General features: G+C 41.1%; 2 protein-coding genes, 1 long non-coding RNA gene, 1 other non-coding gene and 1 pseudogene across 10 annotated transcripts; 3 read left to right on the top strand and 2 right to left on the bottom strand.

The window, feature by feature from the left end:
• Positions 1 to 78668: 78668 nt before the first annotated feature.
• GK (glycerol kinase) lies at positions 78669 to 149901 on the bottom strand. Of its 7 annotated transcripts, XM_026513268.4 has the most exons (22): positions 149646 to 149901; positions 139666 to 139739; positions 137240 to 137346; positions 129057 to 129134; positions 119900 to 119983; positions 116518 to 116594; positions 114436 to 114573; positions 111278 to 111387; positions 110761 to 110827; positions 109662 to 109679; positions 107912 to 107947; positions 107471 to 107538; positions 104199 to 104241; positions 103644 to 103724; positions 91058 to 91136; positions 90158 to 90254; positions 89557 to 89641; positions 88897 to 89017; positions 88643 to 88786; positions 86500 to 86580; positions 82578 to 82664; positions 78669 to 80731 (listed from the first exon to the last, which is right to left on the bottom strand). In XM_026513268.4, the coding sequence occupies exons 1-22, from the start codon at positions 149721 to 149723 to the stop codon at positions 80721 to 80723; spliced, it is 1764 nt and encodes a 587-aa protein (XP_026369053.1). In that variant the 5' UTR covers positions 149724 to 149901; the 3' UTR covers positions 78669 to 80720. The 7 variants fall into 7 exon arrangements, with proteins under 7 accessions (XP_026369053.1, XP_026369057.1, XP_026369054.1 ...); XM_026513272.4 differs by lacking the exon at positions 82578 to 82664 and having other exon boundaries at positions 149646 to 149883; XM_026513269.4 differs by lacking the exon at positions 109662 to 109679 and having other exon boundaries at positions 149646 to 149883.
• A 260-nt stretch (positions 149902 to 150161) lies between these two features.
• LOC113265835 (uncharacterized) lies at positions 150162 to 206672 on the top strand. The gene is made up of 5 exons (XR_006411100.3): positions 150162 to 150334; positions 183591 to 183736; positions 197816 to 198027; positions 202741 to 202946; positions 206057 to 206672. It is a non-coding gene; the product is annotated as an uncharacterized LOC113265835 (long non-coding RNA).
• Positions 181261 to 181364, top strand: LOC113266014 (U6 spliceosomal RNA). The gene has a single exon (XR_003320216.1). It is a non-coding gene; the product is annotated as a U6 spliceosomal RNA (small nuclear RNA).
• LOC113265834 (translationally-controlled tumor protein-like) lies at positions 191336 to 194185 on the bottom strand (annotated as a pseudogene).
• Positions 206673 to 223037: 16365 nt separating the features above from the next.
• On the top strand, positions 223038 to 239637 carry TASL (TLR adaptor interacting with endolysosomal SLC15A4). Its single transcript, XM_026513267.4, has 2 exons — positions 223038 to 223230; positions 236162 to 239637. The coding sequence occupies exon 2, from the start codon at positions 236163 to 236165 to the stop codon at positions 237054 to 237056; it is 894 nt and encodes a 297-aa protein (XP_026369052.1). The 5' UTR covers positions 223038 to 223230; position 236162; the 3' UTR covers positions 237057 to 239637.
• The last annotated feature ends 48721 nt before the right edge of the window (positions 239638 to 288358 follow it).

Here is a 288358-nt window from a genome sequence, read left to right as displayed (position 1 = left end):
AGCGTCTGCCTTCGGCTCAGGGCATGATCCCGGAGTCCTGGGATCGAGCCCCACATTGAGCCTGTTTCTTCCTCTCCCACTCCCCCTACTTGTGTTCCCTCCCTCGCTGGCTGTCTCTCTCTCTCAAATAAATAAATAAATAAAATCTTAAAAAAAAATAAATGCTCAAAAGGTGTTAGCTATTATCATTATGTTATTTTTACTTTTAAAAATGATTAACATTACAAAACATAGGAAGCAAACTTTTGTAACTGAAGGGAGAAATAGTTCTGCAAACGGTTAAGTTATGGATAAAACATCTAGACAGAAAATCAATAATGAAAGAGAGAACTGGAACAATACTATAAACCATCTACACTTAACAGACACAAAGAACTCTCCATCCAACAGCACTGGAAATCACAGTCTTCACAAGTACACGTGGAACCTTCTCCTGGAGAGATCATGCTAGGCCAAACAGGTCTCAATAATTTTAAAAGATTTAAATCATACAAAGTATCTTCTCCAACCATGAGGGAATAAAATTAGAAATCACGTTAAAAAATGGAAAACTGGAAAATTCACAAGTATGTGGAAATGAAACAACACACTCTTAAACAACCAGGGCATCAAAGAAGAAATTGCGAAGGAAAATAGAAAATACTTAGAGATGAGTAAAAAAGAAAATACAACTACTAAAGCTTTCGGGATGTAGTGAGGGCAGTAGTTAGAGGCAAAGTTCTAACTATAAATGTCTGTGTTAAAAAAAACAAACAAAAAACCAAAAAACCAAAGATCTCAAATGAGTAACCTAAATTTACACTTTGAGGAACTAGAGAAAGAAGAGCAGACTAAACAAAGAGCTAGCAGAGGGAAGGAAATAGTAAAGACTAGAGCAGAGAGAAAAAAAAATAGAGAAAAAATAACAGAAGTTTGGCTCTTTGGAAAGAAAAAACCTTTAGGTGTAATAAGAAAAAAAGAGATAAAAGTACCTAAAAGAACAAATAGAAGATGACACCAACAAATGAAAAGATATTCCATGCTCATGGAACTGCAAGAATTAGTATCATTAAAATGTCCATACTACCCAAAGCATTCTATACATTCAATGCAGTCCCTATCAAAATACTAACATTTTTCAAAGAACTAGAGGAAATAATCCTAAAATTTATATGGGATCACAAAAAGACCCTGAATAGCCAAAGTAATCTTCAGAAAGAACAAAGCTGGAAGCATAACAATCCCAGATTTCATGATATACTACAAAGCTGTAGTCATCATAACAGTATGGTGCTGACGCAAAACCAAACTAGATCAATGGAACAGAATAGAAAGACCAGAAATAAACTCATGCTTATATGGTCAATTATTTTACAGCAAGGGAGGCAAGAATATACAATGGGGGAAAAGAGACTCTTCAATAAATGGCGTTGGGAAAAGTGGAGAGCTACGTGCCAAACAATGAAAATGGACCACTTCCTTACACATACACAAAAGTAAACTCAAAATGAATTAAAGACTTAAATGTGAGACGTGAAACCATAAGGCTCCTAGAAGAAAACATAGGCAGTAATTTCTCTAACATCGTCTGTAGAAAGATTTTTCTAGATACGTCTCCTCTGGAAAGGGAAACAAAAACAAAAACTACTGGGTCTACACCAAAATAAAAAGCTTTTGCACAATGAAGGAAACCATCAACAAAATGAAAAGGCAACTTACTAAAGGAGGGAAGGTATTTGCAAACGATATATCTGATAAGGGGTTAAAATATCGAAAATATAAAAAGAACTCATACAACTCAACAACAAAAAAAGCAATTAGATAAAAAATAGTCAGAAGACCTGAACAGACATTTTTCCAAGGCAGACATACAGATGGCCAAACAGCCACATGAAAAGATGCTCACCATCACTCATCATCAGGGAAATGCAAATCAAAACCACAATGAGATATCACCTCACACCTGTCAGAATGGCTAAAATAAAAAACACAAAAATAACTAGTATTGGTGAGGATGTGGAGGGAAAAAAAAATCCTTCATTCACTGTTGGTGGGAATGTAAATTGGTACAGGCACAATGGAAACCAGGATGGAGATTCCTCAAAAAATTAAAAGTAGTATTAGCAGCTGATCCAGTAATTCCACCACTGGTATTTGCCTGAAGAAAATGAAACCACTCATTCGAAAAGATACATGCACCCCTATGTTTAGTGCACTGTTATTTACGACAGTCAAAATATGGAAGTACCCAAATGTCCATTGACAGATGAATGGATAAAGAAGTGGTGTGTCTACATATATATACCCACACAATACATACATAAACACACTCTAGAACATTACTCGGCCATAAGAAAGAATGAGATCTTGGGGCACCTGGGTGGCGCAGTCATTAAGCGTCTGCCTTCGGCTCAGGGCGTGATCCCGGTGTTATGGGATCGAGCCCCACATCAGGCTCCTCTGCTGGGAGCCTGCTTCTTCCTCTCCCACTCCCCCTGCTTGTGTTCTCTCTCCCGCTGGCTGTCTCTCTCTGTCAAATAAATAAATAAAAATCTAAAAAAAAAAAAAAAAAAAAAAAAAAAAAAAAAAAAGAAAGAATGAGATCTTGACAACTGCTACAGCATGGATGGAGCTGGCGCATACGATGCTAAGTGAAACCTGTCAGAGGGACAAATACCTTATGATTTCACTCTTACGTGGAATTTAAGAAACAAAACAAAGAAAGAAACAAAAAAGAAGACAAATAAAAAACAGACTCTAAAATACAGAGAAGAAACTGCTGGTTGCCAGAGGGGAGGTGGGAGCCACCCAGGTGCCCCATAAAATAAAATCTTTTTAAGAATTTCTTTAAAAAGAAACGACATTAAGAAAGCAATTCCATTTATAATAGCATCTAAAAGAATAAAATACCTATGAATAATTTTAGCCAAGGAAGTGAAAGATTTATACACTAAAAATTACACAACACTGCTGAAAGAATTTAAGGATTATATAAATAAATGGAAAGACATCTTGGTTCTGGGATAAGAAGACTTAATATTGTTAACATGTTAGTATTACCCAAGGTGATCCACAGATTCAGTGCAAACCCTCTCAAATTTCCAACAGCTTTTTTCACAGAAATGGGAAAGCTGATCTTGAAATTCATGTCAACAATACCCAAAGTGATCTATGGATTTAATGCAATCCCTGTTACAATTCAAACAGCTTTTTTTTTAAGATATGGAAAAGCAGATCTTAAAATTCATACAGCATTTCAAGGGGCCTGAACAGCCAAAGAAATCTTGAAAAAAAAAAAAAACAAAAACAAAAACAAAGTTGCAAGACACAACTTCCCTATTTCAAAACTTACTACAAAACTACAGTAATCAAAACAGCCTGGTATTGATATAAGGAGAGATCAGCAGACCAATGAAAAAGAACAGAGAGTCTAGAAATAAACCCACACATCTGTAGCAAATTGATTAACCACAGGGCCATGTCTATTAAATGGGGAAAAGAATGGTCTCTTCACCATATGGCGCTGGGATGACTGGATTTCCACAGGTAAAAGAATAAATTTGGACCCCTACTCCCCACCATATTTAAAAACACAAAATGTATCAATGACCTAAATACAAGAGCCCAAACCAGAAAACTCATAGAAGAAAACACAGAGAAAAATTCCCATGGCCTTGGGTTTGACAATTACTTCTTAGAAAGAACACCAAAAATACTAGCAACAACAATGAAAAATTAAGTGAACTTTATCAAAATTAAAAACTTCCATGTCTTAAAGGATATTATCAAGAAAGTGAAAAGATAAACTACAGAATGGGAGAAAATATTTACAAATCATGTATCTGCTAAGTGTTTAAAATATATAAAAACACTCCAACAATTCAATGCAACATAAAACCCAATTCAAAAATGGGCAAAAGAGGGGCACCCGGGTGGCTCACTGGTTAAGCGCCTGCCTTCGGCTCAGGTCATGACCCCAGGACAGCGCCAACTGCCCCCCCCCCTTCAGTGGGGAGCCTGCTTCTCCCTCTCCCTCTGCTGCTTCCCGGCTTGTCCTCTCTTTCTCTCTCAAATAAATAAATAAAATCTTAAAACAAAAATGCACAAAGGACTTTATTTTTTAAAACATTTTAAAAATTTTTGAAAATTAGGCTCCATGCCCAACGTGGGGCTGAACTCACAACCCTGAGATTGAGTCACATGCCCTACTGACAACCAGCCAGGTGCCCCTCCCCACCCTTTTAAGACATTTTATTTTATTTTTATTATTTTTTTAAATATTTTATTTATTTATTTGACAGAGATAGAGACAGCCAGCGAGAGAGGGAACACAAGCAGGGGGAGTGGGAGAGGAAGAAGCAGGCTCATAATGGAGGAGCCTGATGTGGGGCCCGATCCCAGAACGCCGGGATCACGCCCTGAGCCCAAGGCAGACGCTTAACCGCTGTGCCACCCAGGCGCCCCAAGACATTTTAAGTAGTCTCTACACCCAATGTGAACTTGGACTTAGAATCCCGAGATCAGGAGTCAGACGCTCTACTGACTGAAGCAGCCCAGGCGCCCCGTGAATAAAGTCTTTTTACAGTGAAAATATACAAACGGCCAATAAGCACATAAAAAGATATTCCACATCACTGATTATCAGGGAAATGCAAATGAAAACCACAGTGAAGATACAACCTTCAAACCTATTAAGATGGCTATTTGAAGAAAAAAACATAAAACAACAAGTGTAGACAAGGATACGGAGTAATTGGAACGCTTGTGCTTTGCTGCAGGGGCGGGGCGGGGGGGATGTAAACTGATGTAACTGCTCCGGGAAACAGTTGGGGGGCTCCTCAGAAAGCAAAACAGAAAATTACCATACGATCCAGCAATTCCGGCCCTGGGTATATACTCAGAAGAACTGAAAAGAGGGACACCTGGGTGGCTCAATTGAGCCACCAACTTCAGCTCTGGTCATGATCTCAGGGTCCTGAGATGGAACCCCGGGATTCGCTCTCCCCCTCTCCCCTCCCCCCTGCTCATGCTCGCGCATGCGCACTCTCTCGCTCTCCCAAATAAAATGTTAAAGAATTGAAAAGAGACTCCAACCATTACTTGCACACCAATGTTCACTGCAGCATTATTCACAGTGGCCAAAAGATGGAAACAACCCAAGTGTCCAGCAGCAGAGGAAGGGATAAATAAAATGTGGTAATATATGTACAATGGACACTTCAGCCTTAAAAAAAAAAAGGAATTGAGTTCTGATACCTGCTACAACACTGATGAATCTTGAAAACATTATGCAAATTGAAATAAGCCCAACAAAAGAACAAATACTGCATGGTCCCACTTACATGAAATACCTAGAGTAGACAGATTAATAGAGACAGAAAGTAGATTACAGGTTACAGGGGTTTAGGGGAAAAGGGGGGAAATGAGAACGATTGCTTAATGATTACAGAGTCTATTATCATTATTATCATTATCATTATTATTATTATTAAGTAGGCTCCATGCCCAACATGGGGATTGAATTCACAACCCTGAGATCAAGAGTCACATGCTCCACTGAGGAGCCAGCAGGGCGCCCCACAGTCTCTCTCTTTCAAGTGATGTAAATTTTTGGAAACAGTGGTGACCATTGCACAGCACTGTCAATGTGATTAATGCCACTTAATTGTACCCTTAAAAATGGTTAACACGGCACATTTTGTTACATCTATTTTATCACAGTTAGAAAGTGAAAAAAATTAAACTTATGGGACATCTGTTTAAAAAATGCAAATAATCACGTCCCATCCTCAAGAATTCTGATTGAGTAGATCTCAAGAGGGGCTCAGAATTTTCCTTTATTAAGTCACTGATAATACAAGTGATTCTCATACAGGGAGCCCTAAGATCTCATACCGAAAAACACCGGTACTGCTCCTCTGTTGTTAATAACACGTGGGCCCCTTCCTCCAGCTTGCTCCTTCACAGCTTCAGCTCCTACACCTCAATTTTTTTTTTTAAGATTTTATTTATTTTACAGAGAAAGTGAGACACAGAGGGCATGAGCAAGAGGCAGAGGGAGGAGAAGCAGACTCCCTGCTGAGCAGGGAGCCCGAAGCGGGGCTCGATCTCAGAATCCTGAGATCACGACCCAAGCTGAAGGCAGATGCTCAAACGAATGAGACACCCAGGCGCCCCACACCTCAACTACTCATTTCAACCTTAGAAGGAAAACAAACATTTTTACTTTTATAAAAGATAATTTCTTAACATTATATCGAGTTCTATTTGTTCAAAACAGTAGAGAGTGGGAAGGAACGGTCTTTTGAGGCCCTTTTCCACTTCCCAGAGACCACCACTGTGACCGTGTAATGTGCAGTCTCCAGAAAAGAAAAGGAGGCTGAGGGCTTCTCCGAGTCTTTAATATGCTAATTTGCACCAGGACTTTGCAAAAGGTGGGGATGCAGGGATCCCTAAAACCTTGAGAGCCCGAGTCCTACTTTCCTCCTGACTAGTCCCTGCAGAATCAATGTTCCAGGAATTACTCTTCGGGCCATGCTGAACCATGTAACATACACACATACGGGATTTCCGAGCGCAGAGAGATTACTTCTGTCCCAGATCTTGTCAAACAGCACTCGGCATCTTTTCAATCCCTTCTCTGTTCATTCTTCTATTACAAGAACTTGAAATTTTTATTTAACAGACAGCCTTCCATTAAGGCACTGGATGCGATTCAACTTCAGTCAATTCACATGAGATTTGGATGGCTGAGAAGAGAGCAATCTTGCAGCAGGGGTGGCTGACAGTTTCTAACAGTTATGAATTCTTGCAGTGGCCACATTCCACACATCACCATTTATATACCAGCTGTGCGGGGAGACGGGTATGAAATCTAGATGCTTATTTCAAAGTGTGCTGGCCTTTCCTAATTTCTGGGTCTCAGTTAATCTGGAAGAATGTGGCAGATGCCCCAGACTTCTACTCCTCCGGCCCTTCCAAAGATTGTGTGAGCCTCTAATTCCCGACACAAAATCACTTTGCTGGTATAACTACAGTGGTTCCCATTTCCAGCTGCACTGGTGCAATTTCTGAAATACCCATTTCAGATGATTTCAACTTTTATTATCTAGCATCTCTTTCAGGTGATATATTTCAAACTGCTAAGAAAAGCAAAATATATCTATAATCAAGCTTTGGTATAGTCCAAAATCAAGTGATATCGTGATTTCTTTACAACACAAGAAGATTTCCTCTGATCTTTGAAGCTATTTTTGTCTTGATCCAGACGATGTCCCAAGTCTCAGCTGTATGAGCTGGCATACCAGCACCCATGAAAGGCTGAGCTCAGCTCAGTGAAAATCCCCAATGTAGAGCACAGTTCTTTAAAATATGGTTGGGGGGCACGTGGCTGGCTCAGTAAGTAGGACACGTGACTCTCAACCTCAGGGTCCAGAGTTCAAGCCCTATGTTGGGTATGGAGCCTACTTGAAAAAATAAGAAAATATGATCAGAATTACATCTAACCTTGTCTGTTACATCAAAAGGTAAAGCAAATGATGGGTTCTAAATTGGCAAACTTTTTTCTGCAAATTATTAGGTTTTTCTTCCTCCCCTTGAAAAAATAAATGCACAGATAATACAACATGGTTAAAGCTTCCATCATAGAAAACATTCTATTTAAAAATGAAAATATGCTTCCCTATGATCAGGAGTATAATCAAATTAGTGCTGTTGGTCTTGGCCTTGATGGTTCTCAACTTCTCTTTGACTTTGCTGGTCCCTATCACGGAGGTCTCAGCATGCCGCAAGGCAAATTTAAGATGTCTACAGAATAGATTATGAACGTAAAGTAAGATACTGGAAATCTTAGCTCTTTTCATCCATCCATGTGGATGGGCTGCTTTGCCAAAGTATTTATATATACTTCAATTACGCAGATATCAAGTAGTGAATATAATGATTATTTATACTGGAATACTAATCTGTAGGAGTATCATTAGGTTTTAAACTGCCACATCATCTCTTAGAATAGCATAATTTATTCTACAGAATTGAATGTCTGATGATGTGACTTAAGGATTGTCACATTAATTATAGGCAACTGAATACAGAAGACATTCAACTAAAATTTTGAGGATATATGAATTTAGAAAGAATCAAAGGTTGCTCAACTAATAATTATGCACTTCGTTAAATTTAAAGCAGATGAAGCTTTAGCAAAACATGTTCTAACTACAGAAGGATTCCCTCGCTCAAAAGAATTACCACCTTGTATATGCTTAAAGGTTATCTGTCTTAAAAGAGCAGACCAGGACTCTTGTTCTACACAATTTTCTTCAGTAGAACCAAAGGACATTATCTCAAAGACGAAATTATTTGACCAGTTGGTTTGTTCTGCAAATCGTGACTGAACTCAATACCATTATCAACAGAAAAGGTTATCACGCCATGTACCTACAGTTATGTAAGACGGCCCCATTGTGGGGAGAAGGTGGGTGAAGGGACTCTCCAGGATTTCATGGGACTGTATGTACTATTTTGCTACTTCCTGTGACTCTACAGTTACTCCAAAATAAAAACCTTCAAAAAAAAAAATGGTCCCAAAGTTTCGTAAAGACAGTTTATCTCAGGTACCCAAACCCATAACCCTGCTCTCTAAAGCGATTCATTGAATGCTGCATGCAGACTGGATCTTCTAGTTTTCACAATGTTGCTACAAACCCTCATTTCGAAAAGAATGCTCTGTAATGCTGACTTTTGAAAATCTGAATTAGACCCAAGTGAACTTCATGTTAATACAATGGAATCATATTTTTTTTGTGTGTCTTCTTCAATGTCTTTCAAGAGTGATTTGTAGTTTCTAGAATATAGATCATTTACGTCTCTGGTTAAGTTAATTCTGAGATAACGTATGATTTTTGGTGCTATTGTAAATGGAATGGATTCCCTAATTTCTCTTTCTTCAGTCTCATTATTCGTGTATAGAAATGCAACTGATTTCTGAGCATTGATTTTGTATCCCGCCACATTACTGAATTGCTCTATAACTTCTAGTCGTTTGGGGGTGGAGTCTTTTGGGTTTTCCATATAGAGTATCACGTCATCTGCAAAGAGAGAGTGTTTGACTTCTTCTTTGCCGATTTGGATACCTTTTATCCCTTTTTGTTGTCTGATTGCTGTTGCAAGGACTTCTAGTACTATGTTGAATAATAATGGCGAGAGTGGGCATCCTTGTCGTGTTCCTGATCTTAAGGGAAAGGCTTTCAGCTTTTCCCCATTGAGAATGATATTTGCTGTAGGCTTCTCATAGATGGTTTTTATGAAATTGAGGAATGTACCCTCTATCCCTACACCCTGAAGGGTTTTAATCAGGAAAGGATGCTGTATTTTGTCCAATGCTTTTTCTGCATCGAGAGGATCATATGGTTCTTGACTCTTTTCTTGTTGATATGATCTATCACACTGATTGATTTGTGAATGTTGAACCACCCTTGCATCCCAGGGATGAATCCCACTTGGTCATGATGGATAATCCTTTTAATGTACTGTTGGATCCTATTAGCTAGGATTTTGTTTAGAATTTTGGTGTCCATATTCATCAGGGATATCGGTCTGTAATTCTCCTTTTTGATGGGGTCTTTGCCTGGTTTGGGGATCAAGGTAATACGGGCCTCATAGAATGAGTTTGGTAGTTTTCCTTCTGTTTCTATTTTTTGAAACAGATTCAGGAGAATAGGTATTATTTCTTCTTTGAATGTTTGGTAGAATTCCCTGGGGAATCCGTCAGGCCCTGGACTCTTGTTTTTGGGGAGGTTTCTGGTCACTGCTTCAATCTCTTCATAATTAATCGGTCTGTTTAAATAATCAGTTTCTTCCTGTTTCAGTCTTGGTAGTTTATAGGTTTCCAGGAAGGCATCCATATCTTCCAGGTTGTTTAATTTATTGGCATAAAGCTGTTGATAAACGTTTCTAATGATCCTTCCTATTTCATTGGTGTTGGTTGTGACCTCTCCCTTTTCATTCATAATTTTATTAATCTGGGTCCTTTCTCTATTCTTTTGAAAAATATTCCATGCTCATGGATCGGAAGAATTAACATAGTTAAAATGTCTATGCTACCCAGAACAATCTACACTTTCAATGCCATCCCGATCAAAATACCAATGACATTTTTCAAAGAACTGGAACAAACAGCCCTTAAATTTGTGTGGAACCAGAAAAGGCCCCGAATCTCCAAGGAACTGTTGAAAAGGAAAAACAAAGCTGGGGGCATCACAATGCCAGATTTCGAGCTGTACTACAAAGCTGCAATCACAAAGACGGCATGCTACTGACACAAAAACAGACACATAGACCAATGGAACAGAATAGAGAACCCAGAAATGGACCCTCGGCTCTTTGGGCAACTAATCTTTGACAAAGCAGGGAAAAACATCCAGTGGAAAAAAGACAGTCTCTTTAATAAATGGTGCTGGGAAAATTGGACAGCTACATGCAAAAGAATGAAACTGGACCACTCTCTCACACCATACACAAAGATAAACTCAATGGATGAATGACCTCGATGTGAGACACGAATCCATCAAAATCCTAGAGGAGAACATAGGCAGCAACCTCTTTGACATCAGCCACAGCAATTTTTTTCATGACACATCTCCAAAGGCAAGAGAAACAAAAGAAAAAATGAACTTGTGGGACTTCATCAAGATAAAAAGCTTCTGCACGGCCAAGGAAACAGTCAAAAAAACTAAGAGGCAGCCCATGGAATGGGAGAAGATATTTGCAAATGACCCTACAGATAAAAGACTGAGAAGTTCTTTGTAGATCTTGCATACCAAACTCAATACACATGAAACAAACAAATCAAAAAATGGGCAGAAGATATGAACAGACACTTTTCCAATGAAGACATACAAATGGCTAACAGACACATGGAAAAATGTTCAAAACCATTAGCCATCAGGGAAATTCAAATCAAAACCACACTGAGATACCACCTTACGCCAGTTAGAATGGCAAAAATTGACAAGGCAGGAAACAACAAATGTTGGAGAGGATGTGGAGAAAGGGGATCCCTCACATTGTTGGTGGGAATGCAAGTTGGTACAGCCACTCTGAAAAACAGTGTGGAGGTCCCCTAAAAGTTAAAAATTGAGCTACCCTATGATCCAGCCATTGCACTACTGGGTGTTTACCCCAAAGATACAGACGTAGTGAAGAGAAAGGCCCTATGCACCCCAATGTTCATGGCAGCATTGTCCGCAATAGCTAAATCGTGGAAGGAGCTGAGATGCCCTTCAACAGATGACTGGATTAAGAAGATGTGGTCCATATATACAATGGAATATTACTCAGCCATCAAAAAGAACGATTCCTCAACATTTGCTGCAACATGGACGGGACTGGAGGAGACAATGCTACGCGAAATAAGTCAAGCAGAGAAAGACAATTATCATTATCATATGGTTTCACTCATTTATGGAACATAAGAAGTAGGAATATCGGTAGGAGGAGAAAGGGAAGAAGAAAGGGGGGGGTAAAAAGAGGGGGGAATGAACCATGAGAGACTATGGACTCTGGGAAACTGAGGGCTTCAGAGGGGAGGGGGGTGGGGAATGGGATAGACTGGCGATGGGTATTAAGGAGGGCACGTATTGCATGGTGCACTGGGTGTTATACGCACGTAATGAATCATGGAACTTTACATAAACAACTAGGGATGTACTGTATGGTGACTAACATAATAAAAAATATTAAAAATTTTCACTCCAATTTTTAAACCTAATTATGGAAATTTCCTCAGCAACATACCAAAAGCAACTATTTCATTACTCTTCTGTCAGTCCCAAGAGTTTTTTAAGACTATGGTGCCAATCCAACCACTAAAAAGAAAGGATCATTATGTAACATGATAGAGGTGTTAATTGTCACTACAACAGGAATCATATTACTGTATATAAATGCATCAAAGTAACATGGTGTACAACCTCAATTTACAATTTCATATTTCAAATATATTCTATTTAAAAATAAATTAAAATAATTTAAAAAGTTTACTTCTTAAAAAATTATGGCATTAAAATTTGCATGTGGGGGGATGTGAATCTTTTTTTTAAAGATTTTATTTATTTATTTGACAGAGCCAGCGAGAGAGAGAGAGAGAGAACACAAGCAAGGGGAGTGTGAGAGGGAGAAGCAGGCTTCCTGCCGAGCAGGAGGCCCAATGTGGGGCTCGATCCCAGGACCCCAGGAACATGACCTGAGCCAAAGGCAGACACTGAACGGCTGAGCCACCCAGGCGCCCCAGGGGATGTGATCTTTGTCACAGCCTCATTTCAAACTATATTATAAAGCCTGTATTAATCACAACAGTATGGCATTGGCACAAATACAGACACACAGATCAATGTAACAGAACAGAGCACCCAGAAATAAACCGATGCATATATGGTCAACTAACACATGACAAGTGAGCCAATAATAATCACTGGAAAAAGGACAATCTCTTTAATAAATGGTATTGGGAAAACTGGACAGCTACACACAAAAGAATGAAACTGGACCACTATTTTACACCATACACAAAAATTAACTAATAAATTAAAGACATGAATGTAAGACCTTTAACCATAAAATGACTAGATGAAAATAGGGGGTAAGCTCCTTGACACTGGTCTTGGTGAATATTTTTTGGATCGGACACCAAAAGCAGAGGCAACAACAACAAAAAACAAAACAAGTGGGACTACATTTAAAAAGGGAACTGTTGGGGCACCTGGGTGGCTCAGTTAAGCATCTGATTCTTGATTTTTGGCTCAGGTCATAATCTCGGGGTCCTGAGATCAAGCCCCATATAGGGCCCCACAGTGGGCATGGAGCCTGCTTAGGATTCTCTCCCTCTCCCTGCTGTGCTCCCCTCCCCCGCCCCATCTCAAGGGAAAAAAAAAAAAAAAGGGAACCGTCAACAAAACGAAAGGCAACCTCCTGAATGGAAGTATTTGCAAATCATGTATTTGATAACGGGTTAATAACCAAAATATATAAAGAATTCCTACAACTCAATAGCAAATAAACAATCCAACTTAAAAATGGGCAGAAGATCTGAAGAGACGTTTTACCAAAGAAAACATGCAAATGACCACAGTACACGAAAAGGTGCTCATCATCACTTATTATCAGGGAAATGCAAATCAAAACCACAATGAGACATCACGTTACACCTGTCAGAATGGCCAGACTCAAAAAGACAAGAAATAGCAATTGTGAGGATGTGGAGAAAAGGGAACCCTTGTGCGCTGTTGGTAGGAATGTTAAGTGGGTATAAGCACTATGGACAACAGTCCGGAGCTTCCTCAAAAATCACAAAAATAGAACTACCCTGTATGATCCGGCACCTCCACCTCTGGGCATTTGTGTCAAGGAAATGAAAACACTAATTCTACGAGATATCTACACCTGCATGTTCATTGCAGCTTTATTTACGAGAGGCAAGGCATGCAAATAATCTTAGCATCTGTCAACAGATGGCAGGGAAAATGTGATCTATATGTACAATGAAATATTATTCGGCCATAAAAAAGAAGGAAATCTTCCCTTTGTAGCAGCATGTATGGACCTTGAAGGCATTGCACTAAATGAAGTAAGTCAGAGAAAAACAAGTACTGTATGATCTCACTTATATGTGGAATCATAAACAACAAAAAACAACTCACATACAGAGACCATATTGGTGGTTGTCATAGGGGAGGGGAGCAAATGGGTGGGGGCAGTGAATTGGTACCAACTTGCACTTATAAAGTAAGTCATGAGGATGTCATGTACAGAATGGCAAGTATAGTTAACATTGTGTTCCATGTTTGAAAGTTGCTAAGAGTAGATCTTAATAACTATTCTTATAAGAAAAAAAATTCTGTAATAACGTATGGTGACAAATGGTCACTAGACTTACTACAGTGATCATTTCACAGTGTATACAAATATCGAATCATTATGCTGTATACCTGAAATATAATGTGTCAATTATACCTCAAGAAAAACATCGCATGTGTTTGTGCTGTTGGAGACACAAATATTTGTTCATTCATAGAGAAATATAGGACACAAGAAAGAAGACTGTCTGCTTAGATACCTGTTTTCCAGAATCATTCTGTGTGCCCTGATAAAAATTCTTATAGACCATGCCTTACTTCCCCAATCGGAAAGTATTTCTTCCATACACTTCTATACACTCCCTCCCAGGGAGGTGAAATCCAATGAGTGAAGCAATGAGTATGGCAGGTGCCAAGCATCTACGTGTGTGGATCTCAAATACTAGCCTCATTTAAAATGTGTCTAATTTTTAGGGTCTTTTCGATTGTTTCACTCCCCAAAAAAGTTTACAATTCTAAACAATGGCTGAAGTCTATGGTTTTAAAAAAATAGGCTAAAAAGGATTCTAATTGTTTACAGGAGGATTGGGGAAGCTTTGGAAGCATATGACTTCACACCTATGTGAAGTTAAGATTATCCAATGGACTGCTTTTTCATGTTCCTAAGTTTGATCTGACTCTCACACATGGGTATTTTGACAAAAGCATCTAACGATTTCATTTCTGATCTCTAGGTCTCCTCTGAGGGAGCCCTGTATCTCACCCCCAGCAATGGGACGGGACTTGTTCATCTATGCTCTAGAAACTTGATGAGAGTAAGTTTTTGCCCCACCTGCTTTAAGCAGATGACCTTTGTCCTTGGTCTTCGTTGGAAGCGAGTCATAGATGTGGTTGAATCACATGCTCATCAAAATATATTTGGCCTGAAGTATCCTTAAATTATTAACTCTCTTTTACAACTCTGACAAATTTTGGGCTGTTTTTGGCATGAGAATAAGTCAAATTAAGATTACTACCTCTTTCTCCCCTTTGTCTCCTGTACACATGCACAGATACACACACACACTTTTTAATTTTAGCTTCAGAATTCTGACTTACTTTTTGCTCACCAGTTTTTGGGACAGCTAAACACACATTACCTTTGGGCAAAGAACAAGCTTTCCATGTGGAACATTCTAGGTTTTCCCTCTCTGATAAGAAAAACATAACTGAGTGTTTTGGCAAACTTGGGGCTGGGACTTCAGTCTTCTGGTAGGTAGATTTAAGCAACTTCTTCTTCTTCTTCTTCTTCTTTTTTTTTTAAGATTTGTTTGAGAGAGAGCACACATGAGAGGGGGGAGAGGGGCAGAGTCTCAAGCACACTCCGTGCTAAGCATGGAGCCCAGTGCTGGGCTCGATCTGATCTCATCATCCTGAGATCAGGGCCTGAGCTGGAACCAAAGGGCCGCCACCTAACTGACTGTGCCGCCCAGGTGCCCCTAGCAACATCTATTTACTCCCTAATTTCTTTGCCTGAATTATATACTGCAGAGGGAGCAACTCTGGACTAAAGAAAAACTCAACCGGTGTCCCCAGAGGTGTTTTATATACACTTACACACGGAGCACATTGCCTGGCAAATCAGAGGTGCTTGATGAGGGCTTGGTTGGATGAGTATCGAGTATACTGGGGTGAATGAGCGTTAACGGGAGTAGGAACAGGGCCCTGAAAAAACCCCAGTTTATGAACGCACATTAAGACCACGGAGAGACTTTGTCCGAAGGGAAACAGAAGCTTGGTGGAGCTTCTGCAGGCGAGGGCTGGACGGAAGTGCTGGCTCTGACCCCCGCGCAGAGGAACATGGCGGTGATGACGCGGCTGGGGCCGCCGAGGGGTCCGCTACGCCCTCAGAACCAAGCCGGTTCGCGTGAGCGGAACTAACCGCAGTGGGTTTCCCGTGCCAGCGCCCTGGCACAGGATCACTCTTTCACTGAGCAAAACACAGAGGGAAAGAGTGTCCTGTGCCTCTTCCCCCCCCCTTTCTGGTGCATAAATGGCGGGAGAAATATTGAAGTTATCAGAGAACTTTAGCTCCAGCGGGCGTCCCGCATAGACGCTCCACGGCGGAATCGCTGCTTCTCTCGCCGTGACAGCCTTCTTGGCCACAACTGTGGACACTGGGAAGCGTCTTGAGGATTCCCAAGAACATGTGGTCTGGTAGAGCCTCCCCACTGTCCCACAGGATTCATTGTCTACCTCTTCCTTAGTTTTACAAGCCCTTGAGTTCAAGTTCATGGCACTTTTACGTGTATGACTTCTGTTTGTGGTATACATGAGGGTTTCTGTGATTTAACAGAGAATTTGTATTCCCCACGCCATTCCAACCTACTCTAGAACCCCTACCGTATTACCATACCAGGGATTGTACTTAGACTCTATAATGCAAAGCTAAAGGATAAGGGTTTTATAAATTTGAAGGCAAGAGAGAGAGAGAGAGAGAGCGCGAGCGAGCATGCACAAGCAGTGTGAGAGGCCAAGGGAGAGGGAGGAAGTCTCAAGCCAACTCAATACCAAGTGCAGAGCCGTATGCAGGGCTCCATCCCAGGACCCTGAGATTATGACCTGAGCCAAAACTAAGTCGGAGGCTTAACCAACTGAGCCACCCAGGTTCACTTAAACAGTTTTGATAGAACTCTTGAATTGAAAACAAACCTACACATATAAATAAATGTAAGATTAAGTAGAACAACTCTACAAAGATAGACCTGTGTGTGTGTGCGTGCACACGTACACACGTTTCATAGCACCGATCCAATTCTCGGCAGACAGTAACCAGGTGTCTTACAATTCAGCTAAATTCTGACACCGCCTACCCAAAGATAGTATCAGATCCCAGAGGTTAAGAGCTCAGTCCTAAAAGAACGCCTGTCCCTTCGGACACCAATCACAAGTCCAATTAGTCACCTATGCTTCTGACTGGCTATACATCAGAGGTTCCCCCTACCCGCTTCTCAGGTTCAATTAATTTGCTAGAACAGCTCACAGAACTCAGAGAAAGGTTTTCCTTCCCAGATTCCCAGTGTATTATATAAGGATAGAAGTCAGGAACAGCCAGATGGAAGAGATGCATAGAGCAAGGGAAGGGGAAAGGAGCAGAGCTGACTCGCTCTCTCCAGCACCCTACTTTCCCTGAATCTCCAGGTGTTCACCAATTCAAAATCTCTCTGAACCCCACCCCTTTTTGGGTCTTTATGGAAGCTTTGTTACACAGGCATGAGTCATTCATTCATTGGCCACTAGGGATTGAACTTCATCTCCAGCCCTTTTCCTCTCCCCAGAGGTCAGGCACTGGGGACTGAACAGTTCAACCCTGTAATCACGTGGTCAGTTCCCCTGGCAATCAGCCCCCGTCCTTAGGTGCTTTCCCCAGATCGCTCATTCACTTAACGAAGACACCTTTACCACTCTCATCAAGGAAATGCTAACGCTTTTAGGAGCTCCATACCAGGAAAGGGACAAAGAACGAATATATATTTCTCATTATAAATCATAATATCACAAATAGTAAGACAAGATTTTAATGAGAGAGGATAATAAGGGTCTTTTTGCTGATTTATATAAATGAGGGTATATAAAAGTACATAAATCTTATGTACAACCTGAAAAATTCTACATATATAGACATACATATAAATCACCAACCACATCAAGATATGAAATATTTCCAGCACCTCGAAGGCTCCTTTGTGACCTCTTTGTTTTTCCCCAAAAAACCCATTTTTATTTATCATAGATTAGTTTTGCCCATTTTGAATTTCATATAAAGAAATGATACTGATTGTGCATGTATTTTGTGGAGAGGACAGTTTTTGTTTTTAAAGATTTTAGTTATTTATTGGACAGAGAGAGACACAGCGAGAGAGGGAACACCAGCAGGGGGAGTGGGAGAAGGAGAAGCAGGCTTCCCACTGAGCAGGGAGCCCGATGCTGGGCTCGATCCCAGGACCCTGGGAGCATGACCTGAGCTGAAGGCAGATGCTTAACGACTGAGCCACCCAGGCTCCCCAAGAGAGGATAGTTTTTAACTAAGAATGCTGTAACCCAGAGGACATGTGACAGTGGGATTCAGTCAACAAACCAACGAAGAATATAAGGAATGTCTCTTTTCCAGTCATATGTACTCTGGAGGTATTCTCATCCTAACAAATAAGTCTGGGTGAAATATAAAACCCTTCTCCTAATAGGTAAGGAAAATACTCCACTTACTTGGAAAGAGGGATTTAGTTATGACTACAGTCTCAATGGCAGAAAGTGAATGTTTAGTATTTCAGTGTGATATGGATCTATGTGCAGAAACAAATGGGATAGCTAGAAGTGAGAGTAATTACAACAGTTGCTATGGTTTGTGTAGAGGCTAGGATCTTTTATAAGCAAGACTAGTCCAGTGTTCACTGCTGAGTCCCAAGGGCTTAAAACAGTTCTTGGTGATCAAAGGGAGGAAAACGGCAGAAAAGAAGGATCCTGAGCTCAGCTTGTCCCACAGACACAAGGTAACAGTTTCGTCGTGTAACTCACTCTAAAAATGACCTGAAGACTAGCCAAACACACCTTCCGCACTTAATCGTAGAAAGGAGGCTACATCAAAAAAGTCAGCAGAAGCAGAGATAACGATGGGAACCAAAACCCCAGCAAGACGAAGCACCAATGGGAGGGACACCACAAGCACTGAGAAGCAAGAAGGTCAGCCTCCACACGGGACACCCCAGAGATGGGAGACATGCATCGGGAACACAAGTCCCCATAACATTTGGCTTTGAAAACCAGTGGGGCTTAACTTGGAGACCTTTTAAAATCAGCGGGGCTTAACTCCAGGGACTTGAAAAATCATGAGGCTTAACTCCAGGAGAGCCAGAGGGCAACAGGAAGTGGCATCCCCCCCTTCAAGAGCCAGGATAATAAATAAGCCGGCAGACACACAGCACAGAAGCAGCAGTTTAAAAAGCACCTGGGGGTTTATGTGAAGGACAGTTATTTACTTAGAACATGCACCGGAGGGGCAGGGATTTTTCAGGAGAAATCTCTGGGAACGAAGTGCTGGCAGATGCCATTTTTCTTCCCCTCTCCCAGCCCAAATAGCTGGATATCGGCAGGAGCCAGTGCTAACACTTTCCACCTATCTTCCTAGTACCGTGTGACCACCCCGATGTTCCCCTGTGGAGATCCCCCATCCCGTCCGCCCACATGGGGAGGTGTCTCTCCAAAGCAGCTCCTACCGGCAGTACCGGCAGGGACCTTTGTCACTCCAAAGTGACTCCTGCCCTGGGGCGAGGTAAGGATAACCACACATAGCACTGCACTTGAGTCCAGCGGCTTCGCCTCTCAACTGGCGGCACAGGGAGAAGGCCTTGCCCTTTGGTGCCCCTGCAGCTGTGGCAGAAAGGCTAATTACAGACACCTAGCACACTGCCAGCCCCAGGCCACCAATGAAAGCCTCGGAGGAGGTCAAACAGGGATACTGCCCTGCCATTCAGGGTACAGGGCCAAGTGGGTCATTGTAGCTGACTGGACTGAAGACAGACGTGGCTCAGCCACAGCAAGGTGCACACAGTCCACAGAGGAGACACTCCTCGAGGGCCTGGTTCTGGTGACCAGGGGGCGTTGCACTACAGAGCAGCATTGGATGTCTTCTCCATAAAGCCACTACTTTCAAAACCAGAAAACACAGTTGACCTTCTTAACACATAGAAACAAACACACTGAGTTAGACAAAATGAGGAGTCAGAGAAGTATTCCTCCAATAAAAGGACAAAATCACAACAAAAAAAGCTAAATGAAATTGAGATAAGCAATATGTCTGATACAGAATTCAAAGCAATGGTCACGAAGATACTCACTAGACTGGAGAAACAGGTGGAGGATCTTGGTGAGAACTTCAACAAAGAGCAAGAAAATATAAAAAACCAATCAGAGATGAAGAACTCAGGGCTGAAGGAAAAAATACACTAGAGGGAATCACCAGCAGATTAGAGGATGCAGAAGAAAGGATGAGGGATCTGCAAGACAAAGTAATGGAAAGCAACCAAGTGAAATAGCAAGAGGAAAAAAAAATATTTAAAAATGCGAACAGGTTAAGGCAACTCAGCAACATCATCAAACAAAACATTTGCATTATGGGGATCCCAGAGGGAGAAAGGGGGAGGGATGGCAAACTTATGTGAAGAAACAATACCTGAAAATTTCCCTAATCGGAGGAAGAAAACAGACATCGACATCCAGGCAGCATAGAGAGCCCCTAACAAGATGAAAAGCAAGGAGGTCCACACCAAAACACATAGCAATTAAAATGGCAAAAAGGAGTGATAAAGAGAGAATTTTAAAAGCAGCAAGAGGAAACCGAATAGTTACATACAAGGCCATATATATATATATCTCCTATATATATGACATCATGTACATAAAATGGCAGGAGAGTAAAAATTTATGGCTTTTAGAATGCGTTCAAGCTTAAGCAACCATCGATTTAATATAAACTGCTATATGCAGCACATAAGATGATATATATGAACCTAACGATAACTACAAATCAGAACCCTATATAGATACATACAGAAAACCAGAAAGGAATCCGTGCATAACAACAAAAAAAGCCATCAAACCACAAGGGAAGAGAGCAAAAGAAAGGAACAGAGAAGAACTACCCCTCCCAAGAAAACAACCCTGTAAAACAAGTAATAAAAAGGCAGTAAGTAATCAAAAATTACTTTAAATGGACTAAATGCTCAAATTGAAAGACACAGGGTGATTGAATGGATAAAAAGCTAGACCCATCTATGTGTTGCCTACAAGAGACTCACTTCAGACCTAAAGTCATGTGCAGATTGAAAGTGAAGAGATAAGAAAACATCTACCATGTAAATGGAAGCAAAAAACAAAACAAAACAGAAAAAAAAAACACCCAAAAAACTGGGGAAGCAATGCTTCTATCAGACAAAACAGACTTTGAAACAAAGTCTATAACAAAGAAAGGCACTACATAATGATAAAGGGAAAATCAAACAAGAAGATATAACAATTGTCAATATTTATGCACCCAGGGTGGGAGTATCTACATACATAAAGCAACTATTAACAGACAAAAAGGGAGAAATTGACAGTAATACAGTAAAAATAGAGGACTTCAACACCCCACTTACATCACTGGATGGATCATCCCAACAGAACATCAATAAGGAAACAGTGGCTTTGAACAACACATTAGACCAGATCGATCTAACAGATATATACAGATATTCCCTCCAAAACCAGCAGAATACACATTCTTTTCAGGTGCACATGAAACATTTACTGGAATAGATCACATGTTAGGCCACAACCCAGGTCTCAACAAATTCAAAAAGACTGAAATTGTATTATGCACCTTTTCTGACCACGACAGTTTGAAACTAAAAATCCATGATAAGAAAACATCTGGGAAGAACAGAAATACATGGAGGCTAAATGACATCCTACTACACAATGAACGGGGCCGACAAAGAAGCAAATCAAAGAAATACATGAAGACAAATGAAAATGAGAACACAATGGTTCAGGGGCACCTGGGTGGCTCAGTCGGTTAAGTGGCTGTCTTTGGCTAGGTCATGATCCCAGGGTCTTGGGATCGAGCCCCACATTGGGCTTTTTGCTCAGCGGCGAGTCTGGTTCTCCCTCTCCCTCTGTGATATCTCTAGCTCTCAATCTTTCTCAAATAAATAAAAAAAAACTTTAAAAAATGAGAAAGGATAAAAGCATATGATCATCTCAAAAGAAAGAAAAATTATATGACAAAACACATCTATTTATGATAAAAACTGTCTACTAAGTAGGTTTGAGGGAACACACTTCAACAAAATAAAGGCCATATATGTCAAACCCACAGCTAACATCATCCTCAATGGTGAAAAACTGAGAACTCTCTGCTTAAAATCAGGAACAAATAACATAATAACATCCTTATGCCCACTTTCACCCCTTTTCTTCAACATTGTACTGGAAGGCCTAGCCGTAGCAATCGGACAAGAAATAAAAGGCATCCAAATTGGAAAGAAAGAAGTAAACCTGTCACTATGTACAGATGACATGATAAAGAGAAAATCCTAATGACTCCACCAAAAAACTACTAGTACTGATTTATGACTTTAGTGGTCACAAGATACAAAATATACAGAAATCTATTGCATTTCTATACACAAAGAAGTATCAGAGAAATTAAGAAAAAAATCCAATTTACAGGTGCATTAAGGAGAGTAAAATACCTAGGAATAAACTTAACCAAGGAGGTGAAAGACCCTTACTCTGAAACCTATTTAAAAATTGATGAAAGAAATTCAAGACGATGCAAGGAAATGTAAAGCTATTCCATGTGCATACATTGATTGTAGACTTGTTATATCTTCTTGTTTGATTTTCCCTTTATCAGTATGTCGTGCCTTTCTTTGTTGTTACAGACAGTTTACCAACAGCATTTTTCACAGAACCAGAACAAATAATCCAAAAATTTGTATGGAACCACAAAAGACCCCGAATAGCCAAAGCAACCTTCAAAAAGAGGAACAAAGCTGGAGGCATCACAATTCCAGATTTCATGATATACTACAAAGCTATAGTAATCAAAAGAATGTAGGACTGGCACAAAAATGGGTCTGTTCAACAGCATAGAGAGCCCAGAGAGAAACCCACACTTATATGGTCTATTCATCTATGACAGGGTTGGCAAGAATATACAATGGGGAAAATATGGTGTCTTCAACAACTGGTGCTTTAAAAAAATACACACAAAAGCTACATGCAGAAGAATGAAACTGGACCTCTTTCTTGCATTGTACATAAAAATCAACTCAAAATCGATTAAAGACTGAAATGTGAGACCTGAGACTATAAAACTCTTAGAGGAAAATATAGGCAATTTCTTTGACACTGGCCATAGAAACATTTCTCTAGATAGGTCTCCTCAGGAAAGGCAAACAAAAGCAAAAGTAAACTCTTGGGACTACATCAAAATAAAAAGCTTTTGCACAGTGAAGGAAACCACCAACAAAACAAAAAGGCAACCTACTGAATGGGAGATGATATTTGCAAATGACAGATCTGATAAGGGATTAAAGTCTCAAATATATAGAGAACTTAGACAATATAACACCAAAAAACCCAATAATCTGATTAAAAATAAGCAGAGGAACTCAAGAGACATTTTTGCAGAGAAGACACACAGATGGCCAATAGGCACATGAAAGAATGCTCACCATAACTAAGCATCAGGGAAATGCAAATCAAAACCACACTGAGATAGCACCTTACACCTGTCAGAATGGCTAAAATCAAAAAGACGAGAAAGACAAACATTGGCAATGATATGGAGAAAAAGGAACCCTCACGCACTGTCAGTGGGATTGTAAACTGGTACAGCCACTGTGGACAAGGCTATGGATGTTCCTCAAAAAATTAAAAATAGAACTACCATATGATACAGTAATTCCACTACTGGGTATTCATCCAAAGAAAATGAAAACACTAATTTGAAAAGACATACATACTCCTATGTTTATTACGGCATTATTTATAATAGCCAAGATTTGGAAGCAACCCATGTGTCCACCCACAGACTGAAGAAGTGGTGTATACATACAGTGGACTACTACTCAACCATAAAAAAGAATGAGATCTTGCCATCTGTGACGACATGAATGGACCTAGAGGGTATTATGCTAAGTGAAATGAGTTCTACAGAGAAAGACAAATTCTGTATGATTTCACTCATATGTGGAATCTAAGAAACAAAACAGACAAAGAGGGGCACCTGGGTGGCTCAGTTGGTCAAGCAACCGACTCTTGGTTTCAGCTCAGATCATGATCTCATGGTCATGAGGATGAGCCCTGCAATGGGCTCTGCGCTCCGTGTGGAGTCTGCTTGAGATTCTCTCTCGCACTCTTCCCCTCCCCTCGCTTGCACAAGTTCTACTCTCTCTCTAAAATAAACAAATCTTTCTTTAAAAAAGAAAAAAAAACTGACAAAGAATCTAAGAAACAAACCAAAAAGAAAAAACAAACAAACAAACCAGACTCTTAACTACAGAGAACCAACTGGTGGTTGCCAGAGGAGACCTGACATGAGTTGGGCAAAATGGGTGAAGGGGATTAAGAGGTACAAACTTCTAGGTGCAAAATAAGTAAATCATGGCGATGAAAAGTACAGCATACGGAATACAGTAAGATTGTAATAATGTTGTTTGGTGAGAGATGGGGTCTACACTTACCATGGTGAGCAGTGAGTAACGTAAAGAATTGCTGAATCATTATGTAGTACACCTAAACGAACACAAAGCTGTGTATTAATTATACTTCAATGATACATACATGTATATGGTGAAAGTAAATTAAGAACAAGAGAAATTTTAAAAAGTGGGGAGGCACCTGGCTGGCTCAGTCGGTAGAGTGTGCAACCCTTGATCTCAAGGCTGTGAGTTCAAGCCCCATGTTAGATGTAAAGATTACTTAAAAATGAAATCTTTTTAAAAAGAAGTTTAATTACAAAGACCTAAAGAAAAAAATGGTAAAGAAAGGGAAAAATAGTTGTGCTCAAACAATATGTTGATAATGCTACAGATATACGATTTGATAATTATGAGCCATATTAATATTGATTTCCTTGGCCAAGTTAAACTTGTAAAAGGAGAAATTGTCAACAACTTTTCACAATGGTCAGAAATTTTATTTTTTAAAAGATTTTATTTATTTGAGAGAGAGAGAGAGAGAGAGAGAATAAATGAGCAGGGGGAAGGGGCAGAGAGAGAGGATGAAGCAGACTCCCTGCTGAGCAGGGAGCCCGACACAGGGCTCAATCCCAGGATCCCGGGATCATGACCTGAGCCAAAGTCAGATGCTTAACTGAGTGAGCCACCCAGGCACCCAGAACATTTCAGTTTGTAGTCTACGATAGGTAACGTAACCAAAAGTCTCATCATCCAAATGTTACATGAAAGCGTAGAATAGAAAACTGTCTTCTCCACCCATTCCTCACCTGTGTAGTTCTCACCAGTGACAACCTGATACCAGTTTTGGGAGGAGCTTTAGATGTCAGAAGTACTGAAATAAAATAACATGAATCATCTATTAATCAGGTCTACAGTTTTTGATGAATATATTAATGACATGCCTATTGTTGGGACTATGGCTGTTTATATGGTACGTTAGGTAGGAGTTTTCATTTACACAATGGCACCACTTCTTCCCTATCTCCAGGATCCCATGCTTTCAATTGTCTTACCTACTCTGCTTCTCCAGGGGCTCCTTCCTTCTCAATTACGTTCAGGGCTTCCTACCCTTAAATACCCTCATCTCCTTACAAATAGCTTATAAGTGGGGGTTGTGGCTGGCTCAGTTGGTAGAGCATGTGATTCTTGATGTCGGGGTTTGAGTTTGAGCCCCTGATGGGAATGGAGATTACTTAAAAATGCAATCTTTAAAAACAAACAGCTTATAACTTAAAGAAGAAAAAAGATAGCTTAATAGTGGAGAAACCCGTCAGATACTAACTTAAACAAGTGATCAGAGTTACCATCACCAGTAATATGTCCAACGGACAGCATGTGGCTCCTGATAAGAAAACATCCTTCACGTGGTATTCCTGCCCCAACTGCACAACTCCATCAAATCCTAAGTAAATATCAGAGCAACTCAATTTTACAAGACATTCTACAAAATAATGGTCACTAAACATCAATATTAGGAAAGACAAGGCAGAACTGTTCTATACTAATGAGACCCGGTGACTCAATGTAATGTCTAAGATCTTGAATTTGCTCCTAGACCAGGAAAATTTGCTATAAAAACATTATGATGAAAATGGACAACACTTGAATAAGGACCAGGGTTATCTAATAGTACATCAAAATAATTTCCCTGATTTTTGAAAATTACACTCTTTTGTAAGAAAATGTCCAATTCTTTTTCAGATTTTATTTATTGATTTGAGAGAGAATGAGAGCCAGAGAGATCACAGAGGGAGAGGGAGAGGGAGAAGCAGACCTGCCGCTGAGCAGGGAGCCCGACGTGGGGATCTATCCCAGGACCCTGGGATCATGGCCCGAGCCGAAGGCAGATACTTAATTAACTGAGTCACCCAGGTGCCCCAAAAAGGTCCAATTCTTAGGAAGTAATATATGAAGTATTTAGGGGTAAAAAGGATGGTATCATTAACAGACTTCCAAATTTTTCACAACAAAATTGATGGACATATGTTGTGTGTAGCTATGTGACCTATATGTATACATATACACACACGCATAGGGGATTGTTATGCAAACGAAGCAAAATAATTGTGGAAGTTTGAAATTACATCCATATAAGAAGTGATCCTCCCCAAATCTTCCAGAATTGGAGTTCTGAGTTGTGGAATGAGTACACTTCTTTACCTTCTCCCCAGCAAGACTCCATGAAAACGATAATAAAGGAATTAAAAAGGTAAGAAAGCACAACAACGAATAAATAGAATGGGGGTTATTGAGGGACAAGAGAGGACAACAAATATCTGGTGGGCAGTGAAGAGTGGACTGATGACAGCAGATGGGAATAACCTGCAGCCAAGAGTACGTGAGAGGCAGTCGACATGACTGCCAAGTGCACAAAATGTCTTGGGTTCAGAGTCTATAGGTTCTGGAGAGGACAGGAGGGAGAAGCCGAATGGAAAACCATCAAATACCTACCATCTACTCCCAAACTCCAGCTCAAAACACTGCTTGTGACCATGTGGCTAATTGTCCAGCAAGGAAAAGCAACAAAACAGAGGATTTTTCTCTAAGAAAGTAGAACAATTTGGCACTACTGGCAGCTTCCTGCCAACTCACACTGCCAGATAATAAATAAGCCCTGTGCCCAGTGAGCCCTGTAACATAACCAACAATCAAGATCACCAGACAGCCGAGTAAGCCTGCAACTTACAAGAAATAGAAATAACTAACTCCAGAAAAACAAACAAACAACAAACCCCCCAAAACCACAAAAGAACAACAACAACAAAGAAAATTCAGGGATAAAAAGCAAGCTTACAAAAACTAGTCACATTATTTCTTTAAGAGAAGTAGGAAAGGAAATTGTATTCTTTAAGCTAGAACATGAGGCTGTAACACCATGGAATAATTGGAATAGCAAATAAACTTTTGAAATTAAAAAATACAATTACTAACATAGTAACCACCTAAAGAAAAGTTGAAGTTGAAGAAATTTCCCAAATGTGCAGCTCAACACAAGGAGAGGGAAAATAGGAGAAAAACGAAGACATATAGAGACTCAACTCAGGAGGTCTCCAAATACTGAGTTCCAGAGAGAAAACAGAGATACAGAGGGAGAAACTCACCACAGAAGAGACAAAAGAACATTCCTAGGATTTCAGGGAAATAGAAGGTTTACTCAGTGATATTGAAGATAAATAGTGAAGGACTTGTACAGCTCACAGTGAACTTCCTGAATAATGCGAAGACCCAATGGCCCCTGGCTACCTCTGTAAGTGGAGCGTGCAACACTTGATCTCAGGATTTTGAGTTCAAACCCCATGTTGGGTGTAGAGCTTATGAAAAAATAATAATGGGAAGACCCAAAAAGCTTCCACGAAGAATAAACACATCACTTAAAAAGATATAATGATCAGCCTGGTTTGAGAATTCTCAACATTAATACCACAACTGTTTTCATCCTCAATTTTGAGTAAATGTGATTTTCAAACCAAAATTACATAGTCTCAAAACAGAATAAAGACATTTTTCATCAAAGCCAGGACTCAGCAGTTTACCTTTTCTATATGCTTTCGGAGAAATTTCTGGAGAGTATGTTCTGGCAAAATGAGGGGGTAAGCAACAGGGGGAATGATAAGTAGGAAACAGACCGTGCGTCTTAGCAAAGCCATGAAAGAAGCCCCTGGAAGATGGCTGTGAAGAGGCCATCAGCTCAGAGTGCCACAGGTAAACAGAAGGCTCCAGAAGGGAAGTGTTCTAATTTCTTAGAAACCCCAGAAGGTTACACATTAGTATCCATGTTGGTTCTACAGTTAATGAAGCCCGAGCAATATGAATACTACTGGTTGTTAGCTTTTAGAATCAACCTGGAGACCCAATCAGGGGTGCACAGTGGTTAGAGAAAAGAGTATCAGTGCTATCAATGTGGTCAGTGTGAAAGCACACAGGACATCAGCAGGGAGGCTGGAGTAGTGACAAGAAGAGGGCATTAGCATTGATGTCCCAATCTTTTCAAGAGGAGAGACAAAGGACACTGGCCGTAGTTGATGAGATAAGAAGCAGAACTCTAAGCATACTATTAAAAGTCTCAAAGGCAACTAGGAAGGTAACTACAATCGCAATAGGATTATACTGGGAGGAAAAGGGAGATGCGGTGTCGGTGCGAATGAGTTAAATCCTCACCTATGGAAGCAGAAAGTAACTAGTTATTATTCAAAGTTGCTAAGTTAAGAATTTACATAAACATATGATTTACCAACAGGACACTGGGCAGAGAGTCAGTGTTCACCTCGGGGTGGAAGATGGTTCCTTCTCAGTAGGAGTCATTCTGCATCATCTGAACCAGGTGCATCAGTGACTTTAATTTAACTGTACCTTTTCTGATTTCCCAAACACTAATTCCTCCTCTCTCTCCCCTGTTCCTTTCACAGGGACACTTCCAACTTTATTCTAGCTTTCTACTCTTTCTCAACTACGGATTCCTCTGCCGCAGACTGGACTCTGTGCCAAGCTGCCTGCTGAACATGTTTTTTGGTTTTGGTTTGGTTTTGGTTTTGGTTTTTGTAAGAGAGAGTACATGTGAGAAGGGGTGGGGCAGAGGGAGAACGAGAACCCTAAGCGGGCCCCACGCCTGGCACTGAGCCCCACACGGGGCTTGATCCCAGGATCCCAAGATCATGACCTCAGCCAAAATCAAGAGTTGGACACTTAACCAACGGAGCCACCCAGGAGCCCCTGAAATTGATTTTTCAATCGAGAGTGATGTGCTCTCAGGCCTTTATCTCACTTAACATTTTGATGTCAACTACTTCTCCTTGACCTCTCTTGTGCTGGTCTCTAATATTTCAGGACCTTCCAGGTTTCTTTCTACTACTGATGACTTTCTAAGTCTCCCTCTTAGATGCCTCCTCCCCTGCCCATCCTGTTCATGCTGTTCACACAGTGTTTCGCCACTGGCCTGTTTTCTTTTTTGCTCCACCGCCTCCCCTTGTATAAATCCACTCACTCTTCTCAATTGTCAGTTGGACACTGATGACTCTTTTCTTCCTTTACCTCTATTCTTGACTTTCTCTTAAATGCCAGGACTGTTTTCAACTTCCTATTAAAACTGCTTCATCTCAACATTCCATCAGTATCTCAAACTTGACACATTCAAAGACAAAAGATACCAAAGCTTATGGGATGGAGCTAAACCAGGGCTTAGAGGGAAATCTTTTTTTAAGGTTGTATTTATTTCTTTGAGGAGAGCCTGGGTGGCTCTGTTGGTTAAGCGTGACACTTGATTGCAGGGTCGTGACACCAAGCCCTGCATTGGGCTCTGTGCTCAGCACTGTGTCTGCATCTCCCTCTCCCTCTGTTCCTCCTCCTGCACGTGTGCATACTCTCTCTCTCACAAATGACTAAAAAATATTTTATTTATTTGAGAGGCTAGGCATGGAGCCTGATGGAGGGCTCAATCCCAGGACCCTCAGATCCTGACCTGAGCTGAACTCAGACCACTTAACCAACTGAGCCACCCAGGTGCCCCTAGAGGGAAATTTAACACCTATATTAAAAAAGAACAAAGATGTCAAAGCAATAACCTAATCTTCCACCTAAAGACACTGGAAAAAGAAAAGCAAACTCAATCTAAAGGAAACAGAGGGGAGGAAATAATTAAGATTGGAATAAAATTAAATGAAAGAGAGACTAGAAGAACAATAAAGAAAAACCACTGAAATGTTGATTATTTGAAAAGATCAGCAAAATTGATAAACCTTTACCACACTGACCAGAATAAAAATAGAAAGAGAGGGGCGCCTGGTGACTCCCTCAGTTAAGCACCCAACTCTCGATTTCAGCTCATGTTGTGATCTCATCGCCCTGGGATCCAGCCCATGCTGGGCTCGTGCTCAGCAGGGAGTCTGCTTGATATTCTCTCTACACTCCCTCTGCTCCTCCCACCTCCCCTTCTTTCTTGCTCTCAAATAAATAAATAAATATTTTTTAAAAAGAGAGAGAAAGGGAATTCAAATTATTCAATCAGGAATAAAAGAGGGGCCATCAATACTGAAGTTACAGAAATGAAAATGGTTATAAAAGATTATTATCAGGACGCCTGGGTGGCTCAGTTAAGCGTCTCCCTTCTGCTGAGGTTGTGATCCTGGCGACCTGGGATTGAGTCCCATGTCAGGCTCCCTGCTCAGCAGGGAGTCTGTTTCTTCTTCTCCCTCTGCCCCTCCCTCCCTATTTGTGAGCACACAGATGCGTGCTCTCAATATATAAATAAAACTTTTAAAAAATAAAGGAACATTATCAACAAATGTAAGCCAACAAATTAGGTAACTTAGATGAAACAAATTCCTAGAGAAACAAACTACTGAAACTGAATCAGAAAGAAATAGAAAAGCTTAATAAAAGTGTAAGAAAAAATTATATTAATAATTACAATTAATAATTATAAAATATAATTTATATAATATATAAAATATAATTATAAAATAAAATAATTAACAATTTAAAATTTCCCACAAAGAAAATCCTAGGCCCAGATGGCTTCACTGGAGAATTCTACTCAATATGTAAAGAATTATTGCCAATCCTTTGCAACCTTTTCTAAAAACAGAATAGAAAAGAACACTTTCAACTCATTCTATGAAACCAGTATTACCCAGATATCAAAGCTAGACAAAAATGAGAAAACTACAGATCAATATCCTTTATGAATAATGATGCCAAAACTCTCAATAAAATACAAGCAAATTGAATCCAGCAATGTATAAAAATGATTATACACTACAAACAAGTAGGATTTATCCGAGGATAATCAATCTAATGCATCACATTAATAGAACCAATGACAAAAACCACATGATCATCCCTATTGATTCAGAAAAAGCAGCTCACAAAAATCCAACACACCTTTGCGGTTAAAACATTTAACAAAATAGGAAGACAAGGGAGCTTCCTCAACACAATAGAGGACATTCATGAAAAACCCATAGCTAACATTATACTTAATTATACTAATGTGAAAGGCTGAATGTTTTCCACCTAAGACCAGGAACAAGACAAGGATTCCCACTCACCACTTCTAGTCAACATTGTACTTGAGGTTCTACCCATGGTACTTAGGCAAGAGAGAGACATAAAAGGCTTTTTATCTATTACGAAGGAAAAAGTAAAACTATTTGTATTTGTAGATGACATGATCTTGTATATAGAAAATCCTAAGGAATCCAAGAAAAAAGCTATTCCAAATAGTAAATGAGTTCGACAAGGTTGCAAGGTATAAGATCAATATAGAAAATCAATTACATTTCTATACACTAGCAATGTACCACATGAAAAATCAAAATAAACAATTCCATTTACAATAGCATCAAAAATAAGAAAACTCTTAGGACTAAAAAAGAAGTGAAAGACTTGTATATTGAAAACTAAAAGCCATGGATGAAAGAAATCATAAATCTAAATAAGTGGAAAGACATCCCACTGTGTATGGATTGGAAGACTTTACATTGTTGACATGACAATACTCCCCCAAATGACCTACAGATTCCATTCAATGCCTATCAGAATCACAGCTGACTTCTTTGTAGAAATTGATAACCTGATCCTAAAATTCTTATGAAAGGCAAGTTACCAGAAGCCAACACAATCTTGAAAAGAACAAAGTAGGACAACATTTCCCAATTATGAAACTTACTAGGAAGCCATAAAGATAGACATGTAGATCCATGGAGTACAAGTGAGAGTCAAGAAATAAACTCTTACATTTATGGCCAACTGATTTTCATTTTCAACAATGGTGCCAACACGACTGAATGGCAGAGAAATAGTCTTTTCAATAAATGGTCTTAAGACAATTGGATATTTATATGTCAAGGAATAAATTTCAACCCCCTCCTTATGACGTATACAAAAACTAACTCAAAATGGATCTAAGATCTAAATGTAAGAACTACAACTTTCTTCTTAGAAGACGACATAGGAGTAAATCTTCCACCTTTGGAGTAGACCGCTGTTTCTAGATATGACACCAAAAGCATAAGCATCAAAGGAAAAATAGATCAATTGGATACCTCGAAATCATTAACTTCATTTTCTTGATGGTATTGCTTAGAGCACAAAAGAGACTCTAGACAAAGATGGCAACGAAAGAGGCTCTTGAATTTCTCTACTCCCACAGATGCGCTGAATACACAGCCCATACAGACCAATACCCTCTAAGAGAAATTCAGAAACCAGTTGAGCGATTCCTACATATCCGGCAACTGAGGAAATGCCCACACAGAAGTAAGTGGGAAAGGCTGGGACACGCTCTCACCATAAATGCTACCCCAATACAACGTCATGCAATTGGGAGGGAATCCCCAACTTCCAGCTTCTCCCTGAGGAGGGAGGGGTTTGGACCACACATCCAATGCTCCAACTTTTAAGGCTATCGCTTGAAGGATGGACCCCCCAACGAGGGGTTGATACCGAAAATATACAAGGAACTCCCACAACTCAATAGCGGAAAAAAAAAGGAATAACCCTATTAAGAAATGGGCAAAGAACCTGGACATTTTCCCAAAGAAGGGATAAAAATGGCCAACGAGTCTAGGAAAAGGTGCTCAACATCACTCCTCATGAGGGAAATGCGAATCGAAACCACACTGACAATTCACGGCGTCAGGGATGCCCCGGAAGCTGCGTTTTCACAAACTCCTTGAGTGTCTGTTGCGCAGACGCATTTGGAATCTGCTGAGTTAAAGCTGGTGGAGCTGGCCATCGGATGAAGCCTGGGACCTGTGTAAGTACTGAGTGGTCTACAATGATGACCAGCACGTGGAGCTGGAAAAGGAGCTTCTACAGCCGTCACGTCCCATCTGGCAGAAGTCAGAGCTGGCCACCGATCTGGGGCTCACTGAAGGGCAGCTGCAGATCAGGTTCCAAAACCCATGGGCAAAGAAGGGCGAGGTGAACAAGCAACAGCAGCAGCAACCCCCCCCCCCAAGCCACTACCACCAGCCCACGAAGTCACCCCCAGCACAGCTCTGCCAGCCTCCTTGGAGCCACCTCCCCAAGGCCCGTAGGGAGCTATCTACCATAGCCCCCCACCCAACCTTATGGGTTGGGGGCCTGGGGACTCAGATGGTGGGAATAGGGCTCCCGTTAAGGCCTAGGAGGCCAGGTCTGAGTCCCAGCCCTGCCAATGGCCTTCTGTATAACCTTGGACAAGTCCACCCAGTCCTTGCATCCCTGTATCCCATCTGTGCAGTGAGCCTGTTGGATAACGATCTTTTCAGCTCCTGTGTTCTAGGCCTCAGGGGGAGTAAGGAAGCCCAGTGTGGGAGGTCTCCATCCTCAAAGGGCTAGGTGAGGGGCCATGACAAGCCATGATAGGCCCCCAGGCCTCCACTTCTCCCTCCAAAGGTTCGAGGGTGGGAGACCGCTGTAGGGACTGGACTGACCCTGAAGAAAGGAGACGGAGCTGAGAGAAGATGGAATGCTTGCAGCCCCTGACCTGAGAGGGAGCAACATGGTCAGTTCCCCCTGCCTCTTCCTACAGCCTCACCTCCCCCTGCCCTCACTGCAGATTGCCCTAACGCCCTCTACGAGCTGGACATAAAGCACGGAGCCCACGTGACCGGGCCCGAGCAAGAGGTTCTGAGGCCTGTCCCCTCCGGGTTGCAGAGTTCTAGCCCCCCACCAGCATACTCAGTGGGGCTTCCACGTGGGGGGAGCCTGGAGAGGGTTAGAAGGGCACCGTCCACCTGCCCAGGCTGTTCCTCAGGGCCCAGGCCCCAGGGAATCCCCAGAAGACTCTCTCTGGAGCCCACAGAGCTCACAGGTGGGCAGGGGGTGCGCACAGGGCGGCAGCTCTGGGATGCAGCTTCAAGAATAAGGGTTTTCTCTCTTTAAACAACCCACGGTGACGTATCACCTTCCACCTGTCAGAATGTTTATGAGCCAAGAGAAGAGATGAGTGTTGATGATGACGGGAAGAAAACTGTGAGTGGGAATGGACACCGGAGCAGCCATTAACAGTATGGAGGATCCTCAGAAACTTAAGACTTAAACTTCTGCTCCAGCATTCCCACGGACAGGTGTATGCAAGCGAGAAACGAAAGCACCACCTTCTGTAATCGCATCAGATGTCTACGTGGCAGGGCGCCGGGCTGGCTCAGCCCATGGAGCGCGTGACTCTCCATCTTGGGGTTGTCACCTTGAGCCCCACGCCGGTGTAGAGATTACTTAAAATCTTTTAGAAAATGCACGAAGCTTCCAATTTCTCCACATACTCACCAACATTTATTATCCGACTTTCAAAATACACTTGTTACTCTTGGGTGGAAAGAATCCACAAAAGAATCCTAGTCCATTGCACGTTGTCTACAGCGGGGCCAGGATGAGGCTGTCTGTATCTCATTATCCCCATTATCTATCAAAAGGGGCTAACAAACGTACCTGTATCATAGGCTTCTATGATGAAAGCCTTTCCTTAGAACATGGCCTGGCCATAATAAATGCTCTGAAGCCATGAGCTATTATCACTACTCTTATCTATGAAAAAGCATTTGCCTTTTCAATACATTTCTTACCATAATCTACTAACTTCCGAGTCGTGGGCGGGTTGCCCAAAGCATCCCCAGTTTGTGACGGTGGTAAGCACAAATACTTGTCCCCTGCTCCTGTTGTAGCTTTACGTTTGGAGAAACAGTCCGTTAAAACAGGGCTCCTGGCCTCTCTCTGCTCCTCTGAGGGCAGTGACAGATCTGTTGGTAGAAGTGGGAGTAGGCACTGTCCATCTTTGTCGCAACGTTTCCTCCCTGTCTTCAGGCACTCCCTGCCGACAGAGGGTGTGTGGTCCGCTTGGCTTCTCCATGCCCCCACCCCACCGCCCAAAGTGGCCTGAAGTCATTCAGTTCAGCGGGGGGCTCTGAGTGGGTGTGTAATCCTCAATCTGTAAACTCAGTAGCATAAAGCTCATAATCCAAACCATTTCCTCCAAGCCAGGCCTAACCAATCATTACAATGATACTTTATTCCCCTCTGCCTTACTCCTTGGTCTGTCACTTAATCAGTTTTAAACTTGAGTGGGAGATGGAAGGGAAGGAGATTATTATCAATCCCTCTCAAACTAACACACACCTATTTTTGTCATACTCAAGACTGTAATTTAAGTTTTTAAATTATATCACCTCCATCATCTTTAAGGCTTACCAAATTATAAAAGAATAAACATGTAAGAAACAAACATAAAAGTAGAAAGATGTGCTAATGTGTTAGAGGCAGATTCTATCAGTTAACTTTTGCTGTGTAACTAACTAGCCCAAAATTTATTGTCTTAAAAGAACAATCTACAGGGGTACCTGTCTGGCTCAGTGGGTACAACAAGCAACTGTTGATCTCAGGGTCATGAGTTCGAGCCCCACATTGGATGTTGAGATGACTTAAAAATCCTTTTTAAAAAAGAAAAAAATAGGGGCGCCTGGGTGGCGCAGTCGTTAAGTGTCTGCCTTCGGCTCAGGGCGTGATCCCAGTGTTGTGGGATCGAGCCCCACATCAGGCTTCTCCGCTAGGAGCCTGCTTCTTCCTCTCCCACTCCCCCTGCTTGTGTTCCCTCTCTCGCTGGATGTCTCTCTCTGTCAAATAAATAAAAATCTTTAAAAAAAAAAAATCTTCATTTAGCTCAGTACTCTATGGGTCAGCAGTTGGGGCTGGGCTCAAGAGGGAACTTCTGACGCTGTCTTGGCTGGGTTCACTCATGTTGATGGCCGGGTTGGCTGGGGGCTACTTGGTCTTGGGGGCCTCAGCTAGGACAACTTCTCTCTATTTTGTCTCCTCCAGCAAGCTAGTCCTGGCTAGATCACATGGTGGTGAAAGGATTCCAAGAGCCAGAAAAAAACAAAAGCTGTAAGACCTCTTTAGTTCTATGCCCAGAATTTTGTGTATCTCTTACACTACATTCTATTTATCAAACCAGGTCACTTGGCCAGCCCAGATTCAAGGGGGGAAGGAAACAGACTTCACTTCTGGGTGGGCAGAGTTACAGAGTATTGTGGACATTTTTGCAATCTACCACAAAAGCACAACAGAATAAAAACAAATCTGTGGAAACACGGACTACACTTGTGTAACAGAGTTATCTGAATTGAGCTAGACAAAACAAGTTTCCATTTAGTATTGTTCAAGCAGATAAGCCACAGGGCACCTGGCTGGCCCCATCATTAGCACATATCACTCTTGATTTCGAGGTGGTGAGTTCAAGCCCCATGTTGAGGGTAGGGATTACTTAATTTTTTTTAATAAAGATTTTATTTTTTAAGTATCTAAGCCAGTCATAAAAAAGTTACCATTACTTTGTGAGAACTATGTGGAGGAAATAAAAGTTTAAATTACAAGACAAAAGTCACATGCTAAATTTTGAAGTAGAAACCTCCTACATAAACCCAGGGATGACTAGGTTTAACTTAACTCAACAGCAGGGTCAACAAAATTGTTAGCCCATCATGCAACTTTGGGTTAGGTACATGATTTGAAAATGAGACATTCTATTTTTTTTTAAGATTTTATTTATTTGTCAGAGAGAAAGAATGAGTGGGGGTCAGGGAGGAGCAGAGGGAGAAGCAGGCTCCCTGCTGAACAAGGAGTCCAATGCGGGGCTCAGTCCCAGCACCCTGGGATCATGACCTGAGCTGAAGGCAGACACTTAACCAAGGGAGCGACCCAGGCATCCTAAAAGTGAGACATTCTACAATACAAATGATGTGGGAGACGAAGGCCCAAAACCATACCTTGGCAGATCATAAATATAAAATTAGAATATTAAAATTATGTAACAATTTTTTATAATTATAAAAATGACTCATTTCTGAAAGACTGGCTAGGATATTTTTGTCACCAAAAAGTCATCTTCTACTAAAAAATTTTTTGCCTAAAAATTCTGTTCTTTCGAAAGAACAAGTATTATTTAACTTGTTATTCCTATGTACATCATGAACTTCTTACCTTCCTTTTTCCTCAGCTTTTTTAGTATCTATTTTATAAACTTCTTGTAAGTGTGTAATTATTCCATGATACCATTTTGTCATCAACTCAATTGCTATCATTATCTTTATACTATTTTTTTATTCTGGTTTCCTGACATTCCCCTCTGTCCCATTAATGACCTAGATTATCAGATTTTGGTTGATTTCCCTCCAGTTCTCAGATTTATCCCTAGTTTTCTAAAATCCTCTTTGGTCCACTGGATGCAGAAAATGAATCTTCCCCAAATATCTGGTCTCAAATGTTTCACTGTTATACAAAGGTAGTTTTTATCTCATTATGAAAAGAAAATAAAGAAAACACCTAATGGGGGCACCTGGGTAGCTCAGTCTGTTGGGCATCTGACTCTTGGTTTCAGCTCAGGTCATCATCTCAGGGTCGTGAGATTGAGCCCCACATTTGACTCCACACTCAGTGGGGAGTCTGCTTGGGGTTCTCTCTCTCCCTCTGCCCCTCTCCCTATTTGTGCACCCTCCGTCTCAAATAAACAAAATCTTTAAAAAAAAAAACACCTAATGGGGGCGCCTGGGTGGCACAGCGGTTAAGCGTCTGCCTTCGGCTCAGGGCGTGGTCCCGGCGTTATGGGATCGAGCCCCACATCGGGCTCCTCTGCTAGGAGCCTGCTTCTTCCTCTCCCACTCCCCCTGCTTGTGTTCCCTCTCTCGCTGGCTGTCTCTATCTGTCAAATAAATAAATAAAATCTTAAAAAAAAAAACAACACCTAATGAAAAACAATTATTCTGAATTGAAGGCAGCTGAATAAATTTTGATCAGCATAGACCTTCTAAGTGCTTTTTTTTTTTTTAAAGATTTTATTTATTTATTTGACAGAGAGAGAGAGACAGCCAGCGAGAGAGGGAACACAAGCAGGGGGAGTGGGAGAGGAAGAAGCAGGCTCATAGAGGAAGAGCCTGACGTGGGGCTCGATCCCAGAACTCCAGGATCACGCCCTGAGCCGAAGGCAGACGCTTAACCACTGTGCCACCCAGGTGCCCCCTTCTAAGTGCTTCTGGTACAATCTAAGAATATGTGTTTCTTTTGACATCACAGCAACTTTGTTTCAGCTCAACTAAAAGTATTCTGTTTGGCTTAATTAGAACTTTGATGAACCATTTTTTTTTAAAGATTTTTAAAAAAAATTTATTTGACAGAGAGAGAAAGAGACAGCCAGCGAGAGAGGGAACACAAGCAGGGGGAGTGGGAGAGGAAGAAGCAGGCTCCCAGCGGAGCAGGGAGCCCGATGTGGGGCTCCATCCCAGGACCCTGGGATCATGACCTGAGCCGAAGGAAGACGCTTAATGACTGAGCCACCCAGGCGCCCCCCATTTGGTTTTTTTGATCAAGCATCAAATGATACTGTTCAACGTTTTCCAACTTTTTAAAAATAATTTTTGATTTTGTACTTGATCGTGTATCTGGGGAAAAAAAAACCCAACCCTCAGCCTCTACTGAAGCATATTTCAATTGACCGCATGTCCTTTTTGAGATCATCCATGTAAAGTATCTATGGACTGTGGGTATGGATGTCTCCCTAGGAGAACGACTACATTGTAGACTAGTTTCAGTAAAAGCCAATGAAGATCAGTAAGTGCGAGGCTGAGATCTTTGATTAGCTGCACATGTGACTTGAGTCACAGATTTTTAAAAAATTTGAGAGAGAGAGAGAGAGAACACAAGCGGGGGGGGGGGAAGCAGACTCCCCACCGAGCAGGGAGCCCAAGGAGGGGCTCAATCCCAGAACTGTGGGATCATGACTTGAGCTGAAGGCAGATGCTTAACCATGTGAGCCACCCAGGCGCCCTTTAGTCACAGATTTAAAAGGTATCCTGGGGCTCTCCTTACATGGCCTGCTTCTTTCATGGGTTATGGGGGGCAGCCAATCTTTCCCAGAAGGCTCCTATAATTTCCCTTCTACCTGATTGGCTAGATTAGGACATATGGTCAATTATGGCCAATTCTGACTGCAAAGGAGGCTGGATTAAGTGAGGATTTGGCATTTTCAGCCTCCATAGGGAAATAGGCCAGGAAGGAGGAGGTTGAGAATGGCAGTCAGCTAGGCAACCAGAAGTTTGCCAAAATCCAACTCCCTGGTTTTACAGATGATAAAAATGGGTCTAGAGAAGGGATGTTGACTTGTACCACTGCAGTGTTACGGCCAGAATCTGGAAACCATACCTTCTTATTGTGCAGTTCTGAGCAATCCCCATTAGCCACAGGGCTTCTTCAAAGGTACCATATCCTCGCCTCTTAGACAAGGCAGTTAATAAAATGCAATTAATTCAGCAATATATAGACGGCCATGAACTAGGCCCTTAATACAAGGCATGCACCGAGCAACTGGCAACGTGCAGAAGATACAAAGATAAACAAGAAATGGTTACTTCTTTCAAAAGCTGAATGATCTGGAATGTTCCAGATTCTCAGCATAATTACAAAATAATCTAAACAAAAGGACTACAGTACCCCCATTCCAAGCAAAAGTTTGCAAAGTACACGTAAATCAGAAAACAGCACTACTGGCTTACATAATTATCTAAGGCAGAGGTTAGCAAGCAGCAGCCTGTGTGCCAAACCCAGCCCACTGTTTGGATACAAATGAAGTTTTACTGGAACACACCCATACCCTTTTGTTTACATATCTTCTATGACTGCTTTCCTGTTACAGTGACAGAGTAGTTGTAACAGAATTAAATAGTTGTGATGGAAACTGTCTAAGTCTGCAAAGTCTAGCATATTCACTACTGGACCTTTTACAGAACAAGTTTGCCAACCCGTTATCTAAGGAGAACGAATACTGTGCTCTCTTCGGCAGCACATACACTAAGGAGAAAAAATATTGACATAAAATATTAAGTAACAGGTATTTATATCATCAAGTTCTCCAAATGTTTTACCTGCATTTGACTCTCTGGTTCTTGGCTTCCTACAAATTCAGTGGACAGTAAATCAACATCAGTAATCCAAGACCTTGATCCCTTGTGTTACTGTTGCCTTGAAAACATTAAAAGAACACTTGAGCTAACAGAGGATTTATTTTTGGTTCCAAGATAATTAACTCATTCTGTTCAAGGTGATCAAGGTTGGACTTGCTTGGCTTACATGAAATTTATGGGGTGATCTCTCATACATAAATGAGAATCCAAACTGACACACAAGGTTTTATTTAGAATTAAATTTTAATTTGTTTCAATAGAATTTACTTGCGTATGGGGTACCTGGGTGGCTCAGTCGGTTGGGCATCTGAAACTCTTGGTTTCAGCTGGGGTCGAGATCTTGGGGATCTGAGATGGAGCTCAGCATGAAGTCAGCTTGGGATTCTGTCTGCCTCTCCCTCTGCCCCTCCCACTCATGCTCTCTCCCTCTAAAATAAACCTTCAAAATAAAAAAAAGGATTTACTCATGTATGTATGATTGCGTGAAGCAAGTAAACTGAGGCCAGTCAAATGCAGCTGATCCCCATTTGCTTCCTGATCTCTCCCAAGACCCTGGGAGTCCCCATTCCTCCTGAGGGCTGAATATCCATCCACAAATGCTTGTCAGTGCCTCAGACGCAGGTTTCAACCTCCACTCCATCCGCCCCGCCACTCCGCCCCGTGTTTATGACATCATTACGCACCCCAGCCAACCAGAGGTTACACGAGCTTCGGTTTGCGTTCTGACTTTACCGCCCCTTGAAACTGGGCACATTTTTGAACCACCTGTAGCTTCAGTTTCCTCTTTTGTACCATGGGAAGGATATGCTGATGTCACTTAGGATTAGTAAAAAAAATTGAAGGATACATGGAATATAAAGTGCTTGGCATACAGCTGATATCAAAGATTACTTCTCCTGGGTGCCTGGCTGGCCCAGTCAGTAGAGCATGCAACTCTTGATCTCAGGGTCGTGAGTCTGAGCCCCATGTTGGGCTCAGAGATTGCTTTAAAAAGTTACTTCTTCCATACTCTTTCAAAACATGAGTCATCTATGTTTCTTCCCTGGATTTCACCCTCCACATCTACCTGGTCATTAAATCCTGACAGTTCAGGTTCTATAGCAGGCTTTGAATTGGGTGCACCTTTCCCATCCATGGGGCCACCGCCTTGCTTCTTCTCTAAATGGCTGCAATTACCCCTTATCTTTTCTTCCTTCCTCTGATTGCTTTTTGAGCCATCTTACTGTAATTTTGCTTTGAAAAAAAATTTTTTACATAAAATCCCGTTCTTATTTTGTTACATTTGTTGATCAAAGCTGTTTAATCATGATCTGCAAGGTGGTGGCCACCTCTCCAAGCCCATCCTCTGCCACCCAGAGGACTTTGGCACTTGCTGTTCCCACTACCTGGACCTACGGTGTTGTCAAGGGTAATTCAGGTAATACAGAATTTAGCCTCAGGTGCACAGACTTAAACTCAACCAGTGTCTACCACTTCCCTGTGCTGAACACACCTCATGACCTTATCTCTTTACTCCACCTTCCTCTGTCAACATTCTACTCATACCTAAAGGCTAGCTCCAAAGCAACCTCACCATTTCTCTTGACCCCTCCAACCCTCGGTCAAGCTTCCAGGGGACTCTGACCAAAAAGCAGTCTTTCTTTTCAGAGGGAACTTGTTCAGCTGTATATAGCAATCATCCGTAACAGTGATTTTCCCATTTTTTTGCCATATGGATTTAGTCGAGTATTAATTACCTATGTGTCATTACCTATGGCCCCTATGCACTTAATTACTTGAATCACATATATTCCTTTCATCGGTGTGAAAACTGGCAGGAATATTGGTAGGCAGTAATATTCAATAGCAAAGATCACCATTTCATAGGGAGAAGTATCAAATTCATGTTTGGTCACTGTATCAGTGTTTTGTTTTTGTTTTTGTTTTTAAAGTAAGCTCCACACCCAACGTAGGGCTTGAACTCACAACGTTGAGATCAAGAGTTGCATGCTCTACCAATTGTGCTGGGCACCCCAAGTCATTCTATCAGCTTCTGCTACGTAACCAACAATCCTCAAATCTTCATCGTTTTTAAAAAATGAGCTTTTACTGTTTCTCACAATTCTATGGAGCTGCTGGATAGCTGCGGTGGGGCTGGCTCACTGGATCTCTGCAATCTGCCAGAAGTTCTGTTCAACGGGAGGGTCAAGGGCAGCCATATGTGCCCGGCTGTTGTCAGAGTAGCTTGTGTAATAGGCATCAGCTGGGCTATCCCAGCCCTGCTCCCCATGTTGGCTCCTCTTCCAATGGGCTAGCCCAAGCTTCTTCACATGGTAGGCTCATGGCTCCAAAGAGCAGCAGAGGACAAGCCGCATTGTACAACCCCCTTTCAAGCCTCTGATTGTTACTCTGCTCATGCCCCATAGGGCCCAGCAACTCCCAAGCCTAGAGTCAATGTGCATCAAAGGAGAGAATGTTCTTTTGGTGCCAACACTGCAACAATCCAGCCCAGCCCCTTACTGCTTATGTGACATTAGTCAAGTCATTTACCCCCACTGAACTTCAGTTTCTTTAATCACTAAATACATGTACTATTTCTATCAGGGGACACCTGGCTCAGTCGGTGGAGCATGTGACTCTTGATCTTTGGGTGGTAAAGGTCCAGCCCTATGTTGGGTGTAGAGCTTACTTTCAAAAAGTTAAAAATAAATAAATAAACTTTTTAAGTAACTTCTACACCCAGCGTGGGGCTTGAACTCACAATCCCGAGATCAAGAGTTGCATGCTCTTCCAAATGAGCCAGCCAGGTGCCCCAATAAAATTTAAAAACTATATCCAAATCCTTGTAAATATGAATAGTTCAATTGTTTACCAGTATTTACATGATAATTCTTTCTCTAGAAGTGCTTTATTCCTGTGCATTACACTTAAATCCTTTATGTTACTTTACTAGGACCTATGGTGGATATAAGCAAAGGGTGTTAATGTTTTTTTAAAAAGATTTTGTCAGAGAGAGACGAAGAGAGAGCACAAGCAGAGGGAGCGGCAGGCGGACGGAGAAGCAGGCTCCCCACTGAGCAGGGAGCCCGATGCAGGACTTGATCTCAGGACCCTGGGACTGTGACCTGAGCCGAAGGCAGACGCTTAACTGACTCAGCCACCCAGACGCCCCTAAATATCTATTTTTATAAATAAAATGATGGTCCTGAGATATGGACTGGTTTAAATTTGGCCTTTATCAAAGATATTTTCCATTTTACTGTCTTTTTCTTCTAATTTTGAAATTAATCTTCATGGTAGAAAAATGTAAGTATGAAGAGCAAAGTAAAATTAGCTGAAATCCCATTTGTGAGAGAAGCACTCCAGTTCAACTTTGTTTTCTGTGAATATTTTCCTATAGATTTCAATCTTGTTAATAGCTTTTAAGTTAAAATGTCTCCTGACAAGAGCAAATGGATTTAACTATTCCCCACTTTAAAAACTTATTTAAAACATTTGTGTGTTGAAATAAAAACAAACTTACTGACATACCATTTAACTTTTGTGAATAGGGCTCCAGGAATGGTGACAGAGATCACCAGGAGACAGAAAAAACATACTTGGTTGGCAGCAAACAAGAAGTCACAGCCATAAAACTCACAGTTACTGACGAGTTATAAATAAGCATGCCCTATTTTCTTTCTTAAAAAAAATTCCTCATATAATCAAAAACATTTCCTTTACTTGACTCATTACAAAGGCCTTTAGCCAAGACTACCTCTTGCATTCACGAGTGAAAAGCAGCTTCACTTTTTATAAGAGATTTTAAAAAACGAAACAAACAAGCTATATTCTACTCTTTCAGCAATTTCAGTTTTTTCAAGTGCACCCAATTTCAGCTCTCGGTTGCCCTGATCAATTTCCAATGCACTTTCTTATTGAACTGTTAGCAAGTGTATCAGTCTGTCCTTGGGGTCTTTCTCATTTCAAATTGCTAACAAATACACGAGCCACACAAATACAATTCAAATGGTCTCAATTTACCAGATTTCTACTTCATTACAGAGATTTTAAACATGGTTAGAAAGAGCGTTATGAGCAAAAATAAATTACAAATCCATCATTGAGGTAGGGAGCCACTGCTAATCTAACAAGAGGATAGCAGGGGCATTACAGTGGTCACTAACTCACGCGAAGAGATTTAATGAAGGGAGGAGAAGAGGAGGCAGGACTAGTAAGTGAATTCTAACCTTTGTATCATGAAAGTTCAGGTCATCTCTCTGTACCATCTATGTCAATAAGCATCTTGGTGCTCTCCAATTCTCAAAGGTAAGCCAGTGAGCAAAGACTCCTTAGTTTCAGTGTAGTAATCATGATAGAAGGAGTCCAAGGAGTTCAGCCAAGCTAAGGTGTGGGATGATAGGTTAATATTGATTTAAGAAGGCATGGAGAAAAAAATTGGGGGGTGGCTACGCTATGTATTATTTGGATGGGGCAAGGTTAGGCATAAACTTTCATAACACAAAGCCATTTGCCAAATAGTCACCAAATCTTGACTTGAAGTTAATCAGTTTCCCCTGTCCAGGTATCTGTGAATAAGTGAAAAAAGCACTGCCCAAAGCTTTTGTGCATTATTGTTTTTAAAAACCAGTTTGAAGTGAAAACCCATATGCTATTTCTTTCCTCCAAGTTTTAATCCCATCCAAAATATACCTGATTTGGTTCACTCTCTGGAGCTTTTTAGTAGGTTGGTTTTTTCCCCTCCCTCCTGTTTCATCCTGAGTTTTTAGTTCTCTGCTGAAGGGTCACTTTGTGAGGAGCCTGCTTAGTGACAGGGGAAGTGAACTCCTGCTCAACCACAATTGCTCAAAAACCAGGACCTGCATGATACTGATTTTCGGGGTCTGTTGTTATTTGTTTTACAGACCATTTTTTTGGGACCTATTTTTAAAAATTTTGTGTTTGAAAAGAATATGTACTTTACCCCTAGTGAGTGTAGTATTTCTTTAGATCAAATGCGATTACATGGTTCAAGTTGTCTGTATCCTTAATGATTTTTATCTTCTTGATATATTAAACTAGAATAAGTTAATATCTCCCACCATGCATGTGGATTTGGCTATGAGCCTTTTATTTCTGTCAATTTTTGCTTTATGTATTTGGATTCTATGAATAAATGCATCTAAGTTGTAGTGATGACTCCTTAGCATACTGAAACTTATAAAGATCATTAAAAAAAACCCAAACGTTTGGGGGGCAGCAGGCTGGCTCAGTCAGAACATGTGACTCTTGATCTCAGGGTCAGGAGTTCAAGTTCCACCTTGGGCATGGGCCCACTTAAATAAAAATAATCTTTGGAAAGGATTTTTCTGCATTGTACTCTGTTCTGTGTGTTTAGATCTCTTGGCTGACAACTAGACCATAGATAATAAACGTTCTGCAGGTCAAATCTATATTGCCAGAACAAGGATCCTTTGGAGGAGCTGCTCCTATCTCAGTAAATTCAGGTGTTTCTAAACCTGCCAACTGTAGTCTCTCCTTCCGCTTGTCCACACTTAGGAATCTGAGGGAGGAGCAAATGGCTTCAGCTGGGGTGAAGTTCCTCTCCATACTTTTTGGATGGCAACTGAAGAGGAAGTTCCCTTCTCTGCTAGTCTAAACACCGTTACAGGTGGGTGGCTAGGGCTTCTATGTCAGGTAGTTCCTTTTGTGGAGAATTCCTTCTCATGGCAGAGAATGAGATGAGCAAGCAGAGAGCAGCAACATAATGGTGTGCATGTGTGCATGCGTGTGGGGGGTGGGAAGGCCCACCTCACGCTCGTCTATGTGTCCATGAATCTAGCTTCACTGTTGCTTTGGTTACAGGAGATAAATTCCTGCTCCACCTCTCCTCCCATCCCAACCCTCACACACAGGTAGTTTGTCATGCTCTACACTCAGTGCACAGTCAGCTTGGGATTCTCTCTCCATCTTTGTCTGCCCCTCCCCCCACACGCGCACACGCACACACACTCTCTAAATCAATAAATCACATCTTAAAAAAAAAAGATTTTCCTTCTTAACACACAATAACAAAATCAAGAATAAGTTACTAAAGGAAGTAAATAAGACTCCTTGGTAAATGTGTGGTAAAAAGACGTTTTCTTGTTCCTATCTATGGCCATGGTACATGACCACAGACTGACGAGCTTGGTTTTAATAGTCTAATGACTTTTTTTTTTTTTTAAAGATTTTATTTATTTATTTGACAGAGAGAGACAGCCAGTGAGAGAGGGAACACAAGCAGGGGGAGTGGGAGAGGAAGAAGCAGGCTCATAGCGGAGGAGCCTGACGTGGGGCTCGATCCCATAATGCTGGGATCACGCCCTGAGCCAAAGGCAGACGCTTAACGACTGCGCCACCCAGGCGCCCCTAGTCTAATGACTCTTGCTTGTAATCCCATTCTCCCCGCCCTTTTTTGAGGAGCCTTGTATTTTATCTCAGTGCAAGAAAAAGGGATCAAGAGAAGTTGCCAGACTAGAGCTATAATGGAGTACTGCTTTGAACTTAATCAAATACATGACCTGGGAGGGCTTCTAAACCTGCTCATCTCCATCCGTTTAGTTTGTGCTACAGGAGTCCTTTTAAGTAAACTGAAGCCAATGAAATACATGTAATTTGTTATTTATTGTCCATTTAAAGAAACACCTGCATTAAGTTATTTGAATCTTGAACGTATGAAATCAAACTTCATTTTTTTCTTTTTGTGTGAGCTTTCAGATACGGACACACTTACTTTAAAAAAAAAAAAAGTAAGCTCTACGCCCAGCATGGGGCTCAAACACACAACCCCAAGATCAAGAATTGCATGCTTGCCCGACGGAGCCAGCCAGGCACCCCAGGTACACCTTGTTTTACTGTGCTTCACTATTTCATTTTGCAGAAATTGCTTTTTTTTTTTTTTTACAACCTGCAATCTTGTGGCAACCTTCCATCAATCAAGTTTATCAGTGCCAGTTTTCCAACATTTTTCTCTTTGTGTTGTTTACATTTTGGTAATTGTAGCAATATTTTTAACTTCCACTATTACTTATTTTGTCATGATAGTCTATGTTGAGTGATTACAAAGTTCAGATAATACTCAGCATTTTTTTTAGCAATTATTAAAGTATGCATAGTTTTTTAAGACCTAATGCTATTACACACTTAACAGATGACCATATAGTATAAATTTAACTTCCATATGCACCGAGAAACCAAAAAAAATAAACTGGCTTTATTCCAATATTTGCTTTATTGCAGAGGTCTGGAAACAAACCCACGGTATCTGAAGTTTGCCTATACTGTGTTTTCTAACAGGCAAGCAAATGCTCTAGAAATAATATTCCATAACCAGTAAGAAAACTCATTTTTGACAGGAGATCATTTTTCCTTTTAGCAGTTTTTAGCTAATTCTACTTCTGAGTTTACTACTCATGGCATCGAGATCAGTAAGAAAGCAAGCCTTGATATAAACGGACACTATTTTTTTGGGCACAAGTTCTCTTTTCCAAACTTGCTCATGCACCTCTATCATCAAAGGCTAAGGAGAGGATCTACACAGTCTGTGAATCTCTAAGGTATAATTAGCCAGGAGAGCTTAGGTTATGATGTGCTGACAACCCCTATATTGTAGGGGCTCAACGCAACCTATTTACTTCCGGCCCCTGCTCCCAATGGCCACCTCAGGGGCTGAGGGACGCTTCGTCAGGACGCTTGCTTCTACAATCACTACAGCAGGGGAAAGAGTGATTCATTTAATGGCTGACGGTAGACACTGTAACATAAAACCTGGGCAGTGCTGGGAATCCCAGTGGATACCCCCTGAATTAGAAGCAATGATACAAAATGTTCTTTGACTACAGAGGGATGAAAGCGCGACCAGCTGCTGAGGGTGACCCAGCTTTGGCGATGCTATCACCCTAAGGTTGAAATACCTTCCAGTCCTTGGGGTCCAAGAAAGAACTTAATGCTCATTCAATAAATACGTTTTATCCCTTTGGCCACAGCCGGTTTGTGTTGCTTTCACACTGAGTCCAAGTGTCGCCTTACCCGCTATCAGAGGTTCCAGTGGGTCGGTTACCCAAGTACACCTGGTCATTGCACTCCAAAGGAAAGAAATCGCAGAGAGACGCAGGTACCTTTTTCTCTGAAATACCTTAACATATATTCTTGTAGACTAGGAGGGCTTTTTTTTATCTCTTAATTGCGAAGACCAAAACCTCCTTTATTAATGCCCTAGTTACAACAGTAGCTCAATGTACTATCCACTGTTTCATGCCTTCTACTAAGTACCTTACAGTTAGACTATAGCCAGTTAAGTACAAGGCCGAGTGTCACAGAATTTGATTAGTGGCCTAGGTCGTCTTCGGCCTTATCTGACTTTAGAGCCTATACTTGAATTACGGTCTTCCAAATCTCAACCTAACCTAGACGTGTCTATCTCAAAACTAAAGACAAATGCCTTTCCTTTTTTTTCCCCAGATTTTATTTTTAAGCAATCTCTACACCCAAAGTGGAGCTCGAACTCACAACCCCCAGATCAAGTGTCGCATGCTCTATGGACTGAGCCAAATGCCTGACAAGCGCATTTCTATTTTCTCCCCAGTAAGGCTAATTTTTTATTAAGAGATTTCAAAGCATGACAACTACCTAAGATATTCCTCCTTTTTGTTCCCCTTTTCGAAGAAGTAGATGTGTATCCATGAACACACTGTGCTGTTGTGCGAGGTGCACGATCCAGCACCATACACCAAGGGACCGAGGACAAGTCTCCCCCACCTGAACACCCAGGAGTAGGAAGACACACCTCAGTACCGGCTGTAGAGCAAGGAGAGCAGCCAAGTTGCCGCAATTCCTCTCACTGCAGTTCAGAAAACACGCGGAGAATGCTGACCTAGGCAGATTCCTACAGACAAGAGAGAACTTGTTTAAGTCCAGTCTTCCCAAAGGGAGATTCCAGCATGCCACTGGAGAGGAAAAAACAAACGATACCAGTTTGGATGCAGGGGAAACAGGAAGAGCTTTACCATTGCCAACCCTCCCACCAGCACTCCTGCCGCTCGAAGGCAACACTCCACAGGGCTGACCTATCAAGCAAAGCTTTCCTCTCCCAACCTCTCTAGTGGCAGACGACAGCGTGATCCAGTGCCCGGCTATTCCGGGGGCGTGGGATGCAGATGGAGAAATGGGTTGCTCTCCAGAAGTACTGAGGGTACACAAGCGGAACGTGCGTGACTGAGAGCAAGGTGAAGTGTAGCAAAGAAGCAGGTGAGAGGGGCCCCGGTGTGGCTCAGCTGGTTAAGCATCTGCCTTCGGCTCAGGTCATGGTCCCAGGGTCCTGGGATAGAGCCCCGAGTCCAGCTTCCTGCTCAGCAGGGAGTCTCCTTCTCCCTCTCCCCTGCCTGCCGCTCCCCCCGCTTATGCGTCAAATAAGTAAATAAAATCTTAAAAGAAAAAATAAAGCAGGTAAGAATATCCAAAAACATGAAACAGACACTGTTTCTGCCGACTACATTCATCAGAAGTCCACTCCTGAGCCCAGGTCAGGATACCCCCAATATCCTGAGAGCCAAACGCACACCTTCCCCCACTCTGCAACTGGCTTTGCGTACAGTTCTGAGCGCAGTAGTGCAAGTGAGCTGTGGCAGGTAGGGGGTGTGCTCAGAAAACAGGTCCAGGTCAATGTGGAAGGGAGAAACCGCAAACCTGAACTATAGTGCCACCTGCTGGGAAACCAGAGAGATTACCAATAGCCCGCCTAGTGAGTTCTAAGAATCAAAGGCAGAAAAACTTTACAATTCTGCTCTAGGAAGGAGCAAGAATAGATCAGGTATACCCATATAAAAGCAGAGAAAATGCCAGGTAACAGTGCCAGCCAACAGAATAACCCAGCCAAAGGCGACCAGCAAGGATGTAAGGTGTCTGCTATTTCAAATGTGAAAGCAGGGATATAAAACAAGGAGCATGAAGAAATTAAGGAAATAGGTCATCGCCACAAGGTAATTCTTCAATAGCCAAGCTTCGAGGCAAGGGATTTTATAATCTAGATGATCAGAGAGACACAGTGACTGTTGTTGAAGAAACTTACAAGAAAACTCAGAAAGACAATGAAATCACAAAAATAAACATGTTCAAAATGAAGTATTTACCAGATAGAAATCATAAGGAAAAACCAACCAAAGATTCTGGAGCTGAAAACCTCAACGAAGTAAGTAAAAGGTACAACACAAGCCATCTGCAGTAGAGTGTAGCGAATTCGAGACTGAATAATTGAGAAAATAGGAATTTTGAAGTAACACAACGAATAAGGAGAAAACAAGTTTTAAAAAGGGCGAAAAGCCTATGCAATCTGTAGGATTCCATCAAAAGAACATGGAAGACTAATCAGAGTTCTGGAAGGGGCAGAGAGGGAGAAAAGAGGGCAGAAAGCTTAAAGAAATTGTAGCTGAGAACTTCCCAAACCTAGGGCGAGAACTGAACATCCAAGTTCATGAAGCTAATAGATTAGCATATTATCTCAATGCAAAAGACTTCTCCCAATGTATTTTAATGAAACTGTTACAAATCAAAGATGAAGAATCCTAAGAGCAGCCAGGGAAAAGCAGATTGTCCTCTCCAGAGGAACTCCCATTAGGCTCTCAGTGGATTTCTCTGCAGAAACCCTCCAGGCCAGAAGATAGTATAATGATGTATTAAAAGTATTCAAAGAAAAAATAATCAGCCAAGAATCCTCTACCTTGCAAAGTTATTCTTTAGGTATAAAAGAGAAATAACCAGTTTCTCAGACAAACAAAAGCTGAGGCAGTTCATCGCCACTAACCATGCCTTGCAAGAAATGCTGAAAGGAGTGCTTCAAGTGGAGATGAAGACACTCATCAGTGACATCAGAACATACAAAAGTAGGGGCGCCTGGGTGGCACAGCGGTTAAGCGTCTGCCTTCGTCTCAGGGCGTGAACCCGGTGTTATGGGATCGAGCCCCACATCGGGCTCTTCCGCTGTGAGCCTGCTTCTTCCTCTCCCACTCCCCCTGCTTGTGTTCCCTCTCTCGCTGGCTGTCTCTGTCTCTGTCGAATAAATAAATAAAATCTTTAAAAAAAAAAAAAAAAAAAAAAAAAAAAAAAGAACATACAAAAGTAACACACTGGTAAAGATGTACAGTGAGACTTAGAAAACTCTGTGTGAAAGGATGGCGTACTTAACCACTTAATGGTACTGAAAAGGTCTGAATAGTAAAATTTGTAGGTATTAAAATTTGTTAATGGGGGCACCTGCGTGGCTCACTCAGTTAAGCATCTGCCTTTGGCTCAGGTCATGATCCCAGGGTCCTGGGATTGAGTCCCACATCCGACTCCCTGCTCACTGCGGAGTCTGTTTCTCCCTCTCCCTCTGCCCTTCCCTACCGCTCGTGCACACTCTCTTAGTCAAATAAATGTATGAAATCTTTAAAAAAAATTTGTTAATGAATAAACAATATAGAAGAGGTGAATAAGGACATCAAAAATATGAAGAAGGGAAGTGAAAGAGTGAAGCTTTTGTAGATAAAATTAAGTTGCTGTCAGCTTAAGACAAACTGTTTTATTTATGTGTTCTGTAAGCCTCAAAGTAACCACAAAGCAAGACTTAAAGTAGATGCATACAAGATAAATAAAGGGCAAACAGACTTTACCACCAAGGGGAAAAACATCACTTATTTACAAATGTAGACGGGGAAAAAAACCCCAAAACAATGGAAATACAAAACAACCAGAAAACACTGAGAGCATTATTAAAGTTTTTACAAATCACTAATGATGGAATTCACCAATCAAAAGGCAGAGTGGCTAGATATATTATAAAAAACCAAAAACCCAACTATATGCTGCCTACTAAAAACTCACTTCAGCTTTAAGGACACAAGAATGTCCAAAGTGAAGGGAGAGAAGAGGATATTCCATTCAAGTAGACCCTAAAAATCAGAGCATAAATGACTATACTTTTATCAGCCAAATATGCTAATGAGAGACAAAAAAGGGTCAATCATCAAAAAAAAATCATAAGTATATAGACATGCAACATCATACCGCAGAACTCTATTATGCAAATACTACCAGGGCTGAAGGGAGAAATGAACGCACAGTAATAGCAGGGGACTTGAGTAGCCTATTCTCAGCAATGGATAGATCATGTAGACAGAAAACAAATACTGGACCTGAATGATGCGTTAGACGGAATTAATGTGACATTTCTAGAAGATTACATCCAACAGAATACATTCTTCCCAAGTACACGCATAAACTTCTCCATGATAAACCATAAGATGACAAAAACAAGTATACCAAACTTAAGTAGAGTGAAGTCATGCAGGCTATCTTTTCTAACCACAAGGGTATGAAACTAGAAATCACGAAAGGAAAGCTAGAAAAAAAAAATCTGCCAGTATGTGCAAATTAACCACACTTCACAGCAAGCTGTGGAGCAGAGTACTTTTTTATACGTTTTATATATTTAAACAAAACAAATCCAAACAGAAACAAAACATAACAAAACTTATGGGATGCTGCAAAAGCAGTATTCAGAGGGAAGTTTGCAGCGCTAAACGCACATATTAAGAAAATAGGAGGATCTTCAACAACCTAACTTTATACCTCAAAGTACTAGATAAAGAACAAAGACCAAAGTTAGCAGAAGGAAGGAAATAACAAAGATCAGAGTGGAAATAAAAGAGATTAAAAAAAAAAAACAGAAGAGATCAGAAGATAGAAAAAAAAAATTAAACCGGTTTTTCAAAAAGAAAACTGACGAACTTTAGCTAGACTAAAAAGATTCAAATGAAATTACAAGTAAAAGAAGAGACATTACAACTGATATCACAGAAATATGAAGGATCCTATTATTATGAACAATTATCTGCCCACAAATAGGACAAACTAGAAGAAATGGATACATTCATAGTAACATACTACCTACAAAGACTAAATCAGCAAGAAACAAAGTTTGATCAGACCAATTACTAGTAAGAAGGTTGAATCAGTAGTCGGAGATCTCCCAGCACAGAAAACCTCAGGACCAGATGGCTTCACAGGTCAATTCTACCCGATATTTAAAGAATTCATACTAAACCTCAAACTCTACCAAAAAAATTCAAGAGGGAGAACTTCTTAACTCATTTTACCAGACCAACATTACTCTGATCTCAAAGCCGGGTAAGAATGCTACAAATATAGACCAACATCCCTAGTCAACACAGATGCAAAAATTCTCAAGCTGTCCACCAACACACGCATCAAAAGGAGTATCCAGCATGACCAAGTGGGATTTACCGCTGGGATGCAAGGCTGGTTCAACATACACTAATCAATACATGGGACTGAGCACAACAGAATGAAAAGTAAAAATCCAATCATTTCAATATGAACATAAAAACCATTTCACAAGATACACTGTCTTTTCATGATAAAAACCCTCAACGGATTGATTATAAAAGGAACATAAAGGACATGAAAGACAAAACCCACGGTTACTATTATAGTATAAGGGTAAGGAGCTAAAAGCTTGTCCCCTAAGATCAGGACCACAACGCGGATACCCCCCCTCACCAGTCTTACCGCATACAGCACTCGAAGTTTGAGCCTGAGTAACTAGTCAAGACAGGGAAGTAAAAGGGAGGCGGGGGGAGATGGCGGAGGTTCTGGGGCTCACCTCCTCCCACAGACGCAACAACTCCATGCAATTCAACTCACTCTGCAAGTGACTGAAGACTGACGGAAGAGCTCGCCTACAGCTGAAGACATCAAGAGAAGGCCACAGTGTCAAGGGCCGAAGGGGCAGAGATGCAGTGGGGAACCAAACCCTTGGCACAGCAACCCACCAGCAAGAGGGGGGCTGGGGACATTCCGAGTGCAGAGGACCAAGAGGATGAGGCCTGCACTCCAGGCACCCTTGGCCCCGGGGGTCTCGTACCAGGCAGACGTGGCCCCGGCAGGTCTGCTCTATCAAGGAATGCAAATGCTGACAGATGGCATTTTTCTTGCCCGACTTCAGCCTAGCTGGCCAGACCCAAGAACAAGGCGACACCTTCTGTCCACCTTGCTCCCACTGCTTGCCCCACCCCGGCATTCTCCTGCGGCCCCACCCCACCCAATCCTCCCACACTCTAAAGCAACTTCTGCACCACCACACCCAGTCTCTGTCACGACCAGTGTCTCCTCCTAGTCCCCCCAGTGACTACGGCCCCACCACACCTAGCGGGGGTTGGATTATTAGGTTGTATGCCCAAAACTAATACCATACTGTAGGTTAATGATACTTCACTAAAGAAAAAAAATAGTAATGGGTTGAGGAACCGAATAGCCTTTTTACCCCCCCAAAGAAGACATACAGATGGCCATAATATGCACATGACAAAATGCTCCATGTTACTTATCAGAAAAATGTAAACCAGAATCACCACGGGCGCCTGGGGGGGGGCGGCGCTCAGTCAGTTGAGTGTCTGACTCTCGATTTTGGCTCAGGTCATGATCTCAGGGTTTGGAGATCAAGCCCCACGTTCGGCTCCACGCTCAGCAGGGACTCTGCTTGGGATTCTCTCTCCCCCTCTGCCCCTCAAACATACACATGTGCACGCTCAAATAAATGGAATCTTTAAAAAAAAAAATCACGATGAGGTATCACCACATACCCGTCAGAAGGACTACTATCAAAGGGATAAGAAATAACAAGGGCAACAAGGATGCGGACAAAATGGAGCGCTCAGGCCCTGTTGGTGGGAATGTAAACTGCTACAGCAACTGTGCAAGACAGGATGGAGGGCCCCAAAAGTTAAAAATAGAAATACGACATGACCCAGCAATTCCACTTCTGGGTAAATTTACCTAAAAGAAACCTAACAATTTGAAAAGATGTGTGCACCCCTATGTTCACGGCAGCAGTATCTTCAATAGCCGAGATATGGAAGCAGCCCAAGTGCTTATCAATAGACGAATAAAGATGTGGTATATCGGCAGAACGTGCGACTACTCATCCATTAAAAAAAAAAAAAGAATAGAAATCTTGTCATTTGCAACAACATAGGTGGACTTGGAGGGTGTTATACTAAATGAAATAAGTCAGAGAAAGACAAATACTGTATGACATTACTTCTATGTGAGATCTCTCTCACACACACACACACACACACACACACACACACTCCAACACAGAGAACAAACTAGTGGTTTTCAGACGGGTGGAGCGTGGGGAGATAGGACAAATAGGTGAGGTCAAGAGGTACAAACTTCCACTTATAAAGTCAGTCACAGGGATGAAAAATACAGCATAGAGAATACAGTCGATAATGTTGTTCTAACTGCGTGGTAACAGATGATAACCGTCCTTACCACGATGAAGATTTCATAACGTACGGAAACGTTCAATCACTATGACATACAGCTGAAACTAATTCTGTCAACTATACTTCCATTATAAGATAAAAATCATTCAAATAGCAAAAGTAAAACGGTCATTACTTGCAGAATAGAGACTAGAAAACCTTTAAAATGAAACAAAAAACAGCTAGAACTAATCAATGATTTCAGCAAAGCTGCACATCTATATAATATTATGTGATATCTATTACTTACATATAAGTAAAATTTTTAAAATCAGTTATGTCTCCATACACTAACAATGAAACATCAGAAAATAAAACTCATTTACAATAGCATCGAAAACTACTTAGGAATACACCTAACTAAGGACGTTAAAGATCTGTGCAATGAGAACTGTTAAGACTTTGATCAAAGAAAGTGAAGGTAAGGGGTGCCTGGGTGGCTCAGTCGTTAAGCATCTGCCTTAGGCTCAGGGCGTGATCTCAGGGTCCTGGGATCAAGTCCCGCATCGGGCTCCCTGCTCTGCTGGGAGCCTGCTTCTTCCTCTCCCACTCCCCCTGCTTGTGTTCCCTCTCTCGCTGGCTGTCTCTCTGTCAAATAAATAAATAAAATCTTAAAAAAAAAAGTGAAGATAAGCAAATGCCAAGAAAGATACCACAAGTTCATGGATTGGAAAAATATGGTCACAATGTCCATAGTACCCCAAACCACCTATAAAGTCAGTGTTAGGCCTCTTAAAACTCCAATGGCATTTTTCACAAAAATAGACTTAACTATGCTAAAATTCGTAGAGAGCCACAGAAGATGCCAAGCAGTCAAAGCAATCATGCTAAAAAACCAAACTGTAGACTTCACAGGTCCTGATTCCTAAATATACTATTAAGCTATCATCATTTTAACAGTATGGTGCCGGCATAGAAAAAAAAAGATACATGGTAAACGAGGGGGTTCGTTTCTGGGTACTATTTATCAGTCAACTAATACTTGACAAGGGAGCCAAGAACACACAACAGTTTCTTCAACAAACAGTATTAGGAAAACTGGATAACTACATGTCAAAAATTTAAGTTGGACCCCTTTCTTACCCCAGTCACAAACATTAACTCCAAATGGATTAAGAACTTAAAGCTAAGACTAGATACTGTAAAACTACTAGAAGAAAACATAGGAAAGAAGCTCCTTGACATTGGTGTTGGCAATGAATTTTTTCAGGTAAGACGCCAAAAGCACAAGCACCATAACTACCACCAAGTGGGACTATATCAAATAAAAAAATTTCACACAGCAAAAGAAACAAAAAAATGAAAAGGCAGCTTACACTTATACCATTATACACTCTAGGTCCAGTCACATTGTGGCAAATGGCAAGATCTACTTTTTTACGGCTGAGTCATATTTCATTGTACATACGTGTATATATATACATATATGTATATATGTGTGTATACATATATATATACACACACACGTATACATACACAATACATCTTTATCCATTCATCTATTGATAGACACTTCAGTGGCTTCCATAGCTTGGCTACTGGGCTAGAGATTATTAGTCTGAGTGAAATAAGTCAGTCAGAGAAAGACAAATACCATGTGATTTCACTCATTGTGAAATTGAAGAAACAAAGAAAGACAAACCCATTAAGAGATTATTTTTTTCGGTAGGGGAAGAAAGGGATAAAGAAAGGGGGGGTAATCAGAAGGGGGAATGAAGCATGAGAGACTATGGACTCTGAGAAACAAACTGAAGGCTTCAGAGGGGAGGGGGGTGGAGAAATGGGATAGACCAGTGATGGGTAATAAGGAGGGCACGTATTGCATGGTGCACTGGGTGTTATACGCAACTAATGAATCATCGAACTTTACATCAAAAACCAGGGATGTACTGTATGGTGACTAACATAATAAAAAAAAAAAGATTATTTTTTTTTAAAAAAGATTTATCTATTTGAGAGCGAGAGAGACAATAAGAGAGGACAAGCAAGTGGAGCACCAGAGGGAGAGGGAGAAGCAGGCTGCCCAATGAGCAGGGAGCCTGATGTGAGGCTCGATCCTAGGATCCTGAAATCAGGACCTGAGCCAAAGACAGATGCTTAATCAACTGAGCCACCCAGGCGCCCCAAGGGATTCTTAAATACAGAAGACAAAGGGAGAGGTGGATAGAGGGATGAGTGAAATAAATAAAGGGGATTAGGAGTACACTTATCTTCATAAGCACTGAGAAATGTATAGAACTGCTGAATTCTTACACTGTACACCTGAAAGTAACAACACTTTATGTTAATTATATTTGAGTAACAAAACAAGGCAACCTCTGAATGGGAGAAAATATTTGCAAACTGTATCAGATTAGGGTTTCATAACCAAAATATATCAAGAACTCACATAATGCAACACCAAAAAAAAAATCTATTTCAAAAATGGAGGGGCACCTGGGTGGCTCAGTCAGTTAAGGGTTTGACTCTTGATATCAGCTCAGGTCTTGATCTCAAGGTTTTGAGTTCAAAACCCGCTAGGTGTGGAGCCTACTTAAAAAATACAATACAAAATTTTAAAAAATGGGCAGAAGACCTAAATAGACAATTTCCCAAAGATGTACAGGTGGCCAACAGATACACGAAAAGATGAGTACCACTCATCATCAGGGAAATGCAAATCAAAACCACAATGAGCTATCACCTCACACCTGTTGGAACTGTGATCATTGAGGAGAAATAAATGTTGGCAAACATTTGCAGAAAAGGGAAGCTTTGCACACAATTGCTAGGAATGTAAGTTGGTGCAACCACTGCAGAAAACCATATGGTAGTTTCTCAAAAAGTTAAAAATACAACTAACACATGATCCAGCAATCCCACTCCTGGGTAAAAATCCAAGAAAAATGAAAACATCTTGCTAAGAGACTAGACATTAACTGTTCTAACCACTAAAATGAAAAAGGAAGTATGTAATGTGACAGAGGTGTTAATTATTGCTACAATTAGAGTTCAATTTCAGTATATAAATTTATCTAATTACCATGTTATACAACTTAAATTTACACATCGTTGTAGGTCAAATACATTCAGTACTGAAAAAAGAGCATTGGAGGGATGCCCAGCTGGCTTAGTCAGTAGAGCTTGTAACTCTTGATCTCAGGGTCAAGAGTTCAAGCCCCATGTTGGGTATGGAGCTTACCACCCCCAGCCCCCAAAAACAGCATTCGAAATGGTAGCAAAGTAAATATACTTTTTCTTTAAAAAAAAAAAAAAGACACAAAAACAGTATCTAAGAATTATTTGCACTCACATGTTCATTGCGGCACTATTCAAGATATCCGAAATTTGACACCACCTTACCTTTCTATAATGGGATAAACACATAGAGATGCTGTAATGTATATATACACGACAGATTATTCAACCACGACAAATAAAGACATCCTACTACTTAAGACAACATGGACAGACCTTGAGGACATTATATGGAGTAAGTCAGATAAAAACAAATGATGTACGGTATCACTTGTAGAAGAAATCTAAAAAAGCCTAACTTGTAAAATCAGAGGAGAATGGTGTTTATCAGGGGTGGGGGGTGGGAGAGTGGAATTTGGGGATATGGTGTTTAAGGGTACAAGGCAACTGTAGGTAAGTCTTATGCACAGCATAGCGATTACAGCCATCACGTCATGTTCTCAAGTCGAAATTGCTAGACTAGCTCTTCATTGTTCCCACCACCAAGAAGAATTATGTGACATGATCAAGAGGTTAGCTAATACTATGGTGTTATTCATATTACAATATGTAAATGTAATGAAACCAATACATTGTGTACCTTAAACACACACTGTTGTGTCAATTAAATCTCAATAGAAATATATTTAAAAATACAGAAGCCCTCACTCTTCAAAACATTCTCATTTATTCATTACTAATATGTTTTATTTTTTCCATCTTGAGTGTCTGAAAGGGTATTTTATATATATATATAAACATTTTTTTTTAGCCTACATGCCACGTGTAGTGACGGATACTTAGTAATGAAGATCCAGAGGAAAAATTCTGATGGGCCAAAGGCTTCTGCAGCTACTATGTATTTGCCTTTGATGAAAACCCAGACCAGCATCAGGACCCCAGAGTGGTTGAAGTTGCAAATGCTTGCTTGCTATTCTCAGGCAGTCCCTGCATTAAAGCGAAGTCTTTCTTTTGCTGTAGTCAAGCAGGGAATGGTTTTTAAGATTTTATTGATTTGAGCGAGAGAAAGCCTGAGCGAGGCGGGGAGGGGCAGAGGGAGAGGGAGAAGCAGACTCCCTGCTAAGCCGGGAGCCTGACGCAGGGCTCGAGTCAGGGCTGGATCCCAGAATGCTGAGCTCACGACCTGAGACCCCAAACTGAAGGCAGATTCTTAATGCACTGAACCACCCAGGTGCCCCTAGCAGGGAAGGTTTTTAAAGGTAGATCTGGAGTTCAAATTGGGTAAACACTGGACAGCTTTTTAAAAATTACTATTGCTAACCAGCTACATGCACCTTTAAAAGTTCTCTTCATCTCAGATGGCAGTCAGTTTTATTTTGTGCTGACGTCCAAGTCCTTGGTACAGGTTGTTCCTGAGGCTCAAGATTATTTCATCCTTTCTTCCACTTCCTTCAGCCTCAAAACACACAAGGGTCTTCCAATGAATCTTCTTTCTTGGCTAAAGCTATGTGGCAGTTACCTTTTACTGCTTAACTGCTGCAAAAGTTGGCAGCTTAAAACCAGCATTTATTTAGCTCCCGGGCTGGCAGGTCCGCGGGCAGATTCTGGGAACGGCTGCTTGTGTTCCTTTCACTTGCTTTCATGCGAGGACTGCTCATGCGGTCAGCTGGAGGAGGCAGAAGATGGTCCCCTTAGGTCTGGCAGGTTGGTGGCTATTGGTTGGGGTGCTGTGTTAGTGACAGGGCCACGTGGCCCATTGTCCTCTGCAGGACAGCCAGGGGTTCTTGACATGGCATTCACTGGGGATGTGCAAGAGAGGGCAAACCCAAACTGTACGAACACTTCTCAAACCTGTGGTTGCATCACATTTTTAGGGTCCCTGTGGCCAAAGCAAGTCACATGGCCAACCCACATTCAAGGGGCGGATAAATCAACCACAGCTGGGAACGGAGGCAAAGATTCTGGCCATGTTTGCCATTCCCAGCAGCTAGTTCCCACTGTTTCCTTTGTCCAAATTGGGTTCCTAGCTTTACTTGGGATCAAGTGCCAATAGAAGCTAAATTTTTATTAAGGGTTAACGTGGAATAATGCTTACAATCTTCTCTCCTTGACACAACCATCACATAACTAACCCGACAACCTTTGCAAGAAGTGTATTTCAAGTTGAAGAACCAACAGGGACTTGCAAGCCATCGCTTACTAGCATTTTATCAGGGTAATCCCGTTTTCAAAATCTTTAGTGAAGATATTTAATCATCTAAGAGACCTAGACATACATAGTCCCGAAACGATTTCTTTTGTAAATTTAGTCAATACTCCCCCCAAGTGCTTTTCCGCTAGGAGGCCAGGAGGGACAGTTCTATCAATTGTTGTTTGTGGAACAGACACCACCGCTCACTCATCCTGTTGCAAAAGAGAGCAGTTTTGATTACTTGGTTACACTTCGTGTGCATTTCACCAGAAATGCCTGCGGCTTCAATTTAAAACCCCTCCCAAAGTGGTAGAAGTGGCTCGGCTCGTATATATTTAATCTTCCAGCTCAATAAAACATTCCTATTTCCTCCAGCACTGATGAGGCCATCTGGAGCCCAGAATGACCAGACAAATGGCAACACTAGTTACTATTGCTTCTCCTCAAGGAACATTAACTAAAATGTCCTTTTAAAGTAAAGCATCTGGACCTACTTACCACTGTTTAACAATGTGAAGAGAGTTACATCCTAGCCAGAGTGTCAAATTAAGATGCTGAGTAGGCATTAGAAAGAAATTCAACAGGAAATGACTGCTGACATCTCTCCTTCCCTAAGACTTAGAGCTCTCAGTCAGTGTCATGTGTGGCCAAAGATCGCCTATCCAGGATTTCTAATTTAAGAGTTTGTGAAATTTCAAAATACACCGAGAAGTTGCTCCTAGATTAGACACTACAGAAGCATATGTACTTTCATGGACACCGGGCCTTTTCCTGACCCACCAAAAGACAAAAACAGACACACACGGACATACACTCCTGAATCAGGTTTTTAAAAAGATTTTATTTATTTGAGAGAGAGAGAGAAGGGGGAAAACATGGTGGGGGAAGGGGCAGAGGGAGAAGGAGAAGCAGACTCCCCACTGAGCAGGAAGCCCGATGTGGGACTCGATCCCAGGATCCTGAGATCATGACCGGAGCCAAAAATCAGGAGTCAGATGCTTAACCAACTGAGCCACCCAGGTGCCCCTCCTCAATGACTCTCGACTTTTCTTCTGGGAAGCCTTCTCATCCAGCACCTGACCCCTCAGTGTTGAGGGCTCCTTCCTCAAGGCCACTACTGAACTTTTTAAAGATTTTATTTAAGTATCTCTACACCCAACATGGGGCTCAACTCATGACCCGGAGATCAAGAGCCACCTGCTTTACCACCTGAGCCAGCCAGGCGCCCCAAGGCCACTTCTGAATCCTGAAGGCCTGTAAGGAGTGGACTGACACATCAGGTTCATGCTTAGAAAACTGTTCGAGTAGCAAGACTGGGGCCACTAGCTTCAGCTGTATAAAAACATAGCCCCTAACACAGGCTTAAATAAGCCATCATTTTATGCTCATCATTATGTAGGCAAGGCCAGTCTCATGGCCAGTGAGTGCACATGGGGACCGCAGGAGTGGATACGGAAAGGTGAGAGCAAATCGGGGACCATTCCTAGTGCTGTGTATTATGGGAGTTCTGTTTTATTTGTGAGGTACTGCAGAACCTGTGGATTTTCTAGGACACCACTTTTGTTTGTTCTTACAGTTGTATACATTTGAGAGATGAAGAGGCTTTCCAGAAGTTTAATAAGGAGGATGATCAGAGGACAAAATAGTATGTATCTTCTGTTCTGCTTGCTACTTATATTTAAGAAAAGTGGTCTTGAATTTATGCCCATTTTTCTACTCCTGAGAGTTTAGTGTTATACAAACCAGGCAAAATTTTTGCAGACTGTACAGAGATGTTCAGTAATTATGATCACGAGGTATTATCCCACAGAACTTCACCACTGTTTATAGATGTACATCCACAGAAGTACTCATTTAAATTGTTTACAAATTAGTTCCATAGCTACACAAAGGAAACCACACAATTGATTATTCCAAGGATAAAGGAAACATTGTTGGCTTTTTGTCCATAGTCTTATTTATCCCCTCAAAATCCTCTAATTAGATTACTCATTTCATTCCAAAAACACGTAGCTTATGATGTGCTAAAAACCCAACGCAGGTAAGATAGGATTTTCCCATTTGCTTTCCCCTTCCTGTCCCAGGTTTAGCTCCTGAGTGACGAACTGCTGAAGGCCTATCTGCTGAATTGATTTCATACGCCAAGTGCAATCGTAATTCGGCCTATCGAACTCATCCCACAACAAGTACATTCCGGGTGTCAGTTACGCGTCAGGCACTGTGCTAAGACATTAGGGTGCCAAGGGTGAGCAAAGCTCAGCGTTTCTTCCTCTCTGGAGTCTGTGGTGTAGTGGGGAGTACAGACATTCATCTTCGACCCCTCACGAATGTGAGCATCCTCAACCACCAAGTGAGACAGGAGGTCAGTACGGTCAAGGAGGGTAGGACCTGCCCTAGGTCACCGAGAACGGCTTCCTTCAGCAAGCCACGCAAGAGGGGAGAGGAGAAGGTTGGAAAAAAGTCCACGGGGGCCAAACAGAGCAAAATTCGTGGTCAAAGCCACAGCATACGGCAAAAGGCTCTGTGGCCAAACTGAAGGAAGAGCTGGGGCAGACAGACGGCTGGGGAGGTGAGGCCAGAAGTGGGGAATGGGGTGGCTCAGGCCGGGAAAGGAAAAAACATGGGCTTTCCCATTAAGGTAAATGAGAGCGACTGAAGGAGTGGAGGAAGTGGAAGGGGGGCTGCATGGTCACATTTGCTTGAAAATGATCATTCTGTTACATTGGACAGCAGAGGTGAATGGGGCCGGGGGGTGATGCCGGGAGAGGAGGAGGAGGAATCCCCGTTTACTCTCAGGGGAAGCCTGGACTAGGGCGCTGCCTCTATAAATGCACCACAAGGGAGGGAATTCAGATTTCTAGGAAGTAAAAACGAGATTTTGCTGATGGATATGCGCAGGCTGTGGGAAAGGAAGGCATCACAGCTGACGCGTAGCTCCCCAAATGGTTCAATAATACCTGTAAATAAGGATTCTACCTGTGCTACTGCACCCAGTTCCCATGTGAGGGTTACCCCCCCCCCCAAACAGTTCTGTGACACCACCTCGGCGTCCTACAATTCAACTCCATTCTGACACCATCTACCTGGAGATAGCATGACATACCCCAGGTAAAGGGCTCGGTGCCACAAGACTGTCACCCTCCTACCCCAAACCCCACCTTCAGATGCCAATCACAAATCCAAGTCGTCACACGAGCTTCTCACAGACCCGCTACAGATCAGAAGTTTCTAGATTCCCCTCCTCAGGTTCAATTCATTTGCTAGAGCGGCTCATGAAACACAGAATTCACTTACCAGATCCCTGTGAATCAGAAGAGGATGTCACTCAGGAACAGCCATATCGACAGGACAGGCAGGACAAGCTACGTGGGAAGGGGCACAGGGCCGCCAAGCTCTTGGAGGGCGCCTCTCTTCCCGCACCTCCAGCAGTTCGCCATCTCAAAAGCTCTCCGAACGCCTTCCTTTCGGGTTTTTGTGGAGGCTTCAGGGCGCAGGTGTGATTGTTTAAATCACTGACCATTGGAGATGGAGCTCGAGCTCCAGTCCCCGCCCCGGAGGTCTGGGGGTGGGGCTGGAAGTTCCAACCTTCTGAGAACGTGATTGGTTCCACTGGCAGCCCCACCTTCAAGTGTTTTCCCCTAACCCACCTCGTTAACCTCACAGGAGACACCTTCACCACTTTCCTCACGGGAAATTCTAAGGGTTTTAGGAGCTCTGTGCCGGGAACCGAATGTGTTTCTCTTCTTATCAATCACAATACCGCACTACTGACTTGTGAGCGCTGGAAACAAGACGCCTCCCTTTCCATGCGGCTTGCAAAGGCAATCCGGGAGCTGGCTGACATGGTGTACCAGTTAGCTCTTACCGGGTCCAAAACCATTCCCCCCAAACACAATGGCTTGAAACACCACTCCGTTAGGGACTCACAGTGCTGAGGCTTGGCCGTCTGGGCCCCGCTCAAACGGGTGGCTCCTGTCCTGCTGGCGTCTGGGCCCTGGCGCGCCGGTCAGCTCACTCAGGGCCCTCAGCTGTCGGGACTTTGGTTCCACGGGCTCGCCGCTTCTGCAGGCCAGCGGCCTTGTTGACTACCCTTAGTCTCGGGGCTCCAAGCCAAAACAAGATATCCCCAAGTGCTAGCACTTGGGAAGCTTTTACTTGCTCCCCATGTACTGTTGTCTCCTGGGTAAAAGCAGCCCCGTACTCAAGCCCAGACTCATGGTCCAAGAGGGTCACGCAGGGACATGGATAGAGGGGGCTGGAACCGAACCGGCAGCGATTACTGAAACGGCCGGCCACACACGGGTTTGAAGGGAATGAGGAATTCTTTCTCTACCCTCAAGGTCTTCCAGCTGTAGTAAGAATTAAATTTACACGACATGCATTAACAGGGGAAAAAACCCAAAGTTTTATTAAGTGTACATGGAGGCCCAATAATGAAATTGAGACCTAAATAAATGACCAAGGCAGGCGGTTTTTATACTTTTTAGAGAAAGACACAATAAATCTGTGAGAAATTGGCAGAACAAAGAAAACTTAACTTTGGGAGTGTCAATTAGCCAGGAATTCTAGACAGAATTTGGACTGCAGTAGTAAACGAGTACAAAGTAACCAGGGTTGTTTATACAGCCTCTGGGCTCTATATTCCCCACATCTGGTGATAAGGATGTCTCTTTACCTCCCAGTACACGGGTGGCACCTTTCACATGGGAGATCTATTTCCTGCTTTCAGGGGGATGGAGGAGGGTCTGAGTGTCCTTCTTACATAGGCTGTCTCTTCAGTAACTTTTATTTAAAATCATCAAGGGGTGCCTGGGTGGCTCAGTCAGTTAAGCGCCTGCCTCTGGCTTGGGTTACGGTCTCGGGGTCCTGAGATCGAGCCCCTGTCAGGCTCCCTGCTCAGCGAGGAGTCTGCTTCTCCCTCTTCTTCTGCCCCTGCTCACTCTTTCTCTCTCTGAAATAAATCAATAAAATCTTAAAGGAAAAAGACTCAGAAGCTCACCTGACTGAGCCATGCAGGTGCCCCTGCTTGCTTGTTTTTTCATTTGCTTCTGGATCCCCTTTCTTTCTCAATCTTTCTGTCTTTCCTTCTTCTGCCTTCCTTCTCTCCCCTTCTGTGTTTAAAATGTGGTTTTTTTAAAAGTCTTAAGACACAGTAAATTATTTCTTTGGCTTTTTATTTTCAATTTTTTCCCTAAATGGTTGTTGTTTATCTGCGATGCCTTTTCTTTCATCCATTCCTTTATTTATGAAATTCATAGAGATATTTTAGCTTGTTTATTATTTCTGCACTCATCACTTGTCAGAATAGGTGGGTAAGAAATTTGTACGCCGAACTAAGTTATCAAGTGTATCACTCACTGTCCTTTTTATCCCAAGTATATCAAGACATTCTTTCCTTTCCTGGTATTATTATTCACAGAGGAATGATCACTTTCTGTCCCTAACTTTAAATGAAATTCTAGACATTTATCAAATATCCAGCACTTTCGAAGGCTGCTCAGGCTATTCTGCCAGTTATCTGAGAAGCAAAGGCCATGAAAAGAAGCTCTGAAATCCCCCCAGAGAATCAGTGATAAAAAAAAAAATGAATTACTCCTGGAACCAATAAATCTTCTGCAGTTGATGGGCTAGGAATTTACTAATTTAGGGTCACCTACTTAGGTCCAATTACGTGTGCTTTATGGATTAATAATAAATATTAATGGCAGAGGTTACTGAAGTAGAAAATAAAGGCTTGTGAGTAAATACACTTGCAAATAGTCATCATGGCAACTTTGTAGAGTGAAAGTGGAATCAAAGCTAACCCAGTAGGATTTCAGGGCAGACAGTTGAATTGCACATGACCGTCTCTTGTCCCACTACTATTTCTTGGTACCATTTCTGAAAGTATACATTTAACCAGTTTGAGGTCCAGAAATGCCTATGGCAGAACAATAGTTCATCATGACCAGAAGAAAGTCAACAATGCTAAGAAGTCTGGTAGAGTGGTGAAGAGCTTTGGCTTTGCAGTCTGACACACTTGGGCTTGAATCTCAGTTTTGTTACACACTTGCTCTTTCACCTTCGGCAAAGCATTCAGTCTCTGGCTACCTCTAGGAATTACGGATCCTTGTCTCTTCCCGAGGAATATTCTAGTCCTAGGATCAGCCTCCGCGAGTACCACCTCGCTACCTCCTCCTTGCCACACCTGCTCACCTACAAGGCTTCTGAAGTTTTCTCCCCAAGTCTCGGTAGGGAGAAGAACCTGAGTCTCCCCTCTTGTGGAGATTTGGGGTTTGGCCCCCTAGGTTTCCTTCCTTTCCTCACTGCCCTTAGAAGCACGTAGATTTCTCCTCCTCCCAAGCATACAGCTCTCCAATCATTAAAAGGAAAAAAGCATACAGCAGGGAGCAAACACACTCTGATAGCTCAAAAAATTATCTAGTAGAATGGAAGTAGTATTAACTAACTTAAAGGGTATTTCTGAGACAAACGTGATAATGTTAAAAGATGGAAAGCACTTAAGCTGGATGTATAGTAACACCTCAGTCGTCGTCGTCATCATCATCATCATCTCATGTGAGCAGCATTTTATAAACCAGAAGGACAATATTTTATATTAAACCTCTTAGGCATTTTGCCTTAAAGTAAGACAGATCTGGACATGCAATATTTTTCAGGCTTTGGAAACCAATCTCCCAAGAGCATCTGAATTTAATGTAGTCTATTCTTATGTCCCCGGTATCTACTTTATATTAGTAGGATTATACTGATTAAGATATTGCAATAAGGGCCGACGATTCCCCCACGGCCACAATCCCTATTCACGCAGCATAGGTAGTCTCTGTTTCTACAGAACTCTGTCTCTCCCCACTTGCTTTCCTTCTTCCCTCTTTACATTTCTTGCCTGGCCTCTGCAGACATTTGACATTTTGAGATGGGCCTAGGGCATGAAGGGACCCTCCTGCTTTTGTAACATCTTATCATTACTATTTTCCCCACCGATTAAATGATCATGCTAGTTAACATTTATTGGGCAGTTGTTCTGTGACACCCTTGTTCTGAGCAATGTGTATGTGTTATTTAATTTAATCCTCATAATTCTAAGAAGTGGGGATTGTTGGGGCACCTGGGTGGCTCAGTCAGTTGGGTGTCTGCCTTTGGCTCAGGTGATGATCTCTGGGTCCTGGGATTGAGCCCCATGTTGGCCTTCCTACTCAGCAGGGAGTCTGCTACTCCCTCTGCCCTTCCCCCTCCCCCCACCCCCATGCTCTCTTTCTCTCTCAAATAAGTAAATAAAATCTTTTAAAAAAAGAAGCAGGGATTGATATCTTTATTTTCTAGATGAGGGAATGCTAAGAAGTAAAACAACGAGACGAAGGCCACACGACTCATTACCGTGGGTCAAACCTGGGCAGAGAGCCCAAGACCTTAGCTGCTATGTTCTTTCCCCATTGCTTTCCTCTGATGTTTTCAGAATGTATTTTCTTTTTCTTCAAGATTCCTGCAAATTTTGATTTGCTTTCAATTTGTTCTCTGTAGTTGTAATTCTTTACTAAACCTTTTTAAAAAGTCAAACAATGCATACATATATACAGAAGTGAAAAGTCCCCGTCCCCATAGTCCAGGAGGAAAGCACTGTCAATAGAGTAAGGTAGACCTCTCTTAGGAACTTCAGTAGTGTTCTCTGACCTCACGTGGGCACAGCAGGAGAAAATCAGTATCATGGAGTGTATAATAGGATGACTGTAATATGCAGGAGCTATGTCCAGAATCGCTCTGAGTTCTGGTAATTTCTGTTAATCTTTCTCACTTTACCCCAACGTTTAAGGAAAATGCCGAAGCAGAAAAGTGACAGCAAAGGCAACTCCTAGGAGATAAGATGGCCAAACTCCGTGGGAAGCTCAACACTCCAGGGACTGATCACCAGATACATGAGGAAAACTCATTATCTAAGCCACCACGAGGCCCATCATTCATAAAGTGGCCTTCTAAAATGGGCATTCACAAACCACCAGAACATCTCTCTTGCAGCAAAAGGTTAATTCTTAGAATGCTACTCATTCATTCACTGATTCAATACATACATATTCAGCACCCACCATGTGCTACACTCCTAGGCACGGAGGATTAAAAAGTGAATTAAAAAAAATCCTGCATTCATGAAAAATACATTCCAGATGTAGGTAAGGGAACTAGATGACAAAGTCATTTCATAAAATCCATAATGTGTCAGATGGTGGTAAGTGCTGTGGATGAAACATAGCAGGGAAGAGAGTACGAGTGTTGGGTAGGCTTGTGATTTTGCTCTTGTGCTTCTTCCCCTTCATTTAAGCTATTTTCATCCACGGTCTCTGTTAGATATTTTATATGTTTAGCCCTTTTTATTGTGAGATATGATTTATATACACAAGAGTATATAAGACATAATATGTAGTTGAAATAGCTATGTATTATTATAAAACGAACACCCATGTACCCATCATGAGCTAGAATGGCCATCATCCTGTAGGCTTCCTGTATCATACCGTCCGCCATACGCTGAATGCTTGTGTCCCTCCCAAATTTATAGGTTGAAGCCTAATCTCCAATGTGATGGTGTTTGGGAAGTGATTAGGTCATGAGGGTGGAGCCTTCATGAATGGGATTAGTGCTCTAATTAAAGAGATCCGGAAGCTTCCTTGTCCCTTCTGCCTTATGAAGACACAGTGAGAAGCGTCTAGGAACCAGGAAGTAGGCCCCCTCCAGACACCAGTTCTGCTGGTGGGCGCCTTGATCTTGGACTTCCCAGCCTCCAGAACTGTGAGAAATACATATTTGTTGTTAAAGTCACCAGTCTATGGTGTTTTTGTTATAGCAGTCCGAATGAACTAGGACATTGCCCAACCATATCCCCTCCACATAACCCCAGAAGTAACTGCTGTTCTGACTTTTATGGTAATCACTCCCTCGCATTTTTAACAGTTTTACCATCTATATATGCTTCCCTAAAAAAGAGAGTATAGCTTTTTGGATTTCCTCTTCGGATTATACACAAAGCCATGATCACTGATATACCCAGCTCACTATCAAAAACTGCCAACTACCCTAACTGAGATGTTCACACTGAAAATATCACTAACTGTTCGTTCTTCATGATTTTAAGAAGATATTCATGTACATTTTGGTAATAATCTAAGTATATTTTACTTGAGTAATCAAATATTTAGTGGCAGAATTAGATTTGAATTCTTTTTTCCCTTTGATTTCAAGAACATCTTTAAGCCTATGTGGTTAGAATGGCCAAGTTCATCTGCATATTCTAAAGTCAGTAAGTGACTAAAGCATGGTAGGAAAAACCATACCTGCCTTTCTCCACACCTTTCCCCAAAGGGGACTACAGTGAGCTCCACTAAAAACAATTTTAGAAACAAAACTCATTGTTCTTTAACCTAGAAACCTGAGTGCAGAGATAGGAATAATATAGCTCTAAGGCCATTCACGTTATTTCAAGTTAACATTCTACTCACCTGGTTTGGATAAAAACCTTTTTATGTCTTTCCATAGCAGAGCTCCAAAAAGAGTGCTGGAGTAAGACAGTCTTTCACTGTTTTCCTGCTTATGCATTTTAGCATCTATACACCTCCATTAAGTTTCTAATAGAACAAAGCAAAGCAAAAATACCATTACTTCTCAAAGCTAAAAACTAATTTGGACTCTGAGATTCCAAAGTTGTTTATGATTCTTCTTAGAGTAGTATATTCACAGAAATTTCTTTTGAAAATGTCTTATTTTAGGGCCACCTGGCTGGCTCAGTCAATACAGCATGCGACTTATTATTATTATTATTAGCATTAGACTCTTAATCTCAGGGTTGTGAGTTCAAGCCCCAGGTTGGGTGTGGAGCCTACTAAAAAAAAATTTAAAATACCTTATTTTATATAAAAAGAATTCAATTTAAAATATACTTTACTTGAGGCACCTAGCTGGCTCAGTCAGTGGAACATGCGACTCTTGATCTCAGAGTCATGAGTTCGAGCCCCGTGCTGGGTGCAGAGATTACTTAAATAAATAAGTAAAATTTAAAACAAAAATAAAATACTTTACTCAAATGATGCCAAGGAATTAGGGTGTTAAAATTGTTGACTCAATAATGGTTTTGTGATTAAAGGAATTTAATCCCATTTGTAGCTGATTAACATTGATATGAATCTTATTGCGATTGTTTTTTCAAAGGAAACCCTTGTCTCATGCAACTGGGAAAAGTTCTTTTTTTTTTTTTGCTACGAAATATTCTTTTTTTTTTAGAAGAACAATTTTGTTAAAGATTTTATTTATTTATTTGACAGAGAGAGAGAGCGAGCACAAGCAGGCGGAGTGGCAGAGGGAGAGGGAGAAGCAAACTCCCTGCTGAGCAGGGAGCCTGATGCGGGACTCAGTCCCAGGACCCTGGGATCATGACCTGAGCCGAAGGCAGATGCTTAACCAACTAAGCCACCCAGGCACCCCTACAAAATATTCTATAAATTAGGTTTTTCACCATTTTCTAAATTAGTTAAGTTTTATTTTATTTGGATGCTGAAGTGCTTATGGTGTTTAGAACATATGATCTAAACGCTGATGGATTGTAGTAAGAATATTTTCTTTAGAGCTTTGTAAAGCTCAATGTGTAAAAAGCTAATGACAACCATAAGAATTAAAAAAGATCTGTTTGGTATTGAGACAATAATCATATCAACATATGGTATAATTTACAAAATTTTGTCTTGATTTGATCATGTTTGCGGACTGTTATGAGATTATTTCTTTACAATTTTCTAGAACCAAACAGGTGTGGGAAAAGGGGGCACATTTTGTTTGGGAATTGGTTGATCTACCATGTCATCCCAAAAGTCAGTTATGAATGGATGTGTTTAAAAATAGCTTTCAGGGGCACCTGGCTCTTGATTTCTGCTCAGGTCATGATCTTCGGGTCCTGAGATGGAGCCCCGTGTTGGCTCCAAGCTCAGCAAGGAGTCTGCTTGAGATTCTCTCTTCCTCTCCCTCTGCCCCCCACCCCCACTCAAGCTTGGGCTCTCTCTAAAATAAATAATCTAAAAAAAAAAATTAAAATACCTTTAAAGCAAACAGGCTGTAACTAAGATCTTTTTGAATAAATTTAGGAAAACATATAATGTGTAATTACCAGAGCTATTCCAATTTTTGAATAATTGATAAATATTAAAGTATAGATTGTGAAGGGAATTATAAATGTAACTTCATGATGACCTGAAAAAATGAAGGAAAATCAAAGCTGCAGGCAAGTGTAAATGGATTTATGGCTTCCCTTAAGCCTTTGGTCTTTATGATCCTCGCATGAAGGCATCATGGACATCTCCCGTGGTCACTGCAATGCTTTTATTTAACTAGGGTTACGAGCAATGAGCAATGAGTACCCCCCAGCAACTTGTGCAGTACCTTACAGCCGATGGGAAAGATGCCGGAGAAGGCAGAAAAGCCTAACTGTGGAGAGCAGCGCCACCTAGGGGTCAACTTTGTTTCTAACAAGAAACCGGCTTTTCCAAGAGGTAGCCAGGTCCCTGGATCCTGTTCTACATGGCTTTTAGCAACGTGACGAAAGATTTGACTATGAGTGATGGACTTGTAAAAGATAAAGGAATCTTGTATGGTACACATGACTTCGTAAATTGTGACTGGATGTTTGAAACATTTCAGCAGAAACCGTTCAGCCTCTGCCGGTGTTGGAATCACTTAACGTTGGCATTACGGTGTCTAAAATATAACTCAGTAAAAACTCGTTATATTTGAAATCCTGTCTGCTACGATCAGGTGAAAGAAGTCTATGTTAACACTTGGAGCCTCACCAGTTCTTCCAGTTGTGGGGGACAAATCTTTAGCTTGAGCTGAACAGTTGCTTGGCTCAACCAAAGAACCTGGGGATGCCTATGAAGACGGGATTTTCTTTCCTTGGTCTTGAAAGGCGAACCTTGTTTCTGGGACGCCCATGCAGTTCCCCGGGAGTGCAGTTCAATTAGCCAGACTCACGGAAGTTAATTAGGAAGCAGTATTAAGCAGCAACAGGCTTCAGAGCACACAAAGCCCTGTGTACTATACCCGCGGCCCTGTCCAGGCCTGGCGTAGGTTTGTGCCTGTCTCTGAGGGAAGAAAAAGGCTTGGAATAGTTGTGCCAGAAGATTAGTAAGACTTCAGCCCTTTTAACTGGGAAGGCTTTCAGGATAAAGAAAATTACACTAACGGACAGTGAGGGATGGCCTTAAGCATGTACAATTAGGAGAGCCATATGCCTTATCTATACAATTAACTATAATTGTATATATCTATACAATTAACTATATCTATACAATATAACTATAATAATACAATTAACTATAAAAAATATTTCAACATACAGAAAAGTAGAGAAGATAGTAAATACATGGGCACTCAGCACTCAGAAGTGTCAGATCTTTAGATTTTGCTATGTTGGCTTTAGCTCTTTTAATTTTTTGAAGAAACACAACTTTCCAGGTTCTCTGATTCCATCATCTCCCTTCCAGAGTTAACCACCATCCTAAACTTGGTATTTAGGCACCTGGCTGGCTCAGTCAGTTCAGCGTCTGCCTTTGGCTCAGGTCATGATCCCGGGGTCCTGGGATGGAGGTGCTGTCCCTCTTCCTCTGCTCCTCCCCCTGCTTATGCTCTCTCTTAAATAAATAAATAAATATGTAAAGATTTTTATTTGCCAGAGAGAGAGTTAGAGAGAGAGAGAGCACAGCAGCAGGAGCGGCAGGCAGAGGGACAGACTCCCCGCTGAGCAGGGAGCCCGACGTGGGACTCGATCCCAGGACAGTGGGATCATGACCTGAGCCGAAGGCAGATGCTTAACCGACTGAGCCACCCAGGCATCCCTCAAATAAATGAATAAAATCTTTAAAAAAAAAACCCAAAACCTTGGTATTTATCATCCCTATGCAAATTTTATACTTCTAGTTCACCTGTATGTGTCCATACACATGACGTCACATGTTGTTTTGTGTTAACATTTTTACATCAAGTTTATGAACATTCAAGATCTATGAAAACATTCCTTTAAAGTTTGGGAAAAAAATAAAAATAACCACAAACATCATTTTAGGATTATGGATTATTTTCTACTCTTCTTTCTAAACTTTTCCAATTTTTCTAAAAGCAGTATTATTATTTCCAAAAATAACTATTTGGTCCAAAAAAAAAAAAGCACAGGAACGCTTTTTTTTTTTAAGATTTTATTTATTTATTTGAGAGAGTGTGAGAGCATGCATGAGAGAGCACAAGCAGGGGGAGTGGCAGAGGGAGAGAGAGAAGCAGGCTCTCCACTGAGCAGGGAGCCTGACACAGGACTTGATCCCAGGAGCTCGGGATCACCACCTGAGCCGAAGGCAGATGCCTAACCGACTGAGCCACCCTGGCGCCCCTGTTTCCATTTTTTTTTTTTAAAGCAAGTACTAGGCTCAACTTGGGACCTTGAGATCAAGAGTTGCATGCTGTATCAACTGAGTCAGCCAGGCACCCCGAGAAATGGTCATTTTAAAAAGAGCCCCCTGGGAGATACCTGGCTGGTTCAGTCAATAGAGCATGTGACTCTTGATCTCGGGGGTCATGAGTTTGAGCCCCACTTTGGGCGTAGAGTTTAGTTAAAAAAAAAAAAAAAAAAGAGCTCCCTGAACTGAGAATCCAGTGATGTGGACTGTGAACTGGCAAATATTCAATGTCCTTTGAATTAGATTTACAATTAACTGAAGAGGCAGATTTAAAGAAACCTATTGTTTCTTCCTTTATTGTTTGTAGTAAAGAAAAATGTGGTAAATTAGCAAAGGGCTGAAGGTTTAAACAGTTTGGGGAGAAAGAAGATAATGAACATACGAAATTAAACTGTTTAGAACCTGGGGCTCGTGGGTAGCACAATCAGTTGGGTGTCTGACACTTAGTTTTGGCTCAGGTCGTGATCTCAGGGCCATGAGGTCGGGCTCTACGCTCAGTATGGAGTCTGCTTAAGACTCTCTCTCCCTCTCCTCTGCACCCTTTCTCCCTCAAATAATCTTTTTTTTTTTTTTTTAAAGAAAACTGTTTAGAACCTTAAGAAATGACACAGTTAAAGGGTTCCACTTAAGAGAAAAATCAAGTTACTGGTAATTGTGGTGATAGATTTCGGTTAACACTTTCTGAAGATTGCCTCTTCATTCATCAAGGCTTTGGGGGAAGCAGGTTAGATGCAACCTTTAGTATTAGTATAGAGTATATTCTATTGGACAGACCATGGAAACCTCTGGAAAGGTGAATAGAAGGCCAGATCTTTCGTTTCATCATAATCTTTTATGTATTAGTGACTAAAGCATTTCCCTTATTTCCAATATTAAATGCTTGAAAAAGTTAATGAAAGTGGAATAAAAAGGAGTTAAATTTATTAACATCCATTTTTTCAAGGAGCCTTCCTTCTGTGGGCTCATTTCAGAGATTACAAGCTCACATGCCATCAGGGACTGGTCATAGGCTGACTTTACATTAATGCAAATTAAAAATAATGTTGTTGTTCTTTTAAACAAGCCTGCGGGCTGATTTTGGCCTGTGGGTAACTGACTTAAGACATCTGAATTCTTAAAGTATATATTTTATTGAGATATATTACATGTGCCATAAATGCACCCCTTTAAAGTGTGTAATTCAGTGGTTTTTAGTATATTCACAAAGTTGTACAACCATTACCACTAAATCCAGAACATTTTCATCACCCTCCCTCCAAAAACCCCATACCCATTAGCAGTTACTTCTCATTTCCCTTTCTCCCTTCCCCAGACTCAGGCAACTACTAACCATCTCTCCCTCTATGGATTTGCCTATTCTGGACTTTTCCTATAAATGGAATCATACAATATGTGGCTTTGTGTCTATCTTTTTTCACTTTGTATAGTTTTCAAGAAACATCTTCCATGTTTCAAAATGGATGTATCAGTGCTTTATTCATTTTTATAGCTGAATTATTCCACTGTATGGGTATGCCAGCTTTCGTCTGTCCATTCATCAACAGACATTTGATTGTTTCCTCTTTTGGGCTATTAGGAATAATGCTGCCATGAACATTCGTGCACAATGACCTCTGAATTTGAATTCAGAAATTTTAAATTAGATTTTTTTTTTAGGTGGAGCCCAACACAGAGCCTAAACTCACCACCCTGAGATCAAGACCTGAGCTGAGATCAGGCGCCCCTTAAATTAGATTTATAAACAGCTAAGAACACGGTTCAAGATTACACACACTAACAGTTAATGTAGTTCGAATATATATAAACAGTGAAAAGGTTTTTCTCACCCTTGTCTCCCACATGCCCAATTATCACTGCTTTCTGTCCCACTAAGTAAACACTATTAACAGCTCCTTAGGTGTCCTCACAGCATAGGCAAACATCCTGGGTTTCTTTTTTTTTTAAATAGAAAGGGAGCACACTTATGCACTCCTCTGCACCTGCTCTTTCATTTTTCCTGGCTAGGTTTCCATGTTTCTATAGTATCATTCTTTTCTAAAGCTACACATCTTCTGTTATGTGGTTGTACCAGTTTTTTTATTTTTAAACATTTTATTTTTAAGTAATTTTTATACCCAAAGTGGGCTCGAACTCACAACCCTAACATTAAGGGTCGCACACTCCACCAACCGAACCAGCTAGGCACCCCTTGAACAACTTGTTTTGAACCTGCCTTCTGCTTCTCAGAATATTTATCTTTATAGTCCCCACATGTAATTTAATGAGCCGTTAAGGAAAACTTCAGGAAATACTTTTGAAGAGTTTTTTCTCTATGGTGTTTAGCACATCTAATGTTTTATCATAAAACCAGAATTAAGATACGTACCTTTATAAAGTACAGGCCGAGTAGCAATGAAGTTGATTTAAAAGTCAGTTTTCAGGGCGCCCGGCTGGCTCGGTTGGTGAAGTATGGGACTCTTGATCTCAGGGTTGTGACTTTGAGCCCCACACTGGGTGCAGAGATCACTTTAAAAAGAGAATCTTTAAAAAAAGAGGTTTTTTTTTTTAACAGTAATTCTTATTCTTTTTTTTTTTTTAAAGTAAGCTCTATGCCCAATGTGGGGCTCAAACTCATAACCCCAAGATCAAGAGCTACACGCTCTGCCAACTGAGCCAGCTGGGCGCCCCGAAAGTCACTCGGTTTTCTAACTATTATGAGACATTATGAAAGTTGTCAGGAAAAAAAAGAAGTTGTTAGGTTGCAAAAACAAAGGATCAAGTAGACTTCATTATTTAAATACTTTTAATTAAAATAAGCTACTAAAATTAGTCAAAAAATAATTTGTGGAACCCCTGTAGACTGTTGGTAGGAATGTAAAACGGTGTCGTCACTATGGAAAACATTATGGAGAGGGGCACCTGGGTGGCTCAGTCGTTAAGCGTCTGCCTTTGGCTCAGGGTGTGATCCCGGAGTCCTGGGATTGAGCCCCACATCAGGCTCCTCCACTGGGAGCCTGCCTCTTCCTCTCCCACTCCCCCTGCTTGTGTTCCCTCTCTCACTGGCTCTCTCTCTGTCAAATAAATAATAAATAAAAAAATCTTTAAAAAAACAGTATGGAGATTCCTTAAAAAAGTAAAAATAGAATTACTATATGATTCAATAATCCTGCTTCTGGGTATTTATACTAAAGAATGGAAATCGGGATCTCAAAGAAATATCTACACTCCCATGTTCACTGCAGCAGTATTCACAACATCCAAGATGTGGATACAACCGAAATGTCCACTGACAGATGAATGGATTAAAAAAATGTGGTATATACTTACAATGAAATATTATTTAGCCTCAATAAAGGAGGAAACCCACCAGCTGCAACAACATCACTGGACCTGGAAGACATCATGCTAAGTGAAATAAGCCAGACACGGGAAGACAAATTCTACATGATCTCACTTATATGTGGAATCTAAAAAGGAAACAAAAATGTCCAACTCATGGTCACAGAGAGCAGATTGGTGGTTACCAGGGGTTGGGGAAATGGGGAGTTGCTGTTCAACGGGTTTAGTTAGTTATACAAGAAGAATAAGTTCAAGAGATCTGCTGTCTAATGTACTGCCTATAGTTAACACCGCAGTACTGTGCACTGAAACGTGTTAAGAGGGTAGATCTCATGTTAAGCATCCTTACCACACACACACAGAGAAAGCAGAGGGACACAAGGAAACGTGTGGAGGAGATGGATATGTTTATTACCTTGATTGTGGTGATGGTATAATGGGTGTTCTCCTATGTCCCGACTCCTCAAAGTGTGTACATTAAATATGTGCAGTTTTCTGTGTATCAATTTTATACTTCATTAAAGCTGTAAAAAATCATGTCTGTACTTCCATTTACTATCAGGTAGACACTATGAGTTAAACACTACCTACTCTACCACCAATGCTGTTACTTCTGTGCTATGACCTCTTTTGTTTGCTGGTTTCTCATAAATAGCTATCATTCTTCATTCCCAACATGATACAAAACACTCAGAAACCAAAGAATTGAGTTTGGGCGCTTCAAAAGAAACGCTAAAAATTCTAAGATATTGTTACAGAAGCAAAGGTGCATTTACTTCTTTTACTGATTAACTGAAGAACAAAAGATTGGGGTATTGGCTATCGGGTTGAGAGAACAATGGCACACTTGACTCCACCGGCCAACCAAGACGGAGGAGAAAGAAACCGGCAGAAAGGCATGGTTAGCCACAAGAGCCCCTAAGTGACTGTGATTTCTGACCTCACCAGGTATTTTCTGGATGCTGAGATGGAACAGTGTAATCCTTTCCACTTGCATGATTAAGGTGCTCATCATTTCAGAAACTACTTCCTAGGCTCTTGGTCAGTCCTTCAGAGTGTGCCTGATTAAGGGCTAACGGTGGAGTTTTATGTTTCCTGAAACATCCTTCTGGATTTAACTTTGATTTTAAGTTCTGGTCTATAAATGAGAAATGCAAGTAAGAATGAGGGGTCAATTTATTTTAAGTCAATTTATCATTAAATACCAATGTGCACAGTTTCAAACATTTATAAATATTGCAATTTATAGAAAATTAATGGAATCTTAAAATTATTTGAACAGTGATTTAACAATTATTTACAATGAACTCAACCGACTTTTGTAGAAACATAATTATGTTTAAAAGTACCCTCATCACAAAGTAATAATTTCACAGTACCTTTCTATAATATTTTTGTCACTCAAGTGGCAGCTGCATCAATAAAACTCAAGTAGATTGAATAATTTAGAAATAGCACAATCAGAACCGCAAATGCCAGCTACTATTAATTCCAAACAAAACCAAACCTTTCATACTAATATATAAATATTTTCCCATTTTCAGCACTGGTTGAAGATAATATCAGGAGGCAGTATTTTCTTATTTGTAGTAAACAGAAATTAATTTTAAGATTTTAAAAAACTGACAATAAGATGCTAGATTAGGTAGGTTTTTTATAACATGTAATACTAAATATTTTGAGAAATTCTTGGTTTCACTGGAAGCCATTTCTAATTGCAAACCTTTCTTCAGTTGTACTAGGACAGTAAGTGGAGATAATTCTCTGTGATCCCAAATAGAAATTCTACTTACTTACCAGCAATTAATAACATATATGGATAGAAAGAGATTCTTGGCTTTATTCCCAAGGTTTTCTTCTACTTATGTGTTTACACTTTTTTGCTATCCCCGCAAAAGAATCCCAAATATGTCTCAAATTATGTCAAAGGAAGATAACTTTATATGGACTAGTGTTTGTTTGAAAACATATTTACCGTAGAATTCCACAGTTTTGCCTTTTTCCTTTTTTAAAGACATATATCCAGCTAAAACAATTAAATAAAAAGGTAAGGTATACGAAATATAGTTGAAGTCACAATAAAGTACATTTTCATTTATTGACATAGAACATATACTTAAACTTTAAATGCTGGCTCTTTAAGAAAAAGTATCTCCTTGTAAATATGCATAACCGTTGCCCAAAAATGTATACAGTGTTTTCCCCAAAATATTTATACACATAGTGGTCCACTTAAGACCAGCCCCATTATAACGTACTGAATACAATGTGCTCTGAATTTATAAATGGGCTACCCTCTGTATATAAAATATATAGGCATGTATGTTATACATACAAAGTAAGAAATATAAAAAGGAGAGATGAAAAGAAAAAGTGTTCTTCCCGGAAAGATCCAGACAGAAATTCAGTGTAATTAGTGAGATCATGTAAAATGTACTCTTAATTTATAAATGGGCTGCCCTCAGTATATAAAATATATATAGGCATGTATGTTATACATACAAAGTGAAAAATATAAAAAGGAGAGATGAAAAAAGAAAGGGAAAAGTGTCCTTCCCTAGAAGACCCAGACAGCAATTCAGTGACATTAGCGAGGTCATGTAAAATGTCTGAAGAACTTCAGTTTTGGCAAATACCTTTCTGGAAAATATCTAAGCTATGAGAGTACTAAATTTCCGTTTTAAGAATTTAGTAGAGGTGTCCATTTAAACATTCAGGGAAGATATTGTGGTCTCTTTAATACGTAGAAAAGAGGACTTTTAGGGTCTGTTAAAAAGAAACAAAACAAAAAGCCACTCAGTTTTAGCTGGTTAGTAATCACCCCTTAGTCATGTGTGTGTAGTGCAGAGAATCAAATCCTAGGTCATCAGCATTTGAGTGTTTGATGAAAGATTCCAATGAAGGACCTGAAATCTTCCTAGATCTCAGAGGGAATGGGGCAGGACGCGATGGCAAAGGAGGGGTCAGCCCCCAAGGTGGCTGGTCCAATCTTAACTCTTGATGTTAAAAAACACACCAAATGTTTCTATAGAATTCTTTCTGCTGCATTTTCTTTATTTCAAGCCACAGGTCTACTTGGAGGGTCATGCAGCAAGTGGCTTATAAATAAAATCAGAGTCTATGAATAGTGTCATCACATTAAGAGATAATTGCTGGATTCTCTCATTAGGCAAAGAGCTCGCATCTTTGGAATCCATGAGTTGGTATCATTTACGGGATACCTAAAATGGGGGACAAAAACCACATATATCAATAACAACATACATGCGACTTAGGAGCTAAGGCAACGAAGACTATTCAATCATCTGAGCTACACATTCCACATGATTTCTAAATACTGCCTCACAGTTAAAATGCAACAAATATAACTAGGCCAATTCCAAAATTAGCAAATATTAACACTATTGCTACTTCTTTACCAAGGCAAGCTATTCCCACCGTTCTCAAATCTCAGCATATGTTACCAAGAGAGAGAACCTAAAGATAGTAACCATACCCATTTGGAAGCCCAGGAATTTAGACAAATAATGTATCCCTTAGCTTAGAGATAAGCTATATGTCTCAATTTTGATAGAGAGTAGGCCTCTTCACCCTTCATGGTACCAAGGGGGAAACAAGAGAAAAAAAAATCAATGAAAACATTCAGTTGCAATATTTTTACCCCCTTTCCAAACCATCATTATGCAGCCAAAAAAACCCAGGATAATAAAAAAAATGATAGAACTTTTCTTAAAACAACTCATAAGTTTCTTTATAAACCTAAATCACTTATTTTTGGATTATCACAATATTTGGAAAATATTTTTGGATATCCATTTTGGATGTTTTGGAAAAGTACGGTATTTGGACTTTTCCAACAAACTTTTGCAAGAAGCAGAAAGAAAACAGACATCTGTGAATTCTGTATAGACTTATGTATACAGAAGCCCTTCAGAAGGTAGAAAGCACTAGTACCAACGTAAGGTATTGTTTTTATGAAAGCAGATTTGAATAACCTTATCCCAAATATGAAGGATACTGAAAATGGTAGTCTAGTTTTCAGTGCTCATGCCAGTAACTCATATTTTATCATTAAAAGATAATCTAATGTTCTGCTCTGGTAAATAATTTTCATTCCACCCTTATATATAGCTTTACAGTAATGACGTCAAGCTGAGTTAAGGCTTGTCCGATGTCTACAATCAGATGTTCCCTCCGTATCAACGAAGTTTCCATTTTACATGTTAAACCCAGGTCAACATCTACTTAATTAAGAGAAATAATTCAACCCTTTCCCTAATTATGAAGATTTAAAAAACATTTCACTTTCTTGGTAACATGGATTAAGTCTTTGCCACATAAGCCCTTAAGCCTCAGTTGAAAGAAAAATCGAGCTATCATCAGGAATAGCTCCCCAAAACGATTATTACGTTTAAATGATCACAGGTTAGGCAACGTACTTCATAACATGCTTAGCAGTTTTATTTTTCTAAGAATATGCAAAAGTTAATGTGCAACAAATAATTTGTTTTAATTTTGACTCCAATTATTTTAGCAATAGTTTTTAAAACTTCATCTCACAAAATATATTCTTTTAACTAAAATAAAAGCAACTATACATGTTGCCCAATTTTAGAGTTTTCCAGAGACTCTGCTAACATACTCTGGTGGAAACTCTTAGCAGAACTGAAATATTTAGACTTGCAGAGCAAGTTTTCTTACGTATGTTTGAAAGCCAATTTAATTAGTGTCAAAAATCATACTTTTACGTTCATCTGTCACTCTGAAAGTCCTTTCATGTAAGCTCTCACAGCGGTACTTTCACTTCTGCTTCCGGCCGCAGCTGACAGCAGAAGGTAGCCCCTCAAAGAAACTGCCATCTACTAACAATAAAAGAATTAAGCAGGGCCACAGTCCTCAATTCTGACTGCCCCGAAAGATTAATTGGTCTAACAAATCAGACCTTTCATGGATTTTCCAGGTTCCTCAGCACAGGAAGAATGAAAAACACTAAACATTTTCTGCCAAGTTATACACAAATACATTAGCGCTAACTAATAAAATTGTCTAATTTAAAGAGTAACTGACCTGAGATGTACCTTGCTCCGATTAACATTACCATGCTACTCACTATAAAAAAGCCCAAGGGTAGACTACAGAAGATACTAGGGTCACCTGTGGTCATCCAAGTAGAAGGGAATTCCAGTCAAGCAAACCAAAAGAGAGACACATAATTACAATATTTGTGTTAAGAATCACATGACAGCAAAACAAAATAAGTTATAAAAATAGTATATTCATAAAAGCTAGCAGAGTTATTACTTCAAATCAAAAATATAATCAATATTGAAGGCTTATGACAGTTAACAAACAATACGGATAGCATGCCACAGGTAGCCAAGAACATAATACATATACGAACCCACATAAGCCTTCTACTGGCAAAGCTGAAGAGAGTTGATGGAGAACTTTTTGGGAGGCTGATTGATTTTAGCTTTTTTGATTCTTACCCCAAATATACTAAATGAGCAATCCAATTCCCCCAAGATTCAAATTAGAGATCCTTTAGCTATCAGAGAAGAGTTACGCTGGTCTACTGGAAATGAACTTCAAACCCTATTTTTGCTACAATATTGGTTTTGTTTTCTTTTTTAAACAGAATTTGCTACGTAAGGAAATGCACCTCACAATTAATATTACTGTAATTTAAAAAACTAAATCGTAAAGGGGCACCTGACTGGCTCAATCTGTGGAGTGTGGGACTCTTGATCTCGGGGTTGTGAGTTCAAGCCCCATGTTGAGTGCAGAGATTACTTAAAAATAAAATCTTAAAAACGAAATCGTATGAATCCATGTATTTTTAGAAAGATTTTATTTATTTATTTCAGAGACAGAGCATGAGCAGTGGGAAGGGCAGAGGGAGAGGGAGAAGCAGACTCCCCGCTGAGCATGGAGCCCCATGCAGGGCTCCATTCCAGGGCCCAAGATCAAGACCTGAGCCAAAGTCAGATGCTTAACCAACTGAGCCACCCAGGCAGCCCCAAATTTTTTAAATTCTATGTATGTATGTACGTATGTATGTATGTATGTAAACTAGATACCCAACATGGGGTTCAAACTCATGACCCCAAGATCAAGAGTCGCAAGTTCTACCCATTAAGCCAGCCAGGTGCCCTGTGAATCCACATTTTTAAAAAATTGCCTGAGAATATGGTTGTGTTGGTATTTTCTAACCTAACTTCTGTCAAAATCCCTTCCTTTAAAGAATATTCTTTATACACATATGCTTTGCTTGAATTTAAAAATTATGTATCTATATTATTTAATGCTCTTTAAAAAAGAAGCATATTCAAACTTAACCTTCGAGTTTTAAGAATATACAACCACTGGATGAAAGGGCTTCAGTGAAATGCAGCTAGCTAAAGATTTGCTATGGGCATAGTTTTTGATATAATAAAATGACGATAGTCATTTATTTGTCTTTTTGGGAGAGGATTGTTTTTTTCCCTTCACTATATACTTCTTTCCCTTAGAAGATAGATTAAAAGAGGGCTATAAACCATTTTTCTCCATTTTACCACTGCTTATGTTATTTCTCAGATAAAACCAAGGTTTTCTTTTGTTTCCATATTTGTGGAGACCACATTTTAATTTGATTTTAGGAAAGGGAACAATATTCTTGTTCTTTTAGAGCAAGCCATCAGTTATGCTAAGTTCCTTTTTTTTTTTCAGTTAAGCTAAGTTCTAATCACTAATTTCCTGATGCAGCTACAGCGAATTCTAGTTTGCAAAGAGAACCCCAAGGACTATCTGCATTCACAAGTCCTTACCAATTTAGGTGGCATTTATTTCTAAATTTCTTTTTATTTTATTTTTTTTTATTATGTTCAGTTAGCCAACAGGTAGCATTTATTTAATGAAAACATATCCCTTTTGGTCACATGCACAGACACACACTTATTTGTTATTTGATAGCTGTACATTTTAAACCAATTTGACCTGTTTTCCAAATGTTGTTTTGGTGTGTTTGGAGTACAAAGCCAAGCTTATCATTTATGATAAGATCTCTCTAAAAAGTATCAAATCCCCAATCACTTCTACAACATTTTAAACACATGTCAAAATGTATATTAAAAATTGTTTACAGTATATTCAAATAGAGTTAGAAATAAGAAAATGAATATGACTGCTTCAAAAGTGGCAAAACGCTTTGGAAATTAAGCTAACATAATATTTCCCCATAAATTAAAGCAATTTAAAGAGCATGAAAGACCAGGTAGCAATTTTAATACCCTTTCAAGATTATCAAAATAGGATTCTATCTGTACTGCTACTATTATATAGCTTATTGATATATAGTTATATATAGTTTACACTACTTAAAGAAATACAATTAGCATGTCACTAATTGAATATAATTCTGAGTTTATTACACAGCTTAGAGACTCAATATTATACATTAGAGCGTGTTTCATAAATCTAAAAAATGCACTGCAGTCTGAAACAAAAACAAAATGTGAAAAATCTAAAACTTTCAATAGCAGAAACTAAAGAAATCATGCAATTTTCTTGCATCAACTTTTTCTTATGTTTTAAATTCACTGACAGTAAGGTATGCAAACAAAGTGAAAATGATCCATTGGTTATTGTGGGGATTTTGCAATTAAAATTGATCTTCAACTGCTAGCTAGTAAGAAGTGCGTGTGTGTGTGTGTGTGTGTGTGTATGTGTGTGTGTGTGTTTGTGTGTGTGTGGCACTGTGGTGCAGGGAGGGACAAAGGGATGAGGGTGCCATTTAAAAAAATCCAACAAGTCAACGAAATCATAGGACTCGACTTCTCATCAGCCAATGATTAAGGGCAATTAGAACATAAATCAGGGTCCATGTTGTATCGTGCACAGCAACTAGCACCGGACTAAGAAAACACTTACGATTGAGAAGTTTTGTTATAAAGGGTCTCAAAATCCCAAAAGGTCTTAGTAAGAAAAGCTTTGCCACCATTGTGGAAAGGAAACTGAATCTCAGAACAAAAGTTTTAAAGAGAAACGATATTAAGCTTATTTAGGAGGAAAAAAAGCTTCAGGTAGGGAACATCCAGGACTGAAAATACACATCAGTGATCTGCGGTAATGGATAGTTCCAGAAGTGTCTCCTAAAAGCCAGATACAGTAAAAGTAATTCTATATTCACTTTTGGGTTGGAAGGCAGGTAATACTTCATTTAAAAACTCTTCTCCATTAAAGTTTATGCTTCAATATATTATTGGAGATTATTCTATTTATTATGTTCTAAATCTTCATTTAGCTAATTAAAATATTATGGCATTTTAGGCATGTTTAAGTCTGTTTAATTATCAAGTGCATAGTAAAGGCAGCTTCAGGCTGTCTACGACTGAATGGTTTACTTAAGCTCAATACCTTCCTACTTAAGTGATTGAAAAAACTAGTTTTCTATTTTCTGCCAAAAGCATTTCCCAATCTATTATGACACTTCTAATTTACTATTTGGTACATTTCTTCCTCTCTGATTCCAATGAGTTCTCATAATGTACATTCACTAAGAACTTGGAATCAGCCTAGGAAGTAGAAAAATATATTCTGAAATTAACGTAAGTTTTGGTTGGTTCAGGCCATGAAGACAGCCTCCCAAAAAGGTAAAAGAAGACACTTAAGTGAAAAAAAAAAATAAAGAAAAGGAAGACTCTAGTTGATTTTCTTTTTCATTGAGAAGAAAGAAATAGTTTTACTTTTAGAAAGCTCAGTTACCCACTGAAGTACCAGGAAAAAACTAATAAGGAAAAGAGAGGGCAGGATAGAATTAAGTATATATCTATCTGATAATTTACATTTAATGTTTAGAACTTTAAAGTGTTTTCAAAATGTTAGCAACTCTGGACACATGATAATGCTTTTCTTCAGAGCAGCCTTGCTAACTGTAAATGGTTAGATACTTAAATAAGTTATTTAACATACTAAGGCAAAGCGGCAAGAATAATAAAAACATTTTTACCACTTTCTGAAGACTGAGTTGTAACCCAACCCACTGACTTCATCACGGCTTTCTTCCATGTAGAGTAACGAATTTCACTTTCTAGAAATAGAAGGTAGGAAAAACACACATCTGAAAAGTAGTTTACGGAGATAGTCTAAGCACCATACTTATGTTCACTCAGCATTTTCAACAAATTGTGACATGTATTCAACTGGCATGGGGCTTTACCAGAACTCGGATCTGGGAGAGATACCTGCTAGAAGGCGGAGGGGAAATTCAGCATGGTGTGCGGGGTGAAGGGAGACTGGGAGCCAGGCTACCTGTGAAGACCAGGCCATTCCCACACAAGTGGTGATGAATTAGAGAGGGATTCCCATTGGATCTGTTCTCTCTTCCTTGTGGGGAGGAAGCGGGGGAAGCTTGATATACACAGAAGGGGTATACTGTAATGTGGAAAGACTAGAAAGAGAATTATTAGTCGGTCTAGCCAAAGGATTTAACAAGTATTGATTTCTCACAGGATTCAAACTGCACTCCTGTGAGGCAGGATTTTTTTTTACAATGGAAATGCACAGTAAGAGGACTAAACAGAAATGGGCACCGTTGGTGTGTCTACCCACACACACTCCTCCTAGTTATACGGGGAGGCATGCGGGAAGGCATCCCTGTCAGGCCTCCCAGCCTTTCCACAACACCTGAAGCCCGTGACACCTGGGCGACACTGCTCAAGCATCACTCGCTTCAGAAAGCTTTCCAGGGTCCCACTTATGTCCCTCCACCGTCTTCCCACAGCATTTCCCACACATCTCAGAATATCAGCCACCACAGCGAACTGTCATGGCTTTGCCTGCCTCTCCCAACATACATGAGTCTCCTGAAGGGTAAGGACTTTGTCTTTTTCATCTCTACATCCCCACATCAGGACAATTTCTGGCCTGTACTCGGCTCTACAAGTTTGGGGGAGAATGAACGAGTGGAGCTGCTGAAGGGAAGGACAGCTGACATAACTGACCAGCTCTGGGCTAAGGCCTTAAAAAATGGCAAAGAAGGCTGTCCTCAGAAAACAGGAAAACCTTTGCTCAAAACTTCTTTGTTTTAAGAGTGGGATTAGCATCTGGAGACCATATACTCACTCTGAACGTTATTTATTAAAAAATTGATTTTTTCAGAAGTAGAATATTTTTTGAGCCCCCATTTAATCCAATATTAAAAAGTAAAAATTATAGGTAGCATATCAGATTTTGAAACACATTTCTACATCAAGTTACATGGTATACTGTCTGACTATAAAATTACTAGTGTCACAATTCATTTTCTTGTATGTGGGAAGGAATAAAATTAAGAAGTGCTGGCTTAGTCTTCCAGAAAATTAAAGAGAAATGCATTTGAAAGCTTATTTCCCAGTAGTGCAAAATCTACTTTGATGTGATTTTATACATAGGTTTTTAAAAAGTTATAAAATCAAATTCGATATATTTAAAGCCTTATTTCTGTACTCACATTTATTTCAATTTAATCGATGCACTACTGTATTTTAAGAAGGTGTCGATCAGAGCTTGTGGCTTAGCTTAGCTCGTTAGGATAGTGAATCAAGTATCTGAGGCTTGTTTATTTACACTGTTGCTGCTTTTGTCAGGCTAGCTCTGCTGGGCTTATAAATTATCAGGATGTCCCTTAGGCCAGCTAATCATGTCCTGAAACTGGGCCACGGGCACCAAAGATGGTCAGCTCCATGGCTGATCTATCTCCCTGCTTACTTTTTAAAAAAGGCTATGTTAGCAAGCTAGAAGCAGTGTTATCCTTCGGCATGAAAAGGACTGTAAACAGAAGTGAATGGCAAAAAAAGTGATTTTGAAAGTTTTTTTTTTATAATAAGGAACTTTTACCCCCATTCATACTCAGTGTACCCCAATATGTTTAGTAGCCAATCTAACATCGTAGCATTTGCTATTTTACTTGGTTTCTGAACTTAAGAATAAACAGAAAAGCAAACTCTCTCTCCTTTCCATGGTATACCACTAAATTTACATTTTAAAAACTATTTTAAGTAATCTCTATACCCAACGTGGCACTGGAACCCACGATCGCAAGATCAAGAGTCGCGTGTGCTCTACCAACTGAGCCAGCCGGATGCCCCTAAATTTTCATTTTTTAAACATACCCTCAGCATTGATCTGGGGTTCAAACCGCTCCATTGTGACTGCTGATAGATCCTCGGGTTCGAGACTCCAAACGCCAACTCCTTCTGCAGCCCCTGCTGCCATGGCAGCTCCCAGGGCAGTTGTTTCGGGCATCGAGGGCTTCACTGAGGGAAGATGGCGACATCAACATCTTTGCAGTTACATATGCCTAAAATACCAGTTCTTCCCTAAGAAATATTACTCTCGAAAGGTAAAGGAATGAAGGCTTACTGACCTACTGGGATATACAGAATGTCTGCTTGCAGCTGCATAAGAATTTTGTTGTTGGTCATTCCTCCATCTACCTGCAAATGACTGAGTGGAATTCCACAGTCGCGGTTCATGGCATCCAAAATCTTAAATAAACCAACGCAATGAACGTAATTCAACTACTATTCCATAGTGACATCTCTGAAAATGGCAGTCTTCTACTCAAACACCCTCAGGAGCTTCCCAAAGCCTACAGAAACGAATTCAGATTTCTTATTCTCATCTTCCAAGCCTTCCTTCATGCAGTCACGTCAACCTTTCGTCTCACTACCCTTCTGCCCGCACCCATAGAGCCAGCCATGCCAAACACCCCAATTTTGCACGCTGGTTTCCTGCCTTGATGCCTGTGTTTGTGCTATTTATTTCCTTCACCTAACATGCTCTACTCAACATCCCCCTAACTGTAAAACACCCAGTGCCTGGCAGATGACAGGAACTCAGAACGTAATGACAGCTAAGAAAAAGAGGAGAAACTTGTGTTTATTAGAAGAGAGCTTAGGCAGGCTTAATTTTTGATGAGGTATTTAATAATGAAGTATTTAATAAATTTTCAGCATTAATACATCATTTGTTTGAAAGTGATAAAAGTGGATGAAGTACAAGAAAAAAAAGCCATTATTATTACCTCCCGGGTTTGGAAACAAACAGCTTCTAATGCAGCAAAAGCAATATGGCATTTATTGGTGAACTGAGTGAGCCCACAGATGATCCTAAAACACACAGGAAGATTTTTCAGATTAGAGTGGAGTACACGAGTCATCAATCTGAAATGCTGTGAATGTGAAAAGGCTGACTTTAGTAGATGGAGAGGATCAGGGGAAAAATGCACATTAAAAAACTGGACATTCACTGAACAGCTTGGAAAGTCCTTATGGTCCACGATCCACATCCACATAGGAAAAAGTCCCGAATCCAAGTGAACAGATGACAATCAGGCAACACCAAATCAGAATTCACCTAGACGATGTCCCCTGGGTACGTAAATGGCAGATGCCTTGAGATAAAAGAGCATAACACCAACACGGATGTGGCGGGCTTACTGTCAGATAATTTATAATTTCTTGCCATTTAAAGGTTCTGAAATGAGTACTCTCCTAACAGAAAAGGTTTCCTCAACACTTTAAAATCATTTGAAAATGGATAGGAAACTAGTAACTCATAAGTTACTAGCTCATTTAGTACATAAATCAAGCCCCGTAAAAGCATACCTCATATTGACTTCTTACCCTCTCGCACTGGGCTCCCAGTAAGGTGCGTATAACCCTGAAAACGCGGGGACGAAATAGCAGCCATAAGAAGTACCTACTTCTTTAGCAAGTTTTTCTAATATTAAAAAAAGAGAGAGAAACAAAAATCACTCTAAAATATTCTATTACTTTAGTCAATAAATATATCTGTATAAAAAATTAGGACACGGCTTTTGATTTCTCACTCACTAGTAGAGCAAACGTTCCTACTTAAAGATGTAAGCTAGGAGCGACAGAAACAGACTGCCCCACATGGAACACCTCCCACTACAATGTGACCCAGGCCAAGATGTAAAGGAACTGGATAGGTTTCGTTAAGATATTTTAACTCATTTCCACTATTTCTAAGGTCATTGACTACGAGATGAAAAAGTAGCCTTCAGCGTGGCCCCAGTAAGAAATGTGTTTCCAATTGTCTCACCTTCAGGCTGAAGTAAACAAGTAGAGGAAAGGGGGCCTAGATGAGTTCAAAAACAACCATCCGCACTGAAAATAGCCATAGTAATAGTTAAATGATAGGCACTGGGGTTTGAATGCTCACTCCAATCTAAGAGTTAAAGTTCTTTCTCATCATCAGACAAATGTAACTGGACTACTTTACTTGCAGATTTTCTGGCCATCTTTGCTCTTCCATTTTATGCTTGGGTCATTTTTACGCCCTCCCTTGCCAGTTTGTTAATAGCCACCACTAATGATGTCAATTTGTTGTTTTACAAATGTTCACAAAATAGTCTTTTATGTATAAATCCAACTCGTAAGAGGAATCCATACCATTTAATGTCACATATGGCTCAAAGTACAAGTATTAACAGACTGCAAAGGTAAAATATTAAAAATTTTCATTCTTTAGATTCTAATGCTTTGTTAGAACATACTCACCAATTTCCTCTGAGGTTTTTATAATTCCAAGATTGTCTCTTAGCCAGCGAATAACAGCACCAGCTATAGCTACAGAACCCTACGAAAGAAAAGGAAGCCCAGAGGGAATATACGTTATCACTATAAAAAGATTTTATTGAGCATTTCTCAAGGTATGACACTCCAAGATGGATACAATTTTAAAATGCCAACTTTGGGGTTTTAACAAATATCATAAAGGAGGTCTAATACAAACATAGTTTTATATAAGTCTTTAGAGAAGTTTTCTCATGAGTCAGGCCAAGAAGTGAGCCCTCCAGCACACCCCGGGCCTGTATAATCTGTTGTTCTATGGACTGGACCGAACCATGAGGTAGATTATCGCCCAGAAAGCATTCCCGCCTTATCCACCGAGTTATCAGGAGAGGCCACATTAAAGGTTTTTTTCAAAACCATTTCCTGTATCTAACAGTATATTAAATCAAGCAACAGCAACAAAAAAGTTAGCAAAGAAGCTAACTACAAATTACTCAACAAAATCACCAAGGGATGGGGAGGCGGGGGAGGAAGCTGTGGCAATAAGGAAGAAAAACACACACTTTGGAGTCGGATGAACAGGCGTTGAGTCCAAGTTCTAGTTTTTTTTTTTTTTTTAAGATTTTATTTATTTGACAGAGATAGAGACAGCCAGCGAGAGAGGGAACACAAGCAGGGGGAGTGGGAGAGGAAGAAGCAGGCTCATAGCGGAGGAGCCTGATGTGGGGCTCGATCCCATAGCGCTGGGATCACGCCCTGGGCCGAAGGCAGACGCTTAACGACTGTGCCACCCAGGCGCCCCCCAAGTTCTAGTTCTTAACTGCTGTGTGATCTTAGGCTGATTAGTTAGGCTTAGTGACCTCCATCTCATGACCTATAAAACGGCGGTGACTATCACCTTAAACTACTGTGAGGCTTGATATGAGCATGGAGGGGAAGGTTATTACTGAATGTAAATATTAGTTTCATGAATTTTTTATGTGTTAAAAAAGTATATCCAAATTCCACTGACTGATGAATGGACAAATAAATACAGTATATCCACACAAGGGAATATTATTTGGTCACAAGAAGGAAGGAAGTTCTGCTATAACGTGAACCTTGAAAATATTATGCTAAGTGAAAGGAGCCAGTCACAAAAGACCGTAACGTGCACGATTCCATTTATAGGAAATGTCCACAGTAAGCATATCCATAGAGACAAAAAGTAGACGACTGGTTGCTTAGGGTTGGGGTGGCGTGGTTATTCTTTGGGGTGATGAAAATGTTCTAATGTTTGACTGTGGTGATGGTTGCCTGACCCTGTGTATACTGAAAACCACTGAACTGTATACTTTCAAAGGGCGAATCATGCGATATGTGAATTATAGCTCAATAAAGCTATTATAAAAAGATCCTGGGGGGGGGGAAGTACCAGCACAAACCATCAGGAATTTCAAAAAAAGTTTTTTGGTTCTGATGTTTTATTCATATAGATTATTAATGTAATAATTACTTCCACAGAGTCACCCCAAACAAAAACATCGGGTGATATTAATTGCAGAAAGCAGAATGGTTTTTTTATGTGTTGCCTACCTCCCTGCCTCTAATTCAATTAACTGAATTACAAATGGTGACCCCTTCTTGCTGTCAATTTCCAGGATATAAACAAACTGGACGTGGAATATGATGATTCACTCTACCATTCACAGCTTCTATGAGAACAAGTCACTATATGTTACTGCAAAGCTACAGACTACCACAATTATTCTCTTTATATCTATATAGAATATAGCTATTCTCTTTTTAGCTATAAAAAATTACTGAGGAAGAGATCTGACATCGCTGGGCAAATTTTTTTTTTAAAGATTTTATTTATTTATTTGACAGAGAGAGACAGTGAGAGAGGGAACACAAGCAGAGGGAGTGGGAGAGGGAGAAGCAGACTTCGTGCCGAGCAGGGAGCCCAATGCAGGGCTTGATCCCAGGACTCTGGGATCATGACCTGAGCTGAAGGCAGACGCTTAACGACTGAGCCACCCAGGCGCCCCTCGCTAGGCAAATTTTCACCAGGCTTTAAATGGGAAAAAACCAATTCAACAAATACCTTGAAGAGACTCTAACCCACTGTCTCTTTCTGGAGAAGTTTTCAATACACTTCCTAACTTTGATATGTTATATATTTAGGTACTTAGTGGAACCATCAAGGAAACCTAAAGACTTTAGAATTTTACTCTCAAATTTCCTTTCGAAGCAAACAATTCAGAGATGGTAGCTGCTAAAAACAAGTAAATGTGTAAGATTTTCTAGACCAGCACTGTTCAGTAGAAATATAATGTTAGCCACATACGTAATTTAACTTTTGTAGCTATCATATTAAAAAAGTAAAATGAGACAGGTTAAATTAACTGTAATATACTGTGTTTACCCCAATATATTAAAAATACTATCACTGCAACATGTAATCAATATAAAAATTATTGAGGTATTTGATTTTTTGGTACTAAGTCTTTGAAATCAGGAATATATTTTACACTTACAGCACATCTCAATTTGGACTAGCCACATGTTCCTAGTGGCTTACCATATTGGACAGCACAATTCTAGATCTAATTCAAGAAACAGGTGTCCCTTTCTCTTTATACTCTCAAAAGACACTGGGCCTAAATTGCATCTAACCAAGAAACGCAAATATTTTCAGTATTTTTAGGTGAGTAAACTAATGAACTTCAAACAGCTGCTGGGGTGGAAGTCTAGCGGAATGGTTTTGTGGTTATCAGCTAGTGGAACTTTATACTTTGGGAAACCGAATGCCGATGAACCTCATTTCCATTGAAAAGGCAGCATGCTATAGGCTTAGATTTTTTTTTTTTTTTGGAGAGGAAGCAATATTGTTTTAGCAAAAGGAATATCAAGGTTTATTTTTTATTATTTTATTTTATTTATTTGACAGAGAGAGAGACAGCCAGTGAGAGAGGGAACACAAGTAGTGGGAGTGGGAGAGGAAGAAGCAGGCTCCCAGTGGAGGAGCCTGATGTGGGGCTCGATCCTGGAACACCAGGATCACGCTCTGAGCCAAAGGCAGACACTTACGACTGAGCCACCCAGGCGCCCCAGGAATATCAAGGTTTTGATGAAAAGTAAGTGGTCATGAGCCAGAGGGCACTACTTAGATTGAAACAAAAGAAAAAAAAAATACAAAACCACTCTTAAGGCTCCAGAAAAAAATTATTTTAAATTTGGTCATCAGAAGTATATAGGAGTGTTTGGTTTTAAGTGAAAAAATAAATTCAATGTAAGAAAATAAAAGGTAGATTAAAAACACTTATCTGAAATAAGAATATTATTTTGGCACCTGGACATAACACATGGTTTTTAGCCTTCTAAAAAATTAATAAAAATGAAAGAAACCTCCAAATTCACAAAAGATGTGGTCTTCTGAATTCAGAGGCAGGGGATAAAGTGGAAGATGGTATATTACTTTCAAGACAGGCAGGAAAAACAGTACAGGAACAGAAACCTAAAATGATAGAAGGTGACGGTCTACTTGCTATTAAATAAGTTATTGTCAGTTATATCCTAAATATAAAGATCCAATACTTTAGTGTATTGTCTACAAATATGAATGAACTCTCATTCGAAGGCATGACCTATGAGAAAGGTGCATGCAAGCTGAATAGTTTTACTCTAAGAAAGACATAACAGAAATGAGAAGGTATAAAGAAAAATAAATGAGATGACGAACAGGACAAGAAGAATAAATCATTTAAAAACTAGGGGCGCCTGGGTGGCTCAGTCGGTTAAGCATCTGCCTTTAGCTCAGGTCATGATCTGAAGGTTCGTGGGATCAGGCACACATCAGGCTCCCTGCTCAGCGGGGAGTCTGCTTATTCCTCTCCATCTGCCCCTTCCCACCCCGCTCGTGTTCTCTCTCTCTCTCTCTCTCAAATAAATAAATAAAATCTAAAAAAAAAAACCCAACTAAATACATAGTCTGGAAAGTGGAAGGCTAAGAAACAGGCTATGGGAAGAGCAGATTAAAAATAATGAAGTAGGGGGCACCTGGGTGGCTCAGTTGGTTACACATCTGTCTTCAGCTCAGGTCATGATTCCAGGGTCCTGGGATCGAGTCCCACATTGGGCTCCTTGCTCAGCCAGGAGCCTGCTTCTTTCCCTCTGCCTGCTGCTCCCCCTACGTGTGTGCCCTCTCTCTCGCACAAAAATAAAAATCTTTAAAAAATAATAATAAAAAAAGATTCTCTCTCTCCCTCTCCCTCTGCCCCTCCCCCCACCCCTGCTTGTGCTTGTGCACGCTCTCTCTCTAAAAATAAATAAGTAACAAATAAATAGGGGCACCTGGGTGGCTCAGTCGTTAAGCGTCTGCCTTCGGCTCAGGTCATGATTCCAGGACCCTGGGATTGAGCCTTGCATCAGGCTCCCTGCTCGGTGGGAAACCTGCTTCTCCCTCTCCCACTCCCCCTGCTGATGTTCCCTCTCTCACTTTGTCTCTCTCTGTCCAATAAATAACTAAAATCTTTAAAAAACAAAAACAAATAAATAAATGATAAAGTCGATCTGATGTAATATCATAGCAGGCAAATATACTTTTCCTCGAGAGCTTCTTGCCATGAACAGTCTCCATATAAAGGAGATAATTCAGGATTGGGGTAGTTGTATATCAAAGGCAGTTATGGTTAAAATCAGTGGGTATGGAGAAAAATTATGTAAAATTAAGATTATCCTTAAATTGCTTAAAATCATCCATTAGGCACGGTAAATATAGGTTTGTGTATATGACAGTAATATGTATCTCTGTATATAATTTATACTGTACTTAATTTGTATAAGATTATGAATGCAAAATCTAACTCCACAGCATTTTTAATTGCATAGGAGAACAGAAACCTAGAGTTAAATTGAGGAGCATGATTTTTAAAATGTAATCTATATTGTTAATACTTCAGTAATAAGGGAATTAAGATAAAAAGCATTTACTGCTCAGAAAGTATACTTTCCAAGAAGGTATATTACAAAAGTCCATGAACCACGTTTACAGGCTGTGGCAGACAGATTCTTAATGAAGGTGGCCTCCATTGGTGCCCAACCCTGGTGTTCATGCCTGTGTGGGAGCCTCTCTCCTTGAGCACGGTGGGACTCAGGACTTGCTTCCAAGCAACAGCATGTGTCAAGGTGATGGGAGGCACGTGATGAAGTATACGTGATCAAGCTCTATAAGATTATCATGGCTGTTGTCTGGACTCTCTCCCTTCCTTGCTGGCTTTGAGAAAGCAGAGGGGTCCTCTGCTGGGGTCTTCATGTGAGAAGAAACTACAGGTGGCCTCTAGGAACTGAGGGCAGCCTCTGAGCTGACAACTACCAAGGAACTGAAGACCACAGTGCTACTACCACGAGGAACTGAATTCAGTCAATAATCTGCGTGAGTGGGCCCGGAAGGAGGCAGAGCGTTGGATGAGACCAGAGCCTTAGCCAACACCTCAACTGCAGCCTTGTGACATAAGTGGTTGTACGCCACTTATATTTGTGGTAAAACTGTTATATAGCAATAGATAACTAACACATAGGCTTATACCAAAAATGGAATATCTGGCTTAAGAAGGATGAAAAACTCAGGGTGCCTGTGGCTCAGTCAGTTACACATCTGTCTTCGGCTCAGGTCATGATCCCAGGGTCCTGGGATCGAGTCCTGTGTTGGGCTCCCTGCTCAGCGGGGAGTCTCGCTCTCCCTCTACCCCTTCCCCCTGCTCATGCTCTCTTTCTCTCTCCCTCACTCTCTAATAAACAAAATCTTTTAAAAAAAGGATGAAAAACTCTAAAAAGGAAATCTCAATGCTATAATGATAAATCATATCAAAGAAGAGATGGGGGAAGAGACTTTTAAAGAAACCAAGAGGGCCTATACAGAAGCCCTTTTTGAAACTCACATTTAAAAAGACAAAAATGGCATAAGATCTGGTATGCAGACAATATTTCCTGAGTATCTAGTCCACGCGAGCCTGCTGCAACAGAGTGATGAGGCAGACAGACAAGTACCGTGGCCTCAGGGAACTTGCATCTCAGTGACACAGTACAGAACGTGGAAGTCTCAAATCCTAAGTAATCTCGACTTCATAAATATTAAAGGCCCCCAAAGGATTTCTGTTTTGTGAAATAATATTTAGAAAAAGATAAACAACAGAAGGGAGAAGCACAGCTTAAGGAAGATGGTGTCCTATTAACAGACGGCAGAGAAAAGGCAGACCTACTCAACTGCTCTATTTTGCTTCAACCTCTTACACCACTAAGAAAAAGTGGGGGCATCTGGCTGGCTCAGTTGGTAGAGCGTGCAACTCTTGATCTCCAGGTTGTGAGTTCGAGCCCCACATTGGGTGTAGAGACCACTTAAAAATAAAAAAAAAATCTTTAAAGAAAAAAAGGAAAATTTCCTAGCGAAAGAGTGGGACAAATTGAAGCAATTTAATAGGAGTTTAAAGTCTTAGAGCAGGACGTCTGGGTGGCTCAGTTGGTTAAGCGTCTGCCTTCGGCTCAGGTCATGGTCCCAGGGTCCTGGGATTGAGTCCTGCATTGGGCTCCCTGCTCAGTGGGGAGTCTGCTTGTCCCTCTGCCTGTTGCTCCCTCTGCTTGTGCTCTCTCTCTGACAAATAAATAAAATCTTAAAAAAATAAAGTCTTAGAACAACTCAAGGATCATGTGTTCCAATTCCTTTTTACTGATACTGAAAATAGGAACCTAGAGAGGTTGACATATCAGGCCCAGAGGAATCACATGCCAGGGAGAAGAAAGGGAAAAAAAATTCTCTTGGTGATGTCTACATCAGAAATGGTGAGTTTGCACTTTAAAAATCCCCTCCCTCCGCTCTAGACACAGAGGCTAACAGGGTAAAATGTAAAAAGGGAACACCTAAACAACACATGCTGACTCAAATGCCGAGCCGGGTCGAGGCGGCCAGAAGCAGAAACGCACAACTGAGCAGGGCTTGAGACCACAAGCATAGGGGGTTCTGCTTCGGTTTTCTGTATGCGTCAGGAAGCAGGAGTGGGGGCCAGAAACCGGCTCCTCCAGAGGAAAGGGGTCCAAAGTGGCTTGCGTAAGACAAGGAGGAGAATCAGCTTCAATGCTTGAAGCCAGGGGCTAGGTGGCGCTCTCCTGCTTGTGTACAGAGAACTATTTGCTGACAAAGGCCTCGGCTTAATAGAAGATGAGACCGGAAGTAAAAATTCCAAAACACGCGAAGAAATTTATTATCACGAAATCAGCCCACAAAACTTAAGAACCGGAAGAGAATTCACTCCACTCTGACAAGGACTCTAAAATAAGTCACTGCTGGAAGAATTCAAGAGATAAATTAAGGCATGATTTCCATTAAAAAAAAAGCCATGAAATCATTAATCAAAAGAAAAGAGAAATAAAACAAGATCAGGTGGATATGAACAAACAACCAGTTAAAACTGGTGGAAATGAAGTTACTTAAATGAAATTTAAGAGTGTAATAGGGGAGATCGACTCTAGAAGAGACAAGAGGAGGAGACGACTGTAGTGGACAGCGTAGCTTGCTGCCTCCACTGTGAAAAACGGTTTGCGTCATCCACTCAAAGGGAAGATACACATAATCTACCGCCTGCAAATTCTACTCCTACAGCAAGATGTATACAGGAGAGGTATACAAAAATGTTCATAGCAACATTTTCTATCAGAGACGAAAAGAGAAAACTAAAAGCTCATCAACAGTTGGACAAATACAAACCGTGGCATTTTCATATGGTGATGAAAAGGAATGACGTCAAAGCTCTACGTAACAACATGGAGAAACCTCACAGATGTGATGTTTCGTGAGAGAAGCCACATCAAAAATACATACTGTATGACTCAGTCTCTCTCACTTTCTCTTTTCTATTTTTAATATACGAAGTATTAAAAACATGTAAAACTCGACTCTGGTATTGAGGGTTGCACATATTTTTTAATAAAGATTTTATTTGAAACAGAGCACGCGTGCAAGTGGGGGGAGGGGGGAGGGAGAGGGAGAAGCAGACTCCCCACTGAGCAGGGAGTCCAACTCCGGGCTCAATGAGGGGCTCAGTCCCAGGACCCTGAGATCATGACCTGAGCCGAAGGCAGGTACTTAACCAACTGAGCCACCCAGGTGTCCTGAGGGTTGTACATATTAAGTGTTGGAACTATAAAGAAAAGTAAGGAAGTGATTATAATAAAAGTCAGGGCACTGGTGACCTTAGGGGAGAGAGAGAGGCTGTGAGTGGGAGGGGCACACAGGTTCCTGGCCACTGGCAGTATTCTGTGTCCTGCCCTGGGTAGCGGATACATGGGTCTTCCCTTTATAATCATTTGTCAAGCTGTACATTGATATTTTATGCATCTTTCTGTATGTGTTTTATATTTCACAATAAAAAAGTTTTGTTTTGCTTTGTTTGTTTTAAAAAAGAATTTGGAATGTAAGGTATAGGTAGGGAGGAACTAGCCAGGAATGCAGCACAGAGAAGGGGATGAAAAATACAGAAAAGAACAGTTTAGAGTCGGAGACATGGGTTGAAAGGTTCCAATATCCACACAATAGCTATTGCAAAAGAGGCTGGAGGTAATGGTAGAACAGCATTAAAGAGAGAACTGCTGAGGATTTTCTAGAATTGAAGGCAGATGTCTATCCAATTTATCTAACAGGATAAGTAAAATCAAATCTAAACCCAGGCACATCATAGTAAAGTGTAGAACATCAGTGATAGGAACATGTTAAATACCCCTCATCCCCAGAAAATAAGCCAGGTTATCTGTAAGAGAAACCACATTTAGATCAGAGGTCTCATTAGCATAAAAATGGCCTGAAGGGATATACGAGAAACAAAGGGTTTCACTTAAGATTTTATACCCACCCCAGAGAGAGGGCAAAATAAAGACAAACCTAAAAGGAACAAGCTTACCACCCAAGGCTCTTATAAGAGAACCACAAAAGGATTCCCCTCTGCAAGAAAAAAATGGGGGGAGGGCCATAAAAGGTTTGACCTCAAAGAAATGATACTGGACACAAAAAATGATAAAATAAGCCATTAAGTATGGTTTACTATCTACTGATAAGAAAATACAACTAATTATTGCCTGCTTAAGAAAAAGGGGAGGGGCACCTGGGTGGCTCAGGTGGTTAGGCGTCTTGGGCTGAGACTCCTATCTCAGCATTGAGTTTGAGCCCTGCGTGCCTGGCGCTGGGCAAGGAGCCTACTTAAAAAAAAAGAAGAAGAAAAAGGGGAAACAAAAACTAAACTCAATGACAGGATTGCTGGTGGAGGTGCCAGAGGAAAAGCATTTGAGGTCATCATCATGGGTGGGACATTCAAATTACTAAACAACTCTGAACACTGCTAAGAAAATATATAATTAAATAATACACTTTTTAAAAGTAGGCTCCACACCCAATGTGGGGCTTGAACTCATGACCCTGAGATGGAGTTAGACTGAGCCACCCAGGCACCCTATGGTTAAAATAATATCTTCAAAATTTAAAGGTACCCAGAAAAGAAAAGAAACCCAAAACAACAACAACAACAACAACAGGAAATGCATGATGTTGCTTCCAAATCAGCAGAGGGATAATGCACGATTAAAAGACTTAAGATGTACAGCTAGAGTTTCAGTTTTTAAAAAATGGAAAGTCTATTTTTCTACCTCAGATTGCCAACCCTAACAATCTGCCAAATTAAAGAAATGATTATTAAATATACACTTTGTAAGCACTTACAAAAAATGGAAGTTGTGTGACCAAGTGGGATTAGCAGGAATCTGAGAAAAAGTTTTACCAATCAATGTAGCTTCATGCTTTGCCCTCTTTTTTTGGTTTGGTTCAATTTTTTTACATGTCTGTTAATTGAAACAAAAAGTGAGAAGATGCAGGAAAAAAAGAAAAAATCCTATCTACTACTGTGAATGTGTGTGTGTGCGCATGTATGTAAGTGTGTATGTTGTGGCTCACGTAGGCTGCTAGCTTAGCAGAAGGCACATATCCGGGATGCACTGAAAAAACTGGACTTGGGAGAATGAAGATGGCAGAGGGTTGGCCAGGGGTCTAGATTTTGATGTCCAATAACCTGAATTTTTATCCTGGATCTGCTACTAACTAGCTGTCAAAAGTGATCATGGCCAAGTGACTCCAATTTCACTTCCTACTCTCAAATGCCTTGTGAGGACATAGCGAAGCCTGTTGTCTGTCAGTCTAATCTACTGTCCCTCTCAGCTTTAAAATTCTCTGAATCTTTTAAAAAACTACATGAACTGAAACAAAATCTTAAAGCATATGTTTGTTAAGTTTCCAGATGATGCAAAACTGGAAAAGTAACAGAGTAAAGAGTGAAAAAGAATCTAGACTGTGTCACTGTAGGCTGAAACCACTATCATGAAATTTGACAGGAAGAAGCAAAGACCTGAATATAGATTAACAAAAGATCTGCAGGGGCATCTGGCTGGCTCAGTTGGTAAAGAATGTGACCCTTGATCTCGGGGTTATGAGTTCAAGCCCCAGCTTGAGTGTAGAGATTACTTAAGAGGAAAAAAAAAAAAAAAGATCTGCAGAAATACAGAATGGAGAGGATGTGGCATGACAGTGAGTCATTTGAAAAAGAGCCAGATATTTTAACACCTGCTCCGGGAGCCCATGAAATGGTGGGGTTATTAGACTAAATTAATGAACTCTCAAGCTAGAGTAGCAGAAGCAGTGTTTATGGTCAGAGAGGAATAAATCACACTAGTTAGTACAAGTCAGATTACACGTAGAATATTCTGTTCCATTCTGGAAGATTCTGACAAACTGGAATGCATCTAATGAAGGGAGTCCAGAACTAGAAAGCATCCAGAAACCATATGACATCAGGGCACTGGGGAAGTTTATCCTGGAGTAGAAAGACCCAGAAAAAGCAATAGCCACCCCCTAGTATTTGAATGCTCTTGACAGTTGATCCAGGTCTAGTGGTAGAGGTGTTAGTAAGAAGCAGTTTTTGGTGCTATCTTCAAACAGAAGTTGGAGGGCTATTGGTGAAGGAAAGAAGAGAGAAGGCTCTTCGTGTTGGGAGGGAAGTTAAGACTAGGTAAGCCCTATCCCGGAGGCCCTTTCCAGGTCTAAGCCATCTCTACTTCTAAATGACTGACTGTCTCCAGTATAAGGAAAAAAGAGCAGCTTACTCACTTGCTACAGGTAACTTTTAATACATAGTAGATATTCGATGTGCCCAGCTCTGTACTAAGCACTTTCCACAGGGGGAAACTGAGCAGGACAGGGCTTATAGGAATTCAACTTTTGAAAAATGAGATGATACCATTATTACGCAGACCAAGTGTTTCCCAAACGCTTCTATTAACCATACAGAAGGGGTTGGAGGAGAGAGAGCACAGTGCTTATGTCAGGAGGGGGCAAGAAAAAAATTGAAATAAATTCTTCATGCTCTAGGCAGAGCAACTAACAAAATGTTTGAACTATAAACAGAAGTCTAACACTTGTGACCAAACTATTATCAGATACTTTAGGAAACAAGCCTCAGTAAGCCTTCAGATCAATTGTATATTTGTACATTTCAAGGGAACCATTTAAAATGAACTGTAAAGAGATGCCTTTAAGAAATGTATGGGGGGGATGGGTGAAATGGGTGAAGGGGAGAAGGAGACACAGGCTTCTAGTTATGGAATCAGTAAGTCGCAGGAATAAGAGGCACAGCATAAGGAATACGGTTAATGACACTATAATAGCGCTGTATGGGACACATGGGAGCTGCACTTGTGGGGAGCAGAGTCGAATGTGTAAGCTTGCTACATCACTAAGCTGTACACCTGAATCTAATGTCACATTGTGTGTCAACTATACTCAACAACAACAACAAAAGAATGTGGGGTGCCTGACTGGCTCAGTCAGTAGAGCATGTGACTTGGGGTTGAGTTTGAACCCCACATTGGGTGTAGAGATTACTTAAAAATCAAATCTTAAAAAAAGAGAATGTATTTGATCTGATAAAAAGAACTCTGCTTCTTTGACCTTACCAATAAAAGTTAGTAATGTTTCTAGTATAAATTCACCACGCCCTACAGACAGACTGGTATATTTCTACTAGAATTTACAAATGTGTTTGAAACAAATACTTCTGCTGAAACATAGCATATATCTCCTCACTTTCTTCCCCACATCAAAATCAGACACAGAATTCATTTTTATGGGGAGACACGTGAAGAGATTTCCTCTGCTTTTGCACCCAGTGGCTCTCTTTGGAACACTGGGGCACTGTAGTTAAAAAACACAGAATTTTCCAGCTAACAGAAATACTTGGAGAGCAAGTCAACCCCTTCATTAAACTTCAGAGATAGAAAATCTTACACTGCCAAGTGGCTACGAGGTGCCACAAGGGACTGGTGAAAAGAACCAAGGAGCTCATATACTCAAGATCTCCTGGGAGTCCTGACCCCAGCTCAGTCCCGGGTTCCTTTCACTCAACCAAATGCCAAGAAAAAACCCTGAGATTTTTCAGTTTTCATGATTTTCACTGGCTTTGATTGTTTGCCATACTACTCATATTGATTGAAAAGTACTTACTTCCAATGCATAATACACTGGTTTGTCTCTGCCAAGCTTGTAAGCCACTGTGGTCAGAAGGCCATGCTCAGAAAATACACACTGTAGGAAAGAGAAAAATATTTCAGTAGCCCGGAAAATAAAAAGATAACAAAAGAATATTTTTTAAAGGTAAGATGACCTAGGTACAAAAATAATTCAATAAATATGTAACAATTAAAAAAATAAATATTAACAGTCAAAATTACCAGTATTAAGGACAATACATTTAAACAGTACAAAATGTTTATCCTTTGTTCCAAATTAGATTTGCATTAAGAATCTGACATGGTCCTAGTATAGATATTCCACCAAAAATCAAAAACACATGTAAAAAATACAAAGAACCTAAAATAGTTCTTACTAGGGCCACTTAAATTTAGTGATTTTCATCATTTTTATAAAGCTCTAAATTAAACCCTAATAAAGATTAAACAAAATCTGCAGAATCATAAGTAACTTAATAGCAAATTATGCTCAAGCATTATTTATATGAAGTTAAAGAAGGCTTTCAATCTTTTAATTGGGAAAACCAACCTTGCGGCCTGTATTACATAGTAAGAAACAGCCTGTTCCATACCTATAGTTGGGGGAAAAATGAACAGTGTGACAATTTTATTAAAAATAAATCATGAAACATCAATAATACAAATCATTTACAGTGATGTACAATAAGTCATTATCTTAAAGTTCTAGAAAAGTTCCAAAAGTTAACAAGCATCACATACTCCTCTTGGAATAACATTTTAAAGACTAAGTCTAGAAGAAAACGTACTTAGTGCAATCCTAATGGAAAACTGCAAGCATGGTATTCAATGCCTAGTCACAGCCCAGGGCTGTTTATAAAATACCACCAAATGACAACAAACTCTAGGTCCAGTCCCCGTGATATTGCTACTAACCCACGTGGAATGAAGCGTTTCACCGGCTGGGCCTGGCTGCATAGCTCTATCATTAGTACAATCATGAGCTGAGAAACCCTGCTATCTTCTGGCATGGAGGGGAGGCTAGGACCAGAGTGAGGGAAAGTGGAGATGGAGCTCGGCAACCGGAGTGGCATAGAGGGGAAAGCTACTTAAAGCCCAGCTTTCCCATTCTCTCTGCAGGCCACGGCATCCTAACAGGTGGGAGAGTCAGAGCGAGAATGGAACATGGCAGCCATGGAAGAACTGAATTTATTTTACCGCAGCCTTGTAAGTTTAAGCTTTGGACTCTGCAACAAGTCTGGCATTTGGACATGAGTGAGTAGTTTTCATGTGTGCCAGGCAGAGGAGTAATCCAAAGTGATACCAGTAAGGGTCACAGGGAAACAGTTTTCTGAGGAGCTGGCTGTGACTGTCACCCCCGGCTCTCTACAAACCGTCCTGCCCTAGCTTGGGATTCCCTCCCCACGGGCCTTGCTGCTGTGCTCTTTGATATTCCAGCAGGTGGGAGAACAGGGAGCCTAGCTCAGGGGCAGGCAGAAGGATCCCAGCAGAAGCCACTACAGGTAAGCACGAAGTCAGCAGGCCCCATCAGGTGGTGTGGGGCAAATAGAAACCGAGGGCAATTTTTTCCAGCAAACATTTTTCCAGGCACTGCTGTTGTGAATAAGAATTAACCCAAGACATCCTATCTCTTTTCACTCAAATATATTCTCTGCCTGTAGACAAACAGCCAACACATTCAGGGAGCACGGGATTAAGGAATACCCACGTTTTTAAAGACACCAGGCAACTAACACTAGGTATAGGTAATAATACATTTACGAATGAAAACACATAAATCACTACGCCCTTTTACTTCCACGATGCTGAAAAAGCTATATATTTTAAGTTAATCTCCTTTAAAAAATATTCTTAAAAATGGATTACCTGTTTCACACTTTTTATTTTATTTTATTTTTTTAAAGATTTTATTTATTTATTCGACAGAGATAGAGACAGCCAGCGAGAGAGGGAACACAAGCAGGGGGAGTGGGAGAGGAAGAAGCAGGCTCCCAGCGGAGGAGCCTGACGTGGGGCTCGATCCCACAATGCCGGGATCACGCCCTGAGCCGAAGGCAGACGCTTAACGACTGCGCCACCCAGGCGCCCCAAGATCTTACAATTTTCTATTTCCCTCCTCCAACCTGCAGTGGCTACGGAGGCACTCAGTAAGTCCTCCCCTGCTCACACTCCCTGTTCCAGGACGTGACTGATAATGCTTACGCAGGAAGGGAGTCGAAAGAGGAGGAAAAGACGACAGTTTTATTGGGAACGTCCCAGGTGCTCCACACCGTGTTAGATACTTGACAAATAGAGAGAGCGAGCTCTGATTTACTAGCACGAGTGTGCCTGGCAGAGGAGGAAAGGCGGAGGGGAAACAGCCTATTTTCCCATCATTTCTCTTGACTCCTGGTGCAGCTGCCTGGAAGCCAGAATTCAAACAGTATGCTTCCAGACCCACACTCGTTCAACTCTCTTGGTCCTAACCTCAGGATATCATGACCTGCAAAGATTTTACATTTCTCCCCTCCTCCCCCCAAAAACCTCTCTCACAGGTGATGTCACACTCTCACCAGAGGACCGCTGACCATGCCAGACCACAAGAACATTTCATTCAAAAGGTTAGACATTCCATTATTCACAAAAGAAGAATTTAATCAACAAGGTTAACACTGCTGAGAGAATTAGGAAATCCTCTAGTGAAGAATAAATGTAGATAGTCTTCTGCTTGGTCGATGGGAATCTTTCCTACACAGGGTACAGTAATGTAGAGAGGTTCAGAGCCCCGGCTAAGTCGACTCAGATGGATCTGGGGGCAGAGACTGCTTCTTTCACTTACTAGCTTAACCACTCTGAGCATCTGTTTTCTTATCTGGAAATGGAAGAAATCTTATCACTCTTAGATATGGGGCTTGTTACAGATTCCCCAAGTAGGAGTAGTAAGGAGATAAGATTAGGAAACAAATGCACCTAATCTCTACTTCCATCATTCCTTCTACTGCTTGCTGAAGGAGAAACTCCAGGTAATGGGGAGAAAGCACAATGCCAGCAAAACGGCATTGAAAATCCCACAAAAATATAACTTTACAGTTACAGTGAGAAAGACTAGGGCAGCAACAGTATGTTGAGAAATACGGTTCATTTTTAAAGTTTTAAATAAAAAAATTTTTTTTAAAGATTTTATTTAATTATTTGAGAGAAAGGAAGACAGCAAGTGAAAGAGAGCACGGGCTGGGGGGGCGGTGGGGTTGAGGGCCAGAGGCACAGGGAGAAACAGATGCCCACTGAGCAGGGAGCCCGATTCCGGGCTCGATCCCAGGACCCTGGGATCATGACTTGAGCCGAAGGCAGATACTTAACCAACTGAGCCACCCAGGGGCCCCCCAAATTTTTTTAAAAAGTAATCTCTACACCCAACCTGGGGCTTGAACTCAAAACCCCGAGATCAGAGTCACATGCTCTACTGACTGAGCCAGCCAGGCATGCCTCCAACAGTTCAAATCATGGCTCTTCCTCCCCTCTGCTCTGTCCTCCTCCACTCCCCACCCCCCAACCCCAACCAAAACCATTAACCCTTTAAACCAAAATTTAGTTTTTTAACGGAAAAGGTATTGACGTTTATAAATTAAGGTCTTTACAAGCCTTAGCAGTGTGTTTACATATGGTGTAATGTATTTTATTTGAAGGAGAGAAAGAAAACTAAATGGCAAAAAACTTATTGGAACACCTAAGCTACTGATTTTCAGCCTGGATGAACGTCAACAGATTTTCCTCATTCAAAGCACCAAAGGGAGAAACAAACAAAACACTATCGGTTTTTGGGTCTGTTTATCTTAAACTCACGTATTTTTGGCTTGTCCATCCTGGAAGCACATTTGTCCCACCAATGCAGCAGACTGGTCCCCCAAACACTGAAAGCATAAATGACAATAAACAACACTAAGACAATATTATTACTTTCCCTTTTAGAATAGCCATAAGATTTCTTTCTCCTTCATTTATCAAGAAATGAATGGTCTTGATTTTTGCACTGCTTCCATTTGGCCATTTTCCCATTTCCTAATATTCCCTATAAGATCATAGGAATGGGAGGGAAGAGTCAGAATTTGGTCAAAAGGTTCTCAGTGGCCCACACTGTTTCACCTAAGAACAAGAATCAGCCAATTTTGCTGCTTTTACTTTTTCTCCAGAGTTTCAGAAGGGGCAGATGGATCAAGATAGAGGAAGAAACCCCTCACATGGAAGCAGGTAATGTTGGGGAGGTAGCAGGGAGATGAAACTTACCCCAGATATTGGCACACCTTCCAAGGCCCCAGCTTTCTAATAAAATTTTAAAAAAGGATTATGAGTAATCACAAACTATTGTCTCTACTAACACAACTGCAACAGGAATGAACACGAATAGCAACATGCCAGAGCATGTGGGCAGACAAGACAAAGCAAGTGTTTCAACTACATATGTGGTTCAGAGACAGATACTAGACATATTTCTAGAATGACAAGAAGACACATGGCATTGGAGAATGGACGTCATACACTGGACTGGGAGTCAGGAGACGAGGGGTCTACTCTTGGTTAGTTAGTGTTAACCCACTGAGCAGGCTGCTGAAACTTCTCTATGCCTCAATTTCTTGATGTATAAAATGCAGTCCAGATAACATGAATGCCTAGGTCTGATAGCTCTTTGTTATCGTTGCCGTTAATAAGGAAATCTAACACATCCTTTAAAACAAACATATGAATAGCTGTCAAACCAGTATGGAAAGGCCTCATTTTGGAAGGCTGTATTTTACCAACTATCCTTCCTTACCCAAACTGCTCTTAAGAGAAGTAAGAACCCGAGAGCGTTTGGGTATTGGGTATTATATGTTCATAGTCGACATCGTTCTTTAAGTTTAGATAAGCAAGAGTTAATTTAGGTCATGAAGAGTGGTTTTTATTTGGGTCAAGTATGGCTAGAATTCTAGGGAGAAAAACAAGATTTAAGTGGCTGTGTATTTTACCAAACTTCATTTTAAAAAAATACTCTAATACAAAAGCAATTTGTACTGGTATTAAGGGATTAGGGGGAAGGAACGTGATCCACGAAGCAGTATGATGTACTAGGAAGAGGGCCAGTAGTTCCACTGACCACCCTCTTGGTCTCCCATTTGTGAGCCTCTGGGAGCTTTAGTTTCCCTATCTAGAAGAGTAAGGTAAGAATAGAAGCCGCCTCACATGACTACAATGATAAGGAAGTAATAGCATATATGTGGAAACCCTGTACAAAACAGAAAACATCTCCTAGATGGTGGATATTATTTTATTTCTTTCATGCTTTCTGCTTAATTCAACACGTGCCATTTTTATTGACTGGATATACTATTAGGAAACCTGAACCTGGATAATAAGTGAAGAGTACACTTCGTAAGGAACTGAAAGTGAATCTGTAGGAAACTGAGAGGCTGTATATCTTCATATACTTAAATACGAAAAGAAGCCTTTGCTGACACTACTTGAAGGTATTATCAAGCTACCAGCAGGATCTACTAATGTGCATTCAGGCACATAAAGCGCTCCTTTTCCTTCACAGGGAGGGGTCTTTGGAGGGTTCCTGGGAACGCCCTCTGGTGAAGCATGCAGAAAAAGTGACAGTGCATTTCCAACTAACTAGTCTAAAAGGTTGGTCAAGTATCATTTAAGATAGGCGTTTAGGACATTTAAAAACGACATCTAATTTCCCTGTTACACCAAAGCCCAAAGCACATCACAGCTGTACTTTGTCATGGGGAACATCAGAATTTCTCATTTCGGAAAACTAGCTTCATCTTTTATTTTGAAATACCACTTTCAATCTTATGGGAAACTTAAACAGACGTGACTGAGTTTAAAGAGAACCTAGAGCTTCTCTAGAGCTTATAGCAATTTGGAGGGTCATGGAAATTCTGGATAAATCTGCTTAGTAAATGGACTTCTGCTTGTCTAAAACTAAATGGAAATGCACTGTATCTTTTCCAAATGAATGGGTAGCATAATTGGTGGGCAACCTACTCACCAGGCTATGAGAGATTTTCTATAGTCAGCAAGGGGGAAAAAGGAGGACAGAAGCATAATATTTTAAATGCAAGAAAAATACTAGGCCAGTAAATGTTTTTCCAACCATTCTCTAAAACTGTTTCTCAAGGATAAGTTTTTTCTCTGACCCAAGGCAGTCTGTAGACAGCTATGAAGTCATCCAAGCACTTTTATTGTAGTTGAGCCATGCTTCCCTTAAAAATTTCCATGATGCTTTGAAAGGTTTTATTATAAATGAAATATTTAAGAACTCTGCTCAAGCTTTATCCAGAGCACTTAGTATTCAACTCTATTATTATTACCTCTGTAAGTACAGTTTCCAATAATTGTCATGAAACGCCTAAACAATATATATATATTTTTTGCAATTGACCTTAGACGTAATTCTAAATTTTATCATAAACTCTAGATTTTTGTGCTCAAATACCAGTTCAAATCCTCCTGGAGGTTTTCATCCCTGATGTGTAATCAGAGATACTCAATGATGCTAAGCACAAGTTTTGCTGAAAGCACTTTTTCTCTCAGTTTCAGTGAAAGCAACAGTAAAATGTCCATTATAGAAACCAGTTTAATTAGCAATCACAAATCAGAAACAGACTCTTTGTTTTCAGTTTCTTTGCTAAAGTTTTGCTCAGGCTGACAAAGAATCTAATATAAAAAACATGGTTTGGCCATTAAAAGAGATTCAACAGGAAAAAGAACACTAAAATGTGGAGTCCTTCCTATAAATTATAAGCACATACCACAACTACTAAAGTTATTTCAATTAAAAGAATAAACAGGCTCAAACAGTCCCATGACACCCTCTGTAGTTAGATTATTGCATTAATACTTTAAAAGTAGAATACTCAAATAAAAGCCAATTAAAGTTTATAAAATATAAAACCAACTGGTAAGAAGGATTCTAAAATTTTTAAGTTATAAAACTATTTAAACAGCACTAAATTCTTATTTTATATACTATCAACACTTACAGAAAAGTCAAAACTCTCAAACTAGAAAATGTAACACAACTGACTTTTGAATTCTGAATAGTAAAGCTTTTTTTAAATGAATTTTTTTTTTTTTTTTTTTTTTACCATTAGGCCATAGATCTCAGAAGAACTCCGGACATTTGGAAGAATTTTCATCGGAATTTCAAAAAATCTGAAAAACAGTAAGATAAGATTGGGTATATAACACCATTTTAAATAAATATCTAGAAACATTTATATGTATTTAAAGACAAAAATGTAAACTGCAATTAAACAATGGAGGTATTTGAGCCCAGAGTTAAAGAATAAGCCAGCGGAACAGAGTTGCATGTTTGGATATTTATCATTCTAACTTTATACAAGCTGATAAAAAATAAGCCCACAGAAAACAAAGTACTTTTCTAAAGAAACCTAATCTTCCTAATCAAGACAATTAATTTAGCCTGTTTGCTATATATCCAACAATAGTCTCTTCTTTGGATACACAGTATAGACTTGTATACTATAGTTGAAACATCAACAATTAAAGTTTGGTGCTCCATCAACATCTGAAAATAGAAAGATATAGGTTATAAATAGCTAATGTATTGGGAAGTGCTTCTTAGGGCAAAACACAACTCACTCGCAGAGCTCTTTATCCCATTCCAGAGAATGAATGTTGAAAAGCATTGTCCTACTTGCATTTGTTACATCTGTACAATGGACACCTCCATTGGCCCCTCCTGTCAAACTCTAGACAGAATAAAAGGACATGTTAGATTTGTACTAATTTGCTATTTATTTATTTTCATTTTTTAAGAAGATTTATTTATGTAGTTGAGAGAGAGAGAGAGAGAGAGAGAAGAGAGCGAGAGAGAGAACATGTGAGCAGGGGGAGGGGCAGAGGGAGAGAATCCCCAAGCAGACTCCCTGCCGAGCGCGAGCCCAAGCCTAGGCTTGATCTCAGGACCCTGGGATCATGAGCTGAGCCAAAATCAAGAGTCAGATGCTCAACCAATTGAGGCACCCCCTAATTTGCCATTTAATTTACATGTCATCAAGGGCCATAATCAGTAGCAGAGTGCATAAAGCAGGAGAATGGAATGGGTCAATTATTTAATTTTCTAGTTTTCAGCAGTGTCCAATAGAAATACGCTAGCTACATACATAATTTTAAATTTTCTAGTAGCTACATTTAAAAAGTATAAAGAAGCAGGTGAAATTATTTTAATAACACTATATATTTTATTTAACCCAATATATCCAAAATATCCTGTATTTATTAATGATTTATTTTAAACAAATTTTTAAGCAATCTCTACATCCAACATGGGATTTGAACTTACAACCCTGAGATCAATAGTTGTATGCTCCACTGGCTAAGCCAACCAGGCACCCCCCAAAATATCCTATTAATATAAAAAATTATTACTGAGACATCTTACCTATGTGTTTATTTTTTTTTTATTTTTAAGTAATCTCTACACCCAACATGAGGCTTGAACTCACAACCCCCAGATCAAGAGTCGCATGCTCTACTGACTGAGCCAGCCAGGTGCTCCAACATTTTACCTACTTAAGTACAGTATATATTTTACACTCACAGCACATCTTGATTCAAACTAGCCATATCTGAAGTGCTCAGTAGCCAAACATGCTTAACTGCCTACCGTATTAGACAGCAGATTTCTAGTAAATTGGTGGTTAAACCAAAAAAAAAAAAAAATCAGTTTTGCTTTCATCTGTTATCTTTGGAAAAGTCAGTCTTACTAAATTTGGCAAAGTGAAATATATTAGCATGTCTGCCTCTTCAGGGTCTTACAGAACTCTGTGCTGCTGTTTCTCTGTGATTTAGTTTTTTGGAATAACAATTCTCATTGGGTTGTGCCTACCCAAGCATGTATCCTGAAAGCAGAGTTTTAAATTCTCCCGTGTTAATACCCTCGAGCACTGCTGCCTTCTTTTGCGTGCGAGCAATAAGAGGTGAGGAAGGAACAACAGTAGAGAAAAGGCATCTCAGCACCCGGGGTGTAGGTCCCCCACCCCGCAGCTAACTGAGCTCCCTCCTGCAGCTCACAGGTGCCACACCCGGCCTTACTCTGGTTTCGAGCAACTGATTGTCAGAACTATTGTCAGAACTAGTTCAACTGTGAAAGGCACGAAAACTGCGGGCAAAGAGAGCGCCAAGCCCAGTGTGCCCTGGCCAAGCACAGGGAGGCGTGGGGAAAATACTGCTTCCTGGTACTGGCTCTGGAAGATCTGTTCTGTGGATCTGGCAAATGAGAATGGGGACAATATTCCTCTGAACTCTCTTGAATGTTGAAGAAGATAATCACATACTTACTGAAGTAATTACAAATGAAATTATATGTGTGGGGATTTGCTTTACAATTATCTGTGGGGAGAAAGAGTATGTGAGTATAGTTGAAACAAGACTGGCCATAGTTGATTGCTGTAGCTGGCGCACTGTTGCAGAGGTTCATTACGCTTTTCCCTCTCTTTTTGGGTGTATTTGAAAATGCCCATAATAAAAATAACAGAGAACAAAAAAGAGAAAGGGGGAGAGAGAATACGCACTTTTAAGATAACTCTGGGAAATGTCTAAAATGTTTCTACTCATCTGTGTTCAGCTTAGGCAAAAAGATTACACATCGAAATTCCACTATGATTTTTTTCTTTTTTTTTTTAAAAAGATTTTATTTATTTATTTGACAGAGATAGAGACAGCCAGCGAGAGAGGGAACACAAGCAGGGGGAGTGGGAGAGGAAGAAGCAGGCTCATAGAGGAGGAGCCTGATGTGGGGCTCGATCCCACAACGCCGGGATCACGCCCTGAGCCGAAGGCAGACTGCTGTGCCACCCAGGCGCCCCCCCTATGATTTTTTTCTTATTACGGCTTAATAAGAGACAGCTGTGTAATGCTGAAAGCAAATGATAAAAGTCACATAGGTGTTCTATTATGTTAAATAGTTACTTCTTTTAAGAAATGACCACTGGAAAAGAGCATATGATAGGCAAGAGAAAAAGACTATCTAAATTACTAATTACTAATTAATTACCTAAATTATTTTTCCAAAGGATAATAGATATGAGATGTGGTTTTGGTAATCACCCTCCATTTTTATGGAAATAAAGAAAAATAAGGAGGAAGTAGGCAAAAATGCCTCTTAAATTGGAGGCTGAAATGTTCTGCTGTCTCTTGAGTGGCTTTTCTTTTTTTAAAATTTATTTTAATAATAATTTTTTATTATGTTATGTTAGTCACCATACAGTACATCCTTAGTTTTTGATGTAGTGTTCCATGATTCATTATTTACGTATAACACCCAGTGCTCCATGCAATATGTGCCCTCCTTAATACCCATCACTGGCCTATCCCAATTCCCCACCCCCCTCCCCTCTGAAGCCCTCAATTTGTTTCCCAGAGTCCATAGTTTGAGTGGCTTTTCTTAATAATTTTGCTAACTAAAAAATCTGAACTCGGAGCACCTGGATGGCTTAGGTGGTTGAGTGACAAACTCTTGATTTTAGCTCAGGTCATGATCTCAGGGTCATGAGATCGAACCCACGTCAGCTCCATGCTGGGCATGGAGCCTGCTTAAGATTCTCTTTTTCCCTCCCCCTCTGCCCCTCTTCCAGCTCATGCGTGCACACATGCACTCTCTCTCTCTCTCAAAGAAATAAATAAGTAAAACATTTTTTTAAAAAGTTTGAACTCTTAGTAGAAAATACAGAGTAGGCAAGGCAGTCTAAAAAAATTCTGAAAAATTTTCTCCATACATACATTATATTTAAACGTACCCAAATAAGCCATGAATCGATGGTCCCAAAAAGAGCTCTATCTTCTTCAACAGCCCTTTGAACTTTTCTCACATTGTCAAGGAGCCAACGAAGTTTCACTGCACTGAAGTAAGTGCTAAGTGGAAGGCCTGTCTTGGACTAAACACAGTTATGAAATTCAACCAGCAAATTAAGTTCCCAACAGTTTAAAAAATAAAACACCAAACCAAGAAACTCAACAAATCACAAAATATTCAATGGCCCTAAAGTCAATCCCATCGTATTATGGATAAAAATAATTTTCCTATGTTATGGCACAGGAAAGCATGTTTATGAACAAAGATCAGCGTGATATGTTTGCAGTTCAAAGAGCATCCACGTTGCAAGGTAAAGAGAAAATTAAATGACACAACACCCTGTAATCTAGAGTGAACACGTAGATGTTAGCTTTTGTGGTGTGTATTACATGCAGGACCTAGTCTGAAACTCTGCCTTTTCATTTTATATTTCATGAAAGTGATATTTGAAACTATTAAAGATCAGAGAGTATATCAAACCATAACCAGAAAATTTTGTTTTAAAACATATAAGACTTAATAACAATATACATATATGTGTAAAAAATATAAATAATATATACATATACACATACATATTCAAATAACACAATATAAAATGAATGGAGAATAAAGGACATGCCAGATGAAAGCAACACTGAGTCACTCTATATAAGAAAGTGGTTGCCTAAAAACTCAGTGGGTACATTAAACAAAGGGAGGGTATACTGAATAAAGGATAAATGGTAAATACAAAACACGTATGGGCTAATCAATCTTCCTTGAGAATGGATCAGATCCAATTTTGTTAGTATATTAAATACCAAATACATTTATAAGGGCTGATGAAAGTGGTTAAGAAGATTCATACATCAAAATAATGCAACTATCTTTCCCTTCCCCTAATCCTTAGTCTCCTGATTTATTACCTAACTACAGAAAGTGATACCATTTTCCTTCTTATCTGCTATGGATATGTTTGGTAAGAAAATTCACACCAAACCATTTCATAATTTAATGCACCCTGTAAGTTATGACTCTTAACTCATGGTTTTCTAGCTTTCTTAGAAAAAAAGTAAGATTGATACTCAAAAATAATGAGAGGAAATAATTTATGGGATTATTCCTCTTTGACTTGAAGGACCAAAGGTCATTCCACAAAGCCAGCAGTGAGGTAGTCGATAATACCTCATTTTAATGATTTAGGTAGCAAGTGTAAAAGTTGCCTAAAATGGCACTGAAGAGAAAAACATGCATCACTTGAAACAAAGTGCAGCTGGAGGTGGCGGTGAGGATTGGGCGTGGTGACAAAGAGGAACAGCATAGGAAATGGGTAAGGGTATGTTCAGGACTAGCCTGAAGTTATTCGGGGGCGGGGGGTGAGAGTAGGGAATGGTTTGTTCAATTGCTACGATTCATGGGATTTGAACCCTAGTTTCAGAACCAAGAACCACTGTTCTAAGAGTCCCACTGACAAATATGAAGGGGATATGCCAAGAAAACAGAACTTCCTTTGGATGCTAGGAGAAGTGGATCTTGACCTTGATAAGAAACATACCTTGCCTGTTTCAAAAATTCTCTCTCCCTTCATTTAACCCAAAAGAGCTCTACATGTGGACTGAAATTTAGGCACTTTTTATCAGCCTCCTTCCTAGGAAGAAAGTGGCAGGAGTTCAGTGAGGAGCTGGAGTGACTTTTAATTTCTCTCCCTGAATCCAGACGCCTAAAAGCTCAAATGCCTCCAGAACTTTTTTTGACAGATAGTAGAAAACAAGAGGGAGAATGGTTTAGCCACTGGGACACTTTATAATCCCCTCCGGCCTATCAAGCTGAGACTATGAATCCTCTAATCCCCCATAGGGCAAGAAGACGGAAAGGTAAATACTTGAGTTGTCCTCAACTGTCTGCGGAGAAAGAGTTTATAAAACATATCAAATAACTATTGTGCAATAGGGTGTAAGGCCTGAATCATCTTTCAGGTGAAATCTCTATAACTTTTTTTTTAAAACAAGCATTCTTACAGTATACTTTTGAAGAGATCTCTTACCTTGACAAAGTTATTATTTCCTGGAATTCTTTTACTAAGATTCTCAACGGTAGACTGGGTTCTTAGATCAAGCCACACTATAGACCAAAATATAATAACATATATGAAAAACTTCATTTAAAAATTCAGATCTTCATGAAATCACTGTCAAGGATAGGAGACTGATTAGTTTCCATAAGCAATTAAAATGCTAGAGCTTTCAAAAGATTGAAATTAGAAAATTAGAAATGAATGGGCATATTGTTAGAAAAAAGAATAAATTTATGAGGAAGAATTTAAAGCCTTTGTGCAAAATTACAGACCAAGTTAGAAGAACAATACAAACCTGAGGGCACTTATTTTGTATCCTTTTGATAGGAAAAAAACCACAATGAAACAATATTTTGGATAAGAAGTTCCTAAGAACACAGGAGTACAGAGAAAATGTAAATGCTCAGCAGGCCAGCTGCCAGGGCATGAGACACCGCTCGGGATCACCGTACCGGGTAGAAAGCAGGTATCTTCTAAAACTTGGGAGCAATTTGTGACAAAGCAGAGAACCTGGTACTATTTATTGAAGGAAAAAGTAAGCTTCAGTCTCTCCCCTATGAAAGGCTTCTGTACAGTAAATGCTTCCATTTCAAAAGCAGGCTAGATGCCAGAATTGTTAAAAGAACTGTTTAAAGGTCACCATTCTTGCTCCATGCTGGATTGTAAAAAATCTATTTTAAGAGATCAACATTATTTACACTAAGTATCATCCGCTTTCGGATCCTCTAGTAGAAAATATTTCTGTTCTGCTTCGGGACAGAAGGCCTGAGAAAGAGAAGGTGCCACATAGCACGGAAAGCAACTGTGAAAGGTAACCGACAGGTCAGCTGGGTGTTCCTTGCCAGATTTAAGTTTTGTACTTAACTTCTATCACTTTCCATCTGTTCGCGTCACTTGGTATTTTTAGGCACTGACTGCGCTCAGACGCCTCCTGGAAAGCCTCAGGCCTGTAGTTTAGTTCAAGGGCACCGGGGAAGCGAACTCGGTCTTGCCCCCTCCACACGTGAATGCGGGCACGTCACTGCATCGTTGGGCTCGCCCTTTAGGCTATTCCTCTCTCTCCATTTAAAAACCCGTGCCTTCCCGTAGTGAATTTTAATCAGTTCTTTCTAATTCCTTGAACTGTCATTTCCCCCGAGGGCTGCCTGAGCTTGATTTTGGCAGGTGGCTACTTCAGGGCAACAGGCTGGTTTCTGCGGGTGCGAAAAGCCGCGAGAAAAGGCTCATCACACCCAAGGAAACAGGAGGCAGAGAGGAACACCAGGGGAAGGCGTGGCCTGCAGCGCACATCTGCATTTGCTGCGCGCCACGTATCCCTCTTGCTCCTGGAACCGCATCTCAACTTCCCTTCATGCTCTCCTCCTTCTCAGCCATGAGGTTTGCCAGAGGCTGGACCCTACCCCCCAGCTCCAGGACCACGTCCCAATCCCCGTGGCTGGTTCAGTAGACAGCGTGTGGTCTCATCAGCCCCACGGACATTTGTGCTCAGTCTGCCAGAGCCCCTCTCCTCAGCGCCACGAGGCCGTGTGGGGCTCAGCCTGCTGCCCCCGTGAAGAGAGAGCTGAACTGGCCACATCTGGAGCCATCCCAGAAGGCTTGCGGGGGAATCCAGGTCATGCTGTCTGAGTCTAGAATCAAACAGCACCTGAACTAAGCTACTGTTGCATTGCCGGTTCCTTGAACAAAAGAATTACTTTTTTTTTTTTAGATTTCTCACTTTATTGAGTTAGGGTTGAGTGTTCTAGTCCTTGCACTGTGATTGATATAAGCCATTAGCAGCAGCAGCACGGAGTTGGCAAGAACTCCCCTGTCCAGGGCACCAAGGCAGTCCACTTTTACAGAGGGGCCGTTTTGCATGACTGTGACCTCCCTCGTAGGCAACCCCCGCAGCTGTTAACAAGAGAGAAGTCTGTGACAGGTAGAATTAACAAACATATCTCAGTTCTCAGTGTTTCGAGCTACAACAGGCTGGGGGCTTACAAACATTTGAGTGCGTTTCGACTACCTACTCTGAAAAAATGAAATAAGACGGATTAGGATGGAAAATAACAGAGTTCACTGAACTCAGTAAAGTAAGTACAGACTTGTAAAACTTTTTAGTTATGTGAGTTTGATGAATCATGATGTAAAACATATTTCTCATCAAGGGTCATGAACAAAGGACCTGAAAGTCATTGTTCTGGGCTGTTTAGTGACCCAAAGCCTCTTAGGTCGGGGTTTTTCTGTATTTTAATATAAATAATCACTAGGGAGCTTAAAGATGGACCCCATTCCCTGAAATTCTAGGCCAGTAAGTAGGTCCAGGGAGGGAGCCCAGAAATACGCCTTTTAAATAGGAGCTCGCCTTTTAACAAACACTGCTGGACTCCACAGCAGCGGTCCTTACCCAGAAAGCACACCGGAATCCCCTGGATAAATTGGAAATCACACATTCCAAGCCCTACCTTGCAGGATTCTGGTTGCAGGTCTAGGCAAGGAAGGCCTGAGTCTTTCTACTTTTGTTATAAGCACCCAAGTTATTCAGTATTATATACTAGAACTTCAGAAGCTTTTTTCTAGGGCATGATCTTTAAGATATGGAATTTGTTCCAGCTGTTTCTTTAAAAATCAAATGACAGACAAACTGATGACCAGGTGGCTCCCCTGAGTCCCAGTGACTCTGTGACTTGATTGCTCCTGGCCAATGACCACTTTTATGTAACTGGGCACTTTACCCCTCACTTGAGAGTTTGCAAGTATCCACAGTGGAATCCACAGAAATCAACCCCTCACCAAAATGAATCAAGACACCGGACGTGCAATCAGGAGACCAAAGTTCTAGGTCTTCTGATTTTGCCACCAACAAGCTATGTGACTCAAGCAAGTCATTTTATCCTTCGTGGCTTAGATTTCCTGAATATAAAATAAGGCAGTAGGACTAGAGGGTCTCTGTGGTCCCTCTCCTGCCATAACCCCATGATCACAGAAGGCTGGCAGATTCACTTTGCTTTTATACCCCCAGAGTTTAAGGCAATTAGAATACATGGAATGAATTAGTACAACTGCCAAGGAGAAAAATGTCAGTGGTTGATACACTACCAAACAATTCACAAATGCTCAAAATTAATTGAATTAAGAACAAAAAAATTAGGAAACTCATTAAAGAAGCTAAGATGGCAGAATTAGATTTGCAGGAAAAGAGACCAAAAGCCAAAGAGAAGACCCCAAGCTGGAGGACCGAGCCCCTTGTGGAGGTAATTTTCGAGAACAATCAAAAGAAGTGCCAGATCCACGTCCAGCAGCGGTGGTCAATTTCCCCCATCATGGCTGAGGCGGAAGGCTGGAAGGTGAGCAGGAGCCGGAGCACCAATACCTGAGGGAGTGCCAGCAGCTGGAACTGAAGAGCCAGAGGGAGCAACGGCAACTGGATCTGAAGGGCCAGGAGAAACTGGAGCGGCTGGAGCATTAGGAGAAATAATGGCAATTCACGCTAGAGGTGGTCAGATTCAAGGTCTGTGTTCTCTCGTTGACCACTTAGAAAACGGTAGCCCCCTTGGGCAAGTTCACCAGAATTAACATTTCTACGCATTTGAGCATAGAAAAAGCAAAAGAAGAGACATGGGGTAGACGGGAAACGAAGGCAGTGCAGTCAGTCTCTGGTTTGGTGGACTTCATCCACGTGGACAAGGACCAGGTAAATACATGCTTCTACTTCAGGATGACTCTTCCCTACCTCGCCACGTATCTGCGCTCTGGTCAGAAAAGTGGCTCAGCTGGTGACTGACTGCTCACCCAACCCGTGAATCGAGAAAGGCTGTGTGCTGTAGCGAGTGAGCCTTCCTGAGAAGGCTGGAGCCATTTACAGGAAGACGTGGAAAGGCTGCTCTGGGATGTCATGGCCCCAAGAAAGCACTTCCCCGATAGGGTGGCAGGAGGTGAAGCCCACCACCACAACCAGAAGAAGCAGGGAACTGCTAAGTTGCAAAGTATTTGGAAAAAAAAATAAGAAGGAAAACAGATGCTAGGGAGTCCAGAACACTATGCAGCCTGCTTTTATAAGGCAGGTCCCTTATTTAGACCCAGTAAATCTGGTTTAAATGGTTCAAATCATGAAATGAGTAAGTTTAAAAAAACCCACTTGGAAGAGGTGATAAACTTTCATTTGTATTAAATAAAGTCACATCCAATATAGGTCCGTTAGATTTAGTCTGGTCTGAAACACAAAGTTTTAAGAGCGAAGAGAAATGCAATCACCTCAACGCCACAGACCAGTGCCAGTCTGGTGACGTAGTACAGTACAGGGGAAGAAATGATTTTGAGAATATTTAGAAGTTTTGTATCCGTTTTGGTTAGTCAGAACAAAAGAAGGGAATAGTACCTAAGAAAAAAGTTTAAAGTTCACCAGAAATAGTGGGAATTATTTTCAGCGGACTAGAAGCGAAGGCACAGAACATGGCTCCTCTGGAAGGGCTGACTGTGAGCAGCTACGGGGCTGCCGGGAAGGGAGACGGAGGCGAGGCCCCAGGTCCCGGCGCACACCAGAAGCAAGGACTGCTGACAGTGACACAAAGTGTTCTCAGCTTGCTTCCCCCACAGAGACTGAATAATAGTCAACCAGATTTAATTGCTACGTGTTATCACTTGCCAAAAGTTAAGCTATTAATTAAGCTGGGTAAGAGGCCACTTGCAAAGGAGAAAAGACTATAATCGATGACTGTCCCTCACCTGATGACATTTTCAGAAATCACATGGGGCCAAAAGAAAAATGGAGAGTTAGGGAGGGGGGTGATTTAAAACATATATGCCACAGTGTGGGGACTGAAAACTATTTCAGCTCTTAGATGTGTAAATGCCAGAATGCCAATGACTCAGACAAGTGTGTGTGACCCAGGTAAGCTCTGCATTTCTCCTAGAACACCTGTCATGTATAAACCAATCATTCCATTTGGCATTCCTGGATTAAAAAGACCATCAGCCAATTCGGAACACTGGCCGTGCTAACACTCACTGAAGCCTTCTCTTCTGCTAGGCACTCTAAGTACTCTACCTGTATTAACTCACTTAGTTTTACCTCATGCCTAGGAGGTCCACACTTTCAATGTCTCCACTTTAACTGTTGAGGGAACAGGCACAGAATGGTAATAAGTGGAAAAGCCAGGATTTGAACCCAGAGTCTGAATCCAGCATGAAACCCCAACGACGCAGGTAAGCCAGAATGAATTCAAAGTCTTAAAATGAAATATAAAGAAATATTAAAGATCTGAAACCTCAAGGGTGAAATCAAATTCAGTTTCTTTTTAAATCGGCCAGAGTTGAAGAATTCATTAACTGCCAAATACACAGAATTTTTTTACTCTGGACTGAAGGAAATAAAAGACATTCAAAGAATCTTGTGATAAAGGACTTGAAGTACGGAGAAATTAAGTATATCTTGATCAAGCTGAATATTCTAGGTCTTACAAAAGTAAAAAAATCTGCTCCTTTCCAAAGCAAAACAATAAAAACAAAACCACACTTTAGTTGTTTAAAGACAAGTGTGCTTCCAAGTTTCAGGTAGCTTGTCATTTATGGTTTTCTTTCTTTTTTTTTTAAGATTTTATTTATTTATTTGACAGAGAGAGAGATAGCCAGCGAGAGAGGGAACACAAGCAGGGGGAGTGGGAGAGGAAGAAGCAGGCTCCCAGCAGAGGAGCCTGATGCGGGGCTCAATCCCAGAACGCCGGGATCACGCCCTGAGCCGAAGGCAGACGCTTAACAACTGAGCCAACCGGCACCCCTACGGTTTTCTTTCATGCTGATACTCTGAAATACAACTCAGCCTCAGAAAAGGTTAAAAAAATTGAGCGCAAGTTTCCTTCAGATCTTGACAAATGATTACACAGGTCTGATCACTGGCCCAGGGTTAACCAGTACATAAAAAGTAAAAAAGGCAAAGAGGATGATCAATGTTTACAACCACAACACTCTGCAGAAACAGTTATATGTCATGGGGCACTTTATTTTTTTTTAAAGATTTTATTTATTTATTTGAGAGAGGGAGAGAGAGGGAGAGAGAGCGAGAGAGAGAGGGAAGAGGAGCAGAGAGAGAAAGAGAGGGACAAGCAGACTCTGTGCTGAGCGTGGAGCCTGACGTGGGGCTTGCTCCTACAACCCTAAGATCATGACCTGAGCTAAAATCAAGAGTCAGACACTCAACCAAATGAGTCACTCAGGCAAGGCGCCCCTATTTTTATTTTTTTGAACATTTTATTTGAAGTAATCCTACACCTAACGTGGAACTCGAACTTAAAACCTCAAGATCAAGAGTCACGTGTTCCACTGACTGAGCCAGAAAGGAGCCCCGCAGGAAATTTTAAATCCAACATCTTAGAAAAAAATGTTTGCCATACCATTTCAATAAAGAAAAATGGATTGGAGACAAATGATTTTTGTCTGTGGTTTTCTTTCATATACTAAAGGTCTTAAGTCAGTGACTCTTGCATCCCTGGATATTAGTCTTTAATATGAATAATATTTCTGTGTTAAAGCATGAACTGTGCTCTACAGAAAGCTATTGGAGCAAGGGTCATATGGTGCTAGGCTTGCCATGCACCCCCATCAACCGTAAGAGAGAGATAAAGTCTGTCCAAGAAGGAGGGAAGTGGGTGGGCCATTCTCCTTAGGCCAGAACGTCTCACTGGTGGTGTCAAGAAACGTGCACATGAAGATATTAGACATCACTGATTCAACCCTTTCCCTACCACTTCGGTGGTTTGAAGGGCTTGGTTGTGCAGTTGTAGTTGTGCTCGGTTTCATCTGTTGTGTATTTGTAAACCCCAACCTTTCTCTCACTAATACTTAGGAGACAGCAAGGTATGCAGACCTTACCTAATAATAAAAGTTGGTTTTGGAAGGAAAAGGCTTAGAAAAATGGCAGCGGTTGGGGTGGAGGGAAGTCCCTGGAGGGGCGCCTGGGTGGCTCAGTCTGTTAAGTGTCTGCCTGTGGCTCAGGTCACGATCCTGGAATCGAGTCCCCAGTCAGGCTCCCTGCTCAGCAGGGAACCTGCCTCTTCCCCTGTTTGTGCGCACGCGTGCGCTCTCTCTCTTTCTTGACAAATAAATAAATAAAATCTTAAAAAGAAGAATATTGATGAAGGGAATGCTAAGAGGGAGAGAGAAAAGCACCACCACGGGGGCAAGGATGAGTGAAGACAGGCGAGAGCAGCCAAAGGACCCAGGGCCACAAAGCTTCTGCAATCCAGCCGGGAGGCCATCAGAGTCAACGGCTGCATCATGGCACAGTGACTCCAAAGCAGTGATGCCAAGTGACACTGCTCTATTTTAGGTACCACACCAAGGATTACCTCGCTTCCCACACAATTAACACATACATTCTCAAACTATATGAAACAGGCCATCTGTGCCTGGATGGACTGATTTAAACTTTTTTTCTGTGCTTGTAAGTGTATGTATTACAAAAGACATCAGTAAACACACACAACTTTATGTGTAAGCAAGAAAAACAGCCTTTCTCAGTCTTCAACTTCTTCATCAAATGCATTTCAGGTCCACTAACAGGACGGGTACTGCGAGGTGAGTAAGTTGATGGCTTATTAAGGACCCCTGGGCCATAAACCAGAAGGCCACATAAAAAAGCAATTTTTAAAAAAGAGGAGTGTAGACTGTTCCTCTCGTTGGCTTGTCTATAACAAACACTGCTCATCAGTTACATAATTGAGTAAGTAAAGAGAGAGATGAAGAGGACAGGCCTAGAGTGATAGATTTATAAGACAAAGAGAGAGGAGAGAGAGAGAGAGAGAGAGAGAATAAAACCCACAGACTGTGATACAAAGACAAAGCTCAGAGACAAGTGAAAATCTGATTGTTTCCACCAATCCCACCCTGTGTTAAGAGAAAGCTGCTGAAGATTTAATATTATGTTCATATTCTCAACTGAGACTTGCACGGAGATATGACACCTGAGCGTTTTCCTGGGTGACATAAAATTGGAGGCAGAATCAATCTTTGTCATGACCGAGTAGCTTCCCTTCTCAGCTAATTACTCCTTCTCTCTCCTCTTTTTCACTTCCAGATTCCTCTCCTTAGCCTTCTGAGTCACAAAGGTAAGCACGGTGTTCGCCTGGTTCGTCACTAGCTTGCCTAGGGCTTATCACAGAACTTGTACACAGAAGAGCACTGGAACTTTTGTGGAATAATTTACATTCATTCCTACAGTGAAGTCATCTTTAATAAACTGAGACTCTTACCTCGCTGGTACCGACTTTGAGTCTCCATCTTACATTTGAACAATCTCTTTCTACAAGAGCACCAAACCTAATCGCCCAGAAATGAGCTTTACAAGTCCAATACTCACCTTGTTCAAAGAAGCAAGCCATTTTCCTCCCGGGCTGACACCCCTTAAATCTTCATTTCCTTCCATTATCTGAGGCTGAAAATCTTGCAGCCCTGTTCCCCCTACTCCTCATCTTTATGCCCTATCTGATTTACAAACATACAGGTTGTGACTTTCCTCTGAAAGGTCTCTCGGTTTGCTTTCTCTCCACTGTCTTGGCACTAATCCCATCCACTGATTAGCAGTCTCGACACCTTTGCCAGATTTTACTGCGGAGAAACGAATCTCGTCCCTTTTAACATGCTTACTTACATATTTGGATTTAAATGCCTTCTATTTGCGCTTCCTTCCTGTTTCACATTCCTTTTACTTTCCTTTTTTGCCTTTTTAAAAAAAAAATCATTCAATATTCCCCCTTTATAAGCTTGTTAATTATACACTATTTTATTCTCATTGCGTACCCTGGAGATTATTACAACATGCATCCTTGACAATACAAGGACCTCAAAACAGCTTAGACTCGTCTACCCCAAATTCCTTTCATGTACAACCATTGTTGCATATTTTAATTCCTAAAAGATTTTGAACATCATAAGATATTAATGGTTTTATGCCATCAAAATTCAGGTTTTGTTTGTCTTTGCCTATATATTTCACCTTAATTACTTAAGAATATTTCACAGGTATAGAATCCTAGATGGAAGTTACGTTCATTTAGCACTTCAGAGGTTTCATTCTATTATATTCTGACTTACTTTGTTTCCATTGAAAAATCAACTGAGGGCACCTTTCCCTCTGCCTGTTCTCCTCCCACTTGTACTCTCTCTCTGTCAAATAAATAAACAAAATCTTTTTTAAAAAAAATCAACTGAATGCCAGTGTGGCTCTCTTGAAGGTCATATCCCCCGGCTAAGTAAAAATTTTTCTTTTTATCTTCAGGTCTCCGCATATGTTTACATATGGCTTTCTGTGTATTGATCTTGCCTGGGAATCACAGTGCTTCTTGAATCTGTGATATCTTTCATCAGTTTTGAAAAACCTTATCATTTCTCTTTCCTTTTCTCCTAGGACTTCAATTACAAATATGTTAGACCTCCTCACCTTCTCCCATCTTTCTCCCAGATTCTTTTCCGTTTTCTAAACCTTTGTCTCTCTGTGCTCCAGTCTGGATGTTTACTTCGGATCTCTCTTCCAGTTCACTAATCCATCTTCAGCTGTGTCTAATCTGATATAAAACTCATCAACTGAGTTTTTAATAGAGTTCCAGAATTTCTATTTTTAAATTCCTAACTCTTGGCTAAGGTGATCAGTCTTGTCAAGGAATTCCTTAAACATGTTGATCATGACTAAAGCTTGATAACTCTAATACTGGGATTTCCTATGGGTTGGTTTCTACGGTTATTTGTTTCTGTTGGTTTTTAGTCATGTCTTGTTTTGTATGCTCGGTTTTTTTAAAATAGAAAACTAGAAATCATATGTGAAAAACTAGAGGTAATTTTCCTCCAGAAAACGTTCATTTTTACTTCTGAATAGGTCACCATAATCCACTCAGTGCTTTAAATTACTTGAATCTGGGCTTTAACTTCTGTGATGGGCAGTGTATTCCCAGTTTACCTCACTTCTAGGGTTGGCCCTTCATAGTCGCAATCAAAAGTCTGGGATTTTGCCCACATTCATCTCTACCCCTGGCAGCCTGACTACCTTTTGCCTCCCTCTTTCCACGAACCTATGAAAATGCTGCTTAGTCTCAGGTACGCCCCTTAGAATGGACAAGTACTTTTACAGAGTAAGCAGCACCAAATGCCAGGCTTATCTCTCTGGGCTTTCCTTCCTCCTGGATCTTGGTCCCACAATTCCTCACTGCCTTGGTAGCCTTCCAGTCCCTCAGACAGTTTTATTTTGTTTTGTACAACTTCTCGAGCTGTTCTCAGTAGACAGGCGCATTCGAAACAACCCATTCCACCATATGGGAAGGTAAACTCTCGTTTATTACTCATTTTGTCCCATGTTACCCAGTGCACGGCTTTCTGTGCCCCTATATGCTCACCAACCCCTTTTTATCCAAAGGAGAACACAGGCTTTGGGCTTGGAGAGGTTTATGTTCAAACTGTGGGTTTACCTCTACTTACAGCTATATGGCGTTGGGCAAAGTTGTATAGCTGTCCCCTCCCCGCCCCCGGAACTCATTTATAAGATAAGGCAAGTAAAACCTGCTTCGGGGTCATTGAGATGAAATAATATGGGCAAAGTGTTTAGCACAATCCACCGTACCCAGTAACGTCAGCACTTGTTGAGCATTATCATCCCTGCTAGTTCTATTAATAAATAAGTCATCCTATCCACGAGTCTATTCAGTCTCTTCACTCTTCGGTGAAATATGTGCAGGCATTTTCACCTTCACAGCTTGTTCACACTAGCCTTCAATTTTCCCTTTTCTTATGTAATCCAACACATTCTTCAAGCCTAAGATGGAGTTCAAGCTCCCCCAAAGGTATGCCCCAAATTCAAAATCCATGCTAACATGTACTTGCTCTAATTCCTATTCATTTTAGCAGCATAGTGTATCAACAATACTCTAATTTTGTGTTAGTCTCTTACCAAAACTAGATTACAAAGTGTTTATGAAACTGGCCAGTAACTCATCTCCTCTATAACACACCCAGTGTAGCACCAAACGCATAACAGGTTCTCAAGACATGATGGGCATGGTTCGGTACTGAAAAAAGTTCTTCATGTCCCATAGACGCAGTAGAAATTAATACGAAAAGCACATAGGATGGGGCACAGAGGGACAAAGGTAGAAGAAAAGGAGATGAGTACATAAGCCATCAGAAAAGAAAATATTTCTGGTAAAATATTTACTTAAATCTTTTACTTTAAGTATAACTTGAACTAACCTACTTGCATTATTTTAAAATGACAACTCAAAGTCCAAAGTTGCATTTTTACAATTCAAAGTTTAGAGTTTAACAGGAACTTTCTGGTTCCTTTGAGAGGGTCCTTCCTTTTCCCTAAGGGAAAAAAAGTAAAACCTTAAACTAGTTCAAGAAGTTGGCAAATAGTGGTCCGTGAAAGAATACCTGCTACGTATCAGTTATTAAAATTGTAATATCCTGCTTTACTTGTTTTCAAAATGATTTGCTCATGAGAATGAGAACTAAATAAAGATTTAAAACACGTACTTTTGTGTAACAGGACCTATGGTTGCAATTCTTTGACATTTTATGAGTCTTTAATTTTTTATTGCAAGTACAGAAGACATACTAAATGGTCTCTGATGACACAATAACATTAAATACCTTAATTTTTTATAAAGATTATTTCCAAAGGTTTCATGCTACTCTTACAAGGCATCGTTTTAGTATATTTCCTGCTTGAATATCACTTTCTTCCAATCACTACACTAAAGTAACTATACTAAAATAACTATCAAGTAAAAATAGCTCACTCTAGAAATCATCCCATCTCTGACAATTTCTGCCTCCATTCCCCACCTGACAACCTGGTATTTTATTGACAAAAACTTGCATTTTGCTATTTGTGAATAGAATGGTACATGTTAGCGACTGTATATTTACAACAAAATTTTCCTTTTAGCAACTGACAGTGTCATTAGCGCCCAAATGTCACGTGCGAAGATATGCCACATTATACTCATGGTCATTTACATTTAAGGAAGATGTGATACCTAATGTTAGTGTATTTGCAATTTTGAGTTTTTGAACCCCTGCTGAAATAGCCACATGTGTAGCAGAAGGAGCTAAAATGTTGAGAATTTTATTTTCATAACCTCAGATAAGTCAATTCAAATTACTAGATGGGAAGAACAAGTACCTAAGTACTTTATAGACAGATGACTATGAACATGCATAATTTTGATTTTTGAAGGGAGAAGGTGAGATCTCTTTTAGATGTCAGAAACAGCAGGGACTACGAAACAGTTGTGGCAACACTGAACCAATCGCATAATACAAATAATCAGGAAAACGAGAACGCAAGAGAAAGACTTAATTCGAGATGTGAATAAACACCTGAAGATGGTAAATATAGGACAACTAACTTCTTAGAGAACTATTCTGGCCATCCCATCTGAGTACAGGAAACACGACTGCATGCGATCTCAGCCAGACGTTTCAGGGTGCCAATGTGTGCAAGTGGACAAAGGCCGTGTGTTTGGCCTCCATGAACAACAGCTTACCCACAGCATTGTAGAGAGGCTCTCCAGTTAACTTGTCCCAGACTACAGTGGTTTCCCTCTGGTTACTGACACCAATAGCTTGAAAGAGAAGATTAAACAGAAGGGAATACAAATTAAACAAGCAGAAAACTACTTCAGGAGAATAGTTGTCATGTGTTTTTTTTTTTTTTTACAGGCATAACTAAACGTAACAATTCGAAAAAATATTTGGCACTTTTGTAGTGGTATTCAATATACTGTCTGTGAGCAGCTCTGAGAAAAGTAAACAGCCACTGTCAAGTGCTTCTTTCTATTTCTGCAAGATTGCTTCCCGCTCCACCACGGGCACACGACAACATGGACCCAGATCAATAGCCAAATGAAAGGCGCTCAGGTTACCCCATAAAAAAGGGAATGCACTAATTCCAAATTTACAATACTCGATTATTATTCTATGGAGACCAATAATCACCTCATCCATTTATTTACGAATTGCCATAGGTAAAATTTCCCTCTGGGTGCGCGTGCCTGCCCTTTGAGAAAATAGCACAGAGGACCATTGGGGAAGGGAAGGAGAACTGAAGGGGGGGGAAATCAGAGAGGGAGACAAACCGTGAGAGACTCTGGACTCCGGGAAACAAACTGAGGGTTTCGGGGGGGGGGGATGGGGTAGCTGGGTGATGGTATTAAGGAGGGCACGTGTGGTGATGCGCACTGGGTGTTATACGTAACTAATGAATCCTTGAACAGTACAACAAAGACTACGTATGTACTATATGGTGGCTAACTGAACATAATAAAAAAAAAACAGCTACAGATAAAATCCTTCACTCTGGGCAACCTCCTGCTGTGGTTCTTCAGAAATTATTTTGTTCCCGTATTGGAATATGTTCTAAGACATCGGAATTTGAACCAGGCATAAATACAGTATGTGATGACATTTACATTGTGCTGACCTTCACACAACTCCAACGCTGCAGTTATAGTTCTTCTAAGTAAAATACTAATCCATACCATTTTATTCAATTCAGCTTGATTCAGCTAAATCAGAGGTTCTCGGACTTGGCTGTACATTAGAAGCAACCAGAGAGCTTTTAAAAACAGTCTCAATGCCCAGGCCATGACCCAAACATTCCAATTTAACAGACTGGGGTAGGATCTGAACATTAGTATTTTTCTTTAAAACTCCCCAAGTGATTCTATCATGCAGCCTCGGTTGAACACACTGGCCTGAAGGATCGAACTCTCTCAGAATGTAAGATGAGGACCGACTTTAAAGGTTATATAATCAGTAACAGGTCTTCCGCTTAAATCCCCCCAAAACCATTCATCATGTGACCATTCAGACAGCACTTCTAGTGACAAAATACTCACTACCTCTCTCGAGGCAGACCAATCTTTATTCACAACTTTGTTATTAAAAAAAAAAGTTGTCTTCCTTGTAGCTTTCACATATAGCTCTTAGCTACAGGCTTGGAGATACATGGAGTAAGGTTAATATGTCTTCTACATACATGCGAGTCTTTCACAAACTTGAGGTAGCTCTCTTGTTCCCCAGGTCTTCCCCTGTGTAAGCTAAACAGTCCAATTTCCTTCCACTGCTCCCACCATATGGCATGGCTTATTTCTTTTTATTTCAAGTAATCCCTATGCCCAGCATGGGGCTCAAGCTCACAACTCCAAGATCAAGAGTCAGATGCTCTACCGACCGAGCCAGCCAGGCGCCCTTTCACGTGGCATGATTTAAAATCCCTTCACCAGGGGCGCCTGGGTGGCGCAGTCGTTAAGCGTCTGCCTTCGGCTCAGGGCGTGATCCCGGTGTTCTGGGATCGAGCCCCACGTCAGGCTCCTCTGCTGGCAGCCTGCTTCTTCCTCTCCCACTCCCCCTGCTTGTGTTCCCTCTCTCGCTGGCTGTCTCTATGTCAAATAAATAAATAAAATCTTTAAAAAAAATTTAAAATCCCTTCATCACCCCTCCTAGGAACACGCAACTTCCTGTCCATACTGTTCAAATTGTACACCCAGAATAAAACACAATAGGAATGTTCTCACCAGTACAGAGCTGAGGGGCACCAATAGTTCCCTTGTTCTAAATAATCTTCTTTTTAAAGCTCAAAACAACAGTTTATTTTTAGAACAATACACTAAAATCTAAATAAAAAAGTAATTACTTAGATTTTACTTTAAGGAGATTTTATGTGTAATAGACAGCAATGAAAACTGGCCTATGTAAAATGAACAATATATATTTTTTATTGAGGTCTATAATTGACACATAACATTAGCTTCAGGTATACAACATGATTGGGTAGGTGTATACACTGCAAAGAGATCACAGTAAATCTAGTATCCTCCTGTCACCATACAAAGTTACATAATATGCAATACAATATTGTTGACTATAGTCACCATGCTGTACAGTATATCCCCATGACTTACCTATTTCATGACTGGAGTTTGTACCTCATCCATACTTTCTTCCATTTTGCCCCCCTCCCACCAGCAGCCACCGATCTGTTTTCTCCATCTATGAGTTTTGTTCTGTGGTTGTTTTTTTTTTTTAATTCCACATAAAAGTAAAGTCTTAACAGTGCTTGTCTTCTCATTTCACTTAGCATACGCTTAAGGTCCACCCATGTTGTCACAAATGACAAGATTTCACTTTTTAGTGGCTGAATAATATTCCATTGTATACTCCATTCATCCATCAATGGACACTTTGGTTGCTCCTATCTTGGCTATTGTGCATAACTGCAATGAACATAGGGGTGTGTTTATCTTTTCGAATTAGTGTTTTCATTTTCTTTGGATAAATACCCAGAAGTGGAATTGCTGGATCATGTGGTAGTTCTGTTTTCACTTTTTTGAGGAAACTGCATACTGTTTTCCAGAGTGGCTGCACCAGTATGAATTCCCACCAACAGCGCACAAGGGTTCCCTTTCCTCCACATCCTCGCCAACAGTTGTCACGGTCTTTTTGAGAACAGCCATTCTGATAGGCGTGATGGGATATTTCATTGTGGCTTTGATTTGTATTTCCCTGATAATGAGTGATGAAGAACATCTTTTCACATGCCTGTTGGCATCTGCAGGACTTCTCTGGAAAAATGACATTTGGGTCTCATGCTCACTTTTTAATTGGACTGTTTGCTATTGAGTTGTAGGAGTTCTTTGTAATTTTGGAAATTAACCCCTTATCAGATATATGATTTGCAAATACATTTTCCCATTTAGTAGGTTGCCTATTTTGTTGATGGTTTCCTTTGCTGTGCAGAGGCTTTATAGTTTAGTTTAGTTTTTGATTATTGATTCAAGCTCTTTGTTAATGTTTGGCCTATTCAGATTTTTTATTTCTTCAAGATTTAGTCTGGGAAGATTGTAGTTTTCCAGCAATTTACCAATTTCTTCTAGGTTGTCCAACTTATTGGCCTAGAATTTTTCATTGTATTCTCCTACGATGCTTTGTATTTCTTTAGTATCAGTAGTAACTTTCTCCCTTTCATTTATGTATTTGAACGCTTTCTTTTTTCTTAGAGAGTCTAGCTAACAGTTTATCTAAATCCAATGCAAATTTACGTACTAGAACACCTTTCCTAAAGGTACAAAGATGACTGACGGTCTACTTCAAGAAACTTAGAGGCACAGGGTAAAAGGAAGAGATTTGGGAGCATTTCCTTAAAAACAGAAGACACTAATGTTTGTAGGAATAAAGATGAAAGAAAAAGGAGAATGGGGGGGCAGGGGAGCTGGAAATCAATGCGACATGGTCTTGATTCTTGTAGTGACAGGAGGGGATGAGATTAATGCACAGGTGGAGGGAGGAGCCTCAGGAAGGACAGAAGGCTATTGCTTTCCTTGTGATGCGGGGAAGTGGGTAAGAGTTCTAGGTATTGGGCGCCTGGGTGGCACAGCGGTTAAGCGTCTGCCTTCGGCTCAGGGCGTGATCCCGGCGTTCTGGGATCAAGCCCCACATCGGGCTCCTCCGCTAGGAGCCTGCTTCTTCCTCTCCCACTCCCCCTGCTTGTGTTCCCTTTCTCGCTGGCTGTCTCTCTGTCAAATAAATAAATAAAATCTTAAAAAAAAAAAAGAGTTCTAGGTATTAAGTACGGGCACAGGAAATGAGGAAGTAAGCCCCCAGAGCCTCAATGTCCTCTGTGAAGTAGCACACAAGATTACCTGCTCAAATGGGCTCAAGCAAAATCGGATCATGAGTTTGGGGCACTATTCAATTAGAGCTCAGGTTCTGAAGCCAGACTGTTGGGGTTCAAATTCGAATTTCTGTTTCCTAGCAGCATGATCCTGGATCTCAATCTGTTTTATCTTCTGTAAAACAGAGGTAATAGTTCCCACCTAACAGGGTTACAATGAGGAATCCCTGAGTTAATGCGTATTATGACAGTGCCTGGCACATAGTAACTGCTCAATAAATGTTCCTTACTGCTTCCATCATTGTCATCAGTATTATTTTTAAGTAATTAATTTATTTTAGAGAGAGAGAAAGCACGAGCAGGAGGGGCAGAGAGAGAGACACTCCCAAGCAGACTCCACACGGAGCGTGGGGCCCGAGTCAGGGGTCGGTCCCACGACCCTGAGATCACAACCTGAGCCGGAACTAAGATTTGGTCGCTTAACGGACTGCACCACCCAGGTGCCCCTCATTGTCATCAATATTATCGAGGAGAGAGTGGACTAACAGTTGCAGAGAATGGGACTGAGCTAAGCAGGACACATAAAGGAACTGCCCAGCAGTACTGAGAACACACCAGAGGCCAGAGAACTCAGTGGGACCTCAGCAATGGACTGCTAAATTGGAATACCGTGAACGTGATAGTTTTAGTGACAGCTTTACACTGTGGGATCACAGTGAACTCATGGTCCGGTGAAATCTCCTATTCTTCCCCACTATGCTCATTTTCCATAACCAGACTGGCTGCTCGCTTAGCTACGGTCTCTGAGTCACTATCCTATGCCCTTTGGGCTACCTTTCTTTATTGGCTCATTCGAACTTATATTCAGAATGTAATCTAGAGCTATTTTCTCTCTGACTCATTGGTCACAGGTTCCTCCCAGACCACTCCTTCTTTCCCTTCTACCTTAATTTGATTCCTTTGTGCCAAGGAAAATTGCTCTTCTTGCAGACGGTCAAAGTCCAGTGAAATAGCTTCTCAGGATTCTTCTGCAGCCATAAACACGTCTCCATTCCTGGTTTCTCCTCAGGGCACATAGGCCTGAGGCAGCGCCTCTGAACTTTTTCACTGTTCCAACTTCTCGTCACTTTTACCCTAAAATCCTCTGTATTAAGATTTTTTTTTTTATGTGGAGTTTGAACTCACGGCCCTGAGATCAAGAGTCACAAGCTCTACCTACTGAGTCAGCCAGGCCCTCCTGTGTCTTCTTCTTCTTCTTCTTTTTTTTTTTAAAGAAAACTTCTCTGGGGCACCTGGGTGGCTCAGCCAGTTGAGCACCAGACTCTTGATTTCCGCTCAGGTCATGATCTCAGGGTTGTGAGATTCAGCCCCATGTTGGGCTCCTTGCTCAGCGGGGAGTCTGCTTCTCTCCCTCTCCCTCTGCCCCTTCCCCCACTCATGCTTCTGCATGCTCAGGCATGCGCGCTCTCTCTCTAAAATAAATAAATAAATCTTTAAAAAAAACAAAAACAAAACTTCACGAAATTCTACCTATGAAACTAATAATAGAATATATGTTAATTAAATCAAATTTAAATAAAAGATAAAACCAAAACCAAAACAAAACTTTTCTGGCTGCTAATCCCAGCATACATGCCTCTCTTAATAGTGCCTAATTTTAATTCCCTTTCTCAGAATTACATATTCAGGTTCTGTAGTTCTCCATTCTGCTTTATCTCCCATTCAGGAGCTTATAAGAGTTACGTGCATAAAATATATATAATTTCCTGGCCCCACAGTCTGTTAGTTACAGATCCTCTCATCATCGGCTCATATAAACCCAAGTGAGTACACTGTAGCTAGGAGGTTCATGCTTCACCTGTACATTCTTTTTCAGGAGGTATTTTTCTCAACAATGAGTGCTGCGAGTCAAATTAACTAGTTAAACACTGACCTCAAAATCTCTGGTTCAACTTTGCTTAATACTGCCTGTGAAAAGTTACAATCACAGTTAAGAAAATGTACTTAGAAAAAGCCTTTCGAAATACTGTAGGGTGTTATAATTGTTGTTGGTGGAATTATGGATGGTAGGCATTCTTATTTAAAAATAAAACCAGGATGGGGCGCCTGGGTGGCACAGCGGTTAAGCGTCTGCCTTCAGCTCAGGGCATGATCCCGGCGTTATGGGATCGAGCCCCACGTCAGGCTCCTCCGCTATGAGCCTGCTTCTTCCTCTCGCACTCCCCCTGCTTGTGTTCCCTCTCTCGCTGGCTGTCTCTATCTCTGTCAAGTAAATAAATAAATAAATCTTTAAAAAAAAATTAAAAAAATAAAAAATAAAACCAGGAGCACCTGGCTGGCTCAGTCAGTAGAGCATGCAACTCTTTGATCTTGGGGTCGTGAGTTCAAGCCCCATGTTGGGCCTAGAGCCCGCTTAAAAAATTAATAAAAATAAAATCATAATTTATAATTGGAACATGTTTTTAGGAAAAAAAAAAACCCAAACCCTAAAACAACCCAAAGGGAAATAAGAGCCCCGGAGGAAGGCTCTGGGGCTACTAAAGTGCCATGTGGGAAGAGGTCTAAAGCTTTGTAAGGAAAACAGTCTCCGGAAAATGTGTGCTTGAGGCACATTATAACATTTGGAAATGAGATGCAGCCACAGCTGGGAAGCTATTCTGGAGAACAAGGTGCCTTTCTGAGACCCTCTGAGAGCAGACAGAAGACAGAAATGTGTGTGGATACGTTTGGCAGAGCCAGGCAGTGGGTGTGGAGGTTTCCCTTTTCTCTAACAGTGTGGCCACTCCTTTTGATACAAGAGAATTTAATCACTGAAAATTTTATGTTCTCCGGTTTTTTAAATTTATTTATTACTTTTTAAAAAGATTTATTTATTTATTTATTTATTTATTTGAGAGACAGAAAGAGAGGGAGCGATCACGAGCGGGGTGAGAGGCAGAGGGAGAAGCAGACTCCCGCTGCGCAGGGAGTCTGATCCGGGGCTCGATCCTAGGACTCCGGGATCATGACCTGAGCCAAAGGCAGATGCTTAACCGACTGAGCCACCCAGGCGCCCCTTAAATTTATTTTTTAAAATAATCTCCGTACTCAACCTGAACTCACAACCCCAAGATCAAGAGTCGCATGTTCTACCAAGGAAGCCAGCCGGGCCCCCTGTGTTCTCAGGGTTAAAGCAGTGTATACTATGTTTTGCTTCTATCACATGAGGATGAATGAGAGTATCTGGTGTTTTAATTCTTTATATACTTTGTAGCTCCTTGAGTCCAGGCACAGGCAAACAGGGCTTCCCAACTCTTTAAGAAGCAGCCTGTTTACTTGTCTTGGGCTCCTGTGTGCTGTCGAGCAGGAGAGTGAACTTTAATTCTGGAGACACTGTTCATCCAGACCTGAAATCCACGGAGTTCCTCGTGGAGGACAACTAACACCAATCAAACTAGAATTTGCAAAAGAAATACAACCAGCTAGGGAAATAACACCCAAACTCCTAACCATGGCCGACAAGGCCCTATCCGTTTCCCCCCTTTCTGCTCCTACTGAAACCCCTGATGCACCCCTGCCCTCACCCTTCTTTTACTCCACTTTCGACACACTGGCCTTTTTCTGACCCAGACGTAGGCCAAGCTTATTCCCACCTCAGGAATGCTGCACATGCTGCTTCCTTGTCCTGAAACTTTTTTCTCTCAGCTGTTTGTGCCCCTTTTGGCATCTGAGACCTCAGCAGAAGTGTCCCCTCCTCAGAGAGGCCTTCTCTACCCAACCAAACTAAAATAAGCCTCTCCAGGCTCACCCCACTGTATCAATCAGTTTTAGCTTCTGCATGGGACTTCTCAGTATCTGAGATCGGCTTGTATTTGTCTGCTGTTATTGTTGGGCTCACACCCACTGGAATAAAAGCTTCATGAGAACAGGGACCTAATCTTCCCATTTATTGTTGCATCCTTGGTTTGCACAGAAATGCTTGCCACTGCACAGGCATTCAATTATGTGCTGAATGAAGGAATGAATAAATTTGATTGAGATAATCATACATGGAGAAAAATATTCTATTAAAAATACCTTTTATGTTGGAAATATCAATATTGAGCTGTCCAAGTTTCTCACATGTTTTCTCTATACACTCATAGACAGACTGCAGAATTTCCTTAGGATCTTGTTCCACCCATCTTTGAACAAAAGAATGTATTTTGTTAGTCCACAAGAAAGCAATACAAACGTAATTTATTTCTCTAGAAATGTGCACTTCTGAGGGTGTGGCTGGTGCATAAATCAAAGAAAATTACATTAGCAAAGGAAAGCATCACCAATATTCTAAACAAATGATTTTAAACAAAAGCCTATTTTCCTTACATTTTTCTTATTCTTCATATAGTAATTAATCATTTGAAAGAAGGCAAGTAATGACCACAAAGAGCAGATACTCACCTACTTTTAAATAATTTTTTCAAATCCAATAAGAATTAGGTCCCCAATTCTTTATATCCTGTGGTTTCGATGACTTTTAATAAACCATCTACACATTCTCACCAGTCACTAGCTATTTCTAAGTAGACTGAAATATATATATTAGTCTTGGGATGGATGGACTGATTTGATCTACTTATTTACTTGTGTATGTACTTATTTATTTATGAAGCAAAAGGAATTCTGGAAAGTCAAAGAAGTATATTAACCTCTTCTGCCCCATTTTTCTCCCAAACGATTTTGTGATTTTTAGGGGAAAAAATTTAAATTTCTTCCAGTAATGATTTCACGTAGACAAGGGATTGCTTCCAATTTTCAGACCTAATCCCGGTGCCATTTTGGTAAGGTACGAGGACCTTATGAAGATGAAAGGCTCATAATAAATGACAAAGAAGAGAAATGTGGAAAAAGCAAATGGCAATTGAGGAAAACCACAAGTAAAAAAGACCCAAATTTTAAGAATCCTACCCTACAATCTGCAAGCACGAGGGAATTCCAACTGCCTTCCTTCTTGGCCTTCCTTGAGCCTGCCAGCCTTTCCTGAGCTTTGAGTTGTCTCAATTCTTTTTCTAAAAACTTAACCTCCTTCCACATATTTCTAACTTCTGTCTCTTCAAGACCTAGGTGCTCTCTCTCCAAACTGCACTGGGATTAGGCCTGTGGACAGTCATTCTAATGCTGGTACTGTAGCAATAGCGTTTATTATTAAAGTAATTCTCTAAAACGTAGGAGAACATTTTTCATGGAAAGAAAATACTAAAATTTGGAACAGCATCAAGTTTTTTTTTCTCTTTCTTAAAGCAAATTAAATTTTAAAGTAAAATAAACAGATCAAAAGTACACGATCTGTTGAATTTTAACAAATGTATGTATCCATCTAACCAACACCCCAGTCAAGATATAGAATTATTCCTATCACTCCTGAAAGTTCTTCCATGCCTTTTCAAGTGAATCACATACTCCACAGGCAACCAAGTTTTGGATTTCTATCATCTTAGATTACTTTAGTCTCTTCTTATATCTCAGATACAGCCATGTAGTACGTACTCCTTTGTGTTCAGCTTTTTTGTTTCATGATATTAATACAAATCAACCATGTTGTTGCAAGCACCAATTCACGTTTTAAAATCTGCCTCATGGTATTCCACTGCTATTCATCCTACAGATGACAGGCATTTGGGTTGTTTCCAGTTTGGGCTATTATGAATAAAGCTGCTATAAACATTCATGTATGTCTTTCTACAGCCATATGCTTTCTGCTTTCGTTTCTCTTGGATACATTCCTAAGAGCAGAATCTACAGATATATGGCTGATTTCATAAGAAACTGCCACAGGTTTTCAAAGTGGGTGTATCATAAACATCATTAAATTTTAAATAATATACTTAACATTCTATTTAATCACAACTACTACATATGCACATTATCCCCAAGAAGAAGGACTTCAGCATTAGATGATAAGAGATGTGAATGCTGGGGCGCCTGGGTGGCACAGCGGTTAAGCGTCTGCCTTCGGCTCAAGGCGTGATCCCGGCGTTCTGGGATCAAGCCCCACATCAGGCTCCTCCACTATGAGCCTGCTTCTTCCTCTCCCATTCCCCCTGCTTGTGTTCCCTCTCTCGCTGGCTGTCTCCATCTCTGTCAAATAAATAAATAAAATCTTAAAAAAAAAAGAGAGAGATGTGAATGCTTACACTCCAATCAGCAAAGCGGTGTTCGCCAAGGACGGACACAGAACTAAATGCCTTCAAGGTCATTGTGGAATTTCTGATATTTAATACTCCTTTGCCTTACTACTTTATTATCCCTTCCTTTTCTGTCACTGAATTCCCAAGCCATCAATCACCCACGTGTTTTTTGCAGAGCCACCAAGGTATTGCTTCTTTCCTTGACTAAAACCTCTCTCTCAAGTCTTCTCAGCAGCGGTTTGGTCAAGCTTACTTTACAAGGCCACAGGGCTGGTAAGGGGAGATGGATTAATAAACATGAGGTATCTTTACATATTAAATCAGGAAACATACCCTTCTCTTGGAAACTCTTGTTTTATTTCCACTTGATGATGACTAAGTAGTTCGGCTGTTTTTGAATTGAAAACCTGAAAAACATATTGCAATATTAGGGTGAAAATGCACGTAGAGAGCAAAGGTGTTCAAAGCTATTCAGCAACTGAAGTTCTCAGTTACTGATAGAAAAAGTCCAATCAGATGAAATGCCACACAGAATGTTCTACCTTCTCTTCAAATAGAATCATGATAAAAAGAAATCTATTGAACATGAAGCTAAAGGGGCAATTTCTTATTCTTAAAAAAAAAAAAAACTGGCTCCAGGTGTAAGAAATTGAATACATCAACCAATTAATAGCATGGATCTCAAGAGAGAATAGGAAAACCAAGAATAAGAGAGAGGTGGCAAAATGCTGACGGTGATGGTGTAAGGTTCCAGTCTGCTTCCATCTTGGATGCCGGGGCAGAGAAGGGCACTGTGCAAATTCCTTTGAAGGGAAGCGCAGCAATGCATTTAGCTCTTACAAAGGTACACAGAGCCCTATTAACAACAGGGGGAGAAGTGTTTCCTGGCATCCACCTGGCTGAGTGCTCCCTGTGACATACTTGTCATGAATTGTTGACCTTTGGTATAAAACATTTAAACCAATGGATGAAAGCTACCCAAGAAGGGCTATACAACCCTCCATAATTTTAACACTACTAAAACAATACTTAAAAAAAACGTAGCCACCTTTTCTCATATACATTCTTTTTCACCTGGGCCTACCTATACTTGAGTACCAAAGTCCTTAGGCTTTCAGAGTCGGGATTCATATTTTAATTAAACTCATCTTCCGAAATCACTGTAATTACCGTGGTAAACTTACATCCAATTAGGTAAGAAAGTGTTTCCACACCTAGGTTTCCTGTGGGAGAAAATTACCTGCTCAATGCAGTCTACGAAAGGGAAAGTAAAGAGAGAGAACATCCCATGAGCGGCTGCCGCCCTCCCTCCCCAGCACACTATGTCCCTTTTGGGAGGAAGTGATAAATATAATGAAAGCAAGAAGGTAAATTCTCAAGTCCTTTGAGGAGATAAAATATCTTACAAGTCAAAGGTTAACTTGGCAGGTCATAAATAAAACGCACTTGACAGAACCCAAGTAATAGCCTCCTATATTTACGACTTAGCATTAGGCTGTAGCTCTAGGATGTTCACTCCATTTTGTCTTGTTCTATTCTGAATTATCTCTAGGGCCTTGAAGAGTGCCTGGCATAGGGCTGACAATAAATATTTGGTGAATGTCTGAAAAAATAGGGTCTACCAGGTACTTATTGGGAGGAAAATTATCAAGTCAAATGAGAAATGGTTATGTGGCAGAAAATCTCTCACAGGAAACCGGAGTTGTATTACTTTTATCCATACTACTGCTGCTTCTAGGGTCTACCTGCAAATCCTCAAGGGACTCTGGGTTAAGAGACAAGGTATCCCTTCTGGTTGGCTGAATTCATAAAGACCTCAAGAGCTATGGGGCTCTGAATGGAGTAGGATCCCTGTTCCATCATCTCGTAGTTTTAACTAGGCTAACTTCAGGACCCTCACACTAATAATGGATTCGTAGGACTTTGGAATAGGCAGAGAAAACGGAAGAACTTTGGTAAACTCCGTTTGGCTTATTGGACCATGGAGCATTTGGATGTAACAGGCTGGAGCCCGGACCTCCTTACTTCTTCAGAGTTCTGAAACTGTGCAGAAAACAGACACTACTTTCAGAGGTTTAGGAGCTGACCCTGTGCAACACTTCCAAGTTTGTGGGATACTTTCTAGGTTTCATATTTTTAGACTCACCAACTGCAGCACTGTCCAATAGAAATGCAATGCAAACCACTTATGCAATTTTAAGGTTTTTTTTATTAAAAAAAACCGTAAAGAGAGGCAGGTAAAATTAATTTTATTAATGTTTTATTTAGGCTAATATATCTAAAAAATTATCATTCTGACACGTGGTCAACAGCAAAAACTATTATTGAGACCTGTTACTTTTTTAGAAGTAAGTCTTTGAAATCTGGTATCTATTTTATGCTTATGGTCCATCTCAACTTGGGCTAACCACATTGAAAGTGGTCAATAGCCACAGTTGCTAGTGGCTAGAGTACAGGACAGCAAAGTTCTGCAGTAATGTTTTTCTCATACACCTAGATTCCTGCGAAGAGTTTCAATGTCTGTCCCTTTGTCTGCAGATGGACAAATGTACAAAGAAGGCTAATGATGCTTCCACAATCCTTTCTGCTTGGAGGGTTACAAAGATATGAGAACACAATGCCAACCCAGTAGCGAGAATGCTAGTCTGATGTTTTCCAACAGATTTCAAAAGCCACTGTCAACTGAAGATGGCAATGGCTATATGGTCTGTCTTATAAAAGTTCTAGCATGGTCATTGTTTAAAACTCATTAGGTGGCAAAGGAGAAAGACCTCAGAACTACAGAAGTTCCTCACCTTTCTCTCCCTTTTCGGATTTGAAATTCACCAAGTTTAAGTCAGTTAAAATTTCAGACGCACAACAGCACAGAATCGAAGGCTCTCTTTACGAAAATTAATTAAAAGGAATATTTGAAGGCACAAGGACTCTACGCTTCCTGGAAGAGATCCTCAAGACCCTGTGGGCTGGCATTTTCAAAACGTACTCTTTGCATCTCCAGGACCCTTCAGAACCTAGAAAGGAGGGACAGGGAGCTCCAGCTGAGCCTCTGGGCCACGCCATACCTCAGATTTCACATTTTATTGACTTGAGCTTCCAGATTTAGGCCCTTTCAGAAAAGAGCTTAACAATGGAGTTCTAGGGCAAAAAACAAAATGATGACACAAACTGAAACCCATGGCCCTAATGTAATGCTCTCATACTTCCAAAGTGAGCTCTGAAAGATTGGAAAATACTCACACATGGGACTAAACTCGGAGTTTTTTACATGCCAGTTCAGTGCTTTTCCAGTACAAAATCATGCTAATACAAATTATGATCTTTTCATCCTCCATTAAGTGGCAGCAAATATGGAGTTTTAGGACATAAAAGGAAAAAGTTCACCTCACTCAGACTTGTGGGGGTCAGAGAGAAGGGCTATCAGAAGCGATAACTTCTAGGCTAAGACTTAAGGTGGATTGGAAGGGAGTGCGTGTGGGCCTGAGAAAGGGATGGGAGGCTAGGCCGAGGCGGGGAGAGCAGCTACCATGTGTCTGTGGGGATCCAGGTGAGACAGCTGAGGGCTCCTGTCAGAGGGGGAGCAGCCGTGGGGATCGAAAGAAACTGAAGTGCATTGCTGAGAGAGATTTAATTTAGGATATAAGTAATTAGATGCGTCAAGAGCTTGGACGGGGAGGAGTAGAGGAAAAGGAGGGACACTCATGGATGACAGGGGACAGGCTGGCACAGGCAGAGTTTACAAGACACAAGATAGGGTAGCACCAGTTGTTGTTAACACAAAGGGGTTAAGGAGATCGCAGAGTTCATTTCAGATAATGTGTTGTTTGGGGTTCTATTCGGGCATAGACAGAGATGTCCAGCGGACAGCTGCTTATATTTTAGGTCATAAGCTTAAAGAGTGAGATCTGTTCAGGTTACGAGCCTGGAACTAGTAGACAGGTAAGTCCTGGAGATCTAACACAGAGCATAGCGATTAGAGCCAACAATATTGTATTATAAACTTCAAAGCTGCCAAGAGACTAGATCTCAATTGTTCCCAGCATGAAAAAGAAATGATAATTCTGTGGCATGATAGAGGTGTTAACCGTGGGCATCATATTACAATACATAAATGGGTCAAACAACACTTTCTACACCTTAAACTTACGCTAGGTTACATGTCGGCGGTTATATTTGAATTTTTAAAAAGGCAGCAAGAAAGAGATCAATTTGTTCTCAGAATTTTGTGTTGGGCAGAGAGGCAGATGAGAACTTCATGCTTGGTGTTAACACGGAGGCAAAGAGCACCGGCCTGGGAGGTACACAGAGCGGGGGTGCGGGGTCAAGCTCCAGTCCTGCCCACGTCAGCGGTTTGACTTTAACTTTTCTGAACCTCGACTTTTCTCTCTGTCAAAGGATTAAATGGAAGAACTCATGGCAAGTATTTCACATGGGGCAGGAACGTAGTATGAGACCACCGCTGGTGCTGCCACAACTATTTTCATTGTTATTACTGTTGTTACTACCACCACCAGCCGGCAGTTCGACCGCCCAGTGGGAATGAGGATTCAAAGCCACCTGTACTATATTCATCTCTAAGTCCAAATCACTTCTCAGTTCTAGATTCTGTTTTATGGGGAGGGCAATTACAAGCTGAAGAGAGGTTTAAAAAAAGGGGGGGGCGCCTGGGTGGCACAGCGGTTAAGCGTCTGCCTTCGGCTCAGGGCGTGATCCCGGCGTTATGGGATCGAGCCCCACATCGGGCTCCTCCGCTATGAGCCTCCTTCTTCCTCTCCCACTCCCCCTGCTTGTGTTCCCTCTCTCACTGGCTGTCTCTATCTCTGTCGAATAAATAAATAAAATCTTAAAAAAAAAAAAAGGAATACTGACCATCTAAGTCCTGAATGATACTGAGGGGCGCCTGGGTGGCTCAGTCAGTTAAGTGTTGGACTCTTGGTTTCAGCTCAAGTCCTGATCTCAGGGTCCTGGGATGGAGCCCATTGCAATGGGCTCCCTGCTTCGCGGGGAGTCTGCTTGAGATTCTTTCCACCTTCCTCCCCCTCCCCTTCTGCCCCTCTTCCTATTTCCGTGTGCACACACACGTGTATGTGCACATTCTCTCGCTCGCAAAACATAAAATCTTAAAAATAAAAAAAAACTGAAGAAAAAGTGAACGTAGGAAAGGAATTTAGCAGTGCAGGCACATAGCATACACCCCAAAAATGTCACCGCTACTGCTGCTGCTGCTACTACTAATGCTTATTATTATTATTATTAGAGCTACTACTACTATTATCTTCAAGTGGTAGAATTAGAAGTCACCAGCTCTATAGTCACCACTAAGCCTAATTCATGACTCAATTCCAGCTTTGCGGGAGAGGGATGGCTTAAAAAGTGAAGACACAAGGAAAATAATTTTTATAAAAAGCTATTTAAGGACTTTCTTAAACAACGCATGCCTTCCTTGTCTTAGAAGGACAGTGGTAAAGTAAGGACATGCTGTCCTTACTAAGAAACTGTCCCTTAGGGTCCAAAGATGAATTCACTTACCCTTGCTCACTCATCCTATGACTAACTCAGCCAGCCCATCATAAACATGCACATTCATTTCCCTCTTCACATGACTTCCCCACTGGCCTACGCTTTTACACCGCACTCGGCTTCACTATGTGATAAAATAGTTTTCAGGAATGTAAACTCCTTCTCTAGAACTCTATGATACTACATAAATTTGAATGACCTAAAATAAAAATACTAGCTACGAATGTATTACATTGCCAACTTGACCACAAACGGCATACTGGCATCTTCCAACAAGCCACAGAAGTAAGGAAAACATGGCAAATGACATTATATTTTTCTTAAAAATGAAACCGTATTAAATAGCATATACTATATTGAACACAGCTAGAGCTGCTAAATTAGACTTTTTCCAAGACTCCACAAATTTTACCCTTCCTAGTCTTCCAATCCTAGAGTTCAAGTCAACACATGTGAAGGGCTCGGATGTCGTCATGCAGGGAGCATCCACTACACGCGAGTTGCTGTGTTAGGCTTTGGGGAGGAAAAAACAGATACCATCCCGCCCTTTAAGGAGCTCAACATTGAAAGCTCTTAACATGCAATGCTATGGGAGACAAGAGAGCGAGGGGGTGGCAGCTCTGTGATGACACTGTGTTCTTGCCATTTGTTTAAGGTGATGGGCAAGAAAATAAGCCAACCTAGTGGAAAAAAGAACACACAAAAGAAACACGATTGCACTTATAACAACAGTGGCCTCGTTCTACCTAGGAACCAGATGAGTTTTTACCAAATTTACTGTTCATTAGTCCCCAGCCCCTCATGGGTGCTTAATAAATACATGTCGAAAGAAAGAAAGCGGAAATCAGTCCCTAAGCCTGATGAAATCTCGAAGTATGATGGAACAATGGGGGCCAAGGCAATGCTTCCTGCCACAGCAAGCACAGAACTACAGTTCTAGCCATGCTTGGAGATGCTGGCTATTGGAACAAAAATGGTTGTGCAACCATTATCCACGGTGACTACACCTGAGCCCTGCCCAGGACCCGCTGAATCTGAGTCACATATGATCAAAACCAGCAAGACTTATTCAAAGGCAACATTTTTTTTTAACATATTGCGAAACGAATGCATGCGTATGTTTTTCTTGGTGAAGATTCACCTGTGATTGTAATCAGAACGGACACGTGAAAGGTGGTGAGCGGCCTTCCCCAGCCTCTCATCTGCCCTTCACAGCGCTCCAGGCAGCCAGGAAGCCTAGGGCAGGAATTAGGAGGACAGCCTTCTTTCTGAGTGCAGCAGACCTGGTCTTGAATCCTAGTTCCACCCGTTACTCTGCGACCTTGGGCACAGTCTTCAGCACAGTCCAATAACCCATGGAAAGGAGCTTAATAATACTACGTACATCACGGTTGTTAGGAGGATTAAATGAGATAATGCTGGAAAAATCCTCAACTGCTACATCCAACACATTTCAAGTCGCAACACATTCCAAGCCTTTGCTTTTTGTAACATCCAACTTAAAGGGGGGAAAAACAAAGTTACCAAATGAAAGAAGGAAGTTGACTGTTTCAGCTGAAACTTTGGTCTTCTAAAGAAATGGCCTGGCCCCTCCTTAAAACCTGTTACACTGATTCTCTTTCCAAGAAGTTCCTATTCTGTAATCTGAGTAATCACGTGCCAACCTCAATTCACTTTCCTATCAGACAAGTATGGAATTCTCCCTTCAGCACAAAGCCTACGCATAGGGTCGCAGGGGGGACTCTTCGAGAGCTAGAAGTGAGCATGTTCTAGAAGGGCAGGTCTACTCCTAAAACAGGAGAAAGGAAATAATCAAGCATACCCAAGTCACGAAGTTTCAGGATTTTTTGGCAAGGTAAAAAAAAAAAAAGAATCAAAATTCAGTTAGCCTATTAAAGAGAAATAAACATCTATTCGATAGATATGTAGCAAGAGCTCCCCGCAGACAAAACACGCGTTCCTCTGTGGTGTTGACCAAGATGTTTTAAGGAACAGAGACCAACAAGACTTCAAAAGAGGTCCCTGCTCCAAAGTACAACAGGTATATAACTATAATAGAGAGAAGGTGAGAAGAGCTAGGAATAGAGGTTTAGGAAACGTCGAATAGGAAGGGGTAGACATTCCAAGGGTTTGAGGAAGACCTGCTAAGAGATGGCCGTTGAAGCACCATTTGGAGGTAGACTTGAATTTCAAGCAGCAGATCTGGGGAACGGGAGGAGGCAATTTGCTCAGATGAAAGAGCATGAATAAAGAAATCTTGTGTCCATCATGGGAGAAAGCTAACATTGCTAGTACAGAAAAAGGAAGAAGAAAGCTTGCAGAGGTTATGGGTCTTGTAAAAGTTGAATGCGGTACGCCAATCTAATGAATAATGGTCAGGAAGTTACTCAAACACCTTTAACTTTGTAGGCTCCTTATAACAGTCTGTATCCACTGTATTCTTTCCTGAGAAGGTAAGCAATGAGTTTTGAGTCATAATTACAACACAGAACAAAATGACTGGAACAACTCCTGGGAATCACCCTGGGATTGAAGCACGTATTCAGCAAATCTATTATCTGCATTTTGCAGGGAGTGGTTTAGCAACCGCTTTCCTTATAACCAAAGAAGAAAACACCTCACTAGACCGTTCCTAAGTTCTGTTCGATTTCACACATGATCTCTAAGTCTTTTATCTACCTGTGAAGCATGCTTTCATAGTTGTTTCTCAAGAAGCAGAAAACTTACTTGATCAACTTTTATGCATCATTCTATAAGCAGGATGGGAATCTTGGGAATTTTCACCTTAGTTTACTCAATGAGATCATGCTATACAGGGCCCAGTAAAGAGAACCCAACTTCCGGGGGCTTGTGTTGTCCATGTCACACACTGAACAAATGATTGTGATAACATGAGGTTGACGAATTCTTCCCCCACCAATGCAGAAAGATGCCTCTTGGGGCAGCAGAATCTGAGGAACAACCTGCAGTGGATAAAGAAGATTACTGGGCTACATGGACAGCAGCTGTGAAGAGTCAAAAGGAAGACAAGCACATAAGGCTGGCTCCTAAAAAGGAAGCCTACAAAGTTATGAAATACTTTACCCATATTCACAGAGGGCGAAAGCTGTATAAACTTGAGAACAATCGCCATGCTGAGTTTGGCCCCCACCATGCTTTATGAACTAGTTGCCAACATTTAAGAACAGAAAGAGTTCACTGAAAACTCTATAGACTATCAGCTTTTCTTAAAGAACTTGAAGATCTGGCAACACTAGGCTGGTGTTCCTGCTTGGCAGCTGTAGGCTGTCCCCTTGGCCTGAGTCTGCTCTCCACCTTCTACCTGGCTGGCCCCTACGGGCATTTGTGTGGGCAATTCTTGAATATGATTTCAAAAATTAACCCACAGTTAACACACATGTCTTAATGGTCTTTCTTCATTTGGGGAGATGGTAATGATGATTGTGTATTTTATATATTAATCAAATCCAGTTAGACTATCTTATTTATGATTCAGGATTACTTTACAAACATTGATATGAAAATAAGACAAAGTGAAACCTGCCCTGGGTGATCAAAAGATAAGCAATATAAGAGGCAGTAGAACTATGTCTCAGCAGCTCAAACCAGGGTAAGTCATTAAAGAAGATTCAAACTAAAATTGGACTGAAAGCTTTTCACTTTAGACAAGGGAGACAAGTATCAAAATGAAGGCACAAATGCAGGTTTTAGTCAAGTGGTCAGCTCAACAGAACTTGGAAAAAACGTGTAAACTTTATATATAATGTATACATATATGCACAGATATATACACATACAAAATAATGCACGAAAAAATGATTTGAAGGAAAGTGAAGACATAGCTAAATAATCATTCAATATTTACATCAACCTGTCAACTGAGTCAAATGTCCATTGAAAGCTTGAGTTCTTAACCACCATTTATTTAAATTACTTTTAAATTATCTTACTAAACTCGCTGCTAGATCACTTTAGGAGCAAGTTTCCTAATTGCACAAAACATACTAATAAGCGGAGTCCCTTAAATAGCACTCCGTTGTGATAAAACTGCTGTCATATACGGTAAATAAAAAGAGAAACAGAATTTTCCTGTCACTTTATGCTGTGAAGCACGGAGAAAACCATCTGTTTGTAACCGGCAAAGTATCAGAACTGAAATTTTCGAGTCTCCGAAATTAAATAAAGATGCTGGTAAAAGCAGTGTAGTGTGACTTTTTCCTAATGTGTTCAGCGCCGCCCCCCACCCCACCACGCCGGCATTCCACCTTCTGCAATTTCTGTGGGAGAGGATGACAACGCATCATCACGCCAATACTATATTCGTTCTACTGCTCCAAAGGACGCTGTGTTAGGCTACCAAAGCCGTGACACAGCTTTCGCCCCATCCAAGGACGTCCTGCGCCCCGCAGGCCAAATGCTGCTGGGGAAGCCCGCAGTAGCGGTCAATGTGGCCACCTGTCCCTGGCTGTAGGCGGGCCGCTCAGCACGGATGCTCGGCGAGTCCTAGCTCCCTTTGGGGGTGGAGTCCCCTATTAGTAGGTGACCCGGCTCCACCACCAAGGCCAGGACTGCTCAACTCGGCCGCGGGGGTCGCGAGAGGCCGAGGTCCCCCAGGCCCACTCAGGGCAGCTCCAGCGTGGCAGGTCCCGCTCTGGGGGCCTTGGCCTCCACCCTCTGCCTAGCGACCCGGGGCCCGGGGTCGCGGAAGGCGCAGGATGGGGACTCGACAGCCAGACCCAAGGTCCCTGGGCTCCCGCCTCGGCTCAGCGCCTCCTCAAATGTCACCCTGGGCTCACCAAAAAGCGCGTTGAGCTGGTGCCCTGGTCCACTGCCCCCACCAATGGCCCCAAAACTGCTTTCTTCGCGGCTGCCATGAAACCAGCTTCGGGTCAGCCGGCTATCGCGGCCCGTTTCCCGGGTGACGGCGGCGGGCGGGGGGAGGGGCAGGCTGCGAGCCGGGAAGGCGAGGCGGCGTGCGACGGCAGAACGCTCGGACCGCGCTCCAGGCAGCCCCTTTACCCGCGCGGAACCTTCTCACCCCGCCCCTCCGACCCAGGCCCCGCCCCCAAACGCGTTCCCCACGACTCCGGGGGCGTGGCGGGGGGGGGGCGCTGCCTGCCGGGCCAGCCAATTAGCGAACGCAGAAAGAGGCGGAATGTTCCGACAATCAGAGAGCGGTGAGACGTCACAGGGGCGGGGCCTGGGCGCGGCGGAGGCGGTGGCCCGCGCAGCAGGTCACGTGGGCTCCGGCGACCCGGAGGCCGAGCCTTCCTGCCGCAGGGCCAGGGCCGTGGCCGGGGGCGGAGGCGGAGGCGGAGGCGGGTGCTGCCCTTTGGCTGGGAGCGCGGCTGGCCCTTGGAAAGCGCACAACTCCCAACCCGTGCCGTGGGGCTCCCTCCCGCGAATGGGTCCCAGAGTGCAGAGCTGCTGGTTCCTCTGGTGGGCTGTGCAGAGCACGACGTGAGTCGCTCTGAAGACTGACCAGGTCAGGCCTTCCCGCGCTTCCCACGCCCCGCCCACCTCCCGTCTCTGTGCCCTGGATAATAATTCCCTGCGCGGGAACTGGCCCCATGTAGTGTGACCTCCGGGAGCACGGCGAATCCCCATCTTTGTACGCTTTTCAGGACGAGGAACGCGGAAGTTCTTTGGCTTTAGCATTTAAGGGAAGATTGCAGAATCAACCTTCCCGGGTCCTTCAGTTGACAATCGGGCATCCGGCACCTCCCCGTCCTGATACGCCCTTTGCTCCTCGCTTGACCTCACTCCGGTGTCCCCTCCTTCCCACGCCATTTTCTCTCCCTCCATTAACTGCTCTACATTGCAAAGGGAGAGGAAAGGGGCTCTCTTATTTGGCCTTGAATTTCCCTTGCCAGGATCCTTTTGAGTCCTCTGTTTCAGGGACTTTTCAAACTTTGAATCAAGACCCACTGTGAGAAATAGTTGACAACTCCAGGTGTGTGTGTGTGTGTGTGTGTGTGTGTGTGTGTGTGTGTGTGTGTTGCGGGCGCGCCTGTGCGCATATATTTATTTTATATTTAGTACATACATTTATACATAAATATGTTTTTATGCATATTTACATTTTTGAAAAATGTTTCCAAAACAATTTATCTTTCCATGCTATGCGTTTTGCATTGTCTTATTCTATTTGCATATCATTTTATCAACTGAGTAAAGGAGGCAAAACTGAAAAAGAACAAAGGCCTTTATTTGGGGTCTCAGAATTGCAACTGAGGTGCACAGATTCCGGAGAAATCAGAAAAGGGTCTTGGTCACGTAGGGAAAGCAAGGGGTTTTGATGAGCAAGAAGGAAGGGGTGATTACATGATTTAGATAAAGAAGTGAAAAAAACTGCTCCTTTGGTGCTAACCAGTGGAGCCACTTCTGATTACTATCTTATTGATTATTTTATTGGTGCCATCAAACAAACCTGTCTCTGGTATGTATTAATTCACTTGATCGTAGGATCTGAATGCCAGTTCCTCTGCTCAAACTTTATGACCAACTGTTTGTAAAACAATTGCTGCTCCTGGCCCAGTTCAAGAGTTCATGTGTTGGAAAGAAAAATGGAGCTTCAGAATGGAGAATCTTATGTCCAGAAATTTTATACAATTCCCCTTTGATCAAGATTTTTTTTAGAAAAATATCAGACATCAGTATTATTCCCTGGTAACCAGAGTTCAATGTTCTGTTCTGGACCTTAAGAGAGAGGTCTGCTCCATATCTCAGGAACTAGTCTTTTGAAAATAGGTCAATTCAGTTAAACAGTTGTGTCTCATTTCAGGAGGTGGTCTTTCAAGGGGGTTCCAAAAATTAGGCCCATATTGTGCAAGTAATCAGGTAATTAAAAAGAGGCATCTCTATGGAAATAAAAGAAAAACAAAGGAAACAAGCGTTATTGGTTGGAGCAAATTATAAACCCAGTGTGGTCCTGAGTGCTACCAGTGAGAAGATTTCTAGATTGTTAGGCTCACAGCATCTTCAGAGAGTAAGAGTAGGCAGTGGCAATCTGATAAATTTTCCTGGTTTGCAGTCTGAATATCTTTGGTGATCTTTCTGAGTGGCCCATACAGCAAAAGGCACGAAGATGGTCTAAACGTGGGCTGTTGTGGCAATTTCTCTGGTTTATCTCAAGTTGTCTAGCTTCAGTTTGCAGGGCTTCAGGAAAAACGGCAATTTTTTTAAAAAAAGACTTTATTTATTTATTTGGCAGAGAGGAAAGCACATGGTGGGGAGGGGCAGAGGGAGAAGCAGACTCCCCGCTGAGCAGGGAGCCCCATGCGAGGCTGGATCCCAGGACCCAGAGATCATGCAGACACTTAAGCGACTGAGCCACCCGGGTGTCCCCAAAACAGCAATTTTAGTTCTCAGTGATTCCAAGTCAAAAGAAGGAAAGAAAATTAGAAACCTTAGTTGGAGAGTCACAGCCAGATATATGAGGAAACCAGAATTCAGGATCCAGCCCAGTTTCATAGGGAAACAACAAACCCTCAATCAGAACTAGAATCTAACACCCGCACACATGTATTACTGAAATATATATATTTTTTCTCTTTTTCAAAAGAAAACCACAGGCCCAAAATGGTGTTACTTAGGCCAAGTTCCCAAACTGTAAACTAACACCTAATTTAATTTCAGTTTCAGTCTCCCCCAGAAATGTAATTTTTTTAAATTTAAATTCAATTAATTAACATATAATGTATTACTAGTTTCAGAGGTAGGGGTCAGTAATTCATCCATCTTATATAACACCCAGTGCTTATTATATCACCTGCCCTCCTTACTGTCCATCACCCAGTTACCCCCATCCCTCTACCCCCTTCCCTCCAGCAACCCTCAGTTTGTTTCCTATGATTAAGAGTCTCTTACCGTTTGTCTCCCTCTCGGATTTCGTCTTGTTTTGCTTTGTCCTCTCTTTCCCTATGATCCTCTGTTTTGTTTCTTAAATTCACATAAGAGCTCATATGATAATTGTCTTTGAGCGACTTATTTCACTTAGCAAAATACCCTCTAGTTCCATCTACCTCGTTGCAAATCCAGAAACGTAATCTTAACTGGTGAGTCAGGAATTTTCCTCATCAGCTCCAAAGAGTCTGTCACTTGGGGCCTCTCCATCCCCCAAAGGAAGATGAAGTAATCTGCATGATAAGACTCCCTGCTTCTTCCCCCGAAGGGAAAGTGACCTTGCCTGGAACAATCCTTTTCTTTTACTCATAACTTTCAGGCCCCACCCTCCTTCCTATAAGCCCCTTCCATTTTGTACAATTTCTCAAAGCTTCCCTCTATTTTCTAGATGGGATGCTGCTTGATTCACGATTCATTTAATAAAACCAATTAGATCTTCAGATTTATTCAGTTGGGTTTTGTTTTTTAACACTCCCTAAAATCACCCTCATTTCCACTTAAATTAGCCAAATGAATACTCATTTGTAAAGTAAGTCCAATTTCAACACCTTGGCCTGATTATTTTCAAAAGTGTAGCAAGAATAGTGATTGACTCCATAGCTTCTTTTAAATCAGCTTTCCTGAAACTTTTCATAAGGAATTTTAGATTGGACTTTCAACAGCATTCAAGCTAAGAAGCCAACCCAAATGGTTGCCATCCAACTTGTGTGTAATTAATCGCTATGGATTTGGGTGAATCCTCCCTTCTTGAGGTCTCCCAAATATCCTGAGGTTCCTGCGCCTGCCAGGAAGTGACATTCCTTACTCATCTGGTAAGGCTGCAGGGAATCCTGTAAGCAAGGTATCAGGCTTATTTTTCCAAGGGGCTTCATTGGCTCCATAAAACCAACCTTAGTTCCCTCAAGCTATTTGGTCATATCTGAGTGTACGCACTTCTCTCTCAAATATAACATTCCAGTCAAAGCCTTGGTAATATAACCAATGTTTGCAATGGTGTTCTGTTACAAGGAGAGCAGATTCTGAATAAATTTTGCAAATAACTATAATTGCCATTAAAATAAGTATATTCACCGAGAGTTTCTAAACTCTGGAGGGATCGGGTAGGGAGAAAAAGATAATTGTTTCATATTTGTTCACAAAGGCATATTTTATCAAATGTCTTTAAGTCATAAATAGCTTAAGAGAGAGTGTCCTTAAATCTGGAAGAGCAAACATTAGAAAACCAGCAATGTTTCAAACAAGAGTCATAAAAACTATGATCATCTTCCTCAGTTTATTCGGGCCCGGGTTATTAATTCTTGCTTTTTTTTTTTTAAAGATTTTATTTATTTATTTGACAGAGAGACAGCCAGCGAGAGAGAGAGAGAGAGAGAGAGAAAGAGAGAGAGAGAGAGAACACAAGCAGGGGGAGTGGGAGAGGAAGAAGCAGGCTCCCAGCAGAGGAGCCTGATGTGGGGCTCGATCCCAGAATGCCGGGATCACGCCCTGAGCTGAAGGCAGACGCTTAAGGACTGCGCTACCCAGGCGCCCCAATTCTTGTTGCTTGAATCCAGGTTTCGCACTAGTTACAGAAATTCTTATCCAGTTCAGTTTTTTGATCTTAAGGTTATCAGAAACCTGTATTGTCAAAAGTCCTTTCCATGAATCTCCTTGAAGCTGAAACACATTTGCAAGAGCATCAAGTATAAAACAAGAACTGTAAATGACAAAAGACTCAAAATGGCCATGGTTCAAGATCCATGAGAGTTCATTACAATGCAATTGACAAAGAAATTTGGTTATTTCTGTGACACACAACACTTTAATAATTTGAATTACAAGTGATAACATTGTACCAGGACATATTAAAACTTTAAGAATTTCCTATTATTTCTAGAGCAGTTATATTAACAGCAATTCATCCATACAATATAACCTAAGAAGGTTTATCATCACTTACCTGACAGTGCTTTGGTAATTTGATAATTTATTCAAAAAGACTTCATTTAGAATTTGAATTGGGGGAAGTTTGTTAAAAATATCAGAAGTTTTTAAAACACATGCCTAAATAGGATCACAGATAATTACAAAACTTAATACTCTTTTATTTATTATCCAAGGTGACAATAAAAGATTCTAAAGGCAAATACAGAAGGTTACCTAGTTCTTAGCAAAACTTAGCTCTTTTAATATTGAGAAGATTCAGTTTCCTTAAGTAATCAAAGACCTGATAAAGACAAAACATCTTGAAACTTCAGTTTTCTTACCTAGAGTACATTAAAGACAAAAACCTTTGTTTATAATTTCTTATTTAGAGTGGACCAATAATCTAAGAACACTTTGTTGTTTTAACAGCGAGAGGAAACCAGTTCCAGTCTTGTACCAGTGTACCTTTGACAAAACTCATTCATTCCAGGGGCACCTGGCTGGTTCCGTCCGTAGAGGTAGAGCGTGCGACTCTCCATCTCAGGGGCCTGACAAGAACTCATTCTCTTTTTTTTATAATAAGTTTTCATTATGTTATGTTAGTCACCATACAGTACATCCTTAGTTTTTGATGTAGTGTTCCATGATTCATTGTTTGCGTGTAACACCCAGTGCACCATGTGATATGTGCCCTCCTTACTACCATCACTGGCCTATCCCAGTCCCCCACCGCCATCCCCTCTGAAGCCCTCAGTTTGTTTCCCGGAGTCCATAGTCTCTCGTGGTTCATTCCCCCTTCTGTTTACCCCCCTTTCTTCTTCCCTTTCTTCTACCGATCTTCCTACTTCTTACGTTCCATAAATGAGTGAAACCAAAAAATTGTCTTTCTCTGCTTGACTTATTTCACTTAGCATAATCTCCTCCAGTCCCATCCATGTTGCTGCAAATGTTGGGTAATTGTTCTTTCTGATGGCTGAGTAATATTCCATTGTATAATGAAAAGAATTCATTCATTCCAACTGTAGTCCTGACCATGCATACAATTTTTTTCAAAGATTCCCTTTTCACAAACTTTCTACAATGTTCAGATTTTGTGTATGTTTTCCCTCTTTAAATAACCAGCCTTGCTTTAGGACAAAACTTTCTTTTCCCTCAACAAAAAGCACATCTCCATTTCTCCTATCTTTTCTTACCAAACACATAACATCCTACTTTCTTGGTATATGAAAGTGTTTCCTTATTATTTCTAGTAGCTTGAATTATATTTAGTAGAATTCTTAACTTTTAGGAACCTTATTTTTCTTTTTTAAATGATCTCTACACCCAACATGGGGCTCAAACACATGATCCCAAGATCAAGAGTCACATGCTCTACCAATTGAGCCAGCCAGACACCCCAGGAAACCTTAATTTCTTTTCTTCTTCTTCTTCTTTTTTTTTTAGAGTGTGTGCGAGTGAGGGGTGGGCAGAGGGTGGAGGTCAGAGGGAGAGGAGAGAGAGAGAATCTTAAGTAGGTTCCACACCCAGTGCAGAACCGGACACGGGGCTCGATCTCACAACCCTGAGATCATGACCTGAGCCGAAATCAAGAGTCAGACACTTAACTGAGCCACCCAGGTGCCCTTGGAAACCTTAATTTCTTTTTTTAAAATATTTTATTTATTTGTCAGAGAAATAGAGCACAAGCGGGGGGGGGGAGGCAGAGGGAGAAGTAGGCTCCCCACTGAGCAAGGAGCCCAATATGGGACTGGATGCCAGGACCCTGGGATCACATGACCTGAGACGAAGGCAGACGCTTAACTGACTGAGCCACCCAGGCATCCCTGGAAACCTTAATTTCTAATGAAAACTAAGAAGTAAGCAATTATGAACTGCTATACTAGCATTCTATTTCTTTTAAGATTTTATTTATTTATTTATTTTTAAGTAATCTCCACCCCCAATGTGGAGCTCGAACCCATGACCCTGAGATCAAGAGTTGAGTGCTCTACCAACTGATCCAGCCAGGTGCCCCCCTTTTTTTCCTTTTAAGATTTTATTTTTAAGCAGTCTCTACACCCAGCATGAGACTTGAAATCACAACCCCGAGATCAAGAATTGCACGCTCCACTGACTGGGCCAGCCAGGCACCCCTATTCCAGCATTCTTTAGACTGGCAAATTTATGAATACATTTCATCATTTTTAGAAACATATGCCTTCTTATGGTAAATTTCTCAGAATGGCACAAAACATGTTTACCAGTAGACCTAAATATCTTCAGTTCCTATAATATGAAGTCAAAAGTAAATAAGCTTATGTTTTAGTAATTAAAGTTTCAGTATTTTATCTGATTTGGAAATGATCTAGATATTTAAAGACTATCTATCACGTAATTTAACTTAACAAAACTAGGGTTTTAAGTTACCAAAAAGGATTTGGGGAAACTATTTAAGTAGACATAAATATTGCTGAAAAGTTCATTTACAAACTTTTATTTTACTTACATCTATTTAATTCACTTGTTCTTAACAATTATGTTTGGATTAGTCATGAAAACTTCACAAGACACTAAACAGCTAGCCGTCACCTTTAAGTTATATTCCTTGCTGACAAATTCTGCAACAGAGATAACATGAGCTAATTTGACTTCTAGCAAACCTAGGTAGAATAAAAGTTTTATATTTAATACTGGCAACTCTAAAAACATGCCTGTTTTAATTAAACCAACCAACTTCAATTAGCTTTTATATATTAAGGATTAATCTTAGATCACATGAATTTGAAAGAAATCTCTGAGAATTTAATTTATATAAGCACTAATTTTCTTTAAGCCAATTAAGCAGAGCTCTTTTATAAATTAATTTTGGCAATACCATTCAGAGGTGGTAAATGCCACACATGTATGACGCCTATGATCATAAAGACAGACACAAATGGTGACCTTAAAGCTACTGTTTTAAATTTTTTAGCCATGAGGGGTACCTGGCTGGCTCAGTCAGAAGAGTGTGGGATTCCTGATCTTGGGGGTGTGAGTTTGAGCCCCACATTGGGGGTAGAGGTTACTTACACATAAAATCTTAAAAAAAATAGAATAAATTTTTTAGTCATGAGACAAGTAGGATAATCAGAACTCACTAGTTTATAAAAGGACAATTGGATCCAAAGTGTTTTTCCGGCAGATGGAATCAGTTGTTTCCCTGCTCAGAGAGCTAAAACTTTTTCTACCAGTATTTGTGGAGAAGGCACTTACCGTTTGTATCTATTCTTGACAAGTAACGTTTTGGAAGCTAGGGGCTAGATTTTGGGCAAGAGTGCTTCTAGAGCCATTTGTAATTTTAAAAAACTCCCCCAGGCCTCCCTCCAAGTTTTAGGAATAGAGGCTGATCTACATAGGAGTTCCCAGAGACATTACAAGACTTTTGAGATAAATAGTGGATATTTTGGGATTGGTGAAAAGGACAGGTTGAAGGATTGTTGGTTGTTTCTGGGGCTTTATTTCTAGTTTTGGAAAGATTTGCAGGATAAAAACAGTAGCTTTTAATCCCTCAAGGAATTGGGTTGCAACTTAAATGAGATCATAGGTTGATCTACCCATCTGGCTACACTTTCCTCAGTTTGTTTCTTTCCCTCTGGGTATATAATTACAATTTTAACTTAGGGGAGATGCCTTAAAAAAAATTCCTGTCAGGTGCTGAATATCAGCCTCTAATCTGGCCAACTTTTGACTACAGAGCTACCTTTGAAAAATTCTTGCCAGTTTTCAGCTGGGACAAACAGTAAGCATTTCCGACAGTATTAAATAACTACCCTTTGGGTGTAAGACGTTCCCAACGAGGGTGCAAAGATACTACCTTCCCAAGACCCAGAGTCACTCCCAAAGATAGCCGAAAGAAAGAAGTGGCAACCTGCATGTCGCAGAAAGGCAGACAAAATGAGTGGAGTCTGAAGGTAACGGCTATTTCTCTTGAGCTCACGGGGTCTCCATTGCCTTCAGCTCAGAATAGTTCACATGCTGAAGTGGCCCGCCCTGGGGAGACGTGCTCTGAGCCCCCTCGGCCCCCTTCAGTCTTAAAGAAGTTTCACAGTCCAGAAGCTAAGTTGAATTTTCTCTGTGCGGTTCTGCTATTTCCAAAAACCTTTGCCCCTTCTGAGGGAGGGAGATGTGTGCCTGATACATCTCCAGAAAATTGAAGCCTAACAGGAGAATAGGGTCTGTAGGGATGAGAAGGATTTGATAAGTGTCTTGTAAGGGCCCCAGCTGAAAAGGGCCAGGTAAGAATTTCAAAACTGTCATGAGGTATGAGACACTTCCACCACTTACAGTGTTTCTGCATTCCGAGGAAGGGGGAAAGGAAGGTTGGTGGGGCTTGACACTGACAGTGTTGCTCTCATGTCTATAGGGTGAAGGGGAGAGGGAGATACAGACTTCCAGGTAGGAAATGAATAAATCGCGGGAATAAAAGGCACAGCATAGGGAATGCAGTCAGTGGTAGCGTAACAGAGTTTCATGGTGACAGGTGGTAGCTACGCGTGTGGTGAGCATAGCCTCACGTATAAACTTGTTGAGTCACTATGTTGGACACCTGAAACTAATGTAACGTCGTGTGTCAACTTCACTCAAAAAAAAAAAAAAAAAGAAAGAAAAGAAAAGAGAGACCTCATCTCACCCCATTCCCTATAACATCTATTTCCCCTAAGGTATTGGGTAGAAGTAAGATCCCTTTTTGTCCTCGGAGCTGCCCTATTCTGTTACGTGAGCACATTCGTTCCCCTCATTGTTCATGTCCTTAGAGGAGAAAGTGCTCTTGGGCTGTTTGAGCCAACTCTGTCTTTTAAGTAATAAAGGTGCAATTAAATTTTTTTTGAAAAGGGTTTTCACAATTAATTTTGTCAATACCAAAGTATTGTTAAAAAGTTTTCTCTTAACCTATCATAATAATCAAAAACCAGATTCATTTGGCCATTGAGTACACTGCTGATTTGCTTCTCCAATCTATAGTCTTTTGAAAAATCTTAGGGATAGTTTTATGTAAATCTTTAGCTAGCTTAAAAACTTAAAACCTATAGCTATAACTTTTCACTAAGAAAAATCATCAAAAGGCTTTGTCCAGCCTACTTTTCCCATTCATCCCCCTATATTCCACTCACTTATAAGCATGTGTGTAAGTTGATAAAGGTCAGAATTTCCAGGTTTATAGGTCTGAATAACTAAAAGGAATTCCTTAGCGAGTCCTAGAGGGTCTTCAAGGGCATTAGGAAGGTCCTTGGTAGCAGCTCACAATCCTGCCTTGGTCCAAGGAGTATAAACGACTGATGAAGTCTTAGAACCTCCTTCATTAGGTTTAAGTTTAGAAGGAGTTTGGATGACTGGAGGGTCCAGAGGAACCTCTAGGTTGATATTACAGAATGGAAGTTCTGTAAAACTAGGATATACAGGACAGCCTGGGTGGTGCAGTTGGGTAACTGTCTGACTCTTGGTTTTGGCTCAGGTCATGATCTCGGGGCCCTGAAATGGAGCCTCACATCGAGCCCTGTGTCAGGCTCCGTGCTCCGTGGGGAGTCTGCCTGAGATTCTTTTTCTCTGCCTCTCCCACTCATGCTCGCTCGCTCTCTCAAAATCAATCAATCAATCTTTAAGAAAATCCTTGGCTATACAGGTGAAGAGCAGGAGGGAGAAGGTCGAGGAAGAGCAACAGCTGCAGCAGTTTCTCATAAGTTTTTTTGGTTTAGATCATCTCTGAGGGAGGTCAGAGTTGGCTTTAGAAAGTTTAGTTATTTTTGTGTAAGGAAGCAAGTTCAGAATGATTTACTTTCTCAGAGGTCCCCAAATACTAAGTGAACTATGCTTCCTACTCAAGATGCTTGGTTCTCTTTTCTTTTTCCAATTGTGCATGCAAATAAACTAATTTTGGAATCTCAAAAGATCCCCGGAGTGGCCACCCTAACGACAAGTAAGATTGATCCAACAAGACAGAAACTTACAAGAAATGGACCCATAACATACACCCCGCTGGAGTGCCAGGTAGGGATTGCTCTCCAGCAATTTTCCAAACCAAAGATCCCACTGAGTATTCGCCAGACAGAAGAGAGTAACTGTAGTTCAGACAGACAGACAGACAGACAGACAAAAGCCCACATGGGAAAGACACCCCAAACCTGGGCCTGAGCCTCAACCAAAAAGAGGAAGTTTGGTGGGGGTGGTGCTCCTGGCTGGCTTAACCAGTAGAGCATGTGACTCTTGATCTTGGGGTTGTGAGTTTGAGCCCCACATTGGGCATAGAGCTTGCTTAATACAAATTATGAAAACAGTGAGGCTTAGAACTAAGAGAACTCACCAGCAGAACCCCGAGCCGCCTGCTCAGGCAGGTACCATGTTTGAATCCAGAGTCAGAGCGGTGCATTGCTTCGGATCCCATGCTGTTCTGACACCATTTATGTCAACTGAGAAAAGGAGGCAAAACTGAAAAAGAAGACAGGCCTTTGTGATCTCAGAATTGCAGTTTGGGTGCACAGATTCCAGAGGAGTGGGAAAAGTGTCCTGCTCATGTGGGGAAAGCAAGGGGTTTTTATGAGAAAGAAGCAAGCTGTAATTTACATGAATTAGACAAAGAAAAAAAAAAACCCTGCTAATTTGGTGCTGACTGGTAGAGCTGCTCCTAATTACTATAGTATTGATTCTTTTATTGATGCTGTCAAACACACTTGCCCCTGGTATGTATTAATTCACTTTACTGGCCTCATATAATCCGAATGCCACTTGTTCTGTTGAAATTTTATGAGCAATTGCTTGTAAAAGAATTGACACCTCTGGTCCAGTTCGATAGTTCCTTAGTTGGACAGAAAAATGGAGCTTTAAAAGAGAGTCTCTTGTGTCCAGAAATTTTATACAATTCCCCAATTTTTAAAAGATGCTGATTGAGGGGCGCCTAGGTGGCTCAGTAGGTTAAATGTCTGCTTTCGGCTCAGGTCATGATCCCAGGGTCCTGGGATCGAGCTCCATGTCAGGCTCCCTGCTCAGAGAGGAGCCTGCTTCTCCCTCTCCCTCTGCTGCTCCCCCTGCTTGTGCTCTCTCTCTCTCTCTCTCTCTCATTCTCTCTCTGGCAAATAAATAAATAAAATCTTAAAAAAAAAGATGCTGATTGAAAATCACTAATTATGTAAACCAGCATGCTGTCTGTCAATTTCAAAAGCACTCTACTATTGTCATGCTCTCATTTCCTTCCATCCTTTCCCCTAATCTCCCAGGGTTCTGGAACATCATTTCTATTTTTTCTCCTCTAGCCCTTACTCTACACCACACTCTCTTGTCCATCCTGTGTTTATAGTTTAACCACCCTCACTCTGGAAGGAAATTTTCCTGTACTCTGTGTAGGTATCAGATTCTAGTGTTCCCCATGAGGCCTGCTTATAGAAATGCTGGACTTAAGAACTACTAATAAACTGGCCTGCTTAGGAGAAGAGGGCAGATGAATCAGTATTTCTGAATTTCCTGGAAGAAGACACAGACAGGCATTCCGGCAAATGTAAAGGAAGTAAGGTAACTTGCCTCTAAACACCATGAAAGGCATTAATAAATGATACAGATAAGGATTTCCTTGATTCTAGCAGGCAGTAAAAAGAAAGCCACCAAACCTACCACATCGATCCATTTAAAAACAAAAAAGTGACTGACCGTGTTCCAACTCTCACACGTTTTTTGACTCTCAGATTCCAAGAGGACAGCCAAATTATTTACCGGTATAGTGGGATTAGAATTCAAACATTTCAGAATAAGTGGGGTTAGATGTACATGAGAGATTCTTAAATATATTGATCCTGTGATTCCCACAACAGTCTTTTCCACATCCCAATTCCTTTCACCAAAACAAAACTGAGAGACCAAAAAATGATTTAAAGTTTCAGGAGTCACACGCATCTAAGCTCCCTCTTGGAGATCAGGGAAGGGCAAAGGCAAGGGTCTTAAACAGAAGAGTCTAGCTCGCCTTATCTAATCTCCACACCTTAAATATTTACTCTGAACCTCCTAGTCCTATTTCCTCTTATCCAGTTAGAATTACTCCCATCTGTCTGCTCTTTCTCAACCCTTCAAACACTAGCTACAGTCTGAAAACTCAAATTTATATAAATGTAAAAATCAACCTATAGATACTCCGATTTCCTTTTTCATACTATTACTGAGGCAGAGTTGGAAGTAACAATGGGGCACGTGAGGCCCAGAGAGCCCAAGTGACTTGCCTGAGACCAGCCAGCCTTCTGTGGCAGAACCAGGACTAGAATTTCCAGCTCCTGACATCAGGCCTATTGCCCTTTTAGAACACTCTGAGGGAAGGGATGCCAGGAAAATAAATAAAAAGGACCAGGATGCTGGTCCGCCTTGCTGACCCCACCACCCATTCCAGGTCTTAAAGTAAAACAGTGGAGGAAACACTGGATTGGAAAGCTAAGGATCTTGGTCTGATCTTGGCCTTGCCATTCAACACTTGATCATCCTGACCTTGAGTAACTAATTTTCTTCCCTGGCTTCCTTTTGCTCATCTGTCAAATACGGCAAATGTTGTTGCTGTGGATGGGAGGGTGGGTGAACGCACTCTACGAGCGGCATGGTTAATCCTGAAAGTCAAGATGCTTTTTCACTAGCAAGTCTGTTTCCATGGAAGAAACCCAGAGGCGGACACTGAGGCACTTCAGGCAAACGATTTAAGTAGCTTGAGTTGTCTCAAGTTCATTGTGATGATTTCTGACTGTAGAGCAAGAAATCAAAGTCAGCTCCCACCGGAGAGTCTCTGGGTGTTTCAATGATTCCTCCTCTACTGTTTCCTGTTGTTAATTTGTATAAGCAGAAAGACGACATTTCCGTCGAGAATCTTTTTTTTTTTTTTTGGTGGAGGGGGACGTCCAGTAATGCTTCTTGGTCTTGCCATATTTGCCCTATTTTTTCTAGTCTGTTTGGAAAGCTAGCCTTTCCTTATCTCTTCTTGCTATTCTAGCAACGAATACTTGAATAGGGATTGACATGGGTATGGAAAGCATAAGAGGGAAAGTTAGTGATGGAAAGAATTACAATAAATAGCTCAGACACTCCTTTATTTTATAGGTCTGGGATGATGTAGGCAGACGTAAGAGGTGATTTGCCCAGGACAGTAGAGGGAGTTAAAGGCAGATTAAGAATGTAAACATACTTGATTAAGAAAGCCAAATTAGGAGCTTTCCTCTCCCCCCACGCAAACTAGAAAATCCACTCGCATGCATGTTAATAATGTCTGTGTAGCTACCTAAAATTATGCATCACTCTATGCAATGTTGCAACTGTAATAGAATTAGGATATGGCAAAGATTTGCTAATTCTACCCATATCAGAACCACCTATAGGACTTGTTAAAACCTGGGTTGCTGGACCCTAACCCCAGAATTTCTGATACAGTAGGTGAGGTCTGATAATTTGCATTTCTAACAAATTCCCAGGTAATGCTGATACTGCAGATACAGAGACCACACTTTGGGAACCAGGGCACTATGGGTATGCCAGAGTCTCCATTGTTCTAGGATTCAACAAAACTGTGTTAAGAGAAATCTGTCTTTTATCTTGTGTTAGTCCCCTTTTCTCCCAAATCTTAGTTCTTTGCTCACAAATAATACTTAAAAATAGTGGTAGAAAAAGCCTTAAGGCAGAGGTTCTCAACCATTAGTCTGTCCGAGTCATGTAAGGTGCTTGTTAGAGATGCAGATTCCTGCCACCTTCTCCCTACCCTGACCCCTCAGAATGCAATGACCTAGGCTCTTTGATGCCAGGGATTTTGTCCTGATCATTGTTTTAGCACTAGGGTGTGGGTGTTCTATAAGGGACTGTTGAATGAGTGAATGAATCCACCAATCAATGGAATCATACCTTCTGGTAATAACGTCATTGTGCTGCACCCTCCCACATTTCTTTCATTGTTTTAAGGGTTTACTGTAGGCTTTGCTGCTAGATACAAAATAAACACATACAACTGTCACAAGTAGGCAGTACACACAGAGTCTCAGCTGTAAAAACCATTTCAAAATATAAACTTGTTCTTTGGAATACATTGTGTCAAAGTCTGCCCATATTAATAGCATTGTTATAAAACAGTAACATTTCCTTTGATAAGCAAGAAAAACCCATCTATGATCTTCTACACATTTCCATCTCCTTGCAACAATTCCCATCTCTATCCGGTCTAGGCTTAACCCCCCATATCCATCACAAGTCACTTGTATTCCTTCACAGGTGCAGACGACACTGGGCTTGGGCCATGTGACTTGTATGGCCAACAGGACATCAGCAAACATGATGCAGAGACTTGATAAGCATTGGCACAAAAGTGAGCCTTTCCTTCTTGGAACGCAGCTGCCATGCTTTAAGAAAGCCAATCGAACCTGCCAGCAGATGAGAAACCATGTGGAGAACTATGAACTCTAGCTGACCAACACCAACTTCCAGAAATGTGAATGAAACTATCTTGGAAATTTCAGCCCCAGTACAGCTCCCAGCTGATTGCAGCTACTGAATGAGCGACCCAGTAGAATGGGTGACCTTAGTCAATATCACCTAGGACAGAAAAACCACCCAGCTGAGCCCAGCTAGTACATAGAATCATGACAGATAATACACGGTTATTCTCTTTAGCCACTTGGTTTTGGAGTTGTTTGTCATGAAGCAGCAGATAAATGACACATGAGTACACGTTGGTGTGACCTCTCTTCCTCACAGAATATAATGTTTGGTCATATTTGGTTAAAACCAAGACACTGGGTCTTTTGGAAAGATCAAAATATGAATATCCAGAAATTTTCTCATTTTCCAAACATGTTTGGAAAACTCGCATTGATGCAAGTTGACAGGTATTCAATTTGTACCCCTGTTCCTGATAGGGTTCTGAGGCAGGGGGGATGCTGGGAATGCCCTGAGGTCTTGCTTGTTTCCTTGAAGGGCAAGGTGATGCGTAAGTCAGACCACTGTCACTTGGTTCTTTTTATTTTCTTCCTTCAGCATCCATTTTCCTTTCCAGTCGCACATTCCTCTTGTTTTTTTCATGCTTTCTCTTTTGTGTGCCTGTTTGCCTTTCCCTTTTTATGTGCCCACCTTCGAGTCTCTAATGGCTAACAGAAGAGAAACAGACATACGTTCCTTTTTATAGTTTGCCTTTTGCCACTGTATATAGAGATGTAACAAATATGGAAACCAACAAAATTGAAGCCAAAGTACCCACAATTATGTTCACGATTATGTTTAAGTACGTTCGTGATTATAAATTACGTGTTACATTTGTAATTATGGGGCACTGACTTTTCAAGGGCTGCATTCACACAGTCATATCATACAAAGAAAAGAAAATGTATTTAGTGCCTTCTCTGAAAACTCACATAGTTGGCACAAAATAGATGTTGAATGAGGGAATTCATTACTCTCAATGGGATTATAATCATTCGTTTGCAGGTTCTTTTTAAAAAATTTTTTTTAAATTTTTATTTTTTAAGATTTATTTATTTATTTGAGAGAGACAGAGAGCACATGAGGGGCAGAGGGAGAGGGAGACAGAGTCTCCACTGAGCAGGGAGCCCAATGTGGGACTCAATCCCAGGACCCTGACTGAGATCACGACCTGAGCCAGAATCAAGAGTCAGATGCTTAACCGACTGAGCCGCCCAGGCACCGCTTGCTGATTCTTTTTTAAAAAGTATGCTTTTGAAAAGAAAATGTAACTATAATTTACTTGTTTAGGCTCCATATTTAAACCTGATTAGGAAAAATTTTGGAAGAAAAGGTATCATTTATCAGTCAGGAATGGCATGCAAGGAGAGAGGAACGACAAGCTTAAGTACATTCAATGCCTTTTTCATGGGAAATTCTCCTCTCTTTGGGAACATTCCATTGAAAAACACATATCTTTGGGGACACTTTTTATTTGTGAAAAAACATATGGATGTCATTGCTTAAAGGACTGGGAAGAACTTTTCAAATTGTCTAGCTCAATTCCATTTATTAGAACTGAAGAAAATAAAGGCAAGGATCTGGGTTACATGTCAAAGGTCACTTAAATGTATGAAGTTGGTCACCAAGTGGTGAGGTGCACATGTGTGTCTTATGAATTTACCGCTATTGATGAAAAAAAAAAAAACTCAGAGCATAAGCCAGCCTACAATGAATCAATAGTGCTCTTTTCTGAAAGATACTGTAAACATAGAAACATTATACATATAAATAATTAGGCCATCACTGAAAAAAAAGCTGTGGTCTTCTAAATTTTATTTTGTAAAGTAAGCTCTACACCCAACATGGGGCTTGAACTCATGACTCTGAGGTCAAGAGTTGCATGCTCTACCAACCCAGCCAGCCAGGTGCCCCTGTGGTCTTTTTTTCAGACTTTTCTACTCTACTTTTTGTACTCCATTCTCCCAAGGCCCCATTCCACACCACTGTGCACAAAACCTAGGTCTTTACTTCTGTCATCAATCTATGTTAGAGAACGAGAAATTAAAAGCTATAGAGAAACACCGAATGCTGGAGAGGATGTGAAGCAACAGGAACTCGTGTTCGTTGCTGTTCGGAAGGCAAAATGGTGCAGCCACTTTGGAAGACAGTTTGGGAGTTTCTTACACAACTAAACATACTCTGACTGTATGATCCAGCAATCATGCTCCTTAGTATTCACCCAAAGGAGGTGAAAACCTATGTCCACATAAAACCTGTAGCAGATGCTTATAGCAGCTTTATTCACAATTGCCAAACTTGGAAGCCAGCAAGATGTCTTTCAGGAGGTGAATGGATAAATTGTAGTCCATCCAGACAATGGACTATTATTCAGTGCCAAAAGGAAATGAGCTATCAAGCCATGAAAAGACATGGAGGAAACTTAAATGTGTATTACGAAGTGAAAGAAGCCAGTCTGAAAAGGCTGCTTACAGTATGATTCGAACCAAATGAGAATTTGGCAAAGGCAAAACTACAGAGACAGCAAGATCAGTGCTTGCCAGGGGTTGTTGGGGGTGTGTGGGGGAGACTTCGGGATGAATAGGCAAAGTACAGAGGATTTTTAGTGCAATGAAACTACTCTGTATGATACTATAATGGTAGATACATGTCATTATACATTTGTCTAAACCCATGGCATGGAAACACTAAGAGTGAACCCTGATGTAAGCTGTGGACTCGGGTGATGATATGTCAACGTAGCTTCATCAGTTGTAACAAATGTACTACTCTGGGGGGAGCTGTTGATGATGGGGGAGGCTGTGGATATGGGGGCAGGGAGTATGTATGAAATCTCTGTTCTTTCTGCTCAATTTGCCTGTGGAACTGAAACTGCTTTATAAAATAAAGTCTATTTTAGGGTGCCTGGGTGGCGCAGTTGGTTAAGCCACAGACTCTTTGTTTCAGCTCAGATCATGATCTCAGAGCCATGAGATCAGGCCCCGTGTTGGGCTCCACGCTCAGCACAGAGTCCGCTTCAAATTCTCTCTCCCTCTGCCTCTGTCTCTCCTCGTGTGCTCTCTCTGTCAAACAAATAAATATTTAAAAAATAAAGTCTATTTTAAAACCTGTAAAGATAGTTTCAACATATTTGAATGGTTCTGTCCTCTACTCATGTTCCTTGGCTGACTGGGCATTACTGGGCATTCATTACCTAGGTTGAGAAATCACCTGTTTCCCTCCCATTGCCATTTCGATTCTCTGATCTTGACCTTCTTTACTTTTGACCACATGGCTTCTGTTGGCCCATTTCCTTGCTTATGATAAAATAAATTTTATTAGAATTCTTTCTGGTTGTATTTAAATAAGCTCACACATTTAATTTTTTAAAAGGTTATTTTAAAATTGTGTAAAATATTGGCACACATGTAATCACCAAGTTATGGGAAACAGAGGTTTTTTTCTCCTTTTAAGAATAGTTGGTCCCTTGGAGCGCCTGGCTGGTTCATTTGGTGGACCATATGACTCTTGATCTTGGGGCTGTAAGTTTGAGCCCCACAGTAGGTATGGAGATTACTTAGAAACAAAATCTTAAAAAAAAAAAAAAAAAAGAAAAACAGTTGGTCCACAAATCCCTGCTCTTCAGAAATTTGTCACACATATATACTTCACACTTACATTTTCAAATGCTGTATACCTTAACTTCTCCACTCCCCTTCATGTTCTTTTCCCTAAGTGCTGGTTAATAACACTGCAGTTGACAAATGGAAATTTTCTCTTCGTAGCTTGTGTCTGACTGCCTGGAAATGATGGTGATGTCACAATTGTTGGTTTGCAGTTAGGCAACATAGCAAGAGGAACATAGTTAAAGGAGAAATAACTTCCATTTGTAAATCAGCGTTTGTACCATGAAGAAAGCATAAATTTGTATGGCTCTCCTTTCCCTCTTCTTCTGGGTGGGGTGATATGACATTTCTGCCTATTCAAGAGAACTTGCTGTAATCTAGTGCCGATGTCTAGACACTTCGGGATGCCTGCATATTCCACAGGTGGCAGAGTTCATACTGCTGTGACCTTTGGAGGTCTCCAGTCTGCCAACGTTGCCGATATGGATGCCCAGGCTGGCATATGTGTTCAGGAATAGGGAACGGAGTGATTGCTTTTAACTTATGATTCACAGCTTTGTGGTTATGATACTTAAAGGGACAAGCCCCATTTCAAGTAAGGATTTGGTGCCTTTGGTGATTTCCCCAGTGAAGTGTTCGCAACAGAATAGTCCCCACCCCCCAGAATTATGTTTATTATTTGGGAGTCTTCTCTGCTATCAGGTATGAGAGCTTATTACGTAAACTGTATTCAGGAAGCACTTTATTTTCAATCTTTTGATATCCCCCCCCCGTTAATTCTACTGAAATGCCTCTTTTCTAAAGGAGGAAAGGGCGATTAGGCATTCCAGCGAGGGTGAAATACTACAGATGCTTATGGTATATTTTATAACTATTTAGACTGATGTTTCCATGACTGTGGAGTAACAAGTCCCCGAGTTAAAGTCTTGTACTCTTCCAAAGGTATACAGGTCGAGTCATAGCAAAGTGGAGATTTTCCTAGACTCGTTCCCTTAAAAATACCACTCTCCTGGCTTTTGGCCCTTGCACACAGGCGCTTCTCGGCTGTATTCCTTTCTCCCTCCCCGTCCATTGTAGTTTTGCTACGTTGTTGCAATTAAGGGCTTCTAAAGTGTTCGCTCCACCCTGCATGTAAGCCCTTGCTTAGTGTCCATCACTCTGGGTCTATCCTCCAAGTGGTTTGTCTTGGCTAAGGGGCCTAGGAACCATGATGTGAGCAGAGACTTAAAATGAGCTTCCTCATGTGGGGTACTGCTCCCTCGCTTCTTCTTTGGTAGTCTTCAAACCACCATGTGGGGAAGCCTGAGCTAGTCTGTTGGAGGATGAGAGACAAGTCGTTGCCACTAAGGCCCTACTGGAAAGACGGCTTAACAATCACTAGACATGTGAGGCCATCCTAGAGCATCCGGTGTCAGCCCTGACAGGCAAGACCAGAAGAGTCACCATGAACGTCCCAAATATCCCAGCCATCACATTCCGCAAAGTTGTCAGCAACCTGTTTTGTTGTTCAAAGCCCTTCAACTTCAAGGTTTCTTATGCAGCAAAAGCTTCGTGATACATGGTCCCACCTGCAGTCGGTGTGGTTTTCTATCGCGTGAGGGGCTGCCGACCACACAACTGGCTGCTCTTTCCTCTTCTTCCACTCTGGACAAGTCTTAGTCCAGTTCTTTAGTTACGAGGAAGAAACTCCACTTAAGCTAGCTAAAAATAAAACACTGTGTGGGAGACGACAGATGGTTTTGATGACAGGATTGACAACTTCTTAGACACAAGGCCTGCAGCTCAATGAGGCTTCGTGTCGGCTGGTGCCGGAGGCCTCTGGGAACTGAGTTTACTCTAATCATCTTTTTGTTTGTCTTTCTGGGACTCTCCTCTGAAACTCTTTGAACATATGCCCTGTTTTCTCATTCACTCCCAAGACTGGCTTTCTCTATTTCTTTATCAAGTTGCCCAGGGCTCTAAATGACGCCTCCCACTCCGAGTCTACCTGAGTCTGTCCCTTTCTGATTACAATTTGTTTCCATATACAAACCCTTGAAAAGATGCTTTGATTGGCTCCTCTCATGTACCTTTGGCTCTCCATTAATCAAGCGGTCACCCTGATCTGGTCAGCAGTGGTGACACGGGACAGATAGGGTAGGCAAGATGTCTTTGTGCCTCTGCTGTTTGCCTGGAGTTCTGATCAAAGCCGGGCTCAGCTGGATGTCACGGCACGTCATGTACTGGAGAGGGTGGTTCCGCTCCGTATGTGTTCTTTTTTCCCCTTGGTTGAGATGGCCTGTTCTTGGGCATGTTCATCCTATGGAGATGTTATAAATGCAAGAGAACAAATGGAAACGTGCAAGGCCCACTAAGGCCTAGGCTCAAAATTGTCACAGTGGCACTTCCATCCAGATATCGTTCACCAAAGCAAGTTACATGGCCAAGCCCAAAGTCAAGTGGCAGGGAAATTCACTCCACCCAGGATGAGACCATGGCAAGTGTCTGCCTGCTGGTAGGGGTGAATAGTTGGGGCCAGCAATGCAACCTGGTACACTTTAACCTTTTCAGGTCTTTGACAAGCTCCTCTTTGGCCCAGCAAAGATGGCCATGGTGGTGACGAATGGTGATGAGCTGGAAGAAAGGAGTCCAAGGGCTAGAGGACCTAACTTATCTATAGGAATGGCTTCGAAGATTGTCAGCAGTCAGAATGGCAGTTTAAGGAGAGACAGCAGACAGTGGCTGGCTCTGGATGCAAACTATTATTCCAGAACATGACACCACAGCTGCAATCTCTAGGCCATGTCATGGCCCTACAGTGGAGAGGGCCAGCCAGGTTGTTCAGGGAAGAGCTGTACTCCCCGGAATGAGCAAACTGCTGTGCACATCGAGAAAGCAATACAGAGAGCCGGTCATACGTCTGGCCAACATTGAAGAGGTCAGAGGCAAGGTATTAGCATGACAGCAAGCACTGGCCCAAGGCTAATAGGACAAGAAGACTTCAGGCCCCAGGCGGTCTGCTTTTGTCAGGGTTGGCTAGGGTCAGAGATGCAAGGTTAGTGAAGGTCCTCAGGGCATGGCAAGAAAAAAAAAACCTCATGGACTAATCCTGCTAGCTCAAACGGCTTTTTTGTCTTGTAAACTCACTGCTGCTTGCACCCAACCCACGATACCACTTGTCCAAAGTGACTCAGTTGGTGATGTATCATGTTTCACCTTATTGGTTTGTCGTGTATGGATCACGTCAAAATCATGTAACCATTAAAAAAAAAACAGTAAAATCCAGAGCAGCCTGATGCCTGTAGGTTCTGATTGTTTAAATCAGGGTGACAAAGTCAGAAAACCCAGTAAGTAAGGACGACAACAGAGGGTTTCTTTTTTTTTTTTTTTTTGATGCCAAATTGATGGTAGGAGGAAAAGGCAGTGAGGGTAAATCACTGGCAAGGGTTTACTCTGATAGTCCCAGACGAGGCTCCTGATGCAAGCCAGTTACTAAGGGCAGAAAGGAGGCGGGGGCCTGACTGGAAGCGTTAGGAGAAAATGGGGAGGAGCTTGTTCTGAGCACTTAGGGGAAGGCCTGGCCAAGGGCCAAGCAGCAGTGGCAACTCTTTCAACTTCCTCATCTCCAAATTCAGAGTAAGCTCTTGTTTACCTTTCCAGCCGCACCCCCAACTTCCCCATCTGTACTCTACCCCTGCCAATGAGCGTCCTTTTCATTCCCCCCAAAGACAGCCTGCTCTTTCCCTGATTCTGTGCTTTTGACTGGGCTGCTCCCGTCATCTGGGATGCTGTCTTTTCGATATTTGCCTGTCAAATTATTCTCAGCCTTCAAATCCTATCTCCAGTTCCACTTCTTCCATGAAGTAGATTCCTCAAGCAAATATGACCTGTTCCTACTTCACTTCCCAGAGTATATCTCATAGTCTGTCTTATCATTGTATCTATATTTGTTTTATCCATTCTTACGCCTCCTCTTCCCTGTGTATTAGGTATCTATTGGACGTCCTATATTTTATCTGGAGCTATAAAGATGCATGTCCTCAAAGTGCCTGCTCCCAAAAGACTCTGCTTTGTCTAGAAGGAGATGCAGACTGGTAAATGGGAATTGCAGCACGTGGTAAAGCCCAAACAGAAGTAAGCATAAGTGCTACTGGAGCCTCTAAGAGGGAAACTTGAACCAGCCTTCTAGAATCTGAATCCCGAGGACAAAAGGCAGAAGTCATTTCAGCACAACCAGCAGCATGTGCAAAGACCCTGGGGTTATTCACACATTGCTATAAGAAACAATACATAAAATATTTATATTCAGATCTTGGTACATTAATAACCTAAATATATAAATTACATAAATACTTCCCTATTTGTTTTATTTTCTGGCAACCTTCAACAAGTGATCATTTATCCCTGTTTATAAGTGAGGAAACCAGGTCAATCTGGGGTCAATCAAATTCGAAGTAGCAGAGTAAGGATGACAACAGAGGTTTTTTTGATGCCAGAGCTGTGCTCTTTCCTCTAAATTTTGTTTCTCAGATCTGGCTCCTCCTGATCGAAGAAAACTGGGCAAAAGGTCAAGGAGAGGATTTGGAAGAAAAGATAGGAACTGGAGGATAAATGACATAACCTTCATAATTTTTGCCCAAGACTACCTCTGCTTATGAAAGTATACAAAATCCAGTGTCTAGCAGGTAGACCAGAGTATCTTAATCCCTTCCATGGACTGTACTTTTTAAAGGTTCATACTGCTGGGGCCGCTGGGTGGCTCAGTCGGTTGAGCACCCGATTCTTGGTTTTGGCTTAGGTCCTGATCTCATGGGCTGAGGGATAGAACCCCCCCCACCCACAGGCTCCGTGCTCAGTGGGGAGTCTGCTTGGATGTTCTCTCCCTCCGCCCCTTCCCTCACCCACGCTGTCTCTAAAAAAAAAAATTCTTAAAAGAAATAAAGGTTCACAATGCCATTCCCACATAAGCAATAAAAAAGGGGTGTCTATGTGCAGGATGACCCATAACCTACTAAAAAAGCTGACGTGGACACAGTGATGGCAGCCAACAAGAATGTCGTAACATTCTAGTGTAAAGAATTGGCTCAGAGTTGCACAAATCACCTGACAGGAATTCTAACCCCAGGGCCAGGGACATTGTAATGGTGCCCCTTAAAAAAAAAGAGGCTATTACTATGTTCTAATGTAAAACAAAGTTTCACTTCATTTCCACTTACAAAATACACAGGGGCCTTATACAACATGTAGCAGACCTAATAAAGGTTTTGTGAAATCTATCAAGATTGTTGTAACTCCAAAAGTTCTGGTGTGTAGAGAGACAAGCACTGCCACCACCAGTAAAAGATGGAAATTGCAATTATCAAGCAAGAATACTGTACTTTAAATTAAATATAAATTGCTCCCCTAATTAACAGCCTTGAATGATGGAATATTTGCATAGGAAGAAAACTTGGAGGTCACTCCTCACTTTCTATGTTAAAATTTTGACAAAGAGAAATTTGGTGATTTTGCCTTGGGAACATTTCTTGGGGATTTTCATATACATGATGCCATTTTACCTTTGAAACTTCACAAAGTGGACATGACAGGTGGTATTCTGATTTCACAGATAAGAAAACAAAGCTCAAAGATTTTAAGCCTGGGCGCCTGGGTGGCTCAGTTGGTGAAGTGTCTGCCTTCGGCTCAGGTCATGATCTCAGGGTCCTGGGATGGAGCCCTGTGTCTGGCTCCCTGCTCAGTGGGGAGCCTGCTTCTCCCTCTGCCTCTGCCTGCCGCTCCCCCTGCTTGTCCTCTCTCTCTCTGTCAAATAAAAAAAATCTTAAAAAAAAAAAGATTTTAAGGCTGCTTATCAGCACAACTGTAATAAATGACAATGCCAGGATTTTTGTGCTTTTTCCTACACCATGTGTGCCTTGATGAATTCTTACTGATCTAAAGGAAATGACAGTAAGGAGTAATAATAAAGAAAACACTTGGCATTTCACTCTTTTTTCTTCTTTTTCAGAAAAGATTTTATTTATTTAACTTGAGAGAGAGAGCATGAGCGGGGGTGGGGGGAGGGGGAGAGGGGCAGAAGGAGAAGCAGACTCCCCGCTGAGCAGGGAGCCCGATGCGGGGCTCAATCCCAGGACCCTGAGATCACGGCCTGAGCCAAAGGCAGATGCTTAACTGACTGAGTCACCCAGGCACCCCTTCACTGTTTTCTTACTCAATCCAAAATGGAGACGGAGAGGGTTCTAGACTGAAGTTTGAGACTTATTTTCAGCAGTTATTGGCCTTAGGCTAACTTCTTACATGTGCTCATCTCTGGAGTCACAAGTCTGGAACTTGACCTGTCTTACAGGGTTGGTGTGAGTCTCAAATGAGATAATGGATGGGAAACTGCTGTGTAAACAACAAAATGTTAAGTGACTGGGTGGTGAAAACAAAGTCTGCATGAGCCATGTTTCAGAAATGTCAGGGAGAATAAAAACGTTAACTGTTGGCTACTAATCTGATGAGGACATCTGTAACTTATAAAAAAGGACTGGACACCTTTAACAGCAGAAACGAGAATTCTAAGCACACGAAGAAATATATATGTTCTTGTTTGGGAAGATAATAAAATTTAAAAAAAGGTATTTCACAAGTTAATTTCAAGATTTAATTCATTACCGATTAAAATCCCAACAGAGTGCTTAAGAGAACTTGACTATCTGTAAACTTTTGATGGAAAAACATGCAACCAAGCAATATTCTTAGAAGAGAAGATAACAGTGTAGGATTTACTCTGCCAAACTTTAAACGACTGTCAATATTCTCTGGTACTGTCTAAGTAGAAAAAATAGAATGATAAAGTAGAATAGCAATAAAGAGTAGACTAAAAACATTTTTTAGATGTCAGTATATGGTATGTCAAATGACACAAAGTAATAAAAACAAATCACTAATAAATGTGTTAAAGAAAATGAATATGATAATGGAGAAAAATAAATTTACAGAAATAACTTGTATAACATCCTAAATATTTCAAATTACTTAAAGAGTTAAATATTAAAAAGCCATCCATAAACAAAGCTAGAAGAAAGTGAAATCACAGATCTTAAGTCAGTTGTAGAAGGGAGGTAATTTTTTTGAGAATTAAAGTAATAAAAATACCTGTGGTGAGGGGCGCCTGGGTAGCGCAGTCGTTAAAGCGTCTGCCTTCAGCTCAGGGCGTGATCCCGGCGTTCCGGGATCGAGTCCCACATCGGGCTCCTCTGCTGGGAGCCTGCTTCTTCCTCTCCCACTCCCCCTGCTTGTGTTCCCTCTCTCGCTGGCTGTCTCTCTCTCTGTCAAATAAATAAATAAATAAAAAATCTTTAAAATAAAAAAATACCTGTGGTGAAACGGATATAATAAGAAGTAAATGTTTTCCCACAACAATGAATAATAAACTGAAAACAACTGAGTGAGAAAGACACTTGTAAGTGACATGTAGGAACAGAAATTTTAACCCCAAAATATGTAAGCAAGAGAGATACTGGTTTATAAAGGCAGTAACTATTTTCTAATGGAAGCATGGCCAAAGAATATGAATTACAGTTACATAAGAAGAAATATATCAAATGTTATTCAAAAGTTAAGCTTCCAGAAGAATTTCAAATTGTGTGAATTAGAGAAACTATGAGGTGTCATCTTAACTGTATTTAATTAGTAAAAATAAATCAATTGTTGACAGAGTTGTGTGAAAAAAGCTATTTTTATACTTGGCTAATAGAATTCTAGTTGAAATTTGAAAGCACCTGAAAAACCACTGTGAAGAAATTTCTAGGCAAACTGTGATATGTTTTAGGGCAATGAATTAATATTCCCAATAGAAATGACACATGTTAGGACCAATAAATATGTGGAAGTAAGTACATAAAATAATGTTTCATAAAACAAAAAATTGATACAATTGAATAATGTTGGTACCAGCCTTCTAAAATTCATGGTATAAGCACAGAGTTGGAAAAGACCCTGTTGCTAAATAAGAAATAATTTTTTTAAAGAGGGTTTCTCCCCTCATTTAAATGTTCTGGTTTGGTTCTATACCATTTAACTAAGAAGTTAAAACATAAAAATGTGAAAATACCTTTAAAAAGTCAGGGATAAATAAGACTCTCCCCTGGGGCTGTCATTATTATTCTCAATTTTTAAAACATCTATACATTGTGGCTTATTTATTGCTATAGACTGAATGTTTCTGCTCTCCCAAATTCATATCATGAAACCTAATCCCCAATGTGATGGTGTTTGGAGGTGGGGCCTTTGGGAGGTGATTAGGTAATGAGGGCAGAGCCCTCATAAATGGGACTAGGGCCCTTATAAAAGTCCCCAGAGAGTTCCGTTGTCCCTCCTGCCATGTGAGGTTTTAGTGAGAAGACATATGAACCAGGAAGCAGGCTCTTACCAGACAATGAATCTTGGTGCCTTGATCTTGAACTTCCCCACCTTCAGAAGCGTGAGAAATAATTTTTTAAAATAAACTGCCCAGTCTATGGTATTTTGTTATAGCAGGCCCTAATAGACTCAGACATTTACGGTTTGTAATTGTGATACCCTTTAATCCTTTCTTCTTTTTCAAAAATTTCATTATTTTTTAAAGTAATCTCTACACCTAACATGAGGCTCAAACTTCCAACCCTGAGATGAAGAGTCACATGCTCTGCTACTGAGCCAGCCAGGTGCCCCTGATCCTTTTTCTTTTATCAACTCAGCGTGTAGACTTGGAACTAGATGAGTTCTTAGACATTGTCTAGTCCAACCTACTTGTGAGAACGAGGACAGTGAGGCCCAGGGAGATTTGCTCGAAGTCATAGAACTTGTCAGTTGCAAATTAATTTTTAGATTATATACAAATATTATTTATTTTGTTATAAACAGATTTGTCATTCCTCCAAATGAACATGTGAATCATCAAACAGCAATTCAATGTCTGAAGTATTATTACCTCAACCCTGTTCATAATTAAAGAAATGAAAATCAAAATAGTGAAATGCTATGTATCACTTATAAGGTTAGTAATAAATTAGAAATATATTATGGTATCTAGTGATGGTGAGAGTTTGGGGAAATGGGCATTGCCCTGTTGTGATGGAGGGAGTGTCGGCTGATGCAGTGATTTCTGGAGGGCAGTTTGGCAATAGCCAACAATCATCTGAATGCACTTTTCATCCAGAAATGCCACTGCTAGAAACATACCTTAGATGTATCCTTGCAAAAGGTCTCAAAGTGTGTTCAAAAGGATGTTCATTACAACATTATTATAGAGGAAAAAAAGAAATCACGAACGCATTCATTAATTGGAAACTGGTCAAATAAATTGCCAATAGGCTTCAGATGGAATACTATACGACCACTACAAATGAGACTGCGTATGTCACATTGGGGAAGATCTGTAACATAAATTAAGAAAAAAGAAGCAAGGTACACAATCACGAATGGACTCTGATATGTGTGGGATACACACACACACACACACACACAAATGCACACACATACATAAATTCTAAAAGAAAACACAAGAAAACCTGAAGAGTAGTTACCTTTGGGGAGAGGAATACAGAGGAAGGAAAAGAGGAAAGCTTTTACTTAAAATCTTACACTGACCTGTACAGTATGGATTTCTACCTATGTACTTCTATTTTAAAATTATCAGCACACTTTACACAGATTGTAGAGTTATGGACTAATATTTTTTCTTTATGTTTTTTGTCTCAATTTAAACTTTTTCTGTATATTTTCTTTAATTGTTTTGATAAGGAGAATAAACATTTAACTTTTATATTGAGTTACATCTGAACTGACCTGGAAAAACATCCATAGAATTTCAAGTGAAAGAGGCAAGTTGCAAAGTGAAATTTTTCATTAAAAAAAAATCTGGGGAAGAATACATATTACATTAAAACCTCAGATGGGCAGGATTGGTGAAGAAGGACAGAAAACCTCTTTTTTAAGTAAAAAAGTCCAATAAGGTAAAAAAATTAAAGGAAAGATATTGCCAAGGAGACACTGGGGCCTGTTTTACTTTCCTATTGCCGCTGTAACAAATTACCACAAACCTGGGGGCTTAAAGCAACACACATTTATTACCTTACAGTTCTGAGGTCAGAAGTACAAAACGGATCTCACTGAGCTTAAATCAAGGTGCTGTCAAGGCTGGACTCCTCCTGGGCACTCCAGGGGAGAATCTGTGTTCTTGCTCTTTCCAGCTTCCAGAGGCTGTTTGCATTCCTGGACTCAGGCCATTTTCAAAGAGAGCAATGCCAGTCCCATCTTCCTCACATGGCATTGTTCAGACACTCTTTTTTTCCATTTTTAATGACCCTTGTGATCACACTGGTCCCACCGAATAATCCAGGAAAATTTCCCTGTCATGATGTCAACTGATTAGCAATCTTAATTCAACCTCCAACCTCAATTCCCTTTTGCCATGTCAGGATACATATGTGAAGACTCCAGAGGTCAGGACACAGACATTTGGGGACAACCATTATTCTGCCTTCCGTAGACTGTCAGGACACTAGCCACTTCTGGGACTACACAAGGATGGTCTCAACATGAGCCAAAGGGGCTGGAATATTAGTAATTTTTTAAAAAGATTTTATTTATTTGACAGGGAGAGAGAGAGAGAGAGAGCGAGCACACAAGCAGGGGGAGCAGAAGAGGGAGAAACAGGCTGCCCACTGAGCGTGGAGCCCGACGTAGGGCTCGATCCCAGGACCCTGGGATCATGACCTGAGCTGAAGGCAGACACTTAACCAACTGAGCCACCCAGGCGCCCCAAGGAATGCTAGTAATTTTTGTGGAGAAGATGAATGTGGCTTTAGAATCTCAGTCTCACTGTATGTCTAGTGTAGTCTGAAGGAAAACCTGTTAAGCTAGTTTTGTACCAACGTTGAACCTGGAAGCAAAGAGGACTCCCAATCGTTCAAACCCTTTCTCTCCCCTCCCCCATTCAAAGTTATTCAGATGTATTTTCCGGCCCTACGTCTGCATCAGTGCTTCTGCTCTTTTGTGGAGTCCTTCATCCACCAACACAACCACACCCGGAGGGTGAAAATACGTCACCACGGTGCTCCATCCTCAACACACTTCCTGAGAAAATTCTACCACTCACGAGAACCCCTGCTGAAATACTTCTCATCACTTTTCACTGACCAGCGGTGTGAGCGAGGAACATTCTTTGAGGTATATATGTGTGACACACACACACACAGACACGCATATATGAAATCTATTCTAGCGGTTCAGGTAGGAAAAGAAACGGAGAATACAATTTGACTTCAAATAGAAATCCCATGCAAAATTAAGGAGTAAAAGTTAATTTAAAGATAATAAAAGAAATTACCTCTACAACAAAACAAAACCACACTGATTAGGAATATCTATTCTTGGGCGCCTGGGTGGCTTAGTCAGTTGAGCATCTGCCTTTGGCTTGGGTCATGGTCCCGGGGTCCTGGGATTGAGTCCCTCGCGGGACTCCCTGCTCAGCAGGGAGTCTGCTTCTCCCTCTCCTTTTACCCCTCCCACTGTTCGTGCTCTTTCTCTCTCTCAAATGACTAAATAAAATCTTAAAAAAAAAAAATATCCATTCTTCCATTCTTTTCTAAGGTCTCAAGTGTACGTTTTTGTGAACAATTCTATAATTTACCCCCTAAATTTAATCATCCCGTCTAATTTCACGGCATTAGTAGTATTCAACTCAAAATTTGAAAATGAGGTCAGAAGAAAAAATCACCATCTGAAATGGAGCTAATGGGAATCAAGATGGGAGAGATTAATCATGAATGGGAGTGATCTACTTAGAGAAGTGGTACGGGTTATGAGGGCACTAAGCCAGAACTTAAGTACTTCTCTTTGGGCTCCCAGTTCCAGAAGTTTTACTCTTTAAAGTGGAGACAAAATACTGATTTGTTGCATTCAGAGGGATGGGCAAAGCTTCAAGGCGGAGGAGGCTGTCCCAAAGAGGAGAGTCCTTGTTTGGTGAAGAACAGGGTCAGAGTCTCCTCTTTGGGAGGGCACTTCCTGTATTTGATCTACTTGATCTACTAAAGGTGTGGGCTCATCACAGTCTCTTAGCAAATATTCATTTGCTGATTGATGTGGGGTTTTTCCCCAGTGTAACGTTCTTTTTAATTTGACTTAAAGGTGAAAAACATTAGAAATCAGGTGACAGCCCTCACAGTAGCTGATTCACAAGGGAATGATGTCAGGAGAGCAGGGGATGAAGAGGGACTGGGCTGGGCTAAGGCGTGGAAATTTTGCATGGCTTTGGGCATATAAATCTAGGGAGAGGCACCTGAGATACACACACTTCTTGTGTCATTTTTAAGGCAACATAAAGAGCTCCTTTCATCTGCATGGGGCTCTTTATGTAATGTGGGTGTGTGTGTTGGTTTGGGGTGATGAATAGGGAGCCCGTGTGTGCCCTTCTCCAAGCGGGCCTACTAGAACATTCCTGTCACCCCTGCCTCTCTCTTGCATTTCCTCCCTCTCTATCCACCATGAGGAAAGAAGGGAAGCAACAAAGCCCAAGTCAAACTACACTTAGCATTTGTTATTTAAATTTGTTACTGTTGAGCTTGTTTCAGCAGTACATAGACTAAAATGGGAAAGATACAGAGATTAGCATGGCCCCTGTGTAAGGATGACAGGCAAATTCACAAACCACCCCATATTTTTGTATGTTAACTAACTGGAATTAAAATAAAAACTAGGGGCGCCTGGGTGGCTCAGTAGGTTAAGTGTCTGCCTTCGGCTCAGGTTGTGGTCCTGCGATGGAGCCCCATATCGGGCTCCTTGCTCAGTGGGGAGTCTGCTTCTCCCTCTGCCTCTCCTCCTGGCTTGTGCTTTCTTTCTCATTCACTCTCTCTCTCTCTCTCTCTCAAATGAATGAATGAGTGAATGAATGAATAAATTTTTTTTAAAAATAAAAACTTTAAAAAATTAATATGTTGCTGGTGCTGATGACATATCCCCAAAAGGTTATGTAATCTGCTTGTGAAATGCACAACAAAGAAAGGTTATATCTTCATTGGCAGTTGTCTGTAAATTGCACACTTCTTGTTTCCCCCCGCCCCCGGCACTCAGAGTGACTGTATATCAACTTGTCCATCAACTTTGGAGTCCAGAACAAAGGGCACATCAATGAAAAGAGAGAAGAGTTTTATTCTATTAAAGAATAAAAGAAGGTCAACCCTAGTGACTTCTCTGAAGCTTTATTTCCTGAGTTAAGAGAAAAAAAAATCTTCAGCATTCAGAATTTAATGGTGCCATGCTTTGTTTTCTCCTTGCCAAATAAATTGGTTTAAGTCAAAACATATCTCTCTTGTCTGTGGGTCCTTATTGTTGGAAATGTTGAGTGTGCACTATGCTTATCCTGACTATAGGTCAAAACTAGTTAAATGTCCTTCAGCAAGAAAGAACATGTTGAGAAATCGCAAATCATTGTTCTGTTTACATTTCTATTATAAAAGTTAAATATTTGTTCTAAGTCAAGATTATTACTTTCAGTCACTTCTTTTAATGAAAGTCATTTAGTGAAGCTACTCCAAAGCTAGGGGAACATGAAAATTCTGTCTTTTTTTCATATTTTATTGTACAGAAGCCGTCAGAATTCAGTCCCTGCTCTAACCTGCAGAGACCCCTAACTTAATTCAGAACTAGATTTTTTGGTGTATTTTGTCTTTGTTGGACAATATCTAATGGATTTTTTAAAAGATTTTATTTATTTGAGAGAGAGAGCGAGCGAGCACGAGTTGCGGACAGAAGCAGAGGGAGAGGGAGAAACAGACTCCCCACCAAGCAGGGAGCCCGACGCAGGGCTCGATTCCAAGACCCTGAGATCATGACTTGAGCCGAAGGCAGACGCTCAATTCACTGAGCCACCCAGGCGCCCCATGGATTTGTTAATTGTTCTTTGGAAATCAAGAGGTAGTTATAGAAGATCAAGTGGAGGGTGGGGAAAATAATTACTCAGGTGAGGGAGTCTGCAAACTTAGTCTGAAGGCCATAACTTTTTAACTGGATCATGTTGGGCAATAGATTAATCTGAACCGCCTCTCTGATCTGCACGCTATGAATTGCAGACGATTTGAAGAAACGGTAACTGTAAAACCCTAACATGGAATGATTACTATACTAGTATACTAATTAGATCCTAAAAAGGACTCTGGAGTTAGACTGCCTGGGTTCAAATCCCAGCTCAATTGCCTAATGCACTGTGAACAGGAGTAAGTTACTTGACCTCTCTGTGCATCACCTCACCATCTATAAAATGTAGATGAAAATAGCCCCTACGCACAGAGTTGCAATGATTTAATGAGCTAGGATATAAAGAGCACATAGAAAGGACTACGTTAGAGTTAGTTATTATGCTGAGTGGTCTTAGTATTGAAATTGGTTAATGATCATTTCATTAACAAAATAATTTGTCATACATCATGCTTGAATGTGACCATAAAGGAGAAAAGAAAACCCTTTATGGACGACAACCTAAACCATATACACCCACAGAGCTTACTGTCTACACTCAGTAATGTGACTCTAGTCCTTCATACTTTGCTGTCTTCACCTTAACTTGCTGTCTCAGCAGACTCTTGCCCAAGAAGATAATAGTTGCAAATAACTTTATTGCTCATTCCGGGAACTTCCTGAAAGACATATTACTCTCCGGCAGACTCTGAATTCCTTGCCTTAAAAATCCTCACCTCAGCCGTGGACACCAATCATAAATTATGACATCACCATCCTTACCTAATCCTAACCAGACCTCCTCACTGAAGGCCTTCTTCAAAGCCAGAGTCGAATATTTCGTAACATCCTGGCTTTACCTCCCCACCCCAAATTCTGTCAAGGTTGCTCTCTTTTACTGCAGCAAGGATAAACTCAGCTTTGTCTTATCAACAGGTCATCTTGGTGGTATCTCTGGGGAGCCAGTATTCCATGTGGATTAGTGAACTGAACTCTGGAACTGGATTAGAAAGAAGGAGTTGAAGTCACAGCTCTGCCTACTTGGACAAGTCACTACTCTTCAGATGCCTCTTCTGTAAAATGTACGTGTATAAAATATATACGGATATGTATAGTGTGTACACAAGTGCCTGCCTGGTAAGGAACACTTAATAAATGTTTCTTACATTGCCATTCCTTTTCTTTCTGATTGCCTACTGGGGAGGAGTGAACTGGGTAAATGACTTTACTGTTAGTCTGCTCAAGCCATCACTTTCGGGTAAACCCTGGTGGGCTCCTAGTCAGCCACCTTACGAATACAGCCAGTGAGGTGAAGAATACTCCATCCTGCCTGCAACACCATAGTTCTGTTTTCTTTTTTTTCTTTTCTTTTCTTTTCTTTTCTTTTCTTTTCTTTCTTTTCCTTTCCTTTTCTTTTCCTTTCCTTTCCTTTCCTTTCCTTTTCTTTTCTTTTTTCTTTTCTTTCTTTCAGATTTATTTATTTACTTAGCGCACTCACGCATCCATAAGCAGGAGGGGCAGAGCGAGAGCTAGAGAGAATCTCAAGCGGACTCTGCACTGAGCGCGGAGTCCAATGCAGGGCTCCATCTCACGGCCGAGATCATGACCTCAGTGAAACCAAGAGTCGGATGTGTAACTGACTGCGCCACCCGGATGCCCCACCGTGGTTTTCTGAAGGGAATGCACGCGGGACCCAGAGCAAGTATTAAACTGTTTTTAGGGGCGCCGGGGTGGCTCCAGCGGTTAAGCGTCTGCCTTCGGCTCGGGTCATGATCCCAGGGTCCTGGGACTGAGTCCGGCATCGGGCTCCCTTGCTCAGCGCGGAGCCTGCTTCTCCCTCTCCCACTCCCCCTGCTTGTGCACTCGTGCACCCACGCTCTCTCAAATAAATAAATCTTAAACCAATACACTGTTTTTATGTGCAGAGAGATAGTAACTGATCCAAAATCCTATGGCTGGGGGGCTGAGGAGGACCAGCACTCAGCTCCTTTGATCCCCAGAGCCCTGCGGGCAGGGGCGAGGCGCGCTGTAAGGGCCTCTGCCAGGGCTTCGAGGCTTCGCGCGCGCCTCCTCTCCTCCTCCTCTCTCACGTCCCATGCCAGCAGTGGCTTCCTTGACGCTCAGGTCCAAATTTACCCTTTTCACCTGCGGGTGGGAAAACGGCCCGCAGGCTGGGAACTGTCCCGTGCTAGCTGCACGGCCCTAGGCTTTGTAGAGGCGCTTGAGCGAACGCTGCGGGAGGAAAGCGTTTCCACGCGGTCTGACGGCCTTGCTCAGCAGGCTCGGTTCCGTGCCGGGCCTCGCTAGTGCCTCCTCTTCAGCACACAGGTCTCCCGGGGCACAGAACCCGGCAGCGTCTCTCGTCCAGAAGCTTCCCCTGGCCCCCACCTTGAGTGGTTTTATAGCAGGGTGCCTCTTGTGAGACACCTTCCCAGGAATCCTAGAGGATAGATTTTCCCCAGCAAGTTACCAGCGGGTTTCTGGCAACTTCTGCCGGCCTGACACCACAAGGATTTCTCTGTCATTGATCCACACCTGTCATCTCCGTCATGACCCTGACTTCTCAAAAAGATCTGGATTTTGGCCTTCAGGGAGGGGTATCTTCCTTGGGCACTCTGTGTTGAGTCTAGGGGTTTCGAATGCCTCTGAATCTCTTATTCCTATCTTCTGTAGAATTCTATTTACCTTTAAGAAAAAGTTTTTATTTAAATTCCAATTAACATAGTGTAATATCAGTTTCAGGTGTACAATATAGTGATTCGACACTTCCATAGGACACCCAGTGCTCATCACAAGCGCCCTCCTTCATCCCCATCACCTATTTCACCCATCCCCCCACCCACCTCCCCTCTGACAACCATCAGTGTGTTCTCTAGAGTCTCTTGCTCTGCTTCTTCTTTTTTTTTTTAAGATTTTATTTATTCATTTGACAGAGAGAAAGACAGCCAGCGAGAGAGGGAACACCAGCGGGGGAAGTGGGAGAGGAAGAAGCACGCTCCCAGCGGAGCGGGGAGCCCGATGCGGGGCTCGATTCCAGGACCCTGGGATCACGCCCTGAGCTGGAGGCAGACGCATAACGACTGAGCCACCCAGGCGCCCCCACTCTTTTTTTTAAATAATTTTTTTATTATGTTATGTTAGTCATCATACAGTATATCCTTAGTTTTTGATGTAGTACTCTTGGTTTGCTTCTCTCTCTCTCTCTTTTTTCCCTTCACTCATTTGTTTTGTTTCTTAAATTCCACATTAGTGAAATCATATGGTATTTGTTGTCTTTCTCTGACTTATTTTGCTTAGCAAAATATTCTCTAGTGCCATCCACATCATTGCAAATGGCAAGATTTCATTCTTTTCTATGGCTGGGGGGAGGGGCAGAGGGAGAGAGAGAGAATCTTCAGGAGCCTCCACACCCAGCCCCATCATGGGGCTCAGTCTCATGACTCTGAGATCATGACCTGAACTGAAATCAAGAGTCAGACACTTACCTGACTGAACCACCCAGGTGCCCCTGAGCTTCTAAGGAATTTAAAATTAAATACATCTTGCCTTTACAAGAATGAATTTTCTTCCAGAGTTCTACCAGAGACAAAGGACAAATGTATATAAGAGAAATCTATTTCCCCCCCTAATACATGTTTGACTTTAATTTATTGAAAAGTAACACCCTTGTTTTATTACCTTAAAAAAAACATTGGCCTTCTCTCAGCCCCCATTTACCTTACAAAGCATGCCAGAGTATCTAAGAGTAACTGCTCACAATGACTGCAACCTCCTTCCTCAATGAAATGTGTATGTTTATTTATCTTTAAAATTTTAAGTTTAAAAAAACTTTAACTTCAAGGAACAACACAGGTCATTAACAAAATATATGTAGAAATAATTTATGAAATGAGATATAATTCACATTTATTTCTAAAATTGCTTCCCCTTTCTGTACTAACCTCTCAGTTGGCTAAAGTTATTTTTACATTCTTTAAACCACAAGGCAGCTGCCCTTTGACCATGTTTCTCATTCTGTTCAATACTTCTAAGTCTTTGTACTGATGCCAAAGCACCAAATGGAACAGTGAACATCTCTTTTAGAATACAGCAAGCTAGGGGTGCCTTGGTGGCTCAGTCGGGTGGGTGTCTGACTCCTGGTTTCGGCTCAGGTCATGATCTCAGCGGTCCTGGGATCGAGCTCCGCATTGGGCTCCCTTCTCAGTGGGGAGTCTGCTTGGCTCCCTCTCCCTCTGTTCCTCCCTGATCATGCTCTCTCTCTTTAAAATAAAGAAGTCTTAAAAAAAAGGATACAGCAAACTAATTTACTGCATAAGAAAAAATAATTATTAAACAGTTTTACTGAGCTGTACTTAACATACAATGAACTTCACATAAAGTATACAATTTGATGACTTTTGACAGATGTATACACACCACCAAAATCAAGATAAAGAATATTTTGGGGCACCTGGGTCAGTCGGTTGAGCATCTGCCTTTGGCTCAGGTCATGATCCCAGGGTTCTGGAATAGAGCCTTGCATCAGGCTCCCGGCTCGGCCGGGAGCCTGCTTCTCCCTCCTCCTGCTCTTGTGCTCTCTCTCTCCTCCCCACCAAATAAAATCTTAAAAAAATATAAAGAACAGTTCACTCCCAAAAGCTTCTTCACATCCTTTGTAAAATTTCCCTCCTGCACTGTTCATCCCCTTTCCCCAGGCCACTGCTGGTGTTTTTGTTGTTGTTGTTGCTGATTAGCTTGCATATTTCAGAGTTTTATATAAGTGGAATCATGCAGTACATACTCATTTCTGTTTGGCTTTTTTAATACGGCAGAAGGATTCTGAGATTCATCCTTATTGTTGTATGTACCACTAGCCATTCCTTTTTATTTTTTTTAAAAGATTTTATTTTTAAGTCATCTCCACACCCAACATGGGGCTTGAACTCACAAGTCCGAGATCAAGAGTTGTACACTCTACCCACTGAGCCAGTCAGGCATCCCTCCTCTTTATTGTTTAATAATATTCCACCAAATGATACATCACAATCTTTTAAGTTCATTCGTTGCTGGACATTTGGGGTATTTCTAGTGTTTGTAAAGCTGCTATGAACATTTGTATACAAGTCTTCATGTAGATATAGGCTTTTATTTTTCTTTCATTGGGCAAGTAACTGGAAGAGGAATAACTGAATCATATGGCTGGCATATGTCTAACTATTTGATAAACTGTTAACTTTTCTTAAGGGATTGCACGATTTTACATATGCAGGAAGAATTCCAGTTGCTCCATATCCTCACCAAAACTTGGTATGCTAAGCCATTTGAATTTTAGACATTGTAATAGGTGTGCAGTAGTAGCTTCTTATGATTTTAATTTGCATTTCCTTGAACTAATCATGTCGAACATCTGTTAGTATGCTTGACATCCATTCTTCTTTGGTGAAGTATTGATTCAATTTTTTTGCCCATTTTAAAATTGGGTTGTTTTCATATTATTGAGATTTGAGAGGGTTTTTTAAAATAAAGATTTTATTCATTTATGAGAGAGAGAGAGAGCAAGCTGGGGGGAGGAGCAGAGGGAGAGGGAGAAGCAGGCTCCTCGCTGAGCAGGGAGCCCGATGTGGGACTCGATCCCAGGACCCCGGGATCATGACCTGAGCTGAAGGCAGATGCTTAACCAACTGAGCCTCTCAGGTGTCCCAAGATTTGAGAGTTCTTTACATATACTGGATACTAGTTATTTATCAGATATGTAATTTACATATATTGTCTCCCAATCTGCAGTTTTTTTATTCTCTTAACAGTGTTTTTCAAAGAACAGTTCTTAATTTAATTGAAGTTCAATTTATCATCTTTAATGTATCACAGTTTGTGTCATATCTAAGAAATCAATGCCTAATGTCGCAGATATTTTATTTCATATTTTTCTAGAAGTTTTATAGTATAGGTTTTGCATTTGTGCCTCTGATCCATTTTTAGCTAATTTTTAGCACATGGTGTGAGGTATGATGTTTGCTTTCTTGCATAAGGATATCCAACCGTTCCAGCACAATTTGTTGAATAAACTAATCTTTCTGTGCTGTATTACCATGGCTCCTTTTTTTTTATTTTTAAAGATTTTATTTATTTACTTGACAGAGAGAGAGATAGCCAGCAAGAGAGGGAACACAAGCAGGGGGAGTGGGAGAGGAAGAAGCAGGCTCCCAGCAGAGGAGCCTGATGTGGGGCTCGATCCCAGGACCCTGGGATCATGCCCTGAGCCAAAGGCAGATGCTTAACAACTGAGCCACCCAGGCGCCCCTGTATTGCCATGGCTATGTCAAAAATCAACTGACCATCTAGGTAGGTATGGGGATCTATTTATGGATTCCCTATCCTCATCAGTTGATACATTTATGAATCTTTATACTAATACCAACTGCAACTTTACAAGTCCTGAATTCAAGAGATATAGGTCCTCCAACTTTTCTCCTCTTTTTGCAAGTTACTTTCAGTATTCTAGATTATTTGCATTTTATTTTTTTTATTTACTTGTGAAAGAGAGAGAGAGAGAGAGAGCGCGCGAGCACATAAGTGGGGTGAGGAGGAGAGAGAGAGGCAGACTTCCCACTGAGCAAGGAGCCTGATGCAGGGCATGATCCCAGGACCCCGGAATCATGACCTGAGCCCAGGGCAGATGCTCAACAGACTGAGCCCCCCCAGGTGCCCCTTTACTGATTACTTTTTAATGTTAAACCAGCCTTGTATTCCTGGGTGAACCGAACATGATCATGATGTATTATCCTTTTTATATATTACTGGATTCAGTCTCCTGGGGCAATCATAGGGCTTACCTAGTATGTTTCCTGTTTTTCTGGGATTATTGTCCTTCATTGCCTAATGTCCAATGTTTTGAAAACTATTGTTTCATAACTTTGTTCCTGTAAATCCAGACCCTGTTACTCCATCTTGGCTAGAAACAGAAATCCAAATGATGCATTAGTTAAACCCTAGAGGAATCATGGCAAAAACTGTTTCTTTTAGGCTGCAAGCCAAACAAGGTGTATGTTTCCATACTAAGTCACAGCAAAGACTCAGGAACAGAGTAAGCGGAAATAAAAATCCAAGGTTCAGGAGGGATTTTCAGATTTGAGGAAGTTAGACTTCGATGGTATTGCTAGCACCTCCATTTGAAAAATAAACATCTAAGGAAGGTAGAAATAGCTCTTCTTCTGTTGAATATTATTTATATTTCTATTTTAAGAGAAGATATGGTTGATGTGTACATATACATACACAGGAGAACAGGAATGGGGAAGCACAGTGAAATCAAATTAAGAGAAAAAACTTTCTATTGGTGTACTTTAAACTGAAATCCTTTAAACTGAACCTAGGCCCTCCAAGAAAAAAAATCAGTCAAGGGTGGTATTGTATAGGTTAAAAGGCATTCGAATATTCATAGAATTGCTCACCACAGATGCTCAACTTTTAAGATAAGTATACTTGCTATTGGTTGTTCCATAAGCTCAGGAAGACTTCAGCTTCGAGAATATATTCCAATTACTTCAATCTTATTGACTGCAAGGCAAAATTACACCTCCTCAGCAAAAGTAGTGGTTCCAGAAACATCTGGTGTTTGTAAACAGAAGCCTGCAGGGAAAGACCACGTCTCCCTGATTTGTTAGCAGTTCGATACTGCATTGACAGATGAACTGGAGTGATCTAAAACCCAGAACTTAGTTATGTTGGCTAATTTAGCTACAGAGGCACTCTCCTAGAGTGTTCATTTTCTTTTCCTAGGGATTTTAGTTTAATTTCACTTTTCAATGATGTATTTATTAATTCATGTAATCGTGCTTTTAGAAAGGTCTTGAGATACGGTCTCAGGATTCGCGTGAAGGCTCAGGCCCAGCAGGAAGAAGACATGGCTACAACAGCTTCCTCTAGACACGTTCCTTTTATCTCTGCAGTAACTCGCTTTTCACAATGTGAACCGAGCTCCCTCTGAGAGGGATGTATAAACCCTTTTTGCTTCAGTCATACTTGACTGTTTTGTTAGGCAAAGATCCAAGAGTAGGATACCATCATAATTTTTTAAATCTTAAATTTAATCTCCTTTGTATAGAACGAAATCTCAGCCACTGGAGCACATTAATTAATACAGCACTTTATACACATGACAGTCTGCGATCTCCTGGCTCCCATTTTCCTTCAATGAACTTTCCATTTTTCCAAAATGTAATATTTATGAAGTAGCTAAATTTCTCTGCTCACAAGACCATTAGTAGAATGACAACACAGTTTAAAAAGGTCTTAACAAGATTGCATACTTCGAGCTCTGGTTTCAGACTGACCTAAATTTAAATCTTGGCTTACTACGTAACAGCTGTATAAGTACTTCAGTTTCCTCATTTGTTTAGTTTATTTTTTTTACCCCTAAAGATTTATTTACCCATTTGAGGGGGGGGAGAGGGAGAGGGAGACAGAGACTCTCAAGCAGACTCCCCACTGAGCACAGAGCCTGACTTGGGACTCCACCCCATGACCCCGAGATCATGACCTAAGCCGAAATCAAGAGTTAGCCGCTCAACGGACTGAGCCACCCAGGCGCCCCCTCATTCTTTTAGCTTAAATGCATTTTATTTGTAGACAACCTACCTGACATGATTTTTACTTTTTTATTTTTTATTATGTTATGTTAGTCACCATGCTTTTTTACTTTTTTTAAAAACAATGCCTCCACTCCAGATAAATCAAGATGAAAATTAATCAAGAGCTCAAGATGACATCAGTCCCATTTGTCTAAGTCCTGGTGTCGTGTGGATGGAGAGCAGCAGCCGGTTATGACAAAGGTGATACGAAGTAAGAGGCCAGTTCGTTAACATTTTTCCATTTGCACACCATCCTTAAAGGAAATCCCATATGGGGTCACACCACCCTCAGAATAGTCCAGCAGAGCAGCCATGCCATCTCGGTTCACGTTACCCTCAATAAAGAACGGGGAGTTTTTGCCAATAACGTGGATGTGCTTGATGTGTTCTGTAGCCCCTGTCGTAAAAGGTTGTGCTCTTTCTGGCCTCTGTTCTTCAAGTTTGCTTTGCTCGAGTTCGTGTAATCTTTGACCTACTTCTCGTAGGCTGCTTTGGTGCAGCCGCTTTCTGCCAGTGACGGTTCGGGACAGTATCAACACCAGTGATGACTGTGCTTTCTGTGCCTTCACCCTCGGGGCCTTCTGTGGACGCATTTCCGCCAATGAGCGAGGCATCAGTGGGACCGTCTGTCCTCCTGACCATCCTCCCCTCCACCTCCAGGCACAGCCCCTGTGTCATCTCCCGGATCTTGCAGATGGCGGACGGCAGCTCATCCCAGCGGATGAAGTCCCGGGAGATGACCATGATGGTGGCTAGAGGAAAAGGACGGGGGGCTAGCTTAGCAGGAGCTGGGAGCTCTGCGCGAATGTGGGGCGGCCAGAGCAGTGCTGGGACGAGGGTGGAGAGGGTGAAGAAAAAGCTCAGTTTCCTCATTTTTAAAAATGGGATATGACTAGTATCTAACTCATGAGGCCATGGAAATGAAGAAATGAAAGGAAATATAGGAAGGGCTTCGTAGTGTGTCCAAAACATGGCAAGTGCATAAGGAATTAATATTTTTGCGTCAGATTAAAACCAAAATAGTGGGAACGTTTTCAAGGGAATGTGGAGCTTTTAGAAAGACAAAAAAAAAAAAATCTGCTTTTCCTGAGAAAATAACAATGGAAGTAGGCTATTGGAGTTTGGTGACCGTGACCTCTGAGGACGACCCTGCTCAGTTTCTTTGCTTCTGAGTCTTAGCTTGGCCACTGCTCCTCACGCATACCCGAGCATAAATGGAATAAACTGACTTGCATGTGCCATCACTTGCTTCCCCAGTTGTGCCTGTGTGGATCCAGAAAGATCCACGTCATTAAGTAAGATATAAAGGGCACCCTCGAGTGTGCAGAGCACAGAGCTGCACATGGAACCAGTTTGCATTCATGTGACCATCACTTCTTCCACACTGACCACATCAGGAACCCAAGCACTCCATGGTGAAGACTAGGATGTGAATGACGTATCTTGAGTACACAGTGCCTGCAGCCGTACTCAGTCAGCTTTTACGTGCCCCAAACGTACCTCTACGTGAGCATGGACGGAAAGATCCATGGTGCAGACTGTGATGTGAATGGCACTGAATGAGTCTGGAGTGCAATCAATGGCATACAGAATAGGTCTAATTTATTGTGGCCATTACATACCCCCACGGTAAGAAGTGAGGAGTCCACGAATACCCACGGACTAGGTCAGACAGTGAATGGCACTCCTTTAGTTGTGCAGTTCACTGAACTGCGCGTGGAATAAGTCTATTTTCATGTGGGCATTACTTATTACCACTTTAAGAATAGAGGAAACACCATGCACTAGACCACATAGTCAGTGAAATCCATTCATTTGTGCACTGCATGCATATGTGCGTTGAATGTATCTACTTTCATTTGGTAATCTCTTACCCCTATATGAACCACAGGAGGAGATCAGAAATACACACTGTATATAATAGTATACAGATGGCATCCTGAGAGTTGTGCAGTGTACCCAAAGTTCAAGGAAGATTGCATTTTTATGATGCCCTTGGTTACCTCCACGCTGACTGTATTAGAAGTCCAGAAATATCCATGGCGCCAGCGTGTTGTCTGAGTGGCAATGTGTGAACATGCAGAAAAAATGTGTGTTCATGTTTTCTGCCCATTTTTAATTGGATTATTTGGTTTTTGGATGTTGGGTTTTTTTTTTAAGATTTTATCTATTTATTTGAGAGAGAGAGAGAGAGACAGCCAGCGAGAGAGGGAACACAAGCAGGGGGAGTGGGAGAGGAAGAAGTAGGCTCCTAGCGGAGAAGCCTGATGTGGGGCTCAATCCCAGAATGCCGGGATTACACCCTGAGCCGAAGGCAGATTCTTAACGACTGCGCCACCCAGGCACCCCTGGATGTTGGGTTTTTATATATTTTGGATACTAACCCTTTATTAGACATATCATTTGCAAATATGTTCTCCCATTCTGTAGGTTGCCTTTTAGTTTTGTTGATTGTTTCCTTCACTGTGCAGAAGCTTTTTATTTTCATGTGGTCCCAATAGTTCATTTTGGCTCTCGTTTCCCTTGAGTCAAGAGGCATATGTAGAAAAATGTCGCTGTGGCTGAGGTCAGACACATTACTGCCTATGCTCTCTTCTAGGACTTTTATGCTTTCACATCTCACAGTTAGGTCTCTAACCTACTCTGAGTTGATTTTTGTGCGCGGTGTTGGAAAGTGTTCAGTTTCCTTTTTGCATGTTGCTGTCCAGTTTTCCCAACACCATCTGTTGAAGAGACACTCTTTCCCCACCGGATATTCTTTCCTATGTTGTCAAAGATTAATTGGCCATATAATTGTGGGTTTATTTCTGGGTTTTCTAGTCTGTTCTACGGATCTATGTGTCTATTTTTGCGACAGTACCATACTGTTTTGATGACTACAGCTTTGTAATAGAGCTTGAAGTCTGGAATTTTGATGCTCCCAGCTTTGATTTTCTTTTTCAAAATTGCTTTGGCTGTTTGGGATCTTTTGTGGTGTCACATAAATTTTAGGTTTTCTTGTTGTAGTTCTGTGAAAAATACTGTTGGAATTTTGATAGGGATTGCATTAAATGTGTAGATTGCTTTGGGTAGCATAGACATTTCAACAATATTTGTTCTACCAACCGATGAGCATGGAATGTCTATGGATGTGTACGTGTGGTTTTTAAATTCAAATTCAATTAGCCAGCTTATAGTACGTCATTAGTTTCAGATGTAGTGTTCAATAATTTATCAGTTGTGTATAATACCCAGTGTGCATCATGAGCACTGGGTGTGTGTGTTTCAAATACAAGAATATCTCTGGAAGAATTCACATGAAACTGGTAATTTCTGTTACCTTCAGAGAAAGGATTTGGGTACCTAGGGAACTTCCCCCCCTTTGTACCATGTGTGTCTTTTATTTATTTCCCCCAAAAAACTTAATTTTCAAAATTGTTGCCAGTTTGTTTAAAATACTGCTCTTCGAGAGGTAGCCTTGACCTTATTCCAATGGCAAGAATGGCCTGAAGAGCAAGAGTGACAATTACACTTAAGATTAAGCAAGCTGAAACCCAGATATCTTCCACAAAAGAGATTCCTCTTAAAAGACATTATAGAAATCCAAAACATGTACAGGCAAGAAAAATATGTAGATAGACCCAAGAGGGATGCCAAAGAGTGATATATTCCAGGGAATACGAGATTTAGTGTGATGAAGGCATAAGTTTTGGGGGGGGGGTGCGTAGCAAGGACGACTTAATAGGAACAATGAAGACATTTATGTGGCAGAAACAAGTAGGGCAAACAGAAGGATGCTTGGAGATGGTTTGTGTTAGGGAAGGTTGGAGTCTCGATAGACAGAGGTACTCAAAACCCTGTAATAAAAAGAGTTTGGGGATGCAACAAAGACAGTGAGGTAAAACTCCAAATATATTTTTTAAAGATTTACTTATTTATTTTAGAGAGAGAGAGAGAGAGAGAGAGAACAGGGGGAGGGGCACAGGGAGAGGGAGAGAAACAGACTCCCCACTGAGCATGGAGCCCAACGTGGGGCTCGATTCCACAACCCTGATATCACGATCTGAGCCGAAATCAAGAGGCAGATGCTGAACCGACTGAGCCACCCAGGGGCCCCTGCAAAACTCCAAATATTGACAATTATGTATGTGGAATACATCACATAAGACAAGAATTTTTGTTTTGTTTTTAAAGTAGTTGTTTGCAACAAAGGGAAGTCATAGGAACAGTCCTGAAACATTGGCTCCAATTCAGGTCAAGGACAAGCGATGCTTCCCTAGCTAGTGAAATTCGGACAAGAAGATCCAGGTCGAGGTGAAGAAGGCATGCATCTTGGTACACAATTTTGAGAAGACCTCCAAAGCCCCTTAAAATCCCGATGGTGGGCATCTGGGCATGAGCACCTAGTATACGAATTCCCCATTCTATTAAATCCAATAACAAGACAAAATACCACAGTTATGAATGGAATTTTGCAAACATATGTTTCAAATTTTGATTGCGGCACTTAAAAGTAGAGTAACTGCTCTTTACAAGCTGCAAAGTCTGTTCTTTTTAGCTGCTTAATAAGTTTTTTTTACCGAATAGTTGACAAATAACTTGTTTTCAATGTCAAAAATAGTTGTCTTACATTTTTTAAGTACTTTATAATTTTTAAGAGGATTTTCTTTTTCTTTTGAGAGAGAGAGGGTGTGCATGTGTGCACAGGGGTGGGCAGAGAGAGAGAGGAAGAGAGAGAATCTTAAGCAGGCTCTATGCTCAGCACAGAGCCCAATGCAGGGCTTGATCTCACAACCCTGAGATCATGACCTGAGCCGAAATCAGGACTCGGTTGCTTAACCATCTGAGCCACCCAGGCGCCCTTAAGAAGATTTTCATAAATGCCTTTATTCGTTTTCCAAACAACACGACTGCTTTCTCTCAAAGCACTTCTGTGATAAATGTAGGGTATTACCACCTAATTATTACCTATTTGTGCCTACTTTAGGAAATACAAAATGGCTTGCTCAAAAGTCACACTATTGGCTCATAGCTGGTTTCTACAACATTTGGTAGTCTTTACATTTGCAGTCACCCTGTAAAAACAGACTATACTAAACTGAAATAAATTGGAAACTGAATTAATTGGTGTATAAGTCCGGTTTCTTCAGAGAAACAGAATATATAGACATAGAGATATATAGATAGATTTCTCTTTCTTTTTCTCAGAGAGAGAGATTTAAAGGAATTTCCTCATATGGTTACAGGAGCTAGAAAGTCCTAAATCTGTAGAGCAGGCTGACAAGCTGGAAATCCCACCAAGAAATTAATGTCTTAAATTGGAAGGCCAACTGGAGGCAAACTTCCTTCCTTCAAGGTGATCTTTTCTCTTAAGGCCTTCAACTGATTGGACGAGGCCCACCTACATTGTGGAGAATAATCTACTTTACTCAAAGTCTAGTTATTTAAATGTCAATCACATCTAAAAAATACCTTCAGCAACATCTACACTGGTATTTGGTCAAACAGTTGGATACCATAGCCCAGCCAAATTGACACATAAAATTAACCATTGCTGTTGAGATTTGGAATGGTTGCGTGTATATCATATTCTAAATTAATGGCTCAAGCAAGTTAGCGTTCTTTTTTTTTAAAGATTTTATTTATTTATTTATTTGAGAGAGAGAGAGAAAGAGTGAGCACACTCACGAGTGGGGGTAGGGGCAGAGGGAGAGTGAGAAGCTGATTCCCTGCTGAGCAGGGAGACTGAGGTGTGGCTGGGTCCCAGGACCCTGAGATCGTGACCTGAGCTGCAGCCAGATGCTTAACCAACTGAGCCACCCGGGCACCCCCCAAGCAAGTTAGCTTTCAAGTTAGCAGTCAAAAGCAGCAGTCCAGAGCTGGTATAGTGACTCAACGATCATTAAGTGTTCAGAACCATTCCAGTTTGTTCCTCCGTTATCCTCAACACACGGCTTCTGCCTTATGTCCCAAGATGACTGTTATAGCCTCAACTATCACATTCTCATTCAAGTTTGCAGGAAGAAGGGAAGAAGAAGAGTGTCCATCTCCCTTTAAAGATACTTCCTGGGAGTTCCCCATGTCTTACACACATGACCTAGAATTTGTTATATAGCCACACTTAGTTACAATTGGGGCTGAGACCTACTGTCTTCATTTTGGTGTCTATTGACCTGGCTAAAATTCTGGGAATCTGAACTTGGGAATTCAGGGAAGAAGAAAGAATGGATAGATATTGGAAAGAGGTCTACCATGTACAGATTACTATGCTGAATAACTGAAGGGATGCTATTTCTTCCATGGTCTATACCATAAATTATTCAGAGCTACTCGTAGGTGAATGTAAATTAGTGAATGAAACATAAAAATATGCTTAGTCTACATGTGGGTTGAAAAGACTACACAGATCCAGGGGCACTAATCACCTCACAATCTATACCATGGATCTTTCTTAATTCTTAGTGTACTGAACATGAAGGTAAGTGATGACTACATGAAAGTAGACATTTCCATATACAGCTGGGTGCACTGCACAGCTGAAGGGGGGCATTCACATTCTACTCTATTCCACAGATTTTTCTGCACTTGATCTCAACCAAAAGGCTGAGAAGCAATCCAGAGATCTTTCTGGACTCTTTATATGTTCACTGTGGAGGTCAAAGATGGCCACATAACAGAAGAGTTATTCCATGTTCAGTTGTGCGTACTGCACACTCAGAAGTTGCCATTCAAATCACAGTCCAGGCCAGGGGTACCTCTGGATTCCTAACATGCTCAAAATAGAGGTAAGTACTGATAATTACACTGCACAACTCAATTGGTGTCACTTATGTTGTATATACCATGTAACTTTCTGGACTCCTCATATGGTCAATGTGTAGTTAATGACAGTCTCGTAAAAATAAATGTGGATATACACCACGATTTAAGGGATCCTGTTCATATTATAATCTGTCTCATGAATCTTTCTGGATTTGCCATATATTCAATGTGGAAGTATGTGTTGGCCACAGGAAATTAGACTGTGTTATTTATTTCAAGTACACTGCAAAACAGAAGTGGTGATAATCATATCCCAGTCTATGCTACGGATCTTTCTAATCTCTTCCTATGCTCAGTGTGGGGGTAAATAATGGTCGCATGAAAATAAATTTATCCTTGTACATTTGGGTACACTATACAACTGAAGAGGTGCTAGTCACTATCTGGTAAATTCCATGGTTATTTCTAGCCTTGTCATATGTTAATGTGGAGGAAAGTGATGGCCATATGAGTTTATACTTACTTCACTTGAGTTGGGTATACTGTGCTATTCAAGGACTGAGAGCTACATTCTAGTCTACCATGGATCTTAGAGAGAGATTCTTCATATGGTCAGTGTGGAGGTTAATTACGGATTTATAAAATTAGATTTACTGCATATACAGTTGAGTATACTGCACAGTTTAAAGGCTGCCAATCACATGATGCGTTCTGGACCCATGTACTTGTGGGGGTAAATGCCACATTCAAGTAAATATATTCTGTGTAAATTTTGGTGTACTAAAAATTTAAGGATGGCAGTCACATCCTGGTTTGTGACATAGATCTTTCTGGGCTCTTCATATGCTCAATGAGGAAGTAAGTGATTTCTACAGTAAAGAAAGATTATGCAAAATGCCAATCTAAACCACAGTGAGTAGGCATCTCACACCTGGCTATTATCAAAAGGATGAAGAAACAAGTATTGATAAGGATGTGAAAAAAAGGGAACACTTGTACACGGTTGGAATGTAAATTGGTACAGCTACTATGGAAAACAGTATGGGGGTTCCTCAGAAAATTAAAAATAGAACAACCATATGATCCAGCAATTACACTTCTGGGTATGTCTAAAAAAAAAACAAACAGGGGCGCCTGGGTGGCACAGTTGATTAAGTATCCAGCTCTTGATTTCTGCTCAGGCTGTGATCTCAGGGTTGTGATATCGAGCCCCACATCAGGCTCTGTGCTTAGTGTGGAGTCTGCTTAAGACTCTCTCTCCCTCTGCCCCTCCCCCCTAAAATAAATAGATAAATCTTTTTTTAAAAGTGCTAATTTAGGGGAACCTGAGTGGCCCAGTTGGTTAAGCATCTGCCTTTGGCTCAGGTCATGATCCTAGGGTTCTGGTATAGAGCCCTGTGTCGGGGGGGGGGGGGTCCCTGCTCAGCGGGAAGTCTGCTTCTTTCTCTGCCCTTCCCCCACTCGTTTTCTCTCGCAAAAATAAATAAATAAAATCTTTTTTTAAACAAGTGCTAATTTGAAAAGATAGATGTACCCTCATGTTCCTTGCAGGATTATTTATAATAGCCAAGACATGGAAACAACCTAAATGTCCATCACTGGATGACACAGATAAAGAAAATGTGGTATCAGGAAAAAGTCTCTTCAACAAATGGTGTTGGAAAAACTGAACAGCAACATGCAAAAGAATGAAACTAGACCACTTTCTTACACCATACACAAAAATAAATTCAAAATGGAATAAAGACCAAAATGTGAGACCTGAAACTATAAAAATCCTAGAAAAGAACACAGGCAGTAATTTCTCTGACATTGGCTATATCAACTGTTTTCTAGATAGGTCCCCTGAGGCAGGGAAAACAAAAGCAAAAATAAACTATTGGGACTATATCAAAATAGAAAGCTTTTGCACGGCAAAGGAAACAATCAACAAAACTAAACAGCAGCCTGCTGAATGGGAGAAGATATTTACAAATGACATATCCAATACAGATTAAGCATTCAAAATATATAATGAACTTGTAAAACTCAGCACCCAAAAAACAAATAATCCAATTAAAAATGGGCAGAAGATGTGAATAGACATTTCTCCAAAGAAGACCTCCAGATGGCCAACAGACACATGAAAAGATGTTCAACATCACTCATCATCAGGGAAATGCAAACCAAACCTACAATGCTGTTATCACCTCACACCTGTCAGAATGGCTAAAATCAGCAACACAACAAACAGCAGGTATTGACAAGGATGTGGAGAAAGGGGAACCCTCTTGCACTGATGGTGGGAATGCAAACTGGTGCAGCCACTGTGGAAAACAGTGTGAAGCTTCCTCAAGATGTTAAAAATAGAATGACCCTCCAATCCAGCAATTGCACCGCTGGGTATTTACCCAAAGAACACAAAAATACTAATCTAAAGGAAAACATGCACCGTGATGCTTATAGCAGCATTATTTACAATAGCTAAATTATGGAAGAAACTCAAGTGTTCATCGACTGATGAATGGATAAAGATGTGGTGTACACACACACACACACACACACACACACACAATGGAATATTATTCAGCCACAAAAAAGAATGAAATCTTGCCATTTGCAATGACATGGCTGGAGCTAGAGAGCATAATGCTAAGAAAAATAAGTCAGGCAGAGAAACAAACATCATGATTTCACTCACATGTGGAATTTAAGAAACAAAACGAATGAGCAAAGGAAAAGAGAGAGACAGAGTGACAGATAGATCAAGAAACAGACTCTTAATATAGAGAACTGATGGTTACCAGAGAGGGGAGGGGGATAAAGGGATGGGTTAAATAGGTGACAGGGATTAAGGAGGACACTTATGATGAGTACTGAGTAATGTATAGAATTATTGAATCACTATATTGTACACCTGAAACTAAGATAATAGTTTATGTTAACTATATCGGAATTAAAATTAAAAAAAACACTGAGAGGGAGGGGGTATATTGCACACAGATTATTCAAGTCCTGTTTTTCATTTAACAATATACCTTGAAGACTGTTTTATACCAGTAGACATACAATGGCTTCACTCTTTTAAGTAAATGTATTATACTCCATTATATAGATAAACCATAATTTATCCTATTCCTTATTAGAAGACACTTGGGTAATTTCCAATTTCTTGCTATTATAAACAATGCTACAATTTTTTGGATACACCTACACACTGAAAATTGGATAAATTATAAATGAATCATAATTTATCCAATTCCTCATTGGGAGACACTTGGGTAATTTCCAATCTCGTGCTAGTATAAAAAAATGCTACAATGGATATCACTATACACACATCATTTCCCACACATGCGAAGAGATCTCTGATAAATAACTAAGACTAAAACTGCCTTGTCAGAGGGTTTGTGTAATTAAATTTTTTATAGGTATCTCTGACTATTTGTCCAAAGAAAAATGGACAAAAAATGGAATCCCTTTCTAGATCCAATTTACATTTCTTTGATTACAGTGAAGTTGAGTTATTTTCTCTTCCCAAATTTTACAAGGACTTCATGTCAATTGTTTCATTTCATGTTCCCTTAAGGAAGTGTGGAGAGGCTGGGTGCTCCGAGGCTGAAGAGTCCCTAGGAATGAGACCCAGATGGTAGAGCACCGCCATTGTTTCTGTCTTTTGCATTTCCTGTCTTCTGATTCACTGATGCTTATCTCAGTTTTTTCTACTCAAGGGCTATAGTAGTTTCAGCCTGTTGCGGAAGGAGGCCATTAGAAATCCCTCTATTCATCTTGGCTAGCCAGGGTTTTTAGACTCTCTGCGTTGATCAGTCTGAGAAGCAGAACTACTAGTTTTTTTTTTTACATACACACACAATTTGAGTATTACATATAAGTAAATTTTATATATATATATATATATATATATATAATCTGTATGTTATATACGATATTGTATGTTTTATATGTTTATTACAGGGATTTGACCTTATTCAACTGTGGGAGCTAGTTAAAAAAATCTATGTAAGTCTGTTGTTTCTAAGGCTGTTGCTGCTGGAGCCTGAAGGCTCAGGCAGGAAGTTGGGAAGGAAACCAACATGAACGAGCTGGAACCTCTGAGGCTAAACTGGGACCTAGGAAGGTAGACTGGAATCCTTGTTAGTCTCCCATAGCCCTGAAGCCTCCAACCTTGATGATGGGGGTGTCCCGAAGGAGAAGCTGGTACCTTCTGCACAGAGTTAAGCACACTCTTGGTCTGGGAGTCAGAGAAGCTGGGGGAGGAGATGACAGAGGTTGGAAGAGCCACGGAGCCTGCTGCTGCCACATGCCAAGCAGGCCATCCAGCAGATCGGTGACACTTGTGTGAGCTGCACCAGCACCTCACGCCATCAACCTTCTGAATTCAAGAGCAAATGACTGCGATTCTCCTTCACCCTTGCAGACGACGTGCAGAATGTCTCAAGATTCCAGCCACACTGGAACTCTGCAGGGAAGAGAGTTCTGGGAAATTCTGTTTCAGCCTACCTAAATCGACACGCTACAAATCCTCCACACCCTCCCAAAGTAGCCTGGTCATTCGGGTTTATGCTCCCTGCGTTTGGGGACCTGGATCAAACTGTCAACCATACTTAAGCAGCTGCTCCCAACGATTCTCATCTTTGGGCTTTATCGATTCGTTTTTATTATGTAACAAACCATCGCAACACTTCGTGGTTTAAAACAACAGATTATTTGTGATTTCTCATGATAATGTGCGGCAGGTGGGCACTGGTTCCTCGCTGGCCAGGATGTGCTGGAGGCAGAGAGGTCTCGGATGTCATCGCTTACTGGTAGTGGTCCTCCTTTCGCGCATGCGACCGCAGGTTTCTATCTGCTCCGTTGGGCATCATCGCATTACCTCAGACTGCACTGGCTCTGCCTCTCCTGCCGAGCGAAGGCTTCTAACCTTCCTTCCACGATTTTAAAGGTACATCCAGCTATTCATTTTTTCAGTCTTGACTGGGGCCTCACGTAAGTTTGTCACCTGTCATCTCAAGGTCTTCCTCTTTAGTACTCTTGTGGCTGTCTGTTGTGCATAAAGACACCGCAGATTGGTAGCTAGACCCTACCACACATGGGGAGGTCCCCTGCTCTGTGATAATACTGCTGTTTGCATGAGGTGAACTCTCTTCGTGCTGTAAAGCCTTTAGGTATTAGCACAACATCACATTCTCTGTAATCCTTGAAGTACCAAAACCAGGTGATTTTTACAGGCAGAAGTGGGGGATACATCCACTCTCCCCCAGTCACTGTTTATCTCCTGGACATTGACACAGACCTGCTTGTGCCTCTGGGCCAACATTTCCTTTCAAAACCAGTGCCTCAGCTTCTGTCTACAGGCCATATTCTCAATGGTAAGTCATGAGTTCAGCTGCAAGGAACATGCAGCGGGGACAAACATCAGGCTGTCCTTCTCATTCCCTGATGGGACCCTTGTACAAAGAGTCCTCCTGGTCATTCCAGGTTATCAGGGAAGGCTGACCCCCAGCTCAAGTGAAGGCTGGAGTCATGGCTCCACAGGCCTGCTAGGTCCTTCCCAGTGAGGGTACCTACCCTACTTTCTTGACCCTTCCCCTTCTGTTTCCCTTCCATTCACTCCCCCCTTATCCCCCCACCTCCAGGTCTTTGTGCTGTAAATATAGTCAATTATTGGCTGTTCCCTCTATGTGCATCAGTTTGCTTATCTGCTTAATTTTACCCATGCCGCTCTTTCTCCTTGGAATATTCTTTTACCAATTTCTACTTGGAGATTGCTTCTTTATTCTTCCTGACTCAGCTCCCATGTTTATTCACCTGTCAAATTTTCCTCAAGGCTTTTGACCATAACTAATTGCTCCAGTAGCACCTTTTAAATAATTTCTCTACTCAAGTATTTATGGTTTTCTGATTCGAAACTATTTATGACTCAACCTTGGCAGTTTCTAACTGGGAAGTCAAACACAAACAGTTGCTTGATGGTAGGAGCTCTCTCCCAGCCTCCGCCACAAAGGTTAAGGTAAAAAACAAAACAAAACAAGATGGCAACGACTGAACAGATAAAGAAGGAATGATGTAGAAGACAAGAGAGCACGTGGGAGCTACATGGCAGTGCCAAGGGTGAGGGCACGTGCAAATGCCAAGTGTTGCTCTCGTTCTGGGGGTGACATGTAATTTCAGGAGACTAAGAAGGGGGTGTGCTGGCATCCTTGACTTCTTGGACAAGGTGCTTTGATGAAGGTATATTCAAAGGGAGGAGGCATAGTTCTAGAAACCAGAACCTGTCCCGGTCTAGGCAGTTGGCTGAAGGTATGTGTACACCAGGTATTAGGGATATCCTAGGGGATCTTGAAATGAGAGTATCCTGAGGGGGCTCTCAGGTCTTAGATCTCAGAGGTTTGAGGATGTCCAGATAGACACAAAGCTGTGCCTTGTGGGTGTATATTTATAATAAGAAATGAGGCACACGATTTGTAATATGAAGGAGATAAACAGAAAATAGTTCAAGCCTTAAACTGGCAGCTATTAGAAAGATACATATGGAAATGTGTCTGATACATTTCTGTAAACAGTCTCTTTCCCTGCCTTTTTTCCTGTGCCTTGAATTTCCATAATTTCATCTTTCATGTATGGCAACATTCCAATCATTGTTTTAGGAGTTTGTTCTTTAGAGCAGCTGTAGGTTTATGGCAAAATTAAGCAGAAGGTACAAAGATTGCCCATTTACTCCTTGCCCCCACGCATGCTCATTTTATTTTCTACTTTGTTATTTTTTAATAAATAAATCATAGAAACCTCAAATAAGCAAAAAAGGAGGGGAAGAACATCTTTTAAAGATAATCAGGCTACTCTTATGCAGATCACCCTTATTCTTAATAATCTTGCTTATAACATAACTCAATGGAAAATAACTTGCCTCACACACTATAACTTTTCTAAAGATTTACTGTCTTCTGTAGAAAAGGTAACAGATGCACATAATACAAGTGTCAAAAGTCACAAAAGGGCATATAGCTTCTTCTATACCCTCCCAGAGATAATATATGTATTTAGAAATATACTTATTTTTTCCCACAAAGGGTAGCACACACCAAACCTGACACAACATCTTGCCTCTGTAACTTACACCAGATCTTGGCGATCTATTAAATGTCAATTCACTGAAATTTTCAATGTTTTGGCTAGGTGGCAAGAACTAATAAAGTTGAGGATATCTCTTTTCGAGTAAGACTAATTAAGACAATTAAACAAATTGAGAGAGGGACATCTGGGTGGCTTAGTTGGTTAAACCTCTGACTCTTGATTTTGGCTCAGGTCATGATCTCAGGGTTGTGAGATTAAGCCCTGCATCAGGCTCTGTGTTCATCACGAAGCCTGTCTCTTCCCTCTGCGAGCATGTGCGCGCGTGCTCTCTCTCTCTCTCTCTCAAGTAAATAAACAACTTAAGCTAATGCCTGTTGAATGATACTGAGAACTGCTAAAACCAAGAGGCACAGAGAATGGGGTAAAGAAGGAGAACTATGATGAGAAACAAACTGAGGACCTCAGAGGGGAGGGGGTGGGGGAATGGGATAGACTGGTGATGGGTAGTAAGGAGGGCACGTATTGCATGGTGCACTGGGTGTTATACACAACTAATGAATCATCGAGCCTTACATCAGAAACCGGGGATGTACTGTATGGTGACTAACATAATATAATAAAAAATCATTAAAAAAAAAAAGAAGGAGAACTATGGAGTGGGTGATAAGACCTGGCCAGAGGCCGGGGGATGGTGGGGAAGGAGTTGCCCCTTTCTAGTTGGGAAGAGAAGAGTCTGGGGAGAATGGGAGTGTCACTAGAGAAGGAAGGGAAAGAGAAATTTGGAGAGAAGAATGAGCAAGAACTATTGAAATCCTGAGGAATTGGTGGTTTTGTTCTGCTATGTATCTGGAAAGGGCAAATTCCTACTTAGCTGCAAGCCCCAATTTACGCTTCATAGTGCATCCTCATGGTCCGTCTATTCCAACTGCTGTCCTAAGTTGGTTCTCCTGCCTCTTGCTATCCTCTCTTCCAAAACAGGGCTGCCCTGATGTGAGGGGACGTTCAAGGCCAGTCCGCGCCTGTTTTGTGAGGCCCTTCTTTCTCATGCTGGGACAAAGCCACGAGGGAATCAACCTCCCCTCTCCTGAGACTCTTTCCCTGTTGTCCCGGGGATCCAGGACCCTCCCTCAGTACACTTGTAGCACCGCGCCACAGCTTCCACTTTTCACAGATTCTGGTCTTGGCTGAGAGGTGAGAAGACTTGGAGAATTAATGGCTGCTCCATGTTTCCTAAGGGAGCAGATCTTCTGCCAACCCTCTAAGGGGCCCAGGCTATACTTTGTGTTAAAATCCTTGGGTTAGGGCAGGGATTTCAGCTTATGCCCCAGGATAGCCTTCCGGTTGCATCAATGAACTGGTTTCCTTTATGAAAGTCGGGACTGTTTTGTACCATGCCTAAAACAGTGCTTAGGACAAGCTCTGTGTTCAAAAAATATACTGAACAGAATTGAGAAAAAATAAATGAGTAGATAGAAATGTGGTTAGTTTCCCAGGCTAGGAAAGAAGATCTCATTTCAGCTGAACGAAGTGGAGTCTATGTGAGGAGAACTACAGATCAGAGCCACTAGGTGTAGCAATTCTTCTAGGATAAACAGCTCTCTGACCCCTCGAAGCAGCTCTAAAGGGGAGAGCAGATCCTTCGGTTCCCGGCTTCAGGGGGAGTCCATCTGGGCAGGGACTGGAATTCTAGGGCTGGAGAGTGAAGACTCTAGTGGGAAGTGGGAAAGCGTTAGCAGGGAGAAGCCTGCATCAGGTTCGGGGTGTGGGGCTGCGGTGGGCAGGAGAGAAGCAATGAGCCTGGGGGAAGAGACGTTCCTGTGGAGAAGACAGGTCAGTTATCTCTTCCTTTCTCCTCCATCTCACTGGGGAATGTGTGTGGGTGATAAGCAGAGACTGAAACGTCACAGGGAGGAGGGCAAGAAGAAGGAGAGGGAGGAACAGCTGCAGTGGAAAAGTTGTTGGTCCTCAGTTACGGAACGAGATGTTCTCTTCCCTGCTTTCTCATGGGTACATGCCGCCTACTGCGGGAGGCCTTCCTGCCTGCACAGGCCCTGCCTGCTCTGACCTGGGGAGGCAAGAAGGTTGGCAGAACACCTGTTCCCGAGGGAGGCATTTTCTTGAGCACACAGGGACAGAAGGAGCAAGTGGGGGGCGGCCTGTCGGCATTTTTATGGGTTTTCATAGATAAAAACGAGTAATCTTTCTTTCTAGGTGAAGAGTGTCCCATTGGCTGGAGGAGTGGAGTTCCACTTCAGAAAAAGAGCTCTCATCTTGCAAGTTAACACAGAAACCCATTTTAGTGGATTGAGTAAGATTACTGCTGCCATTATTTTTAGAAAAAGGAAATAAACCCCAAGACGACTAATTCTTGAGGTGGTAAATGGTAAAGGAAATGGTTCTCTTGTTACACCCATGATTGTTCCAGTGCCCTGGTCTTCTCCAAGAACAGGTGTGCTCTTCAACGGGTGTCTGTCATATGCTCAGTGTGCCACAGACCACATCATTTTCCCATCTGCACACTGGGTCACCACATCCTGATCTTGAAAAGCTGAAATGTAAACTGAACTATGTTCCTTTTAGGACTCGAAGTGATTTATGTGAATTAACTTCTTGCCTAAATTTCCATACATTAAAGGTTTTTCTACACGTGGTTTGCCTTGCCTTGAGGAAATGAAACATATAAACCAAGACCTTTTCATTACATGCTATTTTATATGCCAAGAGGCAAAAGTATTTGTTTCGTGTATTTGTTTCATGTATTTGTTTCATATATATAATTTTAGGTTTCTCAGTGTTTTTAATTAAGGCTTGTTTTAGCAAAATGGTTTTTTTATTTTTTTATTTTTATTTTATTTTTTTATTTTTTTTAAAGATTTTATTTATTTATCCGACAGAGATAGAGACAGCCAGCAGAGAGGGAACACAAGCGGGGGGAGTGGGAGAGGAAGAAGCAGGCTCACAGCGGAGGAGCCTGATGTGGGGCTCGATCCCATAACGCTGGGATCACGCCCTGAGCCGAAGGCAGACGCTTAACCGCTGTGCCACCCAGGCGCTCCAAAATGGTTTTTTTAAAAAAGATTTTAGAGAGAGATAAAGAGAGAGCACAAGAGTGAGTGGGGGGAGGGGCAAAGGGAGGGAATCTTCAAGCAGACACCCCGTTGAGCTCGAGCACGAGCATGGAGCCCAGCTCATGGCTCTATCTCACCACCCTGAGATCATGACCTGAGCCAAAACCAAGAGTAGGATGTTTAACTGACTGAACCAGCCAGGTGCCCCAGCAAAATGGTTCTGGAAGTCAATCTTCTCCGGTTTAAATCCTAGCTCTGTAGTTATTAGCTCTGTGTCTCTGGAAGAGCTAAGGAACCTCCCTGGGCCTCTCTTCCCCTCACATTTAAAATAAGGCTAATCCGGGCCCTGTTGGGAGGATGAAATAAGCTAATACTACATTTTAAGTTTTGAGAATGGTTTTTATATTTATGTATTTTTTTGGAATAGTATTTAGAGCATAGTAAGTGTTCGTTAAGTCTTATACCTGCCATTCAAACCCAGAATAGTTCAATAGAAGGAAAGGCAAGAGAACAAGCTTAAAATCACCAAGATCTAGATTTTAATCTAAATTCCTGGTCCTTGCTTCATCTAGAAAATTACTGAACCTTTCGGAGCTTCAATGTCCTTACTTGTGAAATGGGAATAATGCTATCTACTGTGTAAATGCTACTGTGAGGCTTAAATAAAATAATGAAAAAAAACTATGTGTGATAGATATTCTAGTCTCAGCAATTTAAATGTAAATAAATGCTCAACTTGCCCTACCCAAATCCCCTACTAACACAGCTCTCTGGTCTTCTAGGTCAGCAGTTCTCAAAGTATGGTCCCCAAGAGCCTTCCAGGGAGACTAGGTCAAAACCATTTTTATAATAATACTAAGAGGCTATCTGCCTTTTTCACTGTATTGACATTTGCACTTAATGTGCAATAGCAATAAAAAGAATTCTGGCTCCTTAGCACAAATCGAGGCAGGGGCACCCCGCTCTATTAATAGTCATTTTATTTTTCCCCACCACACCATCACGGTTGTTGAATTCAAGAATGTCCTTGATGAGGGGCGCCTGGGTGGCACAGCGGTTAGGCGTCTGCCTGCGGCTCAGGGCGTGATCCCAGCGTTATGGGATCGAGCCCCACATCAGGCTCCTCTGCTATGAGCCTGCTTCTTCCTCTCCCACTCCCCCTGCTTGTGTTCCCTCTCTCGCTGGCTGTCTCTATCTCTGTCAAATAAATAAATAAAATCTTAAAAAAAAAAAAAGAATGTCCTTGATGAGAACTAGGAAGATTGGTAGGGGAAGAAAGGGATAAAGAAAGGGGGGGTAATCAGAAGGGCGAATGAAGCATGAGAGACTATGGACTATGAGAAACAAACTGAGGGCTTCAGAGGGGAGGGGGGTGGGGGAATGGGATAGACTGGTGATGGGTAGTGAGGAGGGCACGTATTGCATGGTGCACTGGGTGTTATACGCAACTAATGAATCATGGAACGTTAAAAAAAATAAAATAAGAAGAAGAAGAAAGAAAATATTGAAAAGAAAAAATAAATAAATAAATAAAAACATCACCTGGAATGGAACATGAAGGACATATAGAGCACCTCTGCTACATATTCAAGGAGAAGTGATGCCCTCAGGAAAAGCCCGTGAATGAGCCGCAAGCTGAGCTAGCAGCGTTTCTCGTGAAACCCCATTTTCATGTGAAGGAACAATGGACAAACTAGGGCTATTCAGACTTGGAATTTTGGCAGACATTTTCTTGAAAATGAATAGAGTCTATCACTTCGAGGAAAACAACTGATTGTATATGTTGCCTATGATAAAAATTAGTTTTTGAGTGGAAATTAAAATTTTAGAAAATTTGATCTGCCATTTTGATCTAGCCAGATTCCCTATACTTAAAGATTTTCTGTTGAGACTGTGATATTAATAAAGTGACTTTTTGATATGACACGATATGATATGTGCCAGCATTTGGAAGAGTCACAAAACTCAGTGAACCAGTAGTTTTTCAAATGACCAATGCATATTACAAAATCATGCATGAGTAAAAGATACAGTTAAAGTTTAAGATACACTAATGGATTTTAACAGAACACGGCATGAAAAATTCATTGATATGGTTTCAGGGTTCACATAACAGAAAACCTTTATGAAGTTAGCACCTAATGAATTTTGGTGTTATGTCAAAGAAGGGTCTCCACAATTATCTGAAAAGCCTATTAAAATACTCTTTCCTTTTTCAACTGCTTATTTCCAAGAGGCTGGATTTCCTTCATATACTTTAAGTTGAAGTCTTTAACCAAAACAACATAGTCTGATTAAATGCAGAATCTAGCTGTCCTTTATAAGCCAACATTAAGGAGTTTTACAAAAATAGAAAATGATTCTACTCCTCTCAGTGTTTTTAGAAAATAAATTTTTCCTGAGTCTTTTCTTGTTGCTATGATGTATCACGCTGATCGAGTTGTGAATGTTGAACCACGCTTGCATCCCAGGTATGAATCCCACTTGGTCATGATGGATAATCCTTTTAATGTACTGTTGGATTCTATCAGCCAGGATCTTGTTGAGGATTTTGGCGTCCATATTCATTAGGGAAATCGGTCTGTAATTCTCCTTTTTGATGGGGTCTTTGCCTGGTTTGGGGATCAAGGTAATATTGGCCTCATAGAACGAGTTTGGTAGCTTTCCTTCTGTTTCTATTTTTTTGAAATAGCTTTAGGAGAACAGGTATTATTTCTTCTTTGAATGTTTGGTAGAATTCCCCAGGAAAACTGTCCGGGCCTGGAGTTTTGTTATTTGGAAGGTTGTTTATCACTGACTCAATCTCTTCATAATTAATTGGTCTGTTTAAAAAATCAATTTCTTCCTGTTTCAGTCTTGGTAGTTTATAGGTTTCCAGGAAGGCCTCCATCTCTTCCAGATTGCTTAATTTATTGGCATATAGTTGTTGATAGAAGTTTCTAATAATCCTTCCAATTTCATTGGTGTTGGTTGTGACCTCTCCTTTTTCATTCATAATTTTATTAATTTGGGTCCTTTCTCTATTCTTTTGGATAAGTCTTGCCAGTGGTCTGTCAATTTTATTGATTCTCTCAAAGAACCAGCTTCTAGTTCTGTTGATCTGCTCTACTGTACTCCTGGTTTCTAATTCATTGATTTCTGCTCTAATCTTGGTCAACTGCTTCCTCGTGCGTGGATTAGGCCTGTCCCTCTGTTGCTGTTCCAGCTTCTTGAGGTGAGAATATAAAAACTGCATTTTAGATTTTTCTGTTCTTATGAGTGAAGCTTGGATGGCTATGTATTTCCCCCTTAGGACTGCCTTTGCAGTATCCCATAGGTTTTGGACCATTGTGTTTTCATTCTCGTTGGTTTCCATAAATTGTTTAAATTGATTTTTGATTCCCTGGTTTATTGAGTCATTCCTGAGCAGGATGGTTCTTAGTCTCCAAGTGTTTGAGTTTCTTCCAAAATTTTCCTTGTGGTTGAGTTCCAATTTCAGAGCGTTTTGGTCTGAGAATATGCAGGGAATAATTTCAGTCTTTTGGTATCAGTTGAGACCTGTTTTGTGACCCAGAACATGGTCTATTCTTGAGAATGTTCCATGGGCATTAGAACAGAATGAGTATTCTTTGGTGCTGGGGTGTAGTGTTCTATATATATCTATGAGGTCCAACTCGTTGAGTATAGCATTCAAAGCTCATGTTTCTTTGCTGATTTCTTTTTTTTTTTTTTAAGATTTTATTCATTTATTTGACAGAGATAGCAACAGCCAGCGAGAGAGGGAACACAAGCAGGGGGAGTGGGAGAGGAAGAAGCAGGCTCATAGCGGAGGAGCCTGACATGGGGCTCGATCCCACAACGCCGGGATCACGCCCTGAGCCGAAGGCAGACGCTTAACCGCTGTGCCACCCAGGCGCCCCTCTTTGCTGATTTCTTGCTTAGGTGATCTGTCTATTGCTGATAGTGGAGTCTTAGGGCCCCTACTATTAGTGTATTTTTATCTATATGTCTCTTTATTGTGGTTAAGAGTTGGCTTGTGTATCTTGCTGCTCCCCTGTTGGGGGCATATATATTTATAATTGTCATATCCACTTGTTGGATACATCCTTTAAGAATAATATGGTGCCCTTCTGTGTCTCTAACTATAGTCTTTAGTTTAAAATCCAATCTGTCTGATATGAGGATTGCTACCCCAGCTTTCTTTTGAGGTCCATTGGCGTGAAAGATGGTATTCCATCCCTTTACTTTCAGTCTGAATGTATCTTTAGGTTCAAAATGAGTCTCTTGTAGACAGCAAATGGATGGGTCATGTCTTTTCATCCAATCTGCAACCATGTGGCATATGGGAGCATTTAGGCCATTTACATTGAGACTGATTGTTGAGAGATATGATTTTAATGATGCCATGTTGCCAGTAAAGTCTTTGTTTCTATAGATTGTGACTTTCTGTTCTGTATCACTCTTGGGGCCTTTTTACTTTTATAGAACCCCCCTTAATATCTCTTGTAGGGCTGGTTTCATGGTTACGAAATTGGTCAATGACTGGCGATTCTGGAAGGTCTTTATTTCTCCATCAATTCTGAATGACAGTCTTGCTGGATAAAGGATCCTTGGCTGCATGTTTTTCTCTGAAAGAGCTTTAAAAATGCCCCCCCAACCCTTTCTCTCATTCCAGGTCTGTGTAGACAGGTCATAGCAGCATTGTCCACAATAGCTAAATCGTGGAAGGAACCGAGATGCCCTTCAACAGATGACTGGATTAAGAAGTTGTGGTCCATATATACAATGGAATATTACTCAGCTATCAGAAAGAACGAGTTCTCAACATTTGCTGCAACATGGACGGCACTAGAGGAGATAATGCTAAGTGAAATAAGTCAAGCAGAGAAAGACAATTATCATATAGTTTCTCTCATCTATGGAACATAAGAACTAGGAAGATCGGTAGGGAAAGAAAGGGGGGTAATCAGAAGGGGGAGTGAAGCATGGGAGACTATGGACTCTGAGAAACAAACTGAGGGCTTCAGAGGGGAGGGGGGTGAGGGAATGGGATAGACTGGTGATGGGTAGTAAGGAGGGCACGTGTTGCATGGTGCACTGGGTGTTATACGCAACTAATGAATCATTGAACTTTACATCAGAAACCAGGGATGTACTGTATGGTGACTAACATAATATAATAAAAAAAACATTAAAATAAAAAAAAAGAAAATAAATTTTTCTTTAAAATCATGTTATTTGTATCATATTACTACTTAATGAGTCTATTATTCTGATTCTTTTTTATAATTGTCCTTCTTAAATGAATACATATTAAGAATTTTCCTTAGTTCTAATTTCTATTGTGAGAAATACCGCTCTAATCCACCTAAACAAAAGCTCTTTGGCATCCTCACTCCTTTGTAGGTGTACAAAGGGATCCTGACGCCAGAACATTTGACAGCTACTGCTTTGGACCGTCATTTCTGAACGCAAGAACGGCCGCGCGCTAGAATCACCTGACAAACTGCCTGACCCCAGCCCTGGATAAATTAAATCAGAAAACAGTTGAAAACTATTGCCCTAGTGTAGTGTTTTCCCAAGCTTGTCCAAATATAAAATTCATCTGAGACTGCTGTTAAGTGTAGCAGTCCCAGTTTTCTTCCTAAATTTAATGAACCATATCTTTGGGGGAAGTGGCTAGGAAATCTGCCTGTTTTGTAAGAATCTGAGTTGACTCTCTTTTTTTCAAGATTTATTTATTTATTTGAGAGAGAGAAAGAGCACACGTAAGCAGGGCGACAGGCAGAGGGAGAGAGAGAGAGAATCTCAAGCGGACTCCCTGCTGAGCACAGAGCCCTATGAGGGACTCGTTCTTGACACCTTGAGATCCTAACATGAACTAAAATCAAGAGCTTACCGACGGAGCTACCCAGGCGCCCCATCTCAAGTGATGAGACAACTTTGGAAAACAACCCCATGTTCTCTTCCTACCCTCCTCATTCTTGATGGCATGCTAGCTAAGGCCTTAGCTGTTAACAAAGGCATTACTTGACTAAGTTCAACCCACCAAGTTTGGAGTACACACCTTAAAACTTCCCCTGGGAAATTACCTTCTAATGTGAGGTGTTGCATGAAAAATGACTTTAGAATTTAAAGGTATAAAGACAGAGTAGTTAATTATTTGACAAGGTACTATTCTTGTATGGAGGGACTTTTCTCCCAAGTCACTCAAGTTTCACACAGTTTTGTGGGAAGTACTTCCTAATTTGGGTTGGGTGAGTGAATTCTGCACGCAGTGCTGACTTCTCAGCCCTAGTGTGCGGAGCGGGCCTGTGTCAGAGGACTGGCAAGAACCAGTTTTTCTTGATATGATTGTCTTGGACCTGGGATAAAAGCTTTGTCAATATGACAATTTCATTTCCTCATGAATTTTAAGGAGGCAAACAGACCAGAGGAGGGGTTCAAATGGATTACCCTGGAGCACAGACTGGAGAGTGGTTTATGGGAATCACTGTGGAGAAGTGAAACTTGCCTCAAGAGAACACGCCCTCAAATTCCTACTTTTTATCTTTGGGTAAAACAGGAAGAAGGCACTGCCAGTAGTGAATAGTAATTTCCTGTCTGCGCCACCAGAGTCATTCTTTTTCCTGGTCACAGAGACACAGAAATCACTCCACTCCAAGTGAGCGGAGGTAGAAATTGAGCCTTGGTAGTTTTCATGTGCTAAATGACTAATGCCTAGATCTCATAATAAATGTTCAAAAACAGTAGTGATCACTTGTCTAGAGCTCAATGCCAAAAAGGTACAAAAATATTAATAATTCTATACAGAACATTTCTTTAATGTAACTTGTGTTCAATGGAGCTCATGCTGCAAATTGGCAAAAACCTCTAAGAAAAACTTAGTACTGTCCGAAAAGATAACCCTAAGGCTGAAAACAGTATTTCCCTCTGGGGAGTGGAAATGAGGGGGCTGGGGAGGAGACTTTTTTTTATAGCTTTCTACTGTTGCATATTTTTAACCATGAGTAGCTAGTTTATAGACTTTTTTAAAATGACACATTGACATTTTGAATTATATATTCATACAAGTGGAGCCCTTGAAGGGACTTTGGAGACTCCTCCTTCCCCTTCCACCCCAACCCTCCGAAAAGGTCCAACTTCCTCTTCACTATTATCTACAATTGGCCTTGGTTGGCATGCTGACAATTCTCTTCCATCAAGACATACCATCTTTTGAGTATGGGTTGGCCCTGTGACTTGCTTTGGTCAATGTGATGTTAGCAGCAGTGCCACAAGCAGAAGCTTAAAAAACACTGGTTCACTGGGGCCTTTCTCATTGTGTAGCTTGTTGATGATGAGAGACAAAGGTCCATTCTTACTCATTGCCCTAACTAACCACTAGACATGTCGGCAGGGTCACCTGGGGCTGCCACATCTGACTCTCCTACTGACCACAGACACTTCAACAACCCCAGCTGAGATCAGCCCAGCCTGGCCCAGACCCGAAGAAGCCTTGGACAGAACGGGGAACTAAATCAATGGTGATTGTTTGAAGTCTCAAAGTTTTGGTCTGGTTTGTTAAGCAGCAATTGGTAACTGGTACCGTCTTCAAATGATCAATTCTCTGCTCTAGTCACATAGGTCCATTCAATCTTCACCACAAACCACTGTTCATATACTTCTGTTTATACCCTTTCCCTAAATGTGCTATTTTCAGTTTTTATCCAAGACCTATCCCTCTTCTTTGAAGAATTTCTCAATTCCTCTACTTCTCTATGACCAAGAGCTTTCTTTTCTAAACACTTGAAATATGCTTTCTATCTGTAAAGTGTGTTACTGCTAGATTTTGATTTCTATTGGCAACATTTCCATAGTTTAACACAAGGGAGATTAATGAGAGTTAATCCAAAGTAATTTTTTAAATTATTTGAGAGAGGGAGAGAGAGCGCACATGCACAACGAGGGAGGAAGGGCAGAGGGCGAGGGAGAAGACTCCCCGCCGAGGAGGGAGCTGGATGCGGGGCTTGATCCCAGGACCCTGGGGCCACAACCCACGCCGAAGGCAGACGCCCAACCAACTGAGCCACCCAGGTGCCCCCAAAGTAATTTTATAAAAATATGTTAATTTCTTCCCTTTCCAATTTTTTTACTATTAAACTCAATTTTCTATATTTCTTTGATATTTGCACAACACTTAAAAAGCTATCTTTCATGTGTATGTCCAATTTCTGCCATTACATTGTTTTTTTCTGCCTTTGTATTGTTGACTTCCAAAGGGTAGAAATACTTCCTTAATTCTCTCTCAAAGTGCTCTGTACAAGACCTTACAGGTAACACATACACAATAGAGCTCTGGCTTTGGAGTCAGAAAAGCCTGAGTCCAAATCCCTGGCACCTACTAGCTGGGCGATCTTGGCAAAAGGATTAATTTCTCTCAAAGCCAACTTTTCTTATTTAAAAAAATACTTACTTGATGGAGTTATTTCGAGGATTAAAAGACATAATTTAAACTTTCTTATTAGTATTGCACACATAGCGGTCATGCCACAAATAAAAACTGGCTAGCAATAAAGCCTCATGTTATGATGCAGAAAGTAGGTGCCTTAAATTGGCCGCACAAAGTGTGGTCCTCTGCTGACGAACAGCACGGTCATGCCCTGCAAGACTGCTAGAAAGAGGGAAGGTCAGGCCCCACTCCAGACCTACTGAATGTGGATTTTGACAAGATTCCCAGGTGATCTGTATGTATGTTAAATTGAGAAGTACTTCCTTAAAAGACCTTAAAATAAAGTCAAGAGATCTGTAAATTGATTTAACATGATATCTGGGCAATTAAGCACTCATATCCACTGGATTAGATGCTCATCTAATCTCATTATTTGATCGGAATTTCTGATAATGAGCCCCCGAAAGAAAGCTTGGATCATCGTCCACATCACAGTAGTCCTCCAAGGGAGCTGATGTACAGGATTTCTTTTTTATCTAAACTTCAAAACCAATTAATTTATTTCTGCTAAATGTGAATGCAGAGGGACTTCTAGGTTTAAAACTTATCTTGAAAGGTTTTTTGGTTTTTTTTGGTTAGCCTCAAACATCTTTCTTTTCATCCCTAGGAGTTAGAGAGCAAGGGAAAGACTTAAAAAGAAGAGCAATTATGTTGTTGTAAATGGTACCTGTAAATAGAAGTTGCTTAAACAAAGCTAGCTCTTAAATCCATAATCCGACATAGGCATTACTTCAAACTTTACCCTACAGGGACAAGAACCAAAGGAGGGTTGGATGTGGCTAGCAGGAGACAGAGATGGAAAATTTTTACCCCAGAAGGCTCTCCACAAAGGGAGGAAATCTGGAGACTTCAGGGCTCAAGGGCACTATTTTCACTTCCCTGTTGCTTTGTGAAATGATGTTATTTGGACTGAAGTTCTAGTGTCTCCTCCGTAGGCCTCATGTACTTGCTCCTGGCTGCCTTTATAAACATGAGTCAGTACAATGGCATGATAAAAATAGAATCGGGGGGGGGGGACTAAAAACAAGCATGCCAAAGAGAATGTCAATTTTTAAACATTTGGAACTTTCTCTGAGGTGCTAGAAATTTCTACATAGTTTCAGTGTGCGCAGTCCACCTTGCTTCAGCTCTCTGCCCTGATGGCACAATGTGGCGGGATTAGTGCTCACGAAGATGAGGCAGGTTTAACTTTTCTAGGCCAGCATCTAAGACCTGTTCAGTCAGCTCTCATGAACGAACCTATGAACTTCTAACTGCTTGGGGACAGAAGCAGAAATTTTCCTTAGAAGCCTGGGTGTAAGGAATTATTTAAACTGTTTGGAACCTTTGCCCTCCAGAGCCACTGTCCTTAGTCAGGCTGGGAGACAAAGATGCATTTGGATTTGAAGTTTTACTATGCTCATTCTCTGTATTATGGTTCAGATTATCCTAAAATGCAGAGAAAAAGATGCTCGAGAGAATGGAACCCTTAACTTCTCTCAAAACCCAATTTTACCTATTGGTTTAACATATCCTTCCTTTTCTTCTAGTTCAGTCCCTCAGGGAGGCACAAGTAGGAAAGGAAACTAACAGATTCAACTTTCTCCTTTCTTTCCCTTGATAGAAGGTTGAAAGGCAGACAAAAGGAAGGATAATGAGATATGCTTGGGTTGAGGATTAAAAGTGATGCATAAAAACCGAAATTCTCCACAGATTTGGCAGAGTCTTGGGCCTCTTGATCTTAATAGAAATAAATGAGTAGAAGGCTAAAGCAGAGTTCATGCCGAGTACTCATTTGTGTGACTGCAAAGAAAAGGTAAGCAAACATCAGTAAAATGGAGATTCGCAGTTGCTCAACTGACAGAACAAGTTTTTCTTTTCAAGACCAATTTATGGTAGAGGAAGTGAAGCATTATCTTGACTCGAGGAGGAAGTGTCCCTGCGTTCCAAGACCTGAACATTAGATTGGGGAGGCGGAGAGAGAAGATGTTAATAGTGGAAAATCTTAAAACTAGGGAAGAGGGGCACGATTGCGTAAAAATGGGTAAAAAGCAGCAAGAACTTGTAGCCAAACTATCGAATATTTCTGGGGTCACTTATTTTAGAGTAAATGAGAGGGATTTGAGTTTTGGTGTTAGAAACTTTTTGCTAGATTGTTAAGGCAGAGAACGTCAAGTAATAGCAAAGACCAATAATTAGAAAGCAGAAACCCAAATAGTTCATGCTGATTCCTTAGGCCTTCAGGTACTTGCCTTGCTAGCTTTCCTTAATGCCAGTTACTGGGTAATGGCCAAGGAGGATGAACTATTCTCTATACTACACACAGACTTAAAATGAAACCTATGGAATGAAATTCAATTTGCCCTTTTAACTTCTATCACATTTCAATTTTGAATCATTTTTCAACTGAAAGAATTCCAAAATGCTTCAGAAACTTTACAAATGCAGTAATCATATTATTTGATGGCAAAATGAAAATCTCCCTGAAGTGGAAAATGGGAGTTATTCAAGAGCAAACAGTACACATTACAATCAATTATATCCTAAATAACAAAACCTCTAGTGCACAACAAGCCCTCACAGCTTCACAGGAATTCAGAATGTTGTACTTAATAAAGCAATTATAATCTGTCATCCCGTCCTCAAGATAAGCAGTACTGCCCCAGAGCTTATGTTATGGATTTCTTTGGTATAAATTAGACTTACTGAAGTATAAACCAAGAATTTTTAAATGTCATATTCATTTTACTCCATGGAATATGTAACATGTTCCAAAACTCAAACATGTTCATGCTAATTTTTAGAGAATATCAATTAAGATTTATCTTCTATGGAGGGAATGCACAAAAACTTTCTATATAAAGCTATAATTGTGTCTGCAGGAAAGAATTAGAAAAATGACGAAGATAAACTGTGAGAATGAATATGGGAAAACAGGATTGTTTTTAAAGATGCTAGGAGTTATATGCGGCTATGAAAAAAGCTTATTCTTGTACCATTATGTACTGTCATATGGACACGAGGGCTTCTGTTTTGTTCACTTTTCCTAGAGGCACAGCTCGAATTGAATTATAAACCACTCCGGGCTCTTGAGTCGAGTTGGCAGGCACTGGTGATTCATCTTTTGTAGAGATTAGGGATAAAAGTGGAATTAGAGAGAATTTCAAAGTACTTGAGTAATGCTATTAAAATAAGTACAGATATAAATTTTGGGGTCAAAAGATTAAAGATTTGGCCTCATTTACATGAAACAGTCAAATATCCATGATTGAAAATCTGGAGATCACAGAAGAGACACCTTGAGGACTGGACATACAGATTCACAGATGATTCAGAGAAGATAATGGCAGGTGTGGCAAGTGCTGAGTTCACCAACAGAAGATACTGGGGGACGAAAGGGGTGGGGAGGAGAAGCAAGAATTTCAGTTCTAGGAAACGGAATGTTGATAGGAAACCAATGAAAATTCTTAGAAAGGAGAAAGTGGGGAGACAGGAGAATGAGGAGCAGTGTGCAATGACACAAAATCTACCGGGTGGTGGTGGGTGGTAGGGAAACCTTCCTAAAGGAGGGGTTCTACCAATAAAGAACTGGATACATACATTCTTACTGGAACAGTCTATACATTGAAAGTCTGTGTAGCTGTTAAAAAGGATGAGGTCAATCTACACATACGGACATTGAAAAATTTATACAAAAAAGGTAAGGGACAAAATCACCTATGTAGTATCCAATCACTGGTATACAAAAGATGTATGTAATCTTCAGAATAATACACAAGAAAGGTGACAATCCTAAGTGCCTCTGGGGAGAGCACCTGAGAGCTGAAGATCAGATGGAAAGAGCTTGAATTTTTACTGTATACCTTTTGGTACCATTTACACTTTTACCACGTACATGAACCTTTAAAAAACAAATCATTAAAAAAGAAAAGTGATTTGTGGACAGTGCCAAATTCTATAGAAACATCACAGAGGGTACAGACCAAGATAAAGGTCATTAGACTTATTTAAGGGGCCTTGCTAACTTTGAGAAAGTAGGTTCAGTTCAGTAATTTGATACTGAGAGACAAAAATATATTGTACGTGGCTGGAGACCATAATTCAGGAAGACAAAGAATTTGTCTTGGAAGTGTTGACGTTTCAGGGATTAAGCTTGTGAACTGATCAGGTGTGTGTCTGTGCACACATACACAGACACACATACATATACACCTTTCTCTAGATATGAGAAAGGCAATAATAGATTTTACTGGTAACTGACAATTGGCAAGTATGATGTGACAGAAAGACCAACGGTTGAGGAATTTGAGAGCGCTGGTAAGAGCACTAGGAGGTGGGTGTAGGGTGGAGGAAACCTATTGAGGGCTAGGGGTGAGCTAAGTACGGATGAAATCAAAATGGAAATAGCTTGGAGGAACTTTCGACACCAGGAGAGGTAACTGAATAACAAGAAGAAAAAAAGAAAACCCTGTTAGAGGCAGAGAAATCAAGGCAGTAACTCTTTACCTACCGTCTAGCAGATTGACAGAAAATCGTATTATAAGATTTTAGTTACACAGGATATAATTCTGCTTTATTATAGCCAGCAAAGAGAAAGTAGTTTAAAGCCAATTTCATAAGCTCAGGTCTTATCAAAAGAGAAACAGTAAGGCAACCTGAAGCGGTGCCAACTTTAAAAAAAATTTTTTAAAGTAGGCTCTACGTCCAATGTGGGGCTTGAAACTCATGACCCCAAGATCAGGAATTGCGTGCTCTACTGACCGAGCCCGTCAGGCGCCCCAGCAGAGTGCTAACTTTTTGATGACAGGAAATATTTTCTGCAAAGGATGATTTCCAGAAAATCCATAACTTGAGACAAAAATCAAGAGTGTGATACAAATTCCGTATATTCTATTTGAGACAAACAATAAACGTGAGTTAACGCAACCTAGAACAGATGGAATCCCCCCCCACCGAACGGTTATGGCATGGTACTGCCAGGTGAGCTCTTTGGGAACCCATCAGGAAGTGTTTCTGGAGGGAGGTGTGACCCATTCTAGAACATCCTCAGTGTATCTGCTTGTGGTTGAACCTATACTCCTATAAAACAATAAACAAATAAAACAATATTTGGCCCTCAAGTTACAACAATCTCCTGCTCACAACTAAGTTCTTGATGGTCAGAATCAACACTAATTCATATCATGGCTCGCATGTGGGAACGTGCCTTTCCTACTGGATCTAAGTCATGTCCCATGAAATAGTGCAGAAAAATCTCCAGAGACACTAACGTACATAAAATGCCAGTACGCTTTTAAAGACAGAACTTTTTAAGGCAAGTTGTAGATCAAAGGTAAATAAAACAAACCCATTAAGTGGACATATTCATGGTTTGGAAGGGGAAGTGGGGGGGGATGGGGTAACTGGGTGTGGGCATTAAGCAGGGCACTTAAAGTAATGAGCACCGGGTGTTCTATTCAACTGATGAATCACTAAATTCTACCTCTGAAACTAATAATACACTATATGTTAATTAAATTGGATTTAAATAAGAAATTTTAAAAAGGCAATTGCTTCTTTTTAGTTTCTTCAATCTCCCTACAGAAATAGTCTGTGTAAGCAAATATATATATATTATATATTACATATATAAATTATATATATATATTCTTTTAAAGATACAAAATGGAGCATATTATATGTTCTTGCTGAACAATGTATCTTGGAGATCTTTTCCTATGATCGATGTAAAGCCACATCCCTCTAACAAATGTGTAGTACTCTACACAGCTCTACATTTATTTAGCTCATATCCTATTTACGTGTATTTTTTCCAGTTGTTTCCTTACTTAATGCTGCAACAAATACCTTTTCACATGTTTTTGTGCACAGTTGTAAGTATGTGACATGGGTGAATTTATACCTATAAAATTGTTGGGTTAGAGGGTATGAATATTTAAAATTTTCGAAAAAAAAGTCAACAGATACTGGGAAATGGCCCTCTAGAAATGTCTATAATCTCAGCACTAACATAGGAGAGTGCCTCTTTCTCCACAACTTTGCCCACTCAGGGTATTATTGCAGATTTTTTTTTTAAACGTTGGTTAATTTGAGAGAGAAAACAGTTTTCATTTGCATTTTTTAAATTTGTGAGTACAAATCTGAGAATACTTCTAAAAAATTATAGATCAGTGACGGAACTGACAATCTTCTAAATCCTACCTGATGGTGCCTCTCTTTTGGTAAAGGGATCCCAGAGAATTTACTGTTAGAGGAGTAAACTTATGTTGACAGAGTTCTTATATAAAGTGTGGCAATCAACTATTTTAACAAGAGACAGTTTCATAGATAGGTTTCATTTTTCAAAAAAGGGGAAGAAACACCATTCTGTGGCTCGATGTGGGTTTGTCAGTTATTGCCTCCCCCCTTCCTGGGACTTCCCACTGTTCTTGAGCACAAATCAGACTCGAGCAAACACAACTCTTTCCATGGGATCAGTTATAAGAAGAATGGCCAGGCACTGAGCAGCTTAGTTTCTTGGTCTTACCAGTGGAAGGCTTGCCAACATTTCTGAAGAAAGCCCTGGCTGGCTCATTCCTCTCTATATGGTCGATTGCTGTTGCTTCTGGACCAAAGGAGCAGATTGGTTAGTGAAGGTAAGACAAAGGAGACAACAGGCCCTCTCAGTGTTACCCCTTCGCTCATCTCTCTTCTCACCTTTTTAGTCTGTCCTCATCAGAAGCCAGATGCGATCCTAGCACCTCAGATGCTTTTCTAGTTGACTGAATCAGAAGGCGAGCAGGAGTTGAAGCAAGCATTCCAGGGAGCGGGCGGATAAAGGGCAATTAAGTCAAACGCTCCCTTCTCTGAGCTCCCCACGTTCACCTTGTGGGTCATTTCGAAAAGATTTTTTTGACCTAGCGATGTGGACAGGTGGGATCCAGGACTAGCTGTGGGACTGATGCAGTCCTCGTTCAGTAACTGCTGCACAGATTTAACTTCCAGGTTTTGGAAAGAAAAGCCTAAAAACCTGACCGGAGTTTGGCAGGGATAGCACAAGGCTAGAATTGAGTTACAGTGATCGAGTTTTTGAGAGGAGTACCATTACCGTAAGCTCCAGTTGGCTCTGACTCTCAATTATTCATTCCAGAGCTTGAGATAAGTGTTTTCCTGTGTGGCAGGGCAGACTCAAAGCGGATGTGATCTCCGGTGCTGTTGCTTTTCGAATCGCCATCTGGCTGGTTGGGGGCAAGTCTACCTGTTGGTATTAGAGACCGCATGCGCAGGTGGGCTTTTGTCTCAGTTATCTGTAGATCTGCTCAAACGTCCTTCTTCTTGCGCACATCCGTCTGTGCATCAATATCGACTTGACGTGGCCCGAATATTCAGACTGATATTTTTAGAACATTTCTTTTGTAGGTCGGTGTAATAACAGTGTGTTTCAGAGCTTGCGAAGCTTCTCGTCGGAGGGGAGAGTTATTGCAATTTGGGTCAAACATTCACATTAGAACGGTCATTTAGGGGATATACAAAGGTAGTGCCCTAACTGTCATTTCACAGCCCAGTGGGGTGTCAATAGCTACTCCAAGTTACTGAAACATTGCTAATCACATATCTGGTGATTACCTCAGATATATAAGATACTGTCCCTCTAAGCTCTTCACAAACATGACAGAACCTAGGTTTGCCTTCATTAACTAAACAGAGTTATTTTCCTCCCAGTTTTTTTTTTTTTTTTGCAGGGTTTCAAACCTGTATTAAAACGGAAAGAATAGTCCAATGAACACCCGTATTACCATCGAGATTTAGCTGTTGTAGCTTGTTGCCGTATTGACTTTCTCACTATCTTGTTCTCTCTTCATACACACACACACACACACACACACACACACACACACAAATATAGACACGGTTTCTTTGGTGACTTAGGACACATGTCACCCCCAGATTCTTGAGCATTATCTCCTAAGAAAAAGGGCAGTCTTCTACGTAATTACAGTGCTAAGGAAATTTAACATCAATATGTTACTATTATCTGCTATATGACCCATATTTAAATTTCTCCAATTAACCACATGTTCTTCACAATTTGATTTTCTCAGTTTAGAACCCAATCAAGTATATCACATCGCATTTTGGTGATAGGACTACAGATTAAGTAATTAAGTAAATGTTAATGGTAATAGAGATAATTACCAATATAATGAACAATGATAAACAATTATAACACCAAAGGAATGTAAGCTCAGTCAATACTATTATGATCACTTTTCTTATTTTTCTATTCCTCTCGTTTTGTGTCAAATTCAAAAAAGTGATCATAAGCTTTAATTTTTTCGTTTGTGGGATGTCAAGACCAAATATGAAGGAAATCCAAATATGACAAAAATCTATTTACAAATTTTCTGCATCAAAATTTACAGTGCCATAATAAGGAAACTCACATATCCACATAAAACCCTAGGAAGTCGCCGTTACCTTGGGTCTGAACTGAACAGAAAATTTACTTGCAGAAGTTAATACGAAAAACAGAGGACTTTTGACTTATATTTTCTTAGCCATCAAATTAGACTTCCAGAAATCAAGAATCACTTCATGTTTGATAGAAGAGATCAGCTCAAACTATTTCTTTTGTAATAAGATTTGATATATGAATGAGTGATACTTCAGAGCGTCCACTGACAGATGCCACTGAAGATGAAAGAAGGAATATAAAGCAGGGTATATGGCGAAGGGGACACCCATTTCTAGCTCTAGAAAACATACACTTTCAAAGGCAACAGTAAGGAAACTGCAGCAGCTTTTTTTAGACGGGGAGATCCCTCCTAAAGAAACCCTGTTTTGGGTAAAGTTCTTGCATCACTCGCTGAAAAACAAAACATGAAACACAGATTTACTTCTCACAATGAAAAAAAAAGTATAATATAGGTTTGGTTCCATAATAACTAGATATATGAACAAAATAAAATTCAAGGTTTTCAGAGATAACCTTTTGGTAGTTTAGTCACAAGACCGAGAAATCAAGATAAAAAAAAAACACCACAAAGATAGGAATTATGGGATGTAGGATTTAGATTATAGGAGAAATAGATGAAGAGATGAAATGGAGTATTTTGAGGCTGGGGGGTAATAAAAATATCTCTGATAGGTCACCTACACACCATCTTCACAAGACAGTGTTTCATCCTCAAATTTGAGGCAAGAATAAATCTGCTCATCTGACTGGCAAATTAAAAAATAAGATTGTGTTGGAGAATGTCAGTGGAAACCATTCATTTCTCATGTTGCTAGTGAGAGAATTGGCCCAAGCTCCTTGAAGGGCAATTCGCCTTCTCCAAACCTGTCCTACAGAAATGCTCAAGGATGTGCATGCAGGGATGACACACAGTAAAAAAGCAAGAAGAACCTCAGTGCTCACTTTGAGAAATGATTTGCTGACCTAAGATATGCCTGTAGATGTATTATTTTGTAACTGTTAGAAGGCAGATCTATTTAAGCAGACGTGATGACAACAGGTGGGAGCCAAACTACACCCCAGCTAGCTGGGCCCAGGATGTTCTCGGAAACATCGAACAGCTTTTCCTGCCTTTATTTCCTAGGATGCCAGGAGCCAGCCCTATCCTGCCTCCTCCACGTGGCTCTGGAGGCCTCTTGGTACCCCTGTCTTAACCCAGCCCCTCAGACCTATCACCTCCACTTCCCACCAATCCCCATCTTCTCGCTTTCCTTTTGCTATGGCCAGTCACTCCTTCATTCAAAGGAGTTTCCCAATGATTCGTTTCACCAATTTCTTTAAGGCTGCAGATGATTTTGCTCAAATTCCATGCAATCCTGAAACATACCATGGAGGTAGCAACAGAATAAGCCAGAACCTCTCATTTTGGGGCAAGAATGCCGAATGGATGGCCAGGGGCTCAGAACTGTGGCTAGAGGAGACGTGAAGGGTGAAACGGGTGTTGGATAGGGAAGCAGGGCTCTCAGGACAGAAATAAAAATGCACAAAGACCTGGGATGGGCATGAGGTGTGGAGAACAGGGAGCAGTCAGGCATGGCTGGGGTCCTGAGTCTTTTGGGGAACACACAGAGAGGAGGTTGGGAAGACAGACAAAGATCATGTATCACGAGGGCCTCACGTGTGTGGACTTGAACCCAGAGGTTCCGGGGAGCTGTTGATAGTTAAACAGTGCATCTGTAATACTGAAGTACTCTGTGGTTGCAAAATCAAGGGCGAGGTGATGTCAGGCCACTGCCAGTGGGAGTGGCTGGGGAGAATGTTCACATGGTAAGATTAAAAGGCCAGAGAGGATGAATTATTTGAATACCTCAAAGACATGCTGGCATTGATACACATGGGACATGTGTATAGCCCCCTGGGCCACTCCTCTGGCGTGGGCACCGGCTGTCTCCTGGGATCTTTTCTTTCTGTACTTCCCGTATCTTCCTTCCTTTATTCCCAAGTGCTGCTGTTAGTAAACGGACTCAGGGTGGACACCCTTCTCCTCGAAGGACTCATTACTTGTCATGACTGCTTGATGTTAACTGCTCTCAACAAGGCAGTGGCGGATCTCTTTTACCAACAGACCATACGCTTTGGGGTTTATGCATTTAGACTTGAATCTTGCCTCCAGTACTTAGTTGCTTTGTGTCTTTGGGAAGGTCATGGGTCCAATCTCAACCTTGGCTTTCTCGCTTGGAAAATGCAAATTATGGTAAGAGCTAACATGTAGCGTTATGGAAAAGCGAGGTGTCATGCATGGAAAGTACCCGACACAACTATGATTATTAGGATTATGCTCTATCCCAGTACTGCATCTGCTTTGTGACTTAGGTCAAGGGTAGGCAAACCACGGCCCATGAATCAAATTTGCCCTTTGCCTATTTTTCTAAATAAAGTTTTACTGGAGCAGGAGCCACATGCATTTGTTTACATATGGTCTGCGGCTGCTTTCCTGCTATGACGCAGACCAGCAGTGGCAGAGACTTAAAATATTAAATATTTGGCCCCTTACAAAAAAAAAAGTCTGCTGATCTGTAACTTAGAGAGTTCTTAATCCGTTTTTATTTTGTTTGGGTGTAAATGAAAAGTATTTCTATGTACAGAGTATAACGAGAGTTTTCTGAGCAAATGTCAGCGCGAGCGAAGAAGGAAGAATTTACATTGCTATTTCTTCTGAAATCCAAGTCAATGATTTAACAAGGTTCTGCACTTTAACACATATTTCTAAGACGTGAATTTGCACATAAGGTTAATTTTGGTATTCCCCTGTCTGGTAATGATTAATGTAGACTAAATTTGCCTGGAACATCTCATCTGCCAATGTCCTTGGATGTCTTTTCCTTCACACTTAGTTATGGGCAATTCTAAATATACCTATATATCTTCTCTGCGATGAGAAACAAAAATTCAAGTGATAAAATACCTTGGAACAATTAAAATAATCCATTGGCTTACATTTCAGGGTCTCAGATGAAATTTACTCTAATACGTGTCTTAATATTTGTTTGAAGTATACCTTTTACAATGTCTGTGAAGACATTAGTGTCATAAGAATTTCACAAATAATCACTGAAATTTTTAAAAATGCTAACAATTTAAATAAACTCAACATTATTTCTCTATTTTTAAATTTTAGGATATCATGATATGCAGTATTGTTTTCACTCTAGTAGTACATTGAAGGGTCTTATGAGTATCAAATGAGTTAATATATAATTTTTGTTTATGAATTTCACCCAATATTCCTCTGCATAGCTTTGGAGCAAGCTTTCAAAAGCTGCTTTATCATGCTCTCTGCTGCCCTCTGCTGCTAATTTTCAGAAACTTCTTTCGATTCTGAGTAACGCTTGCTTAACACTCTTTATACTTAACAAACGCATGCAATATTAAAGTTTGAGGGGACTCAACCGGTAATTTAATCCTACATTCTTCATTTACAGATCAGAAGTTGAGTCTCTGAGGAGTTAAGTGACATGTGAGTGTGGCCTCTTTTCTGACTGCCAGTGTTTCAATGTCTGGTGGCTTTGGACGTATTACTTAATTTTGACTTCTGTGTAATGAGCATAATAATAGTACCTACACCTGCGAGTCTTCGTGGGGACCCAGTGACTTAGTACGTACTAAAGCACTTAGGATGTGGGTTGTAGCTAGCACTGATGTGAGCTATTTTACTGACTTGTCATTGACAAGACTAAAACCACAGCTCGTGACAGGGTCAGAACGAGAATTCTGGTCTCCTGACTAGTTCAAGAATTTTTTTTGCTTTAGTCCAAATATATGATGAAACTTTATCTTTGAATGTAGATTTTAAAAATATGAGTTGTCCAGATATTTGAAGTTCTTGTAGTCTTTACAAAGCTATTGATACTACCGCTCTGGCTGTGGCTCATTCCTCCTTCGGCTATGCAAGGCGGGCTCCTCACAGAAATTACTACCAAAACTCACAAACTCCTCTGGCTCCCAGTACAAATCCCTACTGCACACACCTGGAAGATGCTTGAGAAACTCAACTAAACCCATTAGCTTCTTTTCCAGCTCTTTCTCCTGATCTCCCCATTTTGGTCAGTGCTGGTGCCATTTCCCCAGCAGGCCCAAACTGCTATTTTTGGCTCCTCTCTCTCCTTCCTTTCCATGCCCGTGAGTCTCGGTCTCTCAAGTTCATTTCTTCTCTTCCTCTTCAGCTACCTCCCACCCTGGTTCCTGTCCCAATCCCCTCGGCTGTGGCCTCATAACTTGGGTCCTTAACTCCAATCTCACTTTGCTGAAATCGTTCTCCTACTTTATTGAGAGATGGCATCATGCCCTGCATCAGCTTGGTTACCTTCCAGAACGTTGTATGGCCTGCAGGGTACACTGGATGTCCTCAGCCTCGCATGACCCAACTTACTTCCCCTGATGCTCCTCCCTCCCAGCAATCTTTTCCTTTAGCCACGAGCCTATCTGTCCCTAGAAATTAGGACATATTTTCTGCTTTTCCATCATTGGACTTAGCACTTTCTGCCTTAGTGGCCTGCCTTGGGGCCTACACATCAGAATGGTAGGGCTCTCATTCCACCAGAATCAAGGTACCAACAAAGCTTTCGGCTGATGACAAATAGTGCAAAAGGCCCATTATTCCAAACCAAATCCTAGACCCTCTTCCATCATTGTTTTGAAGGAGTGGAGATGATCTGGAAGTGCTCTTAAACATCATTCACATAAAATGAAAGAAGACTCCATTAGGGCCGATTATTTGATATGAAAAGAAACAGGACACAGAGTGGGAGATTTGGGATAGGGCTGAATGGGAACAAGGGCTACTAAAGAAAGATTGTGAAATTTTAGTAAAAGCCTTAGGTGACCATGACTTTGAGAAATAACACTTGTATCCCAGCCAGACTGGTGTCTGTTACTGATGACAGGAGAATGACCCCACAAGTCTCTTTACTTCTGTTGACTTCTCCTCTCTCTGCAAGAATTCTTCCTTTTTCTCATGTCTGTTCAAATCCTTCTTGTTCTTTAGGGCCAAATGAAAGTTTACCTTTTACACAGTGATTTTTCTGTTTCTTCTTCACGCTTAGAATATGTTCTAACTTTGGGGGACCTCGGTGGCTCAGTTGGTTAAGTGCCTGACTCTTGATTTCATTTCAGGTCACGATCTCAGGGTCGTGAGATTGAGCCCCAGGTCCAGCTCTGTGCTGGGCGTGGAGCCTACTTAAGATTCTCTCCCTTCCTCTGCTCTTCCCCCCGACAGCCCCCTACGCTTCCCCACCTTGCTTGTATGCTCTTTCTCTCTCCCTCTCTCAAAAAAAAAGAATGTGTTATATCTTTAACCACAAACTCAGCTGTATAGGAAGGGCCAGCCTCTTTTTTTCCCCGCCTCTTAGTTACTTTAAAAATAGCTATATTTAGTTTTTATTTTAATTAAGAAATGAATCCAAGTTCTACATGAACATGATTTGTGTCAAATGATCCTAAGAGGTTTGTTAGGCAAAACAGCAGTCCCTGCCCCTCTTTTTCAAAAGCAGCTTTTATCTGCTTTTTATTAATTATTTAGTGTTTACCTCCAACTTTTGTTTTTTTTTTACTTCGGGGCCTTATTTACTGCCTTGTCACCCCAACCAGATAATGATTAAGTTGTTTTGTTCCCCCCCCACCCGCCTGGCTTCTACAAGCACATACACCAAGCACATGCTAAGTCAGTGTTCCTTTGTCTACACTGGCTGGCCACCCAGTTTGGGCAAAGAGGCAAAGGCTTAAGACAATATTTATTGTTATTACATTACTCTACCTGATAAAGTACTATCCTCATCTCCTGACTTTGTCATCCTGCGACAATACCTCATATTTGGTTAGATCAATTTTTACCACTTTATATATTATTGTGACTATCCAAAACTATGTCCAACTCAGCCATGTAGAAAACCACACTTTTTTTTTTGCTGCACAACTTTTTCTTAAATTATGAGCTGGAGTTTATAATTGCCTAGATCTGTGGCGCGTGATATGGTAGCCAAATGCAGCAATTTAAATGAAAGGAAACTGTCTGTCACACTAGCTATGTTTCACGCACACCCTAGTCCCGTGTGGCTCTCGGCTATTATATTGGACAGTGCACAGATATTTCACATTTCCATCACCAGAGAATCTGTATTAGATGGCACTTTCATCACCTCAGAGACAACCTAAGAAACCACACTATTAAAACAAAAATAGCTTTAAAAAATTTTCTTGAACCACTCACACAGGGATTCTAGACTTCCCCAAACAGTAACGGAAAAAAAAAATTAAAAGGAAGTGTCACATAATCTTGGTTTCAAAATACCTGAAGACAAAGTGTCTCAGATTAGGGTCCCATAGATCATCACCAAACAGCTCAAAGTTTATGCCCTTGGTTCACTAGCTTTTGAGATCCCCTCTTCAACACTCCTTGAAAGGAGTGCAGAGATGAATTAATCAGACGTTGCTCTAGAATTATTGCGATGACAGTGAATGACAGTGATCGTCTGGAGCACTTTAAATGGCAATTATAATTGCCTGTCTTGAGTATTTTAAAGTTTTATGTTACCACCTTCACTATCTTCTAAGCCTGTGCTGTCCAATAGAGTGCCATGTGGTGTTTTAAATTAATTTAAATAAAATTCAAATTCAGTTTCATTAGCTCCATTTCCAGGGTCCGCTAACCACGTATGGCTACCACTTAACATTTTGGGCAGCGCAGACAGAGATCACTGCGTCGTTTCAGAAAGTTCCGTTGGATAGCACTCGTTGAAATTTTTCGTTTGCTTCGCTTTTCCTAATTCACCCCCAAGTCCATAGCCAATGCCATAAATCTTACTTCACGGTGCTCGGACTTATGAAGTGGTCTTCCACTTCATCTTTGTCTTCAGAAGCCTTCTGATCTTTTCCAACCAGCCGAGTTGCCTTCTGAGCCTCTTATACTTAACTCTTCTCAGTAGAGCACATCTTCCACTGACTTCCTGAGAGAGGTGCCTGAGAGATGAGCTATTTGAGACTTGTGACTTAAAAAAAAAATCTCTATTATATCCTCATACTTGTTTGATGATTTGGTCATTAAATTCTAGGTTGAATATAAATTTTATTCAAAAATTTTTTGACATTGTTACATAATGCTCTCGCTTTTCATGTTGTTTTAGAGAAGTCTAAACATTCCGGTTCTTGTATTCTTTTTTCTCTCTGAAAATGTATAATGTTTTCTCTTTGTCCCAAGTGTTCTTTTTCAGTAACAAGAGGGGACATATAGGAAAAGCAGGTGTTTACCCAGTATTCTGGAAACATTTCCTTCAGTTCTGGGAAATGCTCTTTGTTTTAATTTCTCCCCTATATTCTCTGTCTTCTTTCTGAGCCTTCTATCACTCAGATAATGACTCTCCTGGACTGGTTTTCTAATTTTATCTCTACTATTTTTCATCCTGTATTTTTGTTCTACTTTCAAAATGGGACTTTGCCTCAACTTTACTTTCCAATCTTTCTACTGAGCTTTAAAATTCACTTTTTTAATTTCTAAGGATGCCAGAATGTTTTTTTTTTTTTAAATAGCATCCTAGTTTTAACTGAAGATTGTTTCATCAACTCGGTCCCCTTGAGAATGCTGTCAGTAGCTCATGCCCCCCACCCCCACACTGAATTGGCTCTTGGATTTTTCCATGGTTCTTATTAAGAGTCTCTCATCTATGGAACATAAGAACTAGGAAGATCGGTAGGAGAAGAAAGGGATAAAGAAAGGGGGGGTAATCAGAAGGGGGAATGAAGCATGAGACACTATGGACTCTGAGAAACAAACTGAGGGCTTCAGAGGGGAGGGGGGTGGGGGAATGGGATAGACCGGTGATGGGTAGTAAGGAGGGCACGTATTGCATGGTGTACTGGGTGTTATACGCAACTAATGAATCATCGAACTTTACATCAGAAACCAGGGATGTACTGTATGGTGACTAACATAATATAATAAAAAAATATTATTATAAAAAAAAGAGAGTCAGTATTCTGGGCTCCAAAGACATTAACCCTTGGTCTCCCACTTTCCGGCTTCTGAAATGTTTTTGCACTTGTCTCTTCTGTTCTCACTTTTCTTATGACTATTCATGTTTCAAATTGATCAGGATTTCTTCAGTCACTTCAGGGCTCCTTTCTCCTTGGGGTTCTCCCCTCAATTCCAGCTTGCTTACACAGAGCTATAGGGTCAGCTATGGATATAGAAGGGAGGATATGTTTGGGGGCCAACATGTCATAATACTGGCATCCATGGAAACTTCTTCACCTGGTCCCTGGGAAATAATTTATATATATGTCTGCAATCTTCCCACCCCCAACCTAAGTCTTCTCCAGGTTTGGAGGCCCTGGGTATGTGAACCGACTTGATGAGGCGGCCTCAGGCCTGTCCACCTAAGCAAGCCATGTGGCGGGCTCTCCTTCCCCACACCACACCATGCCAAGCAGGAGAGCATTTCCTTCCACTTCTGGCTTCCTGAGATTTTATGTGGGAGGTGGGGCACAGACTTCTCTTCTTGCTTCTCAAACCTAGCTGAGGTCACAGCACTTCCGCCCGTGGGGAATTACATCCGGTTGTCTCTTGTTGATGCATAAATTCTATGCCTTAGATCCTTTAGGGCTCTGGATTCTCAAGTTTAAAAGCTCAAGTTACGTTTTCTCACAAGCCCTTTTCAAAAACTGAATTCTGGGGGCGCCTGGGTGGCACAGCGGTTAAGCGTCTGCCTTCGGCTCAGGGCGTGATCCCGGCGTTATGGGATCGAGCCCCACATCAGGCTCCTCCGCTATGAGCCTGCTTCTTCCTCTCCCGCTCCCCCTGCTTGTGTTCCCTCTCTCGCTGGCTGTCTCTATCTCTGTCAAATAAATAAATAAAATCTTAAAAAAAAACCTGAATTCTGCCAAGAGTTCTAGAAGCCCATTCATGAACTCAGAAGTAGAGAGCCTCATTTTTGTTCTAGTTTTTCAGATGGTATTCTGAGACCTTGAAGGCTGTCATCCCGAGCTGCAGCCTGGCTGGGGCGGCCGAGGCGAGTGGCGAACTGTCTCGCTATTTCACCTGTACGATAACGTCCTTTGTTCTGTAGATTATCTGCTTCCCACGTATGTTAAGAGCTGCCTTTTCATCTTGATGTTCAGGTTGAGGGAAGACCTACACTTAGAAAGTTTTCTCAGGAAAATTTTCATTATCCTCCTAAGTGTGTCCGGCCTACAAGAACCACCTCACAGATTTGTTGAAAACCTTTAATTTTGTGTTTGTGTCTTTATGGGATGTAACACTGAGTAGAATATAGTAATTACTTAAATAATTGATAAATTTACTGAATCTATCTCCAGATACTTCTAAAAGAGAAAATCAACACTGCAAAAATAAATCTTATACAATCAAAACAATTACACTATTTTTTCCGTTTATAATGTTACTCTTATACAATTAAAAATTCACTTGGGAACTAACTGAATATAGATGTTAAAATGTAAAAACAGGACCCTTCTCTTTAGATAAAATTATTTCCTAATTTGACTTTTTCCTTTTTTTTTTTGAACACTGTTTTTTTTTTAAGATTTTATTTGAGAGACAGAGAGCGCACAAGCAGAGGGAACAGCAGGCAGAGGGAGAGAGAGAAGCAGGCTCCCCGCTGAGCAAGCAGACTGATCCCAGGACTCTGGGATCATGACCTGAGCCGAAAGACAGCGCTTAACCCACTGAGCCACCCAGGCATCCCCTCATTTGACTTTTCCATTTCAGGCTCAAGTTAATAAATGTGTTTGAAAAGCCTGGCCCTCAAGGCCAAAGAGGAAGAGTTAGTTATCTTTTCTGTTGTCTGGTGCCCCAGTGCCAGGAATGCCACACTGTTCCTTTTTTTAGCAAAGGCAGCTGCTCGTTTCCAGCCTGTTCTAGCCACTCCAGACTCCAGGGACACCTCCTGTGAGGAGGGGAGACAGGCGGAGCCAAAGCCCCAGGTCAGGAAAGTTCCCTGCTAACTAGGGGAGAGGTAAACAGATCAGCTGGGCACAGAGACATTTCTAGGATGTCTACAATGAGAAGCAGGCAGGACAGAGCAGGGAACTCCTCCTGGGCTACAGAGGTAGGGGAGGCTCTGTGGGCTTTCACGATGGGTTGGTAGTGAATTCTTTTCCTACGGGCCATTGTTGAGTATTTAATTCAAGCTATTTAATTCAAGCTATTAACTATCTTTTAAGTCCCTCCAAAATGCAAACCATTGTGCCAGCTCCCGGGGATAAACACAAAGATGAGTTAAGACACAGCTCTTACTTGCAGTGGCAGTTGCCATAAGTTTATGCCACGTTTTTCCCCCCATAACCCACTAGTTACTTCCCCAATTTCCAGCTTCTCAGTCATTCCCCATTTTCTCTGGGGCAGAAAGCAAACGCTTCCACCTGACACCCAACGCCCTCCAATTCCAGTCTTTTCCAGCCCCTTCTACGTATGCTCGGCATCTTGGTACACGGTGAACAGGCCATGCCACCATATTCTCTTTTAGCTCTGTGTACGGCTGCAACTCCCATTCAATCTTCACAATTTAGCTGAAACGTCATCTTCCCTAGGACACATCCTGTGACTTCTCTGCCTTTGCCCCAGGCTGTGTTAGGGGCTCTTCTTCTGTACTTCCTTAGTATCTATCACTTTTTGGAATTGTCTGTACCCAGTTTTTCTCCCATAGAACCTTCTTGAAAGATGCAACTATGTTCTCTTTGTCTTTTTAACTCTACCCTAGGCCATAGTCCTGGTACACAGCAGGCACGTAATTATTAATGGCTTGGTGGATGAATGAAATCACCTTCTTTGTTGTCCTCTATTTTAAAAAATATTTTAAGAAGATTTTATTTATTTGGGGGTGGGGAGAGAGAGAGAAAGAGAAAGAGGAGGGAGGGTCAGAGGGAGAAGCAGACTCCCTACTGAGCAGGGAGCCCCACATGGAGCTGGATCCCAGGACCCTGAGATCATGACCTGAGCCAAAGGCAGACATTTACCACTGAGCCGCCCAGGTGCCCCCCTTTATGTTTGCTATCATCAACTGCTCATTTTTACAATTCCAATCTTCATTTCCCCTATTGTTACTTATCAACTCTCTTTCCAGAATGCTGTCAGAAGGGTATCTCAGTGGACTTGCCTACCAGAAGGACATCCACTGGAGCTGTTCATCTTATAATGAGCAGGTGGCTGAGGAGAATGAAGAAGAGACAAAATCCGCTACTCATTCCTACTGCTCGGTGGATGAAACCCAAGTCCGAAGTCTGTATGTGAGCTGCAAATCCTCGGACAAGTTTATTTCTTCAGTGCATTCGCGAGAGAGCCAACACAGTAGAAATCAGAGAGCCACAATGCTGCAGACAAACCCCAATCCCGTGTTTGAAAGTCCCAACGTGGCTGCGGTTGAAATATGTAGAGACTCCAGCCGAGAGACCTACTTGGTTCCGCCTTCCTGCCAAAGTATTTGCAAGAATTACAATGACTTACATATTGCAGGGGACCAGGTGATGGCTATTAATTCAGTGACAACAGATTTCCCCCCTCAGAGCGGTTTTGAATACGGCCCCTTGCTGAAATCATCTGAGATTCCTTTGCCCATGGAGGATTCCATTTCCCCCCAGCCCAGCTACTTGCCCCAAAAACCTATCCAGCGGTGTTCATCCTACTGGAGAATAACTAGCATCAAAGAGAAAAGCAGCCTGCAAATGCAGAAGCCTATGTCTAACGCAGTGCTGAACGAGTATCTGGAGCAGAAGGTGGTCGAGTTATATAAGCAGTACATTATGGACACCGAGTTTCACGACAGTTCTCCCACCCAGATCCTGGCGTCTGAACTCATCATGACAAGTGTGGATCAAATCAGTCTCCAAGTGTCTAGAGAGAAGAATCTGGAGACCTCCAAAGCCAAGGATATAGTCATTAACTGTCTATTACAGCTGGTATCAAGTGAAATCAGCACACCTAGTCTCCATATTTCTCAGTATAGCAACGTGAATCCATAGAGAGGATGCTTCTCGCTCAACTGCTCCAAGCTAAAGCAACCCTTTCTTTATTGATTCCGAGAATGTGCAGGAGGTGGGTGTGAAGGGGAGGCCAGAGCTAGAGAAGTAAAGGTTGGATGGAGGTCAGGTGTGAATTCAGAGGAAATCTCACCATTACACGTGATGAAGGCATGTGGAAAGAGAAGCCATAAAGACTAATTTCAAAGCAAAGGTTGTACAGCAACAAAGCAAAAATATAAAGGACCCCAAAAGAAAAGGTATGATTTAAGGGAGTACAGAAGTTTAAAAAGAAGACAAGCCAAATAAGAACATACGCCATGGGAAAACAAACAAACAAACAAACAACAACAAAGGTTTCAGGGTCAAGAGTTAATGTTTGTTAAGCAAATAAATTCCTCCAAGTTGTTTCTTCTTGAGAAGAATGGACTGTAGAAGGGTGCTATGTTTGGGTAGAAAGATTGGTTTCAACAGTTGTGAAATTTTATTTCTATTTCTTTTCTCTCTTCTTTATCAGATCATTTAAAATATCTATTCTTTATAAACATTCCAACAGTGACAAATTGCAATTGTGGTTTTTTTGAATGATTACTTAGCTACGGCCACTGTAACCTCCCAGTTCTGTTTACTAGTGAAGACGAAGTCTTCTAAATGGAAAATACCACATTGTGAATTTTTCTTTTTTCTTTTTTAAAGATCTTATTTTTAGTCATCTCCCCACCCAACTTGGGGCTTGAACCTACAACCTTGCGATCAAGAGTCACATGCTCCACCGACTGAGCCAGCCAGGTGCCCCTCACATTGTGAATATTAAAATAATTCATTTTATTTTGCTATCTATGATTTTCTTGGTGGTACTAAGCTTCTAAAGAAGTTAGGAAACTTAATCCCCCCCCCTCATTTTTTTCTCCACTTTCTCTTGACCCTTCTGGAGCCAGGAAGGGGTCTTCTGCATCCTCCAAACAAGGTTACAAGCTCTAGAGACCCATCATAGCAAATTCTGTCAACTCATGCACTAGAATGGTAGCTTCCTGAACACCTCACTGCTCTACCCCGTTCTTCTAGCTTAAGGGATGGCAAAACATGGCTCACTGGACTTCTCTATCTAGCCTGCTGTCTGTTTTTTAAATTATGATATAATTGACATATAACATTACATTAGTTTCAGGCATATAACATGAGTCACTATATCTATTGCAAAATGATCACAATAAATCTAGTTACACCCTTTTTGAAACCCATGAGCTCAGAATTTCTTCTATCATTTAAAAATGGAAAAACCAATCAAAAAGTATTTGACAGGTGAAGTCAGAGACCCAAATTCAGTGTCCATAAAATCAGGCTTTATTGTAATTCAGCCACACCCATTCATATATGTATTGCCGATGGCTGCTTTCACACCCGAGGCAGAGTTGAATAAATGTGACAGAGAAAATGGCCCACCAGAGTCTAAAACACTATCTGTCCTCTTACGGAGAAAGTTTGCCAACCATACTACTCAATAGTGCCTTGCCCGTACAATGGTCGCTGGACTTACTCGAGCTTTCCTGGGAAGGTGAAGGTGACTGAGATGAAGCCTGGGGAGAGAGCTTCCTGGGGAGTGAGGAAACAGAAAAGGTTTCCACAGAGGCCTCTGGAGCTGGGATGGTCCTTCAAAATGCATCCAAATTGAAATGAGAGGGGTGGCTGTGGTTCTCCAGCTCGATCAGAAGGGGGCGTAACTTGAGCTGAGGCAGTTCAGTTCAGGGCACCATTCACCAAGTGAGAAGCAGCTGCTGGGGAAGGAACACCTCATACAGAAGCAGCGATGCAGGGCGGAGCAAAACAGCATCTTCTACATTTCTCAGTATTTATTTTTATAAATTAATGCTTTAAACATATAATATTGAGTAAGGAAACCTGGTTTTGAAATGATTATTCAGATATTTAATTCAGTTTTAAATTTACAGAATAATAGCTGCTCTTTATTAATGGCTTGGTGTGTGTCTGGCACCATGTTAAGTATTTTGCACGAGTTATTTTAAGAATTTCTCATCACCTATGAGAGCAAATGCCCATTATCCCTTTTTTCAGAGATGAGCCCACTGGGCTCGGGGAAGTTAAGTAACTTGTAGTGGGGCTAACAGTGGGTGGTGAAACTGGATTTGAATCCAGTTCTATTGAAATTCAAGGTCCTGGTCCTTAAGTACTACCACCTGCTCTCCTGTTGACCACCATGGTTTTTCCTCATTAAAGACTGGTTTTCACAAAATAAAAATTATATATATAAAAAAATAAAGACTGGTTTTCCTCTCCAAAGGAAAAGAACTCAAACCCTTCACCATTACGCTACATCATTTTTTCTTCATTGTTTCACTCGATAATATTTGCAGATCCTCACCCCCACCCAAGAACAAAAGCTTGGATTTACTCATTTGTTTCCCCAGGTCTCAAACACTATTTATGCATAGTAGGCACCTAATTAATGTATGTCAGATGGATACATTTGGCTGTGTTGGATACTGCATCTGGTGGTTGAAGTGAAAAACCATTAGTATGAAAACCAACTACTTCTGACTAGAAGTAAGTGCAACTGAGATTTCTTTCTCAAGGAGAAAAATAATTGATTAAATTACCTTAATTTCTTCTAACATGCTAGTATAATAAAGTACATTATAATGAAATATCATGGATATTTTTCTTCTCGCTTATTTACTGAGAAATAACTCGTTACAAAAGAGACCGGTTTGTCTCTTCCAGTGAGCCTTACTGGGATGCTATTTTGGGTGGGGGGTTGGAGCACTGTGCATTAAACGTAGGTAGGGAAGACACGTGTGCGTGCACACACACAGAGGGGAGTACGCCCTGTTCTCTGCCAGCTTACTGGATTGTTGCGAAGGCTAGCAAATAACTAGGTGACAAGTGACAAAGCCACTTATTAGGCAAGAACTTGACAAAGTGGTACAGACAGAAACACCATTATCAGTGATTGCAACTCAAGTGAGACACGGGCTAGAAGTAGATGGGGCAGGAAGTGGTAGACAGTGGGGGAGCCCAGCGCAGATGCCAAAGGGAAGTGATGGTTTAAATGACTCCTGGAGAGCAAGCTAGGATCTGGGTAGATGGATGGGCGAGGTGTTTCGTGCGAAGGCGTCAGTGTGTGTGATGCCACAGGGAACTCCGAGGCCTTGGCTACGACGGGAACTACATGAATGCACGAACAGCAGTAAGTTAGTTTGCTATGGCTAATGTAACAAATGACCACAAAATTCGTGGTTTAGAATAAAACAAACTTATTATCTTAGGGCTATGGAGGTCAAAAGTCCACAATGATTCCCACTGGGCTAAAGTCAAGGTGCTGGTGAGGCCGCGTTCTTTCCGGAGGTTGTAGGCGAGAATCAGTTTGCTTACCCTTCACAGCTTCTCGCGGCTACCCACACCCCCCGGCTCCTGGCTGCACGGCAAAGCGACCATCGCCATCAACGGGACTTCGCCTGCTCTGCCCCTCCTGCTTCCCTTTTATAAGGAACTTTAGGATTCCATTGGGCCCACCTCAATAATTGAGACTAACGTGCTCATCTCAAGATTCTTCAGTAATCACATCTACTAAATTCCTTTTGCCTTGTACGGTAACATTCACAGGTTCCAGGAATCAAGATACGAGTAGTTGCCAGGGCGAGGGGTGGTGGTGGACAGTATTCTGTCTACCACAGGAAGGACCATTTTTTTTCCTCCTGATTGTCAGAAATTTGCCTTTCCACTATTAATTTTTATTCAAGATGAATAAGTCCATGTTTGCTTATATGTAAAAGAGTTGGTTTCCTTTTGTGCCTGCTGTCATCCCATGCCGTATATTTTGATTTGTCCATAAACATTAATCTTGTGCTCATTTTAGACATCCTTTTCTGGATTCTTTTTTTTTTTTAAAGATTTTATTTATTTATATGATAGAGATAGAGACAGCCAGCGAGAGAGGGAACACAAGCAGGGGGAGTGGGAGAGGAAGAAGCAGGCTCATAGCAGAGGAGCCCGATGTGGGGCTCGATCCCAGAACACCGGGATCACACCCTGAGCCGAAGGCAGACGCCTAACCGCTGTGCCACCCAGGTGCCCCCCTTTTCTGGATTCTAATTCTATTTTTATCTTTTTTTTTTTTTTTAAGATTTTATTTATTTATGTGACAGAGAGACAGCCAGCGAGAGAGGGAACACAGCAGGAGAGTGAGAGAGGAAGAAGCAGGCTCCCAGCAGAGGAGCCCGATGTGGGACTCGATCCCGGAACGCCGGGATCACGCCCTGAGCTGAAGGCAGACGCTTTAACGACTGCGCTACCCAGGCGCCCCTATTTTTATCTTTCTTTTAAAATATGTTTCTTTTATTCATTATAAACATGGTATTGGCTCATTCTAGAAAATCTGAATAACAGCAAAGCGAAAGTTGAAGTCCTCAGTCCCCAAATATTCAGGTAACATTTTGAATGAATTTATTTCCTGTCTTTTCTCCATGTAATTTTTAAACATGGAAGTATGATTAACACACAGTGTTATATTAGTTTTAGGTGTACGATATCATGAATCAACACTTTTATACATTGCTCAGCGCTCATCAAGATTCCATGTACTTTTTTTGTTTTTCATTTCTCTGAGCTGTGATCACATCATCTTTGAATAAAATATTGTATCTTCGTTTCGCTGACACTGTAACAGAGGTAGGAGCTCTAAAACTAGTAGATTTGTAATGTTCGCCTGGGAACAATCTATTAGTTTTTCTTCCTCAAACGCTATTCGCTAACGTCCAATATTTTGTGGACATTTGTGTCTGCTGTAGAACATTGGGCCAATAGACACAGGAAATTGTCTATATTAACAATAAGATCTCTCTCTGAGTTTTAACTGTTAACCTAAAGTTTGACAGTCAAGAAATATGATTTAGATTATTTGCCTTTTTATGTTGTACTTGTCCATCCTGAAAATCACCCACCAGACTTTCATTTACTCCCTTTAAATTCAAAGAAATTCAACTAATGTTTATTCAGCATGAACTATTATACAAAGAGGAGGCTGACAGGGTCCCTGTTTAAAGAGCTTGTTGATGTGGTACAAAGTCTAGCAAGCAATGCACACTGGTGTGGCAAGACATGCGCAAGGACTATTTAAGATATGTTGAATAATTTTCCTTTCAGTTTATTCCAATTCAATGTCTGCAGTCCTTGCCCATATCTTGTTTTATTTATCTTCTTACTTTTTGACCCTCAGCCCCTGTTAGAGGGCTATGACTAGAACCTTCAATACCAAGCACACTGAGAAGCTGGAAAGGGGTAGGGGTGGGGTAACTTCAGTATGGACTTGAGCAATCAAGCCTGGCTTTGACCTTGATTTGGTCTTAATCTCAGAGGTGGCATGATGTGCGGCTAAGGCACATTTGGTACTGAAACCTCTCCCCTCCTTCTCACAGCACTTATTTCTGTCTTCCTGTGCCCAATGTCTTGCTGGGAATGGCTCCGATGCTGAAAAGAAAGGCTCTCAGGTAGAGAGTCTCTCAACATTTCACTAGAGACCTGCAGAGAGTACTTGTTAAAGTTGTTTTTGTGATTTACTAACTTTGGGGATTTAGGAAGATGAAAAAAGTATGACTGGTTTTTACAAATTTTTTTTTGCAGGATATAATTCATTTTTTTCCCTCTTGATAAACAGAAGCAAAAGTCTAGGTTCGGGGAGTAAATATTTCAGCTTAAATTGCAAGATGAATTAAAAGATATTTTGGGGGCTCCTGAGTGGCACAGTTTGTTAAGCATCCAACTCTTGGTTTCAGTTCAGGTGGTGATCTCAGGGTCATGGGATCGAGCCCCGCATCGCGAGCTCCGTGCAGAGCACAGAGTCTGAAGTTTCTTTCTCCTTCCCCTCTGTCTCTCTTCACCTCTCTCTCAAAATAAATAAATAAATCTTTTACAAAAAAAGATATTTTGTACTGGGGCACCTGGCTGGCTCAGTTGGTAGACCACAAGACTCTCAATCTCAGAGTAGTGAGTTCAAGCCCCACCTTGGCTGTAGAGCTTACACTAAAAAATATAAATAAAAGATATTTTGTGCTATCAGTATGTCCTAGTCAAAAGAATGTTTTATTTATCAGACTATTTTCTTAAGTAGGATAAAACTCATGGTTGGAGGAAGAAGAGAAAATGGACTTTGGGCTTTAGAAAGTCAGAAACCTGGACCTGCTTTCCAACAGCCTTGATGGCCCCCCACTCCAAACACACACATCTCTAAGGTGGTGGGGAGGCTTGAAAGAGGACCATTTTTGTGGCAGATGGGACCATAATAAGCCCTGAAAATGATTCCTGGGTCCTTTTTTTTTTAAACTATATATATAGTTTTTTTTTAAGATTTTATTTATTTATTTGACAGAGACAGCGAGAGAGGGAACACAAGCAAGGGGAGTGTGAGAGGGAGAAGCAGGCTTCCCGCCCAACAGGGAGCCCAATGTGGGGCTCGATCCCAGGACCCTGGGATCATGACCTGAGCCAAAGGCAGACGCTTAATGGCTGAACTACCCAGGTGCCCCATAAACTTTTTAAATATATTTTTAAAAAATTTTATTTATTTGAGAGAGAGAGCAAGAGAGAGAGAGAGAGAGAGAGGTGGAGAGGCAGAAGGACAGGGAGAAGCAGGCTCCCCGATGAGCGAGCAGGGAGCCCGACGAGGCGGGGCTGGATCTCAGGACCGAGAGATCACGACCTGAGCCGAAGGCAGACACTTAACTGACTGAGCCACCCAGGCGCCCTGATTCCTGGGTCCTATCTGTAAGGGACAGCTGTGGACCCAAAGGGCTCATGCAGATGGGACAGTGGGCCTCTTGGCACTGACCTGTGCTAACCTGTGTCCACTGATCACCAATAGTCTATGACTTGAAGATCAGCCACAAACTCCCACTTTAGCCTCCATCATTCCTTGGTCTTGTGCAACATGCCAGGACTGGGGAACAACTCTGAGAAGGACTGAAAACGCCAACAATGACTGAGGTGATTTTTTTCTGCCACTGTGGGAAAATTGAGGTTCGGATTCAGAGAAAGTGTTATTTATTACACCTTGAGTTTGTGATGAAGTTGAACTTCTAGTAATGAGACCCCTATTCCTCTACCCTGTCCTAGGAAGGAATAACCTAAAGATAGAAAACTCCAGCTTTGAAGTAACAGCATTATGAGAAGCACCAGGGAGAAGTTTGGTTCACCGCTTGTCCAGTGGACAGAAGCTGAGAGGAGGATGCGATGGAAATAGGGAACTTTCCTCGCTCTCTTCCTCCCTTCCCTCTTTTTTTCCTTATCTCTCTTCCCGCCTTTTGTTTCTTCCTTTAATCTTTCTTTCTTTCTTTTTTGTTCTTCCCTTTCTTTCTTTCTTTCTTTCTTTCTTTCTTTCTTTCTTTCTTTCTTTCTTTCTTTCTTCTTTCTCTTTCAAGAGAGTGAGAGCATGAGTGTGAGCAGGGGGCAGGGAAGGGCAGAGGGAGAGAGAATATTAAGTAGGGTCCCTACTCAGCTCCGAGCTAGATGCGGGGCTCGATCTCACCACCTTGAGCTGAAATCAAGAGTCAGAAACTTAACTGACTGAGCGACCCAGGTGCCCCCTTTCATTTCCGTTCTTGTTCTTTCCCGCTCCTCCCGTCCTTCCTCTTCCTTCCCCTGCTTCGTTCCCTTCTTTCCTTTTCTTCTTTTTGCTTCTTTTCTCCCTCCTCCTTCCTTTCCTTCCCTTTCCCTCCCTACTTTTCTTTTCCTCCCTCTCTCTCTCTTTCACTATTTATTTGGTAAAATGCAAATTTTTGAAATGTTACTGAATAAGAAGTTAATTCAAGCACGTCGCACAAAAGAAGTTCAAAGCATGAAAACTCCATACTTCAGCACCCCCTTGACATTTGGCTTCCCAAACAGCAAGTCTCATAGTACTCTACACTTATACAGATGTACAGATGAGTATTTGTAGGCAAATGGTATTCTACTATCTTGTCCTGGCTTTGTCACTTAGTGATACAAACTGCCATAGGAAGGAGCACTGTAAAAGGTTTAAGTCACACACACTCTGTGAGGAGGATGCTCTGAGACCCCAACCCACTCCACTTTCGCTGGGATGGAAACTATGGCGACCCAAACAGGTGAATGTCAATACAGAAGAAACACTCAACACTATCTACTACTCCTTGTAAGCCATATCTCTTCCAGGGGGAAGAGTATCCTCACCATATAAATGAGACTCTTACTGCTTTTTAGGCATCCAGTGTTATGTGGAGCATACTTCTGTTGAAACACATGGTCTTACACTGAAAAGGACTCTGCATAAGTCATTCATTTGTCATAGGCCTCCTGCCATATTGACACTGGTCCATCAACAAACTTGTCATCTAGGGATTACAGATGCTAGATTGTCTTTTCATCTAGTTCTTACTTCTGTGTCTTGTCCACAGGATACTGTGATGGTTAATTTTATGTATCAACTAGACTGGGCCGTGGAGTGCCCAGATATTTGGTCAAACATAATTCTGGATGTGTCTGTGACGGTGTTTGGGTGTGACATAAACATTTGAATCAGTAGACTGAGTAAAGCAGACTGCCCTCCCTTATGCGTATGGCCCTCAGCCAATCAGTTGAAGGCTGGAATAGAACAAAAAATTGACCCTCCCCCAGGTAACAGAGAATTTCTCCTGCTTGACGGCCATTGAACAGGGACATTTGGCTTTTCTGCCCTCCCACTCAAACTGAAACATGGCTCTTCCTGGGTCTCCAGCCTGCCAGCCCTTAGAGAGCCTTGCCTCTCCTGCTTCCCAGGCTTTCAGACCCGGGCCCAAACCACACATCGGCTCTCCTGGGTCTCCAGCTTGCTGACTGCAGATCCTGGGACTTGCCAGCCTCCCTAATTGCATGAGTCAATTCCTTACAATAAATTTTTTTTTCTTTCAAATTCTTATTTAAACTCTAATGGGTTAACATACAGTGCAATATCGGTTTCAGGTGTAGCATTCAGTGATTCATCACTCACATACAGCACCCAGCGCTCATCACAACAAGCGCCCTCCTTAATACCCATCACCCATCTAGCCCATCCCCCACCCACCAACCTTCAGTTTGTTCTTTATCTTTGAGAGCCTCTTATGGTTTGTTTCCCTCTCCCTTTTTTCTCCCCCCCCACGTGATCATCTGTTTTTTTTCTTAAATTCCACATGAGTGAGATCATATGGTATTTGTATTTGACTGACTTATTTCGCTTAGCATAATACACTCTAGCAAGACTAAACCAGAATGTCTAAGAGTGATACAACTATTAAGAAGGAAGAGGATATGATTAGCTTAGAGGTCAAGATTGTGGTTACTTTTGGAAGGAAGAGGAGGCTGTGATTAGGGTGGGACACATGGAGCGTTTTCCGCAGTGTCTGGCAAATCTCTCTTTGTTTGAATCAGGATTTTTTAAAAAAGATTTTATTTATTTATGTGACAGAGATAGCCAGCGAGAGAGGGAACACAGCAGGGGAGTGGGAGAGGAAGAAGCAGGCTCCCAGCGGAGGAGCCCGATGTGGGACTTGATCCCTGAACGCCGGGATCACGCCCTGAGCCGAAGGCAGATGCTTAACAACTGAGCCACCCAGGCGCCCCTCGAAAATCCAGTTCTTAATTACACTTAATATTCTTCCTTTTTTATATCCAAAATGGTTTAGCACAAAATAAAAACATTACCATATGATAAAATAAATCAATGGTGGTAGATTCACAGTATTCAATAAATGACAAAATATGTAGCAAGAGTGTTAAGACGTGGGAGCCAGCTCTGCCTTTTTTTCCCCTACAGGTTTTATATAAACTTCACCAATAATTGTCTACATTTGCCACTGACCTCACTGACTGTCAGCTTGGTGGCACTGCATGTGTGTATACATGGCTTTCTCTCTGATGCACACCTAAGAGTTGAATTGCTGGGTCATAGGCTACATGAATTTTCAAATTAAGGAGATAAATCCATTCTCAACAGTGATATATAAGACATCTTGTCAATCCATAGCCTTGACAAATCTTGACATCATTTCAGTTTGCATGAGATTGAGATGATCTCTTTTGGGCTTGGTGTTTGCTTGAAAGGAAGATTTTAAATTACTGCTTTAATTCCTGTAATATTAGCAACCCAATTCAAGCTTATAATACTGTTCTCAAGTCAATTCTGGTTAAATTCTGTTTTTCTAGGAATTGGTCCATTTTGCCTAATTCATTACAATGGGTATGCCTCACATTCATTACCTTTCTCATCTCTGTTTTATCTGGGTTAGATTTCTCTTTTTCATATATCATTTTTATTTTGGTGCCTCCTCTTTCTTGAATCTTGCCGGAGTATGTCCACTTTGTAATGTGTGGTCCTCCCCCCGCAAAAGGACCAATTCTTGTCTTTGTTTTTCTCTCTGTTTTCTCTTTCATTTATTTACACTCTATTTTTATTCTGCTTTCTTTTTTTGTGAAATCATCCTGCTCTTCAAATACCTTGATGTACCGGCCTGTGGACTCATATTTTTTTTTGCAGTACAGGCTACTTTTTCCAGCAGTGGCTATGGGGAAAGGGTCAGAGGCCAGACCTCACTCTGTGTTCACTTGAATGAGTTCAGAGTCACTACAGGGGGAATAAGCCCCCTAGAGTGGGGGAACTTCTCATTTAATCACCCCCCACTCCACCATGCTATTTCTTCACAATGAAGCTTTATCCTTCATAACTCCATCCCCTCCAACTGTACAACATCTGGAAAGGCACCTGCCCCACAGGTTAGGGGTGAAACAGGAAGGTGAGTGCTGGAGATCAGTCAGTCTGTACCTATCTTCCTCTGGTCCTCAGCGCTGTCAGTGCACTGTCCTGATTTAACTGCTGAGAACCCCCCGTACCGGGGGTCTGAACCTCTGAATGGTTACTCAAAGTCTTCTCCAGACCTTAATATTCTCTCTTGGAAAGTGATCTTGGCTGAGGGGAGCCAGCAGCTTGGTTGATACTGAAGCTAGAACTTGGAGTTATTTTGTCGGAATAAGTTTTGTAATCACTGTGTTTATTCACAGTGTCTCTGCTATTGAGAGCGTTTGAAATATTCAAACTGCTGTAAGGTATTTAAAGTGTCCAAAAGAATCAGTTACACCAAATTTCTTATGGAGACTTTAACCATTCGGGAAAACCCAATTAGGTCAGCATTTAATCTCTACCTGTTTAAGAAAAAACGACTTTCCTACTTTTTTTCCCACTAGACATGTATGCTCGATGAACTGAACATTAAGGCCAAGTCCAGGTGGGGGTGATTTTCTATGTACAAAAGTTTTCTGAGGCTTTCAAGACTCCATCAGCAAATGGAAATACATTTAGTTGAATAGATATCGTATAAGGTTCGAGTAGCTCAGTGACCAAAAATGCCAATTGAGACATCAGTAAGACACCATCATTTATTAATCAAATTAGAAAAAAAAACTTTGTCAAGATTCTTACTTTTGGGAAGTGTGCAATGGATGAATGCTTGAAAGGAATCTTACATCGTGGAAGGAAAATACATTGGTGCAAAACTTCAGGAAATGATATGAAATAAGTATTCATAGTGAAAAATGCTGATGATGCAATTTTGTTTCTGGGAATGTACCCTGAAGAAATAGCTCTAAATACATATATATAGCAGAGATACTACTTAATAAATGTATCACTGTAGTTTTACTTTTTGTATTCAGGTGTATCTGACTTTTTAAGCTGGTCTGATGCATCTATCTATGTGTAGAGAAAGGGATGGGGAGCTGACGCTGTTACAGCAGAAACACAGAGATAGAAAGAAAAAAAAACCAATCCTTAAGTTTTGACTCCCAAATAGGATTTTTGAGTCAAGAAAAATTTTCAGTTGGTTTGATCGTCATCAGGCCAACTAAAGCAAAAATGACATCATTCAAATACAAGAAAGAAAAGCACATCGATATATTTTTTTGAGAGAAAAAGATGTCCAAATTTGTACAGTTCCCATTAGCGTCTTATTTAGGTCAGGGTTCGGTCGTATGGCTCAGGCTGTGCTTGAAGCAGTTCAAGCAGGAAGGAGTTACAGAATTGTCGAAAGCGTTGGGGAAACAGATTCTTGTGTGAGCTTTCACGAACAACTTCCACAGACTCACCACAGAACCTGGCTGTCTGGACACATACTATCTCTTAGGTGGTCACGAGGCCCCTGGCTCTAGAATTACGCGATTATTGCCACAGTCGGGATCAGGACAGTGCTACCGGGAGCTCCAGAGCCGTGTCATTCCTGCTCTGGTCCACGCAGACTGAATGAAGGCCCTGGATCCTGCTGTCTCTCAACATCATGACTGGATCCTGAGGCAGCCGCAGACAACTGCATGCCTGCACAACCACGCTTGCCACCAAACATGGGCCACATGGTCTCAGCCTCTGTCTCACTTCCACTTCCTTTTCTTTTATGATTTATTTATTTACTTTAGAGACTGAGTAGGGGGAGGGGCAGAGGGAGAGAGAATCTCAAGCATACTCCTCACTGAGCGGGGAGTCCGATTCAGGGCTGGATCTCACCACCCTGAGATCATGACTGAGTCAAAAGCAAGAGTAAGACGCTTAACTGACTGAGCCGCCCAGGAGCCCCTCACTTCCACTTCTTAAGTTTTGCATGGATGTATCTGATGGTCTGATTTGAACTCACATCCAGAGTTCTAATCGCAAGGAAGCCTGGGAAATACAGTTTTTGTTTTGCAGCCATTGCAGAACAGAAGGAGGGTCGAATGGCTCTTGAATGCCAAGCCACTGTACCATCACACATAACGAAATCCAGACCCGGGGGGCTGCACAATATTGATCATGAGAAGATATGCCGTAGTGGACATTGTCCCCTGCTTCCCCTAGATTTCCCGTGATCCTTTTAATTGTTTCCATACACTCCTCAGTCAGCTTTGATGTGTTTAGCTTTCAACCTTCTTCCCACCTGTCAGTTGGAGGCCTGCCACTGGACTCTGGAAGTCAGCTCTGCCCACAGGTGCAGAGGCCTGGAACTGTAGAGGAGTTTATGTACCTGTGGGGTGGCCTGTTATGGACTGAATGTGTGTGTCGTTCCCCATAGCCCAAATTCATTTGTTGAAATCCTAACCCCTGAGGTGATGGTAGTAGGAGGTGGGATGTCTGGGAGGTGATGGGGTCAAGAGGGTAGGAGCCCTCATGATGGGATTACTACCGTTATGAAAAAGACCCTGGAGAGTGTCCTTGTCCTTTCTGCCATGTGAGGACACAGAGAGAAGATGGCCTCCCGTGAACCAGGAAGTGGGCCCTCGCCGGACACCATGTCTGCTGGCGCCTTCATCTGGGACTTCCCAGCCTCCAGAACTGTGAGAAATACATGTTCATTGTGTAAACCCCCAGTCTGTGGTATTTTTTTATAGCAGCCTGAATGCAATAAGACACAAGCCTCAGCCAGCAGCAGCTGCAGAACGCACTAGAATGAAAGCCTAGCCCCTTGTCTCTGACCGGGACACAACCCCCGCACTGCACTGCAGAGCTGCCCTGCGGGGTCAGGCGGCAGCTGTCTTCCTAAGGACTTTACCTGCAACTGCAGCCTTGCTTGCCTTCTCCCACTTCCTTCTCCTGATGCTTTGTTCCCATTTTTTCACCCATTTATCCCAAGAGCACTTCCTTCATAAATCAAATACACAGGGACCCTTGCCGCGGGGTGCGTTTCTCAGGAACCCAACCCTGAAATGGCCCATCCGTCATTAAGGATCATAGGAAGGGTAGCAGAGATGGATAGAGAGGGAGCGGATGGTCAGTTATGCAGCCTGATCTCCCTTCTCTAACCCTGGAGTTTAGGATGGGAAGGTCGGACACCATCCTGCAGAATAGAGCCCTTAGCATCCACTGCAGCCACCTTCCAGCTTACTTCCCCGTACAGTCAAAGCTGGAACCTTAAAAACCACATTTCTCACATTTCCCTGCCTCTAGAGTTCTGCATGTGACCCAGTTTCTTGAGCATCTTAGCACTGAAACCTGGAGGCAGCAACGTGAGTTAATCGTTGCATGTGGGAAGAGCTGATTATCTGGAAAGTACCAGAGCTGAGGCATTTGATGTTCAGCTGGGGTGGAGCTTCTGGCTCCCAGGGTCAAAGACCTCAGTGGTGGGTCTGTGATAGGGCTGTGTGCTTTATTTTCCCAGACTGTACTAACTCTTCATACTTTGATCCTCAGAGTATAGCATCTAGGTCCATCCTTTGGTCCTTTTAGAATATCTACCTAACATATTTTGGGGTGCCTGGGTGGCTCAGTCGGTTAAGCATCTGCCTTCAGCTCAGGTCATGATCTGGGGGTCCTGGGAACGAGCCCCGCATCGGGCTCCACGCTTGGCAGGGAGTCTGCTTCTCCCTCTCCCTCTGCTGCTCCCCTTGCTTGTGTTCTCTCTCTCTCTCGAATAAATAAATCTTTAAAAAAAAAGAATGTCTACATACCATATTTTAATACACATGTTGTGCTAAATTCGTCCACGAACCCTGTTGTCTGCAACTATGAATCCTGGCAGACGCAGGAGGTATTTAAGAGAGGTTGAAGATAAAGCTGACAGGGGGTCATTTTCCTACTTGCCCCAGAAACAAGGGACAGTGGAGTGATCAGAAAGAGAGAACTAGAGCTAGTATTCCAAAGCTGCCCTTGGTTCTTAAATGGCCCCAGGAAATTTCTGCATGTCCCCAGTGGGTTGCCTGGAGTCTAACTGGGTAGTATACCAGAGTGCGTTGCTATGGCTCTGGTGTCTACAACTGAGTAACAATCACAGTGGGTCGTAGGTTATGAAAATGGCCACAAAATATTTCTTCCCCACTATCATGCCCTTCGGTAGTGTGTTCTTAAACTTGCTTTAGCCACCGGGATGTGTGCAAACATTATGTAAACGTTAGCTTGGAAAGCAATGGCACAGTGGAGTTTGCCCTCTTTCTGCTTTTGGAACTTGGCTGCCATAGGAAACGGTCCCGGCTAGCCTGCTGGATAACAAGGGATCCATGGAGTAGTCACCCCCACAGCCTCTGCCTAGCACCAGACGTGAGAACAGGGCCCTCCGAGGCCACCCAGCCCCTGGCTGACCTGGCAGCTGACCACAAATGCACAAGTAAGCTCACGTGAAATCCCTTGAGCCCAACCCAGACAAAAGACCGCCCAGCAGAACCAGGAGCTACATGGTTGTTTTAAAACACTATATTTTAGGGGGGTTTATGATGCAGTGAAAGCTGACACATATCAAGACTTCAGAGGTATCTCAGGCACCACTGGGAAGTCAGATTGGGCAAAGTTGTCAGGAAGACAGGCCACAGATTGCATCGGCCCCCAATTCCCGCAGCAGATGGTAGCAGGACATACAGGGCTGGGCTCCCATCAGTACCGTCTTATGGACTCCATCTCTTCCCCCAGGCCCAGGAAGTAGAGGAAGCCCTACAGCTTCCTTAGGAACAATAGTAGATGTAAAGGATATCTGAAATCTGGGCTTGTCCAAATAAAACTCACCCTAAATCATTAGACTAATGGAATTTACCAGGTTGGACTAAAACTTAATTTTTACTCTATCTTGTGAGGTGCGGACAAATATACCAGTTAAACAAAATGAAGGAGTCAGTGTAAGGTGACCCTGCATAGGCAAGACAATTTTTTAATAAATTGTTAATTTCAGTATAATTTATGACCATGAAAATTAATGTGTCAAACATTAATTAAAGAATGAAGAATGCTTAAACAGTCCATGGTACAGCATTTGATGAAATTTTTTGCAAAACCATCTAGAATGTCATTTGTGAAGATTATGTAATAGTGTAGAAAAATATTGCTCTGTAATATTAAATACAAAATCATTACATAATATTGTATATCCAGTATGACTTACAGTTATGTTTTCATAAAACGAGTCACCTTTGCAAGGAGAGTAGGCTAGAAGAAAGGATGCATAATATTCAAGGTGACTGTATGTAATAGGGAATGGGACTAGATGGGAATTTTTGTCCTATATTTTCCAGATTATATTTGATAACAAGGAGTTGTGTTTGTGATGTTGATTTTGAAAAATGTACACTGTACTACATGATTTTAAAAGTCTCTTCTAGATCTAAGATTCAATGATTCTAAGAACTCAAAGCCATTCACTAACAAATGGTTTAACGACATGATGTCCTGTGCAATAATTTAATTATTCTTGTTTATTATAGCCAGTATTTAATAAATATGAGTGCTTTCTTTGCAGTCAAATAATTTACTGTTGGCTGGAAAAATCTGCATTCATACTATTACTATTATTCTTCCATTTCTTAGTTATAATTAATTAATTAATAATTAATTCCTGTCTGGTATTGTGGGATATCAATGAAGACTAAAACATGTCAAGACAAAATGAGAATATAGCACTTTTAGTGTCTCATGCTTGTGGAACATATGTAGGCCCACAACGGGAATATGCATGTCTGGAGGGGAGAGAAAGTATCTTCCAGAAACCCAAGGCAGAGAAAAGAAGCTTCAGGTTTCTAAGAAGAAAAGACTGGCATTCAGCTGGTTGTTTTGTAGGCTTTGCGGAAGTTTTTTTGCTGCAAGAGAATTCTGAAAAACAATGTGATACTGTAGGCCTGGACTTGTTTATTTCAATTTTTAAGAACCATAACATTTTTGTTATTTATGAAACTTTGGGAAGACTCTCAAGGGAAATGGGGTAATAGAAGAAGCCAGGTCTTTTCCTTATCTCACTAAGGATGGAAGGTCTCTTAGATATAAAGAGCTAGAAACTTAGGTGTAGCAATGTAGAAAAGTTCATAGGAGAGGAACATACTTGTGTGTGTGTGTGTGTGTGTGTGTGTGTGTGTGTGTGTGAGAGAGAGAGAGAGAGAAAGAGAGAGAGAGAGAAAGAATAGGATCATTTATTCTCAAGTTCACAGCTGCTCAAATTGCGGCCCACAGACCTGGTCTGCAAACGATGCTCAGTCCCCAGTTATTCCTCATTCATGCATAGGCACTTGGAGCAGGCTTGCCTTAATTGGTTTATTTGTTCTCAATGGTTCTTGAAAGTTAATGTGATCCCCTAAGCTGAAGTATATGCTTGTTAATTCAGGGGCTCTCTCTTACCAGTCTTTGCTGCCTCAGTTATTCCCCCCAAATTCCCAGAGCCCTTAATGTGCCAATACTTGGTGGCGTTCTGTGACTTCTAGTTTGCGTGTTGCCTTCTGTTAGAGGGACACAAAAAGCATGGTGTGGGTGGCCCAGTGTTTTCTAGGCTTTTTTTTTTTTAATCATCTAGATTATCACGACTGCCACTTTTCTCCAAATGACCCCAGAATCCCTCTGGTGGAGGGGTAAGTTCAAATGACTGCCCTCATACTGTACTCAGGATCACTGTTGCCTCTCCAGGGCCAAGGCTTATGGTATCGGTTTCGGATCTCTATGATTGATATTAGGTTTCTATGGTCCTCAGCTGACACGACATTCATCAGTCATCTTCCGTAGCTGTTTACTGTGGCACATTTACTCCGCTTCTTTCTATTCTCAAAATGAGGTATCTGCCAGGAGCATCACAGGCTTTTATGCAAATGAACTTCTGACCACCTGTTCCAAACTAGCCAGACATGGCCAGCCAGATTTGTATCCCTGCTTTTTTTTTTTTTAAAGATTTTTCTTTCTTTATTTGAGAAACAGAGAGCAGAGTGAGCGAGAGAGAACATGGCGGGGGGGTGGTGGTGCAGAGGGAGGAGACTCCCCGCTGAGCAGGGAGCCCAACATGGGGCTCGATCCCAGGACCCTGGGATCAGGACCTGAGCCAAAGGCAGATGCTTAAGCAACTGAGCCACCCAGACGCCCTCCCTGATTGTTTTTTATCTGGTACTAGGAATGTGGCTCCTGCTGCTGCTGCTCCTATGGCTCCTGGCAGGACAATGACACTCCCAGGTGTGTAGCACTTTACACCTTACAAAGGGATTTCCAATCAGTGAGCTCACCTCTCTCTAAAACCTGAGATCGGTATTAGCATCACTTTTGTAAAAATTTGTGGTTTCCCCTTTCAAGGCTGTAGTGCCAGTCGTAGAGAGAAAGAGAGGACGAGTTAGATGAGAGGGAGAGATGGGGGGGTTGTTGGTGGTGGGGGGGTGGACTTTCCGAGGAGCAGAATCTGAGTGAGGTTGAAGAAATGAGAATGAGAGTAGACGCAGGGTGAGCCGGTAAGAAGTCCTGTGCTCTGGCAATGCTGAGCACGGGAGACGTTTGGGAAGGTGAGGGAGGAACTGTCTCCGTCATCCAGGTGTGGCTTGTCTTCCGTTCCTATGTCTCTTCTGTCATTCAGTTTCCCCCAGAGTGCTGCCCTGGGAAGCAGAGGTGCTGGGGGTACAAGGATGATCATTTCACTTTTAAAACTGATGAAGGGAGGGACTGCTACTTAAACGCAGCACGTTACTCTAATGCAGGGAAAGTGAAATTTTTGTGGCGCCGGAGAAGAAGAATTGAGAGGTTGTGAAAGAAGAATGGACATAAGCAAAGAGTAATTAAAACTAGCAGTTTTCCAGAGTCCATAGTCTGGGAAACAAACTGAGGGCTTCAGAGGGGAGAGGGGTGGGGGATGGGATAGGCCGGTGATGGGTAGTAAGGAGGGCACGTATTGCACGGAGCACTGGGTGTTATACGCAAACAATGAATCATGGAACACTACATCAAAAACTAAGGATGTACTGTATGGTGACTAACATAGCATAATAAAAAATTAAAAAAAACTGGCAGTTTTAATTAAATGGCTCAGAGGTCAACTGATGGGTTGCATATCATACAGCTACTAAGAGCTGAAGCCAAAATGTGAATCAAGGTATGTTTGGTAGCAGCCCTGAACTTCATCCCACCATGTAACACTCTGTCTCACCTGCATGGTAGGGCAGGGTAATATTTAGAGACTGCTGAAAGAGCTAAGACATTTTACCTTTACTTCCTCATAGAAGGTTTCCATTCCAGAACACACACACAACAGAATCAGAGTCTTGGCTTTTGAGTGGAAAAACAAAGCCAGGTTTGTGGCTTAAGACAAAAGATCTGGAAGATTATATTATCAGTAATAGACAGCTTTTGTGGACTCACGAAAAGGGGGACAAGCCTGGAAGACAGGAAAGAGCTTGAACGTCAGGGCAGTTCCTAAAAAGAAGCTCTTTCCCTGACCTCCCTGCCCAAATTAGGCCAAGCCCTTGTGGGAAGGGGAGACTTGAACCCCACAAAACCACTAAAGGATGTCTTAGGTTCAGACTGACAGTCACATTCAAAAGATACCATGGGCTTCACACAGCCCCAAGTGTACATAGCTTGAACCACAGAGGCAGGGCAGGGAGATTAGCGTACACAACTTACACCACAACAGCACAACAAAGGACTTACAACTCCAGGCACAGCTTCTAACGTCTTTAATCATTCCACACAGGGACTTGCAAGGTCACAAGAGACGAGGTTGAGTATACATGGACTACGTCAGATCAGGGAATACTCTGGGGTCTCGGTAGCATTTATACTTTCAGAGTATTATGAACCTTTCAGGAGTACATGACTAGATCCCATTCTCCAGTGCTCCTTAACCTCATCAATGACAGATTACACAAGTAAACAATGAACAATCTCAATAACCAAAAAACCATGTGTAGCCTGCCCACATAACAGGGCTCAGTACATAGCAATCTCAATAGGACCCTTGTTCACCTTGGGTCTGGTGTACTTCTACACACTCTTTGAGTTAATGTTGCAAGAGGCTAGGCCACGGGTCCAGCATTCAGGGGTCCCTGAGACGGGGAAACTTTTATAATTCACCTATTAATGGTATATAGGCAGACGTGCCTGAGACATCTCTATGGCATTCAAGTATCACCCCACAGGACCTACTAGTGGCCAAGAAGATTTGACAGAGAGTCAACCTGCTTGAAAAGGGCTTGCCATTGGTGAAAGGAGATATAGTAGCCTATGTCGACTGATGACCAAAGAGCACAATGGAATGAAGAGGAGAATTAGAAGATGCCAAAATGGATAAATGATGATCATGCATAAAGGTTGTTCCCCACCCTTCATGCTTAGAATTACAAAAGCCCATTGCCTAATCTATAGATGTAACCCCAAGGGAAAACTTGAGGTATCTAAGAATGAGTTTTAGCCATCCGGCTGGTTGTTGGGTTGTGATAGATTGAAATTATTGGCCTTAATTATGTACCCTCCATTTGTCCATGACCTTTGCCATATAATTTGTAGAATCTCACATAGAAGGCTGAGAGTGTACTTCCTCACACTTTGACTTTGGGCCTAGAAATATGGTTTGCTCGGCCAATGGTGTATAGGTAGAAATGAAAGTTTGTGAGTTTCAAGCCTAGGTCTTGAGAGGCCTGAATGTTTTCATGTGCCCTCTTGAGCCTCCACCATCACCATGAAAAGAGCCTCCTCTAGGGAGCTGCTGCTCCTTCTCTCTGGACTCCAAAATGCACACACGTAGGGTAGAGCCACCCAGCCATGCTCAGTCAGACTTACAGTTTCGAGGAAAGCTATCCAGCCAAACCCTGAGAGGTGAGCTTATAAAACATGTATATTATTGTATTCCCCTGAGATTTTGAGTTTAATTCTTATGTTGGATTATTTGCACAATAACTGATACAGGTGCATGGAAAACTGCATTCAGTTTCAGAAAAATAAGGTTAAAATTTTAGCACATACAATTTTTTGTGGACTGAGATTTACCCCTGACATTTTAAAGTTTTAGGGAAGTAAAAGGAAGCATGGCACATGAAAAAATGTTTAACATTTTTAGCCAGCAGGGAAATGCAAATTAAAACCACAAAGGGATATCACTACATATCTATCAGAATGGCTAAAATAAAAATAGCGGTAATACCAAATGCTGGTGACGATGCAGAGAAACTGGATCATTCATAGTTAATGATAGAAATGTAAAATGATACAGCCACTCTGGGAAACAGTTTGGCAGTTTCTTTGACAACTAAAACTACACGTACCATATGTATTAGTTGGCTTGGACTGCCATAACAAAATATCCCAGGCTGGGTGACATAAACAATAGAAACTTATTTTTTCACAGTTCTGGAGGCCAGGAGTCTAAGATCAAGGTTTCTGGTGATAGCTCTCTTCCTGGCTTTCTTCTCAACATTTCCTCATATGGCCTTTTCTCAGTACATGCATATAAAAAGAGAGGGAGAGAGAGCTAGCTAGCTCTCTGGTGTCTTCTTATAAGGCTATTAGTCTTACAGTTATTGGGACTCCAGCCTTATGACCTCATTTAACCTTAATTACTTCCTTACTCCAAATACAGCCACACTGGGAGTTAAGGCTTCAACACAGGAATATTTGGGGGGGCGATGCAAATATTCAGTCCATAACACCATTCAATCTAGCAATTCATTCCAGAGATATGAAAACATACACAAAAACCCGTACACAAAGGTTATAGTAGCCTTCCTTGTAATAGACAAAAACTAGACACAACCCAGATGTCCTTCAATGGGCAAATGTAAACAAACTCTTATACAAACAATGGAATACTGCTGACTGATAAACCGGAATGCACTACTGATGCACACGATAACTTGTATGAACCTCAAAGGAATATTTTGTGGAGTGAGAAAAACGGAGTGCAAAATGTTAAATATTCCATGATTATGTCATATTATGTTGTCAAAGTAATGAAATTATGGAAACTGAGGACAGATGGGTGGTTTCCAGGGATCAGGAATGGGGAGGGCAAAGGAGTAGGTGTGGCTATAAAGGAGTAGCAGGAAGGGGCCTTTTGGTGATGGAAAAGGTCTGTATTTTGATGTGGTGATGGATACACAATTCTAAACAAATATGCATAGAACTGTACACACAGACGCAAGCAAACACACATCATACACAAAAGAATGCAGGGAAAACTGATGAAATCTGAATAAACTCTGTGCATTGTATCAGTGTCAACTTTCTGGTTTTGATATCGTACTATCGTTATACCACGTGTTGTTACTGAGATGAAGGGTACACAGAAGTCCCCTGTACATTTTTGGCAATTTCCTAGAAGTCTATCATTATTTCATAACAACTTAAAAGAGTTGAACAAATAATGACCAGGGAGAAAATATCAAGTGAAATAAGTTGTATAAAATGGTAAGGATGGGGTGCCTGGGTGGCACAGTCGGATGGGTGTCCGACTCTTGGTTTTGGCTCAGGTCATGATCTCGGGGTCCTGGGATTGACCCGTGTCAGGCTCCATGCTCAGTGTGGAGTCTGAGATTCTTTCTCCCTCCTGCTCGTGCTCTCTCTCTCTAAAATGAATAAATAAATCTTTAAAAAAAATGGTAAGGACAGCGCAAGTACAATCAACTATAAAAATAAAATAAGTATTTGGAAAAAAGACTAAAAGGACATGTGCAAAAAGTAATAATGGTTGTGCTGTGTCAGTAGAATTATGTGGGTTTATCTTTTCTTTATTTATTTTCAAAAGTTTTGATGTAAAATTTATAAGATAATTCCAAAAAAAGGACATATAGTATATTTCCTGAAAGACAGAAATAAGGGCAACACTGATTTTCAGATAATCAGAGCATCTCACAATTGAGAGGAACACAGCAGATGTCTCGTTCAACCCCCACCTCACTGAGTAGGTCAAATGACAATAAACCCTTTCTTTGGTCACCCAGGCTTTTTTCAAGTTGGATATTATTATTATTATTATTATAAAATTATTATGTTAAGTGAATCAAAATATACCTTTCTGTTAACTTTAGCTTTTGTAGATGTTCAAACATAAATCACTTTTGAGTTTGTTAAATATATTCCTTTTCTTGATTATGGTCATGATTTCTTGGTAGTATGTTAAAACTGATGAAATTATATATTTTAAATATGTACAATTTATAAAACGACTATTATACCTCAATAAACCCAGTTTTAAAAAAGGAAATATGGGGAAACCTAGAAAGTATAAAAAGAAGTCCTCTTTTATTAAGTTTTTTATTTTTTTGTTTAAATTTTATTTTTTTTTAAAGTAATTTCTGTGCCCAACGTGGGGCTCAAACTCACAACCCCAAGATCAAGAGTTGCATGCTCTACCAACTGAGCCAGCCAGGTGCCCCTAAAGTTTTTATATTTTAATTCCAGTGTAGTTAATGTACAGTGTTATATTAGTTTCAGGTGTACAATATAGGGATTCAACACTTCCATACATGACCTGATACTCACCATGACAAGTGCTCCTTATTAATCCACATCACCTCTTTAACCCATCCTCCACCCAGCTCCCCATTGGTAACCATCAGTTTGTTCTCTATCATTAAGAATCTGTTTCTTGGTTTGCCTCTTTCTTTCCCCCACCTTTGCTTGTTTTTTCCTTAAATTCCAAATATGAGTGAAATCATATGGTATTTATCTTTCTCTGACTTATTATGCCTAGTATTATACTCTCTAGCTCCATCCATGTCATTTCAAATGGCAAGATTTTGTTCTTTTTCATGGCTGAATAATATTCACACACACACACACACACACACACACACACACACACACTCCACATCTTCTTAATCCATTCATCAATGGAGGGGCACTTGGGTTGCTCCCATATCTTGGATTTTGTAAATACTGCTCCTATAAACATACTGGAGCATGTACCCCTTTGAATTAGTGTTTTGTATTCTTTGGGTAAATACCCAATAGTGTGATTACTGGATCATAGGCTAGTTTTTTTTTCTTTTTTGAGGAAATTCCATACTGTATTCCATAGTAGCTGCACCAGTTTGCACTCCCACCAATAGCAACAGTGCACAAGGGTTCCTTTTTCTCCATATCCTTGCTAGCACTTGTTTCTTGAGTTTTTGATTTTAGCCATTCTGACAGGAGAGAGGCCATATCTCATTGTAGTTTTGATTTGCATTTCCCTGATGGTCAGTGATGATGAATTGCATGACTTCTTTATATGTTTTGGATATTAACCCATAATTGGATATATCATTTGCAAATAAGTATACAAAGATAAGCATCATGAAAGACAATATTATTTAAGAAATAATTGGTGAAGAACAAGGAGGAAAGTGAGAGGAAAAGGGAAATAAATTTCGGTTATTTGCAAGTGTCGTGAATTACTGCTTTGAAAGATTGAGTTTTTTAAATTAAGATGTAACAGAGTCTTCTTTAAGACAGAGCTGTTTAGGGGCACCTGGCTTGCTCAGTCGGTTAAGCGTCTGACTTTGGCTCAGGTCATGACCCCGGGGTCCCGGGATTGAGCCCACATTGGGCTCCCTGCTCAGCAGAGAACCTGATCCTCCCCTTGTCCCTCACCTCGTTCATGCTCTCTCTTTCTCTTTCTCGTTCTCTCAAATAAATAAATAAAATCTTAAAAAAAAGACAAAGCTTTTTAGTTGCAACTTGTTAGGGAAGAGGACATGGGGCCTAAATATTACCGTGTAATTGAGACATCATATAATTTTATGCGTAGGCTGGACTTTGTCATTTATATACATTACTTGACATTTAAACTACAGGGCTCCACAGTGTGAAAAAATGTATGATTAAACTAGGCATTATAAAAAAAATAAAATAGTCATGATCAAGCAAATATTTACTTTTATAAAAACTTATAAGGGGCTCCTGGGTGGCTCAGTCGATGAAGCATCCAACTCTTGATTTCAGCTCAAGTCATGAACTCAGGGTTGTGAGATCGAGCCCCATGTTCAGCTCTGGGCTGAGTGGGGGAGTCTGCTGGAGAGTCTCTCCCTCTCCCTCTGCCTCTCCCCCCACTGGTACTCTCTCTCTCAAATAAATAAATCTTGAAAAAAACTTACGCATAAAATAATGGCCAAGTAGTCTGTTACGGCATGACCAATTTTCCTTCCAAGTAAGGATGAACATCCAGGTAGCAGGGTCGCTGGAAGGGTACACAAGTGGAAGTGCACTTGCTACTCCTGAGTCCATAATTACGACAATTGTGCTCATTTAGTGCATATGCTATAATGATCAACCTCATAAAATTCCTTTGAGCTAAACTATCTCATGGAAAGAAGTACCGTAAGATTACAGGCCTTTATATGTAGAATGCACAACTAATTTCAGATTAGCACTACGAAAGTTCATAAACTCGTCCTGTAAGCAGCTAAACTGGATATCTCAAAAGATTCAAGAATAAACAGCTCAACTGAAAGAAAATTCTTGCTGGAAGATGTCCTTTATAAAATGTTCTTTTGTAGTGCTTCCTGCTCCCTGGAGAAGGCAATGCTTTCAGAAGTTACTTAATGGGCCAAGAGAACTCACTGCGCTAGTGACTTACAGGCATGAATAGTTCCAAAGCAGCTGTCTATGGTATCATCCTTGCCATAGTAATCATCTAAATCGACAGACACAAACTTCAGATATTCATTCATGTATTTCATCTGTATTAGTCCATACACCCCTTTTTTAAAAGACTGATTTATTTATTTGGTGGGGGAGAGAATGAGTGGGGAGGGGCAGAGGGCAAGGGAGAGGAAATCTCAAGCAGACTCCCCACTAAGCAGGGAGCCTGATGCCGGGCTAGATCTCACAACCCTGAGATCATGACCTGAGCTGAAATCAAGAATCGGGCACTTAACCAACTGTACCACCCAGGTGCCCTTAGTCCATATACTCCTATGGAAAGAATCGATTAGAGATTCTCAAGCTTTACAAATAGAAGGACCCCTTTTTAAACAACAAAACATTTTAAAAGCCACGCAAGTTGAGAAAATACAGCATTGTAAATTACCACTATGGATTCCAGAATGCTGTAATGGCCATCTGTTACTTTTGCTGGTCAGCATTTCCTCCCTTTATTGACGTCCCAGTACCCCAAATTTCCTGTGGTGAATCATCTCTCCTTTTCTATTTTCAATCCATTCATGTTGGATGATATTCACTCAATTCTTGGCTCCAAGATTGGGCATGTGACTCAGGCCTGACCAATCCTAGTATTTCTTCTCCATGGCCACAGCAATTATTTAGTAATTATTTCCAGGATGAGCATGGACTAGACTACCAGTTGCAGATGGTCTTTGAACCTATGCTGGGACTGTTGAGAGTGAGATTGTCCCTTTTGTCCTGGACTGTCGGGATTGGCCTGTATAGCTGTGGCTGTTGGCAACAACTACACAATGTTGAAGTATATATGAGAATAAAGCTCAAGGACAGGAGATAAAGCTGAGATATTTAAAGAGATAGAGTACCATTTTCATGGTTTGGGCCCCTAAAACTATTCATGCCTGCATTTACTCATATACTTTCCAGATATATGAGTCCATAAATACCATTTGTAGTTCAAATTGGGTTTCCCTTACTTGCAAGCAAGAGCCTTTTCTCCTATAAATGCTTTGAGATGATGTTTCACTAATCCCCAAGAGCAAGTAATGTTTAAAATATTAACACAAACATTCAAGAGAAATTATTTAGTTAATGAGAAATTAACATTCTGCATGTATATGAACACGTAGACCTTTTGCAAGCAACCATCAGAACGGGTCAGAGATCCAAGTGTTTGGAACCACTATCATCTAAAGTTTGGAGGTCACATAGGTACAGATTATGGCTGTGTTTATACAACTAAAATGCAGAGAAGATGATTATCTTGAAAATCTAGTGGGGCTTAGAAAGCTAATCACCACTGCGTTTTCTCTCTCAGTCAGCATAGTTTCAAAGTCAAATATGGCTTGCATCTGAAACCAGGCACTGCAGTTAGATGTGTTTTATAGTGATTGAAAATACTTCAGGGAATGTACTATGATTTTATTTTAGCATGTAGAATATTTAGAACTTCAATAAGGCTACAAGGTATTATCCAGTAAAATAAAATAAGTTCATTCTCAATGTCGACTTAGAAAGAATCATGACGATATGTACACGGCTAAAGGTATTTTTTCAAGCATCATTTTATTACTTTGTAAGCTTGTCAAGCTAATCTACTGCTTTCCAGGTGCCTCCAAACACATTATTTCACTTAATTCTAACAGTAACGTTGTAAGGAAGTGAGCTACAAGTTATCAAGACTACGCTGAGTTCTACGGTGGGTGACGCATAATAAGCACACATACACACACATATTTTAACTGAAAGTGACATTGTAAAGTGAGTGTTACTACAAGTATTTTATACACCAGAAAATCAGGGATCAACAGGTAAATAAAACACCCTAGTTTACATATTCAATACAAAGCAAAGCTTGGATTAATAGATTTTTTTTTAGGACTCCAGATCCTATTTTCTACCTTGTTTTCTACTAATAGTTCTGAGTACGGTCTGTCTGTCTGAGGCAGAATTAATGGCTCTAGCTTTGTCTGATTAATGAGGATGGAGGACTGGCATATCTAGATTTCTTGCCCCCATGTTGACTTGAATTATTGGAAACAATCATCTTTATGTGATTGTACGGCACTCAATCGGTCCAATCAAAACATTTTTTCCTTCTTTCTTCCTTCCCTTCTCCCTTCCTCCCTCCCTTCCTTTCTTGTTCACCATTTTTCATCCTCCTCTGCTCCCTACTCCCTCTCCTCCTGCTTCCCCCCTTCATCTTTTCTTTCTGTGGTACTGATTTGGTGAGGTAAAAATCTAGCTTTGCTAACCTGTCAAATTTTTTTTTAAGATTTTATTCATTTATTCGACAGAGATAGAGACAGCCAGCGAGAGAGGGAACACAAGCAGGGGGAGTGGGAGAGGCAGAAGCAGGCTCATAGTGGAGGAGCCTGATGTGGGGCTCGATCCCATAACGCCAGGATCACGCCCTGAGCCGAAGGCAGACGCTTAACCGCTGTGCCACCCAGGTGTCCCTAACCTGCCACATTTTTATTCTATTCCTTTGTCTGACAAAAGTGATTAAAAAAAAAAGCTCACTTTAAACACTGCCGTTTTGGAAACACTGGGTATATGGTCCTACGAGACAAGCGGCAAGGTAAAAGACTAGACGAGATGTAAAAGGCTTGAAGAAAAAGAGGTCATGATTCTAGGTAACAATGCAAAAGCCATGGAAATCAGGGGAAGTGAGCAAGTTTGCTATAGGGAAATAAACCACAGGGTTTGTTCCTTCTGTCTTGTCCATTCTAAGACCAGCCATTTCAATACCGTTTTTGCTAGTAATTTGAAATAGTCATTCTTCTTGGCCTCATTCCAGATGGGTCTTGTTCCTCAGTGAGGTCTTGACTTCCTTCCAGGTGGGTCTCATTGACAGGCAGATCACAATACCCAGCCTGTGATAAACTCTACTGTCTAGAGTTTCCGCTCACACACAAGAAGAAATCACAAAACTGAGTAGGTCTCGTAAAGTTCATGCCACTGAATGGAAGAAGAGCTTCCTAGCCCACTGTTTCATGGGGGCCTCAAATTCAGCATATTTCATTTAATTTTAATTTAATTTTAATTTTTTTAAATTCAACATATTTTAAACCTGAACTAATTATCTCTCCTTTTCCATATGTCCCACTTTCTTGGCTTTTAATTTGTATAAATGCCACATGATTTTCCCAGTCACACAGACTTCACAGTGAATTCATATTGTACCCATTCTGTCTTCATGTCTCAGTACTTATATTTTTAAAATTTATTTTTATTTTAATTATTATTATTATTTTTTAGAGAGAGAGAGCCTGAGTGGGAAGAGAGCAGAGGAAGGAGGAGAGGGAGAGAGAGAATCTTAAGCAGGCTCCATGCTCAGCATGCAGCCCAATGTGAGGTTCAATTTCACGACCTTGAGATCATGACCTGAGCAGAAATCAAGAGTCAGATGCTTAATTGACTGAGCCACCCAGGCACCTAGACCTCAGCACTTATAAAACCCTGGAGACTATGTCTTTCTTTTTAAAAGACTTTATTTTATATAATCAATTTTAGATTTACAACAAAATCGAGAAGAAGGTACTGAGATTTCTCATATATCCCCTGGCCCAACACAAGCATAATCTCTCCCATTAGCAATTGCACTCACCAAAATGGTGTGTGTGTGTGTGTGTGTGTGTGTGTATGTGTAATTTTTTTTTTTTTTACCAAGGATGAATCTACATTGATGGATCATAATCACCTAAAGTCCATAATTTACCTTCGAGTTCACTGTCGGTGTTGTACATTCTGTGGTTTGAATGAATACATGATGACATGTACCCATTATTGTAATATCACCCAGAGTATTTTTACTGACCTAGAAATTCTCCATTCTCTGCCTATTCATCTGTTCCCCACCCTCCACCTCCACCCTCCCCACCCACTCTTTTTATTGTCTCCATGGTTTTGCCTTTTCCAGAATGTTATATAGTTGGAGTCTTACAATAAGCAGCATTTTCAGGCTGGATTCTTTCACTTAGTGATATACATGTAAACTTCATGTCCTTTCATGGAGTTAATAGCTCATTTCTTTGTAGTTCTGAATATTCCAGTTTCTGGACACAGCACAGTTTATTTATCCATTCACCTACTGAAGGACATCTTGGTTGCTTCCAGAATTTGGCAATTATGAAAAAAGCTGCCATGAACATCCGTGTTCAGGTTTTTGTATGTCATTAAGTTTTCAACTGCTTTGGGTCAACACCAAGGAGCACTATTAATGGGTCATATGGTAAGAGTATGTTTTGTTTTATACGAAACTGCCAAATGTGTTCCACAGTGGGCTGCACCATTTTGCCTTCCCAGCAGCAACAAATGAGAATTCCTGTTGTTCCACATCTTCACCAGCATTTGGTGTTGTATTTTGGATTTTGTCCATTTTAACAGGTCTCATAGTTGTATCTCATTGTTTTAATTTGCATTTCCCTGACGACATATGATGTGAGACATCTTTTCATAAGCTTATTTTGTCATCTGTATATCTTCTTTGGTGAGGGTTCTATTGAGGTCTTTGGTTCAGCTTTTAATTGGGTTCTTCATTTTCTTATTGTTGAGTTTTAAGAGTACTTTGTGGATTTTGTATAGTACTTTATCTGATGTTTCTGCAAATATTTTATCCCACCCTGTGACCTGTCTTTTCCATTCTCTTGATACTGTCTTTCACAGAGCAGAAGTTTTAAATTTTAATTAACTTCAGTTTCTCATTTATTTCATGGATTGTGTCTTTGGTGGGGTACCTAAGAAGAATCATCACCATACCCAAAGTCATGTAGGTTTTCTCCTATGTTATCTTCTAGGACTTTCATAGTTTGAGGTTTTACATTTAGGTGTATGATCCATTTTGAGTTAATTTTTGGGAAGAGTACAAGGTCTGTATCTAGATTCACTTTTTTTTTTTTTTAAACATGTGGATGTCCATTTGTTCCAGCATTGAGCCTCCGTCAGTTCATCAATTATAGTTTGGGTTTTTCTATTCTGGCACTGGTTCTTATCATGGTTTCCACTCTTGAGTCTCTATTCCAATAAACTGTGACTCCTTGCATTTCCTTGTCCATCTCTCCAGTTTTGGGGGCAGCGGTCTGCCCTGTGTCCTCCCCTCTCTCAGGAATCTAAGAAGAATTGTTGGTTTTCTAGCCTGTTCAAATTTTTACTGGTTGTTAGGACAATGTGGTGACTTCCAGTCTCATTACATGCAGAACTGGAAACTGGAAGCCATTCTATTTTTTTGTATCTCTTGAATTTGGATTCTCCTGTCCATTCCCCCTGCTGGTGCTCTGGTTTAAGGTTCCATTCCTGGGCTCTTACAATAGCTGTCTTGTTGGTGTCTCTCTGACGTCTCTCTATCTCTTCTCTACCGCAGCCTCACATAATTTCCTAATTATTTTTTAAAAAAGATTTTATTTATTTATTTGAGACACAGAGTGAGAGTGCATGTGAGAGAGGACGAGCAGGGGAGAGGGTCAGATGGAGAGGGAGAAGCAGACTCCCCACTGAACAGGGAGCTCAACGTGGCACTCAATCCCAGGATTCCGGGATCATGACCTGAGCTGAAGGCAGATGCTTAACCGAGTGAGCCACCCAGGTGCCCCACTTCCTAATTAATGTAAAATACAACTGACCTCACATCATTTCCTTGCTTTAAAGCATTCTCATTATCTCATAAAATCCAACTTCTTGGGCCGACACTTGAGGTCACTGATTATTTTTCAAACTTTCTCTCACTTATCTTACTCCTAGGGGACCCGGACTCTTTGCCTCTTCTTGAAGACCACTGGTCCTATGTTTATCCCATTTTCTTTGACTAGAATGCCCTTGGGTTCCCAGTCCTGGTTAGTTCTGGTTAGCCCTTCTTTCTCTGAGTATTGTTGTCACTTTTGACACCTTTCCAAGATAGTGATCTTATTCTGTACATTTCAAGTATGTGTGTACATCTCTTATTGTCCCTACAAGACTGGGTGTTCTCTGAGGAAAGGGATTATTTATATTTGCAATCTTCACAAGGGTCTCTTACTTCTAGTTTCTGATTTTTTGGATGAAAAGTAACCAAGTCTCAGGTTTGGACTGTTTCTTTTATGTTGACTGGAAAACTGGAGAAGAGTAGTGTGTGTATATTCATGTTAACTTCTGTTTTGAACGTCTTTCTAAACACTGACTTAATTTAGTTGTAGGTAGTTAAGGAATATGAAAATGCTCTTTCTTTGTTCATTGTGCTGTTAAGGCACTGTTGGGAACTATTTTAAAAGCATGGAGATAGCTAGAAGGCAGAGTTCTCTAATATTTTAAGATTTAGATAGATACAGTATAAATCATTTCTGGAGGTGACATAGTACCCACTGTAGTACTGTATCTGAGAGGGCTGTTAGATGAAAGTAATCTTTTCTAAACTCAAACTGACATGGGAACAGTTAAGTCTGATTTGTGAGCTACTGAAGTGTCATCTTTTATTCTTCTCAAAGACCTTAACAACTTGAAGGTGAGAACAAAGAGAAGGAAAGAAATGGAGGCTCATTTATTTTTCTTGATGTAGAAATTGATGTTCATCAAAATCTTCTAACAACTTGAGATGATACAATTGATGGGTCATAAAAATGTTCACCGAGTTTTGACATATTGGGTCACATTTTTATTTTATTTCTGGTGGATTTTGGAATTCAGCTGTCTTGATATGGATAGGATTGTGCCCCACTACTTCACGTGAGGGTATCTGTGGCCACTCACTTCTACCACGATTTGCCGCAATATCCCAGGTCTTTTTCCCCACTTTATTTTATTCTGAATTTGTGGATCCAATGCCACATTTTGTTTATTCATAAAAAAATCCATGAGAGACTATGGACTCACAGAAACAAACTGAGGGTTTTGGGGGGGAGGGGGGATGGGTTAGCCTGTGAAGGGTATTAAGGAGGGCACGTATTACATGGAGCACTGGGTGTTATATGCAAACAATGAATCATGGAACACTACATTGAAAACCAACGATATACTGAATGGTGACTAACATAACATAATAAAAAAATCTTTTTCTGCACTAAGGTACAAGAAGGGGGAAATGTTAATTCATATACTATTCTAAGAATTGATACATGTTCCCATTTCTGGTAGAATTGAATAGTGGTTTGAGCTGCAGAAAGTGAAAATGGGGAAAAACCAGAGAATATGACAAAATATTTATTATGTTTTTTTTATTGCAACCACATGAGGGAGATCATTAGTATTTTCTTACCGTTTCAAAGACAAGTATCACAAGAAAGTCATTCATGTATTCTTTTTTAAAAAAAGATTTTATTTCTTTATTTGAGAGAGAGTGTGTGTGTGTGAACGAGAGAGAGCATGAGTAGGGGAAAGGGTAGAGGGAGAAGCAGGATCCCCGTTGAACAGGGAGCCCGATGTGGAACTTGATCCCAGGACCCTGGGATCATGACCTGAGCCGAAGGCAGTTGCTTAACTGACTGAGCCACCCAGGTGCCCCTCATTTATGTATTCCTGATATCTACTTTTCCTGTTCATTCATTCATCCACCAAATGTTCCCCAAGTACTACTCTATGTCAGGTAGAGTTCTGGGCACTGGCATTCAATAAGGGGTGGGTTCTTAATTGATGGGGTGACATCCCACTCCCACTCTCATCTTTACCCACTACATGATATTCAGCACTGATCCTGGAGTGCTAAGATTTTATTTTCTACCTGCTTTCACAATGTTTTGTGTAGTACCTGTGTGACAAAGTGATTCTCAGAAATTCATTAGGATATGAAGACATGTAGGCCCAATGCATATTGAACCTTCTCTTACCAGTGCCAGGAGGGCAGCCATTTCAAATAAGGATTTCCATGCAAAATAACGCAGTAGTTCTGTTTCAATTGAGAATGTGAGTCTCCCTATGACAGGGGACTCACGTCTTGTTGCTAGCAGCTGCCTGACTAGTCTGGAGGAAGGAGTTTTTGGTTTCTTTCTTAGTTAGAGGGAACAGTTACCAGCACGACAACTATCACAATGCATCACAGGAATTGGACAATTTTAGTTTTTTTCCATACATGTGACAAAGTAGTTGCCATTTATGTCTCTTGTTTGAGTACTGAACTCTCATTATTTCTACCTCCTGAGGCCACCTAGAAGAAGCCTCTCCTCTGTCCCCAGACTCCACATTTTATTTGGTCTCTTTTAATAGCTCGTGACTGATTGATTGCAAGAACCTCTTAACTAGTTTGACTGCTTTTTCCCTGCCTGAGTGCCTTTTTGAGAAAGCTGATCTAATCATGCCTTTCTCCAGCTCTAAGTCTCTAAGTCCAGTGGCTTGTCACAGCTCACCGAGCTACAGAACCTCCCCTGACTTACCTTCTTCCCTCTCCCTGAAAGCCCCGGGCCAGATCACTCAGTCGCTCACTTACACCATACCGTTCTCTCTGTTGCTTGAATGGAGAACTTACTACACAGCAGTATAGTCATTCATAACTCTGTCCTCCTCCCTTAGGCTTTGAGCGTGTTGAGGACAGAGAGAATGCCGTTTCTCTCTGCTTTTCCAGCACAGTGCCTGCTATGAAACAGGTAATACTTATGTGTGGAATTGAATTAAACGAGTATACTGGAAGCTCTCAGTGAGGTCCTAAAGAATTTTACAGGAAACATGGAATTTTTATGTCTTACGAATTTGTACTTTTTCAGCAACTACCTGCTCCTTGGTAGCATATTTCAAGTTCAGATAGTAAGTCATCCTAGAGTAATTCAGTGAATTCTGTAACTTTTTGCTCTTGATGAGGCACAGTTGATCACTTACTGTATGATAGATTTTAGAAGATATAACACAGCTATCAGACAAACCCCCAGCTATGCCCATTTTGTCCCATTTCTCCTTCCCAGCATCTATAAAAATATGAAATAAATAATTTTGAGGCCGTTCCTCCTTGGGCATTTCGATTCAAAAACATATGGTTTGAAAACTGAGGGCTTCAGAGGGGAGGGGGGTGGGGGACTGGGATAGGCCGGTGATGGGTAGTAAGGAGGGCACGTATTGCACGGTGCACTGGGTGTTATACGCAACTAATGAATCATGGAACTTTACATCAAAAACCAGGGATGTACTATATGGTGACTAATATAACAAAATGAAAATTATAAACAAACAAAAACCAAAAAACAAAACAAAAAAACCCACATGGTTTGAAACAAATATTTTGAGCTCGGGACCAATCTGAATCACAGCAAATGCCACAGTACGTGTGGGATCCAAATGAAGCCCACCTACTTGGTTTTCCCCACCGAAGAGGGAAATGAGCTTCCTGAAGGCTCTGTGTTCAGAGAAAATGATCTCTATATGTTACGTACTAGGGCTCACTTAGTGAAAAAGTATTTTTCAGACAAGACTTGGCTCTGCTTTGAATTCACCTCAGCTTTCCACTTACGTCTTCCTTTTTTTCTGTTCACTTTTTTTTTTCAGTGCTCCTTCTGACCGCTGGTCACCATGGCCCTTGAACATCTAGGACTCACATTTCTTCCCCCACCTCCCTGTGCTGTCTACAGGCCGTCCCAAAATCCCGATTCAAGCTAAGGTATTCATGAACTGATGGACTGTTTCTCTAAAGAGATTTTATACCTTTAAAAGGACTCCGGGGCAAGAAAATGTCCTAGACCAAAGGAGCAGAACCTCCCATTTGCAGATACGCAGACACTGTGGCAGACTAAAGCAAGAAAAATTTCACATGCTTCTCGGATCACATCACAGAGGCGCTGGGACCGAGAGAGCTTTACGCTTTCACAGAGGTTGTGGGAGACTCAGTGTGATGTGAAAGACGAGAGGATCCATCAGACATTCCTAACATGAGAGTTCACAAACTGTGTTCCTTAGTACTTAGAGGATCTGTGGAAGAACTTCAGAGGTCGCCAGGGTGTAATGAGAGGGAGACCCAGAGAACAAGTCAGTTTGTCTCTTGCCTGGTGCCCCCATGTGGACTAATGATAGTTGACTAGTAATAATAGAATATTATTTGACTACTAGTAGGAGAAGAGTACAGCACCACTACTATATTCTAATACATTCAGTTTTCAATTAAGGTCATTTAAAAATAAAAAGAGTTTTACTTCCCAAAATTTGGTCAACAACTCCTATTTAAGCACACATGCCCTGCACCCAGGAATCCCCAGTGAAACTTATTCAGCTGCAGCTACCTCGGCGGGGGGTGGGGAGTGGGTGGGGGAGTTACGTATCGGATAGCTCAGCCCTGAAAGGCAGAGGGTAGGTTTTAATGAGATGGAATATTGTGTTACGGAGACAGGAGAAATAGAGAAGACCAAGGCATGAAAGCGGGCATGACTGGAGGTGAGATTAAGGAGTCTTGGAGACAGATGTGCCTGCTTCATGGCTTTGCCTCTGATGGGCCCTGCCAATGATGCTAGGCCTCAGGTTTTCAGAACTGAGAGATATATCACCTATGTCTTGTTAACTGATCACATTTGCTACCCTTCTAGCACCCCTGAGTGAATCAGAATGATAGCTCATTCCTGACCTCACTACAAACACATACATGTCAAATAATTTATGAAAAAGAGTACACCACTATGGAAGTCCACTGACAGAGTGACTGGAATGTGTTGAATTCCTTCCTGCAGCCACACTCTTCTGCCATGTAACTTTGCATGTCCTTTCAGCTCGAGAGGCGTGTACTTCCACGCACCTGAACTCTGAGCTTGGCCACATGACTGCCTTAGGTCAGTGGGATGTGGGTGGAAACGACACTGTAGCGGTTTCAAGCTGAGGCCGGATGAGGCCTTGTGTGTTCTGCTTACCCTCGGCACTTCTGTCGGCACCATGAGAAGACCATGGTCCGGCCAGTCCGCTCACTGATCCACGGAGGTCGAGGGATATGTGAAGCAGAGCTGCATCCAACCTGCAGCCTGGAGCCATCTAGTTAAGCCCAACCAAGATCAGCTGGAGCCACTTCACCTGATAGGCAGATATGTGAAAAATAAATGTGTAGAGGTGTAAACCAATGAGATTTTGTGATTGCTTATTATACAGCAACAGCTGGCTGATATCATATGTAAGAGCTTGATTTTTCTTCTGTATGTAGCTGTCCAATTTTCCCAGCACCACTTATTGAAAAGACTGTCTTTTTTCCATTGGATATTTTTTCCTGCTTTGTCAAAGATTAGTTGACCATAGAGGTGAGGGCCCATATCTGGGCTTTCTATTCTGTTCCATTGATCTATGTGTCTGTTTTTGTGCCAGTACCACGCTGTCTTGGTGATCGCAACTTTGTAATATAGCTTGAAATCAGGCAACATGATGCCCCCAGCTTTGTTTCTCTTTTTCAACATTTCCTTGGTGATTCGGGGTCTTTTCTGGTTCCACACAAATTTTAGGGTTGTTTGTTCCAGCACTTTGAAAAATGGCATTGGTATTTTGATCGGGATGGTGTTAAAAGTATAGATTGCTGTGGGCAGCACAGACATTTTAACAACGTTTATTCTTCCGATCCATGGAATGTTTTTCCATCTTTTTGTGTCTTCTTCAATTTCTTTCGTAAGTGTTCTGTAGTGTCTAGTGTATAAATCCTTTACCTCTTTGGTTAGGTTTATTCCAAGGTATCTGATGGTTTTCGGTGCAATTGTAAATGAAATCTATTCCCTAATTTCTCTTTCTACAGTTACATTGTTAGTGTATAGGAAAGCAACTGATTTCTGTGCATTGATTTTGTATCCTGCCACATTACTGAATTGCTGTAAGAGTTCTAGTAATTTGGGGGTGGAGCCTTTTGGGTTTTCCACATAAAATATCATGTCATCTGTGAAGAGAGAGAGTTTGACTTCTTCTTTGCCAATCTGAATACCTTTTATTTCTTTTTGTTGTCTGATTGCTGTTGCTAGGACTTCTAGTACTATGTTAAATGATAGTGGTGAAAGTGGGCTATATACAGAAGAATAAAACTCGACCATTCTCTTACACCATACACAAACATAAACTCTAAATGGATGAAAGACCTCAATGTGAGACAGGAATTCATCAAAATCCTAGAGGATAACATAGGCAATAATCTCTTCAACATTGGCCACAGCAACTTCTTTTAAGACACGTCCTCAAAGGCAAGAGAAACAAAAGCAAACATGAACTTTTGGGACCTCATCAAGATAAAAAGCTTCTGCACAGCAAAGAAAACAGTCAACAAAACAAAGAGGCAACCCACGGAATAGGAGAACATACTTGCAAATGACACTACAGATACAAGGCTGGTATCTAAGATCTATAAAGAACTTCTCAAACTCGACGACCAAAAAACAAATAATCAAGTCAAAAAATGGGCAGAACACATGAACAGACACTTCTCCAAAGACGACATTCAAATGGCTAACAGACACATGAAAAAATGTTCAACATCATTAGCCATCAAGGAAATTCAAATCAAAACCACATTGAGATACCACCTTATGCGAGTTAGAATGGCAAAAATTGACAAGTCAAGAAACCACCAATGTTGGAGAGGATGTGGAGAAAGGGGAACGCTCTTACACTGTTCGTGGGAATGCAAGTTAGTACAGCCACTTTAGAAAACTGTGGGGAGGTTCCTCAAAAAGTTAAAGATAGAGCTACCCTATGACCCAGCAATTGCACTACTGGGTATTTACCCCAAAAGATACAGATGTAGTGAAAAGAAGGGCTACATGCACCCAATGTTCATAGCAGCAGTGTCCACAATAGCCAAACTGTGGAAGGAGCCCAGATGTCCTTCAACAGACGAATGGATAAAGAAGATGTGGTCCATATATACAACGGAATATTACTCAGCCATCAGAAAGGATGAATACCCACCATTTACATCCACATGGATAGAACTGGAGGGGATTATGCTAAGTGAAATAAATCAAGCAGAGAAAGACAATTATCATATGGTTTCACTTATTTGTGGAACATAAGGAATACCATGGAGGATGTTAGGAGAAGGAAGGGAAAAATGAAGGGGGGGAATCAGAGGGGGAGATGAACCATGAGAGACTGGACAATGGGAAATAAACTGAGGGTTTCTGAGGGGAGGGGGTGGGGAAGGGGTTAGCCTGGTGTTGGGTATTAAGGAGGGCACGTATTGCATGGAGCACTGGGTGTTATACGCAAACAATGAATCATGGAACACTACATCAAAAACTAACGATGTACTGTATGGTAACTAACATAATGTAATAAAAAAAAAGAGCTTGATTTTTCGGTCAGATCAGAATTTGGACAAACTCCCTAAAGTTTCTCATTCTCATCTGTAAAATGTATTCTCATTTGTAAAATGTATATAATTATCACTATACCACAGTCTTATAGGCACTAAATAAAACAGTATATGTAAAATACTAGGCAGAATGCCTCACTAGTAGTATTATTGTACCTCTGGATGTAAAGATACTTTGGGACTCAGGAATGCAATGAAGTAGGAGACGTGAAGATTTCAAGATAGTGATTAGATATTAGAATACATGGTGGCTTAAAGAAAGGCATTTATTCTGAAACCTGGGGCAGATAAATCCTTTTTCTTTAATGGCTCTTAAATGTCATAAATTTACTACCTGAGGAGATGAATAATTGACCTGGAAATACTTTTCTATTAAAGGGAAATAAAAACATGACTTTACCAACATCACTTGGTGTATAAGTGCTATTAGTCACATGCTGTACTTAGCACATTTGACTTGTTTGTGACCAAGAGTTCAGGTGAATACATTTGAGATTTATTTTGTAATTTTCAACATGCCAATATAAAAGAGATTTTTTTTTTTTTGCCCCTCATTGCCATCAGGTTGGAATAAATTGGCTCTTGATGCAAAGTTGTGGCCAAGGGTTGAAATTTACATGTGATTGATGGTCAAAATGCTGACTAGCCATACCTGCCCCCCCTCCCTTTCTGGTATATCACCTCCTGGACCGGGATCTGTTTTGTGTAAAATATTGAGATACTCACTGCTCTCTGCCCCTCACGTGAACTTGAAAGTATAGAAAAATAGTTGACTAAATGGATTGTTAGAAAAGAAAAAAGCCGGGGCGCCTGGGTGGCACAGCGGTTAAGCCTCTGCCTTCAGCTCAGGGCGTGATCCCGGCATTCTGGGATCGAGCCCCACATCAGGCTCTTCCGCTAGGAGCCTGCTTCTTCCTCTCCCACTCCCCCTGCTTGTGTTCCCTCTCTCGCTGGCTGTCTCTATCTCTGTCGAATAAATAAATAAAATCTTAAAAAAAGAATAGAAAAGAAAAGAAAAAAGCCAACTCTTAATGGATAAATGTGTTTTGTAAAATTTATTTCTAATTCCTGGGTCTTCATGTATGGAATCCTAACATATTATTTCCTAACTGATTAGAAAATCAATTGGCTCAACCAGCTTTTAGAAGCCAGTTCAAGTTTTCTTACAGGGGTTTAAGAATGGATACAAAATCCCCAGAGTGAAGGTGCTCTCGTTCCTTACTAAGGCAATTCCCCTGCACTGAACTTGCATTTCCACAAAGACAAAGCCCACAGGGGGCCTGCCGCAGGTCTGCGAGCAGCTGTGTAGAGCTTTATGGCTGCAGTAAAACCAAGATGCCCTAGACTTGTCTTGGCTTTTTTCATTTTGGTAAAACTAGTAAAAATGCTTAGACGTCGTATTTTCCCCTATGATACGCCTGTTCGTGTGTGCACAGCATGGGTAGATCACTATACCTGTTTGGATTCCTCCAAAAGACAATGATTTAGGTGCATGTGGTTTACGAGTGGGTGACCCCGGGGAGCGTGGTGAAGGAGTTAGGAAAAGAGAAAAGAAAAGGTGCATTAAAGATGTATTTATTTGAAAGAGAGAGAACAAGCAGGAGGGGCAGAGGGAGAGGGAAAGAGAATCTCAAGCAGACTCCATGCTGAGCACAGAGCCTGATGCGGGGCTTGATCGCACGACCGTGAAATCATGTTGAGACAAAACCCAAGAATCGGTCACTTAACCGACTGTGCCACCCAGGTATGCCAAAAAGGCACATTAATGAACAAGCTACTATTGTGGCAAACTGGGGTTCAAACCTGCTGGGGCCCCGCTGGAAGACCACGTAGAACACAGCTCACAACTGTCTCATGACCATTTACAAAACTGAGGTATTTCTTCTTTTGTGGCCTCGCTCCTGAAAGAAAGGAGCTCATGGGGGTGTTCACCTTCAGGCGCTTCCAGTCTGGGCTGCACAAGCAGGTGTCATTTCTGCAGCCAGAGATAGAGCTCAGGCAGACAGAAGGCACGGACTGTCGAACTGTCCACCCACGTGCAGCTGACTGCTGGGATCAGCTGAAGGAACAGGGGCGAAATTACCAAGAGCGTCCACTATAGGCCCTAAAGGGGAAAACAGGTTTCCTCTCTTTTTATTTCAAGTTTTAAAAAACAAGTCCAAGTGTCTCATGTTACATGAATTTCAAAGGTAAATATTTTTGTTTTAAATGAAGAGTGTATAGAAGGAAATATTGCAGCGTCCTACTTATTTCTGTAAGCAGGGTTTTATTCTCTCAATGAAACTCCTTTGTCCCTACTGGTATGGGAAATATAGTTATAAGGCAAAACTGAGAATTTTTTCTCACAGCCAAAAGCCAAAATGAGAAAAATTCATTTTATCATCAAAAATAAAGATTTAATAAGGTTTTTTTGTGGATTTTTTTGGGGGGGGGGCTGTTTTTTCCCATTTTACTTGGTTCCTCCGTCTTAACTTTTAACTCCTGGGATTTCTGTGGCTAATTCTCACCACAAGATGTCACTATTTTACCAGCTTAATATCTGAATGTTTTTCTGCAACCCTTTAAAACTATCTTCTCTGATGTTTCAATGACTTATTGAAACACATCCACTAAAATTGTCAATTTTTTTTTCTCATAGGGGAAGTTATAAATTTCCCCTGGAGAGCGGTTGTTCAAGATGGTGGCATAGGAAGGCCCTGAAACTCACTCCTTACCATGAACACACCCAATCTACAGCTACATATAGAACAATTCTCTCCGAAAAAGACCTGAAAACAAGCTAAACAGCACCTGCACAGCAAAATATTAAAAGGCCACATTGAGACAGGGAGGAGAGGCAGAGACTTGGTATTGCCAAAGACCCCACCCCCAGGGCGGCTATCCATAAGCGGGAGGAATCTTACAAATATGGAGTGCGTCCCTGAGGAGCAAGGGGTTTGAGCCCCATATCAGGCACCCCAACCCTTGGGACCTGCACTGGACAGACAAGCCCCCCCCCATATCTGGCTTTGAAAACCAGTGGGGCTGACATCTAGGAGATCTGAAGGGCTGTAGGAAACTGAGACTCTGCCCTTAAAGGGCTTGCACACAAAATCACTGGCCCTGGGACCGCACACAAAGACAGCAGGTTGAAAGGTGCCTAGACCATATGTGAAGGATATTCAGTGGCTAATCCTAAAGCATCTGCCTGAGGGGCAGGGGTCTACTGGAGCTCACTCTAGGCATGGAGGTGGTAGTGGATGTCGTTCTTGCGCTCCCCCTGTACCTTGTTAGTGCTGCCCTGTCCCTGTGTTCCCCTGCAGCCCTGTCCTGTTAACCCTGGTGAGCAGCTACACTCCAGTTTGGAATACTCTTGTGGGCCTGCTGAAAAAATGGTACATTCCTGGAGAGCCTGGGTGGCGAAGTCAGTTGGGTGCTGGACTCTTGGTTTCGGCTCAGGTCATGATCTGGGGATTGTGGGATTGAGCCCTGAGTTGGGCACCATGCTGAGTGTGGAGTGTGCTTGAGATTCTCCCTCCTTCTCCCTCTGTCCCTTACGCTTGTGCTCACGCTCTCTCTAAAATAAATACATAAATCTTTAAGACAAGAAATGGTAAATTCCTAGAAACAAACAATTTTCCCAGACTGAATGATGACAAAATAGAAAATCTAAATAGACCAATCATCAGCAAGGAGATTGAATCAGTAATCAGACACCTACCAAAAACCAGGACCAGACAGCTTCAATGGCGATTTCTACTAAACATTTAAAAATTTAGTATCTGTTCTTCTCAAACTTTTTTTCAATATATTTTCCATTTTTACTGGGCATACTCATATATACAATGTATTTTACTTTGTTTTTTTCAAAATGTATTTTAAAATAGGTTTTACCATACATTGTTTTATCACCTGGTTTACAATTAAATATGCTGTGAACATTTTCTCTTTTATAACAGTTAAAATACTTGCAAAGTATGGAGAAAACATAATTTACTAAGCTCTCTTGTTGGGGAAAGTTAGAATTTTTTTCCAAGGAGACTTCATTCTTTTCACAATGCATTGAGAAAAAAGGGGATGTCCTTGTCTTCTATAGTTTTCTATAGAGGATAGAAACTTGCCTTTCAACTTAGCTTTTTGACTTGCTTCTTGTGCTCATCTAATCACCAACCAAGTAATCCATTTTATTTTTTCCAATCTCTCTCCCATTTGTTTCCTCTTTTTTATCTAGTCTCCTTGGCACGCATGTGCACACACACACACACACACACACACACACACACTTCCAATATTTCAGCATCCTGTCCCTCACCTCTAATATCTGTCCCCTGACCTCTCATCTGTTCCCTTTAAGGGGCTTCCTTTCCTTTCCTTTTAAAGATGAGGTATTAATTGATTTTGATCAACTCTACTCCAAGCTTTATACTCAGTCCCACATTAGGAGTAATCTTTAATAATGTGACGATAGAATTCAATTGTTAAAGGAAAATAATAAGAAGAAACCCTTGGTAGAAATACATGTATCAAGAAACATAGAACTTGGTCATAATGTAGATAAGGCTGACTTTTTTTTTAAAGAATTTTTCTTGGAGAGGGCAAGGAGAGGAAAGCAGTTGGTACTTTAAGGAAATGTTAGGAACCATTATGAAAATCTATTCACTATTTCAGGGCAACCAACAAAAGATCATCTTTTAGTTATGACACTGGAGTGACAGCCTTTACGGGTCATGAAATTTGCATGACCAATAGTGCATGCAAATGTTCATCAATAGTAACTTTGTAGAGCAAGGCAGATGCCAGCTAGCAAAAAAGTGGTGCCCGAAGACAATGTTAATTCTGGAGCCCTGGAAACCAGGAAGTGCTCTCTATCACGTGGTCATCTGAAAGGGCAAAAGTGGGGACTATCCGCTTACCACGACCTGGTAGAAATGTCTGAGGAAAGCAGTGAAGCTGGCTGTGCCAGTATTAACACATGGAACATTCTTGGGCAGCCAGGTGTCATGGGGCACAGACTCAGTTCTCTTTGCTCCAATCACACTCACAGTTCCAGCCATAGAAGGAGGGAGGGCAGGCAGAGAAGGACCAAAAAATGAAGGTTCCCCCATTCAGACAGCAGGTTTTGTTTAGGTCCTTAGTGTCCTGGATTCCTATGGATGGCACAAACTGGAAAGACCAATGACAAACAGCTGGCTCCTCCTGGGACCGAGTGCCGTCATCTCTTAAGGCCATGTCTCCCTGAGACGGAAGTGCAAGTTCATGGTAGCCCAACCTAGTAACTAACTCCAGTTCAACAGTTTTGGAAATGGCCATGATCAAAATCACGCTGGAGGAGAAGTGCTCCATCGTTCTGTGGTCCATAGCTCCTTAGCCGGGGACTCAGCCTTCCTGGGAACTTTCCCTCCTCAACTGTTCTTCTCAAAGTTTTCCAAGAAAAACTGAAGAGGAGGAAATCCTTCCAAACTTATGTCATGTGGTCAGCATTACCATGATACCAAGATCAGACAAGGGCATCCCAAGGAAGGAAAAATACAGACTAATATCCCTGATAAACATTATGAAAAATCCTCAAAAATATTAGCACACAGAATTCAAAATACATTAAAAAGATCATATACCACAATCAAGTGGGATTCATACCCGGGATGCAAGGATGGTTCAACATGTGAAATCAATCAACATGATATACCACATTAACAGAATGAAGGATAAAAATCATATGATCTTTTCAATAGACACGGAAAAAGCATTTGATAAAATTTAACTTCCACTTATGATAAAACTTCCAACAAAGCAGGTATATAAAGAATATATCTCAACATAATAAAGGCTATATATGGCAAGCCCACAGCTAACATTATACCCAACAATGAAAAGCTGAAAGGTTTTTCTCTAAGGTCAGAGCTAAGGCAAGGATGCCTACTCTTTCCACTTTAATTCAACATAATATTGGAAGTCCTAGTCAAAGCAATTAGGTAAGAAAAAGAAAAGTCATCTAAAATGGAAAGGAAGAAGTAAAACTGTTATTATTCATAATCAATGTGATCTCATATGTAGAAAATCCTAAAGACTCCACCCAAAACTGTGAGAATAAACAAATTCAGCAAAGTTGCAAGATACAAAATCAATACACAAAAATCCGTTGCATTTTATACACTAACAATGAACTATCAGAAAGAGAAATTAATAAAACAATCCCACTTCCAATTGCATCAAAACCAATAAAATACCTAGAAATAAATTTAACCAAAGAGGTAAAATACCTATATACTGAAAACTATAAGACACTGATAAAAGGAATTGAAGAAGACAGAAATAAATGGAAATATATTTGTGCCCATGGATTGGAAGAATTAATACTGTTAAGATATCCATACTACGCAAAGCAATCTATAGATTTAATGCAATCCCTATCAAAATTCCAATGGAATTTTTCACAGAAATAGTACAAACAATCTAAACATGTGTATGGAAGCACAAAAGGTCTCAAATAGTCAAAGCAATCTTGAGGAAGAAGAACAAAACTGGAGGAATCATGCTCCTTGATTTCAAACCATTGTACATAGCTCTAGTTACCACAACAGTATGGTACTGGCATAAAAACAGACACATAGACCAATGGAACAGAATAGAGACCCAGAAGTAAACCCATGTACATGTGTTCAACTAATTTACAACAAAGGGAGCAAGAATATACAATAGGGAAAGATGTAAATGGTGCTGGGAAGCTAGAGAGCCACATGCAGAAGAATGAAACTGGATCACTATCTCACACTATACACACAAAGTAACTCAAAATGGATTAAAGACTTGAATGTAAGTCCTGAAACCATCAAATTCCTAGTAGAAAATATAGGCAATAGGCTCCATGACATCAGTCTTGGTGACAATTCTTTGGATTTGACACCAAAGCCATGGCAACAAAAGCAAAAATAAACAAATAGGACTACATTAAAAAGCTTCTGCACAGCATATGAAACCATCAACAAAAGAGAAAGGCAACCTACATAATAGAAGATATTTGCAAATTATGTATTCAAAAAGGGTTAATATTAAAAATATATATAAAAACTCATACAACTTGATATTAAAAAATCCAATTAAAAATGGGTATAGGATCTGAAGAGACATTTTTCCAAGGCAGACATACAGATGGCCAATAGGCACATGAAAAGATGCTCAACATCATCATCCTCAGGGAAATGCAAATAAAAACCACAATGAGATATCACTTCACTCCCATCAGAAAGGCTATTACCAGAAAGACAAGAAATAACAAGTGCTGGTGAGGATGTGGAGAAAAAGGAACCTTTGTGCACTGTTAGTGGGAATTTAAACTGGCACAGCCACTGTGGAAAACTGTATGGAGGTTTTTCAAGAAAACTAACAATAAACTACTATATGATCCAGTAATTCCATTTCTGGGTATTTACTCAAAAAAAAAAAAAAACAAAAAAAAAAAAACAAAACCAAAAACACTAATTCAAAAAGATATATTCACCCTTATGTTCACTGCAGCATTATTCACAATACCAAAACATGGAGGCAACCTAAGTGTCCATCAATATATGAATGCATAAAAAAATGTGGCACACACACACACACTGGAATACTACTCAGCTATAAAAAAGAATGAAATATTGCCATTTGTAACAACATGGAGAGACCTTGAGGGCATTATATTAAATGAAATCAGTCAGACAAAGATAAATACCATATGATTTCACTTATATGTGAAATCTAAAAGCCAAACAAATGAAGAGGTAAAACAAAATTCACAGGTGCAGAGAACACACTGGTGACTGCCACAGTGGAGGGGTTTGGAGGTGGGTGAAATGGGAGAAGGGAGTCAAGAGGTACAAACTTCCAGTCTAAAATAATTAAGTCATGGGGAGGTAACAAACAGCACGGTGAGTATAGTCAACAATATTGTATTGTATATTATGTAACTTTTTATGGTGACAGGAAAACTAGACTCGTTATGGTAATTATTTCACAGTGTATACAAATATAGAATCATTATGTTGTTCCTCTGAAACTAGTATAATGTTATATGTCTATTACATCTCAACACATGAAAAAGAAATTTTGGTTTAAGGGAAAAAATTTCACTTGAAGAAAGATTAAATTATAAATGATCTGGTCATCTTTTACCAAATCTAGAACCTTCCAGAGACTTTGAAATAATCACCCTACCACCATACACATTGGGCAGATACAACTATCATGGTTAAATATTTTTCTTTTTCATTATCTGCTTCATACTATGCTTTTAAGATTTATGAAACTGTCTTTTAAAATTCATCACTTCTCAAATATTACAAATACATTCGATCCTTGAACAATATGTATGTTAGGGGTGCCAACTCTCTGTGCAGTCAAAAATCCACATATAATTTTTGACTTCCCCAAAACTTAATTACTAATAGCTTACTCTTGACCGGAAGCCTTACTGATAACATAAACAGTCAATTAAGACATATCTTGTATGTTAGATGTATTATATACTATATTCTTAAGATAAAGTAAACTAGAAAAAAGAAAACATCAAGAAAATCACAAAGAGAAAATACAGTACAGTATTGTATTTACCAGTATTATAAATTTATGTTATCTGTTTGCAAGATGAATCATGTGTGAGTACCAACATCAATATTGTCTGCTATGATGTAAGTCAGCACAGGTGTTATATGTATTACTAACATTAGACGTTAAAAATGAAAAGATAATGTGGAAAAGAAATTCATATTTATTTACAGGTATGACAATTCATACATTGATAACGCAGAAGCAGCAATAGGATTGCTTTATGTTAGCCTCGTGTAATTGATACAATTGCTTCACAGTAGCCTCGCCTACACACTAATGAATGAATCGTCATAAAATTTTTATGGCATGCAATATTACAGTCATATTCATAATATAATATTGCAAATAGTTACTTTTTTTAAAAAACCACTCACCTGTGATAAAAGGCTGAAATGTTTCTCTAATCGTGAGATGCATCCTGTATGTTAATGTAGTTCTTTGAAAGCAAAGTTAGAAAACAGTAAGAAAACTAACACATTATTAATTTTACATTAAATATCACTCACCTCATGCCTATGGAAGGGTAGGCTAACCACTTCCATATACGACTGACACACGATGGTCGACACTTAGGCAATGATGATGGTGAAGACACAAAATGTCCCACACATTTCTTGCTGTACGGTTGTTAGATTTTCATATGAAGATGGTCAACACACCTACACAACAGACAAGTCTATTAACTTTATGGCGTGATGATTATTTACCATTCATCAAGTGGAAGTGGACCACGATAAAGGTCTTCATCCTTGTCTCTTCACACTGAGTAGATGGAGAAGGAGGAGGAGGAAGAGGAGGTGGTGGTCTTGCTGTCTGAGAGGTGGCAGAGGAAGAAGCTGAGGTGAAATGAGAGTCAGGAGAGGCAGGCACACTCAGTGTAACTTTAAAGAAATACACAGCACTACATTTGAATCTTTGGGGTAAATACCCAGTAGTGATCCGAAGGAGCACCTGTACCCCAATGTTCATAGCAGCGATGTCCACAATAGCCGAACTGTGGAAAAAGCCAAGATGTCCACTGACAAATGGATAAAGAAGATGTGGTATATATACACAACGGGATATCAATTAGCTATCAGAAAGGATGAGTATTTACCATATGCGTCAATGTGCATGGAACTGGAGGGTATTATGCTGAATGAAATAAGTCAATCAGGGAAGGACAAGTATCATGTGGTTTCACTCATATGTGGAATACAGGAAACAGCACAGAGGATCATAGGGGAAGGGAGGGAAAACTAAATGGGAAGTCATCAAAGGGGAGAAAAACCATGACTCTTAACTACAGGAAACAACTGAGGGTTGCTGGAGGAGGGTGGGTGGGTACATGGGAACTGGGTGATGGGCATTAAGGAGGGCATGTGATGTGATGAGCATTGGGTGTTATATGCAACTGATAAATTGCTGAACACTATATCTGAGACTAATGATGTATTATATATTGGCTAATTGAATTTAAAAAAATACATGGCAATTTCTGTCTGACTTTTTTTGCTGTTTCATTTCTCTTAAAATGTTTCTATATGGAATCAATCCTTCCACTGTGCACTTTAGTTGCAGTACCCGTATCATAGAAGGGTCCAGGTTGTAAAAGAAGTCGAAATCAGGCTTGGATAGTTGAAGCCCTTCTGCCAGGCTGTCTAATGTCCATTTGTTTTCTGCTCTGCTACCTCTAGGTCTTCTTCTCCATCGTCTGGCACTGCTTGGGAAGCACTCATCTCCATCAAGTTGCCTTATGTTCACTCCTCTGGTGTGGTGTCTGCTAGCTCTTGAACTTCTCCAAGACTCATATCTGAAAATCTTTCACATCCCACCTTTCTTGCCATAGCCACCATCTCTTTCACGATTTCTCTGATTGGCTCTGTAGAAATCATGGGAAGTCTTGCAAAACATTTGGACACAGTTTTCTTCAGCAGGAGTTTATTGTTTCAGACTGATGGCTTTCATGGCTTTTCCTGTAACAAGGATGGCATCTTCAAGGGCGTAATCCTTCCAGACTTTCATGATGTTCTCTCTGTTGGAGTTCTCTTCCATAGCATCGACAATTCTTTATATAGAGTATGTGTGTAATGAGATTTAAAGGTCTTTATGATCCCCTGATCTAGAGGCTGAATTAGAGACATTGTGTTACGGGGCAAGTAGACCACTTTGATGCCTTTGGTGTTGAACTCATGGGCTTCTGGGTGGCCAGGGGCACTGTCCAATGTCAAAAGAAATTTAAAAGGAAGTACCTTACTGTCAGGGTACTTCCTGACTTCAAGGACAAGCATCGATGGAACCAATCCAGAAAAAGGCTTCTCATTGTCCAGGCCTTCTTGTACAACCCAAAGACTGAGAGCTGGTGTTCATCTCTTCCCTTCAAGGCTTGGGGGTTAGCAGCTTTATAGCAAAGGACAGTCTTGACTATAAACCTGACTGTATTTGCACAAAACAGTAGTTAGCCTATCCCTTTCTGCCTTAAATCCTGGTGCTCGCTTCTCATCCTTACCAATAAATGTCCTCTGTGGCTTTTTTCCAGGATGGAGTACTTTTGTCCACATTAAAAACCTTTTCAGGCAGATAACCTTTCTCCTCAATGATTCTCTTTTCTTTTCTTTTCTTTTTCCTTCCTTCCTTCCTTCCTTCCTTCCTTCCTTCCTTCCTTCCTTCCTTCCTTCCTTCGGGAGAGGGAGGGGGAGGGAGTGTGGGCACACAAGGGGAGTGTGGGGAGGGGCAGAGGGAGAGGGAGAGAAAGAATCTTAAGCAGGCTCCCTGCCCAGCACAGAGCCCATCTCAGGGCTGGATCCCACGACCCCGAGATCATAACTTAACTGACAGAGCCACCCGGGCACCACCCTGCCAATGATTTTCTTAATGACATCTGGGAATTTGTCTACTGTCTCTTGGTTGACAGAAGCTACTTCTCCTGTTATCCTGACATTTTTTAGGTCAGACCACTTTCTAAAATTATCAAACCATCCTTTGCTGGTATTAAATTCTCCAGCTTTATATCCTTCACCTTCCCTTTGCTTTAAGTGGTCATATAATGACTTCACTCTTTCCCCAATCATCTTAGAGTCTATAGATACGCTTTTCTTACAGCAGTCCTTCCCACAAAGAAGCTGCATTTTCAATACAAGATAGAAAGGTATTTTGCAAAATGTGCAAGGTTTTTGTGCCTGCTGGCAGAGCTGCAGTGATGGCATCACGAATTTCCTTTTCTTTTTTACAATGGTCCTTAATGCTGGATTCATTTATCTTGAACTGGCGAGGCAACCGCAGCTGCAGACCTCCATCTGTGGTACATACCAAGCAATTCAACCTTTTCTTGTACTGTCATGACCTTCCTCTGCTTCTTGGGAGCACTCGCAGCATCACGAGTGGCACTTTGTAAGGGTCCCCTGGTGTTAGTAAAGGTTTATGGTATTGTACTAAACACGATGAAAAATGCGTGAGAACCGCGAGAGATCACTTTTTACCGCGATAGGCAATTCACTGCAGAGACAAACTGCTCACACAGAGATGATTAGCATCACACTGTTTTAAGCAGATACTTGCAACACTTGAGCTCACCGCAATAGTAACAGGAGGTGGTGATGAAATTACTACAGTAGTACACCATGTACTACAGTTAATTTTATGCACTTATGATTTAATACTGCGCCTTTACGTTTGTTTACATTTCTAACTGTAAATGGCACTGTGTATGGTCTGTAAGTGTGTGCATACATTTTGATACATTTTAACTTTTTATAATAGATTTGCATATATTTTATGGTGGTAAATGATAAAATAGAGGCGTATCTGCATATATTTTAGGCATTCGTGATAGACCTTTTTCCTTTTCTTTAGATATTGCCAGACTGTGTGGTTCATCTGCTAGTTTTCTGAAATTGTCGCTAATCTCCAAAGACTTTTTCCAGTGTATTTATTTTAAAAATTCCGTGCAGTTCAAACCCATGTTGTTCAAGGGGTCAACTGTACAGCCCCACAAAAGGTGCTTCTGGAAAATTCCTTTTGAATTTCAATTTCGCTAGCAAAAGAGGAACTCTTGTGAAGCCTGGATGAGCATATCCCATGTCCATTACAAAGAAGCCCAGCAGGATTATGAACTCTTCAGGCAGAGGCTGGACTTCTTCACAACCGTGCAATGATTTCATTAATGGTGGCCACCCTTGGGTTTACAGTTCCTCTCCATGAAGTTTTCACGCAGAATCCATTCCTAATAGCTGCTCTATATTT

Source organism: Ursus arctos, chromosome X (assembly GCF_023065955.2).
Source record: "Ursus arctos isolate Adak ecotype North America chromosome X, UrsArc2.0, whole genome shotgun sequence".
Taxonomy (NCBI): domain Eukaryota; kingdom Metazoa; phylum Chordata; class Mammalia; order Carnivora; family Ursidae; genus Ursus; species Ursus arctos.
This window is presented reverse-complemented; position numbering and strand designations above follow the sequence as displayed.

What these genes read in the sequence shown, in the direction of transcription:
- GK (XM_026513268.4), bottom strand. Translation starts at nt 149,723, where the DNA reads ATGGCAGCCGCGAAGAAAGCAGTTTTGGGGCCATTGGTGGGGGCAGTG. An exon ending in GAAATAATAACTTTGTCAAG is followed by an intron (nt 114,574 to 116,517) that starts GTAAGAGATCTC and finishes AACTGTGTTTAG; the next exon opens with TCCAAGACAGGCCTTCCACT. An exon ending in TATGTAATACAGGCCGCAAG is followed by an intron (nt 103,725 to 104,198) that starts GTTGGTTTTCCC and finishes TCTTTCCTACAG; the next exon opens with TGTGTATTTTCTGAGCATGG.
- TASL (XM_026513267.4), top strand. Translation starts at nt 236,163, where the DNA reads ATGCTGTCAGAAGGGTATCTCAGTGGACTTGCCTACCAGAAGGACATC.